Source organism: Panthera pardus, unplaced genomic scaffold, assembly GCF_024362965.1.
Source record: "Panthera pardus isolate Hobbes unplaced genomic scaffold, ASM2436296v1 HiC_scaffold_11, whole genome shotgun sequence".
NCBI lineage: Eukaryota > Metazoa > Chordata > Mammalia > Carnivora > Felidae > Panthera > Panthera pardus.
In genome coordinates this window covers 26,685,048-26,967,088 of record NW_026526666.1, presented here as the reverse complement: position 1 = coordinate 26,967,088, position 282,041 = coordinate 26,685,048, and the positions used below count along the sequence as shown (strand labels likewise).

General features: G+C 40.5%; 3 protein-coding genes, 1 long non-coding RNA gene, 2 other non-coding genes and 1 pseudogene across 13 annotated transcripts; 2 read left to right on the top strand and 5 right to left on the bottom strand.

Annotated features, from left to right (window-relative positions):
- Positions 1 to 77,972: 77,972 nt before the first annotated feature.
- On the bottom strand, positions 77,973 to 78,233 carry LOC109271871 (60S ribosomal protein L39-like). Its single transcript, XM_053892236.1, is given in 1 exon segment — positions 77,973 to 78,233. A coding segment is annotated over 1 exon segment (156 nt). The 3' UTR covers positions 77,973 to 78,077.
- A 29,474-nt stretch (positions 78,234 to 107,707) lies between these two features.
- Positions 107,708 to 222,237, top strand: ABCD3 (ATP binding cassette subfamily D member 3). Of its 8 annotated transcripts, XM_019457559.2 has the most exons (26): positions 107,708 to 107,844; positions 109,030 to 109,171; positions 109,331 to 109,436; positions 111,125 to 111,274; positions 172,002 to 172,038; positions 178,742 to 178,840; positions 182,652 to 182,740; positions 189,829 to 189,898; positions 191,231 to 191,328; positions 191,673 to 191,796; positions 192,338 to 192,394; positions 194,350 to 194,492; positions 197,839 to 197,908; positions 199,953 to 200,022; positions 200,112 to 200,209; positions 200,326 to 200,417; positions 202,000 to 202,091; positions 202,173 to 202,248; positions 202,375 to 202,438; positions 208,289 to 208,366; positions 208,473 to 208,538; positions 208,635 to 208,724; positions 209,199 to 209,318; positions 215,569 to 215,673; positions 218,643 to 218,699; positions 220,660 to 222,237. In XM_019457559.2, coding segments are annotated over exons 3-26 (2,025 nt in total). In that variant the 5' UTR covers positions 107,708 to 107,844; positions 109,030 to 109,171; positions 109,331 to 109,434; the 3' UTR covers positions 220,738 to 222,237. The 8 variants fall into 8 exon arrangements, with proteins under 8 accessions (XP_019313104.1, XP_053748189.1, XP_019313103.1 ...); XM_053892214.1 differs by lacking the exons at positions 109,030 to 109,171; positions 111,125 to 111,274 and adding an exon at positions 170,996 to 171,061; XM_019457558.2 differs by lacking the exon at positions 109,030 to 109,171.
- On the bottom strand, positions 118,257 to 125,087 carry LOC128772976 (poly(A) polymerase alpha-like; annotated as a pseudogene).
- LOC128775982 (U6 spliceosomal RNA) lies at positions 162,761 to 162,871 on the bottom strand. The gene has a single exon (XR_008420961.1). It is a non-coding gene; the product is annotated as a U6 spliceosomal RNA (small nuclear RNA).
- A 23,592-nt stretch (positions 222,238 to 245,829) lies between the features above and the next one.
- F3 (coagulation factor III, tissue factor) lies at positions 245,830 to 256,863 on the bottom strand. The gene is made up of 6 exons (XM_019457564.2): positions 256,642 to 256,863; positions 255,417 to 255,528; positions 251,014 to 251,204; positions 248,920 to 249,098; positions 248,219 to 248,366; positions 245,830 to 246,842 (listed from the first exon to the last, which is right to left on the bottom strand). Exons 1-6 carry the CDS (start codon positions 256,739 to 256,741, stop codon positions 246,706 to 246,708), a joined length of 867 nt encoding a protein of 288 aa, XP_019313109.1. The 5' UTR covers positions 256,742 to 256,863; the 3' UTR covers positions 245,830 to 246,705.
- A 140-nt stretch (positions 256,864 to 257,003) lies between these two features.
- Positions 257,004 to 281,742, top strand: LOC109271874 (uncharacterized). Its single transcript, XR_008418559.1, has 3 exons — positions 257,004 to 257,344; positions 267,756 to 267,976; positions 280,843 to 281,742. It is a non-coding gene; the product is annotated as an uncharacterized LOC109271874 (long non-coding RNA).
- On the bottom strand, positions 271,005 to 271,111 carry LOC128775975 (U6 spliceosomal RNA). The gene has a single exon (XR_008420953.1). It is a non-coding gene; the product is annotated as a U6 spliceosomal RNA (small nuclear RNA).
- Positions 281,743 to 282,041: the final 299 nt, after the last annotated feature.

The window sequence follows — 282,041 nt, the reverse complement described above, 5'->3', positions numbered from 1 at the left end:
CAGTACATGGCCTTGTAAGCTGAGTTGTTTTTTACCTATAAATGTTTCTTGGTTAAAGAAGTGGTATAGAATCACAGGTTTGGAGCATGAGGAATCACAGACAAACAAAAAGTCAGAGACATATTGGATGCTGAATTAATAATGAAGCTTTTTCACAGATGTAGTATTTCTATTTCATAATTATAATATTTGTTAATAACACATAACCACTCTGTCCATTAAAACGTTCTTCATTCTTTCCATGATAAAGAGAATACCACTTCTGTTCGCAAGCTTTCCTGTTCTCCCTGAAAATCAATCACCCAATTTGACATTACATGATACATAGAATCCTATTTTTGTGCCACTTATGATTCTCATGAACTATGTGATTGTTTATTTGTACTAATTAGAGTATGAAGGCCTACAGTACTATGTTACCTTGGCCTATGTCGAATGACCAGTTAGCCCAGGAATGAAAATCCTTCCAGGATGCTTTTTCCTTTTTTTTTTTTTCCCCATAAGTTCTGCTCAACCTGTTGGAACTAGTGAAACCGAGTGCAATGGCCACTAAACACAAAGGCTATTCCAGGTACCCTTTACCCTGAGTTGAAGGGCCTGATAATGAAGGTGGATGTTCCATGTGGCCAGTGGAGATGAGAGTCCAGCTCCCACAGAAGAGTACAATAAATAGGTGCTATACTTCTTGGTCATGCTTCAGTGATGGTCTGTTTAGGAGAGTGCAACATGGTCTACCAGACCTCTCCCATGTTTATTTATTCCACAAATACTTAGTACGTCCGATATGCCAGGCACTGTTCTAAGCACAGGGATTATATTAATGAACTTTAAATCCACTTCCAGACTCCCCTCAGCCATGATTAAATGCCTGGAAGAAGAAAAGAAATCATGGAAGCTGGTAGCGGTGGCCCAAAGGCAGGTATATTCCCCTTCTTTGCTATTGTCCTTGACCCTCACTGCAGGAGCATTTAGAAAGAACCACAGAGAGCCTGACAAGACATAATGAGTACAAAGGCTCCAGATTCCAAAGTGTACAAAACTCACCAAGCAGGTTATTAATCTTGATTCCATGATGGTTGTAATTGAGAAACAAGGAATCAATTCAGACCACATGCTGGAAATGAATGTGAAAGAGATTGCAAACATCCAAGAATTCTGTGTTGTCACAAGGAGAGGAAACTAAGATTGACTGAAAAAAAAAAAAGAAAGAAAGAAAGAAAGAAAAACTCAAGTGAGTATACAGATATATTCATTTTATGTCTAAATTAACATATAAAATTTCAAACCCCAGTTCTTTTTCATGTTAAGTTCTCTGTAAGACATTTGATGACATGAACCTCTGTGCTTGAGTCACCACATACCATGACCCTAGCTAACGTCCTAAGAACATGTATAAAGAAACTCCCAATAATTCATGTTGGCACAAAATAATACTATTGGTCTCAAAAATTGAATTATTGACATTATTGTAAATAAAGAGATGATGATGATGATGATGATAGTAATAAAACTAGCCCTCCATGATCTACTCTGTGGTAGACACTGTCTTAACTATTCTTTATATTTGGTAAGTCCTTTCCTTCTCACAACAACCTTATGAGGTACTATTATCATCCTCACCTTACAAATGAAAAACTGAGGCACAGAACCAAAGAAGTGCAATGAAGAGTTTCTGCTGGACTTAATGAAAGTTGATGTTAAGATGAAGATAAGCTTTTTTTTTTTTTTTTTAAATATCATTTGTTGTCAAGTTAGCTAACATACAGTGTGCTCTTAGCTTTGGGAGTAGATTCCCATGATTAAGATAAAGATAAGTTTGATCATTCTTTCCTTGGAAGAGATAATGGACAATCATTCCTCTCATTCTTCCTCTACCACACTGGCCTTCTTGCTGTTTCCCAGATACCCCAAGGTCCCTCTTGCACAGAGCTCTTGCCTTTGCTGTTCCCTCTATGTGGACTGTATCTACATGACTTCCTCTCTGTTCCCTCCCAGTCTCTACTGTTGTTCTATATCATTGACATATTCCCTGGCCACTCCATAGAAAACAACATGTCTCCTTTTTGATACTCCCCATCTTTCTTAACCTGTTTTAAATATTGCCACGGCTGTGGACACCTGGGTGGCTCAGTTGGTTAAGCGTCAATTAAACCTCCAACTCTTGGTTTCGGCTCAGGTCATGATTACAGTATGTGAGTTCAAGCCTTGTGTTGGGCTCTGCACTGGCAGTGCAGAGCCTGCTTGGGATTCTCTCTCTCTCTCTCTCTCTCTCTCTCTCTCTCTCTCTCCCTCTGCTCCTCTCCTGCTCATGCTCTCTCTCTCTCTCAAGATAAATAAACTTAAAAAAAAAAGTTGCAATGACACTTACCCCTCTACGGATTTAGTATAGTTATTAGTTTATTTGTACAAATTTTAATTTCCCCTCACTGGTGTGGGAAGGCAAACTCCCTGATGAAGGGATTCTGCTTGTTTTATTCACTATTGTATCCTCATCCCCTGGAAAAGTACTTGAAATTAATAAACAAATGAAAAAGTTTAAAGAAAATAACATGTGCCTAAATACTAGATTTCTCTTTTGAAAAGATTAGTTTGTTAACATTTTGAAAATGTTAATCTGAAAGGAGAACCATAATGCTTTGTTCCACAAAAACTTTACATTAGCTGCTTAAAACCAACATATTAACACATGACAAGTTTAATTACTTCACCCAATGTGTGTCTGAAAGAGCCATAAATAACTCTAGAATCTAAAATCATTTCCTTCTTTCTTTAAAGTGGAGGGGCAAACATTTTCTACTATTGTTTTTCTTACATTTGTTCTGCCAAATGCTGACTAGATAAGAAAGCAAATATGGCTACCCCTCACCTGTACATTCTATTCCATGGTTGACACTACATTTTGGAGTGCATCTTGTTATTTGATCCTCACAAAAACCTTATGAGAGAGGAAGATGAGATCTGTTTTTCCCAAGAGCATATCATAAATTTTCAGAGTCAGAGGGATATTAGAGTTCAAGTACTCCATTTCTCCTTTACTTTATAAGGAAAACCCAGCTCAGCATTCCCAGGGATCACACGGTTAGTCATTGGCCTGATTAGACTGGAACCGAGACCAGAGCGCTTTCTATACTAACTGATAGACTACCTTTTTAGACAATCTGTCAGTCTATGAAATGATATTGGAGCACCTACGCAACTCATTCTTCACTTCATGTGTAAATATTTAAGCTATACTAACATGTTTAAATAGGAAATTTGTTCTACATATTTACTCCTATTATTTTGGAAGTCTGACCTATTAAGTAACTAAAGTTAATGGTCTTCAAAAAACTGGATGGCTTAGCATGGACCCAATGAGGAGTTTGGTTTGCTCTTGAAGTAGAAAGTTGTCCTGAGACATTCTGGAACACATGCACAGATTACTGCCTTTCTCCTAGGGAGAAGACTGGCTGGCTTTAGGAAGGAGTAAAGCCCAATGGAAACATTGCTAATCTCTTTCTTTATCTACCCACTGAACAAATATTGCTGAACCCTGAGAAACAATGCTACCACTAGGGACTTTAATGAGTGTTTATCTTTCTAACTGCATATTTATATAGGGGTGGCTGCCTGTGGCATGCTTGCCAGAGGATTGGGAAGTGGCTGCTTGTAAAAGTTGAAAAATATTTAGTTTTACAAACCTGTTTCAGCAAAGTCTCCTTTTAAGTTTATTCAAGAGGAGGTTGCATTCCATAGCATCAGAAGAACTATTATTATCTAGTCATTTAGATGCCTGGATTTAAATGATTTTACTCTGAAACGATCTCAATAGCTAGGGCTTAAATTAGAAGGAAGAAAATATAGGGAAAAACAGAACTATGAGTTAATAATCCTATTTACTCCTATTGGTCTCTGGAAATGTCTGTAAACACTTCTGTTTCAAAGACCTTAGAAAATATTCATTGATTATCATTGATGGACTGATATCGTGTGCCAGTGACAGATTTGACATTCTTATTATGCTTGATGACAAATTCAGTTTAGGATGCTCATCAGTGTAATTAAATTTTGTCTGGGAGCTACATGGCCCTAAAGTATATGAGGTCACAAATATAACCATATATGCTACTAGCCAGAAAGCTGATGAAATACCTGTTATGTAACATCACTGAAACCATCAGCTTAGAATATTCAGGGTGGAGAACAAATGGAGTGGCAAACAAGGCATCAAGACAGTAAGTTGCCTTGCTTAGGAGTTAGCCTGAGTTGCACTGCAAGGTGAAACATGCTTTAGATCTCTCCTGTGAATAGATAAAGACAAATACTCTTAGTTGGAATGAACAAGATCAAGCCAACTTCTAATGACTTCCTTCTGGGTAATGACTAAGGATCAAGAGGGAAAAAAAAAGAGTTCCATTCTGGAAAAATGACTAAAAGATAAAACAAACTTACCAAGAAACCAGAATCTAAGGAAATGAGTAGACCGGTAGAGAAGAGGTCTTGATATAGACCTTGGAGTTACTTAGCTGCTAAAATAACTAGAAGCATAGGATGTGGGTCAAGGAACAGTGGCTTCTAAAAGGACTCTATGAAGATGTCTCACAGACAACTGATACTTTACACAAGTTTTTCTTGAACACCGAGTCAGTGAAATGGAGCTGCCAATTCCAACAGCAATGTTGTATTCATGAATTAGTGTTCGAACTGCTATGAAACTGAAGGGGCTAGATGGTTTTTGTAGCGGGGATAAGGAAGGACCATGGGGAGGAGGAAAAGATAAAGGAGATAGAAAGCACAGGGAAAATTTCTTGAGAACAAAGTAGATCACTGATTTATCTTACAAAGTGTTACGCGCTGAATTTTGTTCCCTTAAAATTCATATGTTGAAGTCCTAACCCCTCATATGTCAGAATGTGACTATATTTGGAGATAGGGTCTCCAAAGAGGTACTAAAATGAGGCCATTAGTGTGGGTCCTAATCCAAGATGATAGGTGTTCTTATAAGAAGAGAAGATTAGAACACAGACACACACAGGGAGACCATGTGAAGAAACAGAGAGAAGATAGACATCTACAAGCTGAAAGAAGCCTCAGAAGAAGCCAGTCACACCAAACTCTTGATCTTAGACTTTTAGCTTCCAGAATTGTGAAAAACTAAATTTCTGTTAAGCCACCCAATCTTTGGGACTTTGTTATGGCATCTGTAGCAAACTAACACACAAGATAACACCATTTAAGTTCTAGGAATCCAATAACAATACCAGTAATGGGTTCTAGTTCGACCTAAGACCATTCCCTGCTCCTGCCCCTTGAAATATTAAGTCCAAGTCTGGCTGAATGTTGCCATTAAGGCACGTCTTCTTCATAATATTCACAAGTCGCAATGAGTCACTATCACTCCCACTCTAGGGTGTAGGCCAGGATGCAGCATCATTTCCATTGTAATATTGTCATTAAAATCAGAAGGCAGGATGTTTACAAGTCTGGTATTCTGTGAGTATTTTCAGTGGGAGGGGACTGGTTTCTGCTCATTGTAGAAGGGATGCTCTGGTCTCTTTATTTGTATCTAACAGAGAAAGATTTAGATTGGCAATTTCAAGGATACCATAGCTGCCACTGCAATTAATATTGGTAGCTAGTTAATAATAGTAATTCCATTGCAGTTCTTGGTTCATAATAAGAGCTTAATAAATATTAATTTACTTTTTGGTTATTGTTTCACAGCATTTCATAGTGTACAAAGCTGTATCACATATGTTATCTCAATTTATCTTCAAAACAAGTCTGTGAAATATGAATTATTGTTATCATTCTTATTCAGATTTCTGATAAGAAAGTCGTATCTCAATGAGGGTAAGCTATTTACCCAAAGTTGCACAATCAGTTAATAGCAGAGATTGAACTCAAAGCAAGTTCACCTGTGTCCTCAAGCAGGCCTCTTTACAACTCACCCACCATCTCTAAATAGTCTTGTTGCACACTGTAAGTTTCAAATAATCTACTTTAATCAAAGAATGACATTTCCTCTATATTTCTGTATTACGTACATTTATGTACGTCAAATATTCTGGATAATAAAGAGCTTTGACATTAATTATATATATTGTGCCTATTTTACAAATACTACATGAATAAACATTTTGCACATACAAATTAGCAGAAGAAGAGAATGTCCACAAACCCCCTCGGTAAATTACTTCTCCCACTACTGGCCTTGGTTCAGAATTCCTAAAGAGTGAGTACTCAAAAAAAATAATAATAATACTTAGGAGATACTTTCTCTTACGTACAGAATTCAAACTACTAATACCAAGGGATAGATTACTACCAGGTACTAATCATTAGATATACTATGGTGTATTTATTTTATAATATATATAATTTATTTTATTTTGGCTGTATATATGTGTGTGGGGTGGAGAGGTGACAACATTGTTTTATAAGGATATGTCTTTTGATTCTTTATGCTAGACTTACAAGTAAACTTTTGGAACACAATCCATTCATGGATGGGGACTCCTTAAAAGTTCAGAATTGTCAAAGAACTAGTTTATGTTACTCTTAAACCAATTATTTTATGAGTCAGGGGCTCTTCAAGAATCTTACAATGTCTCTAGATTATTGTGACATATGTGACATAACCCAGTGATGTATGCCCTAAAGATGCAGAGAAGGTCTAATTAATAAGACACTGGATAATGACAAAGCATTAATGAAATTACATAGGTGTTACTATGATGTTGGAAATTCTGTAAGAATCCCTGATAGCACCTGAATGAAGTCCAGCAAATGCACTGACTGACGACTCACCTCACACTCTTTCCTTCTTAGAGAAGGAAGATGACAGAAGCCCATGTCAGAGATGTTTGACTGTGGCAACAAAGGGCCAATTATTAGGCAAAATATACAAACGTGTTAAAATAGAGGTTGAAAATTCAAAACACTAGAGGTAGAGTAGGGGCTGAGAGCGCCAAGAAATAGGCATTTTTTCCTACTTAGCTCCAGACCACTGGGATCATGGGTAGGGTGACCAAACACATATCCCTACTTGCCTCAGTCAGTTTCACTTCATGCCTGTTGTTCGGGCATAATTATTAATAGAACCTCCTCTGGCTCTCAAAAATGTGCCAGTTTGTAAAATCTAGCACATGGCACTCTAGTCATAGGAAAATTTAGGCATAATATTGCCTGGTCTTCTGATTTTTCAACTCAGAAATTTGGGCTTTTAATAAAGAACACCTTTGGATCTTTAATATGGGCAACAAATTCCAAATTTGTAAAAACTTTGTCCAGGCGAAGGGGAAAACTCATGCGGGGCAGAAACTGCCGTGAAAGCTGCCAGTTTGCGAGCTCTAGGTTAAAACATCTGGATGATATGAGAGTGCTCTCTGGTTTGTCTCAGGAGAATTTGTCTCTCATTTGGCTGGTGAGAAAAGTTCTTTGGGTCATTCCTATATGGGAAGGCCTTCTTTCTCTAGGAAGTTCCAGTGGAAATCGGTGCAGGCTTTACGAGAATAAAGGCCTTATATGAGCAGCTTGGGCCAGTTGTTTGCCTTAGTAATGATTATAGCTAGCACTTCACATGTACTAAATTCATCACATAGATGATCTCATTTACCCTTCACAATAGTTCTGTGGGGAAGATACTACTATTTCCATTGTTCTAAAGAGGAAACTGAGACTTAAAAAGACTAATTAGTTTGAACAAGGTCACCCCGCTAGTAGGTGGTGAAATCGGGATCTGAACTCATGTCAAACTTGACTCCAGGGATGCCTGGGTGGCTCAGTCGGTTAAGCATCTGGCTTTGTCCCAAGTCATGATCTCATGGGTCATGAGTTCAAGCCCTGCATCAAGCTCTCTGGTGTCAGCACGGAGCCTGCTTCGGATCCTCTATCTGCCCCCCACTCCCCATCCCTTCCCTGCTCACAGGCTAACCTGCTCTCTCTCAAAAATAATAAATTGAAACAAAATTTAAAAAAACAAAACTTGACTCCAAAGCCCACACCTTTATCCTCTGTGTCTTCTGCTTCCCAACATAGTGAGATCAACTTTCCACCGCCTTCACCTTGGGACATTTTTTTCATTTGAGTGAATCCTTTTTGACCTCTTGTCACTATGGAAAATTACAATCTTGACTATGGGTCTATAAGAAGATATTTTCTTGCTTTTATTTAGGGCTTTAGACCAGAGGACCAGTGGTCAGCCCAAATCCTGGAATGGGGGACACCTTGGAAGTTTAGAGCCAAAGTCCCAGTTAGTTATAAGCAGTGTTCACTTGCCAGGTGTCCCTTCTGCTCAGATCGCTTGAGAATCTATGATGATGCTACACAGTTGGTCAAAAATTTAAGGTTTCATAATCTTAGACATCTCTGTATCCCATATCCATTTTAGAAATATAAGTAAGAATTAGACCTCATCCAATGGAGACTAAGAAAAGCATAGGATTTCCTTTACATTACCAAAGATTGGAGAATGTTTAACATGTTACACTGGGCTGCAATATGTCCCCCTAAAACTCATTTCTGCCTGGAACTTCAGAATGTGGCTTTATTTGGAAAAAAAGGATCTTTGCTTATATAATTTATTAAAATGAGGTCACACCAGATTAGGGTGAACCCTAATCTGATGACTGAAATCCTTATAAGAAGAGAAAGAGACACAGAGACCTACATAGAGGCAAAATGGCTATGCAAAGATGAGTAGAAATTAAAGCAATGCAGCCTTAATTTTAAAACCAAGGAACACCAAGAGCTGCTGGTAACTATCAGAAGCTAGGAAGAGGCAAGATTCTCCTCTAAAGCCTTCAGAGGGAGCATGGTCCTGCCAATACCTTGATTTGGGACTTCAAGCTTCCAGGACTGTAGGAGAATACATTTCTCTTGGTTTTAACATCCAAATATGTGGTAATGTATTACAGCAGCCACAGGAAACTAATACATATGTTAAAGAAAAAATGTTTGCAATTTCTATCAAAATAACACCAGCATTCTTCACTGAGTTAGAACAAACAATCCTAAAATTTGTATGGAACAAGAAAAGACCCTGAATAGCCTAAGCAAGCTTGCAAAAGAAAACCAAAGCTGGAAGCATTACAATCCCAGACTTCAAGATGTATTACAAAGATGTAATCATCAAGACAGCATGGTATTGGCACAAAAGAAAAGACACTCAGATCAATGGAACAGAATAGAGAAGCCAGAAATGGACCCACAAACATAGGGCCAGCTAATCTTTGACAAAGCAGGAAAGCATATCGAATGGAATAAAGATAGTCTCTTCAGCAAATGGTACTGGGAAAACTGGACAACATGCAGAAAAATGAACCTGGACCACTTTCTTATACCATACACAAAAATAAACTCAAAATGGATGAAAGACCTAAATGTAAGACAAGAAGCAATCAAAATCCTAGAGGAGAAAGTAGGCAAAAACCTCTTTGACCTCAGCCACAGCAACTTCTTATTCAACATGTCTCCAGAGACAAGGGAAACCAAAGCAAAAATGAACTATTGGGACCTCCTCAAAATAAAAAGCTTCTGCACAGTGACGGAAACACTCAGCAAAACTAAAAGGCAACTGACAGAATGGGAGAAGATATTTGCAAATGATGTAGCAATAAAGGGTTAGTATCCAAAATCTATAAAGAACTTATCAAATTCAACACCCAAAAACCAAATAATCCAGTGAAGAAATGGGCAAAAGACATGAATAGACACTTCTCAAAAGAAGACATCCAGATGGCTGACAGACACATAAAAAATGCTCAACATCACTCATTATCAGGGAAATACAAAACAAAACCACAATAAGATGCCACTTTACACCTGTCAGAATGGCTAATATTAACAACTCAAGCAACAACAGATGTTGGCAAAGATGCAGAGAAAGAGGAACCCTCTTGCACTGCTGGAGGGAATGCAAACTGGTGCAGCCACTCTGGAAAACAGTATGGAGGTTCCTCAAAAAATTAAAAATAGAACCACCCTATGACCCAGCAATTGCACTACTAGGTATTTATCCAAGGGATACAGGTGTGCTGTTTCGAAGGGGCACATGTACCCCAATGTTTATAGCAGCACTATCGACAATAGCCTAAGTATGGAAAGAGCCCAAATGTCCATTGACAGATGAATGGATAAAGAAGATGTGGCATATACATGTGTATACACACACACACACACACACACACACACACACACACACACTGGAGTATTACTTGGCAATCAAAAAGAATGAAATCTTGCCATTTACAACTACGTGGATGGAACTGGAGGGTATTATGGTAAGCAAAATTAGTCAGAGAAAGACAGATATCATATGACTTCACTCATATGAGGAATTTAAGATATAAAACAGATGAACATAAGGGAAGGGAAGCAAAAAGAAAATAAAAACAGAGAGGGAGACAAAATTTAAGAGACTCTTAAATATAGAGAAACAAACAGAGTGTTGCTGGAGGGGTTGTGGGAGAGGGAGTGGGCTAAATGGATAAGGGGCATTAAGGAATCTATTCCTGAAACCATTGTTGCACTATATGCTAACTTGCATGTAAATTTAAAAATTAATTAGTTAATTAATTAAAAAGAAAAATAACAAAAAGAAAGAGAAAAAGAAAAGAAAAAAAATTTAATACTGTAATGCCCATTGAGAATAGAATGGAGGAATCTGTGTTGACTGTTTAAATTCAGAGTTTCCAAGTTAAACGTTCAGGAAGTATTTCCTAACACACTGTTAACTAAAGAATATATTCCTCAGAGAGGCAAAATTCCCTCCTTAGATAATGTGAAACCATCTGTGGAATTTCAGCAGAGGACCTTAGGCATCCAGTGCGTTAGGTGGATATGGCTGACTGTGAGCTAATCTTGACCAAGACTTGTGATAGGAAGTCCATCTAATTAATATACTATCATTTGGAGTATTATCCCAAGTCTGAAATCCAATATGGCTAGGATGAACCATAGACATTTGAATATGTGTGGTAGTCTTTTCCCATTCTCTTCCATGTGTGCGCTGTCTGACTGGCATGTGATTCAGTTTCCTTTGTGGGACTATAATTCCCACAACCTCACCAGCTTTCATTTCTCTAAGGGCAGATCCTTCTGGCTAGGGTCTGTCCCAAATTGGATGGACTCTGTGCAACAGGGAGGAATCCCTTATACTCTCAATTACTAGAATGCCTCCATTCTGAGGAAAGCTAGCCACAGCTTCCATATCCTGGACTCAGCTACCAGGATGCAAATTCTACCACATTTGCATGTCTCATCCAAGGGCAGCCCATATGTAGTATTCTATGAAGTAATCAGACAAGAGAACTCTACCCAATGAGGAAAAAGGTAAGCAACAGCACTAATCAGACCTTCTATGTTGGAGAGTTTAAGTCTCTGGAGAATCCCTACTGTTGGTAGCAGGGACAGAAGTTGGAAAGAAAAAAACCTATATAGAAAAAACATACACAGAAAGTAGAAGCCATGAAGGTGACAGATGCTGTTAGTGAGCAGAAGCCATGAAACAAAAAGAAAACATGAAGTTGGCAGCAAATGGCAGGAATAGTAAAAATAAAGACCATTACTGGTGACTGATGAATGGATAAAGAAATTGTGGTTTATATACACAATGGAATACTACTTGGCAATAAGAAAGAATGAAATATGGCCTTTTGTAACAACGTGGATGGAACTGGAGTGTTATGCTAAGTGAGAAAAAGTCATACAGAGAAAGATACCATATGTTTTCACTCTTATGTGGATCCCGAGAAACTTAACAGAAGACCATGGGGGGCGGGGAGGGGAAAAAAAAAGTTAGACACGGAGGGAGGAAGTTTTAAGAGACTCTTAAAAACTGAGAATAAACTGAGGGTTGATGGGAGGTGGGAGGGAAGAGAAAGTGGGTGATGGGCATTGAGGAGGGCACCTATTGGGATGAGCACTGGGTGTTTTATCAAAACCAATTTGACAATAAATTTCGTATTAAAAAAAAAAGATACAAAATGATGGTTCTACAAGTCCTAAGGAAAATAAAAGATGAACAGTGTAAAAACAAAACAAAACAAAACAAAAAACAAGGCCATGAAATCACCATGTGCCACTGCCAAGTTGCATCAGATTAGAATTCTTGGATACCCTCACAGTGATCCTGAGTAGCCAGTCCCCTGTTAGACATTGACACTAAGACTGCTCATTACCATAGCTTGGCTAATCCCTCCTATCTCCACTCTGCTGTTTCCCCTTTCCCAATTTTCTTTCTGCAGAAGTTCTGGGGTGCCTCATAAATGAAGACACATGGGTTATAATACTGATTCCATTCGGTGATGAAGTAATAAACATTTGTGTTTATTTCAACAAGGCAGAGTCTCATTTATCTTTACTGTGTTATAAATATGGGTCAAGTATTGCTACATCTCAACAGAATTAAAGATTTCAGCAATTTAGAAGTAAAAAGTTTGGGGCATCACATGTCTGGTTTATCTGCAATCAGAAACAGCAGTGCTCTTTGGGGCGCCTAGGTGGCTCAGTTGGTTAAGCGTCTGACTTCAGCTCAGGTCATGAACTCATGGTTAGTGAGTTCGAGCCCCACATCGGGTTTGCTGCTGTCAGCACAGAGCCTGCTTTGGATCCTCTGTCCCCTTCTCTCTCTACCCTTCCCCTCTCATGCTCTCTCTCAAAAATAAATAAACATTAAAACAAAACAAAACAGCAGTGCTCTAAAGATGTTAGAAGGCTTGCAGACCATATGCACATGTGTGATTTTTGAGGCATGTGCCCATGTGTGAATTTTGAGGCGTGATTATGAAGTGTCAAACAAGGAGACAGAACTCCTCAATGTGATGAATTTCACACCCCATGCCCTAATTCCCCTTAGGTATTACACAGTATGCTTCTGCTTTTTGTTTATAATAACACATATTCATTTTAGAAAATTGGTGAGAATGTTAACATGATCTATAACATCCCTACCCAAGATAGTAATTATTAATGTCTTAGTATTCCTCAATTTATTCTTTGTGCATTTGTAGATATATCTAAATTTTTTCACAAACCCACAAACCATGAGGTCATGACCTGAGCTGAAGTTAGACACTCAACTGACTGAGCCACGCAGACGCCCCTGTATCAATCCTTACTTTCTTAGATTAGATCCCTAGAAATGTACGTTTTGGGGTTGCCTGGGTGGCTCAGTTGGTCGAGCGTTAGACTCTTGATTTTGGCTCAGGTCATGATCACAGGGTCATGGGATTGAGCTCTGCATCAGGCTCTGAGCTGGGCATGGAGCCTCCTTGAGATTCTCATTCTCTCTCTCTCTCTCTCTCTCTCTCAAAAAAGAAAAAAGGAAAGAAAAGGCAAGGCAAGGCAAGGCAAGGAAAGGAATGGAAGTTTTGGGCTAGGAATATTTTCACAGATCTTTCAACATAATGCCAAATTGGTCCCCAGAAAGAATATACCTATTTGCAGTGTTTGCAGTGGCATATCAGAATGGCCATGTCACCATAGTGGCATTTGATTTCTTTCTCCCATGAGTTAGTGTAAGTCCCACTGAACCAAGGAGTTATTGCCGGCTCCTCTCTGAGTCTTTCTTTGTTAGGTTCCATACTGATCCTCATCTCATCTCCACTGTTCATAATTGGCGTCCAGACATTCAAAGCCTGCCTCTTCCATCCCAAGAGTGGGAAGGCTTTGGTCAGCAAGAACATCAATAGCCTTTGCCCTGCTAGTCAGTGCAAGTCTGGAAATGGTCTTTGGCTCTCAGGCTGAAATAAGATCTAGGTGCTTTGATGTCTTTGGGCAATGTTTCTCCCTGGATGCCACTGGGTGTCCCTCTATAGCCCTCTTCCTCTTTGGGCTTTTGAATTCACTCAGGGGAGTCCCAACTTGTACTCCATAATCAAGCTGGTATCTGCTTTCCCTGCATCACTTTGCCTGCCCCATTTCCTGGGACTGGGCTATCTCTTGCTCTTCCCTACCTCGTTTTGGATGGCTTTCCTTGAAAGATTTAGCTTTATATTTCATAATCCTACATCCCAACAATCTTCCATCCCACCTACTCCTGGTCTCTGCCAGAGGCCATTGAGGCCATTCTCTTTAACTGTTGCCCCATGTTAGTTATCCTTCTGACCCTGACATCTATAAAATGGGCCATTTTTTTCAATATTTTTGCTTGGTCTTGGTCTCTTATTACCATCCTCTCCTCTGGGAAGCCACCTCTGCCCTAGATTTGCCCTAGCTTTGCCCTTGACTTTGGCGAGTGCTCTCACTTTGGCTCAGAGTTTTTTCTCTGTTCCCAGCACACCCTGGCCCGTGTGCTGCAAGGCCAGTGAGAAGCTGACAGCTCAAGGCCTTGTTTCAGGATATTAAGGGAGTGTACTAAATGAGCACTGAAGGGCTGTGGCAGATTGCCAGTTTCATCTTAATAAACTGTGTTCCACTCCCCAGACTTATCCTCTCCTTGCCCCACATCCATTTGGTCCTTCCTACCTCCCGTTTATTTAAGCTCCATCTCTGGCATCAGTACCTTGGTTGACCTTCCCTCTGGCCTCTGGCCCACCATATGTTATTCCTTTTCCCCACTTGGCTCTTCCCTCCTACCTTGGCATTACTGGCCTGGTCTGGCTTCCCTCTGAGCTGTATCCATAAGCTGTCCTAGCAGGGATGCCCTGGCATTCCTAAGGGCACTGCCTCCTCTTGGGCTTGGCCCTGTTCCAGAAGCTACACAGATAGGATATTTTAACCCCTCCAGTCTCAGTTTTCTTCTGAGAAGATAAAGCATAATACTTGAACATGGGCAGCTCAAGCTCAGACCATCCCTTTCCAGCAAATCCTTTCCAGGGACATACCTTAGGAAGAAATGTGGAGAATAGGGGCAGCCACTTGGATCTGAAGAAACGCTAAGAAACAAACCATCAGCTGTTGCCTAGAATGCCCTGATCATCTCCCTATGGAATGTCCTTCCCCAATTCCAGATTGTCAGTTGATTGGGAGCTACCACAGTGCTTTCATCACACAAATGGGATCTCTTCTCCTTGCTGTTGCTCCTGTTACTCAAGCCCTGGTAACTTTTTCCTTAGACCAGCTACTGACTGTCTAAATCACCCTGCTTCAAGGTTGGAGTAGCTGGTTTCCCTTAGTGAATGCTACACAGCCAGGGGCTATCTCACCAAAAGTAACAGGGGACACCAAAACCAAGAGATTGAAGAGATGTCTCTCAGTGTGTGAATTCAAAGTCCAAAAATCCAAGAGTCTGGTGCCTTTCCACTCTGGCAGCTGTTACAGACTTGGCACAGCACCAGGAAAGCAGAGGTAGGAAGAGTGGGAAGAAGCACTCTTCTTGTTTCTGGTCTATTTTATGAACCAGCAGGCAAGGCACATGATGATATTCTTTCTAGTCAAGCTTTCTAGTCAATTCTTTCTAGTCAAGCAAGAACCCAAAACCTACTCAGAGTTCAGGCAAATGGAATGAGAGGAAGGGCTGGCCCAGTTAAAGCTAGTAGGGAAGTAGGGGTGACAGGCTCATTGGCGTGGCCAGAGCAGTGGGTGGTCCAAGGGTCAAATGCCAGGCACTAAATAAACACTGGTCACTGTCATTCCCTTCCTTTTGTAATGCTTATTCCCAGGCTCCCTCCTGCTTCAACAAGGACTGGGAAGTTCTGAAGCCCATGCTACTCCAGAAACAGCTCTCCACAGAATGAATACTCTCTCCCCTCCAGAGTATGTCCAGGAATTATCAGAGCTTTGAATGGGATTCTGAATCTCTCTCCTTAGACAGGGTCTAACTTTTCCTGTGCTTACAGTATAGATCTAAAACCTAATACTATCTTCGCCCTTCTACTTTCTTCTCCTCCCCATTTCATGAACTGGCCCCCTTAGTGCTATGGCCTTTGCTTCTTTTCTTTTGCTCTGTGGTGGCGTTTGGGGTGTAGAACACATAGTGATGCTGGGAGAACCAACTTATTCCCCTGGTTCTAAAAAGGACTCTTTGAGGTCAGTAGATTTCCTGTTAGCCAATCCTTACTAAATTCATGATAGCTTACTTCTCAGTATTCATACCCCCCTCCCCCCCTCCTCCCCCCCACCTCCCCCCACCGCCACTGCCCAGCATTCCCATTCTCAGCTTTCTGAGTCAAACTTTTCTGGTTCCAAAGACACATATACAAATAAATTATTTATGACAACCTATCATTAACTCCTAAAGGAAATACACCTATTGCCATTCTTTAATCTTTACAGCATTGGGCCTTGTATGTATGAGGAAACCAAGGCTCATAGAGGTGAAGTGACTTGTCCCAGGTCACATGAGTCAATAGTAGAGGCAGGACAGAACTCAGATCTTCTGTCTTCAATCCAGGAACCTTTCCATCATCCTATCATGCCATCCTCAGTGCTTGGTTCACTTTGGCTTATGCAACACTGTCTCTTGAGTCGAAATTACCTCTATAGCTAAGAAATAGGCCAGTTGCCTCTGCAGCATTTTCTTTTTGGCTTTCTACAATGGAGCTTCAAAATAATATGACCTGCTAAGGTATAGAATTAGGGCATCATGGGAGTATCTTAGATCCTCAACAGCTGTGCTAGTAATCTCCAATCCTGGAAAGTGCTTGTTGGTATGTTCTCACTTAAGTTGCAGGGCTACAGCCTTGGTTTCCAAAGGCAATAGTGTCACAAGAATGTGGATGATGGCCATAATGTCCTTAAGTCACTGTTTCTTAAGTTCTGGGACCAAGTAACAGTGCAATATGATTATCAAATCCTGTTTACATTTCTCTTCTGTTCCTGTGAAGATTTAACTCACTTACATTTTATCTCCCACAATAGACACAAATATAATAGTAAGATGTAGTGGAGTGTGCACTGTCAAGAGTGACATGGTGGATTCTGACACCAAACAAATCTAAGATCATATCCTGACCTTGTTATGATTATTGCATTCTTTTGAACTACCTCAGTCTTCACTATATAACAGGAGACCTTGATATTCAAGCTACTAGATGATATAACTGCATTTCTTTGGCATACTGGCAGCGTTAATATTTGTTTCTGTTGCCTTTTCCCTGTTTCTCTAGCTCTCTTAGTTATTTTTACCCTGTGTAAGCTTTAGTTAAACATAGGCTTCCTTTGACAAACAGAAAAGAATGATGAGTAAATTTCATTAATTATAGTTCTGTTTCATACTTTGATTTTTAAAATTAATTATGTCTGTCTTAATTCGGATACTCATTTTAAATATAGCCACTGAAACTCTTAGCTTAATTAAAACATTTGTATTATATGGCAAGACCTATAGACAATATTTGATATGTTAATTTCAAAGATGTTCACTTTACTAATTCCCTCTCCTTCATATATAAGTTTTTGTTCAAATCTTACCTCATTAATAGGGTTTACTCTGGTCATCCCATTTAATTCTGCAAGCTTTCACCTTCCCACACTCCTGCCACAACCCCCACCACTACCACCGGCACTCTTGAATCATTTTATCTTGCTCAATTTTTTTTCCATAGCACTTATCACCATCAAACATACTATGTAATTTTGTTATGTTTAAGTGTGTTTCCACATGGACAGAAGTTTCTCTCTCTCTCTCTTCCTTTCTTTCCCTCTGTCTTCTTCTCTCTCTTTTTCTCAATATATCTCAAGTCCTAGAAAAGTGCTTGGGACACAGATATATTCAGTGACTATGGCATATATTAATATTTGTTAAATGACTACACTGGTGTATTTAATTAAAGCAGGTCCACTTAGAACTACAAATGATTATCCTCCACAGTAAAAATATAGGCAAATCTCTGGGCCATTATTTCTCTTTTCTTATTTTCCTGCTAAGCTAAACTAGACCTTAATAATGACTGTTTATATATACCTACATGTGTATCTATGTGTACTTATAAGTACATATGTAATATGCATAGAAATGCACATACATACACATGTGTAAGAAGATAAAATTTTGTTTCATACTGCAATAACTTTTAAACCTGTCAACAGAGTGTAACACTTTTTTCCTTTTTTCTATTTTGAGATAATGAATGTTTATTTTTAAAGACATAGATATTTCATCACATATCCCTGGGGTGAATGCCCTGGGGTGAAAGTCCAGAAAAGGTTCCTTTTCAAAACTCCCAGAGATGAGTTCAGGTTTGGCCCTGATCCACTTAGGCAACTGGATCATTCTCCATGTTGGTGCTTGAATATGGAGCATCATTTTAGAAGGAAGCTCAGAAGGAATCTGTTTTTATCTACAGTATAGTTGTTATTTGCTGTTTAGCTCTGGCAGGCTGACTTGATTCATTTGTTCATGAACATTCATTTCATTAATTTATTTCTCATTCTTTGTCAGGCATTATGCTAGGTCCTGGTTATATACAATGAAAGGACAAAGTTCCTCTCTTTAAGGAATCTAATCTAGGACTAGTAATAGACAAGTAAAAAAGGCAATTATAGTACAATATGAGTGCCTCTTTACAGCTGATAGGATGCTAAAGGAACACAAGGGGTTAGGCTATATTTGTGGTCTCTCAGTAATGCAAACCACTGCCAACTTCACCCTTAAATAACCAGAGTTTTGAGACTGGATCAGCCCTTCTGACTGCTCTGAAGTGGCAATTGCTCATGGCCAGGAACAGAAGGAGCAAATTTTATTATTATTACTATTATTATTATCATCATATTTTTAATGAAGAAAAGGCAGTTTACAGAACAAGGAATACAATCATACTTATAATTAAAGCAATGCAAATTAAAATAATAATGCAATCAATTTCTTAAATTATTGGGCACCTGGTATGTGCCAGGCAGTATGGAAGGTGCAGGAGATATAGCAGAGACTGAAACCTATGAAGTTGTGGCTTTCAAAGAGCTTATATTCTAGTTGGAGAGACATAAAATAAACAAATGAGTAAGTAATAGGTAGGTGCTTAATCGTATAATTAGAGTCCTGGCTAAAGCCCCGTTGCAGTGGGTCCACTGGGCCCATGGATCTAAATGGGGGTCATGTCCCTTGTTCTCAAGTGTGTAATTGAGACTAACAGACTTGAAAGTTGGAGATGGAGAAAGCCAAGTGATAAAAAAACAATATTATAGTTTTGCTCCAGAGTTATGCTAATGACCCCACTTATCCCAATATAGTCTGAAAAAGAGAGCTGTATTTCTCTCAGGACATTATTACATTGATAACATCATGCTGATCAGGCAAAAAAAACAACAAAAAAAACAACAAAAACACAAAAAACCAAAAACCAAAACACAAAACAAGAGGTGGTTAGCATCCTGGAGACCTCGGTAAGATACGTGCACTCCAGAGGGTGGGAAATAAACCCTATGGAGATTCAGGGATCTGCCATTTCAATAAAGTTTTCAGGGTCCAGTGGTCAGGGGTGTGCGGGATAAGCCTCCAAAGTAAGACACATGTGACTGCAGCTTACATCGTCTGCCACAAGGAACAAAACACCACGCCTGATAACACTTTTGGGTTCTAGAAGCAACACGTTCTACGCCTAAAAATTGTGCCAGTCCATATACTGGTGTCTTGGAAGACTACCAGCTCTGAGTGGGGCCCAGAGGAGAAAACAGCTTTACACCAGGTCCAATATAAACACCTGAGCTGCTCGGGCTCTAGGTTCCAGCAGATCTATAATGATCAAGTTGTTAGCAGTGGAAAAGTGGAGTTCATGGTAAGTCTCAGTGGGAGAGTCACAATGCAGGCTTCTGGAGTTTTGGAGCATGGTCATGCCATCTGTATGTAAACATTATACACCTTTTGAGAAAGAGTTCTTGATGTGCTACTGAGCCCTAGTAGATGTGAACTATTTGGCAATGGAATACCAAGTACCTAGTGCCTACACCTATCTGTGATGAGTCGGGTCATTTGGGTGCTACCAAGTTATAAAGTCAGACAGATCCAGCAGTAGTCCATTAAAAGACGGAACTAGTACAGCCAGGATTGAGCCTAAGCAGCACCAAGAGGCACAAGTAAGCTTCGTGAGCAGGTGGCCAAAATCCCCATGTCACACACAACAATTATAAAAGCATTTCTCCTGGGGCGTCTGGGTGGCTCAGTCATTTAAGTGTCTGACTTAGCTCAGGTCCTGATCTCACAGTTCATGAGTTTGAGCTCCGCGTTGGGCTCTATGCTGACAGCTCAGAACCTCGAGCCTGCTTCAGATTCTGTGTCTTCCTCTCTCTGCCCTTCCTCCTCCTCCTCCTCCTCCTTCTTCTCTCTCTCTCTCTCTCTCTCTCTCTCTCTCTTTCAGAAATAAATAAACATTAAAAAAAAAAGTATTTCTCCCTGGGGCACCTGGGTGGCTCAGTTGGTTGAGTGTCTGACTCTTTATTTCAGCTCAGGTCATGATCTCATGGTTCATGGGATCAAGCCCCATGTTGGGCTGTGTGCTGACAGCAAAGCCTGCCTGGGATTCCCTCTCTTTGTCTCTCCCTCCCTCCCTCCCTCACTAGAGTTCTCTCTCTCTCTCTCTCTTTCTCTCTCTCTCTCTCTCTCAAAATAAATACAATATTTAAAAAGAAACCAACAAAAGCACTTTTCCTTCAACCTACACCTATGTATGCTATACAGGGGGTCCCTGGATGAACACCTCAAACAGAAGGACAAAGCCTGAGTCTAAATTATGGATGGGTTGACTTCCCATATGGGAGCAAGCCAAAATTGGACAGCAGCTACATTACAGCCACCCTCAGGGTGGGCTTGAGAGAAAGCAAAGAAAGAAAATCTTCCTAATGGACAGCTGCCGGCAGCATGCCTTCCTCTTTGTGAAGAAAGAGAAGTATCCCAAGATAGGAAAGTATATTTCTTATCCACTGCTGTATTACAAATGATCTTACCAGTTTAAAACAACACATATCTCATAGTTTCTGTGGATTAGAAAGCTGGGTGTGGTTTGGCTGGGTCCTCTGGCTCAGAGTTTCTCTCAAGGCTGCAACTAAGATGTCAGCCAAACTGGGGTCATCTCTAGGCTCCACTGAGGGAAGATCTGGAATCAAGCTCACTCATGTAGTTGTTCTCAGGATGCAGTTTCTTACAGGATGCTACGCAGAGGGCCTCTGCTCCTTGCTGCCTGTTAGCCAGAGTTCTTCTGTTCCTTGCCACACAGGCCTCTATAAAATAACTTACAACATGGCAGCTGGCTTCCATGGGAGTGGGCAAGTAAGAGAGTAAGAGAAGGTGAGCATGATGGAAGCTAGTCTTTTTGTAAGTAATCTCTGAAGTGATATCCCTTTGCTTTTCCTGTGATTGATTTGTGGAAAGTAAGTCACTAGGTCCGGCCCGCACTCAAGGGGGAGGGAATTACATAAGAGCATGGACACCACTAGGTGGGGGTCATTAGGAGTTATCTTAGAAACTGCCTTTCACAGTACAGATTCCCAGGCAATGGCCGTTAAAGCATGTGAATGGCCTAGTGAAGGTAGAGCTGAGGCACCCATTTGGTTGTAATACTTACAGGATGGAGTGCCATCCTTCAGGATACAGTCTCTTTTAGAGACTTTTTTATGAGACTGTATCCCCTCTAAGAATAATATTAAGGATGAAAGCAGTCTCACCATTATTCCCAATGACTCATCCTAGTTATTCTGGGATCTGCACGGTTAGAAGTCCTGGTCCGCCTTGGGGCGCCTGGGTGGCTCAGCCGGTTAAGCAGCCAACTTCGGCCCAGGTCATGATCTCTCGGTTTGTGAGTTGGAGCCCCTCGACAGGCTTTGTGCTGACAGCTCAGAGCCTAGAACCTGCTTCAGATTCTGTGTCTCCCTCTCTCTCTGCCCACCCCACCTCCCAACCCACTTTTTCTCTCTCTCTCAAAAATAAACATTTAAAAAAAAATTTTTTTAAGGAAGTCCTGGTTCTCAAAGGAAGTGCCCCCTTGCCATCAAACAGAGCAAGGAGTGCCATTGAATTACAAGGTTTAGCTCCCACCCAGATACTTTAAAACTCTTGTATTCAGAGACCAGCTAACAAAGAATAAAATCAGAACAATTAACCCTAATCAGCAAGAGAGATGGGCTGCTTTTATACAATGGAGGCATGGATGAACACATGTACTTGGGTACCTCCTGGTAATATAGCAACCCTGGTGCCCGAAGGATACGAACAGCCCTCAGGAATGAGGGTTTGGATTCAACCCCCAGGAGGGCCACCAAAACTTGTTGAAGTGAAGGTAGAGCATGAGGGAGATTTAGAATGGATAGTAGAGGAGGGAGAGGGTGAGTACCAGTGTTGACTCTAAAACTAATGCAGACATGGGACAATAGCTTATTCTACTAACCTCCTTTTTCTAAGATTCTCCTTAAGATGAAGGGACTATGGGAACCGTGGATGAGCTGCTTTTTGAACTTGTATGAAGTGACTGCCTTGTGAGGCGCTAGGTGTAGACTATGGTGACCATGGAAGTGTGTGGTTCAGATCTCCCTTCAAGAAAACCAGATGTAAGGCCAGTTGTTGCACCTTTGAGGCCACAGTCATCCTAGGCTGGCCCCAGCCAATGCCTGAGATGGGGGGGGGGGGGGGGATGGGTATTGTAGAGCTAGGCCATTTCTGCCTAACACGAGACCTCTCTAGTAGACTCTCAGCTCAGAGTAGAGCTACAGCACAGTTCTCCCTCCTCTTCCCTCTTCACATGTGTTAGACCTGCATCACAATCAGAAGACTCTTCCTGCCTGCCGCCACTCTCTCTCTAGCCCCTTAATATCCTTTGGGGGCCTTGCCCCCAGTTAATTTGGGCACACCTAATTCCTTCTTGGTGACTGTTTCTCGGAGGACCCGAACTGACACAAGAGCAGAGTGAACTTACCCCTTGGAGTTCAGGGTGAAATTCCGAAAGAAATTTCTTAAATCTAGATAGATTCTAACTCAACACATAGGTATCCCAACTACACACATTCACCCTACAGTCCCACTTATGGAGCATAGATTTGTCCATTAACAAAAGCTATAAATTCCTGATGCTCTGGGCAGTTAGCTACAGTGCCCAAGCAGGTAAACCCTCAGATGGGTAGATGAGTACTGAAAGAAGTCAAGGTAGGAGTTGCCTGCTGCTGCAAATTCCTGCAGGGCAGAACCTTGGTCAATGCCAAGACTTTGGTGAAATCTTGAATGCTAAGGGAAAAACTAAAATTCTACTTAAGTTCCATGATCAGAAAAGGAAACGAATAAATAAGATGTGAGGTGAGTCAGAGAGCTGTCCTCCTTTACATGAGCTACAATCCACTCTGCAAGACATCTGTCTGATGAAAGGACTTAAGCAATTTAACAGGAGTGGTCAGCAGGCTTTCCAGAAATAAGAGTTACAAGTTAAGTAAAAGATGCCTTTGGAGATTCTTGGCTTGGTTTCCTATTTATCACTCAGACCTTTCTTGCTACAAATAATATAAAAAAAAATTAATATATTTTGTGCTCTTCCCTCCCCCCTGCATTTTTTTCAAGACATTTAATAGAAGTGCTGTGGGTGTTTGGTTTTAGAAGCAAGGGAGTAATATGTAAGACTGATGCCAAGCTCAGGGATAAAGTAATATCTAAGACCAATACCAAGTATGTGAGGTCAAGCCCCTCTTCTGTCTCTTACGATTGAAGCTTGTGCAAAAGCAAACTTCTCATATCAAAGCATGTTTATTAAAAGATCTTGTCTTAGATTTTTTTTATAGAAATAAAGACTTGTTTTAGAGTCTCTGTTCTGAGGAACTGAGCATTTTACCATCAAAAAGTAGTTGAACCCAAAGTTCTTTCAAATGGCAGTGCTCTAAAGCTAGAGAATGCTCTGGGTTTTTTTAAATTACTATTATTATTATTATTATTATTATTAAAAAAATTTAAAGCAATGAGGAATAGCAGAAAAAAGACAAGAAGGAATTTAGGCAAGTTTTTAAGTAATAAAAATAACAGCTACCATATGCTGAACACGCAGTATGTTCAGGTTTGCAAGGATTAACCCATTTATTCTAAGCAAAAACCTTTTAGATAGAAGACCATTATTACCCCATTATCCAGATGAGCAAACCGAAATTACAAAAAATTGAGCGACATGTCCAATGTCACACAGGTCTGTACAACTCTAGGACAGGAGCTGGCAAACTCTTCCATAAAGGGCCAGATCATAAATATTTTGGGCTTTTTGTGGGCCATACGGTCCCTGTCTCTCTGTTGCAACTACTCAACCCTGCCTTTGCAGCATGAAAGCAGCTATAAACGATAAGGTAGATGAATGGGCATGACTGTGTTCCAACGGGACTTTATTTACAAGATCAGGCCAGCTGGGTTTGCAGGTGGGCCTAACCTCTGTGAATGTTTTTGCTGTTGTCCGGTGGGACAATGTTTTAAATTGTGAAGCACATGGGTTGCTTTTCAAAATAAACACATTTGGAATCCTGCAGAGAAAATTCTAACCAAGTTGGAATCATGTAAAATACAAACTCATTCATTCAGCAAACACTGGGTGGGTGCTTGATGCCAGGATACTGACAATATGGTGATAACAGATACCTTAGATGGAGTTCACAGTGGAAAAAAAATCGTGTAAATAGACAATTTTTGTGTTAATTTACTGTATAAGTGCTATATGATAAGGGCAGTGATTGGGTAGCAAGGGGATGTAGAGGCAGGGCAACTATCTGACCTGAGGAGTCTACCATTGGCAGAATGGGCCAATGATCCAGAGTCAACTCCCCTTAGCTCATTCTCCAGGAGCAAAGGCTATCTGGGTAACAGAGGGAGCATGGCTTCACCTTGCGGTGCAGTCTTCATTCGTTTGAAACTCCGCCTCTTTACAGTGTAGATTTTTCACAGCAAGGGCTTGACGATGTCACCTGGAGGTCTGTTCAAAAAAATTAGCAGTTTATTTTTAGGGATCTTAGTTTCTCCGACTTTGCTTTGAACTCTTACCCTGAGAAGCACTGTGCTCACTCTCAGCTGCTATCCACTCCCCCAAACAACAGCGAGTAAGTGGCTAGCTGTGGATTGGTCTACCAGTAGTTCTGAAACCAAGCTGTCTATGAGATACTTGGTGGAAATAGCATTTTAGGGCCATGATCCTACAGATCGTGATTTAGAACGTCTTGGTTAAGTGTCTGAGAATCCAACTTTTTAATAAGCACCACAAGTGATTTTGATGTGCATGAACTATGTTTAGAAACTGCTGGTCAGGAGGATTTCTAAAGTTGCTTTTAACCTTTCCAGGCAGCTATTCTGTGTTTATTGCCATGACTACACTTACAAACATCCTACCAAGAAGGAAGGAAAAATCTGACTGGTTTTAGGGATGTTTACCATGGTTACTACCTTCCCATCGCTACCATGTAGGGACAATGATTTGTTTGATAGGCTGTTGTGTGGAAGTCAACTTTGTTGCCCTAATATGCTGAAGGATGGTTAGGAGTTCCTCCTTGTTAGGCAACAGAATAAAAATGAGAATCTTGGATAGATCATGCCTGCATACTTACTTCAGCAAAAAAGTACACACAGCAAAAGAGCAGCACCTGTGTATAAATCAGGTCTAGCAAGGCTCAAGCAAGATTCTTCCTGCCTCCAGGCTCTGGACAGACAGAGGTTGGCGGTCTTCTTAGCTCCTGTGTTGGATTAAACTAATGTTCAGTAGGTGGGGCGCCTGGGTGGCTCAATTGGTTGAGTGTTGCACTTTGGCTCAGGTCATGATCTCACAGTTCCATTCGTGAGTGTGAGCCCCGCATCAGGCTCTGCACTGACAGCTCGGAGCCTGGAGACTGCTTTGATTCTCTGTCTCCCTCTCTCTGTTTGCCTCTCTCCAGCTTGCGCATGCTCTCTCTCTCTCTCTCTCTCTCTCTCTCTCTCTCTCTCTCTCTCAAAAATAAATAAATAAACATTAACAAAAAATAAACTAATGTCAGTAGGGTCACTGAGTGCCAGCTGGCAAAACTTATAAACTGGAAAAGCAAAAGAGTAAAGGAGAGGGAACAGAGAAGAGAAGGAGTTTTAGAAGGCAATGAGAAATAAATGTTGGGGTGGCAGAAGGTTTCTAAATTCCTGATTCAGCTGTACAAATTAGTCCAATTATTGGCTTTTCAGTTCTCTGGCTCTCCAAAGACCTGGGATTTTCATCTTTTATTCCAAATTAGGGCACTTGGGTAGAAGCATAGCCATGAGCCCAGCAGGAGGATTTTCAACCTAAAAAAAAAGTTCTGGACACCATTCTGGATATTAAATTATTTCATTTGTCTCTTCAGAGAGTATAGGGAAAGGAGTGTCTTATTAGGTTATAGAAATATGACTAAGATGATCTCATAGGCACAATCTTACAAAGGCATCAAATGATCACATTAAGCTGTAACTGTTCGTGCATAGAGCTGATTTTTAGAGATTTTTAAAAGATATAATATAGGTATCAGAAATTCCCGAGTCCCTGTTTTCTTTTGCCACTGTAGTTCCTATTATTGGTATGTTGAAAAAAAATACTCTGTAGGTTTCTCGTTTTCTTTGTGTAGTATTTTCCACCCTATTTCTGAGTATTGTAAATGGCCAGCTAACTTTAGCGAATATTATGACTTTAGAGTCTTAGCACTAACCAGCCCATAGGTTTAACTCCCATAGCTGTGACGCCCCCAAATTGTTACCGTGGCCTTTACGAATACTAAAAATGAAGACAGGCAATGCTTTCAACTGGTTTTGACACAGCAGGAACTTTCCCAAACAGCCAGCTCTTAATTTTCCATGCTTTAGAGCAGAGTGCACTTTTTCATCTTAACTTTGGAATGTGTTTTTATTCTAACATTTGAATATGGATGTTTCTCGAATTCTGGGAATTCAATGGACTTTAAATAAAATCATGTTGCTATTCGGGGAAGATCCAGCTCTGAAGAAATTGGAGAGCAAGCCAACTTCTCATTCTTAAAGATGAGTTAAGTATGCAGGGGGAGGGAGTAATGTCACAAAGAAACTGAAAGGCAGATTTGTCATGGATTTGGATAATCAACATTTGGCTGTGCTGAATGAGACAGTTCAGACCTTGTTTTTCCACAGATCATGTTCCTCTAAATTACTGCTCAAGGTGCAAGCAAATGCTCTGTTTTGACTAGGATTTTAAACAAATTATACAATAGGTATATTTAAAGTACCATTTATTTTTTTAGGTGCTAAGTAGATGGGATTTTGTTCTACCACGTGTGTGCTTGCATGAGTGTGTGCCCGTTTGTGAATAAGATGGTACTCCCCAAGTCTACTGGGGAGGAAGGACCATTCCACTGTAGCAATGAAATAATTAACCTTTTAATTTTCCTCTTTCCCTTTCTTTGAAATTCTCTCCTCCTTCCCCCATCAAGGTAAATATCCCAAAGTGTGATCTGCCCGTCAGGGAGAGAGGAGAAGGAAGACAAAAGAGCAAGCTGGTGATTTGCTTTTCCCTAAAATCCCTACTGGAGGAAGGCAGGTTGGTGAGAGCTATTCTTCTCCATCAATGGCTAGGGGATTCTCCAAGATGTAACACCTGAAGGGAAAACAACTCAAGCCCTCAGGAGCAGAGGGGTTAAGTCATCTGGGGAAAATAAACACATCTTGGTAACTCCAAATTTTATCTGTTTATTGACCAGTTGATTAAATCTTGCAAGGAATTTTCTGTACACCGATAACATACCCATTCCTAATTCTACTATTTGCACAAAGCCATGAGATTGAGATTCATTTACACACACACACACACACACACACACACACACACACACACAGTGTATTTTGTACAGTTTAGGATCCTCTGCTTCCCTTAAAGGGGGTGTACTGAGAACAGTCATTCCACGTTGCCTTAATAAAAGGTAAGAACTGGAAAGGACTTTGACAACCTTGTCCAAATCTCTTCCTTTAATAAATCAGGAAAAAGCAGCCCAGAGAGGTTCAGTGATTTTTCCCAAAGTTACACAGCTAGTACCTGCCATTTCAAAGCCTAAAATCCATCGTTAAGGTATATGCATGCATGTGTGTGTTTCTCACCACCAGGGAGGAATGTTCTGAGAGACATTGTGAAACTCATTAAAAAATTAACCTAATGGAGGTTGAAATTGAGGGTGTCTTAATTAGTTATTAAATTTATTAAACCAAACTTTGCTCTGGACCCTCAGGGAACTGTCACATTAAAATATTTTAAGCCATATAAAAACCTCACTTTAATTACTAAGTAAGCGTGCTAGCCTGGAAAGATGGGTTTTGGACCAACCCGACAGTCAATAAATACGAGCAAATGCTTCACAGCATTAGGCTGCTCGTCTGGTAGAACTGCTGCCTTTCTCTGTCACAGGACTGAGAACGAGTGGGGTGAGGAGGACTGTATTTAAGCAAATGGGTAAAGGCACACATGTGACCATTAGGAAAGATACTACCTTCTGATGTGCAGGAGATGAACCGGTAATAATATTGATCAATTTGCATTTGTAAGGAATCAAGGTAGTCTAATTACCATGTACATTTGTAAAGCATCAAGTTTACTATCAACTTGTTAATCCAGCTAGTATTCATATGAGCGTTGGACACCAGTGTCCTACTTTCCTGCTTCTCTGACCATTTGGCCAGGTTTGCTATTTCTCATGGTTTCCTTTTGTCCCTTAATGCAGTGGTTCTCAAAGAGCAGCTGTGAGGGTCCTCCAGATGGTTAATCTCTAGCAGTCTTAATATTTCTGCGTAGATTAGGGAGCAGCTGCTTATGGTATGAAGCAATACTTCACGTGCCATGTGATTTCATGCCTCTTTTTGTCTGTGTCCTACCCTCTGCCTGGATTGCCCCACCTCCCTTCTCTGACAACTGTCTACGTTATGCTTCAAAGAGAAGGTTCAAACGTCATCTGTGAGGTTTTTCCCTGACCCCAGATGGGTGGCACTAATCTCTCCTTTGTGTGCCATTTCACTTACCACATAACCTCTATGACGACACTTTCAGAGCATGTCAAAATCACTTCATTTACCTTTCTGTCTTTCAAAGGAGGCCATGATGGCAGTGACTTTTATCCAGTTCTGTGGCTACAGGGACGACCCGAGTGGACTTTAATTCATGTTTGTCAAATGTGTGCTGTTGTTTCACTATTTTATGACTCACTCCATGAGTGTCTTCATAGGATCTCCTCTCTGATCTAAATTTTGTCTTAATTCTAGGACCCCACCTCTACCCCCATTCCCACCCACTGTCCAAAGGGCCCTCACTTAAGAGTGGGGTTAACTTGGGCTTTCACTATAGCTATAATCTTTCCCTTAGGGTCTTTCTTTCCATTTATTCTGAAATAAATTATTTCCATTTATTCTCTCTTTGAGAGAGAGAGAGGCAGAGAGAGAGGGAGAGAGAATCCTAAGCAGACTCTGTACTGTCAGTGCATAGCTCAATATGGGGCTTGAACTCCGGAACACAAGATCATGACCTGAGCCAAGATCATCAAGAAGTCAGTCAAGAATCGGACACTTAACTGACTGAGCCACCCCAAGATTTTATTTTATTATGTTTTAAATGTTTATTTACTTTTGAGAGAGAGAGAGACAGAGACAGAGCACGAGTCAGGGAAGGGCAGAGAGAGAGGGGGAGACACAGAATCCGAAGCAGGTTCCAAGCTCCGAGCTGTCAGCACAGAGCCCGATGCGGGATGTGAACTTGTGAACTGCAAGATCATGACCTGAACTTAAGTTAGGTGCTTAACTGCCTGAGCCACCTGGGCGCCCCAAGATTTTATTTTTTAAGTAATCTCTATACCCAATGTGGGGCTTGAATTGCAACCCGAGATCAAGAGTCTTGTTCTCTACCTACTGACCCAGCTAGGTGCCTCTGTCTCCTATCATCTTGATGCTACTCCCCACCACACATCTTGACCACGTCGAGTTATTACACACCATTCATCAAAGTTTCCTTCTACTTTCACAGTCCCCAGACTTTGCTCAGATTTGGCTCCCATTGATTTATTCATTCACACTTGCATTTCACTCATTTATTCAGTAATTTTTGAGCACTTACTATATGCCAAGCACTGTTCTTTCCTGTGTTCTTCCAGGACCACCCTTGTCTTCCTTTAGAATTTTTACTCATCTCCTAATCTCCTCTAGTTAGTCCTGATTCTTCCTTCTTCTTTCACCATTTAGCATTTGGTTGTTTTGTTTTATTTTGTGTTTGTGTTGCGTTTTGTTTGATTCATTTTTTTTGGTCTGGCTTTCTTCCCCAGCAGATGAAGAGTGCTTGGAGGACAGGAGATGGTCTGCTGGGTTGTGTCTCCTATCCAACCTGGCAGAACCTTTTACAAGGAAATTTCCCACAGAAGTCCCTTGAATTGAGAAGTAAGTAAACTGTTAAGAAACCTGTAGAGGGACATGGAAGGGTTGGAAGCTTCCAGGGTTCTTACTTGTACACTCTTACTAATCTCTCCCAGAAGCAGCATAAGCCAGCTACAGTCAGCATGGTGAGCTCAAGGAATTCACCATTAGGTACAGAAATCTAATGCTACTGGATTGTATACTTACAGATGCTTAAAATGATAAATATTATATTATTTATTTATATATTACCCTAATTTAAAAGAAAGAAATGTTTGCCCTGAGTTAGGAAAATTAAAAAAAAAAAAAGACAAATAACTTAGGAGCACTATCAGGAAGGGGAGTTGTTTTGGGAATGAAAGAAAGAATGTCTATAGCTTATCCCGATGCCTTTCTGCAAACTGCAATCTGATCCACTATCGCATTCCTCTTCCATAACTGGGAGCGGGGGATGAATTTGTCAAATTATCTTACAGATGGAATGATGGTGGGAGAAGCAGAGAAGACTGGTGTTTCTATTCCACTCTCCTGGGCCACATTCTCCATCAGTCCTTACTTTCCGGGCATAGCTTCCCAACTTTGAATAATGACTTCCAGTCACATAGAAGGGTATCCATTTTGAGGTTTAATTATATGGGATACCTGGTTGGCTCAGTCCTTAGAGCATGTGACTCTTGATCTTGGGGTCACGAGTTTCAAGTCCCACGTTGGGTGTAGAGCTTAGTTAAAAAAATTTTATCTCCACAGGTAACAACTGTGGTCTGTTATGTTCATCAGATACCAAAATGGCCATAATATTGCTCTTTGAGATACAAAAAACACTAGAAAAAATGTGTCATATAATATATTGGTGTACACGTGCATCTTAATATCACATATCCACACACATATCCATACCTCTGTACTTACAAAATATTCACACAGATAGGTGTGTACACACATCTAAACTCACTTTCTAAAGCAAATGTCTGTGATTTTCTAAAATGACACTAAATCCTTGGGTTTGCCAAGCAGGACAGCATGATAGGGAAGGGAATGGAGCCCTTGTGCCATCATATCTCTCTGGGCAAGCACAAGGTGGGAGGTGTGCTAGAGGCTGCTTTTTCTGAAAACAGCCCAGCACTTAAAGCTAACCCTGAGTTCAGCACCATCAGTGAGACAAGCTACAGGACCTCATGGCAGGGCATCACAGAAATTCAGGAGCATATCAAAGCATTCGTCACTCTGATGGCAGGAAATAGGCTGAAAGAATTTGGAGAATTGCAATCACACATAATAGCGTTATCATTGGGAACTGCAGAATTTGGATTATGTGCACATAGGCTTCTCCTTTTAAATGAGTTCCTCTAACAGGTACTGTTATAAGCACTCAAGGGAAAGGGGATTCTGGATAAAATCAACAAGGAACCAGCTGCCCACAGGTGGGCAAACGCTATACAGTGTGAGCAGTAGGATGAGAAGCAGCTAGAGTGGGTGGAAATCAACTCGGAGTGATAAGCACAGCCTTGGCAGCACTGTTGGGGGAGTTTTCCCCCAGGGGACGTGATGAGTTAAGGCTGTCATGTTGATGGACATGTAGTCACTGAGGCCCCGCATGGAATATTCCATAGGTTTGAGCTTCCCAGCATCTACAACAGTATGGTGTATGTGGGGGAGAGCTATAGCTCTAACCAGATCTATCTAATGCCAAAATGATCCGAGCTCCAGGTAAACCTCTTTTACCAAAGGTAGAGACCAAGGTAGCCCACAGCCTGGCAATCCTCTCAATACCTCCCAAAGTTGGCAGATAACCAGAATCACCAAGGAATTCTTTAAAAAAATACAAATTCCTAGGCTCTACTACCCAAAGAGCCTGATTCAGAAGGTCTGTGCTAGAGCCCAGAATCCTGCCTTTTAAAGAAGTTCGACAGGTGGTCTTGAGGTCCGACAGGTTTGGGAACCACTGGTTTAAGTGGCAGTGCATTTTTGGTAATGCTTGGTAAGAAAAAAATTAAAAAGACGAGAACAAGAAAGATGATGGAATGGGATCTGAGAGCTCCTTACCATCTCTCAGGGTCTTCGGTGCCCTTTTCTGCAGAAACCCACAGCCCTGAGGGTTTTTACTAGCTGATGAGAGAGGAAGCCTCGCAACTCAGAGAGCTCTGAACTGCTTCATGCCGAAGAACTAAGAAAGGGTCAGGTGTAAACTGGTTAGGATGATTTCCCTCTCTGTGTGTTTTGTCCCCAGGCAACAATTAAGACGGAACATCTGAGTGAATCTAAATTACTCACATCTAGTTCAAATCAGTATTTCTCCCTTGTGAGTAAGAAAGGATGTATTTGTCCCCTGTTTGTGCACATGGTTCCTCGCTTTTCTCTCCCTTGACAGTCTAGGCCCTGGTATTTAGAACTTTAGAAATACCCAGTAAAAAAGTTTAGCAAAGACACAGACCAGCTGTCAGCAACCTTTTTTTAAGCTTATGGAAAAATGCGTAAAGCATTGTTCTAATCCCCCGTGCCAACTCTATAAAATTCCTACTGTTACGAGCATATTTTAATGAGATTACAAACATGGCAGTCTGTCCTCTTACCAAAAAGGTGGCCACTAGTTTGAATGGCAGCCTAGGTACCACTGCCCTTATCTTCAAAGCACTGCATAATCACAAAGGTATTCTGCACAAGGTGACATTGCTGAGGGACAGTCTGGTGGCCATGCACACACAGTTCACAGGGTCCAGTGCTTTATTTATTTTTTAATTTTTTTTAATGTTTACTTATTTTTGACAGAGAGAGAGAGACAGAACATGAGCAGGGGAGAGGCAGAGAGAGAGGGAGACACAGAATCCGAAGCAGGCTCCAGGCTCCGAAATGTCAGCACAGAGCCCGACATGGGGCTTGAACTCACAAACTGTGAGATCGTGACCTGAGCCAAAGTCAGACATTCAACCGACTGAGCCACCCAGGCGCCCCAGGGTTGAGTGCTTTAGACAATTCTTAAAAGGTACCACCCATGTGACTTCTGAGCATCACACCTGTCCCTCACATCAAAAGAGATTTCTTAAGAGGTTAAATAGGAAGATACATAGTATACTTCAAAGTCACACTTTGGAATGCCTCCAACTGCATATTATTTCTTAAATCACATTTGATAGTTCACATGGTTACCAAATTTCTAGAAGAACATAGAATTTCTTTTAGTCATGCTAGGAAGAGTAATGAAAAAGTGGTAAATTGTTATTCTATTTGTTTTTCAGTGGGTGAGTCCAGAAAGCAATCCTACCAGCATTCATGTAACTTGAACTATGTGCCAAATTGGACATCCATGCTCTTTGCTCTGACATCTTGGGAGAAAATGATGTGTAAATTTAATAAATAAGTAAGATTTTTTTTAAAAGTAAATATTTCAGGGCACTTGGGTGGCTCAGGCAGTTAAACATCCGAATCCTGATTTTGGCTCAGGTCACGATCTCACAGTTTGTAGGATCGAACCCTATGTAAGGCTCTGCACTGACTGTGTGGAGCCTGCTTGGGATTCTTCCCCTCTCTGCCACTCCCCCACTTACTTGTGCACACGCACTCTCTCTCTCTCTCTCAAAATAAATAAACATTAAAAAAATTTTTAAGTAATTATCTCAAAATGTAACTATAAACTTAGAAAATCAGTGGATACTGTGAAATGACAACATAAAGTTATTTTATATATGTATATTTTTAAATATTTATTTATTTGGAGAGAGAGAAAGAGATAGCATGAGGGAGGAAGGGGCAGAGAGAGAGGGTGAGAGAGAATCCCAAGCAGGCTCCACAATGTCAGCACAGAGCCTGACATGGGGCTCGATCTCATGAACCGTGAGATCATGACCTGAGTAGAAATCAAGAGTCACTTAAATGAGACACCCAGGCATCCCAACAACCAAAAGTTCTAATTCCATTTCCAAACATCTTTATTGGCACCAGAAAATCCCCTGGGTGGGGAATTGTACTAGTTTCTAGTCATGCAAAAAGGTATGAGACATGGCTCTGTCCCAGTTGCTTACAATCCTGTTTGGAAAACAGACTTTGAACATGAGAAAGAAGAAGAAGAAGAAGAAGAAGAAGAAGAAGAAGAAGAAGAAGAAGAAGAAGAAGAAGAAATCACAGAATTTTCATCAAAATTATTTCTTCACAGATCATTTTGATCCTGGCAAGAATCATTTGAGGGACAAAACATCCTAGATCTGGAAACATAGTTCAGATAGTTTAAGTGTAGTCTTCAAAGAAAAAAGTCAAAAGAAGAGAGAACTAATTTACTTTATTCTGAAGTGCTTGAAGAGCTTCCCTTCAGTAATTTCTTAAGCTGAATATTAGGATTTGTAAACTTTTAAACCAAAATAGCTACCATTTCCTGAGAGACTTCCATGTATCAAACAGAAACAAGTTCACCTTGTCTTCAATGTAGAGATTTTTATAATTATTTTACAAATGATAGAGCGGAGACTTGAACAGGTTAGGACACATACTATGGTAGATCACATTACTGTTCACCCTTATTTGTCCCTCTCTGTGTGAATGCAGATGTGCTCATATGATGCTTCAACCAATAATACAATGTGAGCAGACTTGATGTGGGTCACTTCGGGCAGAAGCTTTAAGGACCGGTGCATGGTTCACCATGCTTTCTCTCTTTGCCATGAAACCCAGATGGAGGCAGCCCAGGTCCTGGAGTGAACACCACCAGAGTAGAGCCATAGTCAGTCCATGGTGGACATGCGGCATAAATGAGAAACGAAACTGAGATGTGCTAAGCCACTGGTATTTTTGGATTGATTGTTCTGCAGCAAAATCTAGTCTATCCTGACCAATATACATAATAAATGGCAAAACCAGGATTCAAACCCAAGTCTGTTTAATTTCCAAGTCCTAGGCATAGAAGAAAAGTGCTTGGCACAAAGTAGGCACTCCATAAATATTTGCTAAAGGAAAGAATACATAGCTATTGCCCAGAATCAAACATAATACTTCAGATGTGATCTGAGCCACATAAGAGCCATTAGGAGTACACACATTTTTTTTTTTTGCGCTGAACATCTATTAATAAGGTTTAGACTGCATTAGTTTTTTTGTCAAATATTTTTATTTATTTAACAAAAATGTATTATCTATCTAACATGTACAAGTACAGAGTGAGAGGTCATGGCTGATACAAAATTAAAGGTAAAAATAATTGTCTTTTAGATACTAATAATCTCATGACTGAGAGTCACACATTCATAACCTACTGTGTCACAAAACAATGCATAAGGAGTTGGAGAGAGTGTATTATTGAATGCAGACTGAGAATGGACCCAGACAGCCATGAATTTCAGTCATTAATTCTAAAAATATATGTTGAGTATCAAAGAATGATTTGGGTGCTATGTTTGCCTCTGCAGATACAGATTTTAAAAAAGTACCAGCCCCTTGATCTCAAAAATCTCACAAGCCATTAGGAGAGACAAATTCATTAATAGGGAAGAGCTGTGATAAGGTCAAGCTCAGGAAGCTACCATCTATAGAGGGGGAATATGAAATCGGTCTGGAAGAGTCAAAGAACACCTTATGGAGGAAGTATTCCTTGAGTTGATTATTAACAGATGAGTGAGCTTTTGCAAGATGAAGAGAGGAAGGTTGTACTGGTGAGGAGAAGAAATTAATTCAAGTCCCAGTGGACGGTGGGTAACAAAAGCCAGGCGGGTCGCAAAGGCAAGATGGTATGAATGAGCATGACTTGCTCTAAGAGACAGCAAGTGGCACACTGTCTTAGCTCGGGCTACCATAACAAATTAGCATAGGCTAGGTGGCTTAAAGAGTCATGTATTTTCTCATAGAGTCACAGTGGAGGTTAGAGCTTCAGCATATGAATCTTGAGGATACATAAACCTTCAATCCATAACATAAGCCATGGTGGAAAATATGATAAAATTTGAGGAACAGTGGAGGAAAAAAAAATGAAGAGGTAAGACGTACAAGGTACGGTAGACACCCATTTAGATATACTCTCAATTCACAGTGATTCCCAGGTCTTTGAGACTGTCCTGTATACAAGAGGGAATCCGTGCCATGTGCTCCTTCCGTGAATCTAGAAATGAATTGATTCATCCAAGCCAGACCACTCAGAATATTATTTCTAGGAATTTTGAACCTAGAAGCAAGGGACACAGAGCCTGAAAGTCTTTAAATTGAGTCACATTAACGACAACCCTATAGAGAGAAGGGCCACCATAAATAGTGCACAATCAGCACAATGATGAGTGGTTAAGGGTTTTTTCTTTTTTGTTTTTTAAGTGAGCACTATGCCCAATGTGGGGCTTGAACTCACAACCCTGAGATAAAGAGTTGCATGCTCTACAGACTAACCTAGCCAGGTGCCCCCTGGTTAAGTAAGGTTTTTTTTGCTTTTGCTGCTGAAATCCTCAGAACTGTCTTGGTTCAGGTTCTTCCTGGTGGTTGGTTGTTCAATTCCTCCACTTCCATAAGCCTCTCCAATATCTTTCCAATAACTATACTCTTTTTTTCTTGAGTTAGACAGAAGCTGGTGTTTGTTCCTTGCAGCCAGTGGAATTTACACTATTAGAGATTATCATATCACGCTAGTGTGTCTGGATTTTACCCTCAAGACAATAGAGTCACTGACGGGTTCTGAGAAGGGAAGTAACACGGTAAGACTTTTGTTTTGGAATGTTACACTTCTTGTGGTATAAAAGATGGGTAGATTAGAATTATAGAGATTGGTTAGAAGGTTGTTATAACATTCTAAGCAAGAACTAATGAGGTCAGTAGGAAAAGAGAGGATGAATGGATTTCAAAACTGTTGAGAAATAATTAGAACCAACAAAGGCTTGATGACCAAATGAATGAATAAGAATCAGTGCATTATGAGTTAAAGATGGTGGCAGAAAGATGGATCTCAGTGACTGGGGAAATGGAAAACAAAGCCATTTGGTAAAGGGGGAAGACTTGGGCCGACTGTGAAGAGAAATATCAATCATTTAATTTGTAACCTATTGAGTTCTGCGTAGTGGTCAGACATAAAATTAAAAGTCTCAGCAATTACATATTCTGATTTAGAGCTTAGGAGCAAAATTTGGCCCCTAGACTTAGGAACCATCTGCTTATAGGTTGTTCATGCTGGTGACCATTAGCAGTGGATAAGACCACCTGGAGAGAGGAGAAGAGCATTCAATGAGAGGAGGATGAGAAGAGAGAAAGGAGTGGAACCTCTGACGACAGGAGATTATGTTGAACTGAAAGGCAAGGCAGCAGAGGGTTTCAAGAAGGAAATTGACAACATGGTCAATGTCTTCAAGAGGCCATATAGGACAAAGCCTGAAAATTCAATTGTGTTGAGAAATTAAGAATGTGTTGCTGACAATGGAAAAACAACGTCAGTGGGCAGTGTGAGACTGAAATGTATTGGAGTGAGTTAAAGTGAGAAAGGTAAGATGGCAGTGTAGATGCTCCTTTCAATTCAAGCAGGTTTGAATTCTACTTTTGAGGAGAAAGAAAATGTTGTCTAGGGATGCCTAGAAGGCTTGGAGGTGATTTGGAGATCGTAAAAGAATAGCGCCACCCATATGTACAAATGCATGTTCCTCTCCATCAGTGCTAGGTAGAGAGTGGAGAAGGTGGATAGTTGGATTGACTCAGGAATGGGATTTTTCCAGGTGGACATGTAGCAGAATGAGGGGACATGCAATTGAGAGTATTAAGCAAGAAAGAGATTGAGGGAAAAATATCTTTGTTTTTAAACTGCCTGGAGAAGGAATAAGGACAAGCTGAGACTAAGAAATTGGATGTGGGGTGTAGGAGTCAAGAGTTTTAGTGCTTTTGATGCAATTATGAAATATGTATTGACAAGTTTAGGAGACTGTGCCCAGATACTGGAGTTTAAGATTTCAGAGATGGAACAATTCCAGTTGATGACAAGATCTGGGATGTGAGCAAGAGTGTAGGATAGGAGCACCTGGGTGGCTCAGTCAGTTAAACATCTGGCTCTTGCTCTTAGGTCAGGCCTTGATCTTAGGGTTGTGGGTTCAAGCCCCATGTTGGGCTCTGTGCTGGATGCTGGGCATGAAGCCTACTTAAAAAAAAAAAAAGCATATAATAGAAAAAGTAGATAATGGGTAAAGATTAAGGTTCCGTGAAGCTAAGCTACTTGAGTACATTTACAAGTCGATGAGAATTCATTAGAGAGGGAGAGTGTATTAGTCAGCAGGAAACATAAATACATCAGGATCATTTGCGGAAGGGAGTGTTTACAATGGTGTAGCTACAATATAGGGAACCTACAAGGGATTGTAGAGTACCCTGGGGCAAGAAATAGTGGAACAAGTAACTCAGATTGAAAGGAATGAGGGAAGGGAGAAATTATCAGAAGTCAGAAGGAAAAGGCTGTCTTGAGAAAACAATGACTTTGCTCAAAGAAAAAGCCATCCCCAAAAGACTTTCAGGTGAAGAAGTCAGAGAAATACATGCTCCTATCTCAGGGTCCTCTCTCTCTCTCAGACCTCCTGTTGGGGCTTCCCATTGGCCAACCCCCCAGAGGACAGAGGGCAAAGAAGCCTGCTGATATAGTTCATACAGACTTCACCTCCCCCAGCAAAGGCAGGGTAGAGAAGGATAAAAAGTGGCTCTGGAGAGGCAAACAGAGCTATCTAGATGAGTGAGGTTAGAGATACAGGCTAGAGAAGGGCAAATTGATACTGTGGATTCTTGACAAGGTGGGAGGGGATGAGATCCAAGTCTCAGATAGATGAATGGGGCTTAAATAGGAAAGATAACTCCTTTATTGTGCAAAGAGAATTAATAGAGGATGAGTTCCATTTTGTGAAGTAAAGGTCATCAATAGAGATGGAGTGGGGAAGAGATGATGTTCTCATTAGGGAACATAAAAGAAAACCAACCAGAGAATTGTAGAGGATTGCTGACCATCCTGAGAACCTCTATGAGGTCTAGTCATGAACTTGGGGTGAAATCAACCTGCCTTTGTGTGATTTTTTTCTCGACTGCTGTTTAATTGCTCATGTTCAGGCATGGAGAAAGCAGGTAGTTAGACTCCACAGATTGAATTTTTGCCAAATGGAGACCAGGGAGTTTTTGAAATGTTGAACCGTAAATCTAAGTTACAAAGGGAGGATAGTGAAGGCAGGAGGGGACTAATGCAAATGGAAAGAGGGGAGGAGTTGGTAGAAAACCTGGCGTCCTGAGAAGGCATCATTGAGCAAACTAGCAGGAAAGATGACAAGTTGTAGAAAAGAGTATGATGCTTGAACTCATGATTTTGAGGTTTGTATTGGTCTGCAGAGGGGGTTTCAGACATATCTGGATCCATAGATTTGGAGGATACTATTACCATTAGCTATTTGGGTTCTTTTTTTTTTTTTTTTTTTTTTTTTTTTTCCATTTCTAAGTTCTCTTAAAGGTTTCTATTCTTTACTCTCTCCGGCAACAGACAGACTTTCTCCATATGACTCCATATGGAAATATGGCTACTGGCCGCTGCAAACTCACCTCCTGGCATTTCATGATACTTTAGGAAGAGAAACTCTGCTGCTTGAGTCTCAGCCCATCCCTTGGGCACTTATATGCACCGGGCACTATACAAAGTCTTTTACCCATAAGGTTATTTAATCTTCGTGACAACCTCTGTGAAATACTGAACTGGATGGTCACTGGTTGCCTCTTTACTGTCCATTTCCCCTTCCCTTTTCCTAGTAGTGCCCAGATTTTCTTTGGGGATATAGGAGACCTCCCATTCTTTGCAAACTTCTTAAAGAATGACAGATTCCACTCTCAGATCCAGTGATTGTCTCTGACTGGTTAAACTGAGCCAGAGGCACCCACCCACCTGGTCTTTCATGAGGATTTATTAGCAGGATTTATTAGTAGCTCTTTTTAACTCATGTACATATACTTTAGAAAGCTTTATACTGCATAAGTATAAAAAAGTAAACTTACTTTAAAAATAACATGTATTTTCTATTATAAAATTATGTTCATTGTAGAAAATAAAAGTAGTATGTCATTTATAGTGAAACTGAGAGTTTATGGTTATTTCTACAAAGATTGAGAATGGGTCTTTGACCAGGAGAAAACAAAACAAAACAAATCAAAAAACCCAACCTTCCTTATTTATCATTCCATAGAAAAATCACCTTGACTTTGATCATTTTCAACTTATATTACCTAATTTAGAAATACCAGTCATGACGAAAGTGAAGATCACCTATACTGAAGAAGTCTCTCATTCTCTCTTTTTCTTTCTCACATTCTCTTTAGATTTGTGTTTATTTATATTTATAGGATTTTACATAAGACAAGTTCAGCACAGTCCTTAAAAATTGTTTTTGTTTAGCCTACAATGTATTACTGAAAAACATGTACTAAAGAGCGATGAAATAAACGTGTCCTTATGGTCAAGAATCTATGAAACTATTTGCCACAAAAGTAGATGGAGACATGGAGGGGGCACCTGGGTGGCTCAGTCAGTTGAGCGTCCAACTTCGGCTCAGGTCATGATCTCACGGTTCATGAGTTCGAGCCCCGCATCAGGCTCTGTGCTGACAGCTCAGAGCCTGAAGCCTGCTTCGGATTCTGTGTCTCCCTCTGTCTCTGCCCCTCCCCTGCTTGCTCTCTTTCTCTCTCTCTCTCTGTCTCTCAAGAACAAATAAAAATAAAATTAAAATTAAAAAAGTTTAAGAAATAGATGGAGACATAGAAGATTAAATAAGTATACAATGAGTTCATTTATATAGTTCCACATATTTAATCTTGCAAACCCAACTCATGACAGCACTTATAAAAACAAAACAAAAACAAAAAAAACATTAAAAACCTTAGAAAGTAATAATAAACACAATGCTGCCGAAACTCAGCTCCACCACATCCTCAGTTCTGGTTTGGATGTAACACAAGTGTTTTCAATTGCACTGGGTGGAGGCCCTGGCAGGAAGGAAGCATCGGATATTGCTGGAACATATCTTTGTTTGAGCAACAGCTAATGAGAAAGGTCACCATTATGCTTTGCTTTCAAACACTGTGCCTGTTTTGAAATTAGTACCGAACATTTCATCATAAATGTTGATTTATAATCATGGAAGTACACAACCGGGTAATATTAACTTTTTTCCTCCTAAGTGGAGAATAAGAACCAAAGCTTATGTTCTCACCACTGTTTTGATCGGAATATGTCAGTAAAAGATAGAATGACTTCCAATTTATGGGCTCAGGGTTCCTGGCTATTTACAAAATTCCAGTAGTGGATTTAAAGAAAATGTAGCCTTATACATCCCCCCCCCCCCCGGAGTTTTAGTGTTATTTGTATTCCTGTTAATCTCACTGCCAGTGTTTGAGATGCAAGACTTTTGGGACTTTGTTTCCTAACATTTTATTGTATTTGTTTAGTGGATCCAGTCAGTGGCACTGAGATCCTAAGAAAGAGCTCAATTTTTTTTTCTGTGCAAAGTGTTTACGGACAAATGCAATAAACTTGAGAAGCCCTCCTTCCAGAATGGGCTGACTTATATCAAGGATAGTAAAAGCAGCAATAACAATAAAAGCAGATATTTCGGCTACAACTTTGGGAGTGGGGAGAGGAATCTCTTAAATCTCTCCGTTTATATTTTTGGTTTTCCCTGTTGGCCAGGCTGTTGTATTCCCATGTCCGCAGCACGTTCCACTGTGGGAGCCTGGAACTCTGAGAATAAACTTTGGGAAAGGCTGGGTCCACCCTCTGGGGATAAGGGAGCCAGAGGGAGGAAGGGGAGGGGGTAAAGGAAAAGGCAAGGGGCCGGCTGTCTTCCTGTGTTTGGATGACCTTTCCTTATGTTTATCTGGCAGGACTGGGCAGCTATGCCGGGTTCGATGTCAGTCTGCCATGTTGGCTGCATGTGACCTCTTTCTTAGCTTCAAGTGGGTAAAGGAGCTTTGCTCCTGCTGGAGGGACTAGATTAAAATCTCTGAGAAAACAAAAAAGTGTACAAGTTTGTGAGGGGTGTGTGCCTAGACAAAGAAGGCTTAGCAAACAGACACATATGCCTGTGTCTAATGGGTTCCCAAGGGAAAGATCTGGGTGTCTCTTGGAGCCATTTGAGGCAGGACCCACCTGTGCCTCTGCCCTCTTGCTGGGCACAAGACTAGAGACTGCCTTCCTTCTCCTGAATCCTCAGCATTTAGTATAATGCTCCCCACCCACAGGGACTCCATAACTATTTCGTAAATGAGTAAATAAATGAACGAATGAATGAGCAGTCACCAAGAGGTGACTGGGCAACAGGCAGCAGGTCGTACAAAACCTAATCTATTCTCCAGTCCCTGCTCCAAGGGCCTTGGGTAGTAGCTGTAGCTCCACTTCAAAGCAACCATTTTCAAACCTCCCTGCCTCACATTCCTAATGGGTGAGTCACTTGTTTCTTCTGGGCAGCTGGGTCGAACTTTTTTGGTTTCTACCTTTCCTTTGTATTTCATTGTGAACCTCTCACCCTGGTCTGGCCTTAACTTAAATGTTACTTCCCCAAAGAAGCTATCCCTTCATGCCCTCCCTCTCCTCCATCTAAATTAGAGGCCCCTGAGAAACTTCTTATGAAACTCTGTTTTCTTCATAGCACTTAAGACAATGTCTAATCATATTCATTTGTGTGACAATCCATGCCATGTCTGTTTTCTCCACTAGATTACACACTCCTTAAAGACAGGGAACCATATCTATTTTTTCATCACTATAACACAATACCTGACATATAAGCACTCAGCAAGTATGTGTTACATGAATGAATGAGTCAATTAGGGAATGGATTATACCTGAGAGGAGAATTCGTAGGTTACTGAGTGGAGGTAGAGGATAAAGGTCAGAGTCCAAAAGTTCTATTCCAGTCAGAACTTGGATACTTCACGAGTTTGAGATTCTGGAAGAGGACAGAGTGGTTAACAGACATAAATAATGTTGTTCATTTACCTTTGGAAGCTAGCTATCACTCAGCGTTCCTGGGAGTACCGTAATTTTCTTTTTCGTACCCAACATAGCAACTTCTTCCACCTTTTCAGTAACAGAGGAGGGTATTTTGGTCACCGGGTATCCAAACCTCAGAGGGACTCTTGATTTTTCTTTTTTCCTCATACCACACAGCTCCATAATACTTCTTGTTAGTTTCATCCTTCCCATTCCATTGAGGACCACTTGATCCAGTGGACTAGTCAGGTTTCTTTCTCTTGTAAGTTATAGAAATTCAACTCCAACTAGCTTAAAACCAGGAATGTATTGGATCATGCATCCAGGAAGTTGATGGGGACAGTTGGCTTTAGATGTGTTTAAATCTAGGGGTCAGACGATTGCTCAGGATTCCACCATCTCTTTGCTTACCTTAAAAAGGGCAGCTATGACCCCTGGCTCACAACCTCCTCGTAGCACCAGAGAGGACTCTGAGTGCCCCCATGAGACCACTCCTCAATCAATCCCTTTTTGGGGAGAAGGGGCAAGACTCTGACTGTCCTGGCTTGGGTAACATGCTCACTCTTGTGGTTCTTGTATGAGGGTGGGGGTGGGGCACAGTAGTAGAATCACAGAAGGAGTTCCTCACGGAAAAGACAGATTGTGTAACTAGGATGACCTGAGGAAATGGTGCTAAATAATCAAGAACAATAGAATGCCTTCCTGCAATAGACACCCTGTGCCAGGTGCAGCGGTAGGTCTTTAACCTACACGAGGCAGAATGTACAGGGGAGATAGGGATGCACTATGGAATCGGATGGCTTCAGTCTAAATCCTACCTCTTCCTCTTACTAGTTATGTTATTTTGGGCAGATTAACCTCTCTAGGTCCAATTTTCTCATGATGAACCAGTGATATAAGACGTTCAATAGACTACTAGCCAGCCTTGAAAGGGAAGGAAATTCTGACACATGCTATAACACAGATGAACTTTGAAGACATTATGCTAAGAGAAATGAGCCTGCCCAGAAGGACGGATGCTGTATGAGTCCACTTATATGAAGTGCCTAGAGTAGTCGAAAACATAGACACAGAAAGTGGAAAGCAAAGGGCTGGGGCTGGCAACCGGGAGTTACTTTTTAATGGGCATGGACTTTCACCTTGGGAAGATGAAAAAAGTTCTGGAGATGGATGGTGATGGCAATTGTGCAACAATTGCGTGTTCGTAACCCCACTGAACTGTACGCTTAAAAGAGCTAAAATGGTCAATTTTGTGTTATGTATATTTTACCAAAATAAAATAAAATGGTGATGTAAGGATCAAATGAGACACCAGGCATAAATGTGAAATACTATTAATTCTCATAATAATCCTTAGAATGAGGTATTGTGATCTCTAGCTTTCTCACTAGATGGAGACTTGGAGGTTAAGCAACTGATTCAAGGCTACCCAGCTAGAATGTGGCAGAGCCAGATTCAAACCCAGTACTTGACCCCTGAGCCCTGCTCTTTTCCATTATACCACATTTCTTCCCAACACACTGCTTACTAGCTACTGTTGCCTGATTAATATTTTAAAATGCTACTTTGATTACATCAAGCTCCTGCTTAACAAAAACTTAAGGGATCCTCCCCTGGTCTAAAGCCCAAATGCCTCCCCAATGGCAACTCTCCTTGCCATCTGACCCGTTACTTTTCCAGTTTCACCTCAAGGTCAAGGACCTGCTTTACCATACACTGTGTTATCTATGTCCATAGCATATACTGGTTCTCCTGCTGGGACATTGTTGAAATTCTCCCCACCTTTCAGTGCTCTGCTCAAGACCCAACTCCTCCAGAAAGCCCCACCTAACTGAAAAAAAACATTGTTACTTCTTTCCCTTCCCTGCCACAGTATGTATTATTTGATAGTGATGCATAATGTGCTTTAATAGAAGTTATTACTTCAGGGGTGCCTGGGTGGCTCAGTCAAGCGTCCAACTTCAGCTCAGGTCATGATCTCATAGTTCGTGGGTTCGAGTCCCACATTGGGCTCTGTGCTGACAGCTCAGAGCCTGGAGCCTGCTTCGGATTCTGTGTCTCCTTCTCTCGTTGTCCCCCTCTCCCCACCCCCACTCATGCTGTGTCTGTCAAAAATGAATAAACATTTTTTAAAAAGTTATTCCTTCAGTTGTTTATGCCTTATCTCCACAGCAGGCCACCTGCTCAGGGAGAGCAGGGATCGTGTTGGTTCTTCTTTACATTTCCCACAATGCTGCCTTACTGTTTTGCTTTGCACAGCAACTTAATAACAATGTCTTAATGATGCTGATTCAGGAAACATGACAAATGATGACTAGTTCACTCAACCATGATTTGGACTGAGGAAAAACGTATTATTCCCTTTCTTGTTAGAGAAGGTGCTGGAACTTTTCCTTGTACTTTTAGGCCAATTCAGGACATAATGTTCCTAGTCAGCTTGGAAATGAAAAGATTGAGTCTGGTTAAAAAGCTGATCTGCCGGTAGGCCTGTGTGAGAGGTAGATGTCTCCTACTGATTAAATTCTGAGAAACAGAAGCAGGCAAAACTATTTACAAAGCCACCAGAGACAAAGCAGTGTTGTTTTGTTTTGTTTTGAGCACATCCCCCAAAATATAAAAGGTCGTTTCAGGTTCTGCAACTAGTGTCTACTGTGCAAATACTGTAGTCTCTACAGAGGTACTGGAAATGTTATCATAATGTCTTCAAGTCCATAAACCTTGCTAATGACACTGTCCTTATCTCCAGCCCCTGCTTAAATGCTAGTCCTCTGTGAACCATGTAGAAGATCTGCAGACGTTCTCCAGGAAGAGAATCAAGGTCAAGGTGCTGGAAACAGTGCAGAGATGATATTCAGCAAAAAGCCCTCTTGCAGTAGTTCTGAGTGGTTATCAGGTTTGTCCTGATTGGCCAGTTCCCATTCTTTAAATATTTTGAGCATCATCTCTGAGCAAAGGGACCAGCGCTGGAAGTGCAGGTAGTTCCATTTGATTGGAGCACAGAACACCAATAGGAGAATGAAAGATGAGGCGGGGCAACAAAGGTAAGGATCAGACCTTGAAGGAATTCAAATCAACCATTGGGGCAGATAATCCACAAAAAAACTGTTAAGGAGAAAATGACTCTTCAGCACATTTTCAAAAGATGAGAGATACCAGCTAATAGGTTTTTATAATGTACTGGGTGAGAGATGATGAAAACTCAAACCAAGATGGAAACTCAAGCCAAGTGCCTGGGTGTTGTATGGAAACCAATCTGACAATAAATTATATTTGGGGGAAAAAAAAAAAACTTGGCCGTGCCAATGGATAGGAGGGGATAGATGTAAAAGGTATCTTTTTAGGTAAAATTGACTAGATTTATGATTGATTAGAGGTAGTGGGAGAAGAAGTGTCAGGAGGAGTCAGAATCTGAAATGTGAATTTTCCAATTGGTGGTATGTGCAAAGAATACATTGATGTTTCGTGTTTATTTTCCCTCTCTTACCTCGAAGTTCAGGGAATAAGTTGTGGTGGATCATACAAAATACATGAGCAGAGCAGATGACCATGAGGCTGCTGGCCACTCTTAAAAACTGCAGTCACCTGGGGCGCCTGGGTGGCTCAGTCGGTTGAGCGTCCGACTTCAGCTCAGGTCACGATCTCGCAGTCCGTGAGTTCGAGCCCCGCGTCGGGCTCTGTGATGACAGCTCGGAGCCTGGAGCCTGCTTCAGATTCTGTGTCTCTCCATCTCTCAGTGCCTCCCCTGCTCATGCTCTGTCTCTCTCTGTCTCAGAAATAAACATTAAAAAAACTTTTACAAAAAAAAACAAACAAAACAAAAAAAACAAAAAAACTGCAGTCACCTGATTTGACCACATTTTGGTTCAGTGAGCCTGCACAGGAACTGCTTATTTGAAATCGCATGAGTTCAGCTTGCCATGACTGAAGCAGATATGGAGAACATTCTGAAGGCTTATGGCAACTATGAAAGCAGCAGGCAGATGCCTTTGGATGAGGCCATTTCCAAACCTTCTCACAGGACATCGTTTCCTCTTTGCAGGAGTGGAGCCCTGGGTATCATCGGAACTGCTACAAATACTTTGGGGCTTTCCTCATCTACAGAGCAGTTGGGATGGGAATGGGGAGCATGCCGCAAGTCTGGAGAGCCCCAGGGGAGAGACTCTGAGTTATTTCCCCAAGGTGGAACAGAGAATCACCTGGGTTTGCAAGGGAGATAAAATGTAAAATGATTGATTTTATGATATCCATCATCGAATCCCTTATGACTGCCTTCTTGAATAGTTCTTTAACTTTGCTTGTCTAAGTAAAGGAAAACATAATAAACCACAAACAATTTGAAACATTAGTAGACTTTTACATTTCATCTAGATCTTGGCTCTTCGATTTTATAACTCGGGATTTTATTTTGAATGGGATTTGTTCCAAATAGCAGTAATTTCTCCTCTCAGTGAGGACCAAGACTATAGTATCTTTACAATTTTAAAAATAAACTGTTCTTTGGACCTGCAAAGAAGTATTCAGATGTCGTAACCTGAAAATGCCTCAGAATTTTCCCACACTCTAACAAATCCCTAAACAGTCAAATGGATATGCACCAACATTTCTAGATCCCCTTGGGAGCACATTTGAGAATGCTTAGTACCGAAGAAAATGTTAGGGAAATATATACACACTCAAGAAATAGGGGTTTACACCAAAAGTATTCTCCTGTCAACACAAGGAAAGTATCTCAAATATAACATGGTAATGCATATAAGATAAATTATTTATACAATACAGAGAGCAGTGTCACTTAACCTTCTTGCCAACAGGTTAACATTTTTATTTTAGTAACATGTTTAAAGAAACAAACCAGTAAAGAAAAAAAGAGAGAGAGAGACGAACCAAGAAACGGATCCTTAACGACAGAGAACAAACTGATGGTTCCCAGAGGGGAGGTGGTGGGGGATGGGTCAAATAGGTGATGGGAATTAAGGAGTGCACTTGTCATGATGAGCACCGGGTGATGTATGGAAGTGCTGAATCACTATATGTACACCTGAAACTAATATTAAACTGCATGTTAACTGTATTGAAATTTTTTTAAAAAAAGATATTTGAAACAACACAACAGGAAAGTTAAATGCCTCTTCATTTATTTGGTGAATAGAAAACATACATATTTCTTTTTTTTTTTTTTTAATGTTTCTTTTTGAGAGAGGGTGCAAGCAGGGGAGGGGCAGAGAGAGAGGGAAGCAGGGGATCCCAAGTGGGCTCTGGGCTGACAGCAGGGAGCCCTGTGAGGGGTTCTTGAGATCATGACCTGAGCTGAAGTCGGACGCTGAGCCGCCCAGGCACCCCAAGAAATAAAAATATCTTGGGGCGCCTGGGTGGCGCAGTCGGTTAAGCGTCCGACTTCAGCCAGGTCACGATCTCGCGGTCCGTGAGTTCGAGCCCCGCGTCAGGCTCTGGGCCGATGGCTCGGAGCCTGGAGCCTGTTTCCGATTCTGTGTCTCCCTCTCTCTCTGCCCCTCCCCCGTTCATGCTCTGTCTCTCTCTGTCCCAAAAATAAATAAAAAACGTTGAAAAAAATAAAAAATAAAAATATCTTAATTTCTCTTCTCCCTCCCTCCCTCCCTCTGTTATGCTTATCTTAGCCACACCCAATCCCAGAATGAGCCCAACGAAACCATTCTTTGGCCTTCTACTTAGCGGCTAAGCACTGATGGAAAGCATCACCCAAACTGGAAATAGATGCTGTTATAAATTCTTGGCTGCCTCCTCATCTGCAGGACAATCTAATAAGCTAGCTCTCTATTATCCATAACAATTGTTTCATACTTCACTCTCCTCAAACATCTGATCTTTTCCTCTTCCTCCACGCCTTATTGTAAATGAATGGCTTCGGATAACATTTCATTACAGAAAATATAAGCGATCTTGACCGAAACCATGAAAGGATTTTATCAAGGAACATCAAGTGGTTATAAAGATTGTCCAAAAAGTAAATACACAAGGATAACCGAGAAAATGGCAAAAACAAAAATGACAGGGGCAATATTGCCCTCCCAATTATCAAACAAACTATAAAGATTCCATAATTAAATAACGTGGGGTTGCTGAAATAGATAATGCATCAAATGGCACAGGCCGGAGACCACATCTTTAGAATATAAGATAAGATAAAGGTAACATTTCAAAACAGAGGATAACGATAGAATATTAACAAATGTTGTTGGAAAAATTGGCTGTCCATTTGGAAAAGATAAAGTTTTATCTCTGCTTCTCAGAAATTCAAAAAAAAATGGATAGATTTTAAAAGCTGTGTGTTAAAATACAAAACAAAATTATAAAAGTACGAACTGGAAATATGGGAGAGCGTTTATAATTTTCCTGATGGGAAAGGCCTCAAAAAGCCAGACTTAAAACCAAGAAATAAATAACCAGAAAATCCGACAAACTGATTATCATCCATCCAGTGTACACCCTGACCTGGGCTTTAAGGAAGTCACTGTGGTAACATCTATCAAAATGTTCCTATCTATTTATCTCCAAGATCCTTTCTCAAAAATGTTCACATATGCATAAAGATGTTCCTTGTAGCACTCTTTGAAACCATTAAAAATTAGAGATGAGGGGCGCCTGGGTGGCTAAGCATCCGACTTGGGCTCAGGTCATGATCTCACAGTCCGTGAGTTCAAGCCTCTCGTCGGGCTCTATGTTGACAACTCAGAGCCTGGAGCCTGTTTCAGATTCTGTGACTCCCTCTCTCTCTGCCCCTCCCCCACTCGCGGTCTGTCTCTCAAAAATAAACAAACAAACAAAAATAGTAAAAAAAAAATTAGACACACAAAAAAATTAGACATGATCTCACTGTCCTATAGTAGAGTAATACTTTGAATAAATCATATACACTCATGCGATAGAAAGCTACAAACTTTTGTAAAAAATTAAGTGGATAATAATGGATTGACATAAAAATACCTTCAGAGAGAGACAGAAGAAAAAAATCAAATTTCAGGACAATAGAATATGTATGTTCACATTTACAAAAAACAATATCAAAAACAGTTGTATGTGTGTGTGCATACATATGTAAATGTATAGAAAACACTGTCAAAGGATATACATCAAACTGTTAATTCCTGGTACTCTGGTGAATTGGCAAATTCGATTTGGAAAGATGGAAAGTATTTTAGCTTTTACTATACCTACCTCTGCCCTGTTTGAATTTATTACATTGAACATATATTCTTGTATACTCCTATAATGGAATTAAAAATTAAAAAGAAGAAAATAGAAGTTATCAGGACCAGTTGCACATAGCAAACGCAAACATTGTTTCATTTAACTATTGTTTTCTGAAACATTTGTTTTGATTGTATGTGTGTAGAGTACAATTTGTTTCAATTGTATGTGCTAGAGTACATGCTGAATCAGTGCAAAATAGATTTCTTTCCAGGAGTTAGTTGCATTTGAGTGCATAATAAATGACCAAGGATCTCCTGACTATTCATCCTATTCATTGATTCTTGCTGCCATAGAATCCTGTACATGTGTATTTAATTGTTTAAAAATTATTTTGGGGGCGCCTGGGTGGCTCAGTCGGTTGGGCGTCTGACTTCAGCCCAGGTCATGATCTCATGGTTTGTGGGTTCAAGCCCTGCATCAGACTTTGTGCTGACAGCTCAGAGCCTGGAGCCTGATTCAGATTGTGTCTCCCTCTCTCTGCCCCCCTCCAGCTCATGTTCTCTCTCTGTCTCAAAAATAAATTAAAAAAAAAAAAATCATGTTGAGGTTGAACACCCGACTCTTGATTTTGGTTCAGGTCATGACCTCACCATTGTGAGATAGAACCCCTGGGTCAGGCTCTGCCCTGGGCTTGGAGACTCTCTTAAGATTCTCTCTCCCTCTTCCTCTGTCCCTCCCCCACTCACATGGACGCATGCGCACATGTTTGCGTTTTCTCTCTCTCTCTCTCTGTCCCTCTCTCTCTCAAAAAAAAAAAAAAAAAAAAGAAAAGAAAAGAAAAAGAAAAAGAAAATCATTTCAAAAAGTACTCCTGAATTTAGGAGGGTAATTTTAAATAAACACCCTAGACAAGAGCAATGCTATACTTTACTCCCTATTAAACAAATGCTACATTTGGGAAATTAGAGAAAGTTACAAGAAGTCTAATTATTTCAATGGTTTTGACTGCTGGAAAACATATCCACATTTTCAACACCTGTAAGATGTTTGTTTCTGAACAGCTCCATCTAGCAAAACTTCAATGCTGCTACTTTTTTTTTTTCAATGTTTATTTATTTCTGAGAGAGAGAGAGAGAGAGAGAGAGAGTGTAAGCAGCAGGGAGTGGGGGCGGGTGGTGCAGAGACAGAGACAGAGAGAGAGAGACAGAATCTGAAGCAGGAGCTGTCAGCACAGAGCCCGAGGCGGGGCTCAAACCCGCAAACCGTGAGATCATGACCTGAGCCAAAGTCAGACACTCAAAGGACTGAGCCACCCAGGCGCCCCCTGATGCTGCTACTTTTCATTCCTGTAATAATAGTACTCAAGAATGAGCATAACCGTTTATGTCATTCCTCTTTATGCATCTTTGAATCCTTAGTGGATTACATAGGGCCTGGCACAAAGTAGGTAGTTAGGTCTATTGTTTTGAGTTGATTGAACCTGAATTATTTTGATTATGATAGAATATCTTAGGGTGCACATGGGTGGCTCAGTTGGTTAAGGGTCTGACTCTTGATTTTGGCTCAGGTTGTGGTCTCACGGTTCCTGAGGTTGAGCCCCACATTGGGCTCCATGCTAACAACTCAGAGCCTGCTTGGGATTCTCTCTCCTCTCTCTCTCTCTCTCTCTCTCTCTCTCTCTGCCCCTTCCTACCCCCTCCCCATCTATCTTTCTAAAAACAGATAAACTTTAAAAAAAGAATATCTTAGAAAAACAGACTTTTGTGATCAGTGTTTAATAATACCCAAATGGGAATAATTTTAACTAGTTTACAAAATATGTTCACATGAATTTCCCTTCTCCCTGCCACTCTCCCCCCAAACCTCTATAATATAGGGAGGAAAGATAGTACCAGCAGTAGTAGCAATTTACCCCGTAAGCCTGCCCTTGCTTCACGGGAGAAATTAAGCAGCCTACTCAAGGCCTCCGTCTGAATCTCTTTCCGTTAGGTCCTACTTTCTCTACTTATAGTTGGGTACACAAAGCCAGGCAGGGCATTTGGGGATTGTATTTCTTGATTGCACAGAAACACACAGTGTCTGGAAAAGCACAGGATAGATAACTAATGGCTACTCTCTTTTTCTCCAAGGAAGTGGCTTATGATCCCTGCTATAAATATGAAAGCCAAGTCATGTCACCATCTTCTTCGTTTCCATTTGTGTTGGATGGGCTATATCTTGTGCAGCATTTTAAGTCCTCCTGACCCCACCTCTTACTCCAGCCACCCATTCTGAGTAAATTGCAAAGGTATGTGACATGGCCTTCCACTTGCAACTCCGGTATGTACCGCCCAGTCAATGCCCACCAGGCCACCCTTGATCATTGGAGAAATCCTTGGATAAATTCTCCCCTTTAAGTCCTCCGAGGGGACAGTTCTGAAACACTTGTCATAAGACTCCTCAGAAGCTCATCTGGGATTGAGCACCAGTCACCTGCAGTTCCTATAGCCCTGACCAATTTAGTAACACATCCTTGAACAGCCCTTCCCTCCCTCCTTCCCTGTTTACTCCTCCTCTTCCCAGTCCTGCTCCTCAGGATCACATGCCCAAATGTACAACACGGGGGCTGTGTGTGCGAGCCTTTGGCTCACACTTTCATTTGGGAGGAGCCCAGACTCGGACTGGAGTGGACCCCTTCCTTTAAATGGAGTGAAGAAATATTTCTGTACAATAATACTTACAAATATTTGTTTCACACTTTCAGGAATTCTATTTCATTATCACAAAAAAAAAAAAAAACTTATGGGGGAGATGTCTCTGCCTCCACTTGATAGATGAGGACCACAGAGGCTCAAAGAAGTTGAGTAACTTGACCGGGGTCACATCAGCTAAAGAATGGTAGGACCAGGACTCTGCAAAATTCTTGGAGGAAAAATCAGTGCCTGCTTTGCTATGACACAGCTGCCTTCTATCAGAATATTTGCAGAGGGCTTTGATCTCCGGGCCTCCCCCTCTGGAAAGTGCTCTTCCTCGTTTATCAGCTCTCTGCCACAGCACTCACAGCTGTTCCAAACATATCCACGCTTTTTTCCAGCCTCAAATACACCACACGTGGAAGGTTTTGTTTTGTTTTCTTTTCTTTTCCAAGAAGTTTTGTTGTGAAGGAGTACGAGGAATAGTGCAGTGGCTGGAGAGGGCAATGTGGATCAAGGAAAGGAGTTTTGAAGGTGAGCATGTGCACGAGCTGAAGGGAATCCCCCAGAAAAGAGAGAGAGTAGGTAAGAGGAGATGAGTACCAAAGTTAAGTACGGAGCCTGGCTTTCAAAGGGGTAAGAGTTAAGTCCTCTGTTACAACGAGAGGAAAAAAAGAAGAAACTCCAACAAATAAGTTCAGGTCTCTCGGTAAGTTAAAATCTTGCCTAAGCAAAAACACAAACCACAAGCTCCTTCTGATCCTGCCCTGCACATTCTGTGAAAGCAGGGCCATGTCTGGTTTGTCTGCTACTGCTGTATTCTAGTACCAGCCTTTTGGAAAGTTCTCAATAAATGTATGTGATTGCTAAATCAATAGATATAAATCAATGGGGTGCCTGGATGGCTCAGTCGGCTAAGTGTCCAACTCTCGAATTTGGCTCAGGTCATGATCCCAGGATCATGGGGGATGAGCCACGTGTTGGGCTCTGTGCTGAGCATGGAGTCTGCTTAAGTTTCTCTCTCTCTCTCTCTCTCTCTCTCTCTCTCTCTCTCTCTCCCCCCCCCCCCACCATCTCCACTTGTGCGCGCACACACACACACACACACACACACTCTGTCTCTCTCTCAAAAAAAAAAAAAAAGGCATAAACCAAGTATACACTTCCCTCACTACCAAAAACTCTGAGACTAATAGTAAATGATGAAGAGATTGATAAAAATGTTATTAAGAATTTTAGTAAAAGTTGAAATGACCCGCAAAGAAATCATTCTTCCGAACTTTGCTATTTAATATGCGTAAATACACACATGAGGTCCAAAAAACCCAACTACTCAGGTATGCCATGGCAGAGCCCTCATCTGGCAGCAGTACTTGCACAAAAAAGACCCAGGGATTGTGGTAGCCAGAGGGCTCAGGGTGAGTTATCAGGGGGAGGGAACCACTGAAAGGGGAACGAGATCCATGGCTTCCAGTACCTGTTGAGGGAGGGTGTCTCTGACCAGGGGAAGAAGGGATCCCTGCCTACTTCTGTAGGACAGAGTCTTTGTTATGGTCTCCCTGCGCCATCTTTTCACAGGAACAAGATTGAGCATGCTCAGTAGAAAGCAACCAGGCTTTTAAAAAATATACTTGAAATATTCTCATATGAGGACCAGTGAAGAAACTGGGTATGTTTCATTCCAGCAAAAAGACTCAAGATGACCAGAATGGTGATTTTCAAATATGTGGAAGGCTATGTGACCTTTCCAGAACATTCCCCCTGAATCTTCAAAGCCAACCATTCTTTGACCTCACTTGGGTCTCAATTGATTGGTCCTACCTCCTTTTAACTATCTCACTTCCATGTTGGGTTAGCTCAGATTACATAGGTCAACATGGTAATCAATTTCCTGTTTATACCCTCAAAGTTCCCACTCCCTTTTACCTATCTTGTGCTTGCTTCAGGGCTGAAGCAGGGGTAAGGGGACTGGGTAGACTTTCATGGTCCCCAAGACCTTTCTTTCAATTCATGACTATTAGGAGGGAAACTTCCATCCCCATACCTGCTGCTTCCTTCCATGACACATAAATTATGTCCCATTCCTGGCCTCCTTCTCTCCCATTTGCCCTCCCCCACCAACCCCCTCCAGATAAAATGATGTACCTGACTGGTGACTTTGGAAGGAGAAACTGGGACCTGCATCAGATGGGAGCACCTTCCTTGCCTTTCTCCTCCTGGCAGTGATATGCCCACATTAGGTCACTTGTTTTCAGCCCTTTCTCCTCCATGCTATGGAGGTCCACTGAAGCTTGGGCCTGGGTGAGTATGCCTAAATAGTAGTGTCTAATTCTGGGGTTCAGTGTGTCAAAGTTCACTCAGTTCTCAAATCAAAGCCATGTTCTCCAGTTGCCTCTCCCCTCAATCCCGAGGGAGCTTGCTGCCTGCAAGAAGCATCCGTTTCCCTCTGTACATGGGGGATGGATGCCAAAGCCCCAAAGGAATCAACCTTTCCAACCCCTTCTCACGCCTCCCTCCCCACCTCCAAGCCTGACCCTGGAGAGAACATGCCCTCACTGCATCTATGCACCAGGAACCAGGTTAATTGTGACACAAATGTTTGTAGATTGAATAAAATAATAGATGCTATATGTTTTAAAGCAGAACACACTTGAGGGATGGGGACAAAGGGAGGCCTGGGAATTGGTGGTTCAATCTTTATGACCCAACAACGACATCGAATCTTAAGTGACCTCAAACCCTTAGTGCTGCCTGGAGATCCTAACCGGTTTCCTCAGATGACTTACTCTCCCCTTCTAAAGAGAGGATTTCACTGATTCTCCTCTCTCCTCAAAACTACTCGCTTGCTGAGAAAATAAAAACATAGAGAGTTTCCACAGAGGTATCATTAAGGCTATCAAATGTCTGCCTCTGTATCTTTTTATTCTGTTCTTGCAAGCCTCCATCTACAACTGCCCACGTTCCTCTCCAAGGCCAGCCCTCACCTGTGCCCTGGATCTCTTCCCCTCCCCCCATCCAAAGCCCTTGCTCTTGTTCCCTGAACACCAGACCCCAGAGTGGTCATTGTTAATCATCAGTCCTTACAGCTGAAGTCTCCTTTCTCCTCCCTGGCTTAGGAGACAGCCTTGAGCTGGTTAAGTCCTCCACCCCTTCTCTGACCCCTTTGCTGGCTTCTCTTCTTCCTGTGGCTCCTTTAAAAGTAAGTGGTATGCAACACTGTTTCTGACTTTCTTCCTTTTTAATACTCTCTCTAAACTCCTGTTAATCATTACCTTTAGATGGTATCAATAGTATGAGAAAGAGTAGCAAAAATGCTAGAAGGAATACTTTAATAAGCAAAATGCACTTTGGTTTGCATTTTAATGACAGTCCTGATTTCGATTAGGAAGACCTAGGATTGAGCCCAGCTCTGCCACTTACTAGGTTTGTGTCTGTGGGTGAGACTCCTAATTTCTCTGGGCTTCCATTTCTGTGTTTATAAAATGGGGATAATAATGTCTTACTTTACGTACATTATCTCAATGAAGTTTGAATGATGTATGTGTAGAAAAGTTTTGTAAAATATAACTTGATCTGTAGGCTTAGATTCTATCATGACAGACCATAGAAAGGGGTCACTAAACCATTGTCTATAGGGAATAATATTTGATATAGGGAATTGTCTTTTTATTTCTTTTTTTTTAAGATTTTATTTTTTAAGTAATCTTTACACTCAACGTGGGGCTCAAACTTACAACCCCAAGATGCACCCTCTACTGACTGAGCCAGCCAGACACCCCTCTTTTCATTTCTAGGTACTCGTGGGGAAGAGGCTGTACATGTAGGACCAAGATTGACTTTTAGGTCCTTTGTCAAGACCAGTCAAATCAATAATGCTCTGTAACTGCCCACGGACCCAGGGTCAAATCCTCAAATAGTCTAAAAATAGGCAACTGACAGATTGAGCTGAAATGCCTCTTTTGCCCAAATCAACCAGGACTCCATTTGGCCCCTAGAAGTTAACAATCCTAGAATCTTCATTGACTTCGCTCCCACCGGCCCTGCCTATTTGCTGATGGTAGCTGGAATCTGGCTGAATCATCCTCCCCAGTAAAGGGGGCTCATTTGGGGTTTCAAGCAGGCACGTCAGCACATTCCTACATAAGAGAGGGGAAGTTGAAACATATTCCAGACTGAGCTTTCCTTTTAGCTGCAGATCAGACAAGGAGCCGACCTTAGTTTAATTTTGCTTGTTTGTTGTTGCTGGGTTTTATTTTGCTTTTTCCCCATGACCTAGAAGTGCACACTTTAGGGCGAAAGGAATCCTACTGTTCTATGGTGGTTCCATGAGAAGCCAAGCTATTTATTAAAAGTAGGAAATAGTTTAAGCTGTTCGGCTGAGATTTTAACAGCTCTTGTCTAATCGTTAACATACAAACCTCCCTTACCAGAACATTTGTAAGGGATGACTTCTTAACAGAATCTGAAATCAACCTTTTCCCAAAAGGCCTGTTAAAAATTACACATTTGGAATTTTGTCCCAGCCTGACTCAGCTGCTGAATTCCCTTTTAATATTTCCTGAGGGGTGGGGTAGAGGCAAACAGCTTTATTCCATTTAATCAAGCACATGTTAAAAACCTGGTGTCAGATTTGAGTACTTGCTAAAGGCAGGGTGACCAGCTGTCCTGTCCCAGTTTGCCCTGGAGGGGGGGATTTCCCAAGACATGGGCTGAGTCAATCACCCTAGAAAAGAAACCCGAGTCCAAATCACTCATGGGACAGGTGAGGACACTGAGGCCCAGCAAGATGAAAGGATTTGCCCTGGTATCACTTGAGTGGCTAACACTCATTGCACTGCTGGACTAGGACCCAGATCTCTTGACTTCATGATCATGGCTCCATTGACACATTGCCCTTGTCCTTGGCAGTAAGATACGGGGTGAACCATGAAGAAGAATTTAGGTTTGATTACTGGTGAGGGACAGAAATCTGGGTGGGTGGGTGAATGCTGCCTTTGGGTTGATTGGCAGCACCTCTCTGAGGGGTGGGAGTCAGTTGGCACACTTCCCAAGTGCCAGGCACAGTGCTAGGCCCAGTGTCTTGATGGAAGCCAGGAGTGTGAAGGAGGTTTCTAAGCCAGAGACTATCAATCTGAAGACAGTGGTATCCTCAACACGAAGATATTTTTATTGTTATTTATTTTTATTTTTTAGGTTTCTTGATGTTTATTTATTTATTTATTTATTTTGAAAGAGAGAGAGAGAGAGAGAGAGAGAGATGGTGAGCAGGGGAGGGGCAGAGAGAGAGGGAGACAGGGAATCCCAAGCAGGCTCTGCACCGATCAGCACAGAATCCTACATGGGGTTTGAACTCACAAACTATAAGATCATGACCTGAGCTGAAATCAAGAGTCGGATGTTTAACTGACTGAGCCACCCAGCCATCCCAAGAGGAGGAAATTTTTTAATCCTGTGACTTTTCAGTTCTGTTTTCTCATGGGTCTCAAGAAATCTTAGAGAAGTAAAAAATTGTACTATTTGCTCCAAGAATCAGAATAAAGACAGGAAGCAGTGGTTGCTGGTTACCTTTTCCGGGAGTGGCCCAGAGGATGTTTACAGGAAGGATTCCTTTCTGCCCTCTGACTTATGGAGCTTTCAGACTAGAAATAGCACCTCCAGAGTAGAAGTCCTAGGGGGCCAGAGCAGATACAAATGCTAGATAAAACCGAAATGCAACATCCTAGGAGACAAAGTGCCTTTGCACATCCCTCATAAGGAAAGGAGAAATGCTGGAGAGCATGTGGAGAATTTTTGTTAATGCAGGATTGCATCTCTGTCCCTTCTGTTCCCCTCTTCAGGCTTGCTCTTTTCCTCCCCCCTCTTCCCTAAATTTCCTTCCATCTACTAAACAAGAATATTAAATGGAGACGGGCCTGGAGAAGCCTGTAGGATACATGTTTTCCCCAAATCATAGGTTATTTTAAAAGACCAGTCATCATTGTCGTTATTATAGTTACATCAAGTGAAATTATAGTATTTATCAAGTACACACCTAATTTAACATGACTGGAGTCAGGCTTGGCCTCCCCTCCTGCTCGGTGGAATTGTCATGCTAGCCCCACATGCCAGGGGACAAATCCTTGTGGATCACTGCCTTGTGGAGTAACTGTGGTCAAGTTACCCAGTTTCCTCATCTGAGAAATGGAGAGAACACATGGCTGTCGGCTGTCGGGAGGGTTACTAGGCAACCACAGAAAGGAGTTAGCAAGTCGTTACCAAGGCAGTAAGTACAGCAGCCCATCCAGGTTTTGTGGGACCTGAAGATGATATAACTTTGGGGGCCCTCTTTCATAAAAAGAATACAAATCTCCCTTTTGCAAGTTTTATATGAATATAGGACTATGTGAACGTGTTGCTAAGGCCCCTCCCAGGGTCTGGGAAGGGCTTCTTAAATTGAGATTTTGAAGCTTAAGCTTCCTCAGCTTCAAGATAAACCTGCTTCTAAATAAATGTTCAAAATAGATGTTAGCCTTCGCCGGTAGTTATATATTTGAAAATGTTTACGGAGCACTTACTATGTGCCGGGCTCGGTGTTGGTGGTGTTGCACATCTGGAAATGCTGTGCCCTAGGTAAAGGGAAGGTCATTGAATATCAAAGCAAACCAAACTCCTTATCTAAAGAATGTACTTTGATTTGACAAAACATCCCAAAGCTAATAAATGGCTGCAAAGCACTTTGCAGACCTCGTTAACAGAAACACTATACCAATAAACCCGATGAGCTATTTGTGGTCATTATTTTTATCTTTTCCTTCTTTAAAAAAAATTGTGGTAAAATATGCATAATATAAGATTTGCTGTCTTGAGCATTTTTAAGTGTACGGTTCAGGGCATCGAATATACCCATATTGTTGTGCAACCATCACCAGCATCCATTCCCAGAACTAGTTTTATCTTGCAAAATGGAAACTCTACACCCATTAAACACCAACTCTCCATTTCCCCCTCCCCAGAGCCCTTGGAAACTGCCATTTTATTTTCTATCTCTATGATTTTGACTTCTCAGAGTAGTCAGATACTCTAAGATGGTTTGTAGTTTAGATTTATAAATACCCACTTACGGAGTACTTCATACAGGTAGAGTCATACAGTATTTCTCCTTTTGTGTCTGGCTTATTTCAGTTACCATCGTGTCCTCAAGGTTCATCCACATTGTAGCATAGGTCAGAATTTCCTTCCTTTTTAAGGCCAAATAATATTCCATTGTATGTGTTCATCCAGCGGTGGACTTTTGGGTTGCTTCCATGATTTAGTTATTATGACTAATGCTGCTGTAAACATCAGTGTACAAGTGACCATTATGTTTGTGTTCCTTTAGAACACATACTTCAATTATCACTTTCCTTTGCTCACATGCCAATTAAATAAAGCAATCAAGTGCCCAGGAGCCAGTAATCAAACTTAAATTTTCCTCACAGTTGACCCCATATCTTACTGTCCTTTCCTCATTGTCAATTCTTGGCTCCTTTGTCATAAGTTAATTAACCGTATACACGTGGATTTATTTTCTGGGTTCTCTATTTTGTTCTATTGGTCTGTGTCTGTTTTTATGCCAACACCATAGTGTTTTAATTATTACAGCTTTGCGATATAGTTTGAAATGAGGGAGCAATGATGTCTCCAGCTTTGTTCTTTTTTCTCAAGATTTCTTTGGCTATTTTGATGTCTTTGTAGTTCCATACAAATGTTATAATTATTTGTTCTATTTTTTTGAAAAGCGTCATTGGAATTTTAAGCTCTCTTAGAACACCTTTTGCTGCATCCCATACATTTTGGTATGTTACATTTCCATGTTCATTTGTCTCAGTGTATTTGTTAACTTCACTTTTACTCTATTCTTTGATCCATTGGTACTACAGTAACATGTTACTTGATTCACATATTTGTGAATTTTCCAGTTTTCTTCATGTAATTAATTTCTAGTTTAATACCATTGTGATCAGAAAAGATTCTTAATGTGATTCAATCCTATTAATTTTACTAAGACTTGCTTTGTGACCCAACATGTGATCTATTTTGGAAATGTTCCATGCGTACTTGAAAAGAACGTGTGTTGTGTTATTTTTGAATAGAATATTCTCTATATATCTGTTAAGTCCATCTGGTCTAATATGTTGCTTAAAGCTGATGTTTCCTTATTGATTTTCTATCCAGATGATCTATCCGTTGATATAAGTTGGGTACTAAAATCTTCTACCATTATTGTATTGCTGTCTATTTCTCTTCTTAGGTCCGTTAATATTTACTTTATATATTTAGGTGTTCCTTTGTTGACTGCATAAATATTTACAAATGTTATATCCTCTTATTGGGTTGACCCCCTTATCATTATATAATGCCTATTTTTGTCACTTATTACACTCTTTGTTTTCAAGTCTATTGTGTCTGATATGAGCACAACTACCCCAGCTTTCTTTTGGTTTCCATTTGCATGGATTATCTTTTCCCATCCCTTCACTTTTAGTCTATGTGTGTCCTTACATCTGAAGTGAGCCAGCATATAGATGAGACAACATATAGATGGGTCTTGCTTTTCTTTTCTTTGTTTTTTTTTTTTTTTCTTTTTTAACCCATTCAACCACTCTATGTTCTTAGATTGGAGAATTCCGTCCATTTACATTTAAAATAACTATTGGTAGGTATGTATTTATTGCTATTTGGGCTGTTTTGTAGTTCCCCTCTGTTCCTTTTTTTCTTGTTTTATTCTCTTCCTTTGTGCTTTGACGACTTTGTTAATTTTTAAAAAATAATACTCCTTCAAGGAGGGCAGTTGTTGGAATGAGTACTGGGTATTGTATGTAAGCGATGAATCATGGGAATCTACCCCCCGAAACCAAGAGCATACTATATACAATGTATGTTGGCTAACTTGACAATAAATTACATTAAAAAAATAAAAATAAAAAAACAATACTCCTTCACGTTACTTTCCTGCTTTAAAACTACCCATTAAAATGCTGCCATTTCTCTAAAGTCTATCTCCTTATTTGGACATTCAAGGTTCTCCATAATCTGCCCCAATTTTACTCTAAAAACTAATTTCCCAGTAATCACCTATATGCACTCCCTACAGAGGACGACTCCAAGCTGGTCATCTGCATTGTTATCTTGTGGCTTTGTTCATATAACCTCCACACAAAGCATGGTTAAATTCACCTCACCAAAAATGTGCTGAGACTTAATATATAATGTCCATCTGTATCCACTCTGACCATCAAAATCCTACCCAGTTTATTCCATTTGGTCAATGAACCCCTCCTGTCCATCCTGTTTGCTCTAACAGCAGCAGTTTCTAGTTTGGGGCATTTATGAATCAGTGCACGACTTCAACATAATAAAGTCCAATATAGGATTGTCAACTTTTTTATTCTGCCAAAATAAAGACTTTTTTTTAAAAAGACCACCATCACAATGATCTTATGAAAGAAAAGATATTTTACCACTCAAAAAGACCAAAAGGCACAGTCTCAGAATAATGGTCAGTTCTTTCAATGTTGTACCCTTAGCTTCAGAAAAACTCATTTATATTCACTTATATATTTTTTTATTATGTGACTGTCTAAGGGAGTGAAAGCTACACAGGCTAGCATTTGGGAGTGATTGTACAGCACCTGGTCTTACCACCTGTTTAATACTTACAAGCTGCCTCAGGGCACAGTTTGCATTGGTCTCTTCTAATTTAACTTCTTGTGCATGTGTGTCATTTCCTCAACTAGAAGGTAAGCTTTATAAGGAACCCGTATAAGAATCATCTCTTTAACTCCCCAGAAAGGACATGCATATATAAAATGTTTGATAAATATTTGTTGAGTGCACGAATCAGCCCAGATTAGGCTTTCCAAGTCTGTGTAACCAATAAATCTCCTCTTAATGGAGTATGAGCACCCTATCCTGAGGCAATTTCTTTCAATATACTTCTTTAAAAAGAGTTAACCAGTACAAATTGTTTTGCTTTTGAGTGAAATCTGAAAAAAAAATTTTTTAACTCTGACATGAAAAGTAAATAGCTTCTTCCTCGAAGCGGTAGCAAGCCACAGCAAAGGGAATCAGCGCAAACATAACCTGTTGTTTCATTGATCCCAGTTATTTGGGGCTTTGTTGGTAGGCATGCATGCAGTGGGTGCTTCTGACCTGACCTGACTTGATAGAGCGGTTGGCTTTCCTTCTGTGGCTCCTCCCCGTGTGCGTAAAGCCTCCATAATACCCATGTTATTTCTTTATCTACCTGGGTGATTTAAAAAAGAAAGAAGCTTAACATCTTCCTGGCCAAGGCTTGGTTTTAGATTCTGGAGTTGATGGAGAACGATGTAGAGAAGTGTCTTTTGGATTTAAAACGTATTTTTTTCCCACTCAGCTTCTGGAGTTATCTTCCAAAAATATAAATAAGATCAGGTTGCATCCTTGCTTAAAATGCTCATTGCCTTTCAACTTAATTCCATTCAACAGCTATTGATTGAGTGCCTGCCACATGTCAGGCCCTGTTCTAGATTTGGGGGTTGTGCCAGTCAACAGAACAGATAAAAATCTGTGCCTTCTTGAAGCTAATGGAAAAGGGTAGGGGGGAGACAAACAAGAAACGTAATAAATAAATACTGTATTATACCGTTAGAAGGTGATATATGCAAAGGAAACTAATCGGAGGGAGGAGGCTATGACAACTTAGATGAGATGGTCATGTTAGGACAAATTGAAAGAGTGGCTGAGCAAAGACTTAAAGGAGCTGAAAGATGTTGGCCACGAGGGCATCTGAGAGAAGAAATAATGCTTTCCTACAGCACGACCTCACAGGTACCTTGTCACTTCATCACATGCACACTGGCCCTCCCTCACTGTTCTCCAGCCAACTCGGGCATCTCATTCCCACCTCAGGACTTTGCCGACACTGTTCCATCCACTCAGCATTCACCCGTCCCATCCCTGGCCCGTGGCCCAGCTCCTTGCTTTCAGGTCTCAATCTAAAGACCACCTCCTCAGGTGGACTTCCTTTGTTCCCCAACGCATTATAGCTTAGGTACCCTCCCACAATTATCCTTATAGCCCTCCCTTCAGATACTCAATAACTAAATGAGATACTGGATAAAACAAATAAATATGAAATAATAAATAGGTGTTTGAATAAATGAACAAACAAAAAGGGCCAAAAAGGGGTGAGCTCGTTAAGAACAGGACTTCTGACTTGTTCATTTATCCTCAGTGACAGGCGCATTGTTGCATGTAGTTGATGGACTTTACCTTCATAAATAAATGTCATTATCAAGGATGGATAATAGGGCTTGGGTTATGATTTGCTCAAATTTAAGCATAATAATAGACAAACAAACAAATGAGATTTTAAAAGAAATATGAAGCATTGAATTGGGTTTAGAGAATGATTTCCCTGCCTGCTTCACTCTTTCAGCAGAGTAACCCTTCCCTCCAGATGAGGTTGTCCTTGGTTTCAGCCCTTGGCCCAGATGGGCCCTTTCAGGACCATTTCCCACCTAGTAAAGGGTCAGATGGTACCTTCCTCCTTTCCTGTGAGTCCTGGTTTGCTCAGTAGTGGTGTCCTACCCAGCAGAGAGTTTTTGCTTCTTCTTCCTCCAGTCTGAAATCAACATGTGCTTCAATTTCCTCTGTGTTTCAAATTAATTAAAAATAGCTGCTGTATCTCAAATTCTCAATTACCTGGGGTAATAAAAATATTTAAAAACTTTCCCCCATTATCATTCATACTTTTGGGGGTATCTCCAGGGGCTATTTTCTTGTTGATGTTTGCTCAGAAAATGCCATAAGAATGATAAATGTATCCATTTAACTACCCTGACTTATTTCAAAATGTACCTTACGTGACTTATAAAAATCATGCAATAAGAGGTGCCTGGGTGGCTCAGTCATTTAAACATTCAACTCTTGATTTAGGCTCAGGTCATGATCTCATGGTTTATGAGTGTGAGCCCCGCATTGGTTTCCACACCGACAGTGTGGAACCTGCTTTAGATTCTTGATCTCCCTCTCTTTCTGCCCCTCTGCCACTCGCTTATGCTCTCTCTCTCTCTCTCTCAAAATAATAAACTTTTAAAAAATCATGCAATAAAATTGAAACAAAAGAAGAAGAGAAAAAGACAGTAAAGTGAAACAAATAATGCCACTGCAGAGCAATTCCAATCATAGGGATTCAAGCAGTTACTACAGAGGGACCACAGATTTGGCTCTGAGCAACAAAGAAACCATATCAGTCATAAAACTCACCCTGTTTTTTTTATTTTTTATTTTTTTATTAAAAAAATTTTTTTTAATGTTTATTTATTTTTGAGACAGAGAGAGACAGAGCATGAATGAGGGAGGGTCAGAGAGAGAGGGAGACACAGAATCTGAAGCAGGCTCCAGGCTCTGAGCTGTCAGCACAGAGCCCAATGTGGGGCTCGAACTCACGGACTGTGAGATCATGACCTGAGCCGAAGTCGGCCGCTTAACCGACTGAGCCACCCAGGCACCCCAAACTTACCCTGTTTTGTAAGATACCTACCAGGGGCTCAGGATACTGGAGACCTGAAAGAAGTTTCTCCGGTGCATCTTTGGAAAGGACACTGATGTCATGAATAATATGTAAAGCAACTCAGTTCCCAATAGTTGTTTCTCACAGGATCACCCAAGGAGACTTAAGTTAGGGCCTCACAGCAAAGTGAAGTCCTCAAGAACGCAGTTCTCTGAGGGAACAAAATGATACAGTTCAAACATGAAGTTCTTTAATTATCTGCCTTGATCCAGGGATTAAGTTTAAAATAGCTGAAAGAAATGACAATATATCCTTCCAGAGATGTTCTTTTCTTCAATCAAGCAGCAGAGAAGTCAAGGATAAATTGTGTGGCAGGGGACCTAACGTGTGTCGAAACTCTGTGTTTCTGATTAGATGCAGGTGCACACCTATCTGCATAGACCTATCTCTGTAAAGACACAAACTAAGGTGGACCCATGGGCCAGGGCCAGATTTTTCCTTCAGAGAACAGTTCACAGTTCACGTTTGCTCTAGCACAACAAAGGGACAGCCAAAGCTCCATGGAGCGTGACCACCATGTGACATAAATAACAGCCCTCCCACAAACATACATTCCACAGTTAAATATCAATTCCATTTTCTGTTATCCTGTTTTGGTTTATTTATCCTGTGCGTCCCCACCCATTAGTGTAGATGGTTGAGACTATTAAAAACAAAATCAACCTGCAGAGAAAATGTCATTTTGGATTAATGAGCGGGGCCCTTGGCTGTTGGTTTAGTGTTTAATTTGGCTTCCTCTCAATCTGGTCCTGTATAGGAGATAGGTCACCGCCAATAGCTTCCTCTACCAGCAGGATGATTTTGTTTTTTAGAAAATATGTACAATTGGTAAGCTGTCAAAGTGAGTTGCACTTAAAGTATGCGTTATTCAGAGGAAGAAGATATTTTCAGCACTACTTGAAGTCTGTATTCCTGACAACGCATTAAGAGTTCAACACGGTGATCTTATTGTTTTAGCTCTTGCTTTTACCATTACTCATGCAGCATGACTGGAAAAAAAACTAATGATGATTTTTCCCTCCCACCGTGCTGTGTGTCTGTGTGTGTGTGTGTGTGTGTGAATTTTTTAAAACTTCTGGTTTGGGATGAATGCTCCTAACAATCCACCATCTGGTGTCCAAATATTTTTACGGACATGAATCCAAATACCACAAAATCACTGCCATGGCTCAGGTTATGGGAGTCCTTTTCTTAGGCAGACTTTTTATTAAACGTGATTATTCTCAAACTATGAGAATCTCAGCCAGGAACATTAAGATTTAGCCTCGATGACCAGTTTAAAAAAAAAAAAAAAACAAAACTGGTGGAAGGGAGAGAACTCTCCCTGGAGCTAATCTTGGGACCAAAAAAATGAACTTTTCTTTTTATTATCACACTCGGCAGTATACAGACTGAATCAAAGTGACACCTTGTGCCGCATTCCTGCTGTAATCATCACGAATGAAGAAGATAAGGTGTGAGTAGTCTCTGTGGGAATCAAGTTTCAGCCCTGTCAGGTGTAATCAGAACTGCGGTCTTAAAACAAAGGCCTCCACTCCACCTCCTCAGTCAGGGGACAGTTCATTTCCCCATCCCCCCAAGCCCTAAAAGGAAAAAGAAGGATCAAGTCTGCTGGAGCAAAATAAAACCAAACAAAACAACAATGGCGAGCTTGAGTGCTACCCCCCCTCCCCACACACACACCCTGGGATCAATGAGCCTACGTTAAATATTGGATACCCCTCCTTCTCTAATGCAATAATAACACCAGCTTTTAAAAATTAAGATTTCCATTTTAACCCTTGGTGAAGAAACTTGGTGAGTGAGCCTACGTGTTTTGACGGAGTTCCTAGGACACCACCCTGTGGGGAAGGGTAAGAAGAACATTTTTTTTTCCTCAAAGAAAAGAGATAATAGGTTTACTCAGGATGTCACTCAAATTTTTACAGCACAGAGAAAATTGCTCTGTCAGTGAATGTGCCACACAGAGAAAATGAGAACTCATGTGGCTGGATTCCCTCGCAAAGTTAAAAATAGGGGCAAACAGAGCCAAAAGGATGACATATCCTCTCAGCTTCCAGCTTTGCTAGTGAAACCGATTGGAATGTTCATTAAAATAATCACAGAATGCAGCACGCCCATAGTTTGTTATTGGTAAGACTGTCCCAGAAAGACTGGATTTTGATCGGGCGGCTTTGGGAAGAAAGGGAGAGTTACCACTCCCATTTCAGAGATCGGCAAACCCGCATACAGTGGAAATTAAGCAGTTGTGCTAGGGACCCTGCAGGTCAGCAGTGAGCTGGAGATAGGTCAGAAAGAGAGAGGAAGTGTAGACATTGGTGATAAGGTGATAACTAGAGGAAATTAAAACCAAGTAGTGTGGGAAAAGAACAATTAGCCAAGACAGAGGAGCAGGAAGGAATACAGAATGAATTACAATCAGAGGAAACAGCCAGAAACAAAGGAGAAGGGACGGGAGGTGGGACACCGGGTGGGAGCTTGAGAGGAGTCAGAAGAAATGGTTTAGGCAGGCTGGCTCTCTTTGGTTCCGTCAGGGCCTTATTGTTTGGTTTCTGAGGCTCATAATTTAACCCCTTTATACCTCAGAGTGTCAAACTCTACAGTAGCTATCTTTATTCATGAAGCTCTTTGAGACTGTTACATGAATATTATGAATTCCAGATGAGAATGACTTCATAATTAATTTAGAAAAACCTGTCCGTCACCCCCAAAAAAGGGCAAAAGTCTAAGCTTGGATCAGTCAGCAAAATCTTTCCATCAGAAACCTAAGAAACACCTATACCACAGGTATTAATAAGTGTAGATGGTGTAAGACCAAGAAGGTAGTTTTCATGAAAATGAGATCGTTTTTTAGAGAAGACACATAGCAGTATTTAAAAGTTATTTCTGTGACTATCATAATTACCTAAGGAGATGAAATGTTTTTATAACTAGTAGTAGATCATGGGAAAAAATACGGTTGCTTTATGACAATAAGCATGTGCTTATTTTTAAATCAATGTGTTTAGCATACATGATTATTGGCACAAGTGAAAAAGAGTTACCATGAGCCCAAAATAAAATTATTTTTGACTCACTCCTAAAAATCAATTGGCAGAAAGCTAAAGGAAGCTCGATTTTGATCAGCCCGGATGTAATATCATGGGAGAAAGGCAAATAGAAGGATGAACCACAGAAGCTGGTCATTGAAGAGAACGGAGAGTTGATTATAAAGTAGATGAGGATGTTAAATAGGATTAGAAGAACCAGATACTATTACAAAGGGTTGATTGAGCGGCAAAGTGGATAATAAGGCAAAGTAAGGCTTCTTTAAAACCCTCTGTGTCCAGGAAATGAATTAACTGCTCAGAAAAACTACTAAATGAGGAAGGACCACATGAGAATAACCAAAAATGACCATGGGAAAAACAGAAGGCTCTTGATTTATAAAACCAGCATTTTTAAAAAGAAGAGGTTTTAAAAAGGGGTAGGAGGACTGAAACAATACTAACAAGGTACAAAAGCGAACTGAGAAAAATCTGGAGTAGACAGTGATGGAAGAATGGCTTTAGGAAAAGCCACACGATGAGAGATTCTTTAAATACCTTAAAAGCCATAGTGGGTAAGGGAGAACATTCAGGAACTTAAAGCATTGAAGTAGGTTTCATTTTAATTTATTTTAGTTTAGTGCTTTGGTCTTGTCTTCATGAAGCCAATAAAATGTATCAGCAATGGAAACAGGGTCAGAGGAGTGATAAATTAAGGGCAATTAGGAATTTCCCTCCAATAAACTAAGAGGATTCAGGAAGAGGTAACTCCTGAGCAGGAAGAAACACTGCAGAGATTAATGCTGCCTTAATGCAGCATTTGGATGCCTCCTTGGAAAGGTAGAGATATTCAGGGAAACCGGAGCCAAGTAAATCTCACACATTTCTAGCAACAGACCAGGCAAGGAGCAGAAAATTGCTAGCCTTTCCCTTTTAACTCAGGAGCAACTGAACAGTGTAAATGTAGATAAAACACAAGGATGAAATGACCAAATCCCTAGCTAGGTATAAGTTCAGAAAATAAAGCAATCCAATTTTGAGAAAAGTTACCTCTTGATTAAAATCCTTATAGAGGTTTTGGCCACTTACATTTATAGAGAAGGCAGGTAAATACACATTTGTTGGCAATATCATCATATTCTACAAATGTTATGTGTTAACTAGTATCGCAGAGTAGAGACTGGTTAGGACATATCGAGAGCGGACGAAAGTCCTCCCTGCTTTGAGACTGGGACACTCTCAAGGAGCTGACATCCAGGTGGACACAAAGGTTCCCACAAGCTTGGCCATCCAATGATAGGAAAATACCTAAGCTTTACAGTGAACACAAGAGCAAGAGAATCTCAATCTCAGATTCACCCACAAAGAGAGGACCTCACAGAGAAGGTATCCATGAAGAAATCTTTGAAGAGAGGGGGTGGGGAAAACAGTTTGCTTGGCAGAGAGGGAAGGGGACATAGGGTACTTCTGATACAGGAGGAACCTCTGAGAAGGTCCAGAGTCCAGACTGGGAAATCAGACTGAGGATTCCTGGGCAGAGCTTGGTAAGAGCACACGTTTTGTAAGTCATGATGGGAAAGGTAAGGTATTCTAGAAAAAGGCATTTTATGGCATGGGCTGTAAGGTGAGGTGAAGTAGGTTGGAAGTCCAGCTCCATCACTGTAAACATTTTTTAAAACCTCTCCGTGCTTTGGTTTCCACCCCTCAGAACTTAGCTTAAGGACTGTTTCAAGAGTTAAGTGAGATAATCATGCTGTTTGAAGTGTTGGGGTTCAGAGCCAAGGCCAAGTTTCTTTCTTGAGATGTCTTTGATGTAAAAAGGTGTTTTTATTTTATTTTTTATTTTTTAAGATATTTTATTTCTTTTTTTTTTTTTTGAATGTTTATTTTTGAACGATACAGAGCACAAGTGGGGAAGGGGCAGAGAGAGAGGGAGACACAGAATCCAAAGCAGGCTCCAGGCTCTGAGCTGTCAGCACAGAGCCCGATGCAGGGCTTGAACCCACAAACCGTGAGACCATGACCTGAGCTAAAGTAAGATGCTCAACCTACTGAGCCACCCAGGCGCCCCTAAAGATTTTATTTTTAAGTAACCTCTACACCCAGTTTGGGGCTCGAACTTACAACCCTGAGATCAACAGTTGTGTGCTCCACCGACTAAGCCAGCCAGGAGCCCCTTCGGTGCAAAAAGGTGCTTTCATTAAAGCAAGAGGCAGGACCCATGGGCAGAAAGAGCTGCATTTTAAGTGTGAGGGGTGACAGACTGTATACTTGGGAGTTGGGGAAATAAAGACCAGGGGAAGTTTCCAAAAGGGCTTTCATATGTTAAAGAAGATTTACAGATCCTAAAGACCTGACTATCCTCAAGCTAAGGTTTTTTTTTGTTTTTTTTTTTTTTTTTTTGCCTCTAGGCAGGCATTAGCATTAAGACTGTAGGGAGTTTCAGGAGAAATGTTTTACCCTGCCTGCCTCAAGTATTTGTCAATGGGCTGTAGGTTATAAGGAAATTTAATTTTATCTCCATTTCCTTTGGCCTTTGTTCTCCACATCATCTCCGCCCCCCCCCCCCAACAATTTTGACCCCTAAATCTTTCAGGCTGCTGAGGGAGGAAGGTCTTATCTTCTGTAACTTCTTCCTGCTGAAGAGGGGCATAGAGATGTCCCTACCTATGGGTCAATATTGGTCAGTCTGGGAATGTATAGGGGAGTTACGAAAGGCAGAGGCAGCTGAATCCAACGTGGACAGTAAAGAAGTATCTCTGTGGAAAGGATCATCTGTTGATGTGAAGTCATCGTAGTGATGGAGTCTCAGCAGAGAGACACTGAAAAAGGCAATATGTTAGGATGACTATGGCTATAAGAATGAGAAGTGCAGCAAAGAGACCCTTAATAGTTGACCAAAATGCCCCTCCAAACCAGTAATGTAACCAATCACTGAAAAGGAGGGAAAGGTTTTGTAGAGCCTCGATTTGGGTATTCATATCTTTTAATAGCTTTGTGACATTTTTGTGATCATCTGGGATGTATACACAGCATCCTGTGTTAATAATGTCACATGTACCACCTTGTGCTGTTGTTAGGACATCTAAAGCCATTGTATTTTGTAGAACAGCTTTGCTTATCTGTGCGACTTAAGTATTAAGTAAGGAGATGCTGTTCTGTGAATCATTGAGGACCTTCACGGTGCATTTATTAAGGGCTTCTATATGCCAAATTACACTTTCTAATCCTACAGATGGAGCAAAAATGGACACCAAGTGATCATCTGTTTTCTAGACTGTGTCCATCTTATTTTTAAATTGGGAAGATCACCTGGGGGAAGTGATGGTTGGATAACGCACCCATGAATCCAGGCAAAACCTAAGGTGCGACGATGACCTAGAGGATATGTGGTTAGTTCCACATAACCAGTGGATTTCATTTGGAGCCAGCCATCTGATTCCAGGTCGCCTTATCCAACCAGTAGCAAGCCAATCAGCTGCCTGGAGCATAATGGTTTGAGAACCTGTTCTAATGATAGCTGTCCTAAATGCCATGTGTCATATGTATGATTTCTTGCCTCCCCCATAAAATTGCCGTTTGACTGAACTGTCCAGTAGTGGGTGTGAGCCATAAATATGCATCCCAAATTTGATATATGCCATCCTCAGTATAGTGACAAGTGGGGTTTTGTAAGTTAGGCACTCATTAGAGGGCATCAATTCGTGGGTTTGTAAAGTCAGTTAATATTTTAATAGTTTGAGGGTATGAAAAAGTCTGGGTATGTCTTGGTAAATTCCATGTTCTGTTGGTCATGGGCTGGGAAGAAACATTCTAAGTAGTGATAGATTTATCAATGAAACATGGTATCATTATATATTATTTCTGAAATATAAATATACAGAGAGTGCCAATCAGTGCCTTGCAAAGGGGAAAACCCACCAGGGAATTCAGATGTACTTGACTTGAGCAAATTCCATATATCCAACAAGTTGTTTGATGTCGCAGTTCAGTATAATACTGTGCCTGTTATAGAAAGGAATTGTCAGCTAAGATAGATGAACAGAAAACAAGGAGAAAATATACAACCTTAATTGTTGTTTGAAGAGGAATTTTAGATTTTCTACAGGTTCACAGGTGTAAGAAGGCATGTTAGTTTGCTCATTGGTTTCCTGTGAAGGAGGTACAGGTTTTATTCTAGATATGAGCCCATGAAGAGTGCCCCTCTAATTTTACTGCAGTGGAGTACATATGGACCTTTCTATTTTGGATATAAATCCCCCGCTGTATTTGACTTCCAATCTTTTAAATAAATCTTATCTCCAGGACTTACGTGCGGCGGACTTTCAGTTGTAGTTAAATCAGGTTTGGGGAGCATGTGATCAGTATACTCATTAAGTAACTTACCATTAAACCAACCTTAAGTGAAAAATTTGACGGAGTATTATAATCTTAATCTAATAACAAGTCTACTGTAAGAAATGGCTTTCCATATAATAACTCAAAAGGGCTAAGTCCTAGAGGTTGTTTTGGAGCTGTTCTTACTCTGAGAAGTACTATTGGTAAGAGAGTAACCCAATTTTCCTGGGCCTCTGGACTAAGTTTAGTAAGGTATCATTTTAGAGTATGATTAGCTTTTTCCACCTTCCCAGAGGATTGTGGATGCCAAGCTGAATGTAGAAAATATTTAATTTTTTTTTTTTTTTAGAAAGAGAGAGAGAACTGAGGTGGGGGGGGGGGTGCAAGGAAGGGGCAGAGGGAGAGGGAGAGGAAGAGAGAGAATCTTAAGCAAGCTCCATGCCCAGCAAGGAGCTGAAATCAAGTCTGATGCTTAACCAACTGAGCCACCCAGGCACCTCCAAAATATTTAATTTTAAAATCTTGTGCTATTTATTTGCATATTAAAAGAAGGACCATTGTCACTTTGAAGGGATCATGGAGGCCAAATCTAGGAATAATTTCTAGCAAGAAAACTTTGGTTATTTCCGTGGCTCTTTCCATTTTACATGGAAAGGCTTGATCCACCCAGTGAAAGTATCAGCAAACACCAGTAGGAACTCATAGCCTTTGCAAGGAGGCATTTGTGTGAAATCAGGCTGCCAGTCCTCTTATGGATATGTCCTATGGCTTTGGATTGGTTTTAAAAGTGGGGGAGGGCAGACCACGTCTTCCAGATTTACTTGTGCACAAACAATATAGGATCGGCTGACCAGTTTTATTGTAGCTGTTAAATTTATTCGATCAAATATATTTTTAATACAATGTTTTAAAGTATTTTGCCCAAATGAGTAGCCTGGTGTAAACCCTGTATTATCTTCCATTGGTTATTTTTGGGTATAAAGATTTTTCCCTTATTATTAACAAGCCAGTCCTATGCATTTTTTGAATATCCTCATTCCTGCACGTTGTGAATTTCTTGGTCTGAATAGATTGGAATTATGGACTTTATTGGAGTTAAGATTGGTATGAGACTGAATATTTATTTATTTTGTGCTGCCTGTTTGGCTGCATGGTTTGCCAAGTTGTTTCCTTTAGATTCTAAGATCATATCCTTTTTTTTTTTTAAGTTTATTTATGAGAGAGAGAGAGAATGAGAGAATGCTTGCATGCAAGTGGGGGAAGGACAGAGAGAGGGGGAAAGAGAGAATCTCAAGCAGGCTCTGCACTGTCAGCACAAAACCCTGTGCAGAGCTCAATCTCTCTCACAAACTGTGAGATCATGACCTGAGCCAAAATCAAGAGTCAGATGCTTAACCAACTGAGCCACCCAGGTCCCCCTAAGATCATATCCTTCTGAGGTCCTTTGAGATGAATTGCAGCTACCTCCTTAGGTAGATATACAGCCTCAAGAAGAGAAATAATTTCAGAGGCCCCTGGATGGCTCAGTCAGTTAAGCATCCAACTTCGGCTCAGGTCATGATCTTGCACTCTGTGAGTTCAATCCCTGTTTTGGGCTCTGTGCTGACAGCTCAGGGTCTGGAGCCTGCTTCAGATTCTGTGTCTCCCTGTCTCTCTGCCCCTTCCCTGCTTGTGCTCTGTCTCTTTTTCTCAAAAAATAAATAAACATTAGAAAAAAAAAGAAAAGAAAAGAAATAGTTTCAGGCCCATATTTGATTGGGGAATTACGGCTTGATAATAATCCCCTTTCCTTCCTCCATGGGTATGTAGCAATTAAAGAGTATGGATAAGTGCTATTAATTCAGCCTTTTGGGCAGAAGTATTTGCTGGAAGGGCTTTTGCCTCAGTGGTCTTAATTAAACTAACTATAGCACATCGAGCTTTTCTCTCTCCCTTATCCAGGAAGCTACTGCCATCAGTAAACCAATTATCATCTGCATTTTCAATAGGGGACTCCTTTAAATCTGGTCTGCTAGAATAAACAAGATCAATAATCTCTGAGTAGTCGCAGTCTATCATACAAGTATAATGGCCAGGCATGAGGATAGCTAGGCTTAAAGTTTGACAGGTTTTAGGTATTATTTCAGGTGTATCTAGCCTGGTATTTGCTAAGTGGCCTCCCGTCATCCATTGGTGGCCTTTGGTTTCTAAGACACTCTGGATCGGATGTGGAGTCATCACTCGCAGAGACTGTCTCAGAGTAAGTTTTGAGGCCTCTTCTACTGGGAGGCCTCTTGCAGCCACCCCTCGAAGACAAGACGCCACCTTGAGCGACATTATCGAGTGACTTCGGAAAATAGCCCACCGGTCTTGTTTCACTTCCTAATTGCTGGGTAAGAACTCCCAAAGCTTGTCCCTGTTTTTCTGCTTCATATACAGTGAAAGGTTTTTCTAAATTTGGTAAAGCCAAATCGGGGGCTGGCAAAAGCCTAGCTTTTAATGTTTGAAAGGCCGTCTGCTGGGCTTTAGTTCAGAATAAAGGTTCCTCATCAGGGCTTTTAACTGAACCATACAATGGTTTGGCTAAGAGCCCAAATCCAGGAATCCATACCTAGGAAAGTGTAAACTGGGAAGAACCTGCCATACCTAGGAAAGTACGGAGTTGTTTTCTCATAGCTGGGGGTCCAGGATCTAATATAGTCTTTTTCCTGTCAGTAGACAGGATATGGTGACCTGGCGTTAGCTCATATCCCAAATATTGTACTTTCTGTTTAGATATTTGCATCTTTTTAAGGAAGATACAGTACCCTCTCCTGTCTGCCAAGAAATCAATTAAAGTTACAGGATTGCCATCAGACATTTCTCTCGTGGGACTATGGATTCAAATATCATCCACATACTGAACTGTAGTCCCTTGAGGCAAGGCGATAGCATGAAGGTCTTTACTAAATGCAGTCTCAAAAAGGTGAGGACTGTCTCTAAATCCCAGTGGTGGCTTGGGGAGACCATCCATGTTAACTGAGCAGCCTGGGGGCTCAAAGGTGAGGCCCATTCAAAGGCAAATAGTGGCTGCATTTCCTCACTTAGAGGGCTGCAAAAGAAGGTGTCTTTTAAATGAAGTACTATAAACCAGTGGGCATCACCAGGGACCTGGGTGAAAATAGTATAGGGATTTGGGCCTATGGGATGAACAGGCATAAAGCTTCATTTATAGTTCTCAAGTCTTGTACCATTCAATAGTCCCCACTTGGCTTTTTGACTGGTAAAATTGGATTGTTATAAGGAGATTGACAAGGCTTTAAAATACAATGTTTGAGAAACTTATCAATAAGTGGTTGCAATCCAGCCTTTGCCTCAGGTTTTAAGGGATATTGTTTTCTATGAAGGGTAGTGATTGGGTCCTTTATTTATTTATCTTTTTTAAATGTTTATTTATTTTAGAGTTGGGGGCAGGGACAATGAGAGGGAGACAGAGGATCCAAAGTGGGGCTCCAATTCGGAACCATGAGATCATGACCTGAGCCAATGTTGGATGCTTAAGCGACTGAGCCACCCAGGCACCTCTGGTTGGCTTCTTTAAAATCACTTTAACTGGTTGGGCTTTAAGAGCCGTCCTAGGACATCACAATCCCAGACTTGTGGCTTTATTTCCTTCCAGCTAGTAGTGATAGCAGGATAAGGTTTTAGCTCTCCAGGTGTTAAAGAGAACAAGCCATCCCCTTCTTTAGTAAGGGAAAACCTGCTTCCCAGTTTACACATTAAGTCTCATCCAAGTAATGGAGTAGGACAAGACAGAAGGAGTAGAAAAACATGAGTAACCCATTGACTTTTGTATATACAGGTTAAAGGCATTGTCCGATGGCACGTAGTTTCCCCTTCTATGCCAACAATTTTATGGTTAGAAAAACAAGCAGAACCGGAGTGCTGAATAGGAACAGAGAAAGTGGCTCCTATATCAATAACAAAATTGATAAACTTGCTTTCCACATCCAGAGTAACCCAGGGCTCAGTCATCTTGATGTCAAAGGGAGCCAGACCAGCTTCAGGGCCCCATCATGCCAGATCCTCTGGTTCCTGCTCTCAGGTAGGGAAGTGAGTTCCTGTCTCCCTCTCTCTCTGGAGATGAGGACAGTTTTTCTTCCGATGTCGTTTTTTTCTTACAGACAGGACATGGCCCTGGTGGAGAACATTTGTTTAGACATTCTTTTTTCCACTGTCTGATCTGACCACAGCGCTAGCATGGAGTCTTACCTGATTCTTTGATACCAGCTTTTTCTTTGGCCCCTGGTTAGTCTGGTGTTGTGGGGAATCCACAATAGTGGCAGCCAATCTTTGAGTCTATATTTTACCCTGCAATTCAGCTCTCCGGTCCTTTCCTTGCTTTAAGGCCACATCTGTATTATTGAGGACTCCAGTTGCTACCTCTAGTAGGTTCTGGGGGAAGAGGGAAGATTTGAGGACCTAAGGCCATTTTAGTCAGTTTTTAGTGGCTGTCAGGTGCCAGCTGACTTATAAAATGCAGGTTTAGTATAGTTGTTGCCTCAGGTGAGGTTGGGTCCAGATTTGCATTTCTATGGATAGCTTCTATCAAATGACCCTGAAATAGAGCTGTATTCTCACCAGCTCCTTGAATAACTTCCTGAATGTTATCAAAATTTACAGGTATAGTGAATCGTTTTTTCATTCCTTCTGTTAAACAAGTAATCACATGATCTCACCTTTTCCTTCCTTGTCTGTCCTCCTGATTTCAGTGTGCTTTGGTATTTGGAACAGCAGCGCCCCCTACTGGATAACGTTCCCTATCTCTGGTTGCCAGAGATATCCCAAATATATCCCCAATACAGTTCCTTTCCTCATGGGTGCAACGAGTTAATATGATGTATATATCTTGCCAGGTCAAATCAAACAGTATATACACTTGTTAATTGTTGATTCAATAAATTGAGAAGGGTTTTCGCAATATTGTCCTAATTGCTTTTTTCTTTTCAGTCAAAAGTTCTCACATATTTATTACTAACCTACTAGTACAGAAGCATAATAGCAGAGAAAAATCATTTCCCCGATAAAACATATCTATTGTTCAGGTAGTAGGGAGGTTTACAGAGTGATGGGATAGGAACAAGTGACCTTAATGCAGCATAAATATGCGTGCCATCCCACGAGCGATCTCTTACAGACCCAGCTTGGTTCTTCTCCAATGCCGCCTCTTGGAGTTATACCTGATTTTATTACCAGTCTTCATCTGAACTCACTAGGGAATGGGATGATTCTGCTTTTGTTTCCTGGCCAGAAATCGCTTGATCCCGAAAGTCTTGTGAGAAGACATGGCAAGGATCAGTCACCCGCACATACCATGATCCATCCTAATTATTATTTTATCTGAGCCAGGTCTGCCATGGAGAAGGGGACATGGACTTGAATCATGCCCATTTCTCCATTGGCAACTTTCCTAAGAGGATGCATTCCAAAGTTAGCTGGAACTCTTGCAAGATAGGGAATCCCACTCCTAGTTTGTCCAGCTGGGCTGGGAGCAGACAGGTCTTGGGGTCTATAAGGAGGAGGGATAGCAACAGAGCCAGTGTCCTCTTTGTCTGGACTGGTCAGTGACTCCTGAAGTAGCCCTGGCTTATTAGGAGGAATGGGCCTATTTAGACGGTCATCATCCAGTATATCCAGATGGGGTTTATGAACCTGGTTGGTGGTAACACATTATACAATAGGCCCTCAGGTCTGAATCCTGACTTAGGGCCATGAAGGCCTGGATATAGGTACCTCAGTCCATTTTCCCTGCTTCTTGCAGAAGAGATCCAATAGATCATACAGAAGCTTAACGTCCCCATAATGGCCATCTCCCCTCATCTCCTAAGGAGTACTGAGGCCATGCAATGTTACAGAAGAAGATCAGTTTTTTCTTTCCTAGATTTTACAATCTGAATTGATTTCCGTGAGTTAAAAGGCATCCCAAGGGAGAATCCTTGGGGGCTGAAGAAGCTCCCATGCTTCTAGAAAAGTAGAAAAGGTCCATTGCCAAACATCCCCTGCCCCTGTCTCCTGGGTGACATCCCAGGCGCAGGACATGTCAGAGGTTCTTGGTATCAAAAGCAATCTGAGGCATTCTTTGAACGAAACCGCTGTTGGTCACCAGTCCCACTGTAAAGACCTGTAGGAGGGATACTAGCTACCACCTTCCCCTTCCCCATTTGCTTTCTAGACTATAAATGGGTAGCACTGAATGGATCAAAATACATGCTTTGCCTTGAAGAATCCTTCCTTTTTAACCCATAGAAAGCACTAGGAGAGTTTCTCAAGGGGAAATTACCCAACTTTATAATTTAAGTAGCCAGTAGGGGACACTGATGGAAAACAGTAAAGACAGAAATCCATCATGATCTAACTGACATTCCAATACATGTAGTCTTTACAACCAGCTTCCCTAGGGAAAGATCCTGGTTGGGTTTAATTCAGTCGGTTACTGGTTTTGATGTGCTCCAAGTGGAGGTCTCGAGGCCAGAAGCAGCTAGGCCAGAGATGTGAAGGGTATCACATTAGACCAATGAGGAGGAAACCTCACACGGGAGTCTTAAGACTGGCAGCTGTCCTGGTGAGTTAGGTGGCTGTCCTGTGCCCAACACAGACAACTTTTGTATAAGAATGGGAATAAAGAGAGGGCATCAAGTTTCTGAGTCTTTATTAGCATTCCGGCCAAGGTACTAACTTCCAGCCAAAAGGCAGTCTTTCTCTTCCCCATAGAGGAGCCGTGGGTTAGAGGATTGCAGCCTGAGCAATTGACATGAGAGTGTTCCAATAAGACCATACTCCCTGAAAAGCTCCTGAAATGAAAGTAAAGGGAGAGGAGAGGAGTACTTACCAAGTTTGCACCAAGGCTCAGAGCCCAGATGAGAAGATGCTGGCCTCACGTTGGGGTGCCAAAATGATGCAGTTTGAAGTGTTGGGGTTTGGAGCCGAGGGCCAAGAAAGAATTCTTCAGACTTCTTTGGTGCAACAAAGTGTTTTTATTAAGACACGGGGTCAGGACCCTTTGTGGGCAGAAAGAGCTGCGCTGTAAGTGTGAGGGATGACTGATCACATACTTGGGAATTGGGGAAGGGAAAGGCACAGGGAAGTTTCTAAAATGATTTTCCTATGTTAAAGAAGACTTACAGATCCTAGAGGCCTGACTATCCTCAAGCTAAGGTTGTTTTTGCCTCTAGCCAGGCATTAACATTCAGACAGTTGGGAGTTCCTGGAGGAATGTCTTACTCTGCCTGCCTCAAGTATTTGTCAATGGGCTATAAGGAAATTTAATTTTATCTACATTTCCTTTTGCCTTTGTTCTCCACATCAATAATATGTGAAAAATAAGAACTCTAATAAGAGCTATCACTGTGAATGAATTGTAGTCAGTGTGAGGATGAGAACACACACCTTCCTAGCTTCCTCAAGGTCATCTCTGGCTGACTCCTATGGCCTTTTCAAACCTGTTATGCTCTCCAAAGACCAGAGCCCCACCTGGCCCTCTGTCTCTAAGAGGTGGGAGGAAGGCCCACTTCACCCTCAATTTCCCTTTTTTCCACTCAGTCCATTTCTTCTGTGTTGATCTGCCCTCCTGTGTAGGAGAACACAGTGCCCCACTCCTTTCCGAGGCTACCTCTGACCCAGCCAATCAATGGTTGCCTCAAGGCTCTGGCAGCAAGACGGTCTCATCACTAAGTCCCACCCACTCTCCTCTCTGGACTCCTTCCCCTCAGGCTCTGGCCATGCTCCGCTTTTCTCTGGCTTCTCATCTTTTCCTCCAATGTTCAGTATTCTAATGCTAACTTCTCTCCTTCCATCAAGAGCAAAAGTCCTCTCTGCATCTTGTCCCCTCACTGTTGAAACGGTGGTTCTGAGGGTCACCAAAGAAGAATCTAACCTGTTTTTTCTTCCTCTTCTAGTCTAGCTTCTTGTGATTCTGCGTTTACCTTCAGTGACAGGTTGTTACTCTCCGTTCTGATTGTTCCTCTTGGAACAATCTTTTCTTTACTCAGTCTGTTTCTGTACACATCTCTGAGGATTCTAGACTTAGTGTGTTCTGTCTCTTATGCTGTCTTATGCTGTTTTGTCTCTGATGTACTGTAATGGCCCCGATTTCGAATCTGAGAGACCACCAAGGAGCCGATACCGATGCAAACGCATGAGCGTTTATTTGCAAGCTTGAGCTTGGGCCCAAGTATACCCGACACAGCAGAGCAGGGACTTGGACCCCTAGGTTAAGAGGTGTAGCAGTTTTATAGGGGCCAGTGGCCAATGAGATTGTAACACACACAGAAAGTTGCATAGTCATGTCAGTCCTCATGCAGGTGGCCAATTGAATTACAATTTACCCTATAGTAACTGTTTGAACTAGCCTATCATTCTGGTCAGAATTGGTGCGCAAGTTTGGCGGGCAAAAGGCGGGGTTTACATTCTTTGGCGGTTAGGGGTTCCGTATTCCTATACGAGCCGATTTCCAGTAAGGGTGTGCTCAGCGGCTTGACTAGGGTGGGGGAGTGTCTTAGGCAATAAGTAGGTCATGTGGGGGTTATACATGAGATGGTGGGTGTCGCACAAAATGGAGTTAGTCTTTCTGTGCTTGTCCAGGGGTAGGGGATTTTTGTTAAATTCCTTGGGTCCCACAGTACTTCCACTGGGCAGCCTCATCAAACCTACCACTTAACCATTTCTCTGCAGGCCATTCCTTCACCACCCTCCTAGGGTTGGAATTTCCAGTTACCTTTGAAAAGCTCATGCCATTGCCTTTTCATTTCATTTATTCATCCATTCAGGAAAATATTTGAGCACCGCTGAAACATCATCTATCTCTAAAATCACCTATTTCTCCATTTCCACGCCCATCTGCGTTTTGTCCTGTCCTTTCTCTGGATAAATGACATTAATCACTCAACCTGAACGAGGATCTCAGAAGCCATTTTCAGCCTCCTCATCTAGACATCTGCTCAGCCACTGAGTTGGTAGTGGATCCTTTTACATATCCCTACTTTTCTTTCAAGAAGCCGGAAGCTTATTTCCTAGGGGTAGGAGCTGATTTTATTTCTCTTTGCAAAATGACTTAGTTTAGTTTTTAGGACTGAGGGCAGCTCCATAAATAATGTTGAATTAAACTCAGTTGATATCACTCATAGAGCAATTGACAGCTACGATAAGGATCTTAGAAGACATATCTGTTAATTCCCTGGCAAAAAATGCACTCAGTTTTCAAATAATACCTACAATTAAGATTCTGAAACTCTGTAGAAGTTGTACAAAAAAAATACGTAATGGGCCTAAAAACATTAATTTTAAAGATGGAAGTAGAATTGTTCAGAGAGAAGACTATCCTTTGTTTTGTGAAAGACCTGGCACGTGAAAGATGAAATCCCCAAGGATAAATTGCCTTGTATGAGAAAAATATCAAGAATTGAAGGTTAGGGGCGCCTGGGTGGCTCAGTCGGTTAAGCGTCCGACTTCAGCTCAGGTCATGATCTCTCGGTCCGTGAGTTCGAGCCCCGTGTCGGGCTCTGGGCTGACCGCTCAGAGCCTGGAGCCTGGAGCCTGTTTCAGATTCTGTGCCTCCCTCTCTCTGCCCCTCCGCCACTCATGCACGCTCCCTCCTTCAAAGATAAATAAAGCTAAAAAAAAAAAAAAAAAAAAGAATTGAAGGTTAACAGCCAGAGGAAAGAGAAGAAACAAAGGGAAAGAGGAGCCAAGGGAAGTGAGGTGAGGGGGTAATGTGAGGGACCACAACAAAGAGAGCCACAAGTGGTTAGGAATGGCCTAGTAAGTTTAAAACCAGTGGGGTCCAATATTTATTTTCCTCTATTGGCTGTGCTGTGCTTTCACATGACTCCCATCATTTTCTCCTGTATTTTAGAACCTCAATAAAAGTCTGCTATGTGGTGCTCCAAGCCAGCTGTGGAGCATCATTCACTCAGATCTCTCTTGGGGAGAAATTGCTACAAACAATGCAATTAGGTTGGCCTCCAGCTCGTGCACCTTGGGGACCCACTGCAATGTTCACATCAAGGCCTCCATCTACCTGGGCTGCTCCAGCCTTGACTGAACTCAGTGGAGACCTCTAGCTTAGCCGTTTCTGCCCAACGCACGACTTTTCCACTGGGCGATCTTTGCTCTAGATCTCCCATCTGCCTGCTCAGGACTTTCCCAGAACTGTACTGTCTTCTGAGGCTCTTCTTACAAATCCTCTTCTTTCCCCTTCTCTTGTCACAGGTGTCAGACCTGCATCATGTTCTAAGGTTTCCCCGCCCACTCCTGTGTGTGTGTGTGTGTGTGTGTGTGTGTGTGTGTGTGTGTGCACGTTCTCTCTCTCGCTCTTCCCTCAAGAAATCTCAAGATTTCCTCAAGAAATCTCTTGCATTTCTAATTCTGTCCTGGTGACCAAATCTCAGAGGAAATGAACTGACACAGTGTGTTGTTTTTCTTGACAGTAGGGTGTGGGGGTGCAGGAATTGGAGCATTTTCCCCAGTGGGGTAACATGGTGTGGAAAAGAGGCCATGCACACAGGAGGTGAAGGGCTGAGTGGGGATTGAGAATTAACAGAAGCAGGAAGCTGAGCCCAGAAGTGATTAGGAAAAGAATAATCTAGAGATTTGGAGAGGGAAGCTGGGCTTTCCATTTCATTTTAATCTTAAAGGATAAGTTAACCTTAGTAGCTAGAGAACTTTCCAGGGTCTCCAGGCATCTTGCTGTGTGTGAGCAGGTACAAAGCAAGAAGCTCATGATGTGCTCCAAGGGAACTGGAGGGTGGTGAGAGAGCACTCACAGAGCTTGCAGCTGTACCCACAGCACCTGCCGCAGGGCCTGGCAAAGAGGAAGCTGGAGAGGCTAGCTGAATGAACAAAATCTGCTGTTCTAAGTGCACACAAATTCCCTGATCTGGGTGAATGACGTTAGATCCTCCATGAAATGTGAATGATGTCACCAGTTAGTGACCACTAAGAAATTTGGAAGAGGGGAACAGCTATGAACTAAGTATGGAACAATGCCATTGTGCCATTTCAAACAAGATGACCTGCTTTGGTCACTCACAGTCTGAACACGGTATGATCACTTTTACATTACTTTTAATATAACTGCTTCATTCTGCAAGATGATCTGTATCTCTCTGCCTCATGGCCACCTCTGCCTCACTTACTTCCCATTGTCCGAAAACGCTGAGACTCACTCAGTCTAAGAGGAGAGACGAAGAGAGCTGGTCTTACTGGTTACACTAAGTGCTTCCCATGCACTCTATCAAGCTATGTTTACCTAATTAAAAGAGTCCACTAAAGAGACTTTTCCTGAGCAAAGAAAGACTGCTCCATGCCCTGGTGTACATTTTCAACACCTCTCAGACACCCTGTTACCCCAATGTGTCAGGTGATTCTACCAACTAATGACCAGTGAGTTGATGGGATGTTCAACAAGATTCTCGAATGTGTTGTAAAGGCAGTTTCGGTAACCTGTTGTATAATAAATACTTGAAGAACTCCCAGTGTTTAACTGAGGGTGTCTGGCCCTGCATGGCCATGGGACACATGTGAATAACTATGTAAAAGGGGAGCTCCTATAAAAATTTACTATTCGTGGTCTTAGTTCTGAACTGCCTTTCTGGACCTATTCTTCTTCCTGTTTCTCCTCTACTCCTGACCCACTGAGCTAACAAATTTATTGTTTGATGTCCTTCCTCTGTTCCCCGATCTACTTTGGACTTGGTGTTCCACTTCCCCTCAGCTATGACTGTTGCTTCTCCCAGAGAAGACTCTGATCCTCCCCTGCTCAGGGCTGCTTTTGGCCATTTCAGGTAAACACCTCTCCTGGGTAAACTGGAGAACCTTTCAACGGGTGCTCCGCTCCTGGGGGTAGAACACCTAGCAGGTTTGGGAGTAGAAGTGGACACTGGGAAGGCATGAGCTGACACAGTTCTGCCTTCAAATGCTTGGAAAAGGCATTTTTCTTATTCTCTAAGGCCCCAAGAGATAGAATGAGCCATAGTGGGACATTAAAGGGACAGAGTATAACTCGAAAGAAAAGCAAGAGGTATTTGACAGCAGTCAGAGCAGCCACAGCTGTCATTTCTTGTCACTGGAAGGTGCTCACGCAAAGACTGGCTAGCCATCAAGTGGAAACTGGAAAGTGGAAAAGTGGAAAGTGGAAACACTCGCAAAAGGAGTCATGCATCCTATGGGTCATTTTACTAGAGGTCTGCAGCGTCCTTCAATGCCGTGCTTCTCAGAGTCAAAACTTTCATGATTCTTTAAGTTAAAAACAGAAAAGTCAGATGCTTGCCTAGAGGGAACGGTTTGGAGTGAGGATCATTGGAGGGTCACTTGCATAGAGGAACTGCCAAGAAGGAAATTACAGGTTGGGATGAGAAGCAGGAGAGTTTGAATCTGGGCTGGGAAGGAACCATATCCTCTGAAGGGACCTGGTAAACTGTGCTTTTCTGTCTCAGATGGATCAGCTTAGACCTGAAGAATGTCAGCAATTTTCCTCTTCCCACAGGGCCAATCTATAATAATTAGTTTTACTACTTTTTTCACAAGCTATTAATTATTTTAATTAGCTTGTTCATGCACTCAAGTTGTTTACAAGCACTTTCCTTTTTGTAGCGCATCAATAAACAGTAGAAGGGAAACTACCACCTTGGAGGAACCCAGGAAGTTTTTACCAGGCAGGCCATGGCCCAGAGCATGAAGGAGTTTCTTCTGCTCTACATTGGGGACCTCCCAGCAAGAGCGTCTGAGTCAAATGGGTATCCTCTGTGGTCATTGCCCCCTCAGTCAAAGCAACAGAGGGCAAACAACCTGTTTTTTGTATGTTGCTCCGACAACCACCACCACAGAGTAAACCCCAAAGGTTGTGGATGGTTAATAGTAGGCTTTTATTAAAAACCCACATATTTGGCATCTCTTAGTTATCTGGTTTGACTTCTGATTTCACCCCTTACTGGTGTGTGACCTTGTAAGAGTCACTTCTCAAATTCTTTCTTTGCCTGTCAGTGAAGCCAAAAGCACCAAATCAGTGGAATTCTTTTGATTATTAAATGAGTGGGCACGGAGGGTAGGTGCTCACACAGCACCGGCACTGAGCACTCATTCGATCCTCACCTCCTCTTCCCTCTTGCCTTCTTCTCTCCTCCTCCCTTTTCTACACTTCCCTTCGCTGCCAAAACTGGGACTCTTTGGCTCCAGACTTCAGGGTTCTTACTTCATTATTGTTCTTAAGTCTGTACTTTACAGAAGTATGAAAGAGAGAAAGTGAAATAACAATTTCCAAGGAATTATCGCTATTTGAATTGTCCTATTGGGACGTCTGAAAGACCTCAAGGGCCTTTTCTCCGGGGCTATTACGTCATGCTCTCAAAAGTTGTGCACATGCGCCATTTGGAAAGTGTGTTTCTCAGGAGGTTCTTTCCACCTCCTGGGGACAACCAGGGGCGGGACGGGGGCGGGGTTTGGTGCGCTATGGTAAGAGGCTCCTCAGGCTCCACCCACGGCCTCAGGGGATTGACACCTCTCCCCCCACCCCTCCCCTCCAGGGAGGAGACAGGGACTGGGAAAAAAGACCCTGTGTGCTGTTAATTTTTGTGATTGAAAATCCTATTTGGAGCTTTCCTTTAACAGAGCCCAGCACCCCAGAAAGCCATGCTGCTATGCTCCCCGCACCGTCTCTCATTTGCTCAGGTATGAACTTGGAAGAGAAACCCTGAGTCACCAAGGCAACTCTGCCTTCACAGTAATCTGTCAAAGCAGGGAACTGGGGCTCTTTATAGCAGATCTCAGGAACCCAATTTTTTTTCTATGCGACGGGGGTGCTAAATCACCACCAGTGAAGTGTAATGTTTTTTGAAAAGTTTTTCATTAAGTCTTCAATAGATTAATGGAAACAGAAAATTTTTTCCAGGAGTTTTTCTATGACTAGAATCCAGAACAAAGAAAAAAAAAAAATTGTGTATGTTGAATTGAAATGTTTGTACTTAACCCCATGTGTTGTATTTTTGTTCCAATTAAATATACTCATGTACTATTTTTTGGTCTAATTTAAACAACCAAAGAAGGAACTGACCAATCAGGTTTTCAAAAGGAATCTTTTGGCACCGTCTTGTGACCATTTATGGTACAATTTAAACAGAACCAAAAGCAGCCCTCTTTAAGTTTTCTAAAACGGTCTTCTGGAACTCTCTTGTGGCGCATCGTGGAACTGAAGAAAACAACAGCTACCGAATAATGCCCCTTGTCTCACATAGGGGGAACGCTTTTGCTCCTGCTGCTATTATAACTATTATTCCCTGAAGACTTACAGCGCAGCCACACTCACTGATCTCTTTGTGTGACTTTGAAGCACAATATGAGAACGACCACGTCTCATTTTCACCTCAAAGATGGAAATAAAAGGGGACTTGCTCCAACATGTTAACATCTGTCAAGAACCACAGAATTTTAAAGCTGATCAGTGAAGAAAATATCAACTCTCCTCATGCAATGGCCATGCAGCAGGCCCACTCTGACTAGTAAAGAGAAGTGCCTGCCATCCTGGGCACCTTATTGTGCTCTCTAATCTCTTTATGTGTGTCAGTAGTTAATTTTCACAACTCTAAGAGGAAGGACTCTGTGATAATCTTATCCCCCACTGAGAAAACTGAAGCCCAGAAAGGCAATTGCCAGAGGTCAGTGACTGACAAGAAAGTGCCAGAGCTGAGATGTGGCCAGATCATTCCCTCAGAGGCTGTGTCCCCAACCCCTACTTCACACCTCCTCTAACTCTACTAAGACTCTGGGCGTGATTTTAGTGACTACTGTCATTCTGCGTTAACCTTTCCTGTTGTTATAGCCCTTCGGCAATGTCACCTAAGTGCTTGTTAAATTGGTGATGTTAGTGTTAGTCTTGAAAAAAGTGACTGAAAATCCGCCCTTGATGTGAACATGGACTAAAGGTGTGATAAAATTTGAAGTGCAATATTAGCTGTCAACAAAGTCTCCAAAATGGAAATAAAGGAAATCCCTCTACCTTTTCTGCATTTATAAAGAACCACAAAATTTTGAAGCTGGCCAGCCAAACAAGTGCCATAACGTCTGTGCTGTTCACATAGGGGAGACTCTAAGGGTTTCTTGACTTTGGCACTATTGACATTGGGGCACTATTGACACACAGGGCTCTCCTGTGCATTGTAGGATATTTAGCAGCATCCCTGGTCTCCTCTACCCATTAGATGCCAGTTGTGACGATCAAAATGTTTCCACTTTGGTGGTGGTGGGGGCAGCAGAGAGGCTTAGATTCTTCTGGATTGAGAACAACTGAGATAGAACATACTATGAAATCATTGCAATAAAATGAGAAAATGCAAGGATTATAGCCAGCATAACTTTAATCTTCTCAAATTGTCCTCAGAAAGGGAGAGAAGAATGGAAACAATGAAAAAAAATGTCATTGGCCTGGCTGCAAGATCAGCCCCCCCTGAAAAATGACACAAAACTATCACGTTTATATACCTGACAGCCGAGAATGAACACCGCCCCCCCCTTACATTGAGTCCTATGGAAAAACCAACGTTGAGTATGTAAGATTTCCATGATTGCGTTGCACGATTGCATCATAAAATGTGACTGCTATGTTTCCAGAAAATCCTAAAGACTTATTCTCCTGATTTCCTGACCTTCAGGTTCTCTGTGGGCTCTGGCTTTCACCTTCATCAAATATTTCACTCACTTCTCAGCACCCTTCTTGAGCTATTCTCAGGTAATGACTGTAATCCCTCTTCATATCTGATATCAGCTCAGATTTAGATCTCCTCCTTCCACATATAGAATCTACGAGTTTCCAAGGATAACCTCATCTACTCCACCATTTTCCATGGATGTCAAAATATCCTAACTTAAATGTTTCAAAATTTCATCACTCTCTGCTAACACTTTTAACCTCTACCTTTTTTCTATGATCAATATTTCATTCATTTATTCACTCGTTCATTCATCACTCATTTGATGATTACCTATTATATCTTCTAGGCACAGTATTAAATGCCAGGAATACAAAAAGCATTAAGCTGGTCTCTAGGGAGGGCACCTGCAGTCTAACACTGAAGAGGGAGGGAGCAGGGAAATGACAATGCATTGTGTGTGGCAAATGATAGGATGCAGGTGTCCACAAAAGGCTCTGGGAACATAGGAAAGGAAAAAATTCTGCGTCGGGGTAGGATAAGGAGGCTTCACTGAGGAGTTGGGAATTAATCTGAGTGTAGAAGAATAAATAGGAGTTTGCCAGGCAAAGAGCATGGGGTGGTGGGGGGGAGGTTGAGGAAGTGTGAGGGTAGAATGAATCACCTATACATAGACCAGATCTGTGAACGAGTCTGGTGAGTTTCTATTCTTGCCTTTTAGATAGTCTCTCAAGAAGGGAATCTTTTCCCTTCCCCTGCATGTTGATGTACTCCATGTCGAACTAATGGCCACCACCTCACAGCCACCACCTCACCAGATTCATTTTTTTCTAGCCACACTGTGGCCCTTGCTCCAGAAGGTTCTGTCACTCTCCCACTCACCACCTCCTCAGCTGACTCCTCTCTCCCTTTCTGCTCACATCCAGTTCCCAGAACCTGTCACTTCCATGTCTGTCATCTCTGCCTCGCTCAACCTATATCTCTTGCCCTATGACCATTACTGCTCTTCAGACATACCTTACCTCTGTTCTAGAATCCAGTGAAAGCCTCCTGACTGGCTCGTGACTTGCGGTCTCTCCCTTTTCCCATCTATCTGACCATAAGCTACAACTTATGGAACCGTTGTGGGGATTTTTGGACGACTCGTTCATGCGTTGACTGAAAGGCAGGCAAGGCAGGCATCTGGTATTTGCAGCCTCTCATGGAGATGAGCTCTGTGGTAGGGAATAAGTAGAGACAGCAGGGTCAGAGCAACCAACAGTGAGGCCACCACAGTTAACAACCAGACCTGGCTGATGTCATCCCTAGCCCCATTCTCACAGTCCTTGCCATGGCTTAGCAGGCTCCACACAGCCCTCGTGGTTGTGAATCACACAGGACATGCGCTCTCCCACCTCAGGCCTTGTGCTGACTTAGTGGCTCCCTGTATTCTTCACTCTCCCTCATTTCCTTCAAATTATGTCTCAGATGTCACCTTTTCTGACCCATCTCTCCAACAACCCTCTGTAGAACAGCAGCTCTCTGTGATCCCGGGAATTCTTACCCTCCCTGACTTACCTCTGTGCTACTTTTTCATCTCCCCTCCATGACAGCAGTGACTTTGTCCATTTGTTCTCTGTTGTATTCCCTGGGTGTGGAAGAGTGTCTAGTCAGGACTGAGTCAACACCAGCTGAATACATAATGGAAGAGTCAAGTTCCATTTCTTCTTTCCCTAGCAGCATCTATATTTCCCAGCCATGGGATCTGGGTGAGGTTTTCCCACCTCTCCGTACCGGGATAGAGTGGAGGGAGGATTTGACTGGCCTAAAAGCCCCATCCTCTTGCCATCAGTCATTGGCTTAAAGGGGCACTTCCCCAAGTCCAAGTCAAACAGCGCAAGCAGTGGTTGGTTCAGGGCTGGGAAGGTAGCCCAAGTTGGTCTGATACAGGTAACACTCCTTTGGCTTGGTGGTCAGGGAAAAGGAAGCTCTGTTCTGTGGGTGGGCATGACTTGCCTTACAGTCAACGGCTCTAGGTACTTTGCTCTCAGGAGAGGCTCCAGCCTGAGGACCAAGTCTGAAAGCTGCGCAGAGAGCATAATAGACAAGTAGAGCCAGGGCCTCCACCACCATGTGAATCTCTCCTTCTGAAGCCATTGCATCTCTACAACTTCTGGATTCCTTGTTTCGTGAACTGATGAATCCCATTATTGTTTAAGTCAGCTTGATGTCAGTTTTTCTTTTTTGTGCAATCCAAAGCATCCTAGCTGATACACTGTCCTTAAAATGCTATTGTGCCCTAGTGATGATTTAAGGACACTGATCAACTAGAATGTTTATTATTGAATCAATAAATTCATTCGTCAAATATTTAGGGAGCACCATACAATGACTTTAAAGTCAACTAAATGATCATGGCTATAAAACCGACGTTGGGGCGCCTGGGTGGCCCAGTCGGTTAAGCGTCTGACTCTTGGTTTCAGCTCTGGTCATGATCTCACAGTTTCAGGGGTTCGAGCCGTGCGTCAGGCTCTGTGCTAGCAGTGTGGAGCCTGCTTGGGATGCCCTGTCTCCCTCTCTCTCTGCCCCTCCCCCACTCACATTGTCTCTGTCTCTCTCAAAATGAATAAATACACTTAAAAACAAAAACAAAAAACACTTACCTCATTTGAGGGAAAATGATAAGAGATAGGGAGTGTTTAGACTCGAGAGAAGGCTTCTTAGACAACAACTTCATGATAGATGTGGCCTCATATTTGAAGAGGATGACGTGTTTAGACATGGATTTGGCTAACACCTGCTGGAATACAAGATATTCTTAATTCTGCTGTAGGTGCCAATCCCTTCTCCTAAGGTGCCAGGGGGAAATACATTCACAGAGAACAAAGCAAGGAAAGGCAAGACCTTGTGATTAGCTCAGACTTCAGCTTTAGATCACTATGCTTCCTCTCAAAAGAAAAGGGGTCTTAACCCAAGGCAGACTGTCCTGGAGGAGCTAGCATCAAGGCAAACAGAAGGCCTCCTCTGTTTGCTTCCACCCCGAAGTGCAAACCCTTGTTGTGAGTCTTACCACTCCAATGGGAAGAGAGGATATCTGTGCCGGTCTGAACCAGATGGGGAATCCAATGCAGGAATAAAAGATACATATCTCTATCTCTACATTCCTTCCCTCTACTGAGCCACCAGATGAGATCACAGCCTTGGTCAGTAGAAATACAAACTTATAAAATCTTGATCTGGGGTATCCAGCTAGGCCACGCAGGGATTCCTGCCTGCATGACCTATGAGATAATAAATTCTTGTTTTTAAGAGGCTAAGTTTCTGAAGTTTCCAAAGGTAATTTGTTACACAGCAATAGATAACCGACACAAATGGGTATGTAGAGTTTCATTACGTAAATTTAGGTTGTTTTCAACCTTTCCCAACTGCAGTATGGCACTGAACACCTTTAGACATATGTCCCTACGCGTTACTAAAAGAAGTTGTGTATGATAAATTATTACACATAGAACTGTTTACTCTTATTTTAAGTTATAATACTGTCAAGTTACCCTCCCAAAAGTTATATACCGATTTGTACTACCAATAAAATCTGTTTTTTACCCCATAACCTCGCCACTACCAAGTATTATAGATCTTTATCATTTACCAGTTTGAAAGGGGGAAAAAAAGGTTTCATGTATTGACTGCTTACCCCGTGTCAAGCCCTGGCTCAGTGCTTGACATACCTTTTCCCATTTGATCCTTAGGGTAACTCTATGATGTAGGTGTTATTATGACCCCATTTATTACCCCAATGATGAGAACAAGACCTAATCAAGAGTACATAATTAAGTAGTAGACCAGGTACTCTCAGGAAGTCTCACTTAGGAATCTGATCTTTAAATGGCTGGTGAGGGAGCCTGGGTGGCTCAGTTGGTTGAACGTCCAACTCTTGATTTCAGCTCAGGTCATCATCTCATGGTTCCTGGGATCTGCCAGGTGTTGGGCTCTGAGCTCACTGCACGGAGCCTGCTTGGGCTTCTCAGTCTCCTCTTCTCTCTGCCCCTCCCCTGCTCTTGCACTCTCCCTCTTTCTCTCAAAATAAATAAATAAACTTAAAAAAATAAATGGCTTGGGAAATTTGACCTAGTCTCACATGGCCATTAGACTCTTAGTATTTCTTTTCCTGTAATTGCATATTCATATTTTCTCCTTCTGTGCTGGGTGTCTTCTGTCTGCTGCTTGAGGATTCACAGTCTTCCTACTCTACCCTCCTCTCTCCTATAAGTTTGACCTCTCTGGCCTTCATTAGCAATGTCCCAGTGCCCTAAGTCTCCCTGCTGGGTTTAGCCAGTGGAGAACCTGGCAGGAAATTAGAGGTGGGAAGAAAATAAACTCCAAGTATTTACTCTGACTGGCTTTGAAAAAAGGTCATTGTTCTTCTCAGGTGACCTTCTCTTCTTCTAGGCTCCTGTAATTTTTCTCTTCTCTTTTCACACATAGAAATGATTCCTGATTGGCTGCAAATAGCCTCAGTTAACTGTGGCTGTCCTATACACACAACTATACAAATAGTCTTTTGTAAATGAAGCCTCCTTGCTTTATCTTGAGTGTGCTATTATTTTAGATTTTCTATTATGTTGTCTTTTCTCACTGAATTGTAGGCATTCTGTATGTTGAGGTCATAATTCTTTGTCACTTGATGTGGAAGCATCTATCTTGGTTTATTATTTTTTAGTATCATTCTTAAAAGTGAAACAGCTGTGGGGCGCCGGGGTGGCTCAGTCAGTTGGGCGTCCGACTTTGGCTCAGGTCATGATCCTGCGGTTCGTGAGTTCGAACGCCACATCAGGCTCTGTGCTGACAGCTCAGAGCCTGGAGCCTCCTTCAGATTGTGTCTCCTTCCCTTTCTGCTCCTCCACCACTCCACACTCTGTCTTTCTCTCTCTCAAAAGTAAATTAACATTAAAATAAACAGTGAAACAGCCAGTTACTTTATGAATAAAATGGGTTTATTTGGGAATAGCAGAGGAATTTCAATTCAGGACATGTATGCCATGGCAAACCATAGGCAAGTGCAGAGATCAAAGGAGAGAAACATTACTTTATAGAGGAAAGGTAAACATTGGAAGGGGCTGCTTTGAGCGAGAGTCCAATTAAGAAAAGCATGAGTTCAGGCTGGTGATGGTTTCTCATTGGCTGAGTTGTGGCATTTTCTTATTGTCTGAGTTTGCTACCAGGCAAGAAGAAATACTCCCTTTACTTTCTTCTCCTGCTGGAGTAGCAAAATCGGCTCCTTCCTGTTGGGAAAATGTATAAATATCTTCCTGTTAGGGTCTGCAATTGACCATGAATGATGGGGCTTGAGAATTCCTTTTGGCCTTGGGTCCATTTTATGAGGATTAATTTATTCAGTTGCAATAGTTTTATTTAAGATGATTTCTGTGTAGGGGCGCCTGCATGGCTCAGTCAGTAGAGCTTCTGACTTTGGCTCAGGTCATGATCTCAAGGTTTGTGAGTTTGAGCCCCACATATGGCTTGCTGCTGTCAAAGCAGAGCCTGCTTCAAATCCTTGGTCCCCTCCCCCTGCCCCTTCCCCATTTGCACTCTCTCTATCTCTCAAAAATAAATGAATGTTAAACAAAAAGATGATTTCTGTGTAAATATTTTTATATCCTCACCCAAGGCCCCACCCTAGAGAATGTGGCCTTGACCTTGACAAATCCATTGCAACTCACTTCTCCACTTTGGGGTGGGATGCAATGTCTGGATCCTAATCCATTTGTGCCCCAAATATCATCTTGCCCTCCTTAAAAGTTTACTTTCATCTTCAAGTATATGGAAAGGTTTTGTCTGTACTCCACCTGACTTGTCTACTAGATGCTGTTCCTCAATGTCATGTGCTTCCTCCTCTGCTCATGGCTGCTTCCTGCCTGGAATTCTTAGGCATGGTCCCCTGCCAAAAGGGCTCCTCTACTTGTACCGGTGGAGGAGTGAATGTGGGGCAGGCCACGCTTTGTTTATCATATACTCCCTTTACTTTCTAAAATACCGTTACATGAGCCTGTACGGTTAATCAGACTTTGGCTATGGGGGTGGGAGGAAAGAGAGGGTGCATTGCAATTGAGGTGGAAATTATTATAATACGGGATGGTGGAGGAAGGAGACTTACACTGAGGGTCTAATATGATTTTTCCCAAAGTACATATAGGAGGTTTGGTTATTCATAGGGAGTTCCTTGTGGGCACACCTGGTCACTAACATCACTCCTTATCCTGGTATCTTTCTTCTAACCATCTAACCCCTCCTCTCTGGATTCCTCTCCTGAACCTCCCAGAGAAATGTTGTTCCCTGTCCACATGGTCAGTCTTGCCCCCAGAATTACTTTGTTACCTCTAGTGTTAAACTTTCCTTAGCAGAGTGAAGTGAAAGAGGAGCTCCAGCAGTACACCAATGGAACAATCTTGCCTTTGCAAAAGTCCCCCAGAACTGTGTGTGGAGGGGCTTCAGTACTCCAAACCCCATGGAAGAGTCTAGGATGGGCAGCCTGAGTCTAGTCCCTTTTGAAGAAGCTCGACCTGCAGAAGCTGCAGACCCTTTTTCATTTTTCCCATTCTTGAATGTATTCATTTCTGTTCTTGATCTCCTGTTTTCCGATTGTGCCCCTTCAGGCTTCACAGAGTAAAAAATGGACCATAAAGGGCCACTCCTTTAGCCATACAACCCCACAGCAGCTTTGAAAGCACCTTTTGTGAAAAGATGGGGTTTCATTTTTAACCAGGGGCTACACTTACTCTCAGTTTGGGGGAAAAGGAGGGAGGAAGTCTTGGCTACATGTCTTAGGGAGAGGAAGGCAGATGGGAGACAAAAGAAAGAGGTCCATTTCACTCTGTCTCCTTAAAGGATGACAGGCCCAACAGTCAGATTCTAACAGTTGTTACTACAACAATGGAACAGGACACTTTGGAACACAGAAGCTCCCTGTCCTGGGAAGTATGTGATTAATGGGATGTCATAGAAAGGATTACCTGTCTTAAGAGCAAACACAAAGTCTTTCTCTTTACCTGTCCTTTTGAATCAGTTCTTTACTATTTAAGGATATAAATGTAAAGTCAGAATTGGACTTGGCTGACTATTCATGAGGGAAGAATGCTAAAGGAAAGGGGGATGGGATCCGGGCATGGGTTAGACAGGTAAAACAGGCTGTGTTACATTGTTGAAAGGAGAAGATATCAGTGTGTGTGTCTGTGTGTGTCTGTGTGTGTGTTGCATGAAGCTAGATGCTGGTAGGCTGAGCTGGGCTAACAGATTCATGAAGAGGTAATTAGCTGGACAGAGGCTTCCCTAGACTCTTGGAACACAATCCACTGCATGCCCAGGTGTTATCTGCCTCTCTTCGCATTGCCCTGTGGGAGCTGGGGCTTGGGACACTGACACAAGTACTGATATTTGGCTACTCCTGCTGCTATAATGAGGTCCTTTGTCTGTGATCCAAGAGTCTTCTGTTTTCTCCCAATATCCATGAAACTGTGGCAGGCTAACTCAGATTATAGGATGGTAAAATCTCAGACTCTTCGCAGTTCTCGACAGTCTTGGTACCAAGAGGGGATGTAGACAAAAGAGGCTAATTAGCAGATTTTCGAGGGAAGTCTCTGGGAATTGGCAGTGAACATGTCGACCAAGTTTTTGATCAATGAGGCACGGTTCTCCATGTTTTTGCCAATTATAAGGAGGAATTGAAGCAACCTGAGGACTAGGAGGTAGGTTCAAAGTCAGCTGTGTGAAGTGGGGCTTGGAGCATTGCTAATTCATCTCGGTGTAGGGAGACCCTCACTGGTTTGGCAGGCAGCTTCAGGTCTGCCCTGCTGTAACAACTAGTGCTAATATTAATCCTGGATGTGCAGGAGTTTTGGGCCTTTTTAAAAAAAATTTTTTTTAACGTTTATTCATTTTTGAGAGATGGAGACAGAGTGCGAATGGGGGGAGGGGCAGAGAGAGTGGGAGACACAGAATCTGAAGCCGGCTCCAGGCTCTGAGCTGTCAGCACAGGGCCCGACACGGGGCTCGAACTCACAAACCGTGAGATCATGACCTGAGCCGAAGTCGGACGCTTAACCGACTGAGCCACCCAGGCGTCCCGGGCCTTTTTCTAGAAGAATGGCAACAACTGGATCATTAGTCCCTCCTATGATCTATCATTCCACCCTCAGATTCGTTCAGACAAGAGCAAAGTGTCTCAGCGGCTTTGCAGTGGGTCCCAGCCATTATCATGGTTCTTTGGGGGAGATATCCCCGAGACAGCTTCCATGGGAAGCCACAGAAGAAATCTAATATTTGAGCTCGTAAGAGTTCCTGGGATTGGATTTACAATGCCGCTGCAGGTGATCCACTGGAGAATGAGAAACTGACCTGAAGAATTCTACATAAACTCTTATAGTCAGTTCTCACCCCGCCAAAACTTACACTGGAACTAGGTGAAGTCTCAAGAGATGTTATTTTGATAATGGGCAGCAAATGCCCCAGATTGAGGTAGATTCCTTAAAAAAAAAAAAAAGTTGCTGCCGTGTGAGCCATGCCCAAGTCAGCAAAAAGGTGCAAACCCAGTAACACCAGCCAGTATATAAAGTGGCATGGCTACTGAGTCAAGGGGTTCCTAAGGCTGAAACGGGTGGTATTAGCCATGAGGATTTTCACCCAATTTAAATTGTTGAACCAGCCAAAAGCACTGCAAGCTCATTTGGTTGAGCCATGAGTAGACACCATACTGTTTGAAAGTAAAAATAAATATAAAGCCTTACTGGCCTGGAGAAGCTCTTATGTCCTGTGTCCCCCTGAACCCTTCCTCTTCCCTCTACCGTTGCCTCAGCTGATGTTAGTACAGATGTTTTATGGACCTTCCAGGATCCATAATGTCCACAGGCATCTGGCATCGACCTTCAAAATTTCTGATTCTGCTCCCATCCCCTTATCCTAGTCCACGCACATAAGTAAATCAGGTTTGGTCACCGAATACAGCTGTCCTCGGAAAGGGATCATTTCCTCCTAGCTGCTTTCTGGGTAATGATCAGGACACAAGGGATGAGGTGATAGGGACTTATTTTGAAAATCTGAGATTTCTCCATGACCATTGCTGGGCATGGTATGTCTTTCTCTCCCCTAACAGCGACTCCAGGCCAGCATGGTTGGCACATCCTCCAGATGGCAGCCCCGTCAAAATGGGGCCTGGGAGATTCAGACTTAACTCTGGTTCAGCCATCTGGATTCTCTGGCTGGACTGACACGGTCCCAGATCATAAGGATAGTTGCCATTTGGTTGAGGACACCATCATCAATCCCCTATCACAGGCCAATGTGGAGGCCGCAATGGGTCTGTGTAACTTTTGTTAAAATGTCCAAGTTACTTTTTTTTTTCTGAATAAAAGGTCTGAGTATGATTAGGGGATGATTGAAGCAAAGGTGAAATGATCAACGCCGAAAGTGGATGCAGAAATTTGAGGCAATGGAGGACAGGCAGCAGTAGCACCTGGGATGGGAGCATCTCAGACCCTGAGACACATGATAGAGAGAGAGAGAGAGAGAGATCTGAATGATCTTTGTTTTTCCAAATCACCTCTGGAGCCTTTCTCATGAAGGAAAACCTCTGGTGAGATTCTCCCAAACCATTGCAAGGACTTTTTTTCCCCCCAAGGGCTTTTGATTTGACTGACTGCCTGATTTTGTCATCATCTGCCTGATGACTCTGATTGTGATTTGACCACTAGTCACCTTACCTTTACAGGGGAATCAATCAGAAGAGGCAGAGGATGGTCCCAGCTCCTGCACCTCCCACAAAGATAATACCTGTTAACACATCCAGATGTCTTCACCCCTATTTTTACAACCATCACTAATAGATAATAGATATCTATTATAGATAAATGCCCCCCCAACTGCCCTCAGGCAGTCCTTCTATAAAGAAAGACTAAACTCAATTATTTAAACTCAGCCGGGGAAGTTCAAGGTTTACCAGCTGGCCAAGAGGTAATGTTGGATGTTCTGTCAACGTCTCCCTTTAAATGATATAGGTCCTACTTAGCAACCCCCACAACTATAAACAACACTTTCATTTCATGGTCATGATGTACATATGCTCTCGGGACTATACTTGCTTTGTGGAACTAGGACATTAAGTTCCCTGCCTTCTGAAAACACAATGATTTGCAGCTTTGCCATGGTCATAAGAAATCTTCAAGTGGTTAGGGAAGCACCACTAGTAAATCACGAAGCCCTCACAACTAAGAGATCTCTCCCAAAAGATGCCACCCTTGGTTCTCAGGAGAGATTCCCCAAGAGATAACTGACTTGTTATTTATGTGCACCCTGTGTATACCTATCCCTATATTAGGACTCATCCGATTAGAAGAAGTGGTACAAAAAATTAGTCCCTGACTGTAGTTGAGGTGATCAGTGCTAGTGTCTCATCCCCGGGAAGCATTCAAGTGGGCCTCAACTCAGCAGGTAAGATTGCTACAGATGAGAGAATTGCCCTAAACTTCCTCCTGGAGGGCCAAGCAGAACCGGTGCCATCACAGATACATCCTGTAGTACCTGAATTAATGTCTCAGGCCAAGTGGAAACACCAATACAGAAATATAAGGAGAAAATCCCCTGACTTTCTAAGGTAGAACCTGATGATATATGGGATTTGTTCAACTGCCTGGATCTGGAACCCTGGGAGGCATGGTTGGGGTGAATTCTACAGGTTGGTTTCAGCCTACTGGTTTGAGTCCTACTGATAGTAGACGAATTAGATGTTGTACTGTACAAATTTAACAGATTTGGTCTCAGCCTCTGTTGGTCAGATTCATTAGAGTAGCCAATGGAGTGGTAGACCCATCAGAAAAGTTTCCAGAGTATAAGACAGTGTAGATAGATGTGCTTATCTTCTAGTATAATAAAGTTTACTTTCAGAGCAAAGAGCCGGCAGGGTAACTTTTTTTTTATTATGAAATATTTGGTTTCTCTAAGCTCAGGGCTCCTTCCCTTTATATGTACATGTGTCAGCTGGCCCTTTCTGCGTCACCCTGTGGGAACTGGAGCACAAATACTCATGCTTTGGTATTTACTTTGCGAGTAAGAAAGTCCTCAGCCTTTGACCCTGGAGTCTCCAGTCTTCCCCCAGGATCCATGAAATTGTAGCAGGTTAACTTCTTAACTTGTGAGTGGGGTAAACTACCACTCTTCACAGTTTTCGACATTAATCTGTCCTATTTGTTTTGTACCTAATGGATTAAAGCTTTCCATCAAGTAAATCTAGGATAATCCTGTTCCTCTCCACCCACAAAGGAAGAACTAATGAAGGATGAGGGTGATGTTTGGTGTCCTTCACAGCTTTCTCCCCATTTGTGGGTTGCCCGGGCTCTTTAAACAGCCCTCTCCCAGGGGTAAAGTGACCTCAATGGATCGCTCCAGGCTCTGCCTCTTGCTCTCTCTTGTGCCATCCTATCTCACCCCTGCAGCCTGTTTCTTCTCTTTGTCCATGTTAGTTATAGTGGCCATTGTTGGTTGGCTCTCTAGTATCCATTGTCTATCATTCCCCCACCCTTTCAGTTGGAGCTCCTGTGGGAGCCCAATACCATTCAGACATATTTCAAAGCATCCAGGGGAAGCGAACCCTGTCCCCAGCTTCAGACGTGGAATTGAGTGGTGTAACAGCAACACATTCATTCTCTTTGCCAGAAGATCTATTCTGGCCAGTGAGATCTTAGAGGAAATCTGAGGAAGAGCTTCTCAGAAAGTTACCTTTCTCTATTAAAAGATGGCCACAGAAAGAAGCACATCCTATTTCCAGTCGGGAGGTTTGGAGCTTCTGTAGCCATTTGATCCCAGCTTGCAAATAAGGCAACATTCAGGATGGCAGAACAGAGAGACGACCATAATGTCATGATGTTCAATCAACTGTGAATCCCACTCTCCCTCTGGGAGATAATGCATTTCCTAAATGTTTAAGTCTTCTTGAGTATGCGATTCTATTACTTGTTAGCATACAGTGAACTAAGTTCTGGGCACTCTTCTAAGTACCTTAAATGAACATGTGTAGTTAAGGCTTATAACAAACCTATGTGTTTATTATTTTCTTCACTTGGAAGACAAGGAAACCTAGATACAGACAGCGTAAATATCCTGCCCAGGTCACACAGCTACTTAAATGACAAAGCTAGGATTTGAACCCAGATCTGGCTCGGAAGCTACAGATATAACCACTAACCTAGCACTTCTCACTATGCTGTTACTTGCGGTCTAAAGCATTTCGACTGATAGTAACTGTTCTTTGCTTCTCAAGGCTACCTCAACTGACACATAGGCTTTGGACCCCTTTGACCTCCAAGCTCATGGCTGCAAGCCAGTTTCATCCTCCCATGTCCACCTTCAGGGTCCACTGCTTGCCCAGAAGAAGAGATTCAACATTAATATCTAACTTCATCTCTTATTTGAACACCTAGGAAGGAAGCCCAAAGTTAATACATGAGTTCTTATTTAACAGTGTTTAAGCTTGATATGACCAGTGTTCAAAGGGCATCTGCAGTATTGACCAAATAATGCCAATCACTGACTGGCAGTAACTGGGAGCTCTTATATTTGCCCTACTCCCGTCGAGGAAACAGACAAGCAGCTTCTCAAGCCTGTCTCAGGGATATACACACACACATATACACACACACACACACACACATATATCTACACACATGCACACAGCACAGTTACCATGTATGACATGGGGCAAGTGGGAACACAATTACCAGATAGCAATGACCTTTGCTCCCCTTCCTTTTGTCTTGGAAGTCCCTTCTCCTCTCATTGACTGTTCTGGCTACTGGTCATATTCCTCCCAGCCTGTGATTAAGGGGAAATCTGGACTTTGCACTGGACACTTCTGCAGCCCACTGTCCCTGCCCCACCTCTCTCCATCACTATTATCGGTAATGTTTCAGATAAATTGCCAAAATAAATTTTTTTTTAAATCACTGGAGAAATGAGGGCAGAAGTGAAAGGTGTTCTAAGGCTGGGGACAGAGGGTATCAGTGGGTGGATCTGTTTGATTAAATCAGGAGTGCTCTATTGCTTAACATTTTTACAATAGAAATGTTGAGTAACTCATTTCCACATTTTCTCCAAACCACAAGGGGTGTGCCCTTGAGGGAAATGGAGATAGGAAGAGTTCACCTTTGAGAGATTCTTAAATATTACAAGATTTCCTTAGAGCTACATGTGGAGAACTTGGCTTTTTTCCCCTTAAAGCTTTTGTATTATAAACATCCGAAGCCTCGTTTAAAAAAGATCTTAAATGAAGCAGATGGTTCAAACTGATCTGAATTTGGAGCTCAAAAAACTAGAAAGTCTCTTTTGTAATTCACACTGGACTTTGAAGATAAAGGTCAGAGTCTTGAGAGGTCTTCTTTTCACATGGATAGTTGAAGAAGAGAATGCTAATAGAGGGTTGGGATTTTTCAATGTGTGAAGAAAGTATTTATTTTATATTTTAAAAATCCAAGTATTCTTTTCTCTAGACCAGAGAGAGAGAGAGAGAGAGAGAGAGAGAGAGAGAGAGAGAAATGATCATAGGTATCAGAAAAAAGGACGGAGAACAACGATGAAAGGCTGTGCATTCTATTAGACTTAGTCCCTAAGACAACTCTATGAACCTAAATGCTTAACAAGAACTGAATGCTGAATACATTATGGAATACTCACACAATGAAATACTACATAATGATGTGACTGAGCAATTTACAATTACGTGCAGTAGATCAATCTCAGGATATTGGGTTTCGGAAATATACCAGATGCAAAATAGTACATTCTGCATGACTCATTGACAAGAAGTACAAAGCAGAGAAAGCTAATCTATGCCATTAGACATCAGGATGGTGAGTACTTTGGGACATAATGACAGAAAGGGAGCACCAGGAGGATGTCAAAAGTCAGTGAAATGTTCTGTTTTACAACCAAGGGGCTGGTTAACATGGGTGTGTTAAGTTTGTAAAAATTCAGTGTAGCTTCAAAATTGCAACAAGTCTATGAGAATATAGTTATTACCATTTCCATTTGCACATGGGGAGTCTGTGGTTCCGAGAGGCTGATGACCTGGTCAAGGTTGCACATTTCTTAAGTGCTAGAGTCAGGATTTGATCTAGGCTGCCTGCTTCCAGGGCCCAGGTACATAACCATTCTGAGGAGTTTCTGTTGCTGCATATCCTGGCAACATTTGATGTCAGTTTTTTGGATTTGGGCCACTCTAATAGGTGTATAGAGGTATCTCGTTGTTGGAATTTGCAGCTCCCTAAGGATATGTTGTACATATTTTCATGTCCTTATTTGCCAACCATATATCTTCTTTGGTGGAGGGTGTCTGTGCAGATCTTTTGCCCATTTTTTTAAACTAGATTGTTCATTCTCTTATTGTTGAGTTTTAAGTGTTCTTTCTATATTTTAGATAACAGTCCCCGTCAGATATATCTTTTGCAAATATTTTCTCCCGCTCTAGGTCTTTGTCTTCTCATTCTCTTGACAGTGTCTTTTGCAGAACAGAAGCTTTTAATCTTAGTGAAGTTCAGCTTATCAATTATTTATTTGATGGTTCAGGACTTTGGTCTAAAATAGTCATTGCCAGGGGCGCCTGGGTGGCTTGGTCGGTTAAGCGTCTGACTTCAGCTCAGGTCATGATCTCACGGTCCGTGAGTTCAAGCCCCGCGTCAGGCTCTGTGCTGACAGCTCAGAACCTGGAGCCTGTTTCAGATTCTGTGTCTCCCTCTCTCTCTGCCCCTCCCCTGTTCATGCTCTGTCTCTCTCTGTCTCAAAAATAAATAAATGTTTAAAAAAAATTAAAAAAAAATAGTCATTGCCAAATTCAAGGTCACCTAGATTTCCTCCAATGTTATCTTCTAGGTGTTTTATAGTGTTGCATTTTATATTCAAGTCTGTGCTCCACTTTCAGTTAACTTTTTGTTGGGTATAAGGTCTGTGTGTAGATACATTTGTTGCTTGTATGTGGATGTCCAGTTTTTCCAGCGCTAATTCTGAAAAACTATCTTATCCCCATTGTATTGCCATGCCTCATTTTTCAAGAGTTGATTGGCTATATTTATGTGGGTCTATTTCTGAACTCTCTATTTTGTTTCATTTACCTTGCTTTTTTTTTTTTCTCCAGCACTACCCTGTCTTGATTACTGTTACTTTATAGTAAGTCTAGAAATTGGATAATTTTGTTATTCTCCTTTAATATTGTATTGACTATTCTAGGTCATTCACCTTTTTATATAAATTTCAGAATCAGTTTGTTGAGATCCACAAAATAACTTGCTGGAAGTTTCATTAGGATTTCATTAAATCTATAGATGAAGTAGAGAAGAATTGACATCTTGACAATATCGAGTCTTCTTACCCATGAGTATGGAATATCTCTCCATTTATTTAGTTTTTTTAAAATTTCTTTCATGAGAGTTTTTTAGTTTACTTCATATAGATCATGTACATATTTTGTTATATTTATACCTAAATATTTAAAAAATTGGTTCTGGGGAGCCTGGGAGGCTCAGTGAGTTGAGCATCAGACTCTTGATTTCAGCTCAGGTCATGATCCCAGGGTCTTGGGATTGAGCTCTGCATTGGGCTCCATGCTGAATGTGGAGCCTGCTGAGGATTCTCTGTCTCTCCCTCTGCCTCTCTCCCCCACTTGCATTCTCTGTCTCTAAAATTAAAAAAAAAATTTAAGAAATATATAAATATCTCCTAACAATTTTTTTATTCTAATGTAAATGATCTTTGTGCTTTTAATTGTAAATTCCATTTGTTTGTTGTTGGTGTATAGGAAAGCAACTGACTTCTATATATTAACTTTGCATCCTATAACCTTGCTGTAATTATTTATTAGTTCCAGGAGATTTTTATTGATCCTTTCAGATTTTCTGCATGGATAATCATGTCATAAATGAAAAAAAAAAACAGTTTTATTTCTTCCTTTCCAATATGTATACCCTTTATTTTATCTTCTTGTCCTATTGCATTAGCCAGGACTTAAAGTGTGATATTGAGAAGAAATGGTAAGAGGGGACATCTTTACCTTATTCCTTATCTTAGTAAGCAAGTTTCTAGTTTTTACTTGTAGGTTTTTTGTAGATTAAAAAAAAATCAACTTGAAAAAGTTCTCTTTTCCTGGTGTGTGAGAGTTTTTATCATGAATACATGTTGGGTTTTGTCAAATGCTTTCTTTGTGTCTATTGACAAGATAATGTGATTTTTTTTTCTTCTTTAGTCCTTGATGTAATGGGTTATGTTAACTGAGTTTTGAATGTTGGATCAGCTTTGCATCCCTGGAAGAAACCCCACTTATTGCAATTGGTCATGCTGTGTAATTCTTTGCTGAATTCAATTCGCTGATACTTTATTAAACTTTTTTAATATTTAAGAGAGATGTTAGTCTTTCGTTCTCCTTTTTTGTACCATTTTAATTTGGTTTTGGTATCAGGACAATGTTGTCTTTATAAAATGAATTAGAAAATACTCTCTCCTCTTCTATTTTCTGAAAGTGATTATATAGAATGAGTGTTAATTGTTCTTTAAATGTTGGGTAGAGTTATCTAGTGAAACCATATAGACTTAGAGATTTCATTTGGGGAGGTTTCAAGATTACAAAGCCAATTTCCTTAATAGTTATGAGCTATTCAAATGGTCTATTTCATATTGACTAATTTATGGTTGTTTGAGCTTTTTGAGGAATTGGTCCATTTCATCTAAGTTGTCAAATTTATGTATGTAGAGTTGTTCATGATATTTTCTTATTATCCCTTTGATGTCTGTAGGGTCTCTAATGATATCTCCTGTTTCATTCTTGATATTGGTAATTTATGTCTTTCTTTCTTTCTTTCTTTCTTTCTTTCTTTCTTGTCAGTGTTGCTTGAGGTATGTCAATTTTACTGATCTTTTCAAAGAACCAGCTCTTTGTTTATTTTTTCTATTGTTTTTCTGTTTTCAATTTCATTGATTTCTGCTTTTACCCTTATTATTTATTTTATTCTACTTGCTTTGGGTTTATTTTGCTCTTTCATCTCTAGGTTCTTGAGGTGGAAGCTTAGATTATTAATATAAGACTTTTCCTTTTTTCTAATGTATGTTTTTGGTGCTATATATTTCCTGCTCAGCACTGTTTGAGCCATGTACCCAAATTTTGATATGCTGTATTTCCATTTTCATTCAGTTCAATCAATGTATTTTTGTTTGTTTCTCTTGCGACTTCTTCTTTGGCTTGTGTCTTACCTAAGTGTGTTGTTTGGTTTTCAAGTGTTTGGAAATTTTCTTGTCATCTTTATTTATTTCTAGTTTGACTCCATTGTTTTTGGAGAGGCACTTTGTATGATTTCAGTTTAGATTTGTCTTATAGCCTAGGACACAGTCTATCTTGGCATATGTGTCACAAGTACTTGTCAAAAATATGTGTTCTACTCTTGTTGAGTGTCATATCAATGTCTCTTAGATCTTATTGGCTGATGCTCTTGTTGAGTTCTTCTGTATCCTTACTAATTTTCTGTCTAGTTGTTCTATCAATTGTTAAGAAGGGGGCCTTGGGACACCTGGGTGGCTCAGTCGGTTGAGCATCCGACTTTGGCTTAGGTCATGATCTCATGGTTCATGAGTTGGAGCCCCACGTTGGGCTCTGTGCTGACAGCTTAGAGCCTGGAGCCTGCTTCGGATTCTGTGTCTCCTTCTCTCTCTCTACCCCTCCCCCACTCACATTCTGTCTCTCTCTCTCTCTCTCTCTCAAAAATAAACATTAAAAAAAAAAAGAAAGGAACCTTGAAATTTCCATCTGTAACTGTAAACCTGTCTATTTCTCCTTGAAGTTCTATCAATTTTTTCTTACATATTGTGGAGCACTGACATTGGTACATATGTTTGTTTTAATACACAGACTGTGAGGAAAGACTTAGCTAAAACAAGGACATGAACTTTGTCCCATGGAGTGACAGGCTGATATGACTATGCCAGGCACCTGAGAAGGACAAGCATTTAAGGTACAAAGGGCAAGTTCTTACTTCACTGGACAAACCATCACTTACCAGATGCCTCTCGATATTGCTATTTTCTGACTGAAATCTCTGAAATGCATCTTAGGATAGAAGTCTCCAAATTCTCCAATGCCACTTATGATTATCTTGAAATGGAGTCAACCCCACGGTTCTTAATAAGGGCTCTTAAAAATGAGTTTTTAAATGTGAACTGATTTATTTAACTCAACTAGGCATTATGATTTCCATTTTTCAAATAAGGATACTGATGCCCAGAACATTTAATAATTTGCCAGTGGTCACCCCACCAAGGTGACTGGGTCCAGTCCAGGAGCCTGTTTCCTCTTCACTCCAAGCGGTCCCTGCCGTTTGGTTCCCTGCTGTTCAGGAGACTGTATTTGCAAAGTCTGGGTGGCTACTTTGTGCTAGGCTCCGAGGGGAATAGAGGAAAACAAGACAGGGTTTTTGCTCTCAAGCACCTCACGATCTTAAAGCCTCAAGTGCTACCATTTAAACAGTAGTTTAATTCTTAACTGCTCACGTTTCTTGTTGTCTTCACCCATTCACCCTCAGCAGAGGAGGTAAAGCCGTGAAAAGATGGATTGTCTTTCCGCGGTGTTGATGAATGACTTGGCGGAGTATAACGTGAGGAAACAGTCTGTACTCCACACTGCTTTAACAAGAAACGACGTGTTTCTTTAAATAGCCGATCCTTCTCGGTCACTTAAGGTATCATTTGATTTAACAAGTTTAACGTGCTACAGGTTTTGGGGGGAAACGTACATTCGGTTTTAACCTTTAATCCGATGGCCGAGTTGAAGGAAGCCCAGTCCTGACAAGACTGTGTCCTGTGGCACAGGCTATGGGGAACCGCTTGGGTCGCTGTTCACCTTAACTTTCTCGACAGGTGTTTTGCTGGGCACACGACCTCCCTGGAAAACGTCTGGTCCAACAGGCCCTCACAGAACCATTCCCCTCAAAGCAAATCCTGTCCCTGCCCTTTTACGCCTTGGTTCTCGCAGCCCACAGTTTATTTAAATCTTTCATTTCCTTTGAGGGTCAGAGCCAGAGCCACAGCTGCGCGAAGCCCTCCTATCCCAATTCAGCCTGTGGGGGTTTCAAGCCTGTGGGGGTTTCCTCCCCCGTAGTACAGAATGGAACTTCCTGTACCCTCACTCAAAAACATAGGAAGAGCACAGCATAACGGTTAAGACTTCAGGCTGTTACTTAGGCTTCTGGATTCAAGTTCATCATTTACTGGGTAAGTTATCTCAGCCTCAGTTTCTTCATCTGAAAATGGAGATAGACCCCACAGGTTAAATTAACTCCTAGGAAAGTGCTTGAGCAACCAAACGCCCGTCAAAAGCTGAACAGACAAACAGAATGTCATAGATACATACAAAGGAATATTATTCAGTCCTTCAAAAGAACAAAATTCTGTCACATGCTACAATGTGGATGAACCTTGAGACATTATGCTAAATGAAAGAAACCAGACACAAAAGGACAAATACTGTGTGATTCCACTTAAACGAGGTAACTAGAAATAGTCCAATACATGGAGACAGAAAGTAGAATAGTAGCTACCAGGAGCTGGAGGAAGGAGAGAAAGGGGGTTCTTTTTTGTGGGGTATGGAGTTTCAGTTTGGGGTGAGGAGAAAGTTCTGGAGATGGATAGTGGTGATGACTGCATAGCAATGTGAATGTACTTAATGCCACTGAACTGTGCACTTAAAAATGACTAAAATGGCAAGTTTTAACAAAAAAAGTGCCTGATGGCACAAAGGCATTCTGGATTCTATTTTCCTGGCCATGGAAAATATTTATAATAATCTTCTAAAACCATTATATTTCAGCACCCCTATGTGTAAGTTATGAATCTTGGAGCAATCATTACCCACAAGTTGAGAAATGTCACCCTAATCCAACTTCAGGAGACATTTACCTATGTTGCTAAGCATTTATCTGGAAATTTTCATAAACAGTGGGGAAATACACACACACACACACACACACACACACACACACACACACACAGATTCCAATAGCATTTATAGTGCATAATCACAACTAAGAAAAAAGTTCTGGGGCACCTGGGTGGCTCAGTCATTTAAGCATCCGACTCCTGATGTCAGCTCAGGTCTTGATGTCCAGGTTGTGCACTCAAACCCCATGTTGGGCTCCATGATGGGTGTGGAGACTACTTAAAAAAAGAAGAAGAAAAAGAAAAAATGAAGAAAGAAAAAAAGAAAAAAATTTCAGGAAAAAAAGGACTGGAAGGATATTCACCAAAATGACAGAAGCTATATTCATTTTCTCTTCACATTTAATATATATCTGTAGTTTTCAAATTTTAAGAAAGTGAGGAATTTTTAGAAGTGCAGAAGTTACTTTTACAATCAATCTCTCTCCCCTCACCCAGGCCTCCCCCTGCCTCTCTCTGCAGGAGGTCCTTCTCCTTTCCAAGCAGAATACCTCCCTGTGGGCCAGAGCCTGGGTAGAAATCTTTGTGGGATTGGCAATGGCCATCTATGACTTAAATGATGGTCTTGAAGTCCATGGTGGGCAATGAGTTCCTCAGGACAAAGGTACGATGTCAATTCAAGAGATCCTAAACTATATTTTAATTTGATAATAGAAACAATAAAAGCCTAAAAGTTTCATAAACACAGGTTTATCCTTTTCAAAGCAAATGTTAAATTACTAAGATATCTTAGATTTTATTCTCTTCTATTATATGTAACTAGCCCTGGGAAGACTGTCGATTCAATTCAGTGCATACTCATCACTTACTATAGACGAGGCGGTTTGAAGGAATGCAAAGCTGAACTTCAAACCAGTGGAAGAGAAAATGTAAGTACACAAATAATAATATCACAGTTTGGAATATGGTCAACTCAGCAAAGGCAGTCAAATGCTGTAGGATGTCCATAATAATATTTTATACATTTAATACTTTGGAGTCATGATAAAGATTATAAATATAACTATTTGGGTTTTCTAAGTAGCCAATCAAATCTTTAACCATTAAAGAAATTCACTGGAACAAGTAAGGTTTTCAGTGAGTGACATTTCCATTTGATTTAATTTTCAGAGTTAAGCATCTCAGTCTGTAATGATTATTCTGAGCTGCTATAGAAGTGTAACTCATTCTTTGATTCTCTAACATTTTCTTCTCAGTAGATGTGCTCAGATAAATTATTTGCCTTTGCTTCTATATTCCAAAACCTTTTTCTATGTGAAACTTATTCTGTTAAGATAAGATTAAATCTCCATTTCACAATTTAAGGAAAGTCTGATGCCCTCCCAAATGTGTCTGTCAAGCCCTTGGGTAAGACAGTGTGGTCATGCTACTGATGCGACCGCTTACCACTGTCACCTTGGATGGGTCACTTACTTCATTTTTCTGAGCCTTTATTTAACAATAGGCCTTGAGTGGTTGTGATAGTGTATGTCATCTACTACTCACTGTTAGTTTGCCAGAGACTAGAAGAGGTGGTCTGCAAAAAAAAAAAAAAAAAAAAAAAAAAAGACACTGAAAGTTAGTCATTTCTGTTCTTATAAGTTCTTGGAGCCTCTGTTCCACCAAGCATGACAGCAGGCTCTTATCTTGTCTCTCTTGCATTCTTGCTCCTCCCAGCTCTCCCTTTCACTCCACCCCTTCCCTTCAGGGTTCCCTGAAGATTTCCAAACTTTACCATTATGAAGAACAATTCCATTTCTTGAACCCTTTTCACAAACTCAGTTTTTGGTTTACTTTTGCAAAGCCTTACCAATTAAGATACTCAATTCACAATGCAAATATAGGATCAGGTATTCATCAAACGTTATAGGAGAAAATAGCAACTTGTATTTTGCATGGATGAAGGTGTCAACTGGACATTGTCAAAGGTATGTGATATTCACTTTTTGTAGATAATCCATGTTCATACAAAGGTAGCTGCAAAATAATTTGTAAGCAATTTATTCTGGGTGTATGCTAAGTTTTTCTAAAGATGTTTTGCATTTTAAAATAATTTTTAGGGAAGAACTTATTAGTAAAATACTGATTTGTGAAGTATATGTTGGCATATTATATTTTTTACAAGATCTTCCTCAGATTTTTATAAAAAAAGAATGTGTGGAATGACTTTAACTTTCCGTCTTACAGCTCGTCATACTTTTTTTTAAGATTTATTTATTTAGTTTGAGAGAGAGAGAGTGGGAGCATTAACGGGGGAGGGGCAGAGAGAGGCAGAGAGAATCCCCAGCAGGCTCCATGCTATCAGCTCACATGGGACTTGATCTCATGAACTGTGAGGTCATGACCTGAGCCAAAATCAACAGGCAGATGCTTAACCAACTGAGCCACTTAGGCACCTCATCACCACGTTTATTTGAAAGTACAGTCCATGTACAGAGCAAGAATTTGATCTCAGGTGTTTACACAATCTACATTTCCTCATTTGATGATCTGGGGTTATTTATTCTAGTGCCACAGTTTCGATTATATCTTCTACCTGAATCATGCACAAGTAGGTATTTCTGATTTATCCCCTAAGGGCAGCATCTGCTGGCTTCCTGCTGAACATTTTCCCTTGGTGTACATGCATCTCCAAACCAAACCATCCAGAGCAGAAGTCATCTTTTGACCCCAGACACCCCCACCTAGCGTTCCTATTCTACTCTGCCTCTTGTGGCCATCACCTTGAGTAATTACCATCCTCTCAGTCAATCAAACTTGAAATCTGTGTAATCTCCAGGTTTCTCTAAAATCTCTTGTCAACTTGTTGATTCCATCTCCAAAATGCCTTTTGAATTTTTTCCCTTCTTTCTACTCTTAACAACTATAGCAACTACCCTCACGCAGGCCTCATGCATAGATCTCCTTTCACCTTTGGTCCTCTCCCACACATGGTGCCTAGGAAAGTGTTTCCATAGATTCCACAGTATGGTTGTTCTCTTTGCAATCCTCATATGACTTCCTATCACATATAGAATGAAGTTCAAACCTTGTATTCAAAGCCCTTTAAATCTTTTTTTTTTTTTTATTTTTTTTTTTAACGTTTATTTATTTTTGAGACAGAGAGAGACAGAGAATGAACAGGGGAGGGTCAGAGAGAGGGAGACACAGAATCTGAAACAGGCTCCAGGCTCTGAGCTGTCAGCACAGAGCCCGACGCGGGGCTCGAACTCACAGACTGCGAAATCATGACCTGAGCCGAAGTTGGCTGCTTAACCAACTGAGCCACCCAGGCGCCCCCAAAGCCCTTTAAATCTTGACCTCAGCCATGTTTTCAGACTCATCTTCAATTTATTCAAAAATATTAAGTCCACTATGTGCAAGGTGCTCTGCTGGGCCCTAATGGTGAGCAACACCAGACATAATTGCTGGTTTCACTGGGCTTCCTCGGGAATATGTTCCCCTGCATCTCTGAATTCAGTAGCCCCAAATCACTCATCGCTAGCCAGGTATGCTTTAGGCTTTCCTCTCTATAGGCTTGTCCTCCACCTGGAATGTCTTTTCCTTCCCCATAGTCACCTGTTGAATTCTTCAAAGACCTAAATCTTGCTTCTTCCAAAATGCTTCCCGGATTTCCTCTTCTGTTTATTCATTATGGTACAGAGTAAAAACTACAAACCTTGTAGCCAAAAAACAGTAGGTTCAAGGCCTGTTTCTGCTACTTATTGACCATGTAAACTGGAGCAGATGACATAGTTCTGCAAAGCCTGTTTCTGCATCTATAAAATGGAGGCAACAGTATCTATCTCACATGGTTGTTCTATAGATTAAGTAATACAGATAAAATAATATAATGGCAGACAAGATGGTCTCAGTCTATCTTTTATGTTATACATGTGTAGAAATGAATGGTTATTCTATCCCCGTAGAGGTGTTAATAATAAACAGTCCAGATAGATCACAGTTTTTCACCATGGCAGTATCACTTTACCTGTTTTTTGAGTTGAATATTGCTATCATATATTTAATCCTTACTCTGACCCAGTCATTGTATGGAATCTCATTTAATTATCGCCAATCCTATGAAGTATGCATTATCCCCTGTGTTTGATATTGCTTATTAGCAAAACAACATCTATTTCCACCCTCTTCTGTGCTTTCCCTGGCATTAAAGGGACTGGAGATTACGAACTACATTTCTGGATGCAATTTAAATTCTGCCAATAAGATACACTCAAGATAATTTGGAAACGGTAGAGAAGGTTGAGGGAATTCACCCAAAAGAGAGGCAGATACGATGGCTTGGGCAAATGTGAGTTTTTGCAGATCTGGTCAGACTCTCTGTTCTACCAGTAGTGCCCAGCCTTGGAGGCTATTTTTTCCAATAGCTCCACATAAAGAAAATTTGGAGAAGCACTCTACTTGGCTCATTTTGTGTGCCTTAACTAACTACTTTGTTTATCCCATAACCGACCACTGTGGCCAAGGAAAGAAAGCTCCCTAAGAATATGCAGCTCCATTTGGATCAAGTGGCCATAGAAGATAGAGGTACAGTTCCTCTAAATAAGTGGAGTAACACAGATACGGCCCCTGAAGAATCATCTTGGCCTGAGTTTCCGAAAAAACAGTCTTGCAAACAGGTTGTTTGTTTAAGAAGGGATCCTAAGGAGTAGGAGTGAGAGTCTGGAGGAATAAGACAGGGAAGGGGAAAAAAAATAACCCTAAAATTCCATGACGCATTATTGATTTGGCGATCACTGTGGGTAACTGGTACTCAATTCTACCAGCATGTATTATTACTTTGATTTGTTAACTTGGCTGAAGGAAGAAACCTAGAGATTCTTACTTCACAGGTTGGGGGACCAATGTGAAGGCACTGTCAGCTACTAAGTATATGTGTCCCAACTATACGCTCATAAATGAGAGAAATAACCACAGGGTGGATCCAACAGATCTGCTGAACCCATAGTGAGACATATTTGAGCTAGGACTCCATTTATCACTTGGCCTCCCTATGACCCCATTTTAAGCGGAGAATAACAAAGGTACTTCAGGTCTCTTGATTCAGTACGAACACATAGCCCTGGTCCCTATATTCAACAGTTCTTAAAAAGTCTGACAATTCCTTTTTGCCAGTGCATATTTACCCGATGAACAGTCTTATATCCCTCTGGGAAAGGATCATGGTAGTGTTTATCATATGCAGTAGCATTGGATTGTCTTTCCTCAAAGGGATCTGCCTCTCCCTCAATGAATGGGCTTTGGGTCTGGGAAGTGACATACTTAGAAACTGGGTAAAGGGCTCTTTTTCTCTGAAGTAAGAGCTGGTGAAGATTTCTGTTCTCTAGCTCTCAATTTTTCTGTTTTATTATATAAGTCAAGTAACATTCTGGTTGGCTCTCCATCTGGCTCACCCCTAGGAACACCATGGTTTGTTGGCTAATTCCTGAGGGTCAAAGTATACTGAGTACTACTTACTATAGCCTTGCTGCCCATTAGGACGTATGCCCCCTTTATTCTAACAGGTAAACACTGCCATTGGTCTCTGCCATTCCAGAATCCTACCATTTCCTCGATAGTAGGAATCTCAGTTTCATGGCAACATCTTCTGTCAACCCCAGCCTATACAAGACAGCTGTCACAGAGCTTCTCAAATTAACTGGTATCCCTTAGCAATGTGTTCCTCACCGCGTTAGTGAGAGAAGTGTCCTCTGGTTCCTCCTGGGGAATGCTATCAAGTATCGGTTTCTCTGATCACAGATAATAACCTCATTCTAATATTTTTATATCCCCCAATCTTCAGACCCCTTCCTCAGTACTATGCCAAGTCAGTTTCAGCACCTCCATCTCATTTATCCTAGGCTATCAGAGTGTGCAAGCTTCAAAGAGCCTTCTCAGCAGCATGTTGGACACATTACTGGTGTCCTTGACAGAACACTGAGCTCCAAGTCATGGAGAAGTACTCCCAATGTCAATAAGCTATAATCCACCCAGCTTTCTATTCCTGCCTCCCACCACCATCCTCAATCCAGTATGCTCAAGATCCCTGCACATGTGTCCCCCAGATTCCTAAAATATTCCTATTAACTAGGTCCTGCAATTTTGGGGGTGCATAAGCCCTTCTTCTTGGCACAAGAACGGTATTTCTGCTCAGGGGGTTATGAAGTCTTACTGTAGTAGTCAGCCTGAGGAAGAAAAGTATTATCTAGAGAAAAACCTGCCTCAGGTGTGATCTTTCAAATGTCTCCAGACCGGGAGAAGTTGCTCTCTTCTACAAAGGTCAAGAGCTAGTGAATAGAGAGCTGGTCTCAGTTGCCACTATGGAAGAAGGTAGTCCACTTCATTTATTGTAGATCTGTGAGAAGCTAGCTCTCCTCCAATGGACTGACATTGGCAGGGATGGTCTATATACCTTCTGGCCAGGTTTGTGCCATGTGGGAAGTTCATAAAAGGATATAAAATCCTGGGGCACATGGCTGGCTCAGTTGGTGAAGTGTGTGACTCTTGATCTTGGAATAGTTGTGAGTTCAAGCCCACAACTACTGTGGGTGTAGAGATCATTTTAAAAAATAAAATCTTAGGGAAAAAAAAGAATATAAAATTCTAACATAAGAACAAAGGAAATATTTATATTCAAGTTTATTAAATACTCCCCCCAAAAAAGAGGATACCAAACTTATAGGACTAAGTACACCTTGAAGCAGAGTTCATACTGGTCACATTTTATTCAGAACACGTAGCCTGAAGTCAGGACACAATACAGGGAGACAAGGAGAAGGCCTTGAGTAAGCAGAGGAGCTTAGATGCATTTTTTTTAGATTTTTGGCTAAGGAAAAAAGAAAACTTAGAAATGGATCTTTAGTGCTTTTCATTGAAATGATAGTCACAGTTGCCTTGCCTCCACTGTAGCACTGAAAAAGTCCTCCAACCTGTGGTAATTCCCAACCATGTGCAGACGCTGTGATTGGTCTGTGTATGTGAACAGGTGAGCGGCTATGAAAAAAATTTAGTGAATTTAGAATTCTGTGTGTGTGATGATTTTTTTGAAATCTTCTTATTTAAAATCTAGCTTAGGGAAGAAAACCATCATTTGTATTTTAATTGAAAATATTCAGGACAGAGGAATTTGCGGAATTTGCCCCAAAATATTCTTTTCAATAATTTAGTTGTACTGCAAGCAGTTTAAGCAAAGCTATTTGGATTTACTGTTTTGAGAACAGTTAGGCCCTCTACAGAAAGAATCCAGTAATTGTGACACCATCTTAAGCATTTTCCTGATGAGAGGGAATCAGATCCCTAAGGCTTGACCCTGGGCGAGAACTTACCCAGGTAGTTAAATTCTTTGCTTGGAATAGGGATGGGGTGAAATAACCCTTACCTTAAGAAATTTGGAACAAAGAGGGGACTGATACAGTATCTGGAACAAAGGTGGGCCTAAGATTCAAAGGAAAGACGTAGGTGTAATTACAGGGTAATATATAGTACAAAGTAAATATTGTCTTTTCTTTTAGTGAAAGCAGTTTAATAGGCGATCAATCATGGATCTAATCACTGGCATCTGCAAAGGGTGAGGAGTTCAAAGATAATCAGCATTTGCCTTATAATCTTGCGTATTTTTGTAATATGTTTTATATGCATTTTTCATGGTTCACAAATGTGAGGCCAGACACCTGCTTTCTTGACCTGCTTTGAAAACATAAGCAGAACTATAGTTGTATTAGTTGCATTATTAACTTAGCTCCACACACCATTTTGTTCCCAACTTATCTAGTATCTGATCTTATCAGGCCTCAAATAGCCTCATTGTCCAGAAGAATGCATACTTCCAGATTGTTTGAGGCCCTCCTTCTAAGGTTTCAAGAAGTCCTCTCATGTGGATAAGCTGTCCTTAAGCACAACAAAGCAAAGCAGCTTTGGCAATGATCCCCTGTCTTCTTGTTGGGCTGCCTTTCTGATAATAAAGCTTCCTTTGGCTTCAAAACCGTGTTTCAGCCATTGGCTTACTGCACATTGAGTGCCTGGACAAGTTTAAATTAGGCAACATACGCACAACGTTTTTCTCAGCTAAAAGGTAAGTCCTTCCAACGGGAGGCCGAAGTACTAATTATTCAATAAATAACACAATACCAATTACTATATCTTACAAAACAGTCAATGACTAAATATTTTCCATAATTCAGAATACCATAACAATGTTCTGGTTTTGTTTTTAAAGTTGATCCCATCTCTAAGAATTTTAACAGATACTCTGTTGAAATTAGTTTGCTTTATGTATTAGAAAGTGTGCCTTAACTTTGGAGCAGACAGATCCTGGTACTCTTATTAGGCATGTAAATTCAACCTCTATAAGATCATCTTACTCTGGAGGATGATCATGACTATTCAGTGAATTGAATTTTGATTATCAAGCACTTATTAAATGCCTATTATGTACTAATATTATCATGCTGGCCACTGGGGCTAGAATGAAGCAAATATTTTATAAGGCAATTCATGTTCCACAGTACAGGGATTTAGGACGCTTGTACCTCATGTGGCCTAAAGAATTTTGGAACTCAGAGGAAATGAAAAAAATCATCTTGATCAATATCTTCACTTCTCAGATGACTACACAAGGCCAAGGGAGGTTAAATGAATAAAACAAAATCCCAAACCAGTTAGCTGTAGAGTCAGAATTACAAACTAGGTCTCCTTGTTCTTGGCCCTCTGTTTGTCCTGCTATACCTGACAGAGGATGTCCTCTCCCTGGGGATAATAGATGGATGCTTTTCCAGAAATAAAGGTAGAGCTTGAAAATAACATTTCCTCCATACTTTCTGCCCTATTCTTTTCTTTTTTTTAAGTTTATTTATTTATTTTGAGAGAGAGAAGGAGAGAGAGAGAGAGAGAGAGAGAAAGTGACAGAGCACACAAGTGAAGGAAGAGCAGAGAGAATCTTAAGCAGGCTCTGCACAGCCAGCACAGAACCCAACACGGGGCTCAAAACCCACAAACTGAGATCATGATCTGAGCCGAGATCAAGAGTCAGATGCTTAACTGACTGAGCAACCCATGCACCCCTTATTTATTTTACATTTAAAAATAAAAAAGGGGCACCTGGCTGGCTCAGTCAGAGGAGCATGTGAAACTTTTTTAAATAAATAAATAAACAAAAGCTGTGGAGTTTTAAAATTCATCAAAATACAGCCAGTCTAACATTAAAAGAATTTTTTTTTAATGTTTATTCATCCTTGAGAGAGAAAGAGACAGAGCACAAGTGGGGGAGGGGCAGAGAGAGAGGGAGACACAGAACCCGAAGCAGGCTCCAGGCTCCGAGCTGTCAGCACAGAGCCCAATGTGGGGCTCCAACTCACAAACCTTGAGATCATGACCTGAGCTTAAGTCAGATGCCCAACCAACTGAGCCACCCAGGCGCCCCCAGGCAGTCTAACATTTTACCTATTTCTTTTGTCCCTGACCACAGCTATATGTATCAACATAGATGCAATTGTATGTATTAATTTTTTCACTAAAAAATCATAAGCATCTTTTCTAAGTTATTATAGTCTCATAAACATACTTTACACAATTAAGTTTATTGGTGGTTTCCATTATAAAAGATGCTACTTGGTCACTGTAGGAAATTCACAAGTCAGAAAAGTAAAAAATTAGAAGAAAAGAAAAAAGCACCTATAGTTTCACTGTGTATAAATTCACCCCCTATGTGTATTTTGGAACCATCATTATAATATTTAATGACTGAATAATTTTTAATATTTTTTCCAACATCTACAATCAATTTTATTCTAATATAATCTAAACACATACCATTTAGGAAATACCAAGAAAAATTTATGTACAAGAGTTGACGCTATTTCATTTGGATAAAGCTGACAAATTCTTGCTATGAGTATAGTCCAGGAAACATCTCCGAGGAAACCTAAAATATTGGAATAGATGCTGTGGCCCCCAGTTTGATAGCTCTCAGAGACAACTGAAGTTGTCAATGTTTGGTACTAGATGTAAAATTTCATTGGTTACCCTGCAACTGTTAAGGCTTCTTATGCATCTTATATCTAAATTCTTAAGCAGATTGTCGTCTCATAAATCCAAGTCTTCTGGAATAGCCTGCAGTGCTAAACCTGCAAACCAAATGCAAATCTCTGTTCCATCAAAACACAGTTTGATGCTTCTTCAACAGCCTTTTGTATGTACTCAACCTGTGAGATCCCAATGTAACAATTTTTCCTCCAACATTTTCAATTACAGATTGTGGAAGATTCTTGCTTTCACTGATTCTTCGGATCCACCCTTTTACCAGATTATTTAATTTTCACAAATTAAAATCCTGCGCTGCAGTTCCTTTTCCTCTTCGAAAACCCCAAAGGGCTTCACAGTCTCAATTAATTTCTGAGTAAGTTGGCAGTCAGTCTCTTTGGGGGCTGCTAAGAGGTGATGTCACGGCGCCTCTGTGGTCCCTGTGTTTGCTGTGATTCCTGAGGTTTTATCTGGAAACAGCACGCGGTCCAGCGGCCGCAGCTCCGGGTCACTTCTCCGCTCCACCCCGCTCCTCACCTCGCCCCGCCCCGCACCACCTCCCACCGCGCCGCCCGCCGCCGCCGCCGCCGCCGCCCCCCCCTCCCCCAACTCAGGATCCCCCAGCTCCCAGGAGAGAGGGAGGTAGGGACGCCACAGGTCTGGGTCCAGCCTCACTCCCGCAGGGCCCCCGCCGCTTTAAGTGTTTCTCCTTCCTCCCCCTTGTCCTAACACGGCAACGCGAGTAATGTTTTATCTTGACAGAAATATTTTTTATTATATTTAGGTGATTGCGTTCAGAATCCTGGAGGGAAGTAGGGGCTGAATGGGTTGTTGAGTTGGTTTGTGATGTTGTGTAGTGCTGTTGGACAATATTTCTCCTTCAAACATATGGCAGAATTCTATTTCTCCACCCTCTTGAAGTCAACCATAGCTTTAACCAATGGGGCAGGAGTGGAAATGACTTGTGTTTGTTGCAAGTGGAAGCCTTTAAAAGTCAGTGCACGGTTGGCTATGTCTCTTTCCTCCTGCCGCAGTGACATGCAAAGTACCAGATGGTGGAAGTTACATCAGCCTGAGTCTTTGTGTAAGAACAGTGCCCACAGCAGGACAAAAAAAAAAAAAAAAAAAAAAAAAAAAAAAAAAAAGGACCTCAGCAAGAAATTATATTTGTTATTTTGAGACAGTGAGATCTTATTACTGCAGTCTATCCAGTTTAATGTTTTGCTTTAATCTCAGAAGCATTCTATCCATCTCACATTGAAAAGACTGCTGGTTTGTCATGTGATTGGACTTTGACATCTGCAACTCCCCTGATCACCTCATGTGATTGTACCTTCCCTCTGTTCCTGTTCCATATATATCTTTCCCAAAGACAAGATAATCTCAGGTAGAAGAGGACCACTTTTTAATTGTGATAAAAATAGTTGCACTCTGGCCTAAAACCTGAAAACAAAGCAAATTTGGTTTTTATAAAGAGAATTGTGCTGCTTTGAGAAAAGAATCTGTCTCTAAGAGTCCAGATGGTTGTCATAATTCTTTGACTAAAGAACTTGAAGACTAGGAGCACCTGGGTCACTCAGTTGGCTGGGCAACCAACTCTTGATTTTGGCTCAGGTCATGATCTTAGGGTTTGTGGAATCAAGCCCCACCTCTGGGCTTGCACTGACAGCTCAGAGCCTGTGTAGGATTCTCTCTCTCTCTCTTTCTGCCCCTCCTCTGCTTGCTCTCTCTCAAAATAAATAAATAAACTTTTTAAAAAAAAGAACTTAAAGACTAGAATGCCTAGCACAATCTGATAGATGTTCAATATATACTTATTTGGAAAGACAGTCAAGTGAAAGAGGGAGAAGGAAGAGTATGTGGAGTTTTAAAATTCATAAAGTGTATCGACTATATATATATATATATATATATATATATATATATATAATCAGAATAGTTTAATTTGCAGAAAGAAAGTGTATCTATCTTAACCAGGAGGCTCCTTACAACATCCATCTGATAGAGACATTTCCAACACCGTTGGGCCTATGAGATCATAAGGTCCAAGTAGCCTGAACATAATGCGGAGCCTTTTCTTGATCTGGATGCCACCCAGGACTGGATGCCTCATGTGCTACTACTAAAAGAGTCAGAAAACCATGCTTAAATAGGGTATGTCCAAAAAGGTCTTGTCCTTGTGGTGGGACATTCCAGGTACAACTTGTCTATAACATTTTGAGGTGATATCTTAACATTGGACCCACAGAAACTCACTGGTGTGCCAGAGCCCTGAACTCTCAGAATTTAGCTCCATCTTTAGCATCCATGTTTTTCATTAAAGCATCTATCTGTGATGCTTTATTTTTCTAATGCTTTCTTTTTCCCACTCACCAGGCACGATTAGCACAATGTAACCAATGTAATGGACCGATGTGATAATGTGTGAGATATTAAGATTGAAATTTTACTAATAGCGAATGAATAAAAGCATTTTCTAGGTCAGTATCTGCATGGTAGAGCCAGACTGCAAATGACATCATTACCTAATTAAGGCTTGCAAAATTCCACAGTCATCCTCCGAGACTTGGGTTTTGCCACCAACTAGATGGACAGTGAGTGGGAAACTGAAGCCATTGGTAGGTTTTTATGCAGGGGCAGTCTGGTTCCCTTGGAGCAAGGGGAGGTGATGTTGCTGCTGGCAGTGAAAACTCAGAGGCTATGGGGATTTGAAGTTCTCAGCCCCATCTCTTCTGCTTAAAAGTCTTAGGTTCCTACTCCTTTCCTATTAGTGTCTTAACTGAGCATAAGAGCCTTAATGGTATTGTGCATTTAACGGACACTGAAACTCTGCAACTTTTACAGTTAGGTTCTGTGTTTAATTCTCAGCTGCATCTGCCCCGTGCCTATAGGATCCAAGGGATTACTTTAAAAATGTGATGCTTTCTGATTATCCACCCATGCCCTGCATTGGGCTTTAAATGCCTTAAATTTTACCCTTTTTTTTTCTATATATGCTCTCCAGGGTTGTAAGACATGGCCATCCCAATCCACACAATCTTTGTACCTACCATTGCCACTAAATGCCATTCCCACTTGGTCTTCTAGTGCCTCGCTTTTAACCTTTCCGTCCCATGCTATGAGTGATCTGTGTCCCCATTTCTCCCTAGCAGGAAGGTTATTTATGTGTTCCATTTCCTGGAGCCATCCCACTCCCCTTTAATTGCTTGATCAGTCAGGGGCCTGGCAGGAAAGAGATGGAACCCTCAAAAAGATGACTAAAGAAAATTTAATGACATTACTACTTACAATGTGTGACAAGATATAGGGAAACTATACAGGCTGGAGGAGTTCTACAGGGCTGGCAACAGCAGGAAGCCTATGGTCTCTAAACTGGAGAAAGCAAGAAGAGGGAGGGATGGCTGAAACCAGTGAGAATGCAGTAGTAGCAGGGATCGAGGGAGCTGTGGCCTTAGGTGTAGGAATGCATAACCTGTCACTTCACAAACAGGCAGTCAAGGGAATCGACCCATCACACTTTCACTGCCCTCTCATTTTCTGGTCTCCGGCCCATCCCAGTTGGAAATCTGGTTAATGCTGTTGATAAAAGTCAGGGGCACAGAGCAGAGTGTGAAAAGATGGTGAATGGATATGAAAGAGCAAATAAAGACTCTGCCCTCAGTCAACCCTCTTCCCTTTTCCCCATCAGCATCCACCATTAGTCTTTTTTTTTTTTTCTCCCCTAGGTGAAAAATTCATTTCCCCCAAACAGGGTGCATACCCAGAGTCCCATCAGCTAGTATAGCATTCCTGGGTGTTAACAATGCAGTCATATTCTCACCCGAAACCTAAGACATTGGCCACCACCAGCCATCGGTGCTCTTCATATAAAACTGTAGATCTTTTAGGGCACTTGGGTGGCTCAGTCGGTTGAGTGTCTGACTTTGGCTTGGGTCACGATCTCAAGGTTGGTGAGTTTGAGCCCTGCGCGTTGGGCTCTGTGCTGACAGTTTGGAGTCTGAAGCCTGCTTCAGATTCTGTCTTCATCTCTCTCTGCCCCTCCCCTCCTTACATTCTGTCTCTCTCAAAAATAAATAAACATTAAAAAAATTGAAATTTATTTTTTTTGTAAATTTTTTAAAATGTTTTTATTTACTTCTGAGACACAAAGAGACAGAGCATGAGAGGGGGAGGGGAAGAGAGGGAGGGAGACACAGAATCCCAAGCAGGCTCCAGGCTCTGAGCTGTCAGCACAGAGCCCGACACGGGGCTCGAACTCACAAACCGTGAGATCATGACCTGAGCTGAAGTTGGACACTCAACCAACTGAGCCACCCAGGCACCCCCAAAATTAAAATATTTAATAAAAAAACCCCTGTAGATCTTTTAAAAAGAAGAGAAATAACCAATTAGCATAGAACATTGTTGCTACCATCTAACATGGACAATATCCAGCATAGTATGGTCCTCTGGCCCCTTAGCATCTATGTGACTCATAACATGTGTGCTCTAAGAGGCAGTTGGAGCTCCTTGGAGGAAAATGGTTCTCAGGTAAGAGACAATTTGATACCAGGGTAGCAAGGGCAGAAGGACAAATCAAGAGCTTCTGAGCTGAGTTGTTTTCATCATCAGGATCCAATTATCAGTCTTGATCAGCATGCTTTGATCACCATTTTTAGAGGAAAGCAGGATCCAGTTTCAGAGAAGGGACTTAGTAGAAAAGTAGTGAGGTGGTGGTAAGAACTTCAACCTGTTAGGCTGGTGTTCAGGACTGGGTACTACTTCTATCTGGTGACAGTACAGAAGGTGAAGGAGATGAGCCTCTTCCAGCCAATGGTTAGATAGACAGAAAGCAGCCCACTGCTCATGTAGCACACTGTCAATCCACAAATACTGAGCGTTACCATGTGTCAAGTATTGTCTTGAAAACTGGAGGTATGATGTTTGAAAAAAAGAAAAAAAAAATCCCTGTCTTTACGGAGCTTGGGTAGAAGCGAGGAAGGCAGAGGTCAGATACATTCATTCAAATGGTTAATTAGTTAGGGGCGCCTGGGTGGCTCGGTAGGCTAAGCATCCATCTCTTGATCTCTGCTCAGGTCATGATCTTATGGGTAGTGAGATAGAGCCCCAGGTGGGGCTCTGTGCTGACAGTGTGGAGCCTGCTTGGGATTCTCTCTCCCTTGCTCTCTGTCCCTGCCCCACTCGCATGCATGCTCTCTCTCAAAATAAATAAATAAAAAGGGGCGCCTGGGTGGCTCAGTTGGTCAGGCGTCCGAATTCGGCTCAGGTCGTGATCTCATGGTTCCCGAGTTCAAGCCCTGCGTCAGGCTCTGTGCTAACAGTTCAGAGCCTGGAGCCTGTATCAGATTCTGTGTCTCCCTCTCTGTCTCTGCCCCTCCCCAGCTCACGCTCTTCTCTCTCTCTCTCAAAAATAAATAAACATTAAGAAAATAAATAAATAAGCTTAAAAAAGAAAAACCAAACGGTTAATTAATTAATACAGTAAAATGTGCCATGGACAACTCTTTGGCAATATCAGAGCACATACCAGGGCCCTACCTAATCTGGAGAGTCGGGGAAGACTTCTCAGGGAAACAAATGTATCTCACGATCATTAGTGGGCAGGTGTGAGGGCAGCAGACCACTTCCAGATACCACACCTGTGAAAGGGCACCTAATCACTAGCCCACCAGCCTTGACTCTGCCGAGTTCTAGGCCCACACAGGATAGAGCTAGATGGAAAACCGGCCCCAGAAGAGTCCAGAAGAGACATAGCTGTGAGTGGTCACATGTAGTGGCTCCAATTCCATTTCCTCCGTGAGTCTAATATTTCTCTGTTTGTGTTTGTGTGGGTGTATGTGTGTGTGAGAGAGAGAGACAGAGAGAGAGAGAGAGGGACAGAGAGAGGGAGAGAGAACACTTTCATGTCTTTGTCTCCATTGCTATTTCCTTGTTTGCTCCATTGTTGGAGCCTGGAAACCGACCCCAGCAACCATTAAAAGTGACTCTCAGGTACTTGAGGTAAATGCTAAACTTTCTCACATTATTCCTGCCTTTCTTTCTCTCCGTGGTTCCTGCGTCTGCTCAGATTTTACTCTTTCTGTGTTGTGGCTAAGAACTCTGAAGTCCTATAAACCTGGGTCCCAATGCTGCCTTCGCCAGTCACCAGCTGTGAGACCTGGGACAAGTTCCTTAGTGTCCCTTAACTTCAATTTCCCCAGTTAGAATCGGAGGCTAGTAACAGTACCTCCCTCACAGAGATCGTGTGAGAATAGAACGGGATATGCCACTGTAGGTGGAAGTTCTAGTTGTTAATTCAGTTTTTCCTTTTTCACCACTTGGACCTGACAGCAAAGTCTCGATACCGAACTTTGACACTCATCCTCCACTGGGATGCCGACTGCAGTTACTCTCAGGTGCTTCTCATGCTGGGCCGCTTCCCATGAACCCCTCATCCAGCGTCGTGCTCTAGGACGCCATGACAGGTTTAGCCATGAAGTCAATGGCCCCGCAGGGGTATCAGGCAGCTCCTCCTCATCTCGCTTCTCATCTTCAACCTCTCTCATTCCTTAAACTGTTCCAAATGAGGAAACAAATTTCTGTGGATTTTTCCCATATTTATGGAACAATTTTACGTAAATTCTTAATTTTAAAGTCACACAAATATAATGATACACATTTCGCTATATGAAAAAAACTCCCAACAACTGAAATGGCATGAAGTTGCTTTGTACTAATGCTAATGTTTTCTATGTGTCTGTGAGCCTGGATGGGGATGAAACGGTTCCCCAGCCCAGGACTAGATGATCTCTTGAGGTTCTTTTAGAGATATGAACAGGAAACTAATGACGAAATAATGAGTTCTAGTCTTACATGATGTGCAAGGTGTATGCCCGGGCTTTGTTGATAGGTTCAAGATGTTGTTGGCCGGTATTTCAAGAAAAAAAGAGTGTTGTGGTCTATAATTCTTTATTTACATTTTTTAAAAGGAGTTATTTGTTTATACTAGTTTCTTACTTGATCTCTGGATGCAACAATAAGGCTCCTGACTGGGCAAATATATTTTTAACTGCAACACTAAATGTATTAAAAAAAATTTTTTTTAATGTTTATTTATTTTTGAGAGAGAGAGAGACAGAGAGAGAGTAGGGAGGGGCAGAGAGAAAGGGGGACACAGAATCCAAAGCAGGCCCTAGGCTCTGTGCTGGGGCTCTGTTCTGTCAGCACAGAGCCTGATGCGGGGCTTGAACTCACGAACTCCAAGATCATGACCCGAGGCGAAGTCAGACATTTAACTGACTGAGCCACCCAGATGCCCCAACACTGAATGCATTTTATCCTAACATTTTTCTAAACTTTTTTTTTTTTTTTTTAAACAATTTAGATTTACAGATGTTTCAAAGATACTACACTGCACACTATTTGGGCACCTGAGTGGCTCAGTCGGTTGAGTATCCAAATCTTGACTTTGGCTTAGGTTATGATCTCATGGTTCCCAGGATCAAGCCCATGCTGGGCTCTGCACTGATGGAGTGGAGCCTGCCTGGGATTCTCTCTCTGCCTTTCTCTCTGCCTCTCCCTCCCTCACGTCTGTGCACATGCTTTTTTTCTCTCTCTCAAAATAAACATTAAAAAAAAGATAGTACAAAGATAAGTTAGAAAGATAGCACAGAGATGGGTTACAAAAATAGTTTAGAGAATTAATTCTTATATGTACATTTCTTGGAGATCCTGAGGGTTTAGTTCTGGATCTACCAAAATAAAGTGAATATCACAGTAAAGCATGTCAAATGAATGTTTTGGTTTCCCAGTGCATGTAAAAGCTATGTTTATACTGTACTGCAGTCTATTAAGTGTATAATAGCATTACATATAAAAAAAAAAAGAATGTATATACCTTGATTAAAAAATACTGCTAAAAAATGCTAACCAATCATCAGAGCTACCAGTGAGTTGTAATCTTCTTGCTGGTGGAGGGTCTTGCCTCGATGTTGATGGCTGCTGACTGATCAGGGAGGTGGTTGCTGAATTGTAGGTGGCAGTGGTAAAATACAACAGTGGGGCAACTGGGTGGCTCAGTCAGTTAAGCATCAAAGTCTTGAGATTGAGCCCCACCTTGAGCATTGGGCTTCCTGCTGGGAGTGGAGCCTGCTTAAGATTCTGTCTCCCCATCTCCTTCTGCCCCTCCCCCACTCATTAGCACACACACATAATCTACCCCCCCTCTCAAAAAAAGAGACAACAATGAAGTTTATTGCACCAGTCAACTCCTCCTTTCACAATTTGTCTGTAGCATGCGGTGCTGTTTGATAACACTTTACTGAAAGTAGAACTTCTTTCAAAATTTGAATCAATCATCTCAAACCTTGCCTTTGCTTAATCAGCTAAGTTGATATAACACAGAATCCTAAATCCTAAATCCTTTCTTAAATCCTTTGTTATTGTTTCAACTTCAAAAATGTCTTCACAGCATCTTTGCCAGGAGTAGATGCCATCACAGGAAACTACTATGTTTGCTCATCCATAAGAAACAACTCCTCATCCGTGAAAGTTTTATCATGAGATTGCAGCCATTCAGTCACATATTCAGGCTTCACTTCTAGTTCTCTTGCTATTTCCACCACACCTGCAGTTACTTCCTCCACTGCAGTCCTGAGCCCCTCCAAGTCATCCACGAGGGTGGGAATCAGCTTCTTCCAAACTCCTGCACATGTTGATATCATGACCTCTTTCCATGAATATGAGTGTTCTTAATCGCATCTAGAATGGTGAATCCTTCCCAGAGGGTTTTCAATGAACTTTGCCCAGATCCATTAGAGGAATCACTGTCTATGATTCCTCTATCTATAAGGCAGCTATAGCCTTATGAAATGTATTTCTTACATAGTAAGACTTGAAAGTCAAAGTTACTCCTTGAACCATAGGCTGCGGAATGGATGTTGTGTTAGCAGACATTAGTGACATTAATCTTGTTGTGCATTTCCATCAGACCTCTTGGGTGACAGGTTCATTGTCAATGTGCAGCAATATTTAACAAAGAATATTTTTTGTGAGAAGTGGTTCTCAACAGTGGGTTTAAAATATTCAGTAAACCATGTTGTAAACATGGTTGTCATTCAGGCTTTATTGTTGTATGTATGTATTGTTTGATGTATGTCATTCAGGCTTTATTGTTCCATTTACAGAGCACAGGAAGACCGAATTTAGCAAAATTCTTGAGGCCCTAGGACTTTCAGAATGGTAAGTGAGCAATGGCTTCAACTTAAAGTTAGCAGCTGCGTCAGCCCCTGACAAGAGAGTCAGCCTATCTTTTGAAGCTTTGAGGCCAGGCGTTGACATCTCCTCTCTGGTGATGAAAGTCCTACATGGCAGCTTCTTCCAATAGACAGCTGTTTCATGTACATTGAAAATATGTTGTGTAGTGTAGCCACCTTTACGAATTCTCTTAGCTGGATCTTCTGGATAACTTGCTTCAGCTTCTATATCAGCACTTGCTGCTTCACCTTGCACTTCTATGTTATGGAAATGGCTTCTTTCCTTAAGCCTCATGACAGAACCTCTACTAGCTTCAAATTCTTCTGCACCTTCCTCACCTCTCTCAGACTTCATAGAATTGAGGAGTTAGGGCCTTGCTCTAGATTAGGCTTTGGCTTAAGCGAATATTGTGGCTGGTTTGCTCTTCCATCCAGACCACTAAAACTGTCTCCAAATCAGTAATAAGGCTGTTTTGTTTTCTTATATTCATGTGTTCACTGGAGTAGCACTTTCAATTTCCTTCAAGAACTTTTCTTTTGCATTCAAACTTTGGCTACCAGTTTGGTGCAAGAGGCCTAGCTTTTGGCCTGTCTCAGCTTTTGACGTGCCTTCCTCACTAAGCCTAGTCATCATTAGCTTTTGATTTAAAGTGAGAGATGTGCAACTCTTTCCTTCACTTGAACACTTGGAGGCCACTGTAGGGTTATTAATTGGCCTAATTTCAATATTGTTGTGTGTTAGGGAATAGGGAGGCCTGAAGAGGGGAAGAAAGATGGGGGAATGGTCCATCGGTGGAGCAGTGAGAACACACACAAAATTTATCACTTAAGTCTGCTATCTTATATGGGTGCGATTTGTGGCAGCCCGGAACAATTACAATAGTAACAGATCATTGCTTTGTTCATCAGAGATCATTGATCACAGATCACCATAACAAATGGAATAATAATGAAAAGTTTGAAATATTGTAAGAATTACCAAAATGTGACATAGAGACATGAAGTGAACAAATGCAGTTTGGAAAATGGTGCCAGTAGATTTGTTTAAAACAGGGTTGCCACAAGCCTCCAATTTGTAAAAACAAAAACAAAAGCAAAAACGCAAGATCTGTGAAGTATAAGGAAGTTAGATATACCTAGATAGTTTTCATGCAGCTTCTTTTAATGTTATTACATTGCATGTAAGCAGGTACCTTTATCAAACCTAAGGAATCAACATTGGTACAGCACTATTAACTAAACTTCAGACTTCATTGAACTTTCACCAGTTTTTCACTTACTTTTTTTTTCTGCTCCAGGGTTCAGTAGGTTACCACATTGCATTTGATTACCATATCTCTCTTGTCTCCTCCAAACTGTGACAGTTTCTCAGTCTTTCCTTGTTTTTCATGAACTTGACACATTTGAGGAGCACTAGCCAGATATTTTGTAGAACGTCCCTCAATTTGGGTTTGTCTGATGTATTGTAATGACCAGACTGGAGTTATGGGTGTTTTAGAATGTCACAGAGATGAAATGCCTTTCTCATTTCATCATATGAGGGATATGTGATATCAACATGTGCTAATCAACTTATTACAGTGCTGTAAACCTTGACCACTTGGTTAAGATGGTATGTGTCTGTCAGTTTTCTCTACTGTAATATTACTGGGTTCCCCCCTCCCCCTTTTAATACTCTGTCCATTAGAAGTCACTTACTAAATCCAGTTAACACTCAAGAGCCGGGAAAATAAATGACTCCTCCTAGAGGTAGGATTATCAAAACATTTGTGAACATACATTAAAAACACCAAAACATTTAATAAATATTTTGGGGGAGATGCTTTGAGGCTATGCAACTATTCGGTTCCTCCTTAAAGTTTCACCCACTAATTTTAGCATTCATCCCAAATCTTGCCCACAATAATTATTGCCGTGGTGCTCAAATGGTAACTTTTCTATTTCCCTCATTCCTTCTATATTTATTATTCAGAACTTTGGAATTTTTCACCCACTAATTTTAGCATTCATCCCAAATCTTGCCCACAATAATTATTGCCGTGGTGCTCAAATGGTAACTTTTCTATTGCCCTCATTCCTTCTATATTTATTATTCAGAACTTTGGAATTTTTCTGTAAGGAAGGATTTTGCTTCTCCCCCATTTATTTGTTTCATCATTTGTTTATATCAGTTAAGGACTAATAGATACTTATTCTATTCTTGGGTCATAATCAAATACTATTGTCATTACTTTTTGTTGTTCAAATTGTTCCGAGTTTCGCCAATGAAAACTCCTTATTATTTCTGTACCATCCATCTATCTACATGGGTTCATACTGATATCTTTGACTCATTCAACTCCTCAGGGTTCTTTCTAGCCTTCCTGTCTTTACTTGTTTGTAATTTACTCTCCCTGACAGCAAGACATATGACTTCCATCATCTGTAATTTATTTACGTATTTGTTCAACCCTGGTATCCTTGTAAAGCAGTATCAGAATTGCTAACCTGTCCTCTCGTGTGAAACATGGTTACTAAGTAGACTACAGTGTTTTTTGTCCATTCTTTTTGTCTTTAGTCTTACAGTTTCCAATAAAAATTACTTAGGTCAACTCTTCCTCCCCACTCCCATGCAGTTATGTCATACTTTCTCATATAGTTAGATTCATTTGTTGTGGTTGGTCTTCATTCTATCTTGGGATTCCCCAACAATCCTGAGTTAGCTTTTCAAACTGCATGCAGTAAAGTTTACTCTTTGTGGTGTATAGTTCAGTGGGTTTTACCAAACACAAAGGGTCATGTATTCACCACCACAGTACCACATAGAATAGTCTTGTCATCATAAAATTCCCTTGTGCTTCTCCTTGTACTGAACTCCTTTCCCCTGCCCTAACACCCTATGATAGTGTTTTCAAAAATAAGCATTTTTAAGTGATAAAGAATATTAGGAACCAACTTGTCCTAAACTTTTCCATTTTATAATTTTTGGTATTTAAAAAATTTATGAAAGTACTGTATACACATTTCTGTTTACAGGTAGAGAAAGCCACAATATAAAAAACAATCCTCCTTCAGTAGTTAGCATGTGTGAAGATGTAAGAGCTTGTCTATCGGTATGTTTTTGGCACAGTCTTGGACCTTTAAATCTGAAGTCTTTCATGGTAGTAATAGTTCCAAGCCCCAATCTCAGAAGTAACCAGTGTGAAGCCCTTTATTTCCCATATGAGAAAGTTGAGAACCAGAAATTAAGGTCATGCAGTTATTTATGACAACACATGAGGTGGAACTCACACTCAAGGCTCCCAGTCCATTGTTCTTTCCACATCCTGGTGTTTTTTCAAAGGCACGAGCTCGGATCAACCTGCCACCCAAATGCAGATGAATGTGAACTGGATAACTTGAAAACACCCATGAGGTAGTAAGTAGGCGGCTTTGACGTCAGTTGCTGCTGCTGTAGACAAAGGGACACTTGTGTGTGTGTCTAAATCCAGATGATTTTTATTTTCTAAGTTATGCCATGGAGGACTATAAAAAAAAATCTTTCCACTCTGGCCACAGCAGGTATGTGATAGGGATTTGTAGAGAAGCTCATAGACAGAAGGCATCGGCAAAGATTCTCTTATGGAAGTCCCTGTTTTGCAAAGATTTAAGCAGTAGCAATTAGAAGCACAGATTCTAGAACAATAAAAGAATCATTGATAAAATCTGTACCCTTGAAACTGGACTTGGAGGAACTGAAGAGAATGAGAAACTCTGGAATATGTATAACTGTGAAGACGGAAGCACGCCCCTCCCCCACCCACCCCACCAAAGGACAAATGTGGCACTCTGGAGCGAAAGGAGTCAAGGAGTGAATGAGCAGAACCAATCTGACCAAAAACATAGAGCTGCTTGCCACAGGACCAGCACAGGACGTCAGTCACCCTAGTGCTACCTGGCTGAAGGCTCTACCAGCATCTAGAGCACGGGAGCTGTGCAACACTAAAATTATACTGTGATTATAATACGTGTACTTGAAATATGGCACAGCTATCTCAACTTACGTTATTTCCATTGTGTAATTTAGTTGCCTTGAACTAATCCTTCTATTGCTTGAGTAAAGAGAACTCCTTAAAAAAAAAAGAGAGAACTCCTTTATTCTGTTGAAGATAGATGTCTGAACTGGGTGGAACTCACTAACGTGTGCTTACAGCCCTGATTGTTGCCCAGCGTCGGCAGACCAAGACAACACCCCCAGGAGAGGATGGTGCCCAAACAGGCCCCAGTTCCATGGAGATATGCCACTTCTTACATATATGAAACAAAAGCTCCAGGCAGCAAAATCCAGAAATCCTTCCAAGTGTAGAAATATATACATTTTTCAGGATTACAAACTTACTATTTTATGTGTGAAATTAACTGTACATCTCACAGGGCATTCTTAAATATTCTAAAGGTTATCTGAGTGAATGGCAAGATAAATTATTTCCCTTGAATGTTTTTAAACACCCTAGGTCTTCATAAAATAAATTATGTCCCATTCATATTTTTAGATATTCCACGTCTTTCTCAGGACACGACAGCCTTAACACTGGAACAAATTCCAAGGACATTTAAGTGGATGCAACTTCTCTTTCAACCTGAATTTACCTTTAGATATCTCCTTTAAAAAAATAGCTTGTTTGTTTATTCATCATTTAATTGGAGTTACAATTTAAGGCACAGATCTAAAATGTTCAGTTTGATGAGTTTTGGCATTTGTAAATATCCATGAAACCACCACCCCAAACAAAATATGGAACATTTTCATCATCAGAAATTTCCCTTATGCTATCTTCCAGTCAGTTTTACCCCACTTCTAAATCCAACCACTTTCTGACTTCCATCATAAATTTATTTTGCCTGTTCTTACATTTCATATTCATTCAATCAAGTAGTGTGTTGTGTGTGTGTGTGTGTGTGTGTGTGTGTATTCTTTCATTCAGTGTTTTTGAGATTCATCCATGTTGCTGTACTTACCAGAAGTTCTTCCTTTTTACTGCTGAATAGTGTCCCATCATGTGGCTATGCCATAATCTGTTTACACATTTTGTTGTTGACACTGGAGTTTTCCAGTTTAAGGCTGTTATGGGAAAGGCTGCTATAGATATTCTTGAATTAGTCTTTCTTTTTTCCTTTTTCTTTTTTAAGAGTTTATTTTTTAAAGTTTATTTATTTATTTTGAGAGAGAGAAAGAGAGAGGAAGTGTGTGTGTGTGTGTGTGTGTGTGTGTGTGTGTGAGAGAGAGAGAGAGAGAGAGAGAGAGAGAGTGTGGGGGAGGGGCACAGAGAGAGGGAGAGAGAATCCCAGGCTCTGAGCTGTCAGCACAGAGACTGATGTGGGGCTCAAACTCATGAACTGTGAGATCATGACCTGAGTTGAAGTCAGAAGCTTAGCCAGCTGAGCCACCCAGGAGCCCCTATATTTTTCTTTTTTAAAAAGTCTTATTTTGAAATAATTTCAAAATTATTCAAATAATTTCATAATTGAAATAATTTCAAAAATTATTTTTGCAACTACCAAAGTTACAAAAATTAAAATGACACAAAATCACACATATACCCTTTATCCAGATTTATTGATTGTAAATATCTAACTTTTGTTTTGTCATTTGTGTGTGTGCTATTGTGTGTGTGTGTGTGTGTGTGTGTGTGTGTGTGTGTGTGTGTTCTTGAATCATGTGAAGGCCCTTTACCCCAAAATGATGGCCCTTTACTCCTACAAAGTTCAGTGTAGGTTTCCTTAAAATATGGATATTCTCTAATATAATCACAGTACAGATCTTCCTTGACTTATAATGGGGTTACATTCTGATAAGCCCATCAGAAGTTGAAAATATTGTAGGGGCATCTGGGTGGCTCAGTCGGTTAAGCGTCTGACTTCACCTCAGGTCATGATCTCATGGTTCGTGAGTTGGAGCCCCACGTCGGGGTCTGTGCTGACAGCTCGGAGCCTGGAGCCTGCTTCGGATTCTGTGTCTCCCTCTCTCTCTGCCCCTCCCCCACTCCTGCTCGCTCTCTCTCTCAAAAATAAATAAATCAAAAAAATTAAAAAACAAAAAAGAAGTTGAAAATATTGTAAATTGAAAATGCATTTAATACCCCATGACCTACTGAACACTATAGCTTAGCCTAGCCTACCATGATCATGCTTAGAACACTCACATTAGCCCACAGCTGAGCAACATCATCTCACACACAAAGCCTATTTTATAATAAAGTGTTGAAAATCTTATGTAATTTATCGAGTACTGTACTGAAAGTGAAAACCAAAATGGTTGTATGGTTACAGAATGGTTGTCAGTGTATCTGTCGTTGCCCTTGTGATCGCATGGCTGATGAAACCTTGGTGGCCACTGCCCAGCCTCCCAAGAGAGGATTGTACCACATATCACTAGCCCAGGAGAAGATCAAAATTCAAAACTCAAAGAACAGTTTCTACTGAATGTGTACTGCTTTTACATCATAAAGTTGAAGAATTGTAAGTCAAACCATCATAAGTCAGGGACCATTTACATAGTTAGCAATTTCGGTGAATTTTACATTGATATAATACTCTAAGCCATCAATCATATTCCAATTTTATCAGTTACTGACCCAATTATTGACCCAATAACATCTTTAAGGAAATCCTCTGCTGTCCCTCATCCCACCACCAACAAAATCCAGTTTAGGGTTAGCTACTGCTTTAATTGTCACCTCTTTTTAGCCTCCTTTAATCTGGAATGTTTTTAAAGCCTTTCTTTTTATGACACTGACATTTTTCACAACAACAGTACTCCTCTCTTGTTTAAAAAATGTTCTTCATTTTGGGTTGTTCTGATGTATCTTCATGGTTAGATTCACATTATGCATTCTAGACCAAAATACTGCATAGGGATGTTGTATCCTCAGAATAGCACATTTAGAGGCATAAGATATCCATCTGTCCCACCCTGGTGATGTTGATTTGAATTGCCTAGTCAAGGTGTTGTCCAATTTATTCACTAAAATCACCATTTTTTACTGTTGTAATTAATAGGTGGTCTATGGGAAGATAATTTAGGATTATGAAACTATCCTGTTCCTTATCAAAATTTCCTCCTGGATTTAGCATCCATTGGTGGTTTTTGCCTGATTCAATCTTTACTATGATTATCGCAAAATAGTAATCTTTCAACTTGTGTACTCCTCCACATTTACCAGTTTGTCCTCAGCATTGAACTATAATTAAGAGCTCTCTCCTCTGCTTCCTTATTTATTTATTATAGATATGAACTCATTAATTTCTGTTTCTTCACTGGCTTATAATTCGTTACTGTGCTTATTTTGGTGCCCAAATTATCCCAGATTTGGCCAAGAGGAGTCTCTTCAAGAGGGCTCTTGTGTTTTTGTGACATGCTTCATCTTTTTTTTTAACCACTTCTTATTTTCTGGCATTAGTAGCGCTTTCAGACTTGTAGTCACTTTGTTCCATGCCTAGAATTAGCCATGTCTTTGAGGAGCCCTCATTCATTTTAGTGAAGAATGATATTAAAGACCAAGATCTTTAATAGGTACTAGGCATGATCGTTGCTACCAGCATCTTTGCTTCTTGGTCCTTTCAGTGGACAGAATTAAGAAATACACAAATGTATACACATATATACGAATGTACACCTGCAAAAACATACACATACATGTCGCGACCAGCGCAACAAACACCGAGATCAGGGTCCTGAGGGTAGGGGAATGTAAGAAAGAAAAGAAGAGAAGCCAGTTTGGGAACAGGAGGGTCCCCTGGGCTGATGGCCCAAGTGACGGCTTTATTGTTGCTGTACACAATCTTTTATATCAAGACTCTTATGGATCAGGTCATTCTAAGAATAAACAGGTTTCACATGATTGCTGCCAGCCAAAACATTTAGTTCTGTGTACCTTGTGAACTTTCTAAACAGGTCACAACAAGACCTTGTTGATAGATTGCTAGCAAAACACAGTTCCCATGTTTGTTTCTCTTTGACCCCGGGTAGAAAAAGGGGGGTAACATTACTGCCAGCACCCACAGATCACAGGCTTCAGGAATTAGCTTTCTCAGCCTTGACAAGGCTTTCGTATGCCTTTGCAAGTGGGGGAATGAGAGGGGGAACCACCGGGTTGGCTGAGTCAACAGGGAGCCGTTGCTCGACCCGGTCTCAGCCTGGCACCGGGGTCCGGCCTCCCACACATACATACTTATACACACACACCATATACATATTTTAGAAGTCATAAATTCATGCCTGAGATCTCCAATTCCAATCCATCCCCTCAGCATCCTTTTCTCGTTTTCTTCCATTCTTTATTTGTATGCTCCCTCTCTCCACAAGATATCTAGCTCCCAACAACATCTGTATGTTGCTCAGTCCTGTAATACACTCTAACATAACTTAGAATCACTAAGTTGATACTGATACTTAGAATCACTAAGCTGATACTACTATAATAAACGAATCTCTAAAAAGAGTCCAAGATTCACTTGTAATTCTTTTCTACTCCCCACCTTGCCCAAGACTAAGGGTGTACAGTCAAACATTTATCTGTAAGTTACTTGGCTTCCTTCCATCTTTCCTTCCTTGGTTCTTTTCTTCCTTAATCTTTTTCCTTCCAGTATGGTTATGGTATTCATTTGAAATACAGTTAGGTTCGTGTCTTTTCTTTTGCTTAGAGTTTTTTATTTTCCTCCCATTCTTAGCGTTTGAATTTAATTTTTGAATGTGTAGAACATAAATATGCTTTCAAGATCCAAAATTTTGCAAAAAGATATTCTCAGAAAAGTGATACTTACTTCACATCCCTTCCCATCCTCTTTCTTCCCACCCTTTGTATGCCACCAATTTCATTGTTATCTGGTTTGCTGGTTAGCGTTTCTTTTTGTAAAGATAAGCAAATATACGTATATATCCCATTTTCCCTTCTTTTGTATGTAAAAGGTAGGACCTGTTTAAGCTCTTATGCTTTATTTTTTTTAAAGCTTATTTATTTATTTTGGGGTGGGAGGGGCAGAGAGAGGGAGAGAGAGAGAGAATTCCAAGCAGACTCTGCACTGTCCGCATGGAGCCCAATGTGGGGCTCAAACCCATGAGCCATGCAATCATAACCCAAAACAAAACCAAGGGCTGCAATCATAACCCAATACAAAACCAAGGGCTGGATGCTTAATTGACTGAGCCACCTAGGCTCCTGTCTTATGCTTTTTTAAAATCTTAAGGGTACCTCCTGAAATAACTTCCTTGCAGTTTTTAGAGATCTGCTCTGTTATTTTTTACAGCTGCATAGAATTCATTGTGTGTCTGTGCCAAAGATTTTTCAATCCATATCCTATATTTAAGTCTTTGATTAGTTTCCATTATTTCATAACTTCAAATCATGCTTCAAGAAGAAGTAATCCTGTGCCTATATGTTTTTTTGTTTTGTTTTGTTTAAATTTCTGGAGTGTACCTACTTCCTTGTGTATCTAAATTCCTAGAAGTAAGATTGCTGGGTTGAGGCATATATGCATGTATGGTTTTGTATTTATTTCCATATTGCCAAATTACCCATACTTTTTTCATTCTCACAGTGATGTATGAGGGTGTCTGTTTTCCCCATAGTCTTCTCACAGAGTAACATTGTCAAGCTTTTCAATTTTTGCCGATGTTACAGGTAAGAAATGTATATCAGTAGAGTTTATTTTTCATTTATCTTAGGAATGAAGTTGAACATCTTTCAATATATCTAAAGGCCATTTTTTAATATCTCTTTTTGTGAATTGTCTTTTTTTGTTGTTTGTCCATTTTTCTTTGTTTTTTTCCCCAAGTTTTATAAATTCTTTATAAATTAGGGAGATTAGCCCATTATCTGCAAAACAGTTTGCAAATATGTTCTGCTAGTTTGTCATTTATCTTTTGACATTGCTTACACTGTTTTTTGACATATCAAAGCTTAAAAATTTTCACTACTTATATTTTTTATTTTTTTTCTTTTACTGCATCAGGATTTGTTAGTCATAGTTAGAACACCTTTTCTGATACATAGGTTATAGAAGAATTCACCCACCTTTTCCTATAGATTCCCCATACACGTGTAGCAGGATAATTTCTTAAGATATCAGTTTTTGTTTTCTCTCATCAGTTTTCCCTTTCCCTTCTCCTACTCAGGGAGCAAGTTCTATGCATCATTGCCTCAGCTGGGCTCTGTACGAGGGCTGCATGACTTTTGATCATCAAAGCTTAAAGGGAGCCTGGGGTTTGAGGAGAATGAAAAGGTCCTGCCAGAGACTGCAGGAGACAGGGGTTCTTTAACTGTACAGTGTACCAGCTCCAGCTGGAGGCTAGGTCAGAACACCTAGCCTCATCCAAGATCTCCTGACTTGAAGGGAACTGTGCAGGCTGAGACAATGACACTCCAGTCACAGTGAGTGCAGACAGAGGACTGATAAATGGAGGGGCCTCTACAAAGCCTTTGTGAAGTGTTAGACTCCAGAACTTTGACACCCTCCATCCCAAAAGGAAAAAAGACTAAGCTTATCTAATTGTTTTATATTTCAATTTCATTTTAAAGCTATAACAGTTTCAAAATAGTTCTGGGATAACTGGAGATCCACATGCAAATGAGACAAATGAAATGAGAATGAAATTAGACAAATACTTCACATCATATGCAAAAATTAACTGTAGGGGTGCCTGGGTGGCTCATTCAGTTAAGCGTCTGCCTTTGGCTCAGGTCATGATCTCAAGGTTTGTGAGTTTGAGCCCCTCATCAGGCTCTGTGCTGACAGCTCAGAGCCTAGAGCCTGCTTTGGATTCAGTGTCTCCCTCTCTCTATGCTCCACACTCCTGCTTGTGTTCTGTCTGTCTCTCAAAAATAAACAAAGGGGTGACTGGGCGGCTCAGTCGGTTGACTTCTGGCTTTGGCTCATGTCATGATCTTGTGGTTCATGGGTTTGAGCCCTGCATCGGACTCTGTGCTGACAGCTCAGAGCCTGGATCCCATTTTGGATTCTGTGTCTCCCTCTCTCTCTGTCCCTCCCTCGCGCTTAGTCTGTCTCTCTCTCTCTTAAAAATAAATATTTAAAAAATTTTTTTAATTAAAAAAATTAAAAAACATTAACTCCAAATGGATCAAAGATCCAAATGTAAGAGCTAAAACTATAAAACACTTAGGAAGAAACACAGGGGATACATTTTCATAACCTTAGATTTGGCAGTGGATCCTTTGATATGTCATTAAAAGCACAAGCAACAAAGGAAAAAATAGATAAATTTGACTTGAACAAAATTAAAAACTTTTGTGCATTAAGGGACATTATCAAGAAAGTGAAAAGACAGCCTGAAGAATGGAAAAAACTATATGCAAATCATGTATCTGATAAGGATCTAATGACCAGAATACATAAAGAACTTTACTTGACTTGAAAAGACATTTCTCCAGAGAAGGTGCGCAAATGACCAGCAAGCACATGAAAAGATACTCAGCATTAGGGAGATGCAAATCATTACCACAATTCACATTCACTAAGATTGCTATAATAAAAACAAATGAACAAATAATAGGTGTTGATGAGAACAGGGAGAAGTTGAAACCCTCATTCACTGTTGGTGGGAATGTAAAATAATTCAGTTGATGTGAAAAGGAGTTTGGTGCCTCCTCAAAAAATTTAACATAGATAGGACATCTAGCTGGCTCAGTCAGTAGAGTATGTGACTCTTGATTTCCGGGTTGTGAGTTCAAGACTCACGTTACATGAAAAGCTTATGTAAAAAAAAAAATTATCATAGAATTACCATATGTCCAAGTAATTATATTTCTAGGTATATATCCCAAAGAATTGAAAACAGGTGTTCAAGCAAATACTTCAACATATCTGTTCATAGCAGCACTATTAACAATGTCCAAATGTCCATTAGCTGATGAGTGGGTAAATAAAAAAAGTGGCTGATTCATAACATAGACTATTTTTCAGCCATAAAAAGATTGAAGTACTAATAGATGCTACAATGTGGATAAACCTTGAAAACATTATGCTATGTAAAATAATCCAGACACAAAATGTCACACAATGGATGATTTCGTTTATTTGAAATATCTGGAATAGATAAATCCATAGAGATGGAGAGCAGATTGGTAGTTGCTGGGGCTGGGATCAAGGGAGAGTGGGGAGCAACTGCTTAATAGGTATGGGGTTTTCTTTTGGAACGATGAAAATATTTTAGATCTAGGCAGAGGTGGTAGTTGCATAATCTCGTGAGTGTTCTAAATGCCGCTGAATTGTTGACTTTAAAAGACTTAATTTTAGGGGTGCTTGGGTGGCTCAGTTGGTTAAGTATCCGCCTTTGGCTCAGGTCATGATGTTCAAGCCCAGTGTTGGAATCTATGCTGACAGCTCAGAGCCTGGAGCCCGTTTTTGGATTCTGTGTCTCCCTCTTTCTCTGGCCCCTCCCTGCTTGAGCTCTCTCTCTTTTGTTCTCTCTCTTTCTGAAAAATAAACATTAAAAAAGTTTTTAAAAAGATTAAAATATTTAATTTTGTTATGTGAACTTCACCTCATTAGAATTTTTCTTAAATGTAATATATGATGTATTTACATGGTTAAAAACTTAAAGATACAAATTTATTCAGTGTAAATATTTCTTTCTGCATCTTACCCCCACTCAGTTACCTTTCCTACAGTCAATATTATCAACCTCATGAATATCCTTCTAAAGATATTATATTTGCCCATAAGCAAATAAGTATATGTTATTTCCTTTCTACTCTTTTTATGAATGGTAACATATTTAACATACTTTTCTGCTCCTGGCTCTTTCTTCTGCTTAATGTTATATTTTGAGATCATTTCATATTAGTACATATAATCAATATTCCATCACATTCATCTAACCTGTCCTTCACTTGTGGGACTTAAAGAATGTTCCTAATTCTTTGCTTTTACAAAGGTACCTTATATCTATGATATTTCACTGCCTGAGAGTACATTTAAAGAGTCAATTCCCTGAAGTAATTTACTGAGTCATAGGATGTGTGCATTTCTAACTATTTTTAAGCTATTGATCAATTGTTCTACAATTTGTACTAATTTACATGCCTCCCAGAAATGTTAATAAAAAATTACATAATGTGTTATCAAACTTTGGATCTTTGTCATTTTGATAGGTGAGAGTAGTATCTAAGTGAGGCTTTATTTTCTCTATGTGTGAGAAAAACATCTTTTCCTATTAATTTTAATTTTTTATTATGTGAACTATATTTCTCATATTATTTACCCATTTTTTAAATTCAGATTATGGCCTTTTTCTTACAGATTTGAAGGTACTTTTAGGAAAATAACCACTGGTCTATGAAATGAAGTACAATTTTTTTTCCTACAGTTTTCTTTCTGCTCTGTTTGCAGTGGTTTTTGTCACGAAAAAAAAATTTTTAAAGTAGGCTTCATGCCAAGCATGGAGCCCAATGTGGGGCTGAACTCATGACCCTGAGATCAAGAGATGGACACTTAACCAACTGAGACACTCAGGTACCCCAAGAAATTATTTTTAAGAGGCCAAATTTATTAATTTTTTTCTTTGATAGCTTCTGGATTTTAATATTTGTGGTATGGTCTTCCCCATACCAAGATTATAAGATAATTATTTCATGAAGAATTCTTTCCTCTCTTTTTTTCTCATAGTTTTATGGTTTCTTTAACTTTTTTTTCTTTTTGTTCATTCTTTGAGCAATTTGGAAATTATTCTGTTTGGAGAATGAAGTATGTATGGATCATAGTCATTTTTCAGATGATTCGGGATTAGAGAGAAATAAGACTTGGTTTCTTCCCTTGTGATGGTTCCTTCCATTTAAATAAATAAGCATTATAGAAGCTGTGACAGAAATCTGAACAGAGTGCTTTGGGGACATCAAGGGAAGGAAAACAGAGTCCAGAAAAGGCTTCATAAAGAAATAGATATCCAATACTTACTGACAATCTCAATGACCATTCCTATACCCTTCTGGAAACTCTTCCATTGTGACTTCTGTGATCCTCATGACTCCAGATTCCCATATTGCCTCTTTAATTATTCTCACTGTCCTGGATTGTTTTCTTTCCTCCATTGATCAAATATATGTGTTCTACAGGATTATATTTCACTTCCCAACTGCCCATTCTTCTTTCTAATTCTTTTTCAGTTCCAAATATTCTCTTTTTTGTATATGAAGACCTCTAAGTCCATATACATTTTTTTCTGAGTGTATAACTAAAACTGTTTATTATATCTGGGATTTTATATTTGTGAGTATTTGATTAGTATGTGTTCCCCTACTAGACTGTTCTGCATAAAGACTGTTTTGTTTTTATCACCACTGGTCCCAGTTCCTGGCATATAGTAAGTCGTTAATAAATATTTTCATATAAATAAATGTTTAGTACTGATCTTTTTTCCTAAAAACTAGTTCTTAATTTTTTGATTACTTGCTGAGCATTTCCACCAGGTATTCCTTTTAGCTCCTCAAAATCAATTTGCTCAGTGTAACAAACACCGAGATTCTGGCTAACACTGTATAGGACCTGAGGATATATTTACTCTAAATAACAGAAAACACAATAGTAAGTGCATATGGTTTTAATCCATGTGACTTAGGGCAGCACTCTGCTGTAAGTTAAGTTCTATTTTTAACTTTTTGTTGAAACTCCACACTGTTTTCCACAGTGGCTGCACCAGTTTGCATTCCTACAAACAATGCAACTTACCAACAAGTGATTCTTTTTTAAGCAAAGATGAAAATGATGAATTTTTCCTGGTGACTTGAGGTGTTTACCTTGTTAGAGAAATGAATGCTAGTTTCTCTTAAAAAACATGCAACCATTCATTAATAGAATTATATATGAGACAGAGGTAGCACAAAGGGAATGATTAACTTGGCAGGAGGTTGGGAGTTGGGGAATGTGGTCAGAAAAGACAGTTTGCAGGAGGAGACCATCAAAGCTTAATTTTAAAGGATGAACTGAGTGGGGAGTGAGGATATTAGGGGAGAAAGGGGTTGGTATTTCAGGTAGAAGGAATAGAATATTCTAAGGAAGACCACAGAGGGGGAATATCAGTGTGTATTTATCTCCTAGGGCAGAGGTGGAATATGTCTTTTCCAGGAGAGTGCCAGGGTAGGAATTCAGAGAGGTAGGCAGGGCTTATGTCATAACTAGCTTTGTGTAAGGTGCTTCATGGCGGATTTGGAATTTACCTTGGTGATTAGGAACTAGTGAGGAATCAGTCATCTGCATCTAATTATCTTCCCTGGCAAGAATGTTCCGCTTCTGTGCTCCTGACTTCAGGTAACTAATGTCATCCTCTCAGGCACTCAACCAGGAAATATCGAAGTAAATTTAAAACTTTCCTTTCCATTAAATAACAATCTCACCATCCCCATCCAATTTGAACCCACAAAGTGTTTTCCTTCCTGTTTGCTCTGTGCTGCCTGACTCAGGTGCTTACAACCTTTCACCTAGATTATTTCAAGAGTGTTCAGACTGGATTCTCTGCTTGGTATTTCTTCCTGCAATCCATCCTACACGCTGCCACTGGCATAGTCTTTTTAAATAAAAGCTGAGATCATAACTCTTCCCCCAAACCTGGACTCCTCCCTCTTACATGCAGAATAAAATTCTACCTGGTTGAATGGGTGTTTTAGATCTTCCACCTTGACCTCCATTAAACATTTCAAGCTTTTTTCTTATTTCACACCCTTTCATGAACCTCCACCCAACACCAGACTTAATCATCTTGCTTTGTGCCTTCTTGTCTTTGTATCTTTGCTTCTGTTATATCTTCTCCTTTTTAAAAAAGTTTATTTATTTTGAGAGAGATGTAAGAGGGGCAGACAGAGAAGGAGAGAGAGAGAATCCCAAGCAGGCACTGTGCCATCAACGCAAAAGCCTGAGGCAAGGCTCAAACTTACAAACTGTGAAGTCATGACCTGAGCTGAAACCAAGAGTCGGACGCTTAATCCACTGAGCCACCCAGGCAGTTCTTCTCCTGAAGCCCCTTCCTTCCATCTGTTTTTCAAGGCTTGGCCCCAATCACATCAGCTGCATAACAAATTACCCCCAAACTTAGTGGCATAAAACAATGGTAAACATTTATTGTCTCTCACAGTTTTTATGGGTTATTTTGGAGCATCTTGGTGGAGCGTTCTGGCTCTGGATCGTTCATAAGGCTGCATTCACCCATGGGGGTGGAAGATTCTGCTTCCAACGCTGGTAAGCAGGTACTGGCTCTTGGTGGGAATCCATAATTCTTCTCTAGAGCTGTTTGAGTGTGCTTCGTAGTTTCCCTGAGAGCAAGCAATCCAAGAGACCAAGGTAGAAGCCACAATGCCTTTTATGATCTGGTCTCAGGAGTCACATGCTGTCATCTTCACCACATTCCTTCTGTCACAAAGACTAATCCTGATGTGAGGGAGATTACACAAGGGCATGAATACTGGAAAGCAAGGATCATTGGGGAGGATAATGGAGGATGGCTAACATAACAACTCTTCAAGAGGCTTTCCAGATTCTCTAACTCCCTGTGCCCTTCTTTTCTCTGTCCGCTATCCTGTGCATACCAAATTGCCTGATTGTTAACGGAGATGTAAAAATCAGAGCTCTTGGATAGCTTCCAATAAAATCACATTTTTCTTAATTATTAACTATTATAAAGTGTGGACCTGAAAAATTGCTTTGGTTAATTATCAGAGGGCATGTACTGAGGAAATTTGTTCTGTAAAATCTTAAGTTGTCAGAAACTCTGTTGTTTCAAACTCATATTAGAGAGAGGGAGATGTAAACCATCGAAGTAAGTCACTTTGACTTGGAGAAGCTGCCTCTGAGTTTCAGAAAAGGGGTTTTTGGACACAACATTCTACATTGCTCTTAAATTTAAGTTACTAAGGGAATAGAACCCAGAGTAGACTTCTCAACTCAGGTCTGATTATTAACTCTACAGATCTGATTTGCTCTGAGTCTATTAAATACTGTTTCATTTAGATTTTATCTAAACTCCTTTCTTCTAATAGTATAATGACCCCCATTTCTTCCTTTTTTTTTTTTGAGGCACACCCATAATTCCTCTGCTGTGTGGCATCCTCTCTGTAGCAAGTTAATAAACTTAACTTTGTTGGGTTACAGGTTTGTCCTTTGTGGTTTTACCTGATGGGCTTTATGAACAGCTAAAATTATTTGAACACACATTAACTAATTTCATTTTTTTAGAATCGCTTATGCTTTTTGAACAAGGGTACCTTTTAGAATATCTTGCCCAATGAGTCATTTTTATCTTTCCTCTGATCTGTAGTCTATTTCCTAAATATATCTTTCCTCTAAACTTGCATGCCCTTCCTTCATTGCTACAAACTTCAAGATAATATGTCACTTTCTCTCATGGTTCCTAACACTTTTATATTACTATGTAATTTATTGGTGAATTAATAATATTCCCTCTTGTCCTCTTGCATGGCTCTTTCTCTGGTCCTTTAGGATTCAGCTACAAAATCATTTTCTGTCAAGCCCTAATTGAAAGTCCTAGTCAAAACTAAACATTTTCCTTTTTCATGCTGTCATAGTGCTTTGTCCATATCTTTAATGTGACACTTACATATTTATAATTTTTTTCAGGGGCACCTGGTGTCTCAGTCGGTTAAGCATCCAACATCAGCTCAGGTCATGATCTCACCGTTTGTGGGTTCGAACCCCACGTCAGGCTCTGTGCTGACAGCTGAGGATCTAGAGCCTGCTTCCGATTCTGTCTCCAAATCTGTCTGCCCTCTCCTGTTCACACTCTGTCTCTCTCTCTCAAAAATAAATAAAACATTAAAAAAGATTTAAAAAAATATTTTTTTTTCGTATTTTTTCCTCCTCTACCAGCCTTTGGAGAACAGCCTTTGGAGGGATTGTGATCTGTTTATCTTTGTATCCTCTGTGCGTACCAAATTGCCTAATTGTTGAATGAGGTAATGAAAATGTCTACATGCCAAATACATGCCAAATGGAGAATTTAGTAGAAAGCTCCACCTTCGAAAAATGTAAACAGTTACCTCCCCCCCCCCCCCCCGCTTTGTGATTCTTGTAATCTGTATTAGGTTATCTCCCAGTTTATACTAGGAAAACACCTAGGAAAAGTTTTGTGGGCTACTTTAATATGGGCTACTTTAACACGTAGGCTACTTCAATATGTGTTTTTATTATGCAAGGTTTTATGCATTTATTTTCTGACTCCAGCTTCTTCAGCCGAAGACAAGGATTCACTAAGTTACTGTACATATGCCAGTCTAAATGCTAGGGATAATGATTTCTGCAGCATAGTGCCAGCCAGAAGAATGCTGTAATCTGTAATGCCCTTCTGATTCTGGGAGTAAGGCCAACGCTCCCACAACGCACGATTGTTATTTCTGAATGTCCCTTTGCAAAGAACAGTGTTTCTCAAACTTTTTGTTTGATCAGACCCACATTAAAGAAATACACTTTATCACTGCTTGGGACACATGGATACAAGACTGGAATAAAAATTTCTCAAAACAACTCGTTTACATGTGATGCACTATGAGACTTTTCTGTCGTCTATCCTTACCGATCTCTCTCTCCAACACACATAGACACACAGATGGTCTCAATCTACCAAACTGATTCCACCGTCCCCTAGAGATTATAACCCTTGGCTTAGAAAAACTGGCTTGTAAAAAGGTTCTCGATTTGTAGTCATTCTTCCCACATTTTCCTATATCTCTTCGGAGTTTCCGACGGTTATTTTCGTCTGAATAATTACGGTGACTTTGGTTTTGTGTAAATGTTCTGTGATGGGGCCATTCCCCTTCTTCCTGCGCTCCTTTAAGAGGGTGGTAACGGCCCTTCACCGTGCAGGGGGGGAAAAGGGGAGGTGGAGTGGCAGGTCCCACCAGGTTCGGTGCAGGGCAGGCTCGCTTTTCCAGTTCTTGGGAAAGGTCGGTGTGCGCGGAGGTGGGGGTAGAGGTGAGGCAAGGGAAGCAACCAGGCCGGGGAGAACTAACGAGCACCAGACCAAGGACCCACAGCGTCTCCGCGCCAGCAATCCCGGCGACTCTGCGGGGGTCCGCGCGTGCGCAGAAAGCATCCCAGGACTGTTCCGGCCTCCGTGGCGCCCGCGCGCGCTCCCGCCGAGCTGAAGTCAGTGGTGGGCTCCAGCGCGCGGACGACGCGGCGGCGCGCGCTAGGGGGCGGTCCTGCGCGGCCGGCACCGCCCTCCCTCCGCGCGCCCCTCTCCTCCCAGTCTGCCCCGCGCTTCCTGCACTAGGGTATCCGCTGCCGCCGCCGTCGCTGCCGCCGCGTCCCCGTTCCCGGCTCGCTTGCACTGGCGGTGCTATGGCGGCCTTCAGCAAGTACTTGACGGCGCGAAACTCCACGCTGGCCGGGGCCGCGCTCCTGTTGCTCTGCCTGCTTCACAAGAGGCGCCGCGCCCTCGGCCTGCACGGGTAAGAAGGCCCCTGGCCGCGCCGCCTTCCCGGGCCCGAGCGGGCGCGCCCCGCGCGCTCTCCCTTCTCTCCTGGCGCCGGGTGGCGGGTCCCTTTGCCCGGCGGGGTCAAGCGTAGAGGCCGGCCACGGCTGCTGCCAGGTTCCAATGTCAGGGTGTCTGGGTTTCCCTGCGGCGCCGTTGTCCCCAGTGTTCCCTGCGCCCCGCACTCTGCCTCCGGGATGTGACTCCCCACACCCTCTAGCAAACCTGTGCCTCTGCCCCGGGGCCTCGTTTCCAGTGCTCTCTGTGCCTTTTCACTGCCTCCAGGAGTGTGAATCTTTCTCCAGCGCCCGCTGGCATTCTTGTGCTCCGGCCGCGAGGCTGTTGCCCCCAGCCCACCTGCTGTGCCAACTTTCTGGGTATGTTCTAGTTTTGTCATCTCATTTCCTGAGAGACCGTGGGTTTGCCTTGTGGACGTGTATGTATGATTTGAGACTGAGGATTGTACTCGCCAGGCTGGAGGCTGTTGTCTCAGTCACTTGGCTGGGGTTTGACACGATTCCCTAGTAGTTGTTGTTGAAAGTCGTGATGATGGTTCCTGCCAACTATCCTGGGTCCATTTGGCAAGGTTGCTTTTGTAAAGTGGTTTCCCCATGGAGGTGGGTCAGTGAACTCCCTGGCATTTCATCCGGAAAGGCTCAAGTGGTTCCGTAGTTATTTGGAAAGCAAGTTTCCCTCCCCTGGCTCTTGAGGTGGAAGGTCAAAGTGTGATTTAGCTGAGGATCAAGATCCTTTTTGATTATATTCCGCTGCTTTCTCCTCGAGAGAATCTTAAGGTTTAGCTTTAACTTTGGGCGATTGTAAGATAAGAGGAAGGAAAAGAGTATTGAGTTACTGTTGTGGGGTTACAGACATAATTTTTTATTAACTGGGAGACACTTGGCTTCAGCAAATGAATGAGGGAAGGTTACTTCCCAAGCTTTCTTGCCATTCATTGGATATTCCATGTTAAATCTTGGCATACCGCTTTCATGTATTTTATTTCATTCATCTCCCTGGGCAGGTACTGTTGCCTCTTGTTTTTGTTTTGCTTAAAATGTCTGACTAGTAGTAGACTTAGGACTAAATCACTAAGAAGTGACCTTCCTTTCATGAAGTGTTTACTAACGTTCTCCTAGAAGTCTTCCCTATCTTACTAAGGTTTGAAGTGATGGTCTTTCTTTTCCTTTCTGAATTTGATTAACAAAGTTGAAAATGATCTGCATCTTTGTCCAGACAATACAGCCCCAATTTACTTTTCTTCTATTCAATTTGCTTTTAAAATGATTTATTCTGGAAAATATAAACAGTTTTTTTTTTTCTATTGGATTGTATGCTTTCTGAGCTCCCAGTTGGAAATGGAAGTTATTTGTTAACCTGGAATATGTCAAAATGTTAAATGCTATAAAATAGCGTTGAATTTTATTAGAGAAATGTTTCAGTGCATAGAACAGGTATTTTAGTGTCAGGTAAGGGATTTGAGGACAGCTCTAACAGATCTGGCTTACATTGTTTTATCAGAGTATTACATGTGTAATGTGTTTGTCTGTAATATAGAAAAGTACACGTAAGTGGAGAGCTTCAAGATTTTTACAGATAGAACTCACCCATGTAATCAGCCTTCAGATCTGTACCCAGATAAGAATATTATCAGCATCTCAGCATCTCTTCATGTCCTTTACAGTTACAGTTTAGGTGGCTCCTGATTTATAAGACCATAGATTATTAAGGAAAGTTTTATTTTATTTTATGTTATGTTATTTTATTTTACATTTACTTATTTTTTGAGAGAGAGAGAGAGAGAGACAGAGGGAGACACAGAATCAGAAACAGGCTCCAGGCTCTGAGCTGTCAGCACAGAGCCTGAGGCGGGGCTTGAGCTCACGTGCAGTGAGATGATGACCTGAGCCGAAGTCGGACGATTAACCGACTGAGCCACCCAGGGGCCCCGAGTAAGGAAAGTTTTAAATATAATCTCCTGGGAAATAGTAGCAAAACAATACAACAGAAATGGTTTTACTGAATTTTAGGTGTTTTTATCATTTACATTTTATTGTAAAATGCGTTAAAACTATCTTTTTTGAGAAACTTAGTAAACTTTTTGGGGGATTAAATTATGCAACAGTTATTTTACTGAACAGAAGATTGTTAACCTTGTGTATTGGCATGAGTAAGGAAAATCTTTATTTTCCACATTAAATATTTTGTGGGAGGAGAATGCAAATTAAGAGCAGATAAGCATGATGTTTAAATTACTGAGATGAAGTAAGTGAATTACTTTAAAACCATTAAGAATGGCATTGAGTCTATTTTTGTAGATGTTATATTTCCAGAAACTTTTGGAGATCTTTCAGATGCTATCTTTGGCTGCACAGTTTGAAGATTAGAAGATTAGAAAATTCTGACTTTATATTTTACTGGCTTTTTGGGCATCGTTTGTAACAGGGCTAATTAATTTTCCTATCTGGTGCTTAATTAAGGAACCTGTGGCTGCTTGACCTTTTTTCATCTGTGCTTTTATTTTTTTTTTTTATTTAAAAAAATTTTTTTTTTTTTTTTAACATTTATTTATTTTTGAGACAGAGAGAGACAGAGCATGAGCAGAGGAGGGTCAGAGAGAGAGGGAGACACAGAATCCGAAACAGGTTCCAGGCTCCGAGCTGTCAGCCCAGAGCCCGATGCGGGTCTCGAACTCAGGGACCGCGAGGTCATGACCTGAGCGGAAGTCGGACGCCCAACCGACTGAGCCACCCAGGCGTCCCTCATCTGTGCTTTTAATAATAAGTTTGTCTTAGAAGATATCCCTTAGAATCAAATAGATAATAGAGCTAGAAAAGCCACTTTATTTTTTTTTTTTTTTTTTTTTTATTTTTTTTTTTAAACGTTTATTTATTTTTGAGACAGAGAGAGACAGAGCATGAACAGGGGAGGGTCAGAGAGAGAGGAAGACACAGAATCCGAAGCAGGCTCCAGGCGCTGAGCTGTCAGCACAGAGCCCGACGCGGGGCTCGAACTCACAGACCGTGAGACCATGACCCGAGCCGAAGTCGGACGCTCAACCGACTGAGCCACCCAGGCGCCCCGAAAAGCCACTTTAAAAGTTATAATGTCACATTATTCCAAACATTAGAAGAACAAGTAATTTAACTTCCTGAGTTATTTTTTAGTTTTGTTAATGCAGTTTTTTCAAAGTAAGCAGAATAACTACCTATATATACACTTCACTGAAGAAGTACCATCAACATTCTGCCATTCATGTTTCATCTATAGCCCCTTGCCTCCCACTCCTTATTTTTACAGATTTTTAGGTAAATTTATATATTGAACAGTATAAATCTTGCTTATACATTTTTTACGTAAATGCAGTACAACAATGTAACATACCCCTATCATAATGAGAACATTTTCATCTTCCTAGAAAGTTGCCTTGTGTTCATTCCTCACTACAGTATGCTAACTTTTTTCACCTTAATTTTGCTTAGTCATACATTTTATTTTATTTATTATTTATGGGGAATAGTGGAATCTTTATTTATGGATAAAGGAGAATGCATGTTCAGTTGAAAGGAAGTTAATGGGTTTCAGAATGTTGTGGGATGGAGAGTGTGTGTGTGTGTGTGTGTATGTATTGCACACACATTAAAAAAATGTATGACAGGGATGCCTGGGTGGCTCAGTCTTGATTTTGATGCAGGTCATGATCCCATGGTTTGTGAGTTCAAGTCCGGTGTCAGACTCTGTGCTGACAGTGTGGAGCCTGCTTGGGATTCTGTCTCTCCCTTTCTCTCTGCCCCTTCCCTGCTTGCACTCTCTCTTTCTCTCTCAAACTAAATAAATAAACTTCAAAAAATATATGACATCTTAGAAAGGATACATTTTTGTTAGGGAGAAGAAATTTAAATGCAAGTTAGTTAAAAATGTAAGGTGGTTACAGAATGCATTGTACAGACAGATATGCCTTAGAAGTTCTGAGAAAGGGGAGATTAATGTGTTTGAGAAAAGTTAGGGAAGGTTTTATGACGAATATGAGCTAAGCCCAGAAAGGGGGTAGGAATGGATAACTGCAGATAAATTGAACGTTAATAGCAGCCTTTATCAGATTTTTGTTGCATTTTGTGATATGAAGATGCTTTGTGGTTCCTTTTTAATCCAGCTTCCACTGCCACCAGAACTCTTTTTAAGAAACACAAATATGATCATGTTATTCCTTCATTAAAGTCTTTTGGCTCTTCTAAAATACAAAATTCTTTTTTAAAATTAAAAAAAAATTTTTTTATGTTTATTTTGAGAGAGAGAGAAAGAGAGAGAGAAAAAGAAAACGAGTGGGTGAGAGGCAGAGGGAGAGAGAGAATCCCAAGCAGGCTCCATGTGGTCAGTGCAGAGCCAGACTTGGGGCTCGAACCCACGAACTGTGAGATCATGGCCTGAGCTGAAGTTGGACGCTTAACCAACTGAGCCACCTAGGTGCCCCTCTAAAATGCAAAATTCTTATCATGAGAAAATCGTGTTCATGATCTGGTTCTTTCGTACTGCTTCTTATCCTCATCCAGCCAAATGGAATAGCAGTTCTGAGTAGGAGAGTTTGCTCAGCCTTTGCAGTTTGATTGCAATAACTGTCATCCCCACTACTTCTCCCCTACCCTTTGGTGTTTATTTTCTTTCAAAACTCAGTCCAGTTAACACTTTCTCTTAGGTGTTTTCTGTCTTTTCCTGATTTCCAAATTGATGTTGTCCTTTGCTCTAATGATACTCTAAGCATTTCTCGACTTTAGTAGTTAGCACTCTGTATTGTACTAGTTTGTTTTCTTGGCTTCTGCCTGCATCATATTGAGTCTCTTGAGGGCATGTACTGTGCCATTCTTAAATTCCTAGTTTGCATATGTTACAGGATAGACAATTAAGTGTTTTATGGGGTACACAAATTACGTAGGGTAGTTGAAGAATTTTTAAGTGTAATTGTCTGATAGACAGTTGGAGATGTAGGACCAGTAAAAACATGAGTAGAAATTACATGAGTGGGAAATTATGAGCCAATTTTAGAGGGCAGACAACGACACCAGTCTGCACTGCTGTAGTATTTTATGATCTTAAAAACAACAACAAAAACACGAAAAACAAAAACAGAACAAAGCAGTTTCTTTCCCTTCCCATGAATGCTTGTCAAGTTCAGATTTCTCATCCTGAATTTCAGAGCCTTCCCTCACCTGGTCTCACCTTACCTGGCTAATCTTATCTGCCATTGCCTGCCAATGAGTACTCCGTGTTCCAAATGGGCAGTTTTGCACCGTTCTCTGAACAGGCCACACTCATTCTAAGTTTTGAAGCTTATTCATATTAACCATCCTTGGAATATCTCTATATTTTCTGTTTTTCAGCTCTTATCCTTTAAGGTTTAGGTTAGAGTCACCCTTTTCGTGAAGTAGCATTCAACAACTCTGGATGATCTAAATAATGATTCTTTTAACTTTCTGAAGCATGAATTTAGCATACCTTTTCCTTTGGATCAAACCATTTTATTGAGGGGCTTCTGCAAAAGGTCATTAGGCTGGGAGCACAGTGAGATCTGACATCTGCAAGCCTGGCTGGGAATCTCTCCAGCTTCACCTGTGCAAAAGGTGAGGCATTTTTAATTGCTTGACTGGGTGTGAACTAGTTGTCAGCTATCAGGGTATAGCTAAGTAAACCAGCTTGTAGAGTGATCCTTTATCCTTTTCAGAGCCCAGTCTCTATAGATGGTGGGAACACTGTTTCCTCCCCCAAATATTTTTGAGGAGTTTCAGGGAGATTGTGTTTTTCTTAATTACACCTTATTTCACTTTTTTGTCTCTGCTCTGTTTTATTTTATTATTTATTTTTTTAATTTTAAAATATATATTTTCATTTTTTTTAAATTTATTTTTGTTAAAGGTCTTATTTGTAATTAATCTCTATGCTCAATGAGGGGCTCAAACCCATGACTCTGAGATCAAGAGTCGCATGCTCTTCCAACTGAACCAGCCAGGCACCTCTAATATGTATATGTGTATACACACATATACATATACACATATACATATACATATTTTAACTCTAAGTATAGTTGACATACAGTGTTACATTAGTTACTGTTTTACAACATAGTGATTTTACAAGTTTATTAGTTATGCTTTGCATCACAAGTGTAGCTACTGTCACCGTACAATGCTGTTACAATACCGTTGACTATATTCCCTGTGCTGTACCTTTTGTCCCTGTGACTTATTCATCCCATAACTGGAAGCCTGTACTTTCCACTCCCCTTCACCCATTTTACCCATCCCCCGCACTCCACTCCTATCCCTCTGGCTACCATCAGATCTCTCTGTGTATGAGTCTGTTTCTGCTTTTTGTTTATTTGTGTGGTTTTTTTTTTGGATCCCACATATAAGTAAAATCATATGGTTTTTGTCTTTCCCTGATTTATTTCACTTAGCGTACTGTTGTCTGAGTGCATCCATGTTGTCTCAAATGGCAAAATCTCCTTTTTTATGGCTGAGTAATACTCGTGTGTGTGTGTGTGTGTGTGTGTTTATCACAACTTTATCCATTCATCTATCAGTGGGTGCTTAGGTTGTGTTCGTATCTGGCTGTTGTAAATAATGCTGCAATAAACATAGGGGTGCATGTATCCTTTTTTTTTTTTTTAATGTTTATTTTTGAGAGAGAGCGCAAGTAGGGGAGGGGCAGAGAGAGAGGGAGACAGAATCTGAAGCAGGCTCCAAGCTCTGAACTGGACATGGGGCTTGAACCCACAAACCACAAGATCATGACCTGAGCCGAGTTGGACGCTTACCCAACTGAGCCACCCCGGCGTCCTGCATGTATATTTTTGAGTTAGTGTTTTTGTTTTCGTTGGGTAAATACTCAGTAGTGGAATTAATGGATCATATGGTATGTCTATTTCTAATATTTTGAGGAACCTCCATACTGTTTTCCACAGTGGTTATACCAATTTACATTCTACCAACAATGCATGAGGGTTCCCTTTTCTCCACATCCTTGACAACACTTGTTATTTTTTGTTGTTTTGATTTTAGCTATAGTGACAGGTATAAGGTGGTATTTCATTGTGGTTTGTTGTTGTTTTTTGTTTGTTTTAAATGTTTATCCATCTATTTTGAGAGAGAAAGAAGGAACCCCAAGCAGGCTCCACACCCCTAGCACAGAGCCAGATGTGGACCGGAACACATAAATTGTGAGACCATGACCTGAGCCGAAATCAAGAGTTGGACACTCAACTGACTGAGCCACCCAGGCGCCCCTCTTTGTGGTTTTGATTTGCATTTGCCTGATTAGTGATGTTGATCATCTTTTCATGTGTCTGTTGGCCATTTGTATGTCTTCTTTGGAAAAATGTCTATTCAGATCCTCTGCCCATTTTTAATTGGATTATTTGTTTTTTGTCTTTTTTTGTTTTTTGGTTTTTTTTTTTTTTGGTTGTTGAGTTGTAGTTTTTTTTTATTTTTTATTTATCTTTTTAAATTTTTGTAATGTTTATTTATTTTTGAGAGAGAGAGAGAGAGAGAGACAGAGTGCAAGTAGGGGAGGGGCAGAGAGAGAGAGGGAGAAACAGAATCCAAAGCAGGCTCCAGGCTCTGAGCTGTCAGCACAGAGCCCGATGCGGGGCTTGAACCCATGGACCGCGAGATCATGACCTGAGCTGAAGTCGGACGCTTAATCAACTGAGCCACCCAGGTGCCCCTGTAGTTTTTTTTTTTTTTTGATATATATTTTGGATATTATCAGATATATCATTTGCAAGTATCTTCTCCCATTCAGCAGGCTGCCTTTTTGTTTTGTTGATAGTTTCCTTCACTTTGCAAAAGCTGTTTTAGATCCCATTTACATTGTCTCTCTTTTTTATTTTTTCATCTTGTCTCTTGAACCTGTCTTTTTAGTATCTGCCTTGATTCCTATAAAGTGTCAGCCACAAAGCAGATAATTGTGATAGAGTTTTATTGAAAATTTGGGAGTGGTGGCAGGAATTATATCTCAGCATAGCGAACAGCTTAAAATGGAGACATTCTTTTATTTATAAATCCCTTTGATATTTCCACTGTTTTAAGTTTGTTGACTATTTTTCCCTGAGCCTCAGCCATGTGGCCTGTTGCTAGATCTTCTCTGTACCTTTTGGATATTCTCATATCTCTAGCTTCTACTCCCTGTACTCCCTCCCCACTAACTTTACAGCTTTCCTGCATACTTCAAATTCAGCTTTCTTTCCTTCCTGAGATCTGTTCCTTTCAAATCAAGCTCTAGAATGGGCTGGCTTCCCTTTGCTCAGTTTGACAGGCCCACTAAATGTTTTGCAAAGTTCAGGTATGAGTCAGGTGAGGGGCTGGAGCTGCATAAGACTCTTGGGATGAACTATGAATGGAGTTTTTAGGCCCCATTTAGAACCTCAGAATAAAAAGATGGTGGTTAAGCGAAAGACCTGAAGGAATTTGCCAAGAAAAGCATTTGTGTACTGAAACCAACTAATGCAGGTCAAGTCCAGAAGCAGTGTTCTCAGAACAGTAGAGCTGTCTGGGGTCTATTGGACAGGGACTGAGTACAAACTCTTTAATTAATTACACTTCTCAGTTTCTGGCACATTAGCATCACTGGCCAGGCATTCGTTTTCAAGGCTTTTTGTATTTGCTGTTGCCTTGCCTGATATGCTCTTTCCCCAGGTACCACACTGCTAACTCCCTCCCCTTTTTCAGTCTTTCTTCAGATAACTTCTCAGGGAGACCTTCCAATGCCATTCAGTTTACAAAAGCATTCTCGATACACACACTGCCCACTTCCCCAGATTTTCCTTATCAGTCAAATGTGATATTTATTTTACATATTTATCTTGTTTATTATATGTCTCTGCCTTTAGGATGTAAGCTCCATGAGGGCAGCAATTTTTGTCTGTTTTGTTTATTGATACAACCTCAGTGGCTAGAACTATGTCTGGCATATAGTAGGCTCTCAGATAAAAATTGTTGAATGACTCTGTTTCTGAGATGCTCATTTCTTAGGGCTGTGGTTACTTTTATCTTAAATAACAAATTTTTCTTGCTATGAATGTTGTCTTTTTAAGTATATTATGAGCCATTTAGGAGCTGACCCCTTTTATATGCATTGGTAAAACAAGTCTTAGAAATTTATAAAAATGGTATTATTGTTTTATAATCTGTTTTTCACAGTTACAATACAGTGGAACAATACAGTGGAAACATTAAAGACAATTAAAAAAATTAAATTATCCATAATGTTATCACTATAACATACATATTGTTTTTATTACCTCTAATTTCTCATTTATATGCATATAGTTTACATAATTATAATGTATGTGTTTTGCTGTTTTCATTTAACATGTAGACATCTTCCCTATGTTTCATCATTAACTTCATAACTATAATTTTAAAGAAGTACATAAATACTCCTTCCTGTGACTGTATCATAATTTATTTTGGGCATCTAGTTTGCTTCTGTAATTTTTCTAGATAATACTAAATATATTTGCAGGTAAACATTTCTGTCTCTGCAGAATTATTTCCTTGGAATAAATTGCCAGAAATGCGATTATACAATTAAAGCTTATGAACTTTTCTTAGTGTTTACGGAAAGAGTGTGAACATTCTGGCGCTACACAAATTATACGTGTTACTTTTCAAGAGTTGTGCCATAGAATACCATGGAATGAGTCCAAATTTAATTCTCTAATCATCATTAAAGGGTGTTTGAATTTGTTTTAGTACTTCAGAGGTGTAAAATAATGTCACAAGATTATTTTAATTTGCAAGAATGCACATTTGTACATGCAGCAACTTGATCTTTGTTATGGAGTCATTTTGGCTTAGTATAAAACGTGGTCTTTGGAGTTAGACACGGGTTCACGTTTTTATGCAGCTGTTTACTACATCTATAACCTTGTACGGTTTACTCAGCCTCTGAGCGTCAGTATTCTCACCTGCAGAACAGGGATAATAATAGTACTTAAATCAGTGGTTGTGAGGATTAAATCGGAAAATGTCTTTAATTTAGTAGTCTCTGGAACCCAACTGAATAAATAAAAGATAGCTTTAGTTCCCTATGCTTGCTGAAGGAAAACTAAAAGGACAGCAAAACGTGCCACTATTGGGTTCTCAAAAACTGTTGAGCCTTCCTAAAAATTTCCTCAAAGGTGCCCCTGAAAATCTCCTCAAGAAGCCTTTTTGAATTGATAGAATCATTTACTCTCAGAGTTTGGAAGGTATTTAAGTTACCAGGCCTCTGTATTTTTTCCGTTGCTGCTTCCTGAAAATGTACTCATTTCTCCACCTCTTAAAGAAGAAGTCTAAAAGTCAGTTTATTATTTTAAGTGTGGTCTGACTGACACAGAGTGGAATGGCTTGTTATCTCCTTAGTGATCCTAAGCTTTGTTAAAATCAGGGGAATTACATTTATTTTTGTGACAGTCGTTCACTCATATTTAGCTTTACACAGTTGTTTCCCCTCCATTTGCCTTCCTTAACCTGTTGTTGTATTTGTTTTTTTTTTTTTTTTTTTTTTTTAATTAAAACTGGGTGCAGGTATTTATGCTTATCTTTGGATATACCACTTACTCTAAATTTTTTTTTTTTGATCCTGCTCATTTAATTAATATTCGTTCTGTATATTTTCTCAATAAATTTAAGTTATTGGGTAGGACCAAGTATAGAACAGTGGATTTATACCTCTGTAACCTTTCTTTAATTGATACTCTTTGGGTGTTGGATTGGTTCTCATCTTCAACTTACCGAGCACTTTTCACACCTTTCCTTCCAGTAATGACCTGGCACTCTGACAGTAGGGCGAGGAATCTAATCCATACTGGGCCAGTTAAAGTCCTTTAAGTTGTTACTGCTGGAGGGTCTTTCTTTTCTGGTCATGGAGCTGTGAAAATGAGACCTTAGAGCTGTATGTGACATTGGTTTCTTTTGCGTGGAAAAGGTGGAGAACTCCTGATTTGGACCATCATCAAATGCTTTGTAGCATAATAAACAAGGTTACAGAATTTTCATGATCCCTTCAGAGAAGGGAATGAATTTGGTTCCACATGACTTTTTGGTGAACTTGTGCTTGTTCTTAGAATTTACCATTTCTGATAACTGATACCATGTTGTCCATTTGGATAAATTGTAATTCCACCCCCCCCCCCCCCGATCATTGTCACTCTCATCCATGACTTGAAGAATATCATTACCTTCTAATCTATTACAATAAAATACAAACTGGAATTATGAAGAAGAAAGATAGGCTCTTTACAGTTTTCTTTGCAATTATATATGCCAAATTGAATTTTATAAAAATGGGTACTGTATTTCTCTATTGTTATTTCTTTTGCAGTGATTTGCATGGAATGTTAGAGTTGTTTAAAAATGGCATTTCTAGTCATTTCTACAAAAAATTTCACATCAGGCCCTTGCTTAAGAACATTGCTCTCATTATGACAGTCTTTTTATGAAGAAATCACTTTTGTTTTAGGCATTTCTGTCAGTGATCCAGCCTTGCATAAATGCAAGGATAAAATTCTTTTACTAAGTGATGGTTGTGCTCTTCACTGGGAACTAATGTACATAGTAAGAGCATTTGAAGTCTTCTTAAGTAAAACCATAGTGAGTGTGTTTAAAAATGGTTTATTTTTATTAAAGTTTATAAAATGTTTATTTTTGAGAGAGAGAGAGCATGCAAGTGGGGTATAGGCAGAGAGAGGGAGACACAGAATCTGAAGCAGGCTCTAGGCTCCGGCTGAGCTGTCAGGACAGAGCCCGACACGGGGCTTGAACTCATGAATCATGAGATCATGACCTGAGCCAAAGTCTGAGGCTTAACCGACTGAGCCACCCAGGGGCCCTTAAGTGTTTTTTTTGTTTGTTTAGAAACATGCATTAGTAATCCTTTTGCTAGATTAACAGCCCTGAATGAATGCAATTAAATTAGTATAAAATTGAAAATAAAGCTCATCAAAGCATATTCAGCTAATTTGGTATCTGTTGTTACCTTGGGAGCCTTCACATTTGAGTCTGACTTTAAGAGATTTTAGTGTTTTGCTAATGGGCGGGGCGGGGGGGGGGGTAGGGGTAGAATGTCTTCTGTGTGGGGAAAACAGCATGAGCAAGGGCATGGAGTTAATGGAGTTATGATTTGAGAACAGACTGTGAAGACATGAAGCTGGAGGTATGACTCTTAACTATTTATTGAGCACTTACCATATTTTCAGCATTGTTCTAAGTATTTTACATTTATTTCTTACAAATGGTCTTTTGGGATAGTTGTTTTACTATCTTCGTTTTACCAGTGATGAGTCAGGTAAAAATGGTACCTGATTATGAGAGTGTTTCAGTTTGAATTAGCCATGTGGAAGGTAAAAGACAGAATAAAGCATTTTTATCAGATCCTTCAGGTGGGCTTAGATTCAAAAGAATAGTCAGTAATCACTCAGGAGTTAAAAAAAAAAGTCTGAGGTTAAATGCAAAATTAATGTTAAAATTTTATGGCAAATGTTGATACTAAAATACTGGAATCATCACGAAATAGTCTAAGATTTCTAATGCCTTTTTATTGTATATTACCCTACAGATAAAGAAAACTGCATGAAAACACATACATAACTTAATGACTTTTTGCTTTTAAGATAAACACCCTTGTAACTACACACAGGTCTAGAAATAAATCTTTGCCAGCCACTCCAGAAGCCTTCCATGTGCCCCTTCCAATCACAGCCCATTCCTCTCCCTTGCTATATAATTGCTATCCTGACTTCTATAGTAATTGCATCTGTACGTCTCTTTTTTAATTTTATTGTCCAAAGGTGCATGCCTAAGCATTGTTGTGTGTTTTCTTGTCTCTCTTAATCTACATGTCCTGCTTGCTTTTTGTCTTGCCCCTTTCTTACAGTTTGTAGATTGCATTGATTGCATACATTTTTCTTCATTCTCTGTATTTCCTGTAAATTAGTAGTTGGATCTAAAAGCTTCATTAAAGTTTAGATTTTGTTTATTTTTTATTTTTTTGGACAAGAATACTTCTAGGTGTTGAGAGATACTCTCCATCAGGATGTATGTAGTGTCCGGTTGTTTCTCTTTTTGTGATTTTTAGCAGCCATCGTTGCCTGATGCCTTGATCAGTGCATTTATTATGGCTTGTAATATGGTGATATTTGAATTGTCATTCTTTATTTGTAAGGTGGAATGCTTCCATAATAAGAAACTTTTCTTTACTATTTGGTTACCCAGTGGTACAATTCAATTAGGAAAGGTAGGATAGATACATGCTTCTTAATTTACCAGTTTTCAAAATAATCCGTCAGTTCCCTTGTTCTCTGAAGGTGACCAATGAGTTGTTCTTAAGTGTCATTATGAACCTATTGATTTACCACAAGTAAATATTTAATGCTATTTTATAGATGCTTTGGTAGAACTCTATTTTATGAATGTAGTGGATCTTATAAATGAAATATAAAATGTGCCTCAGTTATCAACTCTTTCCACTATGTATTACTTCTATATAAATTTTAAGAGCAGCATGTTGGGATTTTGATGAAGATTGCTTCTAATCTGGATCAGTGTATGATTGCCTTTTTTTTTTTTTTGATTAGTCTTGCCATAAGTTCGTAAAATGTGTGAAGTTTAAAAAATCCAGCTTTCAGTTTTGCTTTACCTCTATTTAGTGTCTGTTTCTTACTTCATTATTGTTTTCCTTTCTGTATTCTTTTATTCTTTACACTTTCTTCAGTTAATTTTATTTTTCTAATGTTCCGAATTTCCAGACTTTGTTTTCCCTAGAGTGTGCAGTGAAGGTTATAAAGTCTTCTCTAAGCACTGCTTTCGTTGCAGCACACAGGTTTTTTGATGTATAAACTTTACCATTTTGTAAATGTATTTGATATGTCTATTATACATTTCAAAAATATTTTTATTTTGTTGAGCCATGACTTTTCCCAAGTGTATCTCTTTATTTATGTCTTTATTTATGTTTATTTATTTATCTATTGTTGCATAAAAAACCACCCCACAACTTAATGGCTTTTTGCCACAATTCTGTGGGTGGCTCGTTTTGTCTGGGTTTGCTTGTGAGGCTGCATTCAACTAGAGGATTGGCTGCACAGGAAGATTTAAGATGGCTTTACTTCTTTCTGGCTGATGGTGCCAGCTGGTGGCTTGGGTAGTAGGTGCCTTGGTTCTCATCTAAGTAACTTTTTATTATCCAGTAGGCTTGACCAGTTTCCTCATGTGGTAGTCTCAGGTCAATATTCCAAGCGGCAAAAGTAAAAGAAAGGTTTTTGCCACATTCTTTTGGTTAGAGCAAGTCATAAGCTCGGCCCAGATTCAAGGATGAGAAAACAGATTCCTCCTTTTTAGGAGGAACACAAAGAATATGTCTCATATTTAATTTACCAGAATTTCAGGACATTTGGAAATTTTTCTTCTATTTTTTCTTTGTGTTATTGATTAACAGGATAATTGCTTTGTAGTTAGTATTTCTTTTTTCATTATTTTATTTTTATTCCTTATAGTGGTTTGGAAATTATTCTTTATTTTAATTTTTTCTTTTACTGGTGACCCTAGAAATTTTAACATATATTAAAATTTTCAAGGTTAAACATTAATAATACTTTGTCATCCTTGTAAGCAGTAAAATGACTTTAGAGCAGTGGCTCCTCTTAGTTTCCTCCTGATTTATATGTGTTTGGTGTGGTGTTGTTTTTCTTTTTTTTAAAGTACTAAAAGACATTATTATTGTTTTATGTAATTTTCATTTAGAGTTATGTTTACTACTCTTTAGTCTTCATTCATTTTTGCAATTTGCACCTTCCAACTAGAATCATTCTCCCCGCCACCAGCAATATGATCTTTAGTACAAATCTACTGATAATGAACTTTATGCATTTTGTCAGATAATATCTTTATTTGCTTTCATTCGTGGGAGTGTTTTTCCCCTGAATATTTAATTCTTTATTTATTTTGGGAGAGAGAAAGACAGCACAAGTAGGGGCGGGGCAGAGAGGGAGAATCCCAAGCAGGCTCTGCATTGTCAGCGAAGAGCCTGATGTAGGACTTGATCTCACAAACTGAGATCATGACCTGACCCTACACCAAGAGTCAAACGCTTAACCGACTGAGCCACCCAGGTGCCCCTAGAATATTTAATTCTTGATTGGCAGTGATTGTCTTTCCACTGAAGATTTGATTCCACCATCTTCTGATTTCCATTATTATTGAGAAGTCAGCTATCAGTTTATAACTGTTGCCCCTTTGATGGTAATGGGTCTTTTTCTCCTCTAGCTCTAACTTTTAGGGATTTATCTTTATCTTTGACTTTTCCAGAGCTCAATATGATTTGGTTAGGTGTGGATGTTTTTATCTACCCTGCTTAGGATTCCCAGGGCCTTTTTGACTTTGTGGATTGGTTCATCTTCCATTTTGGAATATTCTCAGCCATATACCTTGTTCTCTTTCTTTATTCTTCCCGGACACCAACTAAGATAGTCTTGTTATAACCACAGTCTCTTACTTTTTTTTTTTTTCTTTTAAAACACTTCATAAATTTGTGTTTCATCCTAGTGTGGGGACCATGCTGATCTTCCTTCTCAGTGTTATTCCAATTTTACTACATGTGCTGCTCATGTGAGCACTCCCTTGTTTTCCATTTTTTTTTTTTTGTTTACTTTTTATTACACTCTGGATAGTAAATTCTGATTTAGCCTCGAGATTATTAACTAGTTTCTTCAGCTGTGTGAAATCTGCTAAAACTATTAAATATTTAATTTCATTTGTTTCTGTGTTATTTTTTTAAATGTCATTTGGTTCTCTTAGGTTTGTGTTGCTTTTTATAATTTACTTGGTTTGGTAGATATCTTTGTTTTATTTTGTGTCTTTCTTTTTTTTTTTTTAATGTTTTTTATTTTTGAGACAGAGAGACAGAGCATGAGCAGGGGAGGGGCAGAGAGAGAGGGAGACACAGAACCTGAAGTAGGCTCCAGGCTCTGAGCTGTCAGCACAGAGCACGACGCGGGGCTTGAACCACAAACTGTGAGATCATGACCTGAGCCGAAGTTGGACACTTAACCAACTGAGCCACCCAGGCGCCCCTTTGTGTATTTCTTTATATACAGTCTGGGGGAGGCTGGGTGGCTCAGTCGGTTAAGCAGCCAACTTCAGCTCAGGTCATGATCATACAGTTCGTGGATTTGAGCCCTGTGTCAGGCTCTGTGCTGACAGCACAGTCTGGAGCCTGTTTCAGATTCTCTGTCTCCCTCTCTCTTTGCCCCTCTCCAGCTCTCACTCTGTCTCTGTCTCTCTCAAAAATAAAATAAAAAACGTTAAAAAATTTTTTTTAAAGACAGTCTGCTTTGTCTTTTAGGATGTGTTTGGCAGTTCCAACGTCTGAAATCTTTTTGGGTCTCCTTCTGTTTTCTTTAATTTCTTCTGGTTCCTGTTTATGGAGTCCGTTTGCTGTGTTCTTGGTTACTTTGGTTATGGTCTGGACATTTTATTTCAAATTACTTACAGGGTTGTGCCTAGGTGGCTCAGTTGGTTAAACAATCCAGCTCTTGACTTTGGCTTAGGTCATGATCTCACAGTTTGTGGGTTCAAGCCCTGTGTTGGGCTCTGTGCTGACAGTTTGGAACCTGCTTGGGATTCTCTCTCTCTGCCTCTCCCCCTACTCATGTGCTCTGTCTCTCTCACTCTCTCAAAATAAATAAACAAATAAACTTAAAAAAAACTAAAATTACTTGTAGGAATAGTTTTGAGGCTTATAGTAAACATACTTTTCTTTTAAGAGGAAAGTTTGCTTTTTACAGTACCTGGAGGTATTATCATTCAGGTATCATTCAGGTTCAACTTAAACCAAATAAGAGCACAGTCTAAAATTTTTTTTTTTTTAATGTTTATTTATTATTGAGACACCGGGAGAGACAGAGCATGAGCAGGGGAGGGGCTAAGAGAGAGGGAGGCACAGAATCTGAAGCAGGTTCCAGGCTCTGAGCTGTTAGCACAAAGCCGGATGCGGGGCCTGAACTCACAAACCGTGAGATCATGACCTGAGCCGAAGTCGGATGCTCAACCAACTGAGCCACCCAGGCGCCCCCAGTCTAAAATTTTTAGTACAGCATTTTAATAAACGCAAAACTGACATTTCAGAGTCCATATTTTTGTTTCCCAGAGGAGTCATATCATTATGTGTCCACATTATTGTCATGTTAATAATGCCTTTCAAATCAATAACTCTACTCTTGAACTTCAAATGTAAAATTTTTAAAAATTGTCTTCTGGACAATTCCATATAGTTATGTTACGGGGACTTGAAATCGAACATGTTTACAGTGAGTCCAGTTATTTCCCTAACTGCTTTTTCTTTTTTTTTTTTTAATGTTTATTTATTTTTGACAGAGAGAGAGAGAGAAGGGGGTGTGGAGACAGACTCTGGGGCATGAGTGTGGGAGGAGCAGAGAGAGAGAGAGGGAGATACAGAATCCGAAGCAGGCTCCAGGCTCTAAGCTGTCAACACACAGCCTGACGCAAGGCATGAACTCAGGAACTGAGAGATCATGACCTCAGCTGAAGTTGGATGCTTGACCGACTGAGCCACCCAGGCGCCCCTCTGAATGCTTTTTCTACCGTTATTTTTTTTTATGGCTAACAGAATCACTGTCCTCCAGTCACTCACGGTATAATTGTTCGTGAAACCTGAGGAAAATGATCTTTGCCTTTCATGGCATCAGTTTGGAACTGATGGTTTCTACTATCTCCTCTATCTTTACACAGTTTTTAAAGTCTATGTTCTTCTCCACTTTTTTCCATATTCATTCGAACCTTGAACAATGTAGCGATTAGGAGTACTGAACTCCCACGCATTTGACAATCTGTGTATAATTTTGGACTTCCCCCAAATTTAACTACTAATAGCCTATTATTAACTGACCAGAAGAAACCTTACTGATAACATAAATATTGATGAACACATATTTAGTATATTATATGCATTATGTACTGTATTCTTATAGTGAAGTAAGCTAGAGAAAAGAAACTATTACTCAGAAAATCATAAGGAAGAGAAAAATGCATTTACAGTCTCGTATTGTAAAAAATCTGTGTATAAGTGGTCCCGCACAGTTCAAACCTGTATTGTTAAGGGTTGGCTGTAGTCCCAGCTCTGATCTATTTCCTCACTCTGTCATTTCTAGCAGTTTCCCTATCTTTCTTTCCATTCTGATAGCCACCGCCTATGTTCAGGTCTTCACCTTCGGGCCCTAATTAACCTCATTTGGGTGTATGCCATGTATGTGCACGCACATGCACACACATGCACACACACACACACACACACACACACACACACACAATTTGATGTGGCTCTGGAAATGAATTGAAAGAGCTTAGAGATGATAAGGAAACTATTTAGAAAGTAGGTAGGAAGAGTATAGTACTTCATGTGAGAAATTTTGATGGCCTGAATTGAAGTCCTGGAAGTACAGATGAAATGAAGAGCATAAGAGAGTGATTGGATATGAAGAGTATGAGAAAGGGAGAATACTTAAGAATAATTCCCAAGTTTGTGGTTTGGGTGGTATCTTAGATGAAGGTACATTCACTGAGTTAGGGCCCAGGTTCAGTATGAGAAGATGAAAGACTAGATTTGGGGTAGAAAAGTAAGTTTAGAAGTATTCATTAAATATTATTTAATTTTTAGAATTTTATTTTGGAATATACTAATAAATTGATTATTCCATCAACACTAATGAAGCAGTGATTTAAAACCAATTCATTGTTTACAAAAGAAAAATAATATAAAATAATCTTGGACATTAACTGGAATAAATAATTCTTTATACTCTTTTACCCCCAGCACTGGTAATGAATTGTAGCAATATTATTTCACCTATCACTTTAAATGAATGTTGATTCCATTTTTATTGACCTTAAAATTTTTGCCTGTATTTAAATGGTAAATCTGTAGAAGAACTGTAAGAAAAAAAAGTAGTATATGCTTAATTTCATGCTTATACATATTTAAGGAAGCACCAGTTTCACTTAAGGCCAATGGTGGGATCTGTAAGAATTTGTTTTTTTCCTTCAAAAGAGGTTCATACATTATTCCACGTCTGAGAAATACTGGCCTGGAAGAATGAACTAGGTGAGAAAAGCTTTAGGGACAACATTACTGTTCTGGTTAAATAAATTCTGATTAAGGTTTTCAGAATTGTTTTCTTCCTTTTTTAGTTTGAAAGCTTTTATCTAAAAACTTCTTTGTTTTAATTCTTGACAATTTCTTTTTCCTAGTCTTTAGTTGTCTCCTCCCATCTTTAGGGAACTTCCTGCCTGTTAATTTTATATGTTTTGCTGGCAGTATTAAGGAACAATTAACTCCATCTCCCCCTCCCTCACCTCTCCAAAAATAAAGAACAAACAAAATGCACTATTCTCTTATGTTCTTAGGAAAGAATCTTTTTTGGTATCTGTTAGTATTTTTTTTTTTTATGGCTTTATTGAAACATTATTGATAGTAAACTGCTGATATTTAAAGTATACAACTTGATGAGTTTTGGCATGTAACACCTCTGAAATAATTATTGTAATCAAGGTAACGAACATTTCCATCATCCCAAAGTTCCTTGTGACCCTTTGTAGTCAGTCTCCTCCTTGCCCTTAGCTTGAAGCAACCACTAATATGCCTTCTGTAACTACAGATTGGTTTTAGTTGCTCTAGAATTTCCTAAGTGGAATCATACGTTATATACTTTTTTGTCTAACTACTTTCTGTCAGCATATTGCTTTTGAGATTCATCCATGTTGTGTGTATCAATAGTTTGTTTTTTTAATTGTTGAGTACATTTTATGGATATACCACTTGCTTGTTGATGGACATTTGGATTGTTTCCAGTTTTTGACCATTAAAAATAAAGCTGCTGTGAACATTTATGTAGAGTATATGTATGGATGTATGCTTTCATTTCTCATGAGCAAATAGGAATGGCTAGGTTGTATGGTAGGTGTATGTTTAACATTGAACATTTAACATTTAAAAAAATTTTTTTTTTAACGTTTATTTATTTTTGAGACAGAGAGAGACAGAGCATGAACGGGGGAGGGTCAGAGAGAGAGGGAGACACAGAATCCGAAACAGGCTCCAGGCTCTGAGCAGTCAGCACAGAGCCTGACGCGGGGCTTGAACTCATGGACCGCGAGATCACGACCTGAGCCGAAGTCGGACGCTTAACCGACTGAGCCACCCAGGCGCCCCTAACATTTTTTTTTTTAATTTAAAAAAAAAATTTTTTTTGAGACAGAGCATGATTGGGGGGGGGGCGCGGGTAGGAGCAGAGAGAGAGAGAGGGAGACACAGAATCTGAAGCAGGCTTCAGGCTCTGAGCTGTCAGCACAGAGCCCAACGCGGGCCTCGAACTCACAGAACGTGAGATCATGTCCTGAGCCAAAGTCGGACCCTCAACCAGCTGAGCCACCCAGGTGCCCCTGTTTAACTTTTTAAGAAACTGTTTTCCAAAGTGATTGTATCATTTTATATTCCCATCAACAGTATATAGGAAGATTCCAGTTGTTCCACATCCTTGATAATTCTTGGTATGATCAGTCTTTTTAATCTGAGCCATTCTAGTGGATGAGTGTAGTGGTGTCTCACTGTGATCTTAATTTGCATTTCTCTAAGAACTAAGGGAACGTTTGAGCATTATTCATGTGTTTATTTTCCATCCATACATTTTCCTTGGCACAGTGTCTGTTTAAATCTTTAAAGGAATTGTCTTCTTATTTGACTTAAGATTATTATGTATTCTGAATATGCCTTTTTCTGGGATATGTTTTGTTTTGTTTTGTTTTTAAGTTTACTTATTCTGAGAGAGAGCACATGAGGTGGGGAGGAGCAGAGAGAGAATCCCAAGCAGGCTCTGCACTAGTAGCCTGAGATCACCACATGAGCCGAAATCAAGAGTTACATGGTTAACTGAGCCATCCAGGTGCTTCTGGAAATATGCTTTATAAATATTTTCTTTATCTTTTGAAGAACAAACATTTAAAATTTTGATGAAATCCAAGTTATTGATTTTTTTTTTTTTTTCTGGTACAGCTTGTATTTTGTGTGTCCTATTTAAGAAGTCTTTGTTTTAACTCAGGGTTACTAAGGTTTTTTTCCTGTTTTCTTCTAGAAGTTTCATAGTTTTAGCTCTTACATTTAGGTCTGTGTTCCACTTCCATTTCTTTTTTGTATATGGTGTGCAATAAGTGGTAGGATTAATTTATTTTACATATGGCTGTCCAGTTGATCTGATACATTTGTTAAAAAGATTGTTCTTGGGGCACCTGGGTGGCTCAGTTGGTTAAGCGTCTGACTTTGGCTCAGGTCATGATCTGGTGGTTTGTGAGTTTGAGTCCTGTGTTAGGCTCTGTGCTGACAGTTCAGAACCTGGAGCCTTTGTCTCCCTCTTTGTCCCTTCCCCTACTTGTGTTCTATCTCTCTTTCTTTTTCTCTCAAAAATAAATAAACATTAAAAAATTTACATAAAAAAAGATTATTCTTTCCCCATTCAATTATCTTAGTACCTTTGTCTTAAATCAATTGGCCATAGGTGGAGCTGGATGCTGCACTTGATCCCACAACCCTGGGATCATGACCTGAGCCAAAATGAAGAGTCAGATGCCAAGGGTGCCTGGGTGGCTCAGTCATTTGAGCATCTGACTCTTGATTTTGGCTTAGGTCATGATCCCATGGTCAAGGGATTGAGCCCCTGTGTCTGGCTCCGCGCTGAGCATGGAGCCTGGTTAAGATTCTCTATCTATCTCTCTCTCTCTCTCTCTCTCTCTCTCTCTCTCTCTCTCTCTCTCTCTCTCTGCCTCTGCCCCTCTGCCACTTGCACTTACCCTCTGTCTCTAAAATTAAACAAAAAACTTTTCTGATGAGATTGGTGGCAGTATTAACAAATATAATTTTTAAAATATTGCATAATAAAATATATTACATTTGGAAGGTCTGCTACACAACTCAGTGAATCAGTATTTTCCAAAACTCAAATGCATATTACAGAATTTTGCATGGATAAAATATCCACCAAAAGTAATGTACTATAGACCAATGGATTTTATTGTATAGGGTACAAAGAGGTTCATTGATTTCATACTGCACTGTAACATTATAGTTATGAAAATTATGAAGTACTCCCATTTGACAACTATCTGTATCACAATAGAAAGAATGACTCCGATATGAGAACCCAGTTTTCTTCTATTAAGTCAGACATGAATAAGATTTTCCGAAATATAAGACAGTGCCACTTTCCTAACTAACTTTTTTGTTTGGGAAAATATAGCTATTTTTATAAAAAATTTATGTAACATTATCTTTAAATGAATTTTGTTGTACTCTGAAATGTAACAAGACAACTATTGACTAATGACTGTTGTAGTTATTACAGATACCTTGCCATTAGTGTAAAAATCAGCAATATATTTTGAACACGTTGACCTTTATTTTAATGCATTTAGCTGGTTAGTTGATCTTTTTGGTAGCCAAAGAATACACAAGAGTAGAAGACATGACTGTTGTAGAGCCTTTTTTAGTTTCATAAGATAAAAATCAAGAAAAGGTAAATACTGAATATTTGTTAGAATTGAATCTGCCTACTGGTAAGTAGATCATATTTTGGAAGTAAATGAACTTCTCTCCAGGCTGTAGCATGACATTTCAAGTGAAAACATGTAACTCAATAATTAGGATTCTGGCATACTAATTCTAATAAATTCTAATTTATCATAAAATTTATCATAAAATTCTAATTTATCCTAAATGATCTACATATATTTATGTAGCTAGTGTCTTCAATATTGAGAACTTTCATGGAAAACATTAAATAATTCTTTTTTTTAAAGTTTATTTATTTATTTGGAGACAGAGAGTGTGAGTGGGGGAGGGGCAGAGAAAGGGGGAGAATCTCAAGCAGGCTCCATGCTGTCAGCGCCTGACGGCCAGGCTAGAACTCGCAAAACTGAGATCGTGACCTGAGTCGAAATCAAGTGTGGGATGCTCAACCGACCGAGCCACCCAGACACCCCTTAAAGAATTGTTTTAAAAAGTGGAATTTAGGGGCGCCTGGGTGGCTCAGTCGGTTAAGCGTCCGACTTCAGCTCAGGTCATGATCTCACGGTCCGTGAGTTCGAGCCCCGCGTCGGGCTCTGTGCTGACAGCTCAGAGCCTGGAGCCTGTTTCAGATTCTGTGTCTCCCTCTCTCTCTGACCCGCCCCCGTTCATGCTCTGTCTCAAAAATAAATAAACGTTAAAAAAAAAAAAAATTAAAAAAAAAATTAAAAAGTGGAATTTAGAAAGCCTGTAAAAGAGAGCTCATAATTAATTGCACCTGCCTGAACATATATATAAAGGCATTTTCTAAAACAGTTTTACAATCTCATAAAAAATTTAAAACAGAAAAGCAATCCTGTAATACAATTGAAAATAGAAAAAATAATAAACCCAAGCACTCTTACAATAAGAGCATTTACTAAATTGTAGTTAAGTTTGGCTTGCTAGCCTTGTTCAGTGATCTGGTATCTTATAACTGAAAGTGTTCATTTTAGATTGTTGGAGCCCCACTAAGTGTTGAACATAGAGGATTGAACAATATATGCCCCCTGTAGACACGGAGGTATGCTACCCACATTCCCCTCAAATAAGGGCTTACTGTCCAGCTATAAGGAGTTGGATAACCAAGTGACCCCTTCTGCCTGCATCTTAGAGTCTGCCTTTGTTACAGAGTCACCTTCCCCAAGTGATTGACCTTTCTGGACCAGCATGCATTTGTAGACTGAACAAGGAAAAGGTAAAAAGACCTGGCCTTTTCAACCTTTCACAGAGCACTCTTATGGACAGTACTTGCTACAGGGTTTCCTGCCTGGTTGGTTGAAATTTTATTGGGCCTGCATCACAGTTTGAGTTTTGTCTAGACTTGCTTTCCTTTCATAGGTATTGATCCCCAGTAAACATTTTGTACCCCAAACAGCACCTCATGTCTACTTTGGAGCGACCAACCTGCAGTAGCTCCTGATCTCATGGAACTGATTTATAGGGAGGAATTATCCATCAAAAGAGATTTAAAATGTGATCAGTGTTGTACAGAATTATAGGGTTCTATGATAGTGTGTTACAAAAAGAACCTAAGCCTGATTATTATGTTGTTTAGGGAGGTAACCTAAATTAGTGGTCAGACCTAGATGTAATTACCAGATTAATCGCTTTTGAATAGCATGAACCATGCCACTTATGTACCAAGTCAGTTTTCTATTTGTAACATGGAATGGCACATGGTCCTTCCTCCTTTAGGCCACTAATCTGGGATTGCTCACATGGCTGGGAGAAGATTCCTAGCAGCAAGAGAGCCCAGTGCACAAATAGTTTGCAAGCCCTTGCTTGTGTTAATTTGCTAATATCCCATTGGTGGAAGCAGTTTGCATGGCCAAACCTTGATTCAAAGATGGAGAAATAGACTCTGCCTCTCCATGGGAAAATGAGTGTGTGTGTATTAAAAATTAATAATACAATGCTTGATATAGTAGTAGTTAACATATTGAGCATTTTCTCTAAATAATACTTAGTAAGGGGCAGCTGGAGTATTATATTTAATATGTTCTATCTTTGTGTGATATGAAAAAGAAGGAACTCACTTGGAGAATTTGGTATATTCTTCTGATGTCTTAAAATAATTTTTATGATGGGAACAGTTTGCAAATAAAGCTCTTTCTCTTTTCTTTTTTCCTCTGCAGTAAGAAAAATGGAAAACCACCATTACAGAACAATGAGGTAAAATTTTAAATAACCTACTCTTTGGGATTTCATGTATTTCATTTATTTTGTTACATAAATTTGAATTAGGATAAAATGATATTAGAATTAGAAGGGAACTTATTATTCAATCCACTGTTTATTATAGGAATTCTTTTTGAAATAGGATTCCTTGATAGGTGACTTACAGTATTTACTTGAATCTGTTCATATGATGAGGAGTAGTAACACCTAGGAGGCAGCCATTACTGTATTAGTTCCAGCCCATCATGAGATTAATCTTCCCCTCTACCCTCTTAGTGATTGATTCTATTTTGTCTTTTGTAGCCATATAGGACAAGCCTGCTCTGTTTTCTCTAATAGACTTTCATATTGTTTGAAGATAGTTTATCTATCTTCTATCTATCTGTCATGGTTTCCAATCTTTTTCAATTCCATATACATTCTTCTGGACCTACACTGATTAGTTTCTCTAGACATTATTCTTAGTCTAGAACACTTGACTAGCATGGAATATATCAGCACTATTACCTCTCTTAATATGAAAGCCATATTGCTGAAATTCAGCCTAGAATTACATTTATGTCTTTGCTCCTAACTGCTGTTTACATTGAATTGAGTTTTTGGTAGATTGTAACCTTCATTTATCCTTAAAAAAAATTATTTTAATGTTTGTTTATTTTTGAGAGAGAGACAGAGGGCGAGTGGGGGAGGAGCCACCCAGGCATCCTTCCTTCAGTTACTTTCTGTTGAACAACTCTGTTGGCAGATTCCCTACATCTGTATTCATCAGTTGAATTTCTTCTTTAATAACAGCTTTATTGAGATGTAATTTATAGACTATAAGATTTATCCATTCAAGGATACAGTTCAGTATATTCGCAGAGTTGTGTGGACTAATTTTAGGAAATTGTCTTCTCCCCAAAAAGAAATTCCATGCCCATTAACAATCACTCCTCATTAACCTCTTCTTTTAGACCCCAGTAATCACTAATCTATTTTCTATTTCTGTGATTTGCCTGTTTCAGAAATTTTATGTAAAAAGAATCATATAATATGTGGTATGTTATGACTGCTTCTTTTATTTAGCATGACATTTTCAAGGTTCATTTGTGTTGTTGCATGTATCAGTATTTCATTCCTTTTTATTGCCAAATAATATTCTGTTGCATAGATTTACCACATTTTATTTATCCATTTATCAGTTGAGGGAAATTTAGGTTGTTTTCATTTTTAGGTTGTAAGGAATAATGCTGCTATGAACATTCATGTGCAAATTTTTGTGTGAACCTGTGTTTTCATTTCTTTTGAGTAAATACCTAGAAGTGGAATTGCTGGATCGTATGGTAACTTAGTTGATTTATTTTAAATAAATATTTATTTCTATACATGGCAGCTTGTTGGATATGTGCTATTAGTCTATACTATAGTATGTCTGTACTGTTAGTGTAAGTTTGAATGTAATTCTGACGTCTAATAAGTCCGGTAGAAGGCATTCTCCATAATTAAAATTTTAGTTACTTATTTATTTATTTTAATATTTATTTATTTTTGAGAGACAGAGACAGAGCATGAGCAGGGGAGGGGCAGAGAGAGAGGGAGACACAGAATCTGAAGCAGGCTCTAGGCGCTGAGCTGTCAGCAAAGAGCCTGACGTGGGACTCGAACTCACAAACTGTGAGATCATGACCTGAGCCGAAGTCAGATACTTCACTGGCTGAGCCACCCAGGCGCCCTAAAATTTTTTAATGCTTGTTTGTTTTTGAGAGAGATACAGAGAGCTCAAGTGGGGGAGGGGCAGAGAGAGAGGGAGACACAGAATCCAAAGCAGGCCCCAGGCTCTGAGCTGTCAGCACAGAGCCTGATGTGGGGCTCAAACCCATGACCCATGAGATCATGACCTGGACCACCCAGGTGCCCCATTTTCAGTAATTTAAATTGGCCTTCTCATTCTTCTTCAGAATTGCTGATATTATTGACTACGTAATTAGGACCAAGGAGGTTACTCCAGCATCTCTTAATTTGTTTGCTTGTTTTCGGTTATGGTTTATTTGGCTATGACTATATCCAACTATAGCAAAATCAGGTTCATATTTCTTTATTAAGGGCCACAGTAATTTTCTAAGAACATCAATTCTTGATAAGTTTATTGATTCATTTATAAAGTCGATCTCTCAACAAATATTGATTGATCCCTTCATATATGTCTAGTTATTGGTCTTGTCTCTGGGTGTACAGCAGATATGAATATAAGTCCTTACCCTTGTGGAGCTTACATTATACATGTCAGTTAATATACTAGTAAAATGTTCTTAACAAAGAAGAAAATGGGAAGAGTTAGACATGACTTATTCCTAGTAAACTCATGCTGGCTTCTAGTAATTAGTGTCTCTTAATGTACCCAGATCTTCCATATAATGTCTGTTCTCTGAATATTCCAGAGATTGATGTCAAAATTGCTGTTCTTTGGTTTCTGTGATCTTTTTCTCTGACTGTGAAGAATGGGACAAGGTTTGTTTATCTCAATGTCTGGCATATTTCCATCTTCATAATCTCATATCTAAATTATATCTGAGTAATCAAACCTTAATTATCTTAGTTATATCTACCATCTGCATCATATCATATCAAGTTCTAGGACATCATTAAAACTTGTCAGTACAGCTAAATTCATTCACTGATTCTTTAATTTCTATTTTTGTATAACTTTTTTTTAGCATATACTTATTTGCTCATTGTATAGTGTGAGCAAGATAACTTTATGTTAGATTAAATAGTTGACAAAGGGATATAATACAGTATGCACACTTATACCACATTTGTAAAATTTATAGGAAGTGAGCACATATACACATATATACATATATGCTGAAATGAAATCTGATGGGATATTTGCCTGGTAGTTGATGTCTCTAAATGATAGGTATAGGCTCCTTATTTTTGCTCTTCAGACTTTTTAATTTTTCTGTAGTTAATGTGTTACTTAGGAGGGAAAGCAGTTAAAAAGGGAATGTTTTTTTCATTGAAATTTTTTTATAATGTTTGGTGGGATGGTACAATTTTCACAAGACATGAGATTTAAGAAGAAGATTTAATAGAGTTACACAGTAGTATAAAGACATAGTTGAGTTGATTTAAAAATACTTATTTAATTTTGATGGCAGTATACATGACATAAAACTCAAAATATATAAAGGTAAACACAGTACTGTGTTTATGGGGAACCATAAATTCAAATGGAGAATTTAGCATTCCCATGCATGTTTTATACTGATGGGGTGTTTGTATGTATGTGTATCTTCATAAACATTAGTGTAAGTAGAACTATTTTGCATGTTAAAAATTCTATAAATTGAATCATGGATGTATCATTCTACTTTTTTTCAGCTTAATGTTTTTTAGTTTCAATGTTAATGTCTGTGTTGATAGCTGAAGATCTAGTTAATGTAACTGGTCTGTAGTATTTTGTTGTATAAATAGGAGCTGCTTCCTTTTTTACAGGTGTGTAGAATTTTCATTGCATAAATTTTCTATAATTTATATACTATATCATTATTGATGCATATTTAGGTTTTGATTTTATGATAATATACGGTGTGCAGATGTTTTTCATTTATGTGTTTAAGCATATGTGCAGGAACACCAATAGGTTAAGTTCCTAAAAGTAAATATGCTGTGTTATTTTACATTTTACACCCCGTGTACATTTTACATTTTGTTAGTTGCTATTATAGGTATTACATGATAGTCGTATCAATTTGCACTTTCCCAACAATATACCGGAATGCTTACACTCTTGTCAGCGCCATATGACCTTTTATTTTATTTGCTGTTTCAAACATCTGTTTTAGTTCATTCTAGTTCATCTCACCTTTCTAAGTTGATTGGCACATCAGTTGGAACTTCTTTTTGCCCTTTGACCTAGTTGCCTCCTGAGTGTTAGGTACATTATTTTCTGGTTGCATTTTTCTTTCATTATTTAAATGGTCTTTATCTAATGGTTTGCTTTTTCTATAATTTAAGTTTTAAATTTGTAACATCAAAGTGTTTTTTTTGTATTTTTAAAGAAATAGTGGGAAGTTCCAGGTGGGGAAAGTCAATTGTGAAATTGAAGTGAATTCATAGGATGGGCTAGTAGTGCTTATGAAATGTACTGTCTCTGTAGATGCTCTCCTTTAGATTGGTTTCAGGTATGAGTTTTATTACGTGTCAAGACTGGTAGAGCATTTTGGTACGTCTTCAGCCTTTCTGAGCCAGCCTTCTAGTCCAGGGGTTTCTTTGCAAAACATGCGGTGATGACTTTAGGAAGTATATATTCAGTTCCTTCATGGCTTGAAATGAAATGCAAATCAAGTCAGGCTTTCAGAAAGCTTATGGGTTAGGAGTGGTGACAATAGGAGCAGTAGTAAAAGAGGAGGAAGAATTATATACCAAGTAGCTGTTAATATTTTAAAGTGCTTCAATGTGACTTTCTCATAACTTTTCTAAAACTGTCCTCATTGTTTTCCCTAGATCGTTTTTTGAAAGCAACTAGAAATAGGTAATCCTCTGTTTAAGTCAGAAGATGGCCATTTAATTTATTACTACTCTGTTTATTCAAGGTATTGACTACATGTGCAGTAAGGTGTGGTAGGGAGGCAGTGACAGGAGGAAAAACTTGAAAGTAGAAGTTTTAACTTTTTTTTTTAAAGGCAGTTGATATCTATTGCCTTGTCTTTATTTTTTTTTCCTATATTTTGTCAGTTGGGGGAAGTAAAAGGGGAGATTTCAGTTGAAGTTGTAGGGTTTAGCTTGAGAAGAATAAGCTAGCTAAAGTAAATAGACTGGGGGCGCCTGAGTGGCTCAGTTGGTTAAGCATCCCACTTTGGCTCAGGTCATGATCTCACGGTTCATGAATTTGAGTCCCACGTTGGGCTTGCTGCTGTCCGTGCAGAGCCTGCTTCAGATTCTCTCTCAGTCTCCTGCCCCTAACCCATTCCTGCTCGCTCTCTCTCAAAAATAAATAAAAACATTAAAAAATAAATTAAAAAAAACAAATAGACTGTAAGTAGCACTTTTGGTCTGTTTTACTTACTGGTGTATCCACATCATTCAGAACAGTGCCTGGGACTGAGTGAGTATTTATTGAATGAATGCATGCATGTGTGAATGAAGTAGACTGGGCCTCTAATTCAGTAGAACGAGTTTTGCAACCTTCATAAGGTTTGAAAGACCTAAGCTCTGTTCTAGCAGTAACAGGGTAGGCTGATTGTTACCCATCTTAGTCTTCCTGATGTAACTGTACAAATACAGTGCCTTCAGACTTCCTTTCTTGGTTTACAGTTCTGTAATGCAGTCAGTGCCTGTTAAGATTATATAAATATAAGGCACTTAGCATCTGACATACAGATGGAAGATTATTATTATTCTGATTCAGTATACAAACTATTCATTTCAGGTTCATCAGCTTAGATGAAACATATTTACACTAAAGTTTAACTATAGAATTTACTATACCATGGGTATTGTTTATCAAGAGCCTAGTAGTTAACAAATAAGTAACTTTGATTATGGGAAGTGGGGAAGGGTCTAGGGAGGGGATGGGATCCTTCTGGTGTGTGTTGCCTACTGCAGGAAGTTTCTCCTGTATATTCTTCCAAACAGTCCAGGGGTAATAAAGTAAATAGCCTCTACCATACCCAGTTCATCTTACATTTTCTTTATCCTTGCGAACACTTAAAAGAAGAAATGTCTGAGGATGGTAAGATTAATCACTGCTCTTAAGTTTCTTCAGTGGTTTCCCACTACACTGGCAATAAACTCTAAGTCCTTACTGTGGCCTCAAGGGTCTGTCTTTTGCAGGCCATGTCAACCTCTTCAGCTTTTCTCATTTTTGTTCTCTTTGCTTTAGCATTTCTACACTCTTGCTCTTCGGTGTATGCACTAATTTTAATTCTCAACGCTGGGTTTTTGTGTTTGGTGTTCCCTGTGCTTGACTACCCTCCTGTCCCAAAGTTATCACATGGCTTCACTTTATGTCGCAGCTTAAATGTCACCTCCCCAAAGAGCTCTTGCTTTCATCCTAGCTGAATCCGTCTTTTTCTTCTGGTCCTGCCTAGTGTACCTGTAACAATTTATTGGTTTATTTTTATCTGTATTTCTCCTGTTAGAATGTGAGCTGTAGGAGTAAAGGTACCTTGTCTTAGAGTTTACGAGGAAGAGAGAGTGAGTTGGTAGATTGCATGTTGGAAATGCTAAATGATAAATATAGGAAACTAAAAGTTCCCGGTAATTAATACCAGGAAAATTCCTGTTCAGGATTTTAAAAACATTCTACTGTTAATCAGGAAGTGGATAATAGTAAGTACTTGACCATTTCTTAGCTGTCTCTCTGATCTCATCTTCTGCTTCTATCCTTTGCTTCTATGCTTCTAGTTCCAGCCAGATTGCCATTTCGTTGTTCCTCAAGCATCTAAATGAGCTTTCACCTTGGCATTTTACACTTGCTGTTTCTTCTGCTTGCAGTGTTCTCCCGGATATTCCCGTGGCCCAGAACTTCTCACTTCTTTATTCAGTTTCTGATAACATTTTATTTTCTTGAAAGCATGTTTGAAGAGCAGTGCAAGTTTGCACTCTCTGAATGCAATATCCATTTTGATAATTGTTATTACTGACTTCGATGAAATGTGGTTCTTTAATCTTATTTGTTATAAATATCTTAACTTTTTTCGTTTTAATGTAGAAAGAGGGGAAAAAAGAGCGAGCTGTGGTGGACAAGGTGTTTCTTTTAAGACTCACACGGATTCTGAAAATCATGGTCCCTAGAACATTTTGTAAAGAGGTAAGTCTTATGAAATTATATTGTTTAACTTTTGAGGTTACATGAGATCAGACCAATAGCTTTTGTTATTCTACAGGTCAGATGTTTTCTGTGTAGGTAATGAAGACTCCTACTAAATTTTAATTTTTTTTTAATCATCTCCTGTCATGTAAGTACTCTTGTTGTTTGGTGCCAATTTTTAAATAGTTTTCTCTTGTTTATGAAATATTCATTATATTTTGTGTGACATGCTAGGTAGAGTACTTCACTGCAGCTACCTTAAATGGTGTTGTATTTTTTAATTAATTAATTTGAGGGAGAAAGAGAGGGTGCGTGTGCACTTGAGCTGGGGAGGGGCAGGGAGAGGGGAGGGGGGAGAGAGAGAGAGAGAGAGAGAAAGAGAGAAAGAGAAAGAGAAAGAATGAATATCCTAAACAATCTTGGAGGAGCCTGGTACGGGGCTTAATCCCATGACCGTGAGACCATGAGCTGTGCTGAAGTTGAGTCAGATGCTTAACCAACTGAGCCACCCAAGTGCCCCCGTATTGTTTTCTTATAGCTAAATTCTGTTAATAAAAACAAGATTAAATTTAGAAAGACAAACATTTTTATATCATTGAGATATTAACAAGTCACATTGATTTATGGATGGAGTATGTTTGAGGGTTATGCTTTTGTATTTGATTAAATATGTTTTTGAGATGCCCAAAATGATATATGAATTTTCCCAGTAGTTTCAGTAAGTGAGCTGGTTCTAGGAATAAATTTTTATTATCTTTTCCTTTGCCCTTTTAATCAGTATTACCTTTATCATTATTTGAGGAGTATTTTTAATGATTAAAAAATAAGATAATGCTGTGTTCTCCATCTTTAGTCACCGTCTGTACCGCTAGAAATATCATTACCTTTCACTCTCTTTCCCATAATTCATCTTTTCAGTCACTGGGATTGGATCATTTTTCATTCTGAATATTCTTAACCTGGATATTGTAGTGTTCTTTAGTTAGTTTCACTTCAAAGAAGCTCCCCTTTTTATCTTCTCTGACAAATTTATTTTCTCGAAACGTGTTTTCCATTGTTCACATTTTAAAAACCATTAGCCTTATAATCTGTGAATAGCAAGAAAAAGATAGGAAGTTCCCAGTGCACTGTAATCCCCAAAGAGAATGCACATTCCTTCGTCACACTGGACTTGCTCTCTTTCTACTTCACTTTGGCATGGTGGCTTGTGGATTCCACTGTTACGCAACTGTAAAAAATAATTTAGTAGCATTTTTTCCCCCAAATAAGATAGAGATAATGCATGTTCCTTGAAGAAAAATTGGAAAATGCAGGTAGATTTTTTTCTTCTTGGTACCTATTAGCCTCTCAGAACTTCTGTTGTTATTTTGGTGTATAGTACATATTTTAATAAAAATGAGATCACACTGACACTTTTTAAATCTGCTCCTTTCTTTATTTTTAAATGTTTTGTAGGGTAAGTCACAACCTGACTTTGACCTGTCTTTCAGTATCATCTGCTTAGAATATTCTTTGCTATTTTGTAGTCAGGCTCTGTGCTCTTGTGCTTTCATGACCTCATGTCTATGACATCCTGCCCTCTACCCCAGCAAAAACAGATATTGATAAAAAGTAGCTTAATGCTCAGTATCTTCTTGTGAAGTTTTCTCATTCTCCAACCACCTGACTGAAGAATTCTTATTTAAAATACAAACTTCTCTGGAAAGATTTGTATATTCCCCTCTTATGAGTTAGCAGTTCAGTACTTATTTGACCTTTTAGCAAGGGTTTGCTGAGCATAAAATGAATGTGAGACATTGGATGGGTCTCCGGGAATTAGTAAGGAAGATAAGAAGGGCCTAAATTGGCCAACCTCGCAGCTTTGTCTAGGCCTAGCCATGCTGCAGAGTCATTTTGCACACTATCTTTGAGAAATATAAAAATCCAAGTTTAACCCCAGTTCACCAAAGTGAAGTAAACTCCCATAGAAATCACAGGAGATTGGAAGTAGGGATAGAGAGACTAACTGATTTAGGAAATAGAGAAATGATAATACTGCATATGGATATATGGAAGTTGATCTATATCATGAGGTAAAGGACTGCCTAAATCAGTGCAGATCTTTAGTTTATGACATGTTCACAGACCCATTAACCGTGGGAATAGTAGTGATTCTAAGGACTTCTTTGTAGAAAGGTGCTTCAGGAGTGTCAGTAATCAAAGTTTGCCAGATTTTGCTAAAGTGAGCCAAGTCAGGTGGGTACTTATTTCAGGGAAAAATTAAGCCAAGAGCATAAAATGAAGGAAAAAAGAAACTATCTTTGTCTAGTGTTTCCTTTATATGTCAGTGATTAATTTAGGATTGAAATTGTGTTTAAGATCTGAATTGAAAGTTAGCATTACAGTTAAAGTGACATCTGCCCATAGTGTTTATTGAAATGAAGAGATTCTTCTGTTGCCAGTTGCATACCTAACTTTCAGATGGTGGCGAGTGTAGGAAGATGGTATCTTTGCTTTCTGGCAGATGTTGGGGTAGCAGCTTTCACTGCTCAGTTACACAGACTTTCTTTGACATTGTCTTTTCTTGTGGTTTCGTTGTTCTGTGTTTATGACTCCCTGCCTCGTCTTCACGGAAAGTGCTGTATTTTGAGTACCTTCACCTTTTTAAAAAACTATTTGTTTTGTAAAAGTTACATAAATAATAGTTGCAGTTGCCACTCGACTCCATATCTTTAACTTTAAATACATTATCCAACAAATGTCCCTGCTGCCACATGTCCTCTTCCCTGACTTGAGCTTCTATGTTACTGTCATTATTCCTCCAGTTTAGAAGATTTAAGTGGGGTCAGCTTTGAATGGTGTGTGTGTTGGAGGTTGGAGGGTAGGCTCTCATCTCGCAGAGAGAGTTGACTCCTCACTCAGTCTCTCATCTTTTCCCCTCGGTGATCTGTTTTCCACAGCATTGTTTAAGTAATGTCCCCTAAATGACACTTTTTCACATTTTGTTCTACTTAGAGGCTTACAGTAGCTTAATTCTGGTAAATTCTGCTGGATATGCAATACCATTATTCATACGGTTTTAATCTATTTTCTGTTTCCCATTAAATCCTTCATCTTTCTTTACTCATAATCCTCATTCTCTCCTTTGTTTTCCTTGGTCTGTTTGATTTGTTCCTAATGTCATAACCCTCTTTTGCCACCCCAGGCCTTCCTGTCCTGCCACTTATCACATGAAGCGATGGAAATATACTTGTCTCCTATGCTCTGTTTTCTTATTTTTTATTTCTTATTTTATATGTAAATCTTATTTTATTTCTTATTTTATGTGTAAATAACTAAATTGAGGGCAGGGGCAGTATTAGAGATTTTTCTAACAAATTGAACCAAATTTATTCCATTAGGCAAACTTTTAGCCTTTAATATGTGTTAGTCATTTAACTGTACATTAACAGTTACTGTCCTTTTTCTTTATTACACTTGTATATTCACAGTACAGGACAATCATAATACACTGTGCCTCAGGTAATTTAAGTTCTACTGCTACCTTCTGTTATTGGCTAATTGTATGAAGGGAAGTCGTTTGACCTGCCTGGGATTCACTTTGAATTCTGGATGACAGAGTTAGATTAAATGATTTTAAGGCTTTTTTCATTTGTATTTTTAAATTCTTTTAAAATTATATTTAAAAATTACCTGTAGGTAAAATGTCAGCTACTGTATTAAAGCTAGAATAAAGATTTGAATTTAGAAATCAAAAATCTTTACCAAAATAATGTTTCTTTTAACCTTTAAAAATGCATTTATTTAATTTACTGTGCCTGGTTTATTTTAGACAGGTTACTTGATACTTATTGCTGTTATGCTGGTGTCTCGAACATACTGTGATGTTTGGATGATTCAAAATGGGACACTCATTGAAAGGTACTTTTCTATTCACCTTCCTCCTATATGTATAAAATACTAATTTGTCTCCTATATAACATTATCTTAAGCAAGAAATAGATTCTAAATTACATATAAATATTTAACTCAGGTGATGTATTTGTTCATTTACTTAAATGAGTGTTTCCCATGTGCCAGGCACCACGCTACTCTGTGATAGGGATATATTGGTGAACAGGAGAGACCCTGTACCAAGCCCTGCAGAGCTGACAGTTTATACAGGGCTCGGGACAAATAAACAAATTAAAAGGCAGTGTATTAAATGCTGTAATAGGGGTTTAAAAAAGTCACCAAGTTGGATATTTGAAATTAATCAGATAATTTGGAGGAAAAGATCAGAGCGTTTCAGGGAATCACATTGAGAATGTTTACTGGAAAGAAGAAAACAATTCTTAGACATTTTCTTCAATTTTTGAAGTTAGTGCTTTATTGTGTTTTTTTCAATATAGCCTTTCTGTATATTATCACTACATGTGATCATTTTGAATTTAAAAACAGTAACAGCTGGGATATTAACATTTATCTTAATAAAGATTTTACTCCTTATGATACCAATTTGAACATCAGAGTAAAATATTTTTCTTGGAATTCTATTTCCTAGTGTGCAATATTTTATCGGAGAATTTCTTAAAGTACTTAATTAATCTAAATTAATTCGTTCATTTTGAATGACAGTACTTAAAATTTTTTAATGTTCCCAAATTTTGAAATAAGGGTTGATTTTTTTTTTTTTTCTTTCTCGATTTGTTTCTCAGGATTTATAGGATGAGAAAGAATGCTTTGTGCCCTTGTTTTGACTCATCTCTCTAGGAGAATACAGAAAGTCATTTGCAAAGGACTAAAGCCCCAACTACACGCCTTAGAACATGCGTAATTGTGTGGGCTCTTGTAGTCGACACAGGTCTCCCTGAAACCTGTGGTCAGTCCCCTGTCTTTTTCTTTTAATCAGAGTAGTACGTGAACAGCTTAAAAAGGAGTACATGAACTGGACTTAGTCATGAACACACTAGTCCTGTGCCCCATTCTTCCACTTTAACTGTCGCTCCCAGAGTCAGTTCTTTTCTTTTCTTTTGTTTTTACCATTTCATCTCTGTCTCTGCGTTTCAATGTAACTTACGTTACTGTCCTAGGTTTTTCAGTGTTAGAGAACATGCATTTATTTCCTACTTTGGAAGATGAGAATTTGCTCTTTTATACTCCTACCCGTGCTCACCCTCTCATGTTCTACCTTATTTATTGTTAAGTTAGAATTTATTGTTTACGTGATTTTGACTGTTTACCGCTGAGCTACATGCTGCACTTTGGTAGTTTCTTTTATGTACAACTTTTTGTTTTTCCTGGCATTTAAAAATCACAAGTTTTTGTTTGTTTGCCTTAGTTCTTTGCCTACTTCTTACTAATTCGGCTCAGACTTCCTGACAAACTGTAAAATCTTTACAGTGTTGTAATATGGTCCTGCACACCAGGATTTGATTTTTATCTCTATTTCCACTGCGCCTCATACCTCTTGTCAATTTCTTGTCTTCCTGCTCTACTCAGTATTGATTGCACTTTAGGCTCACTAAATAGCAGTCCTTTTTGAATTTGCTTTTATCATGATCTTGGGAATTTCCTTTATCTTTCTCTTTTGTATTAAATAACCTGTTTTCTGAATCCTTTGTCTCCCTCTTCCTTAGTTTACTTTCTCATTTTGGCAGGTGCAGTCTTTTTCTGAGAAAGGATACCAGGGAAGTAAATTTTTGAGGCCTTCCTTGTAGATCTGATAGTCTTTCTTCTCCTCTTAAACTTGACTGATAATTTAGCTATTAATGCATTCCAACTTGGAATTCATTTTTTGTTAGAATTTTGAAAACATCACCTGTTTGTTGTCTTCTGTAGAGCTTGGCAGTTCTCAACCTTGGTTGCAGGATGATTTGAATCATCTGGGGAATTTTGAGAAGGAATAATATCTGGGCTCACCCCTACACATTCTGATTCAATTAGTCATTACTTTTTGAAACATCCCAGTGATTCTAATTTGCAGCCATGGTTAAACACTGCTGGTCTAGCTGCCATGTTGGGTGTGGAGGCCCATTCTTGTGCAGATTGCCCTTCCTTGGCAGTACATCTATTTTAAGTCCCTATGGAAGCTTTTATTATCATTTTTTTATTGTTCATGTATTGCTGGTATTTGGGAATTTTACTGAATATTGCTGTGAATTTTTTTTTTCATTGTTCTGGGCACTAGATGGGCCTTTTTCTCCCCTCCCCTCCCCAGGTAGGCTTCATGCCCAGCGCAGAGTCTAACGGTGGGGCTTGAACTCACAACCCTGAGATCAAGACCTGAGCTGAGATCTAGTCAGATGCTTAAGTGACTGAGCCACCCAGGTGTCCCACTAGGTGGGTTCTTTTCTTTCTTTCTTTAAAATGTATTTATTTATTTTTGAAAGAGACAGAGCGAGCAGGCAAGGGGCAGAGAGAGAGGGAGAATTCCAAGCAGGTCCCAAGCGCTGTCAGCACAGAGCCTGATGCAGGGTTCGAACTCACAAACTGTGAGATCATGACCTGAGCTGAAACCAAGAGCCAGATGCTTAATTGACTGAGCCACCCACGCATCCCATAGGTGAGCTTTTTTTTCAATTTGAGGAACTCATTCTGCATTCTGAGATATTTTCTTGTGCTTTTGAAAAATTTTTTTCTCTCCCTTTTTTCTGGAATCCTTATTACTTGAGTGTTGGAACCCTAGACTGATCATCTGATTCTTATAATTTCTCTACTGTTTTCATCTCTGACATTTTCAAGGAAATTTCCTTTTACTGTATCATCCAGTGAATCTGTATTTGTCATAATTTTATTTCCAAGAGTTATCTTTTTGTATGGATGTTCATTTTTAGAGCAGTCATTCTTTCAAGTGTGTGACTTTCTTTCCTTCTTTCTTTCCTCCCTTCTTCCTTTCTTTCCTTCCTTTTCTCTCTCTCTCTCTCTCTCTCTCTCTCTCTCTCTCTCTCTCTTTCTCTCTCTGTCTGTTCTCTCTCACTGTCACTCTCACTCTCTCCCTGTCTCCCTGCATTGTTTCTGTTTCCTTCTTGGCCCTTTGTTCTCATCTTTGTTGTTTATGTTAGCAACTCTGTCACTCTTGCCTCTCTATTCACATTTAAAAGTGAGGGCTGAAGGAAGCCAAGTTGAGGGCTTATTGACGGTCTGGTCTTCCTGAATAGTGTTTTAAACAGACAGTCTGGTCATTTTTGTGTGTGTACCCTAGTGAGGAATTCACTAAAAAATTCTAAGAAGTTTGTCATAAACATAAGTGTTTATTCATTGCTGCTAGCATATCAGCTTTGGAGGATCAATTTTATTGCTAAGTTCTGTTTATATGGGCTGTGTGCCTAAGTAATTTGAGTCTTTTGTATAACGTAGAGAAGAGATTTATACCCTTTTACATGATTGTAGAATTTATAGTTTTTCCTTTGATGACTTTATTATCTAAATGCCATATCTATTAATAAAAATACAGTCTCACCAATTACAGCATTGTTAAATACTTACAGCAAAAAATGTGCAGGTTATATACACTATGAATTTATTAGCTATCTGTGTAGAAAGTTACATATTATATATAAATAACCTTGCACAACCTTGGTATAGTATAGGAGAAGTAGTTTATTTCGTAAACTTTTTTCCCCTTTTATTTACATTTTGTGATTTCACGTTTTCTAAAATAATATTTGCTCTTATAAACTATGGATTTCCAACTTTAACTGAATAGACACTGATACTAGTTTTCTCACAGACTTAATGCCCTGGAGAAAATGCATTGCCAAGAGTAGGTGGTACATTATTTGGTGATGATGGACAGGAGGAAGATTATTATCTGGCATAAGCCAGCTTATAATTCTGTTAGATAGAGTAATCAATTTGTTGGGTACTCAGTTTTAAAATGTAGTTTTAAGATGTAGAAAAAAAATGAAAAACAAAACTACTTAAGGGTTTCTAAATAACATATTATTTTGATACTATTTAAACGTACAGAAGAGTTGCAAGAACAGTGCAAGGAGCTTCCTTACACTCTTAACCCATATTCATCAATTGTGAAATGGCCATTTTAAAGTTAATTGTTAATTTTCTCCTTGATAAATATTTTTGAGCTTCTATGTATGAGATCTTTGATCTTTGGTTAAATTTAACATCTTTAAATGTGAATTCATAATATGAAAGTTTTATTTGAAAAATAACACATTCCTCTAACTCGGTACTAATGCCACATTGTAGATTGGTTTATCTGTCTTTTCCTTTTTGCCTCTGCCACGGAGGTTTAGATTCATGTATTTCTCCTAAAAAAAAAAAAAAAAAAGAGTCTCAAAAAGACTCATGATGGTCCTTAATGTACATTTTAATATCCCTTACATGTTTATTTGTTAGCAGTGGCTAAAAGCTTTGGAGTATGGGCACATTTTAACAGGACAGACTCCTTCTTTAAGGTAGAGACTGGTAATTCCATGATTTGAAGGAGAATCCTTCATACCTTGTTGCTGCTATAGTGGAATCATAAAGATATATTTTATTTTCACCCAGGCTACAGGCAGCATTTTAAAATCACCAAATCATCATTTATAAAAGGCTTAAATGTTTTGGAAGTAATAATGATGTAAATAAACTGTAAAATTATTCTTTATTATTATTTTTCCTTTGCAGTGGAATAATAAGCAGAAATAAGGCTTTATTCAAGAAACCATTTTTTAAATTTATAGCTGCTACTCCAATGGTAAACCATTGCTGAATGATAGCATGTGCTTTACCAAGTTTTATAATCTTGTGTGTTTCACAGCTTGGGCTAAAGCTAAAGCACTTTGGTTTTATGTAAAGTTTGGTTCAAGTCATTTTAATTTAAACCTCTAAACTTTTTGTACTGTCTTAATTGCTTCTTGTTTTTAATATTCTTTTAAAAAATTTTTTTTAATGTTTATTTTTGAGAGAGAGACAGAGACAGAGCATGAGTGGGGGAGGAGCAGAGAGAGAGGGAGACACAAAACAGGCTCCAGGCTCAGAGCTGCCAGCATGGAGCCCGACGCAGGGCTCGAACTCACGAACGGTCAGATCATGACCTGAGCTGAAGTCGGATGCTTAACTGACTAAGCCACCCAGACGCCCCTTTAATTTTCTTGTTTCTACAAACATTTTTATATGATTCTATTTTAGCTTTTTCTAGTTCAACATAAAATTAAAAAACAAATTGTTTAGCACTTCTATCAAATTTGGACTATTAATTTTTTATCAGTCTAAAGGAGCATTTCCCTAAGTATGTCCTGTCTATGTATGACAGAGGAGATGCTACACGCTATAGAACTGTCTTAAAAGAGTTTCAGTGCAACACGTCATGCTGTAAGAGCTTTGAGAAGACCTTTTTATAAAGACATTTGCTAGCTTTGTTTAGCTCAGATTTTCCAAATTTATTTGACCATACAACTTTTTTGCTCTAAAAGACCAGTTAACATTACATGGCATTATTCACCTATTCCCTCATAAAAATAAAATTATTACCATATCATTTTTTTGTGGTGTGGAGCTAGGTTTTGTTTTGTTTTGTTTTTCTGGTTATTTTGAAAGAGCAGAAGAGGGGCAGAGAGAGAGAGAATCCCAAGCAGACCCTGTGCTGTCAGCATGGAACCCAACTCTGGGCTTGATTCCACAAACTGAGATCATGACCTAAGCCAAAATCAAGAGTCAGATGCTTAACTGACTGAGCCACCCAGGTCCCCGTGGAGCTAGGTTAAATCATTTAGCCTATATATTTAAATATATATTATATATTTAATATATATATAAATATATTTTAATATATATTATATTATATATATATTTAATATATTATTATTATATTATTATTATATATTATTATATATATTAATATATATATTATAATATATATATTATATATTATATATATTATATTATAATATATAAATAATTATATATATATAATTATATATTATATATAAATAATATATAAATATATATTAATATATAATATTATATATATAATAATATATTTATATATATATTAAATATATAATATATATTTAAATATATAATATATATTTATATAAATATATTTAAATTCAAAATATATTTTACTTATATTTGAATATTAATAAATACTATTTGAGAAAAGAGTGTGTGACCAAAGAAGTTCTATCATTTTAGTAGATCACAGACATAAGGTACTCAGAGATCCTTTACTTATATGATAGTTTTCAAAAAAGTAGTGGAACCCTTACTTTGAATAAGTTCTTAATGGATATTTTTAGAACAGATAAATATGTAAAACAAATGAACGTAAAAGAAGAGTTGGTTTAGTTTAAGTGTGTTAACACCTCTGAAGCCTCTGCAAAACCATCCTGAGGCTCTGAGGAACCCCACTAATCTACTTTCTGATTTATCATTTAGTCCTGGGGTCAGCAAACAAGCCTCCACAGGACAAATCCCACTGCCATCTGCTTTGGAAAATTTTATTAGGACACAGCCAGTCTCATTCTTGGCTGTTTTTGCTTCTGCATTTGCAGAATTGAGTAGTTGGAACAGAGACCTTCCTGCCCACGAAAGCTTAAAATATTTACTCTTGACCTTTTGCAGTGAGTTTGCTGATCTGTCATTAGTCTGTCTCTGCAATTAGTTCATACAAATGAGAATCATGGTATTAAAATATTTAAAAACAAAGAAATACTAGCTTATTTCATCCATAATAACCCATTCCTGACTCTATAAAGTTAATTGTTTTGCCATCTAAGCTCCTTTTGTGGCAGTTTAAGCCTTTTTTTAAATTGCCATTTTTACTAAGGAAAGAACTAAGGAAATTATTCGTATTTGATTTTGCCATTTATAGAGGGATTTCAGGCAGCCTATGTAAAATGATTAAATTTCAAAAGTTAGAAACATGTTTTTGCAAGAAAATGTTTTTCAGCACCTTTTTTTCTTAATTGATTCTTTTGAGTCAATAAAAATTTCCAAGAGTAATTTTAGAGCTTTACAGGGTTTTTAGTGTGAAAGATTGCTTCTTTTGCAACTAATGCATTGCATGTGGTGGTTTGCAGTGGTATCATTGGTCGTAGCAGGAAAGATTTCAAGAGATACTTATTCAACTTCATCGCTGCCATGCCTCTCGTAAGTGTAATTCTTTAAAAATCTTTACATACGGACAAATTTGTATCTTACTAAAATCTTCAAAGATTTGTTTGTACTTCTTAACTTTAAAGATTTATGGCAAGTTCCTATTCCGAGTTTAGTTTTGTAACTTACAGCAGAATCTTTCAATGTAAACCTTTATCCTAGATAGAAAAATAAATTGGATTGATGTGTGTGTGTGTGTTGTTTTTTTTTTTTTTTAACCTTTAGGCCAGGGTATCTCTGATGTTTAGTAGCATTGCACTTGATGGTAGTAGTGCCCCTCCCCCAGTTTTGATGACCAAGTATGTCTCTAGGACATTGCCATATGTTCCATGGAGGCTGGGGTGGGGGTAGGCACGGTGGCAAAATCACCCTGGTTGAGAACCATTGCTTTAGGCCATTTATAGTAACTTGAACCACTGATGTAGTTTAAGTTAAATTGGATTTATTTATTTATTTGTTTGTTTGTTTAAAATGGGAATTTATTATCTATATATTAAAAATAAAGGTCAGTGTTTGGTTTAAATCATAAGTGATTTTCTTAGCTTGGTTCTTTATTGTCACTATAAGAATTTTAATATAAATATATCAGTGAAAAAAACTTGATTGTAAAATCCAGTTAATCAGAAAATATGTCAGAGATTTAATAAAGCTTGAGAAATATACATACATGGCTTTTAGACCTTTAAGAAATTGAGATAAGTAGTATAGATATCAGTAAAAGGTTGAGATTCAGTAGGCGGCCAGTGTTTTCTTGAGAAAATGTTCATGTAAATGAGTTTGGAACTGTGGAAGAATTAATTTATTAATTTTAATATAATGATGGAAAAGAGAAATAAAGATGACTCTAGAAATACTCTGGAAATGGTATTAGTTGGTGTGAAACTTAGAGTACTTTTTTTTAACAAATGCAAATGAAAATAGAATTTCATTGTCTAGGGTTGTCAGTGCTTGTAGTAGGAAACAAAATATAAACGCAAATGTCAGGACTCCTTTACATTGGATACAAAGGTGACAGATTAGGCTTTTTGTTTGTTTACAAAAAAAGTAGCAAGGTGCTTCTCATAATTGATGATACTAACATATTCTAAAATTGAGTGTCAAGTTAGGTTTTAATAATATATCACGATAGTATAGCCAATTGCATTTGGTTTAGCATATTGTCTTTGTATCTTTGTAAACTCTAAGTAAAACAGAACTGAAGTACATCAGTTTGGACTGTCGGTAATAACAAATCATAGGATTTAGGGACATACCCAGTGAAAGAGAAATAAATTGTAATTTTATAAGTAGAAATGTAGTGAAACCAGTCATATCTGTTTGTTTCAGATCTCTCTGGTTAATAACTTCTTGAAGTTTGGGTTAAATGAGCTCAAACTGTGCTTCCGCGTAAGACTAACTAAATACCTCTATGAGGAGTATCTCCAGTAAGTGATAACCTATTTTTGTATTAAAAATGCTTAAATTGAATAGAAATGCTTATGATATTGAGATATAGAGGTTTTTCCTTTGTATTGAATATATTTTTCAAGGGAATTGCTCTTGGACCCAGAAGCATACAGGGAAAGCCCTCAGTAATTTAGACTCTCCTACGGGCCTTTCCGTTAATCGACAAGTCATCCCTCTCTGGATGTTCTTCCTTGTTTCTAAAATCAGTTAGGACAATCTTTAGGGACTCTTCCAGCTCCTGACTTTTCTGTTTCTATGAATTTACACTATGTGCTAAAATGTGATTGTTTGTTTTAATGTCATTTTTTTACTGCTATTATAGAGCTTTCACATATTATAAAATGGGAAATCTGGACAACAGAATAGCCAATCCAGACCAGCTGCTTACACAAGATGTAGAAAAGTTTTGTAACAGTGTAGTTGATCTGTATTCAAATCTTAGTAAGGTAAGTTTCTTTATTTTCTTTTTTTAAACTATCAGAAAATTATAGGTTCATTCAGTTATTTCAACACATGGATGTTTTGATAAAGTAATAGAATTAAACAATATTACAAGTAGAAAGAGCCTTTTGTTTTAGAGGTGCAGATATATAGAAACCAGAAAAGGTGGTACTAGATTTGGGGTTCCATCTTAGGTCCTTGTATTCAGTGTCTTTACACTACATTGAGAAACTACTGGGTTACTAATGGTTAATTATCACAGTAGAGCTTCCTTAGTTGTTGGAAGGTGATACATGTTTTTCCCACTTGATGGTCGGTAGACATTGGTCATGCTGTCTCTATTTTAAGTTTTCAAGAACTGTTTCTTTTATGTATTTCTTGATCTATATACTGTTATAGTACATTATATATATAGTGGGAACTCTACGTGTTGACAAATATGTGTTAAATGTTGAATAGTATTTTATATTTGTTGTGTTGTGTTAGCTATATATCTATGCATTCCAGTTCTTTTTAATTCCTTACCTTCTAATATTTACGTTACAGCCATTTTTAGACATAGTTTTGTATATCTTCAAGTTAACAAGTGCAATAGGAGCTCAGGTGAGTTTAATCTCTTTTAAATTGCTCTAATATGGTGTTGTAAATAGCTGGAGTGTTTGTAGGAGTTTTTATATATCTCAAAGAATGTGCTTTTATGACATGTACCTAATAAAGTCTAGTTTATAAACTCATACTGTACTAGAGACTTAGAAAGTATTCTAATTTGGTGTTTTAATTTTCCTTAAGGCAGATACTTGGAAAGTTTCTGTGGCATTTATAACCGGAAGTGCTTTAACAATGACATACATGTACTTACTGTTGTAAAGTAATGGCTAAATAAGAAGAGATTTGGAGGCAGCCATTTTAATATGAAACTTGAATGTTAAAATGTCAGAAATACCTTTAGAGTGGCTGTAACTGTTTATTACATCATATATAATTTTATAAAAATGTAAATGGTTGACTATCTCATGAGCCTTATTACCCTGTCTTTCTGATACTCGTGTTGGTAACAATGACCTTTAGATTTTCTCTGAGTATTCTCATTGAAGTATTACTTTAGGCATTTAATACATTATTGTTACATATTTATCACACAACCATGTAATAATGTGGCCGTTGTATATATATGTGCATGTGTATGTGTACACATTTTGTAGTTGAGAATATATGATTTCTATAGTGGATTTAGCTTTTTTTCCAGAATACTGGGAAAGTAGTTTTTTATTTGAATTCTCTTATCTACCTTACTAACTTTTTGCTACGCTGTGATCCAAGTTTAATCATTCTTCTAGTTTGTTTTTACTCTAAGCAAGTGAATAGGCCTAATGCCTCTCTCTCTCATCTGTGTGCTCCAATATTTTTATGGTACTTAGTACATTTTTATACTTAAATAATCTTTCCATGTATCCCTGTTATCCAATTCTGATTCTCAAAGGTAGAAACTATGTTTTAGTTCTTTCCTTTGCCCATTCTTGCAGTAATTGTTGAACTGCATTGAATCAATCATATTTAATTAAAAAAATATTGAATACACATTATAGTCCACACATCTTGTGTTAGGTGGTAAGGATAAAAAGATGAATAAGACACAGTTCCTGCTGAAGAAGGTTTACAATCTAATAACAGAATAGATATTCAGATTATTATAAGGTCAAGTGCTAAGTTCAGTAACAGAAGTTTGAATAAAATCTTTAGTGTCCGGAAGAATTGGAGGTGATATTTGAGCTGCTCTGAGGAGGATGAGTAGGCATCCATTAGATATGTCAGGTTTGCCAGGCATAAGAACAACTTCATTGAATGGCGTGTTCAGGAAGTCGTTTTTTCAGCATGGCGGAACATGCGATATAGGTGGGAGTGAGGGAGTACCTGTGATGAACTTGGAGAGGTGAGCTTAAAGCTTCTCCCTTGGGTTGGTCAGTGGGTGATGTGGTGACTCACCAAGTTACAAGCTGTGGCAGCTGCAGGCAAGATGTAGAGGGAAGGGCAATTAGAGCTGCCTTGGGGGACTTTGCTTGAGGCCCTACAGAGTAGTGAGGTGTTAAGTGTATGGTACTTACTTGGAGATATTGTCTTGGATTCTTAAGAGTGATGGGGGTAGAGTTAAAAATTTGGGAGAAGAGATCTAAGGAAGAAACCTCAGGGAATATTAACATTCCAGGAGAAGGCAAAAAAAAGAGGTCTGAGACTTTCTGTGGAATCTTAAGGGAATATCAGGAAGAGTTTCATCAGAAGAGTTTTAGATGCTATAGGAAGAGTGTAGACTGCAATTAGGAATTTTTGGGTGAACAAATTCAGGAGAGCGTACAGTGTTGGAGGAAGAGTTGATGAGTAGTTAAAAGGATGAAATGCCCAGTGTGTCCTTTCTCAAAAAAGAGTTAAGAGGAAAAAATTAACCAAAAGAGCAGTTTTTCTCAAAGCCACTGGAGCTAATTATAGAAATTGTACATGTTGCATCCGGTGAATGTATTATGATATCCTTAAACTTTGTATATTCTCTCTTCCAATAATAATAGGGCCCAGCAAGTATGATGGCCTACTTGATTGTTTCCGGGCTATTCCTAACTCGACTTAGAAGACCCGTTGGTAAGATGACAATAACTGAGCAAAAGTATGAAGGAGAGTATAGATACGTTAATTCCCGGCTCATCACCAACAGGTAAGGAGCAATGTATTAAAGGAATTTAGCTGTGGAGCACCTGGGTGACCCAGTCAGTTAAGCGTCTGACTTTGGCTCAGGTCATGATCTCATGGTTCGTGAGTTCGAATCCCACATCAGGCTCTGTGCTGTCAGCACAGAGGCTGCTTTAGATCTCTGTCCCCCTCTCTTTCTGCCCTTCCTCTGCTCCCGCTCTCTCTCTCTCAAAAATAAACAAACATTAAAAAATAATAATAATCATTAAAAAATGAAGGAATTTAGCTGTATTAAAAATGTGTTTTTATGAATATTGATGTCATATAAGTTAACTCCAAAAAGTGTGGTAGACAGTGTTACTAAAATGGTGTTTGTGAATTTCCCTCTTTTGAAAATATACATTATGAAAGATAATCAGTTTTATACAAGAGTAATCTTCCACATTTCTAACTCTTTTTCTTAACTGTGTAGTATCCTTGGTTCACCTCTTCATAATTTTCTGTTCATTTCACTTTAAACATGCTCAAAATATAATTCAAATTCTGATTTACTTACAATACTTCTTCAAGGAAAGTTCTATCTCAGCTTATCCACAAATACTTTTGAGACTGTTTGGAATTCTTAGTAATTCAGTCTTCCTGCATCTGTCTCTATTTTCCTATTTTCCAGATAGTTTCCAAAATAGGAAGAAAAAGTATTAGGCTTTGGAGCCAGCCTGACTAGTTTCAAAATCTGCCTCCTCCATTTACCAGTTATATATTATACAACTTTCGGCAAGTTAGTTATAGCTTCACTTTTCTTGTTTATGATAGATAATATAGGGCTGTTGTGAGGATTAAATATGAAATATATACAAAGCTTCCAGCACAGGTTTTGATATGCAGTTTGTACTCAGTAAATTTTCTCATGTATTAATGTATGTATGTATTAATCTGTCAACCTTACCTCATTTTGAGAATCCTGATCTTTATTTAGTACCCCATAAGCATTTACAGACTTATTCAGAATACTTTTTTTAGGGGCACCTGGGTGGCTCAGTTGGTTAAGCGTCTGACTCTTGACTTCAGTTCAGGTTATGATCTCACAGTTCGTGGGCTTGAGCCCTGGTCAGGCTCTGCGCTGACAGTGTGGAGCCTGCTTGGGATTCTCTCTTTGTCCCTCTCTTTCTCTGCCCCTCCTCTGCTTTCTCTCTCTCTCTCTCTCTCTCTCTCTCTCTCTCTCTCTCAAAATAAATAAAAAATATTTTAAAAATATTACTCTTTTAATAATTCCCTCTTCCTTTATTTCCTTGCATCGCTAAAATGGTAGCAATGTTAAATAGAATTTTGTGCTGTAGGGAGGCTGAGGAATAGATGATTGGTTGAGTAGAGAGGTGATTTACCAAGTGAATGGAAGATGGTATCAGCTAGAATGCTTTCTTTTACAAGAAACAGAAAACCCTGATTCTGGCTGTAACAATAAGGACATTTACTACTTGACATAAGAACTCATAAGATGCCTGTTCCAGGCACAGCATGATCAGGGCTCTGGCTCTTCTTTTATGTTCTCTTGGCTCAGCCTTCCTTTGTACGTTCCTCTTTTCCTCAGCCTAAGTTTTCTTGTGATTACAAGATGACGAAGCAGTTCCAGATGTCACCAGCACTCCTCCCCTGTAAAAAGTCCAGAAATCAGAACAGGCCATCTCTTCATGAGAGCAGGAAAACTTTCCCGGAAGTCCCATGGCTGACTTTGTGTCACCTCTCATTGACCAGAATTATCACTTACCCATGTCTGAAGCAGTCACAGTAAAGTGATTGCCTGAGACCAAATGGAACTCATTCCTTGTAGATAGGTAACTAAGAAAATTGGAGTTCTCTTAGGAAGAAGGATGTGGAAGAGAATTAATGGTAGATGCCCAGCCATAGTATTCTAGGATGTTTTTGCCCTTTCAGGTTTTAGATTGGGGCTAAAATGACTCAGTGGAATGTTTACTTTATCTTCCTCCATGGGCTTAAATGTGCAGAGGAGGTAGAAGGAAGCGAGAAACTAATTATAGGTATAGAATTGTTTTTAAACTGGAACTCTGATACCCTGGGGCTCTATATGATTGTGTCAAGGAAATGGTGAAACACAGGTCAAACGTGATTCATTTTTATACGAAGTTAATTTTACTTGAAGGGGCTGAGGCAAGAGCTACCTTGTTTTTATAATGGGAAGAATGCAGGTACATTTTGGAGTAGAATATGCAATTCACATAAATTTTTAAGGGAAAAAGAGACTTTAAGGAAATATTGGGTGTTTATTGAAGGCTTTTCAACTCTGCCCTTAGACTCCTATGTAAATCTTTACTTTTCTCTGCTGTAAGAGCTACTTTTCTGGGAATGTTTACATCATACTGATGTATGGGAAGACTAGACTTGAGGGTCAGGTATGGTTTACAATCTTATCTGCTTGACTTGCTAGCTGTGTGACAACAGATATTCTTAACTGCACTTTACCTTTCTTCATCCGTAAGAATGCCTTTTTTCTTCTAGTCAAGATTCTTGTGGCCCTTATGGACCCATTCAGTCCAGCTCAAGAAAAGGAGAGTTGTTGTGAGGAAATGGTGGGGTTCCCAGAATAAGAATGACTGTTCAGCTGGGCCTCCTGGAAGCTGGCACTGTGAAATCATTTGGAGTTGGTTTGCTTTTCAGTCTTTCAAAGGCTGTATGTCATGGCATCGCTCAGTAGCTTCTTCTACCTGTTATTTATCCTCTCCCTCCTGTGTGTAGGGTCTATACTCCATTTGTCATCTATAATGGCTGTCCCAGCCCTGCTTTCCTATATATCATAGCAGCTTCCTTCTTATTTTTTATTAAAGAAATTAATTAAATTTCTGAGGACTCACCCGGCGCATCTTTTCCAACCAGGCTACGGGTGGCATATGCAACATATGGCTGCAGTTCAGTCTGTGATCCGGTTAGGTGTGTGTTCCTGTGCTCTCTGGTCAGCTGAGCTTGGAGCAGGATCTCCAGCACAGAACTGTGGCAAGACACACCCATTAAGCCTATAGTCTTAAGTGTCCACTGAAGTTTTTTTTTTTAATGTTTATTTATATTTGAGAGACAGAGACAGAGCATGAGTGGGGAAGGGGTAGAGAGAGGGAGCTACAGAATCTGAAGCAGGCTCCAGGCTCTGAGCCATCAGCATGGAGCCCAATGTGGGTCTCGAACCCACAAACCGTGAGGAGATCATGACCTGAGCCGAAGTCATATGCTTAACCTGCTGAGCCACCCAGGCACCCCCTAAATGTCCATATCAATAAAATATTCAGTCATCAAATACTCTATTTCAGTTGTTTTTCATGCATAGATAATATTAAAATTAATTACTAAATTATTTTCTTTAATAGTGAAGAAATTGCCTTTTACAATGGAAATAAGAGAGAAAAGCAGACAATCCACTCAGTCTTCCGAAAACTGGTAAGATAACATGCTTGAGGCTCGTGTATTTATGGAAAGATTATTTTTGGCCCGTGACTATCTGTATCTATAGGTATATATCTTTAATCCTTAAGCTATTCATTTTTAAACAGCTATGAAGTATTTTTATGCTGTATTTTCATAAAAAATATAAGAATAAAAACTATCCTATTAGTGTATTAAGCCTCCCGTTACAAACATTATTTATTCATTAAAATAATTGTCAGTGTATTTTTAGAGATGCACAGGCGTCTTATTTAAAGATAAATTCTTTGGTTTCTGTAGCATTCTTGAAGATATTATTATGATGATTATTATTTAGAATAGGGTCGGCAAACTGTTTCTGTAAAAGACAAGATAGTAGATCTGTAGCTTAGGCTTCTTAGACCGTATGGTCTGTGTTGTACCTATTCAGCTCTGCCCTTCAAAAGTAACTCTACACTCTATGTAAATGAGTGAGTGTGACTGTGTTCCAATAATACTTTATTTACAAAAATACGTGGCAGGCTGCATTTGTACTTTGGGCCATATAGTTGGTTGACACTTGATTTAGGTTTCCAAACATTGTTTCTTGTGAAAACTGTACATACATCGGTTCTTTTCTTGCCATTTGGAAAATTTGAATTCAAGGAATTTTATTCATTCATTTAAAAGATACTGAGTGCCATCTAGGTGCCCATGCTTGTTCCAGGTGCTGGTAATTTTGTGTACGTGACATACAAAATCCTGCCTGTAAGGAGCTTACATTTAAGTGGAAGTTTGTGAAATTAAGTGTATATTTGAAGTGATTTAAAAAGGTTAAGGAAAGTCATTTTAAATTCCTTATTTCAGAAATTGGATTTTTGCCTTACTTATATTTAATGTGACTGAACTTTGATAGTGCTTACTGATAAAATGCATTTAGGGTAATTTTCCAGGGAACTGCTGCTGTTCACCAGCTCACTCTTTACCTGGGTTGCTTATTCTTATCCTTAGATTTTAGCCCCAAAGTTAACAGCTTATTGTGGCTTTGCCTTCTCTGGTTAGTCTATGTGAAATGGCCTTCCCGATTTAACGATATGTTTCTTTAAAAGCATATATTGCAATTTATATTTATTTTACTTGTTTTCTAGTTTGTCTCTTTCATGAGGATGTAAACTCCATGAGCTCAGGGACCTTGTCTGTTTTATTCACTGTTGTATCTCCAGCATTGAGCATAGCATATAACACATGGCATTTGGTGAATAAATGTTCCAGTCATTGTACTTTCACAAGAGGTAGTAAGAGTAAGCCACCCTGACATGCATGGAGTGAGCAAGTTAGTCACAGAATAGAAATATCAAGGAAGATGGTATTCCTGGCCAAGAGAACAACAGAAGGAAAGCCTTAAGACAGGAACATGTTTGAGGAACCAGTATCTCTGGAACTCAGAGAGGAGGAGCAGCTTAGATTAAATTTAGGATAGAGCCCAGTGCCAGATCATGCAGGGCCTTGAATAATCTGATAAAAAGGCAGAATACAAAACATTTTTAGATTTGTTATTTTAAGGTACTGCATTTAACTGAGATTAAAGCTACAGACTAGGGCTGCGCAGCATTGATTACATTAGCACTTGGTTCAGATGCAGTGTAATATGATTCTTAGAGAAAGCATAGACCAGATGTCTCCAACTAAAGCAAAGCACTGAGTGCCAATCTAAGCAGCTAGTGTTTTACCTAAATTAGCTCATCCTTCTGTTTTGTTGTCGTTGTTTTAGTTATTGATCATTTTCAGCATATATGTATCTGACCATATTCTGAATACAATATTATGTGCAAATAATACCACATTATCATTTATATGTGATTTCCATTCTGTTTGCATAAAAATGGTTTCATAGAGTATTTTTGTGACATCTACTCTGATCAGCACTGTGCTCAAGAAAATGTGATGTACAGTGTAATCAGAGATCGTAGGCACTCTAAATATTCATGGAATAAATCTTATAATTTTTTTATTTTTAGGGTAGATTCATATTTTTATATACGTACAATATATATATATATTTTGTTTTTGCTTCTGCCAGGTGGAGCACCTACATAATTTCATTTTGTTTCGGTTTTCTATGGGCTTCATTGATAGCATAATTGCCAAATGTAAGTATGCTTTGAAATGGATAGTGGAATGAGATTTGTGGAAAAAGTGAAGTGTTATTAATGTTTCAATCCTAACTGTTTTGTGTCAGATCTTGCCACTGTTGTCGGTTACCTGGTTGTCAGTCGTCCTTTCCTAGATTTGTCTCATCCTCGACATGTCAAGAGTACACATTCAGAACTTCTAGAGGTAAAGTATTAGTAACCGTTGTCATAATAAATGGAAAATTTCAATATAAAAACAAATAAAAGCTGCTTTTTAGTCTTAGAAACATAAGTGAAAACCAGTATTTATTTCTTTTTAAGGATTACTACCAAAGTGGAAGAATGCTTTTGCGAATGTCTCAAGCTCTGGGTCGGATAGTTTTGGCTGGCCGTGAGATGACGAGATTGGCCGGGTAAGTAAGATTAGTAATGATGAACAAACAGTTGCAGAGAAGTTTTAAAACTGTGTAATACTTAATGATTGTGCCCAGTTGAGGTTAAGATAAGGGGCAACTGAAGTCCCGTTTCCTACTCCTGGAAGCTGATTTAGGACCTTTAGAGAAGATTTTTCTCTGATAGTAAACTTTTCATGTTTGCTTAAGACAGCTGTTTTGAGCCTTCAACCAGGTTAGTGGTTCTTAAGCTGTCTGCTCTACGGACATTAGTATTCGATAAGTTGGGAAATGTTAAGTCATGGCAGTCTTTTCTTAATTTACAGAAAATTAAGTTAATGAAGAGAATTTTTGCATTTGAACTTTTTTGTCCTCCTCTGTACTTTTTTTCCCCATAGGTCTTGTTACTGGCAACCTAGCAAAGGATAAACACAGATGAAGTTGATTTTAATGGGTAAAAAGTAAAAAGTCACTTCGTGGTGTCTGTGGCTGCAGTTGTAAATATGGTCATACTGTTAGGTGAAATCGTTCTTAGACCATAAAATGGAATTAAATATTTCAGTATTTTAAGCTCTAATATAAAGGGCTTGGTATGGTGTAAAAAACACCATCATGTAAAAAGTACTTCTGAAGAAACTGGATCACATCGGATCCTTCCCAGACCTGTGACCCATCCACATGTTTCTTCTTTATTCTTCCTTATGTTCTATGGCAGTTTAGGGCTTCATTGCAAGATAGAGGAGATTGTCTACTGCTATGAGGAGTCTGTTTCTCTTGAGAATGCGGACACTCTTCCTGCTTGTTAATAACTTTTCTCATGTCTTTATGGTTCATGGTAGATGGGGTGCTTCTGTTCCTTTGGAAGGTTTCTGCTTGATTTTCACTCTTTTGATTCTTTGATGCAGATTGCTTTCTCTTTGACCATCGTGTTATTTTTATTTCCTCAATGTCTTGGCATTAGCTTTGATTTCTCTCTATTGCCACAGTGATTTCCAGCTAATATTAACACTTCATCTTTTCTCCCTTTTGAAGTAGGAAAGAGAGGAATCATCCGTATTTGTCCATGTTTATAGGAAGGTAGCAGGCATTTTGGCATACTTGTAATAAACGCCTTCCTCAGACGGAGAAGCTAACTATACTTGGCATTGTAGCTCATTCTAGCAGGAACTCGGTCCATACTTCCTATGTCTAAGGAATGCACTAGTACTAGTCCTTAGTCTACTAGTCTAGTATCTACTAGAAACTTCCTTAAAATTCTAGTGGCATACAACTTTCTTGTCTCACCTGTTAAAAGAAGTAACTATGTGTTGAGGTGGGGATCCTATGAAACCTCTTCCCTTATCCTGTTCCTGTTGTCCTACTGAAACATAATAAAGCATGCATACACTATTAGCGCTCATACTTTCTGATGATAAGACTTCTTCTTTTAGGTTATTTCATTTAAACTAAATTATAATTTTGGAAACGAGTTCAGTTTGAATAAGTTTTGAACTTACACAATGTCATATGTCGTTACATCTCAAATAAATAACAAAAATAATAGAGATATGATGGCCTTTGGAGTTTTCATTAGGACTTTTTTTTGTGTGTGTTTTTTTTTTAGTTTTACTGCTCGGATTACAGAATTAATGCAAGTACTGAAGGATTTAAATCAAGGCAAATATGAACGCACCATGGTCTCACAACAGGAAAGGGGTAAATATGAATGCACTGGGCCATGTAGTTTAAATTTTGGCTGACATAATGTGGTGCTTTAATACTTATTTTCCACTTAAGGTATTGAAGAAGGAGCACAAGTCATTCCCTTGATACCTGGTGCTGGAGAGATCTTCAATGCTGATAACATTATAAAGTATGTATTGAAAAGTTCTTTAGCACCATAAACATTTGCTAACTGCATAATAGCCTTTCTCTTTCAGCTGCATTTGCTTAGTATTTAATGTAAAATTTTAATTTTTTTTATCAATTTCCTCTGTAGATTTGATCATGTTCCTTTAGCAACGCCAAACGGAGATATCTTGATTCAAGACCTTAATTTTGAAGTAAGTTTTTAAATGATTGTATAAAAGCTTAGATCAGATTCAGAAAGTGAAATGGAAAACTGTTTTCTGAATATTTAAAATAACTGTAAGGCTTGTCTTAGTCTCTGAATCCGCAAAATTGTTTTAAAAAGTAAGTCTTTGAAACACTTAGAAATCTATTTTTCTTAATTGTCAGAACTTTAAAGTTTCCTATATTACTATGAAAAAATCTTTTGCAAATGAAGTCTGTCTCAAGAAAGCGATAGAAGGTATAGTTACTTGTAATCTCTGGTGAGGAATGAGTATTTAAACATGCAATATAATTTTATTCTAAGTTAAAAAAAACTATGGTTTGGTATTGTTTTGACCGTGCAGGAGGGTCTATACCTATACAAACAAAATACAGAATTTGTTATAACTGAAAACATGGAAGAGCAGCACAGTAGCACTGCAGTAACATCTCATGCCAAGTGAATAGTGCTGCTGAGTCAGTGTGGTCTGTTAATCAAATGGGGATATAGCAGACGCCATTAAAAAGAAGCAGCAAAGATGCGTAGTTTTGTGATTTATAAGACATTCCCAGACCTGAGGAACTATAACTATTAGGTTATATGTCTGTTACGACTTTATGAATAGTTCAGATCTGAAAATCTTGTTGATTAGTAACAAATTCCTATCATGGAGGCTGTCTCCCCAGGTCTAGATATCATTTCTCTAGAACAACACTGTCCCATTGAACCGTCTGCAGTGATGGAAATGTGCCATGTTTGCTTTGTCCAATGTAGTAGCCACACTTAAAATTTAATTTTAATAAGTTAGATCTTAAATAGCTACACGTGACTGACCTAGTGGCTACCATATTGGACAGCACAGCTCTAGAATTCTTCTCCACATGCCTACATGAGTGGCCTTCTATAATTTGTTTTATGTGGAGCGTCTTTTCAACTACTTTCACTTTAGAAATGTCTGATAGTTGGGGCCCCTGGGTGGCTCAGTCGGTTAAGTGTCTGACTGCGGCTCAGGTCATGATCTCATGGTTCGTGAGTTCAAGCCCTGCGTTGGGCTCTGAGCTGTCAGCTCAGAGCCTGGAACCTGCTTCAGATTCTGTGTCTCCCTCTCTCTGCCCCTCCCCGCCCCTCACTTTCTCTCTCTGTCTCCCTCTCAAAAATAAATAAACATTAAAATAGTAATAAAAAAGAAATGTCTGATAGTTGATAAAATAAGTATCATTACTGGATTTGTTTTGCAATTGTTATAATCTTCAGCAAGTCTTCGATTTTGTTCCTGTTAGTAATGTATATTTTTTAAGTACGTCCCCACTTTCTTTTTAAGGAACTATAAAAATGAAAAATGTTAGCTATGCAAAGTACTTTGAACTTATTTGACAATGAGTATTATATATTACCATATTTATTTTCAAGCCAGGAAACACAAGAATACATAGGGAAAGTGTAAATATAATTGGTAAATAATGAATGACTCCCAAGTATCCCAGAAGTGTCTCATTTAATTCTCGGTGTGCCAGTCATTGTGGTGTGCTCCCTTGGCATAGTAGGTAAGCCATCTACCTGGCTTGATTTCAGGGATAAAGAAGAGCTCAGAACCCCATTTTTGTTACACCAGGGTGAAGGAGGGCCATAGGATTTCTCCAGTGAAGAATCCTCTTGGCCCTTTCTCCCACTTTCCCTCACTTTGTCTTGATGCAGAAATAGATTACACCAACAATACAGATGTATACTTGATTAAGCATAGTGAGAATGGATTTGGGATCTATACGTACAGATACACGGAATAGAAAAGATCCCGATTATTGTCTGAGGTATTGCCTACTTTGTCACATGGGTATCATGCTAAAGGTGTCACTCTCCTTTTAGTCCTGAAGCCCTTCTTTTTAAAGTCCCTATGTTTGGATTTAATAAACTTCTGGCTAGTGCCTATAGCTTCACTTTTATAGTCTCAGAAAGACCGTTACTTTTTGCTCTTATTTTGGTTTCACTTGGAAAGTCTTTTGAGTCCCTAGTTATGCCCCTGCTTGTGTGTTACTTTGTGACCATGTTTCGTAGGACCTGTGATCTCTCCTGTTGATTCTTATTTTGTTTTCTCTTCCAATGGAAACTGTTTCTTTGACTTGTGCTCTTTGGGCCTAGTGTAATATATTCCTCTTCTGTCTTTCTCTGAGTTAGGTGTTTTAAGTTAGACTTGGCTTTTTCTCCTTTATTTCTGTCATTTTCCTTAATGTAGCCTTCCTTTATTTAACAAACATCCTTTACTTCTTTGTAACCTTTAGTTATTTTCTACCCATTTGGCTTACTTGAAAATAAGGATTCCTTTCTCCTGAAAAGAGGCATAATAAAACAGACTTGGCCACCAAAAAATAAATGTTTAATGCTTTATGGTTATTTTGTCTTTTGGGTCACCTAATAACAAGATAATATACACCTCTTTAGGATAGGAGATTTTATCCCTCATTCCTTTATAAACTCCCCCACCACAGATGTATTTATCCATTCAGATGTAGACTGAAGAGACCCTCAGAGATTAAAGACTTGTGGATTATAATGTAGGCATTAAAATAGTACTTTGTAAGTTACTCAGATTTTTACTTTTTTAGTAAGGCACATTTATAATGTTTGAAGAAGCCTGTGAATCTTCATAAGCAGCATACTTTTGTATATTCTCTTTTTTACTTAAATCATATTTATGTGTACAACTGTTTTTGATGAAGTCTTATATCTGGGGGAATATTTTATTGGTAAAAATATAGTGGTACAGAGCACTTGTTGACCCCTTAAACCGATCCCGGAACCTCAGTAATTATAGTGTTATTAAGAACTTCGTAACTATAAAAGGCCATAAGTGAAAGTTACCCTTGTCTTTTAGTCTTCATTTAAGCTGGGGTGGGGGGACATTTTTATAAATCTTTACCATGGAAAAATTATCGCTGGCTTATCATGACTGAGTCATAATCAGAAGTTTGCCCACCATTACCAAAAGCCATGGGGGTAAAGTTATGGCTGAATCCAAGACATTTGAGCATAAGAGAGTGCTTACAGATGTCTGTAAGTCTAATTATTATTTTTACATGTCATTATAAATTTGGTTTTTGGATTTCCTGGCATATTGCACCAAATAGAGTGGAGAAGTATTGGATATCAGTGAAAACCACAATGAACAGTTAGGAACAGAAGAAGGTCTATATGATTGATATGACTCAAAGCATAGTAGTGGGGAACCATTTAATTAACAGTCCTGAACTTTAGGAGCTCCTAAGGAATCACCATTATAGTAAAGTAAAATTATTATATATAATCAGAAATATTCACTATATTCAGTTTCACAGGAAAAGGTAATAGGTAATTCCTTAGAAGTCCATCAAAAAGATTCTTTAGAAATAATTTCTCGGAAAATGGGATAGTTCATTTTTCTGGAAAAATCATTCAGTATAGTTCATTCTCTAACACTGAAGTACATAAGATGTGGTATTTTTTTGTAGATCAGTTATGTGGTAGGCTAGTCATTCTCAACCATTTTTTTTTTTTTCAATATATGAAATTTATTGTCAAATTGGTTTCCATACAACACCCAGTGCTCATCCCAAAAGGTGCCCTCCTCAATACCCATCACCCACCCTCCCCTCCCTCCCATCCCCCATCAACCCTCAGTTTGTTCTCAGTTTTTAAGAGTCTCTTATGCTTTGGCTCACTCCCACTCTAACCTCTTTTTTTTTTTTTTCCTTCCCCTCCTCCATGGGTTTCTGTTGAGTTTCTCAGGATCCACATAAGAGTGAAAACATATGGTATCTGTCTTTCTCTGTATGGCTTACTTCACTTAGCATCACACTCTCCAGTTCCATCCACGTTGCTACAAAGGGCCATATTTCGTTCTTTCTCATTGCCATGTAGTACTCCATTGTGTATATAAACCACAATTTCTTTATCCATTCATCAGATTCTCAACCATTTTTAAAAAGAAGCTCATTCTTTTGTTACTGTGGTAAAATATACATAACGTACAATTTATCCCTTTCTACCATTAAATTTTTTTATTGTGGCAAAATGCACATAACATAAAATTGATTCTTTTAACCATTTTTTAGTAAACAGTTCAGTGCCATTAAGTTCATTTATAGTGTTGTGCAGCCATCACCAACTAACCATCTCCACAAATTTTTATCGTAACCAACAGAAACTCTGGACCCATTAAACAATAATTCCTGATTTCCCACTCTCCCCAACCCCTGGTAACTACTATTCTACTTTATAGATATGACTATTCTAGGGACCTCATATAAGTGGAATCATACAGCAGTTGTCCTTTTGTGTCTAGCTTATTTCTTGAAGTTTCATCCATGTTGTAGCACGTGTCAGAATGTCCTTCCTTTTCAAGGCTGAATCCTATTCCATTGTACGTATAGTCTACATTTTGTTTATCCCTTCATCCTTCTGGGTTGCTGCCACCTTTGGCTGTTGTGGCTAATGCTGATGGCTCTGTGTTTCATCAGAGTAAAAGGCAGTCCTTTCAGTGGCTCCCAGTGCCCTGTAGGATTTGCCTGCACTGCTTTCCACCAACCTCTTACTTCTCTCAGCTCTTTTCCTACTACTCCTTCCTCTCTCTCAGTTTTCTCAACCTCTTTTCTGTTTTTTGACAAGGATACGTACATTCCTGCTTCAGTGCCTTTGAACCAGCTTTTTGTGGGTAGGGTTAGGCTAGAGCAGTCTTCCTCTAGATAAACTCCTAATTTACTCCTTTCAAAGTTGCCCAGTTGTCATTTCCAATGAGTCCTGGTCTGGCCACCTTCAAAACGTAACCTCCCCTAACCGCTTCCAAATTTCCTTACCTTGGTATGTATTTTTTTCCATAGCACTTATTTTCTAAGATACTGTTTAGTTTACTCATTTCTTGTGTGTATTCTTTATTTTATGTCTCTCCCACTAGAATGTAAACTGGTACGGGCAGGTTTTGTTTTTTTTTTTATTCATTAGTATAGCTCCATTACCTAAAGCAGAACCTGACACTGAGCATTCCAAAAGTATTCATTCAATTAAGTAATAAGAACATAAGGCCTCAACAGTTAAAAAAATTTGTCAAAGGCAGGTTCCACAGCTAGCGTAACTCATACCTTTGTTGTCTCCTTTCCTGCTGTGATACATTGCTCTGTAATGTTGTGAGCTGAAATTCTAACCCAGGTTTCTGATTTTTCACAGGGTTGATTAACACTTATATGAGACCATAAGCTCAGAACTTAACCACTCTTGATTACGTTTTTTTCATTTAACTTTACATCATTGCAGAGCGATTTGGTGGCACTTGTAAATATTAATAATGCATATATACTTCTAAGAATCTGATCTGTATAGACACATTTCTCACCAATGCATAAATTCACTCACTGATTCCAGTTCATTGCAGTATTATCTAAAAGAGCAAAGCAAAATGCAAAAGACCTAACAAAAAGGAGGTAGTTAAATAAATTAGGGTGCATTCTTAGAATGGAATACACTGTAGGCCTTTAAAAATAGAATGGGAGGAATCTGAGTATACTGACTTAGAAGAATATTTGTGATATATTATTAAATAACATATAGAACATACATAGTATGATTCCATTTTTTTTTTGAAAACATATACACACATACTTGTTTTCAAGAATTCTCAAAATTTATAAGCTGCAGTCATTGACTTTTAAATGAAAAAAGTGAGTAAATATTGAAAGTAAACAAAAATGAAAGGTCAACCAAACCCTCCACTGCTTCTACCTATTATCACAGTTATAGACAAACTAAAAAGCTTATCGTTAGCAAAGAACAATTTGACTCAAAAGAAATGTTCACTGAGTATATATTCCCTATTAATTCATGGACTGATTTTCAGGTTCGATCTGGGGCCAATGTTTTAATTTGTGGTCCAAATGGCTGTGGGAAGAGTTCACTTTTCCGTGTTCTTGGTGAAGTAAGTACAAATTGGCCTCAAGATATTGTAGTCTTGTTTTGCCATATAATCTACTACATGGTGAAATTTATAATTGCTCCTCTCCCCCTTCCTTTTCCTTTTATAGTTATGGCCTCTTTTTGGAGGGCGTCTAACTAAACCTGAGAGAGGAAAGTTATTCTATGTTCCTCAGGTAAGACCTTGTTTATTTTGTAATCTTTGATTTAAAGATCTTTTCATTTATTTTTAAAGAATTCACTTATAATAATTTTTGCTCTGCCACTATCAGAGACCTTATATGACCCTTGGAACACTTCGAGACCAAGTGATATATCCAGATGGAAGAGAAGATCAGAAAAGGAAGGGGATATCTGACCTAGTAAGGAGATGCTTATGGACTAGACCTACTGGAAATCCTCCATATCAGATTCTTTATCTTAATCAGTTAAGCATTTTAACTGCCAGGTAGTTTATCCTAGCCTGAAAAGCCTTCTAAAACCTTGTCATTAATTACAACTTTCCAAGTTGAGGTAAGATGTTATCTACTTTGCTTAAATATGGTTTGGTGAATTTAACCTGTCTTTACACTATTACTTTTTTTTTTTTCATTGCCCTTATCTTTTAATTATATGCAATAGTGTTATTCTCTTTAAGCTACCACATATGTCAAAGTTAGCATAGATAGGAAGTAAAGGATTTAGGGCTATCTTTGTGCCACATTCTTTTGTGAAATGTGCCCCTGTAAGTAATATTGGCAGTAGAATTACAGCGATTCTAGTTTAAAAAATAAAGCAAGCTAGAGAATGTTGGTTTACATTACGTGTGATTTAATCTTTAATCATTTTGCTGAAAGGTACTAAAGGAATACTTAGATAATGTCCAGTTGGGTCATATCCTTGAACGTGAAGGAGGCTGGGACAGTGTTCAGGATTGGATGGATGTCCTCAGTGGTGGAGAGAAACAAAGAATGGCGGTAAGTTATTCTTGGACTATATTGCATGACAGGGCAACTGATTGCTTAGGGTCACTCTTACAGTCCAGTATTTTGATTAATCAAGGCACACAGTTTTATCTTAATCTTTTTATTTAGCAAGTATTGTTGAATGGATTAGTTTAAATGATAATAGAAATGCTTGAAAATACATAACTTGCATGTACATTTAGAAGTCTGAAAAATCCATAAATTTTCTAATTATATTACTATTAATTCATTGGGGATTAATTAAAGTTGGGGAAACTTTCCATCACATTGATCCTGGGTTATATGGTAGTCCAAGATGTCTTATATCTTTTTCCTGTTGACCTCTCACTGAAGCTTTTCTTTCTGAAATATCAGAAGGTAGTACATATCATCCACTCTAACTTTGTTCCCACTTTATTCTGTTCCTGCCCTTCCCTCTACCATTATGTGTGTCCTGGTTTCAGGGCTCAGTATCTGCTACCCAAAATTATTTAGATTTCTTACATTTTCCTAATATGAAGAAGGGTTTGCAAGGAACTGTTTTAATTTTATGATTGTCTAAACTTATTCCTGATCAAACTTGACTACAGGACACTGCATATTAAGAGTGATACCTTGAGTACTCTGTTAAGAGGGATAACTTTTAAAGAGTCATTTTCTAACCCTGCATACCATAGTTTGCGCAGATCCAGAGGAATTTTTTTTCCAGTGTGTTAACCTTGTGGAAATTAGAACTGTGGCTAAGGAAAAACAGTAAAAGAAATGGCTTATTGCTGAATTGCTTACTCATTATCTTTAGATTCTATTCTCCCTTTTCTGTTGCCTCCTATTCCCTGATACTGCATATTATTTTTCCCAAAACATACCCATTCTATATGAACTTAATAGTGATTTGTCTGGCTAGTGCTATAGCATAAGATTAATTGATAGAGTGAAGAATGAGTCATAAACAAAAGAAAAGAGATGTCAGCCATACTCAAAATGGAAATTGGGTGGTAGGAGTGAGAATTTGAAGTGATTGGGGTTTCTGGAATCAATTTAGTAGATGACTATAGAAATAACTACAAGTCAGTAGAGCAAATTTAAATTCTTGTTACCATGACTTCAAAGAAGATGGAGGGATAAGTCAAGATTCACAAATGGACACAGTATATAAATCCAGAGAAAGAAAAATAAATGTGCTGAACTAAGAACTCTATGTGTAGGGTACAGAAGGGATAGTTCTTCTTTGAAGATAAGAAGTTCAAGGTCTGGAGGAGTGAGAGAATGTGTTAGGGAGAGGACAAGGGCCAAAGAAGGAGCCCTGTAAAACCAGATGAGCCACTCTGGAGCGCCTGGGTGGCTCAGTCGGCTAAGCGTCGGACTTCACCTCAGGTCATGATATCACAGTCTGTGAGTTCGAGCCCTGCGTCGGGCTCTGTGCTGACAGTTCAGAGCCTGGAGCCTGTTTCAGATTCTGTGTCTCCCTCTCTCTCTGCCCCTCCCCCATTCATGCTCTGTCTCTCTCTGTCTCAAAAATAAATAAACGTTAGAAAAAAAAATTAAAAAATAAAATAAAACCAGATGAGCCACTCTGGAGTTGGTTGGGAAATGGAGGAGCTTACCCATGACAGGGCTGCACGACCAAGCCATTGGCAGGTGTGTTCTGTGTAGACCAGTGTTTGCAGAACTGACTGAAATTTAAAATCAAGCATATTGCTTTGCTACCTTCAAAAGGTTTGTGGGGAGAGAGAGAAGGCTAATGCAACAGATGTTGATGTTGGTGAAATTGGGCGAAGAGTTTTTGTGTGGTCACTTTACTGTTCCTACAGTTCTGGGTAGGCTTGAAAATTTTCAAAGTAAACAATTGAGGGAAGAGAGGACATAATTTTTATAAGTTATAAAAATTATAATTTTTTAGGAGTAATAAGCTTGAAAGGTCTAACCACCCCAAACAGTGAATCTGTAAGAGTGATGGTTGGTATAAACAGATGAACCAAAGGAACTTTTGGGTAAGGAAAGTCACATTTAAATTTGAGGGAATGGAATAATACCTTTGAATAAAGGGAGGTCTGGTGAACACATTTCTAAAAGTTCCTTGAAAAACGTCAGTATAAATGTAGGGAAATGAGATTATTATTCCATGATCTTAGTGAAAAAAACCTTAATTATGGTATAATTTTCACAGAGTTCACTATTAGCTGGGAATCTGCTCTGTGCAGGCACTGAGATGGGTGCCTGCCCTTGATAATTGAGTGAGGAGATACAGATATTCTCAGCTATCTCACACACAAGGCAGTCTTCAGTTACAGCTGTAAGGAAGGTGCACTGGGATAACACGAGGGAAGGATTGGTTTTGCGTGGCAAACTCTATCTAACTCTCCTGGCAACCCTGTCAATTAAGGTACAGACAAGGGAAAGCCTTGCAGGCTACTGAGTGGCAGAATGGAGATTCAAGTGCAGGTGGGTCTGACACCAGAATTCTTGCTCTTTTTTTTTTTTTTTTTAAAGTTTATTCATTTATTTTTGAGAGAGAGAGTGGGAGAGGGGCAGAGAAAGAATCCCAAACAGGCTCCACACTGTCCTTGTGGAACCTGATATGGGGCTGAAACCTATGAACTGTGAGATCATGACCTGAGCTGAAGTCAGATGCTTAACTGACTGAACCTCCCAGGCACCCCCAGAATTCTTGGCTCTTGACCAATATGTGATACAGCCTCCAGTGTCCAGGTGGACTGTCTGTCCAGTTCCCTTCTCTCACTGTCTGTTACAGTCTCAAGTAACATCTTCCTTACCTCCCCTGCACTTGTTTGGGCCCAGCCATTACCAGCCAGGGTTGCTCTACCCAGTATCGTAAGTTGCAATATCTTACTTCTCTGATTGATAGTTATCTTTCCTACTCCTCTATTCTTGTTCTTCCTATTTAGGAAAGTTTTTTTTTTTAATTATGAAAAAGTATGTATGATAGAAAAGTTGGAATATTTTTAAAAGTATAAAGAAGGGCCAAAACCCCCCTTACCAGAGATACCATTGTCATAAAATTTTTAGTGTTTTTTAAATCCATTTTTGCAATTCTTTTTCTTTTACCTAATTGGCAACTGTCTCCTTGCTTCAGACACCCTGATATTTTGAATATTGACCCATCCCTTTTCTTATGATTGATAAGTCCCCTTCTGACTCTGCCTCCTTTCTGTCCAGTACAAACTTAATAATCCAGGTCCTGGCACATAGAAGGTACTCAGGTAGTATTTCTTAAAGCAATGAACAAATGATCCCTTCCCTTTAACTTCCTTTCCCACTTTTTGTTTCCTCTTATTACCTCAGCCTCAGCCCAAGAGCAGTTGTTTGCCTTGGCGTTTGTGTACATAGGCTCCTGAGCACAGCTGAAAGATCAGGGTGACAGGGGTTGGTACCGTCACGCTTTCATGGCTTCCAGTCTTCCAGGGGCCCACAGCACGGTCAGGTGGTCATTTACTTACTTTTGCCCCTCTCTCTTATTTTCCACGAGTATCATTTATAAACTACCAATCTCAGGCTTTCTACCTCATTGCCTACTCCATGTCTCTCTGCAGAACAGCTCAACTTCTCCTCAGAGGAGAAAGAGAAGCTGTTATGTCAGTGAGATGACAGCTCATTTTTATTGAGTGCTTAACAGGTGATAGGCGGTAGGCTAAGCCCTCTCCATTCAATTCTCACAAGTCCCCTGGGGCAGGAACTGCGGAGTACCCCGTGTATGGAGGAAGGTGAGCAATAGCACAGTGAAGTGTGCTGCCACACAAGGCTGGGGGTGAAGGTGACCACCGAGGCGTAGGCGGTGGCGTGTCCAGCTCAGGTGGCAGTACAGCTGCAGGGGTCATGGACTTATTCACGTCACGATCTCGTACTGTGGGATCAAGTACTGACGGCGGAGTGGGAGAGAGACATGTGAGAAAATCGCTACACGATGTGCTGGGTGTGGTGAGGTAGGTATGCAGAGACTTCCATGGGGACACAGAGGAGGGGCATTTGTGGAATGCCTTTAGATAACCAATCCTCTTCATTGAGCTTGCACTAGGCTGCCCTGACCTCCCTCATTCTGTCTGTGGAGGCTATGTCATCCTTCCTCTTGAGAAAAGCTCAGTGTCTCCATGTTTTTGGACCCTCTCTCCTCTGACTTTATCATATTCTTTCCTTCGGTTATGCACATGTACAGACACACACCCTGTATTCAATCTCTTCTGGTCCTTCTCTTTCAGAAAGACATTCCAGGTCTCCCTGATCTAAAAGGCAAACTCAGCCTTAACCTCTGTCGTCTGTACCTTTCATTCTCTGCACAGCTGAACTTCTTCATAGTCTATACTTAATGCTTCCCCTTCCTCACCTCATCAAATAGATACAAACCCCAAGAGAGCTGCTTATGTTCTGGCCATTAATTTATCAAATATTTAAATGTTTCCTTCATGCAAATATCGAGTGTACAGTAGTGATTAAAATAATCTCTGCTTATGCAAATATACTAGCCTAGAGGAGTAGACAAAGAAACAAGACAACACACAGTTCAAAACCTATGAAGCACTGCAGAGATGTTAAGGAGTGACCCGCTTAGATTGTGGGACAGGGGTCAGGGTAGGTTTGAGGAGGTGGTCTAAACAGAAATTTCAAAGATGTGAGAAGCAGAGTACGGTGCGGTGTTTGAGACCTAAGAAAAATGACATGTGCTAAGCCTCTCTGGCCTTAGATACCTTGTGTCCTGGTCATGTTGAGGTTAGAAATGTTGAGGTTAGAAAGTAAGTAGGAATCCGATTATGCAGGGTCTGTGGGCCATGCTAAGGAGTTTGGGTTTTGTTCTTAGTGAAGTGAGAAGTTGTTGAAGGGGTTTAAGCAGAAGAGTGAAATTCTCGGATTTACATTTCTGAAGAATCCTTCTAGTTACAGGGAAAATGGATTGGAGAGGAGTGAAAGAGGAAATAGGCCATTTGTGGTCCTCTAGGCAGGAGAGGATTGTATTCTGGGCTGAGGGCATGATTTTGGAGATGCAGTAAAGTGAGTGGACTACAAAAGACTGAAGGACTTACTCGAATGGACTAAAAAAAATGAGGGGTAGGAATGTGGAAGGAAGGAGAAGAAGGGAAAGATCAAGGAGGACTCATGGCCTTCTAGGTTGAGCAGCTGTTTGATAGTGTGATTTGCTGAAATGTTTAAGATGGGGGTGGAGTACATGAATGGATTTTAAGGGGAAAATCAGATAACTAAGTAGAAATATCAAAGAGGAATATTTATATATCAGTCTTGTAATTAGAAGAGAAGGATGGGCAAGAGATACATATTGAGAGTTTACAAATGTAAATAATACTTGAGATAATGAGATTCAATGAGATCACTCAGACAATGTAGGAAAAAGAGGAGAGGACTTAGGAATTGGCCCTGAGGAACCCCAACATTTAGTGGTCCAGCAGAAAAGAAAATGCTGGAAAAGAAACTGAGGAAGCAGCCTAAGAAGTGAGAAGAAACGTTAAGACTATGGTTTCACTGTTACTTTCTCAAGAAGGAGGAAGTGGTCATCTGAGTTGCATGTAGCAGAGAAGATAAATTGGGTAAGGATGGAAAAGTGTCCATTGGTCTTGCAACATGGCGATCGTTGTTGGGGGCTGATGACCAATTGGAATATCTGTTAGACAAAGGATCAGGGTAAATAATTCCCAGAAAATAAAATACGTATGGAAAATAAATGAGCAAATGTTCAGCATTTGTGCCAATCAAAGAAATGGAAGCTGTAACGATCTTGATGTTAATTTTTACTTACAAAATTTGCAGAGCCTTTAAAAAATGAGCACACCCAGTACTGACCTCAGGGATATAAAACAGGGGCACTCAAAAATAATTGGTGGAAATATTAATCGGCAGCTTAATATTAATTGCCATGACTGAGGTAACAGAATATTTAGAAGTAAACACATATTTGCACTTGAGCCATCTAGAGTCTGAATTCCAAGATTTGGTTACAATATATACCCTCTAATCTTGTTTAGAGAACTTTCTCTGATAGTTTGAAACTCAGCTTCATTTCACATCACATCTTAAATGTTTTGATGAACTCTTAACAGTATTTCCCATGTGTTACATTTTCCCCATTGTTTGGGAAGACAGTAAAAACAGGTTTTTTGATATTGTTTCTGTTTTGGGAAAACATTTTTTAAGTTAAAATAATTTTTGTACTTCTTTTACAAGACTAAGTGTAAATCTAGTTGAGCTTACTAGTTTTTGCATGTTGTGATTACACAAAATATTTCTTTTTGTGCTTCAGATGGCAAGGTTATTTTATCATAAACCCCAGTTTGCCATTTTGGACGAATGCACAAGTGCTGTGAGTGTGGATGTGGAAGGCTACATTTACAGTCATTGTCGAAAGGTAAGCACTTCAGGTTCTCAGTTTTAGGGTTTGTGTCATTCTTCTCTGTGTACTCTGTGTCCAGCGAAATATCTGTCCAAAGAGAAGATTTCAAGTTACTAAGTAATGAAATTACTATCAAAGAAGGATGTATCGACTTTAATAAAGATTTCAAATGATAATTAGTAGATATGAATAAAAGAAAAAGAATTGTAAATGATTTCTGTATATAATTCTTTAGCCGTATCTTAGATTTGAAACAAATAGTATATTTAAACTTACTTCCAACTTTCTTACCAAAGTTTCTTTTGGTAGCCTTTTCTTTAAGTAACTATTGAGTGGTTACTAGCAGTATATCCTAACCATTCGCAGCTCTGTGTAAGTAAACGAAGTACAGGAGTCTTTTAACAACTTGTAGCTGTTCTTTGGGGGTTTATAGTACACATAAAAGGTCATATCGCATATTTACAGTGTGAATTCCTACCCATCAGTGTTGGTACTAGCAGCAGCAGCAGCAGCAGCAGCATCTCCTGGGAACTTGTTAGGATGCGGACTCTGGCCCTACCAAGTCAGAGTCCACATTTTAACAAAATTCTCAAATGCACATTAAGGTTTGAGAAGCATTGGCATGATAACAAAGGAATGCATGTGCTACATTCATCTTTGTAGGAAGATTTTCGTTACTGATTTTATTTCTGTAATGGTTTGTTTTCTATTCTTGAATCCGTTTCAGTCATTTATAATTTCTCTATGTATTTGTTCATATAAACTTTCAGATTTATAGGTATTGGAGGTATTTATAGGTATAGTCCATTTGATCAATGATTTAGAGGCTGGTAGTTTTGACCATGCGACTTCCTCTTACATCTAGTTGTAGGCTGTGAGTCCCCACATAAGATGTGATTCTCCTATAAAGCATAGATTCCATTTAAAAGAAAAAAATTCTTATGGGACTCCCAGTTGATAATTTAGCTTATACTACTATAACAGCAATTGAATATGTATAAGTATGAAATCAAGTATGAGCTCCTTGAACTTAGAGCTGATTTACAGCCACAGAACTAGTAAATTCACAAATTAAGTACAGACAAAACAGAGTTTCAATTTGGTAACATTAAAGAGACCTGTAAATACTGTTTTGCTGAAACCAAACCACTGGTTTAGGATTTAATTATGGAAAGATACAGTCTGAGGTCCAGATCTTATATTTTGAATTTTGTTTATGTATCTTCAGCAATTCTAACAAAAAGAATGCTTTCATTAAGTTGAGATCTGATCCAATTATTGTGGAATCATAAGAATAAATAATTTCTGAAGTGAGCTCTCAAAGATTAAATAAGTGTTGTACCACTGAAATGTATTTTATTAGTAACTTATTTTGTCATGCAGTTTCTGACCAATTTGAGAACCTTTCCACGTGACATCCAAAGTCACGGCGCATTAAAAGTTTTAAGTGCTGTCACTTTAAGTAATCACTTGGTACCAGCAGAAGTATAAATCCAGACTTGGGCACTTAAATCTCATGTCGAAATGATCCGGAATGTACTTAGGCTAATTTTTAAAAAATTATCAAAATGAAAATAAAATTAGAACTCATGATGGAATTTTCTGGATATTCTGGCATTTATCTCTGTCAGCCTTGAGAGATCCATTTTAAGAAACCATGATCTAGAGCAGAGTTTCTCAGTCACCGCTCTTCTGACATTTTGGGCTGGATAATCCTTAGTTGTGGGGGGCTCTCCTTTGCGTTATAGGATATTTGGCAGCATCTCTGACCTCCATTCATTAGATGCCAGTAGCTCTCAGTTGTGACAATCAAGAATGTCTCCACGACATTGCCAAGTGTCCTCTAAGGGATAAAAATCCTCCCATCCCCAGTTGAGAACTACTGATCCACAGCATCTGTAGTTATATTGATTAGTGTTTTGTTTTTAATCTTTATTACAGTCTAAATCTTTATATACAGTTTAAAAACCAATAAGCTTTTTGGGGCGTCTGGGTGGCTCAGTTGGTTAAGCATCTGACTCTTGATTTTAGCTCAGGTCATGATCCCAGGGTCGTGGGATTGAGCCTCCCCCCGCCCCGCTCCCATGTTGGTCTCCGAGCTGGATGTGGAGCCTGCTTAAGATATTCTCTCTCTCTTTCTCTTGTTCTCTCTCTCTCTCCCTCCCTCACTCCCTCTCTCCTTCCCTCCCTCTCTCCCTCCCCTTCTACCTCTCCCCCACTCATGCTCAGACTTGCTCTGCTCTCTTGCTCCCTCTCTCTCAAAAAAAATTAAAAACAAAATAAAAAAATGAAAACCAATAAGCTTTTAAAACCACAAGATTTTTCATTATTTTGCAGCAAGCTCAACTGGGTAGCCAAACCTTGCCTGAACTAACAAAAGATATTTAAACTCTTAGACGTCTCAATGTCAGTGTTCTTACATGCTGCCACAGAAACATTCATGTGTTTAATTACAGAATTCTTTCCCAGAACCCTCCGGTGATGATACTACTACTTTTCCAAAATCTGAATTCCAAGACCTATTCCAAAACAGGGGTTCCAATAAAGGATTATGATCCTGTATTTGAAAAACAGATGTACTGTAGACAACACTATATTATATAGATTTAATTTTCCTGATTTTGACCTTTTGCTATTTTTACTGTTCTTGTACTCTTTTCATATATTTTTCACAGTAAAATAGGAAATGTGTTGGGATGTATATTTTCTGCTCCATACAAAATAGTATACTTAATGCTAGTACCTGTTAGTTTTTTTTATTTTTTAAGACTTTATTGATACTTGTTTGTTTTTGTTATGTGGTCAATGGTCAGTACTTTGCATTACCTTGAACATCGGGGCGTCCATTGTAATTTTTTCTCTTTCACATTGATTTTTAACTATAGCTTCTGAAGACAGTCATTTTAATAGCTTAAAAATATATACTAGTTTAATTTGTGATTCTGTGTTGTTGACGTAAACCTAAATCATTTTCTTTCTCTTAGGTCGGCATCACCCTCTTTACTGTGTCACATAGAAAGTCTCTTTGGAAACACCATGAGGTTTGTATTTCTTAACATTGAATGGTATAGGGGAATTTTATCTTATTTAAATATGTGCATTCAGGTGGTTATATGCTTTTAGATTTCTTGGTGTATGTTCCCTTTTAAATACATACCTTGAAGTACAAAAGGTGATTCTATTTCAGGTATATAAAATAAAATCGGTTTTTCTTAAATATTATTGTAATTGTCAGTTTTGAAAGTTCTAATACATATAAACAAGCCTTCGTTGTATTTGAGAGATACTAGAAAACCACTTGTGGTTCTCTGTTTTTATAAATGACTGTTGTATAACTGACTAAAATTTACACAACCTTATCACAGCTATTGCTAAGTAAAGTTTTTCTCACCACCCAGTATTGGCAGGAGGGGAAAGAGTCTTGAGGATTAGATGGCAGAAGGTTTAGGGACATTTTTAGTGAGATCATGGCTATGAAGGGGAAACTGAATAATGTCGGCTATGTTTACCATTGCACTGTAACAAAATAGAATCATTAAGTAGTCGTTATAATTTACACAGAGATTGCGTGAGGTTTGCACTAGTACAATACCCTATTTATTCTGGTGCTTAAGCAGAGCCATTCTCGGTGTGGCAGTTCTTTTCAGCTCTTGATGTAAGGTGATCACACCCCCAAACTAAACCCTGTTGATTCATTTTCCCTCCCTCCCTACTTTCTTTTTCTCTTTCTTCCTTCTTTTTCTTCCTAAATGATACATTTTAGGTAGAAGAACGGGTTTGAGAAAAATTAGAACAATAGTATAGGGTATCTTGTGCCTTAAAATACATACCTCATGGAGCAGCGTTTTCACCAAGTACTGGGCTACATAAATGTCCTTGAGGGATACAGAGTACTGTCTTTACCCCCAAGAACCTTATGGTTTATGTGATTGTGTACAAATGATCAAATGAAGAGATGGGATTTAAAGTCAGAAAACCTGGGTTTAAGCACCACTGTTTCTGGCATCAGTTGCTTCCTTCATTAATAAAGTTTCTTATCGTTGCCTTCCTGTCTCCTAGATTACCATGAGGATCAGAGAGATAGCCTCTATGAAAGTGTTTTGTGAAAAATAATGGAATTCTGTATAGCTGCTTGACTTTTAAAGATTCTTTTTATGATCTTATGACATAATTTGACCATTTTTTCATGAATGAAGTGAGAAAGTGAATAACAAAGCAGTTTGAAAAGTGTCCAGGCCTTTGTGTTTTCTCAGGGGTTCATAAACATTACAGCCAGAGGGCTGTGAGAGGACTTGGGCTTGACGTCCCCTCTTTTTCTGGTGGTGCACACAAGCAAAACATCAAGAAGTGATTATGTGAAGGAGGGGTGACACGTTACGATGTCAGAGGCCACAATAGCTAAGAAATAACAACATAGAAGATGGAAAAACAAGTCCTTTCTGTAAATAAAAAGCCACTAAATAAAACAGAAGCCTTTGTAACTGCCGTCCTAAGTGTCTTCAGTGGATAGGGTATATAGGAACTCTGTACAGCTCTTTTCCTCCTCTGCTAAGACCAAGAACTAACAAAAGCCTTAAGTTAGAGGTCCCACACTGATCCAGGAAACCAGATAAAGGAAGTATTCAAGACTGCCCTGTTGGTCAGTGTGTTTTTACACAACCAAGATCAGATCCTTGTTTTTGTGGAGTTACAGAAGCATTCTGATTTGTAGGAGGCTTATACATTTGGTTCCTTCAAGATAATAAGGAATTCTGGTATTTTAGTTCTCATAAAGGAAAGTACTATATCCACTCCAAGCAGAATTATATTGTTGCTATTTTTAAAAAGATAAGACGTCTTCATTTAGTCTTATTACCTTTCTGTGTATAAAACTTTTGAAGGTTTTAGTAAAGCTTAAAGTAATTCCCAATTGTACTCTTGCATAATAATCTCTACATAAATTGCTGACAAAAAGGAAATTCTCTTAGTCATTGATTTTTCTCCCCTGCTTCTTTCCTATAGTACTACCTGCATATGGATGGGAGAGGCAATTATGAATTCAAACAGATAACAGAAGATACAGTTGAGTTTGGCTCTTAGAATCCAGAGAGCTGTACTGCTTGAATGAATTCATTACAGAACACACTTAGAAATATACAGTACATTGTAAAATAAAGTTGAGCTTGTTTGTTTTTAAACAAAGCAACAAATTAGCTATGAAATGATTGAGAACAAGTTGTTACAATTAATATTATATAGGAGATTGCTAATTGTGTATATGTTGGTTTAATTATTAATATGTACTAAGAATGTCCTTATTCTTGTGGTTAAAAACCTGCCTAAATTAAATTGGGCTTAAATCAGTGTAACCTGATTCATCCTGGGATGTAAACCATTTGAAGTCAGCTAATTTGACTTTGATGGCTCTATCTTTTCCTTCAGTGAAGAACCCTATTAAAAACTGGGGTCATCATTTATCCTGTTCTAACAAGATAGTTTTGAGTTTCATTTTCTTGTGCTCCATGATAGTGGGAAACAAATCAGTGTATTATCAAAATGTACAACATCAATGCATAATAGCATTTATTACACGGTGGCAGATTTCTTTAGCTGCCACCACTACACTCATTCCTTGTATATGTCTTGGGGTACATTTGACTCCAGGAAAGCCATTTGAATTTTCTTTGGCTAAATCATAAATGTGCCCCTCTCGATCTGCAGTATTGAGTTGTTTTGAGGGTTCTTTGTGGTGATATAACAAAAATTTATGTGCAGTCTTGCTTACAAGGGGTGGTTACTATGTTTCACACCTGATCTTCCCAATGTTTGGGATATTAAAACACAAAGTCCTTATATATCAAGCTCAAGGTCTTTAAGAGTGTTAGATTTTTAAAAAGAATCGGATGGATTTGTGTATGGTAGAAACCCATTCATTAGAAGTATGGTGGTTACACGGCATTAAACTCCGGATGAGCCATAGGAATGCACTACAGGAAGTAATGCACTGAGTATGCAATGTTATCACTGTCTTTGACCGTGATTTTATGTTGGAGAAATATGTTATAAATGATTATGCACATGGGTGAATTATGTTTCTTAGGCACTGGTTTATCTCTGTGAATCTTGAATAGCTTTTTTATATTTGGGTTATTATGTTGAACTATCCTAAGAGAAATTGATTTCAGCTCACCAAACCACATTAATGACTTGTATTATTTGCACAGGGAAAACTGAAACTGAATATTCTCAATAAGCTAGATATGAAATCAGTTTTATCAAACTAGGGTTTAGAAAGGGGTGTTTTATATTCTTATTTCTGTATAACTGATTTTGGTTTTTTGCAGAATTAACTGAGAATCACCGGCTACCAAAGTAAAACTTGATGTACTGATTCCATAATACATAACTTTCAGTTTTTACCACTCTATTTGGCAAACTTGTATACTTACTTATTTTCTGTTCAGATTAAAAAGAATCAGATATCCTGTACAACCTTTGCTTGTTCTTTTTATTCTGCTATCTAAAAACTGGGTAGTTCATACATAGTTCATATAATCTTGACTTGAAAAACACAAAAATAAATTGACATTCAGAAATCTCTTTTAGCACCCAATGTCTCTTTTAAAAAAGTTTTGTTAAATTTGATTTTAACAGAATGAATTTCTCTTTTAGAAAAACCACCATAACACCTTCAGTGTATCAGGGCACCTGGCTGGCTCAGTTAGTAGAGCATGTGACTCTTGATCCTCGGGGTCATGAGTTTGAACCCCACGTTGGATGTAGAGATTACTTAAAAAAAAAAAAAGTTAAACTACAAACTTCAGTGTACCTCACAAATGCTGCCAAATAACCAGGAGACCTTAAAAGATATCAGTCCTGGGAAAGATTTTAAGTTACGGAGGAAATTTTAGATTTTCAGATTACCCTAAACCTACTAATATCTGCCTCCTAATCCCTTCTGTAATGGATGTTTACCATCAAAAAACCATTTTGGGTTTTTTTAAAATTTTGTCTTCCTTTTAAAATTTAACAAACATTAAACCACCTCACCATTTGAAGCATAGAGGAATATCCTTCTCCTGGAGAATCACCATTACATTAACGTAATGATGGTTCTGAGAAGATCTACAATAAAGAAACCAAACATTCCTAAAACATGATTGAACAGGGAACATCTTTTTCATCATAGTTCCTTGTAACATCGACTATAGGCTGCACTGGGAAATAGCAGTTTAATCTGAAAAATAAGCCAAAGGATAAGTTTTATCCAGGAGCAACATACTATTGCGTACCAAGCGTATCACTCTGTTCTAACACCAAGCTTCTAGTTTTCATACAACAGAAAATAGGGGCGTAAACAACTAAGGTTGTTTGCTATGCATTAATGGAATAAACATGTATCTAGGGTTTGCCTCTGCAGGGCAGGAAAAATGTTACCTTCCCCTTCTTTGGGTTTTTGGCTGGGCCTGAGAATTAAGTTGACCCAAGACGGACGAACAGGAAAGAAACAGATTTATTTAATACAAGTTTTCGGTGGCACAGAAGCCCTCATAAGGAGATGACCCAAAGACGTGGCATAACCTAAAGGCTTTGATACTAGGTTGAACAAAGAGAGGCAGCTGTGGAAAAGCAGATAAGGTATGTGAGGAAGCCAAGAAAAAAGGTTTTGTATAGAATTCTCTCAGTCTCAACATCCTGCCCTTGAATGAGGATGGTACTTTCCTTCTGGTTGAGGGAGGACGTCTTCAGAATGGGGAGGACAAGTATTAGCTTGTTTTCAGAAAGAAAAAGGGCGGAGTCAAAGTGCCCTTCTTGTACCTGTTTTTTTTCTGTGTCTTTAGATCGCAACTGTCGTTATGCCGAAGTAAGCATGTCTTGGAGCGGCATATTTTGCCACCCTTCACCTTTTTCCTCCTCTCCTAACGATTAGCATTTGACTTAAAACTGTAGTGATACTATAGGTTGTATCATTTCCTTATGTAATTTTCACACTTTTAAAATTGGTGTTTAAAAGTGTAGTTTGCCTAAAGGCGGAGTGAATTGTCTTCTGTCAGATGGACTTGAGCATTGTTAGTTGTAGGAAACTGTTTACATTTTTACCTACACCAGTTATTTTTCCTTTGCAAGTCATTGAAATGTTCTGACCTATAAACATATGCATGTCACTTGGAAAAAATCTACCAAAAATTACTGAAAAACAGTCCCCTCCTCACCCCTAGAGGCAACCATTTTTAATTGTTTTGTGGTAATTCTTATTTTTAAAATAATATGCTCTACAGCTATTTCTAGATTTATCAATTTTAAAACACTTCCTATTGCCCATTTGTCACTGGCCCTGAACTCAGGACTGACCTCCTGAACTCAAACTCCTAGAAGCTTCTGCCTCAGTCATACTTTTTGAAAACTAACTTAAATGCTGGAACAGAAAAAAGAAAAATCTGAAGAAGACACCTGAGCAGATGAATCAAAAAATGCTTCAGCCTCATTATAATGGTAAAATCCCCTGAATGTTCATCCCAATCCCTACTAACAGGAGCCTGTCTTCTCTTGTTTAGGGAGTCACTGCTCTGGAAATTACACCCTGTGATCTCATTGTTTGTGCACATGAGGACCTTGTGAGGCAACTCCCATCTGGTGCAGTCTGTCTATAGGTCACCAAGAAGCGGACCAACTTTGGTCCTGTAACAGATTTGGTGACCCAGATGACAGTCTCGTCCTTCTGAGGTTCTATATTTCAGTTCCCTGGTTTCCCACGGGCAGAGCAGTGGGTAACAGCAGCTGCCCAGGCTATTGGGGCCAAGCGAGGATTCCTTGGGGGGTCTCTCCCTTGTTGGTGCCTGTGTTACCCTACAGCATAAGAGACGAGGCTGGACCCAAAAGTCAAAGCCACCTGCAAGGTTTTAACAGGTGTTACAGGTCTAGCTGAAGGGAGGTACCTTATAAAGAGGGAGGCTTACATAAAGTTCCCGCTCCAATCCAATCCCCTAATAAGAGAAAAAAAAGCCATCTCATCCTGATTGGTTGGAAGGGCCGTGTCCCTACTGGTCGAAATTGGCAGGCAATTCAGTTTGGCACTTTTGGGAGCGAGAGTCTTCTGTGTTAAGCCAGACTTGTATATGGGGCTACGTCATGGTCACAGTCTCCTTCTGCTCTGTAACAGAAGCAGTTTAACAATAACAGCCCCCGGTGCATAAGGTTTTTCACTTGGAGCCTGTTCCATAGTCCCTAACTGTCTCAACCTGTGTTGCTGGAGCGGCCTCAGTGCCCCATTGGGAGACCCAGCAGCTACACTGAGCCTTCTGTTCAGAAGATCCTTCCACGGAGGTAAGTGGTGCTGATCCCACAGCACAGCTAGAAGAGTTACTCTTCAAGTTGTCTCACAAAATGTGGGTAATTCGGCAAAAAAAAAAAAAAAAAAAAAAAAAAATCTCGTTAGTCAAGCATACTTTGTTCAAGTCAAGCTGGGGGATTGAATGCTCCTTTAAATCCAGCCTAATCATCCCTGGGTTGAAGGATTGCAGCAGCCGGCTGTTTAGGGACTCGGAAGCACCGGCCCAGCAAAGCGGGAACAATCTATTGAGGGCTCATTTAGGGCCTGGATACCTGGTTGGTCTATTTGTCTCAGATACCTGACATTGTTGTGTTGTTTAAAAACCCATCAGTCTTCCCAGAGAGGCTGTGAGATTGTGTAAAAATGCATACAAATTGGGACCCTGAGGCCCAAGGTAGTCAAGTGGTCCTTAATACCCGTTTCTTCCTTTTTTTTAATATATTTTTTTAATTTTTAAATTTTTTTTTAAAATTAATGTTTATTTTTGACAGAGAGACACACAGTGTGAGTGGAGGAGGGGTTAGAGAGAGAGAGAATCTGAAGCAGGCTCTAGGCTCTGAGGTGTCAGCACAGAGTCCGACACGGGGCTTGAACCCACAAACTGTGAGATTATGACCTGAGCTGAAGTCAGACACTTAACCGACTGAGCCACCCAGGCACCCCTAAATGTTTATTTTTGAGAGAGAGACAGAGTGCGAGCAGGGGAGGGACAAAGAGAGGGAGACAGAATCCTAAGCAGGCTTCAGGCTCCAAGCTGTCCAAAGCCCGTCTTGGGGCTTGAACTCAAGGACCATGAGACCGTGACCTGAGCTGAAGTTGGCCGCTTAACCAACCGAACCACCCAGGCGCCCCTTAATACCTATTGCATATCTCAAAGTGCTCCAGATATCTGCAGAAAACTTCAAAAATTGGCCATAGGTCCCAACACTAACTCCACTCAGTGGACAGAGACAGCTTTTAGGGTATTCAATAACTGATATGTGACAGAGGGTGAAGAAGAAGACAAGAAAATGAAGACAGACTGCCGTTGTGGCAGTGGCTCCAGTCTGCATGAGGTAACTCAGGGGAAGAAAGGAAGGCCCCATGGGTGAGTGTCCCTAGTCCCAATCGTGGGACCAAGATACCAAAGACAAGATAGGGTTACAGTCAGTGTGCGTATTGTAAGCATGAGGAGCGCTGGGAATGGGATTGCCCATACTGCCCCGGGGAAGGAGAGGGGATGGGCAAAACCAAATCATTCCAGGTGCCCCTCATAGAAAATCAGATCCTCATCTCCACGAGGAGCACCTGTGGCCCTAGTAGAAGAGCCAGTTGGCTTTTTCCTTGATACTGGGGCTGCCTTCTTTCTGCGGATCACCCAGGACAATAGCCTTTCCAGTAAAAATATAAGAGTCTCGGGAAAAAGAGACCAAAAGATTTCTGGAGCTTTTGACCTATGAAACAGGGCCCAAATTACTAAAGCACCCCTGTTCAAACCTGGCCCGCGGCTTCCATAGACTTACTGGTCATCAAGGATAAGTACAAATCTTAATAAGGTTTTTGTGTCTAAGTGTGCTATGTTTGACCTCCGGATGGTTGTTAAAAGTAATTTGTAAAAGAACTCCATTTGATTTAAAGGCAAGTGCTTGTAAGAATTGGGCATTGTTGGGGTGCCTGGGTGGCTCAGTCATTTAAGTGACCTGCTCTCTATTTTGGTTCAGGTCATGATCTCACGGTTTGTGAGATCGAGCCTTGTCTTGGGCTCTGTGCTGGCAGCGAGGAGCCTGCTTGGGATTCTCTCCCTCTCGCCTGATTGTTCTTCTCTCTCAAAAATAAACAAATAAACTTAAAAAAATTGGGCACTCTAGAACTCCAAAATATAAACTAATCCAAATGCTTTTCAAGTTCACATGATCTGTGATAATCTCTTGTAAATTAAAATCCAAGTTTGTTGAGCATCAGCATATCTTTTGGAGTTATCAACATCAAACTTATTACAGTAATCAGCTTTTATTCTACCTGAATTTATGGTGCATCTGTTGCACCTTGTCAATAAAAATGGCTTAAAGTGATGGTTGATTTTTGTCTGTGAAATCATTAAGAACAAGTAGGTTGAATAGATAAAAAGGCCTGTAGGTAAACTTGTGAGTGCCTTCCAAAATCTGTGGTAACCTAAAACTTTAAATCTTTGCTGGATTAGATGATAAACTGGGTTGAACTCACTGGATATATAAGTTGGATAAAATATGGAAACGTTGATCACTAAAAATAAGCTTATTCACTTTTGTCCTATTACAGAGAAACTAACAATAACTTGGGTCTGTTAGTAATCATATTTTATGCTTTATGAAAAATGGTATTGTGAAAAGTAATGTTTTTAGGAATGATGAAATATATCCAGAAATTTGCTGACCTAAATAGTTCTGGTGTAACAGCTCACAATTGCTTTACTACTTAGTTTTTACTAGAAATTAAAGTCTCTAAGCATTTAGAATTCTAATAATTGTAACTAAGACTACTGGAAATAATATGGGAAATAACTCTGTATGCAAGGAAAGTAAGATATGTGTTTTTGGTAAGAAAGGTATGAGGAATGGAAATACATTTTTGTTGAGGAGAAAGAAAGTAACTTGTCCTAAAATGAGACTGGTTGTATAGGAGAGGGAAAATTCAGGATAAAATCTGAAGTTAAAAAGAAAATTGTAGAAAGCCTGTGAAAAAGGAATCTCTGGAAAGGAGTTTTATGTGTGATCAGGACTGAGATGGGAATGAATGAGATTTATTGATTTATTGATTTATTGATTTATTTATAACTCTACCATTTAATCATTTATTTATTCAGTCACTACCATTGAAGACTCTGTGGGCCGGTTACTGGGCATTCCTGGATTTATTCAATATTTATTCATTCAATATACATTATTTTAGTGCTTACCACATGCTCTTTACTATTCCAGACTCCTTACTGTATTCTCTCCCTAGGACTATAATCTTGGGAGGTTCTAAAGATGGTCAGCCATGGGAAACTGTGCATGGCCATGGAGTCCAAATTGAACATTTTTAAAAATATAATTTATTGTCAAATTAGTTTCCATACAACACCCGCTGCTCATCCCAACTGCCCTCCTCAATGCCCATCACCCACTTTCCCCTCTCCCCCACCCCCATCAACCCTCAGTTTGTTCTCAGCATCCAAGAGTCTCTTATGGTTTGCCTCCCTCCCTCTCTGTAACTTTTTTTCCCCCTTCTCTTCCCCCACGGTCTTCTGTTAAGTTTCTCAAGATCTACATATGAGTGAAAACATAGGTTATCTGTCTTTCTCTGACTGACTTATTTCACTTAGCATAATACCCTCCAGTTCCATCCACATTGCTGCAAATAGCCAGATTTCATTCTTTCTCATTGCCAAGTAGTATTCCATTGTGTATATAAATCATATCTTCTTTATCCATTAGTCAGTTGTTGGACGTTTAGGCTCTTTCCATAATTTGGCTATTGTTGAGAGTGCTGCTATAAACATTGGGGTACCGTGCCCCTATGCATCAGCACTCCTGTATCCCTTGGGTGAATTCCTAGCAGGGCTATATCTGGGTCATAGGGTAGTTCTATTTTTAATTTTTTGAGGAACCTCCACACTGTTTTCCAGAGTGGCTGCACCAGTTTGCATCCCACCAACAGTGCAAGAGGGTTCCCATTTCTTCACATCCTCACCAGCATCTATAGTTTCCTGATTTGTTCATTTTAGCCACTCTGACCGGCATGAGGTGGTATCTCAGTGTGGTTTTGATTTGTATTTCCCTGATAATGAGTGACATTGAGCATCTTTTCATGTGTCTGTTAGCCATCTGGATGTCTTCTTTGGAAAAGTATCTATTCATGTCTTCTGCCCATTTCTTCACTGGATTATTTGTTTTTCAGATGTGGAGTTTGGTGAGCTTTTTATAGATTTTGGATACTAGCCCTTTGTCCAATATGTCATTTGCAAATATCTTTTCCCATGGAATGAGTGAGTTTTAAAAGTACACTGGTATAGGGGCACCTGGCCTAGCTCAGTCAGAGGAACGTGTGACTCTTGATCTTGGCTTGGGGTCATGGGTTTGAGCCCCACATTGGGCGTAGAGATTACTAAAAAAAATAGAATAAACTTAAAAATATATACTGGCATAGGTTGGAATTTGATTCACTCTTGATAAAAAATTATAAACAAAGTTTTTTCTTGGGGCGCCTGGGTGGCTCAGCTGGTTGAGCATCCAACTCTTGATTTCAGCTCAGGTCATGATCATGGGATTGAGGCCTGCGTTGGACTCTGCACTGAGCGTGGAACTTGCTTAAGATTCTCTCTTTCCCTTTGCCCCTCTCCCTTCTCGTGTTCTCTCTCTCTCTCAAATCAATCAATCAATAAATAAGTAAAGATTTTTCTTTATCTACCCAGGAAAAATGGTTTCTATGCTTTGTTTTTATCAGGTCTTTGATTATTTAAGAAAACAGAATCTTCTTAATAACCTCCTGTTGAATCTCTTATTACCAGCTTGGGCAAAAGTTTCATAATGATCTGTGATCCCACTTAGACATGGGCTTTAGAACCTTCCAATATTTTTTTTTTTTTACAAACTTCCCCAAATTCAAAATCTAAATGAAGTCTTTGACTAATTAGGCTTGTTTATTTGGTTTGGGAAGCATTATCAACTAAGCAATGATAAACCTTCTTAGGTTATCTTGTATGGGTAAATGCTATGGCTGTTCTAGAAATTAAATGAAATCCCTCAAGTTCTAGTAGGTCCTGGTATAATATCATCACTGGTAATTCTGATTATTGAGGTGTTGTATATCACAAAAATACTATAGCCAGCAAGGGATATATAAGGTATTGAAAGGAAAGGCCCAAATTTTGAAGGAAGCTGTAAAGTACTTGGGGTTTATGATGTCTGAGGGGCAGTGAGGTCTTCCTCAAGAAAGGAAAATAGTATTATGTCAGCTGGCCCACCAAGGACCCACAAACAGTTGTGTGGGTATTTGGGAATGGCTGGTTTTGCCGCATCTGGATTCCTAATTTTGCCAATTGCAAAACCCCTTTAGGATAATCTTTAAAAAAAATTTTTTTAATATTTATTTATTTTTTTTAAATTTTTTATGTTTTATTTATTTTTGAGACAGAGACAGAGCATGAATGGGGGAGGGTCAGAGAGAGGGAGACACAGAATCGGAAACAGGCTCCAGGCTCTGAGCGGTCAGCACAGAGCCTGATGCGGGGCTCGAACTCACGGACCGCGAGATCATGACCTGAGCCGAAGTCGGACGCTCAACCGACAGAGCCACTCAGGCGCCCCTTAATATTTATTTTTGACAGAGAGAGAGAGACAGAGCATGAGCAGGGGAGTGGCAGAGAGAGAGGGAGACACAGAATCCAAAGCAGGCTCCAGGCTCTGAGCTGTCAGCACAGAGCCTGACGTGGGGCTTGAGCCCACAGACCGCGGGATCATGACCTGAGCCAAAGTTGGACACTCAACCGACTGAGCCACCCAGACGCCCCCCTTTAAGATAATCTTAAAAACAGACCTGTTTTTAAGAGACAGACCTGTTTAAGTGGGATTCAAGCATGTGATTAGGTTTGCTCTGGTCACAAAGGTCTCAAAAGTGAACTTGTGTTCAATGCAGAAGTATAGGTATTTGTTTCCATTTTAGATGGTGGGGAGGGCAGACGGTCCTCACTGTAAAGATAATATATATTTTTTAGTGTTTATTTATTTATTTTTGGGGGGTGGAGAGAGAGAGTGAGCATGAGCAGGGGAAGGGCAGAGGGGGGGTGGAGAGAGAGAGAGAGAGAGAGAGAGAGAGAGAGAGAGAGAGAGAGAGAGAGAGAGAGAAAGAGAATCCCAAGCAGGCTCTGTGCTGTCAGCACAGAGTCTGATGTGGGGCTCGATCTCACAAACTGTGGGATCATGACCTGAGCTGAAATCAAGAGTCGGATGCTTAACTGACTGAGCCGCCCAGGCATTCCAAAGATAATATTTAAAAAGATGTAAAGGAAGTGAGGGAGCTGGCCATATGGACATCGGGAGAAGAACATTTTAAACAGAAGGAAGTGGTAAGTGTGAAGGTCATGAGGCAGCCATGCCTGGCCTGTTAAAGTGTGATAGGCAGCCTCCCTATTCTCACCCCCTGGTGTTCATACCTTTATATAATTGGCTGTCACACTGAGTTAGTGCTGGCCCAGTATGATGAAAGAGCACAACAGAAGTGACCATGTATGACTTCTTTTTTTTTAATTTTTTTTTTTTTAACGTTTATTTATTTTCTTGAGACAGAGAGAGAGACAGAGCATCTGAGCTGTCAGCACAGAGCCCGACGTGGGGCTCAAACTCACGGACTGTGAGATCACGACCTGAGCTGAAGTCGGACGCTTAACCGACTGAGCCACCCAGGTGCCCCGACCATGTGTGATTTCTGAGGCCAAGTCAGCAAAGGCATTGTGGTTTTGCCTTGATTGCTTGGATCACTCACCCTGAGGGAAACCAACTGCTGTGATGTTGAGGACACCCAGGCAGTGTGAGGAAAGGTCCCAGGCTATAGCCAGTGCTGATGTGCCAGTGTGTAAGTGGGCCATCACAGAAGCAGGTCTAATCCCAGCTCCAGTCTAGCCTTCAGACAGCTGTAGCTCCAGATAATATCTTGAGTGCAGGCCTCTTGAATACCCTGATTGAGAAGTGCTTCTGATCCCTTCCTGAAGTCTTGACCAAAGGAAAACATGACTTTTGATGTTTTCTTTTCATTAAAAAAAATTTGTTTTAAGTTTACTTATTTTGTGCGAGAGAGAGTATACAAGTGAGGAAGGGTCAGAGAGAGGGAGAGAAAGAGAGTCCCAAGCAGACTCTGCACCATCAGCACAGAGCCTGATGTGGGGCTTGATCTCCCAATCTGTGAGATCATGACCTGAGCCAAAACTGAGAGGCAGACACTAACCTAACCTGAGCCACCCATGTGCCCTGCTTTTGTTGTTTTTAACTGCCAGACTTGGGGATGCTTTGTTATGCAGCACTGGATTACTAACGCCTGATGAAACATTAAAGAGGCAAAAGTAATAAGACAGTGGGTCAAGGGTTCAGAGAAGCAATGAGGGCCTAGATTATGTGGGACTTTTTGGTCACAGAAAGCACTTTGACTTTCTTGTCTGATGGGAAGTCATTGGGGTGACATGATATGACTTAGGTTTGAATAGGCTCCCTCGGGCCGCTGTGTTGAGGCATGGACTGCACACACAGGGGTAGAGGCAGAGGAGTGGGTGAGGAGGTCCTCACAATAATCACATAAGAGGCCGTGAGGACCTGAGGACTGGGGCAGGGTAGTGGTAGTGAGTGTGGTGAGCAGTGGTAAAATTCTGGATGTATTTTGAAGGTAGAACTGATAAGACTTGCTGAAAATAAGTTAAAAGCCTGGACAGAATATAAAGAAGCAACCTCTTAAAAACATCCTAGATCCAGCATATAGTGAAGAATTACCTAGCCGAGATCAAGGAAAGGCCTAGAGCTCAGAAGGATAAGCTAGAGATGCTCTGTCCTGGAGGTAATTGCAGAGCCCAGAGCAGGAAGCTGAGAGCTAGAGTGAGTCTTTGAATTGGGCTCATAAGTGTCAGTCAGCTGCTGCCGAGAATGGGAACCACTGCATGCTCTGAGCAGCTATCCTGGAAAGACAGAACAGGCTAAAAAACCCTGAAAAAGATCCTGGCTAGTTTGTGCCAAGAAACACAGGAAACTTGGTTGAGACTATTATTACCAATATCCCTTTCTAGGATAAGGGCTGCCTCAAGAGGTAAACTAAAACTTAGCTTATTCAAGATGACTTATGGGAAGGGCACCTGGGTGACTCAGTGGGTTGAGAGTCCAACTCTTGATTTTGGCTCAGGTCATGATCTCATGGTTCATGAGATCGAGCCCCATGTCAGGCCCTGCGTTGACAGTGTAGAGCCTTCTTGGGATTTTCTCTCTCTGTCTCTCTCTGCCCCTCCTCCACTTTCTCTCTCTTTCACTCTCTTTCTTTCTCTCTCTGCTCATCCCTCAAAATAAATAAATAAACTAAAAAAAAAAAAAATGATGTATGGGAGGCCCTTTCCTACAAACTACTCCTCCTCACTGCCAGACCCAGAGGGTTCTCTGGCTATTAAGCATATAATTAACCTTTGACAAGTGGTGGAGACACTCAACGAGTATGGAAGCTTTTACCTCCCCCTACCTACTGAAATTGGACTTCACCCAATGGACCTGGGGAGAAGGTGTACCTCAAAAGTTGGAAAAATGGGTTGCTGCAGGACCAGTTACGCCCAACTAGACAGGGCTCCACCTAGTAGTATTAGCCACACATTCTTCCTTAATATTAGAGGGAGGGGCTCAGTTGGGTAGCTCAGTTGGTTAAGCGTCTGACTTTGGCTCAGTTCATGATCTCACGGTTCATGAGTTTGAGCCCCGCGTTGGGCTCTGTGCTGACAGCTCAGAGCCTGGAGCCTGCTTCACATTCTGTGTCTCCCTCTCTCTCTGCCCCTCCCCTGCTTGCTCTTTCTCTCTCCCTCTCTCTCAAACATAAAAATAGACATTTAAAAAAATAAATAAATAAAATAAAATTAGAGGGAGTCATGGCCTGGATCCACCACTCCAGAGTGAAAAAGGCACCGGCACCAGAAACTCAGGAGGAGGCGCTCCCAAAACAAATGACCACAAGTACAGGTATGAGTCACTTACAGGCCTGTAACTTCTGTTCTGCATCCACGAGGTAAGTGAAGCCCCCATGGATAGAGGTTCTCAGGTTTGAACTCTGAGAGTTTCAATCTGAATGATACTGGCTCTGTTGATGTGGTTTCTTCAGTCTTGTCTCACCCCTTGAGTGGGTGAAATCATTTTCTCTGCGACTGTTCAATAACGAGTGCCACAGATCGTAGTTAGCACAGTAAATGGATACTTTTCTGGTTCTCTTTGTCCATTGGGTTCTAGAGACTGGGTGCGATGTTTTAGCCTTACGATCTCAAAATGAACGCTTTTCCTGATAGTAGTTTTTGTCACAGTCGTTCTAGGGATATCTAAAACTATCAACACAGCAGGGCACTCTTGGGAATTAAATTCTCTGGTGAATTTAAGTAAGAGATACTAGACTGGCTGTGGACTACCTGTTAGTGGGAGGAAAGTCTGTGCAGTAATTAATACTTCATGTAGTACCTGGATTAATACCTCAGCTGTAGTAGAAGTAAATATTAAGAAAATCTTTGATCAGGCAGCTTGCCTACCTACCTTCAACCAAAGAGGAGGACCCTCCAGAATGTGCAGAATGGCACTACCCACCCAGGATCACATGGTTCCTCTCTTCTCTGGGGTCACTAATAATCCTGCTATTCTTATCAGTTTTTGGACCCTGCATACCCAACTCTTGGGTAGTTTGGGGTCAAGCGTATGGAGGCTGCAAAACTGCAGATGGTACTAACACAAGGGTGTGAACAGCTACAGGTTAAACCCAGTGACACACAAGCATGTCTCAGACTAGCCGGGAAAACAGTTCTGCTCCTCTACTAACCCCTGTGACGTCACACACGTCAGGCAGGAAGTAGCTGCGGGAGATGGCCCTTTGGCCTGTGCCCCTGAAGGATGAGGAGCAGAGTAAAACTAGAGGACAGGTTTTGTCACCAGCCTGACCTCCTGAACTCAGGAAACTCCTAGAAGCTTCTGCCTGTCCATCTTACCTTTTAGAAACTAACAAACGGCTGGAACAGAAAAAGAAACATTTGAGGAAAACACCTGAGCAGATGAATCAGAAAGTGCCAGAAAGTGTCTCAGCCTCCTTATAATGTTACGTTGACCTTCTGAATCTTCATCCCAAGTGCTTATAAAAGGAACCTGCTCTGCCTTGTTCACGGGGTCATGGCTTGGGGAATCAGCATTCCCTGTGGTCTCCTTTCTTGTACAAATAACATGACCTTGTGAGGCAATTCCACATGGAACTGGTGTCTGTAGCTCACGCAGGAGTGGCACCCCCTTTGGTCTGCCACATCCTCCACTGAGAGTTAAATCATTTAAACCATTTAAATTCATTTAAAATGAATTTTAAACACTCTATTGAAGCATAATACATAGGCAGCAAAGTCCATCAGTCTTAAGCTCCATGAGTTTTTGGAAAGTGTGCATACTCATTATCACCCTCCAAATCAAGAAATAGAACGTTTTTACATCTCAAAGGTCACCCTCCTGTTGCCTTCTAATTCTCAGCCCCTAAGAGCCACTATTCTCAGTTCTGTCACATAAATTACTTGGTCTGTTTTTGATATGTATTAGATATGATATCTAATATATATCATATATATTAGATACCCTTCTGTGTACAACTTCTGTTCTTCAACCTTATGAAATTGTAGATGTGGCAAGAGGTCCCTCATTTTTATTGCTGTATAATATTTAATCATATGAATAGACCATACTTTATTCACCTTCCCATTGGTGGGCATTGGGTTTTCTGTTTGGGGCTATTACAAATAGCCCTAATAAACATTCTTATGCACATCTTTTGGTGCCCATGTGTGTGCAATTTTGGAGTGGAATGTGTTCAGCTTTGTTATGTTTTGCAGACTGTTCTCTGAAGCAGTTGTACCATTTTTACACTCCCACTGTTAAGTATATGAGAATTCCAGTTTCCCCAGTCCTTGCCAATATTTGATATTGCTAGTGGGTTTTTTTTTTACTTTTTTCTTTTTACTTACGTATTTTTAGCCATCAGCAGCAAATCTTGTGGTTTCATTCTGCATTTCCCTGATCAGTAATGAGGCTGAACTTCCGTTGCGTGTTTATTGCCCATTTGGATATCCTCTTTTTTGAAGTGGCCATATAAATCTTTGGGCCAGCTTTTATAAATTGTCCTAGTGATATTACAGATTTTTATATATTCTGGGTATAAGTCCCTTATTACCTAAATGTTCTAAGATCAGACAACACAGACTTTAGGACAATGAGCATTTCTCAAAAAATAGACAAACAAAAACCCACATAAATGCTTAAACACAATTAACCAACTTGACCTAACTGGCCTATGTAAACGGCAACTGTAGATTTCTTCCAATCCTTGAATATGATAGATCTGTCCATTTAAGACTTCTTTAATGTTTGTCAGTAACATTTGGTAGTTTTCTGTGTAGAGGTCTTACACATCTTCCATTAGCTTTGTTGCTAGACATCTGATGTTTGTCGTGTCCTGGTGTTGCTAGACATCTGATGTTTGTCGTGTCCTGGTATAAATTGTATCTATTTAATACTCCTAACTGTTGCTACTGAATAGAAATGCAGTTAATTTTTGTATATGGATCTTAGTGACAGATTGTATTTTTCCAAGAATGGATCCCTGAATATATATCCCATCCCACATACTCTTTACAGTGTGGAGAGGTGAAGTCTATATTGCCTCCTCTTGAACGTGGAAACGTTTGTAATTTGTTACGATAAGTTGGGAGATTTGGGCGTCAATCCAGGTGACAGGATCAGGAGAGGCAGTAACACGCAAACCTTATTTGGGTGGTGCTTGAACACAATTGCCTGAGAGGGAAGTTCCTCCCAGTAGCAGGGTCAAAACCCAAAAGAACTGACAGAACTAAGGAGAAATTAGTTCCAGAGATGGTGGTGTAGGACCAGCACCCATGAGGGGAACAGGACAAGGGGACCCCCGGTGGGGGAGGGGCGGGGGGAGGGAAAATCAAATGGACTCCTCTGTCTAGGTAATGCCATTCAGCAGCAACTGCTCCAAAGGACAGCAGGAGTTTGGGTCTCTTACAGCTGTAGTGTTGTCTCGTCTGTGGTTGGCAGAAGTTCAAGGCAGTTTCATGGGCTATGTACAGTAAGTATGCTCTAATTGGCTAAAAATATGGGAGGGTTTTTTTTGTTGTTGTTGTTGGTTTTTTTTACTATATTTAAAGCAAATGGATGTGTGAAGATTTGAGTTTGGCACTGGTGGGCTTTGGGCTGATGGTCCTAGACTGCTGTGAAGAAAGAAACAGCAGGCCATTATAGGCTAATTTACAGGGACCGTCTTGAGCCCATTTATAGAACACTTCTGCAACGAATAGAATGTAGCACAAATTCCAGTTAAATCATTTTATGTTTTTTTAAAGTTTATTTTATTTTTAAGAGAGGCAGGGGGGCGGGGCAGGCAAGGAGAATCCCAAGCAGGCTCTGCACTATCAGCACAGAGCCCAGTGTGGGGCTTGAACTCAGGAACCGCGAGACCATGATTTGAGCTGAAATCAAGAGTCAGAGGCTCAACCGACTGAGCCACCCAGGTGGCCCCCAGTTAAATCATTTTGAATTCATAATCAGCATTTGCTTTCTGATGAATGTATAATATAGTTCATTGCAGAGCCAAGCAGAGAGCTGTGTTTGTTTCTTACTGTCTTTTCTCTCTAGTGTCCCATAGCCTTTTTTTTTTTTTACCTTGCTCTATCTGCTGCAATTATCATAACAGATAATCTTTAATTACTTCCCGCTGTGCCACCATATCAATGTTTTATTACTTTCCAGAGGTGTTCTTCCTGGGGTCTTCTGGCTTCTCCTTCCCTCTGGTTCTGGAGACCGGCTGAGCTGCTAGCCTGACACTGGGTTCTCCTGCATTGAATCCCATGTCCTCCTCTACTTTGGGTTTACTCCTTTAGAGTGGAACATGTCCTGCTGTGGCTTTCTGGGACAGGGTGCATGGGAGGAAAATTCTTTGAAGTCTTTCATGTCTGAAAATATCCTTATTCTGTTATACTGGTGGGATGTTCAGCTGGAATGCTGAATTTAAGCTGAAGATCATTATCCCTTAAAATTTTTGTATATTCATCAGCCTCTTATATTTGTTTTCTTAATATCCAGTTTGCTGTCGAGACTTTTTCTCCTATCCCCCCGCCCCAACACCCGTCCCGCTCCAGATACTCCCCTGCCATATCTGGCAAGTCCTAGTGTCTGAGTTTCTTCAGATCTCTTTGTCAAACACACTTTATTTTTGGTATTATCTGATGCCCAAGATACGGTTTTAATGATGCAAGCATTCCCCCTTCCTGGAGGACTTCTGCTACTCTCCCGTCTCCCTTTCCCCCTTTGCCTGATTAACTCTGTATCCTTTCCTGGAGATTTTACTTACTTATTTATATTTGATTTATATTTTGAGGGGGAAAGAGAGAGTGTGAGCGGGGAAGAGGGGCAGAGAGAAAGGGAGAGCAAGAATCCCAAGCAGGCTCTGTGCTGTCAGCACAGAGCCCAGTGACGGACTCAAAATCACAAACTGTGAGATCATGACCTGAGCTGAAACCAAGAGTCAGAAACTTAACCGACTGAGCCACCCAGGCGTCCCTTTAGCTGAGATTTTTAAGTAGTTCTTCCAAGTCTAAGTTAGATGGCCCCCAAACACCCTATTCTTGACCCACATATTGTTATCGATTACCTATTATTCTGTTATCATTATTTGACATTTTACTCTACAAATATATGAGCTCTATAAGTGCTGGGATTGTGCCCGTTGTATTTTAATCAAATGCATAATGCCTGGCACATAGTAGGTGCTTAGAATTAGAATAAATTAATGAATTCAAATGCATAATCATGGCTCTTTTTTTCAAGGCAATTATGATTGAAAAAAGGAGCCAAGGCAAGTAAAGAATTATTTTGTACAACACTAAGGGTCCTGAGAAAGAGCGTAAGGGTGTAGAGGGGTAGTGGGGAGAGTGTTCTGGGAATCCAGGGGAGGAAAGCTTCTGGCTGACATCCAGGAGACATTATGAACTACCTTGAAGGGGGAGCTCGGTCGAAGCAAGGCACATGAATCAGTGGAATTGAGGCAGGAAAGCTTTCGGTCTTTAGACAGCTGCGGATGAGGCAGAGGTCCTCAAAGTACTGTCTTTGGAAAATAACAGAGTGCGTCTTTGGAAAATGTAATATTTGTAATATCATGGCTCTGCTTTTACTCTTGGCATGGGTTAATAACTTGCTGATATTTAATGTTAATGAACGGCATCCTCTCATCAAGTCTGTGCAGTTCTATCCGTTGGTGAGGTGTGTTTTCCTTCTCCACCCTATGTCCCCTAACCTGCTTTTGTGAAATCGGGAATAGTGGCCTCAGTCGTTGGGAAAGCACACAGAACAGAGCTTCTCAGACCTTGGTGAGGGTACACATCACCTGGAAACTGAAGATTCTGATCGAGTAGATCTGGAGTGGGGCTTGAGAATTTCCATCTCTCACTAGATCTCAAAGCATGCCCAAGCCGCTGTCCCCCCGACCGCACTTGAGGTAGCAGGATCTGGGGTAGAGCTCTAGCTCTGGACCGCAGAGACCATCACAGGTAGAGTTGCAGCAGCTTGGAGAAGGTACTGTGGTTCCACGACTCTGGCCACTCCTGCACTTACAGGTGTTTGGTTTTACCACGACTCCCTTCTTTTCTAACCCAGTCTACAAGCAGTCTGGTCATGCTGTCGATCCTCCTCAGGACCTGAAGATGGCGCCACGACCTTAGTTATCAAGCACTCTTCCATCTGCAGTTCGGCGAGGGAAAAGCATTTCCTGCCCCTCCGAATGTTCCGGTTCTCATTCTCTGGTTTGATACGTGCTCGGAGAACAAAAGTAACTTTGCAGATGAAGCATCGTCTTTTGGTGGTGTTTGAAAATCAAGTTGGAGAAAGAATTTTAGGTCAGGAACCTTTTCCTTAAAGCGTTGTTTTAGAACCCTATTTAAAAGTTTATTTAATTTTGCGTGTTCAAGATGAATTGCAGTTTTTCGGTTTCAAAATTCTTGGGGTTTTTTTTTTTTTTTTTTTTTTTTTTTTTTTGTATTTTCATTTCCCCAGAGGAAGAGTGTTATTCTTAGTTGTTAATTATTGATGGTCTAATAACGTGTTATAATGTAATTTAGGCTAAAAGGAGCTGAAGAGCTTTAGGTCAATTAGTGCACTTGACAAAAGAGAAAACAGGCTTCCCAATTTCATTTAAGTTCTCTTGAAAGAGTTTCTGTTCCTTGCAACAGGTTAAATCCTAAGAGATTCCTACATGACAAATGTTCTCCAAGGCAGTATAGTCTATAGTTGGAGAATCTTATCATGCTGTATGTGTTAATTTGATTGTGGCTCTACAGCACGCCACAATTCTGACCTTTGCAAGGGCTAGGAATGCCCCGTTTGGGTCTATAGCTACTCTTACTGCAGTAAATAATAGATTAAGCCAGTGGTTCTCAAACTTGATTGGGCATTAGAATAACTTGGAGAGTTTCTTGTAACAACACAGATTGCTGACTCCTGTTCTTATCCCACTCGCAAAAATTAACTCAGAGTGGATTACAAACTTAAATGTAAGATTTGAAACCATGAAACTCCTAGAAGAAAACATAGGAACGAAGCTCCTTCATAATGAATTTTTGGAAATGACACCTAAAGCACAGGCAACAGAATAAAAAATAAACTTGTGGGACTACATCAAAATATAAAGTTTCTCCACAGCAAAGGAAGTCATCAACAAAATGAAAAGACAACCTATGGAATGGGAAAAAATATTTGCAAACTATATATCTGACGAGGAATTAATATCCAAAATATATACAGTACTCATATAATGTAACATCAAAAACCAAAAACTAAAAGTAAAAAATGAGCAAAGGACCTGAATAGACATTTTCCCAAAGAAGACATACAAATGGTCAACAGGTACATGAGAAGATGCTCAACATCGCCGGTCATTAGGGAAATGCGAATCAAAACCACGACGAGATATCACCTCACAGCTGTCAGAATGGCCATGGTCAAAAAGACAGGAGATAACAAAAGCTGGTGAGGATGTTGGTGAAAGGGAGCTCCTGTGCACTGTTGGTGGGAATGTAATTGGTGCAGCCACTGTGGAAACAGTATGGAGGATTCTCTAAAAATTAAAAATAGAAATACCATACAATCCAGCGATTCCACTTCTGGGAATATATCTAAAGGAAATAAAAACACTAACTCGAAAAGATGCCTGTACCGCCTCATTCATAGCGGTATTATTCACAACAGCCAAGACATGGAAACAACCTAAGTGTCCATCGATGGATGCGTGGATAAAGAAGTTGTTGTGCAATGAAATACTCTCCAGCCATAAAAAAGACAGCTAGGACAGTTCTACCATTTGCAACAACATGGATGTACCTTGAAGGCATTATGTTCAATGGAATAAGTCAGGGAAACACAGATACTGTATGATCTCACTTAGAGGTGGAGTCTAACAAGAACACCACCACTAGTATCACAGAAAGAGGTCAGACTTGCAGTTACCAGAGTGAGGGTTGTTGGCCAGAAAGGGGAATTGGAGGGAGGTGGTCGAAAGCACAAAGGTCCAGTTAGAAGATAAAGCTGCACTAGGTCGGGCTGGAAAGTATAATAGACGACTAGCCAGTGCGGCTGTGAGATGCGCAGGAAAGCTGTTACGGGAGTCGGTCCTAAGAGTTGGCAGCACAAGGCGAATTTTTTTTTTCTTTTTATCCTATCTGTGTGAGATGATGGATGTTAACTAAACCTGTTGTGATCATCATTTCACAATATGTGAAAATCAAACCATCATGCTGTGTACAGCATGTATACCTTAAATGTATACAGTGATGTATACCAATCATTTCTCAATAAAACTGAAAAAAACCTGCACAGATTTCCAGTTCTGTAAGTCTGAGGTCAGGGTTATAAATTTGCTTTGCTTTTTTGTTTTTTAACGTTTATTTTTGAGACAGAGAGAGACAGAGCATGAACAGGGGAGGGGCAGAGAGAGAGGGAGACACAGAATCTGAAACAGGCTCCAGGCTCTGAGCTGTGAGCACAGAACCCGATGCGGTGCTCGAACTCACGGACCGTGAGATCATGACCTGAGCCGAAGTCGGATGCCCAACCGACCAAGCCACCCAGGTGCCCCTAAATTTGCTTTTCTAACGAGCTCTGGGGTGATGGTAATGCCGCTAGTTTGGGGATCCTCACACTTGCAGAACCATTGGATTAAGCTAACGCTGGACCACAGCAATGGTTTGGAAGTATCCAGGAAACAATACAATTTCTTTCAGGGAATCAGATATGCGCACAAGATTTAATCTTTGCCAACACGCAGACAGCTTCCCTTTAAAAGGAAACAGTGTGGTTTAGCTGTTGGTCAGGGGAGGATATTAAAAATGTGAACAAGTGGGAACCCAGGCATGGAGCAAAGTGTAAGCAGTATTTTTTTAAATGTTTATTTATTTATTGAGAGAGAGAGAGAATCCCAAGCAGGCTCTGCACTGTCAGCACACGGCCCGACATGGGGTTCGACCCCACAAACCCGTGAGATCATGACATGAGTTGAAATCAAGAGTCCGACGCTTAACCGACTGAGCCACCCAGGTGCCCCAAAGTATAAGCCGTATCATGGGCGGATGCCGGAAGGGCCAGGGATCTGTCCTACAGAGTGGCAGACCTGCATGTGCTCTGATTTAGGACGGAGAAAACTCTTCTTCTGTCTCCACAACAGCTGATGAGTGAAATCCCACCAGCACTCTCTCATTCTTCTTCAAAGTGTGACTCTAGGTAAAATACTGTGATGAGTCACTGACCCCTTACTGTAAGTGATTTTCAAATGCTTTTTTTTTTTTAGTTGGGACAGTGGGATGATGTGCTCTGAAATACCCTTGACCCTTCTCCCTGTTCAGTCAGTCCGCAGTCCTGTGCTCCTTGTTCGGGAGAGATAACAGGAGCCGAAAGCAGAGAAGAGTGGAGTTTCCTCTGGTTCTGGACAGTCTGGACAGACAGGACTAGTGCACAGACAGCAGATTGAAAGAGGACATGGCCGTGAGTACTAGCGAGGCTCCTGCCACCTCCAGCCCACCACGCCCGCCTAGAAAAGATTTCCTTGAGCAGGAGGGAGAGACTAGACACGGGAAGTGGAGGGACCCAAGGCAGGAACAGTGGCAGTGGACACAAGTCCAGGGAAAAAGTGGATGTCCCAGGGAAACGCCACATTACTCGGGATGGTTTCTACCAGCTGGTGCAAAGAGAGCCTAAATGAAAATTAAGTCAAGTGTTAAGAAAATGAAGAACAATCCTCCACTATAAGCTTCTGAATGAAAGTCACATTGCAACAGTGATGAACCTCAGGCAACCCTTGGAGAAGAAATAACACGCTAAATACACATGTCCTAGAACAGGTAAAAATTGCATTTGGGAATGAGTTTATTTCCTATTTGATGGACAGAGATCATTATCATTGTTCATTTATATAAGAGATGGATATTTGGATTATAAGCCATCAGTTGTAACTAGGGTAAAATGTCTTTGGATTTCACAAGTCTAACTTCATCAGTATTTTAAGATCATAATTTAAGGTCATAGAAATCCCTTTTCAAAGCTTGGAAGTTGACTTTAGTAACAATCAGCTTTATGATACTTTAAGGGCCAGGCTAAGTAACGAAGTATACTCTGGCCCCCTGGAGGGCAGTAGTCTCTGGATGCCTGCCAGCCAGGACTCTAGGCTTTTTCTGCTCCCAGCACTAACTGCTGTGTTGATTTTAGAGGCAGCTGTTTAGTCTCAGCCATAAGGACAGGTGGGGAAACCTGAGGCGCAGCGACAATGTGCGGTATGAAGCCTCCCAAACGTGGCCTCGTCGGGATGTGTAATGAATTCCTTCCCTGTGAACAGCCAGCCACCTCATTAGTACCCGACCTGCTTTCACTCGGCCTGTGCTCTCTTTAATGGGACCATTCAAATTCCTTAGATTAGGAGGCCGCACGGTCACGTAACGCTGCGATTATGCCTGGCAGGGAACAAGCAGCCTGATGGAAAGGCTTCGTCAGATGCCCTCTCTGGGAAGTGTTCTTCACCCCTCCCCCCCCCCTCCCCCACGTCTAGTGCACTAAGCTCTTTGTCCTGGCCAGCGCTGCATGAGCAGGACTTCCAGGTACTGGCCCAAGCACACCTACCTCAGGACATGCGCCCCTGACAAGCTCTCTGTTGTTGACACTGTTGCACACGCACACGCACCCCGTCCGTTCTCTGGCACGCTGCCACAGGGTAGACTGAAACGCTGCAACAGGGTATGATTCAGCCTCTCCCGCGTCGGTACGGATCGTCCAAGGCAAGCGCGCCAACAAAACTAGCCCAATAAACCAACATGTTCTCCTTGACGTCTCCAAAGTTTCGACCATGTATTCGCCTTTCAGGCTACCACTGGTAGGGGAACAGCAAAGGGGTTTTTGCCCATTCTTCCACAGACTGTGATGTTCTATCACACATTTCATGTTTAGAGTTTTACTGATAATGCTTGGAGTTTTTTGGAGCAGAGGAACAGATGAACTTAAAATTTATGAACAGCTGGACAGTGAACAGATTCTTTGCTTTTTTTTTTTTTAATGTTTTTATTTATTTTTGAGACAGAGAGAGACAGAGCACGAGCAGGGGAGGGGCAGAGAAAGAGGGAGACACAGAATCCGAAGCAGGCTCCAGGCTCTGAGCTGTCAGCACAGAGCCTGACGTGGGGCTTGAACTCACGGACCGGACCGTGAGATCATGACCTGAGCTGAAGTCGGACGCTTAACCGACTGAGCCACCCAGGCGCCCCTCTTTGCTTATTTTAATGTCAGCTCAGGTCTCCTTGGCGGGGCGCTTCCGGGTGGGTGTGCCATCTGGAGGCTTTAACTACACTGACTGCACCGGCCCAGACTTTCACAGTGGGAAGCAAACACGGTTGAGGCCCAGCTACGTGCTGGGAAAGTCACTTCCATTTCGAGTTAGAATCCTCTTCCAACACATTCGTGAGATCAAGACTTCTGCTGCGTTTTATTTGTATTTGAATATTTCCATTTCTCTTCTCTAGAGGGAGCTAATGCAGTCAGTTGGACTGAGCCATGACTAAGAGCCTGCTGGCCCCGCCACCATAAAGGGGAAGTAAATGTGAGCCAGACCCAGTCCCACTCACAAAGGGCTCTCCATTTAGTTTTTCTTATTTTTAAATGTTTGTTTATTTTTGGGAGAGAAAGAAAGAGAGAGGGAGTACAAGTGGGGGAGGGGCAGAGAGAGAGAGGGAGACACAGGATCCAAAGCAGGTTCCAAGCCGATAGCAGAGAGTCCGATGCAGGGCTTGAACTCAGAACTGTGGGATCATGACCTAAACCAAAGGTCATGATGCTCAAACGACTGAGTTTAGTTTGCTTTTAATGAACTCTAGACACTCCACTTCTCTATCTTACATTGTCCTTTTGTCCAATTTTCTTTGAAGACAATAATCCAAAGAATTTTTCCTTTCTCCTCTCCAACTTTCATCTCCAACTCAAACTGATGCCCATGGGAAGAAATCACATCTTCTAAATCTGCAGTCAGTTGTATCATTTTCTGTCTTCCCTGTAATGCCATGTGTCCCTGCCATTGCCATGCGACGGGGGGTGCCTCCTTGCAGGCAGAGTATTGTCAGGCGTGGTCAGGTATCTTGCCTGGGGCAGTTGCACGGGAGCAGAAGTTTTGTGTTTTTCTTTTTTTTAACAATTTCTTTTTGATTTTAATTTAATTTAATTTTATTGAGAGAGAGAGAAAGCACATGCACAAGTAGGGAGGGAGCAGAGGGAGAGAGAGAGAAGTTTTAAGAGGTGGCTTAAAGCTTGAAGATGTGACTACTCTTCCTCCTGTTTTTTGCTTTTCCCTCTGCCCTGACCCAAACAGAGCCTTCACCTTCGGTGTGGGTTCTAGAATGAGAACCTAATTAAGAAGAGCTGTGGTCAACTTGCAGCCGCCAAACTAATGTACGCGAGAATTCAAGGTAATGCTGTTGTGAGCCACTGAGAATTTGGGGGTCATTTGTTACCACAGCAGTGCCAACTCGTACAATGGCCAAATCGTAATCAATATGTGGAAGATATAATCAAGACGATAGCCACAATTCCCAGTCACCTTTATTTATATAAAAGTATATTAAATAAATTATCTCAATATATACAAACAGAACAATATTACTTCTATAAATAGATAATCCCCATGTGTAAAACCTCTTAAAAATATATAAATATACACAATATTGGCCATAAAAGCTCGAAGTACCTTAAATCATAAACTCTATGTGGTTTGTATAGTAGTCTTATAAAAATATAGTTAATTGTCAAGTGCTTAATCAACAGCACGGAAGTCAATTAAAGTGCTACCCCTAAGGTGCTTTAGGAATGTGCCCCAAACAGAAGTCTTCTGCATTTCACACATTCACATAAACGTTTGCCAATTGTTTTGAACCTCCAAGAGAACTCAGAAAAGAAGCAGCAGAAGACCCTAAACACCATATATCACAAAAGCAGAGACACAGGTTAGACAAGTCCACCCAATTTCCATTTTACTCTCCTGTGTGATTTGAAGTCAGCTTCTCAAAAGCCTTCCAAAAGTCTACCCAGGAGTTTTTTGTTTTTGTTTTTGTTTTAAGGCATTTGTTCATTCATTTTTGATGAGACAACCTGGTTTCATCTTGGGTGTAGAATATACATTCTAGAACATGATATGTGCAAAGGATGTCATAGTGTTAAACAGAAATTTTAAAAACTTGGAATGGGTTGTACCGTTCGTTACATTCCACAGCGTCTAATGCTGCTGTCGAAACCAGAATGCTAACTGTGAGAACAGGTCAGATAAAGAGCTATTGTTGAGCCCGAGAGTCTCCGTGCTCCAAAATACTCATTTGTGTTTCCATATATTCTATTCTCTTCAAAGTTCTTGGTCGCAGTGCAACATGAACTGTGCCGTGGTCGGCAGCTCCAAGGGTGTGTTCTTTATGCAGCATTGAGTGGGGAGCCCTCCTTCCCGCCTCGCCCCCTGCGCACCTTCCTGCACTTGTACAGGGACACCCCCAGGATGATGGTCAGGATGATGACTGCAAGCACCACCATTCCAATGACGAGGAACATTTCTGGAAAACAAAAGGTCCCAGTCAACTTTGAGAGCTTGAACCCCATTTATCAGCGGGCAGAACGGAGGGTGTAACTCTAAATTACACCAGCCTGCTTTTGCGTAATTTGAAATTTCTTTCTTCCACCCTTTCCACCACAACATATTTTGATTAGGAAAGAACTGGTCAAACCCTAGATGTTTTAGGGCAATTGACAGTGGCGAAATCATTCAATGGGCTACTTAATAAACTGGATAATGTTCACAGCCAGGAGATGGTACACGTAAATGGGAGCAAGAACAGCTTTTGGAAACAAGTGGCTAAAAATAATGCTGGGTTTGGTGGCAACAATTATCATAGTAGAAGATAAATGATCAGTGCAAAGAGCAAGATGCAGAGTGCTGGCAGGGTTCAGGTCAATAGAGATGATCATTGGTTGGGGCAACAGGAAGGGCTTCCTGGTGGAGGAGGCATGTGAGACCGTTCTCAAAGACACATTTCAGTAGATGGAGCAGAGGCAGGGAAGCAGTGATCTGGGTGTGCATGAAGACAGAGAGGCAGCAGAACTCCAGCTGGCTTGAGGGAGATGGCTGTGAGGACTGTGGGTAATGATGGCCCAGAGGGGTACAGGACCAGAGCGAAGGCCAGCCCTTTTCTTCCATCATGGTTAATCAACAGGAAAAATTTGTTTAAAAGTGCTTTTAAATTTTCAAATCTCATCTTAGCAAGGAGCCATCCTGTGACTCTTTTGATCCCAGAATGTCCTCAGAGTACTATCCCTACAAAGCCTGGAGGGAGACTCAGGCTGTCAACTTCATGGACGAGTCTGAACCCCTCTCAGCACTGCCAATTAGGAACTAGTCCTCACAAGGGGTCTGGGCCCCATGTAGGCACACACACTCACGTAGGTATATTTGCTAGAGGCAATCCCCTCCCTTCATGGGTTAAACTTTCTGTCTTCTGTGACAACAGCCCATAGCAAGTGCTCACAGATGTCTATTGGGTGCAGCTGCAGCTGGCCCAGAAACTCCCCCATAACCCGCAAAATCAGAATTTAAGTATGAAAAAAATAACCAGAGAAATCTGTGATTTGATGCTAAATGCTAAACATGTACAGTGTGTCCATTGCTCAGCAGTGAGCTTGGCACACAGTAGGTGCTCAAGAAAACACTAGCTAAAACAAGGGAACAACGCAGAAACATTTTCAAATGCCTAAAATTGTAAGAGTCTCCCCCAAACAACATGACCCAAACAAACAAATAGCAACAACAACCAAAAACATGGCTGTTTCTCCCTGAACAAAAATACTTCCTGGTTCTAAGGGTGCACTCGAACTCTGGAAGGTCTCCATGCCTCCCAGAAGAATAACGGACAGAGCCATTCACCTCTGGACATACCTTTCTCTTGGCTAGTACACTCGATGAGACTTTCTGGACTCTTTTGGTTTACTTTCCGTGATGGAATCACTGCTTGAACATTGAAACAGTAGCTTTCTCCTTTATCCACATCAATCAAAAACTCATTAGTGCTTGTCTTGGCTGTTTTCTGTTAAAAGATCAAGAGTTCTTAATTTATCTGGGCTCAGAGTGAATTCTTTCCCCTTCACTAAGTCAACTGTGGAAGCAAAAGCCTGCAGGGGCACACCAGACATATAATGGATTAGAAGTGACTTGGCTGGTCAGTTCCCCCTGATAACTGCTAAGGATGCTTCTTCCTAGACCCAAAATACCCAACTTAAGTCCATCCAACCCAATTTAGCTCCTTTAGAAGATATTTGCAATAAAGGGAAAAAGGAATGAAGCATTAGTTGTGAATGGAAAACAGACTTTGTCTCTGGGATCCTCAAGAGAGGAAGAAATGGGAGAGCCAGTAGGAGCCTCAGAGAAGACCTGGTCCAGCCCTTGGCTGAGCAGCCTGTGTATCCGAGGGGCCACGCCCAGAGTCACAGAGCCGGGACAGCAGGCACCCCTGCTCCTCCACCACACTGCTCTCTCAACCACCCCATTCTGGCATCTTTGAATTGAGGGAAGAAGCGGGCTGTAAAGTCAAGGATCCACAATTTAAAACAAGTCCTAAAACCAAATGAAAGAATCCTCACCTTTCCCGTACTTGAAGCTTTCCAATAATAAAGTGTGTAACTTAAGTCTTTCCCAAAAACATCCCGGAGGCTTAGGAATGTGCCGTTCATCCTGACTAAGGTATGTGCATCTTGTACGGTCACATTCAGTTTTGTCCCAACTTGTTTGTAACTCTGAATCATGGGCTGTCCGAGCTTTGCTAAAACATAGAAAATGAGCTTCATTGGAACCAAAGAATTCTATACCAAGTAGAATCGCATTTAGTTATCACAGTTAATAACAAGCCAGTACCCACCCCCCCATTGTAAAACAGCCCCATAGAATATGCTCCCTGCAGGAGTTCGCTCAGTGGCTCCAGAGCGGGACATCCTACGGCAGTGCTATCCAGTGCAAATATAACAGCCACAGATGTGATTTAAAATTTCCTTGTAGTCGCATTAGAAAATGTAAAAAGGAACAGCTGAAATTAAACTTTAATAATACATTTCATTTAATCCAAAATAGCTAAAATATTATCATTTGGCATGTAATCAATAGAAAAAATTTTGGAGATATTTTTCAAAATCCAGTGTGTATTTTATACTTACGGCATTTAGCTGTGGGTGCTCAGTGGCCATATGTGGCTAGTGGCTGTTGTATTAAACAATACAGTTGTATACAGTTCCATATTTGAGATAGAGTAAATTAGGGGCTGTGGAAAGCCCAGGAAATGTCCTTGGTACCTCAAGGAACCAGTGTTAACTGGTCATCTCCTATGCTTAGGCTGAAGGACAGTAGAATAATCCCAGTAATTTCACACGAATTATATGCAGTTATATGTGTGTGTGTGTGTGAGCACATGCAAAATTAATATATAAAATACTTTCTCACGTCAAGGAAGGATTTGAAGTGGCTTAGAAGAAACTCAAGAATTATAAAAAGGGGAATGAGTGTCACTGAGCCTGCACTGTCACTGAGGTGGCTGTGGCTGTGGTGGCCATGCTCCAGCTGAGGGCCCAGAGAGACACGGGAGCAAAGGCCACAGAGGAGTTTGAAGGCAGGCTCTGGCCAACAGGGGCTCAGGAAAGGCACACAGATTCGCTCAGGGGTCAGGCCGCCCCCTATTTCCACCCTCCAAGTAGATACCTGAGGGACCAGGTGGTTGACGGTCCCTCCCCCCTCCCCCCTCCCTGCCGGGAGAGAGCGTTCTCACTGGGCAGCCGCAGGGCTACACACAAAAGCACCAGATAAAAAACATGACACGCTTCCATTCTAACCTTTCGTTCTAATTCTTCTTAAAAGAGCAGCTGATTTCACCCAGCACGATGTGCTGCATCTGTTTATTTAAAATACCTAGTTCTGACCAAAAAAAAAAAAAAAGTTGAAATCTCCTACTTGGCAGGAATCCTCTGCATTCCGTTTTTAGATGCTCAGGTCAGCTTACTGGGACAAAGGCTGGGGAGGAAAGCATTCCTCATTTTCAAAACCAGCACGAAGGAGGCAGGCTGGGAGCCGGCCCAGCAGGGCATCACGTGACGCGGAGCACGGTCAGGTTATTTAAAAAGGTCAGCGAGCCTGATTGTGGACTCAGAGGGACACCGGACCTATCCCCTGGATTTGTGACTGTTTGTGAAAACCCGAAACGGGGACTTCTGGTCTGATAATGGAAGAGAAAATTCAGGAGATTTAGTTGCATCTGTAATATATAATGTAAATGTCCTCCTAGACGCTGAATCTCCAGCTTTGACGGATTTCCTACTCCCCAGCCCCTCCATCCAGGCAGTTGCTGGGAGGGCCTGGTGACAGACAAAAGTTACTCAATGACACTGTTACCAACTCCAGAGTTCACGTTCTGTGAACCTCCTAGCACGCCTGGACGGAGCCAACAGCGCTGTGGCACTTACCAATTTCTGAGAAAGAGAACATGTTTAAGGATGAATATTCTTTTCTTTTAAATTTATTCTTATTTTTTAATTTACATCCAAGTTAATTAGCATATAGTGCTATAACGATTTCAGGAGTAGATTCCAGTGACTCAACGGATGAGTATTCTTTATGGAATAGCCCCTGCAAGTCACAAGCTCACAAAAACATTCAGACCACGAATGAAAGGGTATTACACATTGAGCACTTACTCTCTAAGTAAGGTGTGAACTCTGGGGAGTTTGTAAACTGAGGCTCCCCAGCGTAATCGGTGGCATCAGCTGGGTAGGAAAAGACCCGGGCCAGGTACGTCTGATTCACATTGTTCACGATCTCGTCGGTGAGGTCACACTCCGTGTCTGTGGTGTAGAAGCATTTGCTTTTCCAGTTGCCTAATCTGGGGCTGAAGGAAGGAGGAGGAGCGTATGAGGATCTGCAGCTGAGACAGACAGCTTTCTGGTGTGGTGCCGGGTTCCAACACCACTCACAAGCAGTCTGAGTAGGCATTTGCTACGCCGAGTCCTTTGGACATATCTGAGTCCTCACAGCAAACTGGGGATGGCTCTGTAATTACTGTTTTCACAGATAAGGCAACTGAGGCAAAGTGAGACTGGGTGACCAGCTCATACAGCAGGACTTTGGGCCACACAGCACTTTGCCTGCCGAGTCTGTGCTCTTAACCATTCGTTAAATGTCTTTTTTAAAATGTAGACAATTTGTTAGAGTCACACAGGAGAGAGAGCAACATCCCATCAAGACCCAATTATTTGTTCTAGTCTACTTATTATATCATTGTATAACACACGTATCTTTATCACATTCTATAGTCTGTGTGGAACATAGCCACTGTAGTAATAATAGAATCTACATAATAATCTATTCTATATCTTACATTTGACTGACCATTGCTGGTATGGTTATTTATCATTGAATCTACTGTATGCCAGGTACTGTACAGGGCCCTTTACACAGGCTACCTCATTTGATAGAATCCTTTCAGGAAGGGATTGGATCTTTTTTACATATAAGGACACATGCTCAGGACCACTAAGTGACTTGTACAAGGTCACCTAGCTGATGAGGTGCGGGCTGAGTCTGTCCATCTCATTTTACGACATGCCTCCCTCACTTTACAAGATATGAATACAGCCCAACAAAGTTTACAACATAACAATAAAGGCAGGATCAGAGAGTCTGAGAGACTAAGAGACTGGGACAGACCTTTCTTTTGTAAGACGCCATTGAAGGGGAAATAGTTTAAAGAACTGCTAAACACGAAATTATTCTAAAGGACCAAAACAATTTGTAGATGAATGCCCCTGCTCCTGGATCCAAACACTTCTGACCCACGTATATTGACAGCCACACTGTTCTCTCCTTTGGCATCATGGACCTCCAGAGAGCCCTGCCCACCATTTAAGACCATGCTCCAGTCCCACTTTCTCCAGGAATTTCCAGATCTCCTTTCTCAGAATTGACCTCTCTTCCTTGTTCCCAGCAATGATACCTCCATTAAAGCACTTACTGTGAACTTGGTCCCACTCCCCATTAAGCAGCAGGGCTAACTTGAAGGATCACACATAGCCGGGCCTTGCTGAGTGTTAGGCAGTTTGCACTTACGAGTTGGATAAGGGGGAAAATGGAGCTGCCATAGGATTCGACTGTCTCAGTCCACACACGAGAGCCGTAAGTACATATTTTTTTTAAAAAATCTGAACTAAATATCCAGGCTAAGAGGATGTGGGCAAACACACTCTGCCCTAAAATTCACAAACTGAGATCGACACAGAAATATTTTGGTTTTCTAGATTTCTCTTTCTGTGAAAAAGTAGAGAGTCTGTCTCAATTCCAGAATGACAAAAATGTTTTTTTAATAGTTATATCACTTCTCTTTTACACAGTGAATCAGAGCATGACGATTCTTCTCCATCACTGTGGCACACACACGGTTCAGATTATCAGGGGAAAGACTCCTGGGCTCTGTAACTACGTTCCATCCGAGAGACAGGTATTGGGCTCCCCCAGCTCACTCGTAGAAATCACAGTACTCTATGGTGAAATTTAGCACAAGCGCCTGGATCACTGAACGTCGTAAAGTAATGTGAACAGGTAATGAAGGGGCGGTTCTGTACTACATTCCTCTAAATGCTATTGCCAGCATTAATATTTAAAAGACTTCAAGGTTCCTCTAGGTATTGTACACCCTCCTGATTTGGAAATCATAAATGTCCCATCTGAATTACTAAAAAATTCCAGCAGAATCCAGATTCACCAATTTAGGAGCAGGTTGTTTTCTAGAAGGTGTGGAAGTTTAGTGTTAGAATTCAGAACATTTCTGTGGAATCAACATCACAGGTGGTGGTTGGGTGCTAAGGCTTGAGCCAACAGCACTTCCCAGCTACCTCTAGAAAGTGTTTCCAAAGAGGAAAAGTGCAGCTGGATCTCCAGGCACAGCAGTGGCACCCATGGCTGGGGACAGGCCGGCAGCGAGGTGGCGGGGGGGGGCGGGGAGTGGGTGAAGAGGGACAGTAGGTTAAAATGCTTTCTCTAGGGACAGAGAACCGGGAAGGAAGAAAGCCCACAGAGGAGATGCAGTGGGAATGACCTTCCTTCCTCCTCCCAGCCTTGGGGCCTCACATCAGACTGTGGCAGACCCACCCAAGTAGGTGGTGGTATGGGGTCCTGGGGAGACCTTGGTTCCAGACCTGGGTGGGCACCCGTTATTAGGGCAGGCAGTCACGAATAAACCGCTCACTTGCCCATGGCAACAGTGTCCTCTTCTATAATAGGATTGCTGTGGTCCTTTTCACCCAGGAATCCTACTTATTCATGGGGAGGCTGCAGGAGAGTATGTGTCTCCCAGGAGCAGGATTGGGGACTGTTCACAGGCCTTGGGGTGCAGGGCCAAGAGTACAGGGAGATCCCTCTCTTGGCAGGAACTCCCCACCCCTACCCTCAGGCACCGCCAAGCTTCAGCTCAGCTAGGATGTGCGCACATCGCTCTTCATGGGGGACGTGTTCATTTAAATATTAGCAGCCTTGCAAAGTCTAAGAACTTAGGGTTAACTAAGGCTTAGGTTTAAAAATCAGGTAGGGGTACCTGGGTGGCTCTATCGGTTGAGGGTCTGACTCTCAATATTGGCTCAGGTTGTGATCCCAGGGTCATGGAACCGAGCCCGTATTGGGCTCCATGCTCAGCAGTGGATTCTCTCTCACTCTCACTCTCCCTCTCCCTCTGCAAACCACCCCCCACCCCACTCTTCTCTCCTGCTTGTGTGCTCTCTCTCTAAAATTAAAAATAAAAAGAATAATCTTGGGAGATTATTTACAATTGTGACGGGGAAGTGATTTATTAAAAAAGAATAAAAAATAAAAATCAAGTAAATCATAAATGTTTCCACATGTTCACCAGACATAAGACTGAGTATATTTAGGAGTAAGCATTCTTCCTAAAATCTTATTTTCTCAATCCAGAAGGAAGGTGTTTTACTAAAGTAAGCTTCAGCTCTCTATCAGAGGAATTAATTACTAATTCTCAATTAGTGGAATCTGAATTGACAAGTGTGACCACAATTATAATTATTCCCTGGGGTTATGAAACCCCCGTATCTCTATACATGAACGAACACACACACACACACACACACACACACACACACACACACCACACACACACACACACACACACACAGATTCTCCTCCTTGTCTAGCAAACAGTCGTCATGAAGTTCATTTTGAAAAACAAGAACATCCACCTAAAAGACCCACTGCGTATTTAGGAGCTGTGTTCAAACACAACAGCAAAACATCTTTAATTCTTAGCCAGTGATACTATTGTGCCTTTATTCAGTTAGTGTTAAAATAACTTCCACAGCAGCTCTCCTCTATTTAATAAGATCTCTAGCAAGCCTCCTGAACATTTCAGAAACCCCAAACTCACCAAGAATATGGTGAAAACCATCAAGGAACAGAGATGGCACATGTCCGACATTCAGACTGAACGTGCAAATCACCAGCTCTTGGAAAGAGCTGCCAATCAGAGCAGGATGGATGAGTGCAGACAGAGGAGGATTTCTCCCGGGCTTAGTGAGTCACAGATTTGACCTCCGAGATCGTGGATGCAACTGAATTTTGAACCAGTGTCTAAAGATTAATGAATCAAATACTGCTTAAGGGCAATGTACACATTTGTACTCCTCCCCGCTTCCTCCTGAACATGTTAGATCTGGCTCACAGTCTAGACAGTTAGCGAGGAAAAAGACGGGTGTGCTGAGAGGATGTTAGTTATCTTCAATTGTGACCCACACCTACCCATGCTGCCATAGTCTGCTCAAGAGAGTTTACCTACCTACGGCTTACACTCCATTTGAGAATCTTCCCATCCTGTCCAAAACCAAGTAAAACATTCTATCAGTTTAAGCTGAGGAAATGTTGTAGGCTTCATAGACTATGCCACTGGCCAGCAAATTACCACCAATGCCCTCTTTGTCATCTGTTAAATACTCTCATCCATTAATCAGCTTTAAAGACGTTTGTATTCAGCACAGGAAAGTGAAAACATCAAAAACCTTAATTTTCTTTCTTTCTTTTTTTTTTTTTTTTGTACGTAGCTTACCTTATCTGAACAGTGTAGACATGATTGATGGGTTTGGGTTCCCACTCCAAAATTGTCTTGAAATTAGTTGATTTCCAAGTTAAATTATATGCTGCCACTACATCTGTAATGCCTTTAAACAACAGAGAAACAGCTATTATTACGTGAACTCAGTACATGATTTCATGTTGATGCTATAAAACATCTTCCCATCCCTCCCACATCACTATAAACTTCATATTAATTTTTTTTTGCAACCACGAAAGCTTCCATTCACTACTGAATTATCAAGACAAAAAAACATTCAAGTTTTTCTTAATTTTCTTAAATTCTCTTAATTTTCTCCTGGCAAGATTGACCTTGTAATCTAAGAAAATCCTTGTTTGAAATGATTTATGGAGGAAGCCCTGTGATAACCTGACCTAGCACACAGCCCAGGAGCTATCAGCCTCCTGGGAGGTCCCAGGCCAGCCCAGGGAAGTACAGGACTCCAGAGGTTCCACTCACCAGGGAGGGCCATGTAGGATGGGTTTGGGGTAAGCTATGGAAGACAGCAGATCCCACATGTGTGAGAGAGGTTAGGGCCGCATACCATAAGAAAGTCAAATCTTGACTTTTCTCATTTGTATCTAGCATGTCTCTATACTGAAACTTTCAGAGAGCCAGGTGGAAGTGTGGCCCGTCACACCATCGGATATATTCAGTTAGGACGCTTTATTATTAAGGTCTGCTTTGCCAATACGCAGCAGGTCACAGTCTCTGCCCTGCCCCCCCACACCGAATAAGCATAAGGGTCATGCACCATGTGGTGTCTACGCCAATCCAAGCGACTTTTTGCCACAGGATTGCCTCTAATTGAATCTAGAAGGTGATCGAGGAACCACAAGTGCCTCTCCCGCTCCATCAGGGAACGTGGACGCGCAGTGAAGGATGGTATCTATCCAAACCCTGCACGACGCTGACCAGTGCAGGTGCGGGTCCACGTCCACCACCTTCAAGGTCGCGGACCACTGGAACAGACTGGCTAAACTTAGAGCGGGAGCCACACTCCACGTGTGCAATCCCAGCGGCCGGACACCGAGCAAGCCTCTCCAGCAGAAGCGGCATCCGCCTCCTACCCTCCAACTCCCGCCTGCGCGCCCCGGGGGCCGGCTTCGCTGACACGGGTGAGAGCTGCCGCTTCAGGCGGGCGAGCCCATTCCTCCGAGCCTCGCGCTCCTGGGCTTCGGGGGCGGCCGCCACTCACCGGAGGCTCCGGTCACCTGCAGGAGGACCAAGCCGAGCAGGAGCATCCGAGCGACGGTGTCCTCGAGGCAGGGAGTCCGGGGTCCGGGGAGGGTCTCCATGTCCACGAGCTGGCGGTGAGGTCGGGAGGATTCCGTTGCGCCGCGAAGACTGGGGAGGCTGGGCTGGAGGCCCCTTTGGGCACTGGCGGCAACGGAAACGATCCCGGAGAACCCCGAGTCTGGGGGAGCTCTGGCCCCGCGCGCTTTAAAGAGTCGCGCGGACGCCGGCGCCTCCGCAGGCCCCCGGCCCGCCCCCGCCGCTCCTCCCCACTCCCGCCCCCGGCCCGATCACTGGCAGTCGTGCTGGGCGGACCCCGGGACCGGTCCCCACCCCTGCTCCGCCCCCTCCGGGTAGGAAACTCCGAGGAGTGATTCACGCGTGATTCAACCGCGCCACCGAGCGCGGTGCTGCCCTTCGGTCCGGCGGCTCCAGGTGCTGCGGGGAACCGGGTCCCCCGGCCCCCAGCGCTCCCCGCCCGGTCCCCGGGTCGCAGAGGCCGGCGACCCCGACGTCCGGCCTGAGTGGGCAGGTCTTGGGGCTGAAAGCGGGGGCGCTTTGGAAGCAGTTCTCGAGGTGGAGGGAAAGGATTCTTCTCTACCGTTTGGAGACCCAGTGCTGTCCCGGCCGGTGGGAGCGGCAGCACTGACGGGGTCTAACGGCAGGTAGGGGCTCCGGGCTCGGTATTTCCCCCGCGCTTCGCCCATGTGGGGCCGAGCCTCGGAATCTGCAGCCAGGTGGCCGCGTGACTCTGAGCAGAGCTCCCTCCCAGCCTTCGTCTTCTCCCCCGAAAGCAATCATACCTGGCCTTCCCACCTCACAGGGCCCTTAGCGTGGGTCGCGAATGCAGGTGTCTGCCCACTGGTCCGAAGGTCAGTTAGCGAGGCTCAGGCCAGCCCCGCTGGGGGTAGTAACTTGGGAAGAGCTGCTTCAGGCCGGCAGTTTGCCCCTGGGAGAATTCCAGCATGACATCTGCAGCCCTGTGGTTCCCGAAAGGACTGCTCTCACACCGAAGAAGAAGACGTTCGTGGGACTGAGTCCCACCCAAGTGTAGAGAAACCAAAAATGAAATAAAAAAATCAGACTTTTTTTTTTTTTGGCCACTAGTCCTCAGCATTGGTTTTTGGAACGTATTTCTGGCTTCCTCTTCTGGGCTTTCCTGTAAAATTGTCAGGCGATAGGATGTTACCGTGTATTCTACTAAAGCGGCATTGTAGAAAGCCTTGTTAAAGTATTTGCCATCATTCCTTTATTATTACTCCTTAGTTGCCTCCAAGACAGACTGGAGAGGTGTTCGGGAGAAAGTAGATAGAGTCTCCCACTTTTTTCTAGGGAAGTCAGCCTTGCATTTGCATTTAGTGTATACTAAATACTGTATATTTCCATATAGCCCGGGAAACCGTAGCATACACTCATTTTAAAAGAAATAAAACCTCGCAAAAGTTTTGTTTTCTCCCTTTGCCTGAACTGAAATAGCACATCCAGTTCTTGTTCTTTTTTCCTAGAAGCTGAACGCTGCACTTGGTGGTTTCTTTTTGTGGTCTCTTCCAGCTCTATACCCCATAAAGTTTGTATTTGCAAAACGAGACCATGTGGGCCTCCTTTTTGTAGTCTCCCGCCTGAGTCATTTTCCCTAACAGATCTTTAGCCCAGCCTGGGATGTGATTCTTTGTACCGGAGTTGAAGGTACCTAGGAGAAAACGTTACACTTGCTTTCCGAGACTCAGGGAATCGTTGCTGTGTCTACAGAGTGATTGGCTCCACTCGGAGTCCCTGACTCTCCTGAAACATAAAGGGACTTAAGTGTGTCAAGGTCAGCAATTTGGCAAGAAAAGTATGTTTCACGTTAGACGGTGACACAGAAGAAATGCCTTAAAGGTTGATACATTAGATACTTATTTTGCAAATTCACCCAAATTATCAGACAGGGAAGAAAGGAATTTGTTGAGTTTCTGCGTAGGTTTTTGAGTAAATATAGAATTATATCCTTCAAGGTTTGAAAAATGCTAAAATTTTTTTACTACTTCCAAGAAAAAGAGGAAGCAGACTGGCTATAGTAAATAATATCTCTGTGATATTGCACTCAGTCAGACTGTGGCCAGACGATTTCTAGATCTCTGATGCTTGGCACTGTTAAAAGAACATTCCTAAAATTTCACTGTTGATATTTATTGCACAGAAACCAAGTGATTGTTAAAAATTATTCCCTACCCATACACATTTTTTTTTAACCCCCTTCGGTAAACCTGAGCTTAGCAGTTACCAAAGTTCCCTCCGGTTTGGTATATCTTGGAGACTCTGAGAAGTTGGAAAAATTCTTAAACTATAATGATAATCAGGCTGGCTGGACCACTCCCTTTATGGTTAAGTCGTAGAGTATCAGAAGGCTGGCGGGGACCTCACAAACATTCTTTTAGGGATGAGGGTCCTACAGACAGCCTCACCATGCAGCTCTGGTCTTCTGACCTCAGGAACTTTTCTTTCCACAACCATACTTTCCTCTATTCCAGTGCATGGAAATAAGACTGGCTTATAAACCGTGACTTACTTGATTAATTTATTCATCCATAGGCACTCAACAATGCTCTCCAAGTAGGTATAGAAAATGCTTGCAGTTTGGGGAACTCACTGTTCTCCGGAGGAAATATCCTGATGGTTATTCCTTGAAGCGTGCATACATGGAGACTTGTGGAGCAGCTGCATAGCTTTTGCATAACCAGTGATGCACTGTGGTTGATGAGGAGTGTGAGGATGAGGGCCATGTTGCAGCCCTTCCTCTGTGCCCCCCCGAGAACTTCACTGACTTGATTTCATGGAGTACTTCACTTGATTTCAACTCTGTGTTTGTTGTCTTTCTTCCCCACTAGAGCTCCTTGGGGGTAGTCAGGACTGGATTTTTCTTCTTCACATCTCTCAACCCTTTGTGCAATTACCAGCACAGGGTAGGCTTTTATACATTTGAATCAATGAAAACGTTTTTTTGGAACCATGCATGCGGCCAAATATTTTCGCTGGCATTCAAGAGATGAGATTTGCCATTGAAGTTTTTCTGTCTAATGGCTGGGCGGTGAGTGTTCCATAAAGCTCAGATTGGTAAGAAAATACGAATCCAGCATGGGTTGCAAGGTGTCCCTTGACAGTAAGCTCTGGCTGTCTCACTAGTGACTAATGATTCTTGCTATAGCAAGAAAATCTAATCTGGAGGAGAGGTAGCCGAACAGCAGAAAACAAATGTGGAAGTTTGGAAATGGTTAGCAGTTTTCTAACAGCCTGGATTCTGGGGTGATTCAGAAGATTTTCAGTCATATGATGAGGCTGTTCTTGCATGGAAAGGCTTCACGACTTTTCGGAAGAAACTGCACAAAATGTATATCTCTCCAGGAAGGGGACAGGCTAAGCTTTATGATCGCAGGTGAGATTGAGAGTAATTTATGTAAAACTATTATATTCATATAGAATGGTAAAAAGAGCAATGGATCCTTTTTACCCCAAATTCAGGAAAAGGGCTAAGTCTGAGAAAAGGCCAGAGGGACTTAGGAGTGGGAGGGAACACAGAGTTCTGGAAAAAGAAAATATGACTTAGCAGAACTTAAAACAACATCTGGGAGGGTATAGTTAGTCATGGAAAAATTGGCAGTCATGATTGTGCATTTTATGAAAATAATTATGTACTAGTTCAAAAGTTAGCGTTTACACTGAAATTAAATAGTCGAAAGCCTGTACGATGAACTCTATTATCCTCACCATGCAAAAATACTTCTATTAGCTGTCTAAAATCATTTACAGGAAGCTTTACCAAGTACGTTATCGCACAGCACCAATATTTTCAAAGCATAATTTTAGAGAAATAACTTCCAGTTCAAACCTTACACAGGATTAGTATTTTCAGCACAAAAATATCTTTATAAACCCAAGGCTTATCAAACAGCCTGTCAACCTCCATTTCATGAGCAGTAAATGTTATTTTTATTCTGTACGTACAATGTTGATAAACTAGATACATCCTAAACACAAGTCGTGGATATTGTTTTAGCAACAAAAAGTCATTTAAAATGAAAACCTTTAACGTATATTCTCATTAATATAGCACATATACTTTTAAAGTTTGTACATGGTATCATTTTATGTAAGCATCCCTTAATTCCCAATTTCTGTAGCTCCTTATGCTTGACATATGCACTAACTCGATGAACAGAAATCCATTCATTCAATAAATACTTGACTATCTTCCTGATGCTGGGTTCTCCCTAGACCTTGGATATACAGAATAAAACAAGGAGTCTCTTTCCAATTAAATATATGAGCACTCCTACTTACTGTCCTGGTTTTAATTGTTTGAATGACTTCCTGTCAGCATTTTGGATTGGATATAAAACAATCTTAATGTTATTTATTAATAAATTTTCTTCCATGCCAAAAAAATTTATAAGGTTAGGCATGTCATGGTCAATCCATTGAACAGGTGTCTTCAACTCAGAAAATTATCTGTAGCCTTAAAATCCATGTACTTTATCAGTTTGAAAGTATGGATGAACTTTCAAAATTTTGCACGTGGAAAAAAGTCCATATCCCAATATACAGAGCCATGTCTATAAACAGGCAAAAGATAGCTAAGTATGGGATTCCTCAGATGACGAGTTAAAAAAAAAATTGGTGAAATAACTAGTTTAAAAGTACTCGCATCTGGAGGCCTTGTTCTTTTTTAGATAATTTATTTGTTGACATTTTATAAAATAGCATAGTTTACAGATGCTGTAACATATTAGCTCGCAATCCATCCAGTCACTTGCCGCCTTTAATGGATGATACTCCATCCTGTTACAGCAATGCCTCTTTCACACAGAGCTTGCAAGCTGGAAAGTAATTGCTGAATAAGCAAAGTTTTCTGCACATTGGAAGCATGGTTATAGCATTCGGCTAGTTGTACTTGCCAACCTAAACCACTACCCTCTGCTACTGTATTGCAGCAACTCGAAGTTCTAAATCAGCTACACACCAACCACAAAATGACTCCTCTCCCCTGTCAGAAGGACCATAACAGGACATAGACTATAGAGGGAGCTTGTGGTACCATGACAGGACTGGGTTTTCAGGATTTGGTAAACTTTATAGACAGCTGTTAAATTGACCAAATCAAAAGGATGGGCCTTAAACCTGGCCCTTATTTTTAAAAATAGGTTTTGTCTTACATCTCCTATCCTTTATGGATTTGTCAACCCAGATCTTCCCGTATACAGGCTAATAAATATGTACTGAAGGATTACTGTGTGTAAGGCAACGTACTAGGAACGTTATGAGTCCTTTTTTTTTTTTTCTGTTTATTTATTTTAGAGAGTGAAAGGGTGGGAGCAGGGGAGGAGCAGAGAGAGAGAGAGAGATCCAGAATCCAAAGCAAGCTCTAGGGTCTGAGCTGTCAGCACAGAGCCAGACGTGGGGCTTGAACCCATGAATGTGAGAACATGACCTGAGCTGAAGTCAGACGATTAACCGACTGGGCCACCCAGGCACCCCATGAGTACTTTTTCTAGAATATCTTGCAAGCTAGTCAGAGAGCTGAAGCAAATGTGTAAGCTTCCACAGGAGAAGGCGGGGGGTAAGTGAAATGCGACACGTCGCCATGTCTCTCACTAGTAGATTGAGAGCTCTGTGCCAGCAGAGTCTGCTTTATCTTTACTGGCATCCCTAGTGCCTGGTGTAGTGCCTGGCACGTAGTGTGTCCTCCACACCCATAAAGCTTTGTTTAAAGATATAGGAGATATTTGGGACTTCGAGGAGACAGTTCACTGTTGTTGTCTTTTTTTAAGTTTCTTTATTTATTTTGAGACAGAGAGAAAGGGTGAGGGAGGGACATGGAGAGGGAGAGAGAGAATCCCAAGCAGTCTCTGTGCTGTTTGCGTATAGAGGGGTTGAACTCGCAAACCATGAGATCGTGAAATGAGCCAAGATCAAAAGTCAAACGTTTAACCTGCTGAGCCCGCAGGTGTCCTGAGAGAATTCACTTTTCACTGGGATGATGAGAGAAGGTTCCCTGGAGGAAAGCATTATCTGAGCTGGATCCCAGGGGAATGGGTAAGGGGGGGATGGGTAAGGGGGGAAAGGGTGAGCCAAGGGCTGAGGCCTTTGTGAGCAGAGTGGGGGCCACACACACCGGGTTTGGAGATCCTGCAGGTGACAAGTGTTGCCAAAAGCTAGAACATTGGGTCATGGGCAGCTCTGGGGGCTCCACTAAGAAGTCTGGACTTGGTTCAGCAGACGTTACCTTAAGAGGCTTACTCTTCTGGTCGTGGAATGTCAGAAGAATTGAGTCAAGGGGCATAGCAGGAATCTAACCCCCTAACCCAAATGGTGGCTGAGAAATGGAAAGGAAGGACAGCTGTAGGAAACTGTATGAAGGAAGAAGCTGCAGGACTCAGTGACTGATTGTGGGTGCGGGCAGGAAGGAGAGAGAAGAGTAAGGTCTTGGGGCAGAGAAAAATGGCGGCACAGGTCAAGATGGAGCCTGGAATGGAAGGTTGGCAGCTCAGAAGCTGTGAATTTACACATGTTGAAGGGGAGGGGCAGTGGACATCTAGGAAGAGTGCCCAGCACAAAGAGTTGGGAGCGGGGCACTAAGGCTTGCGAAGAGATTGAGGGTAGAGCTAGAAATTGGGAGACATTTGCCTAGAGGTTTGGTCAAAGATGTAAAAGTGGACAAGGTCTCCAAAGGAGGGTCTTTAGTGACAGTAAATCCCTTAGCAAGCACTAACAACCTGCTCAGCCTGGCTCAAATCAAAGGGGCATTTACAAGTTTATGAGTCTGGGAAGCTCATAGCCCAGTGGAAGGGTTACAGAACCAGGGCCTCTGAGACTGGGTTTCTCTCTTGCTCTTGCCTGCTCTTTCTCCCATTGAAGCTGGTCTCCATTTGTGTCTGCACATGGACTCTACGTGGTAGGGCCTGGTTACTGCCAACAGTGTAGAGCAACATTCTCTCAGCTCTATCACACCAGGGTCCAGCCATCATTCTGGGGAAGGACTTTGTCCCTATTTGGGGCATTTGTTCACTCCTTGGCCAGTCACCATTGCCAGAGGAATATTAGGCCTGGCCATGTGTCCACTCCTGGGTTGAGGGAGTGGGTCTCCTCTACTAGAAAGAACAGGTCAATAAAGTTAGCCATCAGACAGAAACAATCGCTACCAGTGGGTCTAGAACTGAGGCTGGGACATGACTGGAGGAGGAAGATGACCTAGGGAAGAAAGTAGAAGAGAGTCCGGAGAGATGGGGGAGGACAGATGGGACCCCAACACTGAAGGAGAAGAGTTTTAATAAGAAAGAAGGGGCCAGGGCACCTGGGTGGCTCAGTTGGTTAAGCATCTGACTCTTGATTTTGGCTCAAGTCATGATCTCACAGTTTGTGAGTTTGAGCCCCCCTCCAGCACTGTGATGACAATGCAGAGCCTTCTTGGGATTCTCTCTCTCTCTCCATCTCTCTCTGCCCCTCTCTCAAATAAATGCTCTCTCGCTCTCTCTCTCTCTCTCTCAAAATAAATAAACTTATAAAAAAAATTTTTAATTAAAAAAAAAAAGGAAGGGACCATGGCAGCTAACAATGAGCAGAAAACCAGTTATGTATGTAATTTTAATGGGTACTAAAAAACAACCCCAACTCCTAAAATTAACTTGGCTACCCATCTTGTCAAGTTTCTTATTTCTTTGGGTTAAAACTAGAAAGATCTACACGGCTGAATAGGGGAGAGACACATTAGGTTTTCTTAGTCATTCAGATCAATTCAATAAACTTTTATTAACCCCTTTCCCCTATGTGGTAGGCGTGATGTCAGGTGCTGGGGACACAAAAAGAAAGATGTATTCTTGCTCTGAAGATTCTGAGACGAAGGACAACCTGAAATTTACAATAAAGCACAGGAAGTGCTATGTTCCTTAATCCCATGAATGTTTATGGAGCAGCTACTATGGACTTGACTAGTGCTGGGTACTTGGGGGAGGTCCCGTCTTCTGCCTGGTCAGTGGCCAGAATCCCGATCTCACCCTCCTACCACAGTTAATGCCCTGTACTGAAGTTAGTTGTGAGGTCATTCTCTTCTGCTCTGGTCTAAGCATCATGCAGGCAGGAACGTGTCTGCCTTGTTCCTGCACTGAAGGCCAGTAGCTTAGATGCTAGTATCACATATTTGCCAAATGAGAGAATAATAAACTATACATAGCCCTGACATGATGTCATTTTCGAGAATCCAGGAAACATGCAAAATAACTTTGTTCTCTCTACATTTTCTTTCTTCTTAGCTGATATCATGCCACCAGTGGAAAAGCGAATGGTCATTTGGAAGCATTCAGCAGCCCTCAGTAGCTGTCCATTTCTATTATTTGTGGCGAGTAAAAATCACCAGAAAATACTATTCTAGCATTCTCTAGGTATTAGCTTATTTAATCCTCACAACAACCCTGTGAGATGTAGGTAGAATTTTATACACGTGAGTTAACCCAAAGCCCAGAGAGGTTAAGTAACTCACTCAGGGTTACCCAGCTGGCAGGTGGCGAGAGCTGGGATTTGACCGTAGGCAGTTAGCTCCAGGGTGCACCTCCGCACCCACTATACCAGGCCACCTCTCCACAGGGGCAGCGTTAAGGTGCGCACCTTCCCTGCTGCACATCCCTTTTCCTTTTTCCCAGTGTTTCCTGCCCTTGTGCAGCTGGCCCTCTCTGAGGTTCCTGGCTTTGAAATACGGGGAATTTCCAATAGAAAACCATGGCAAAACCAGGCCTTAGTTGAGAATAAAGGGCTCCTTCTTTTGCTTTGTTTCCACCTCATTTAGTCCTTAATATTTTTTGACATCCAGATTTTTTTTTTCTCTCCGGAGTGGGGAAAAAAAAGGAGACCCTAGCCTGAAGATGTCTTTTCCCCCCGCTGACAACATGAAACAAAAGCTCTTCCCTGTTTCTGTTTTTCATTAAGAAATAGGGGTCATGATAATTAACAAACCAGAGTTTAGGTTAGGAAGGCCCTTCTGACGTACTTCTTGCTTATGCCATAACTGAGCTGATGAGCTAGTTGAATCTAGAATCACCTCCACCCATCGATCCACCTTCCACATGCCTTTTCTAACATGTGAATTCTCGCCCTATTTGATACACATGTTCAGGCTTGAGATGGAACTTGTCGTAGAATCACTTATATTTCTACTGGTCTATGTGTACTCTGATTTCTCCTTATTCGAGAGCCCAGAGGGGATGCTCAGGCAGGTAAGCTCCCTCCCTTGGGATGCAGAAGCCATCTCCACCTCTGTGGCCCCTCACTTGCCCACACCTTCTGCCTCCTGCTAACCCCTGAGCTTGCCTCTGGAAACAAGCCAAGTGGCCCCAGTGCCGGGGTGACAGAGGCCTTTCTTAGCTGAACAGCTACGATCTTTTTGCCTTTCCTATGTGGTCATTTCCACGTCACCTTTAAAGCATCTTAGAAAAATGTTGATGGTATCTGAGATGGTATCTTCTCCCCCCTCCCACTGGAAACATTTTTATCATTTGGCAGTCAGGTTCCAATAATCATTAAGGGCATCCACGAGGCAACACCCCCTGGGGGCAGAGCAGGAGCTGAGTGAGACAGCGTGTGCGATGTTAGGGGGCTACGGGGAAAGATAGGGAGAAATCTGTGTTTGTAATAGGGAGGAGTTTGGGTCTGACTCTCTGACATGAACCACAGGTTCCCACCAGCTGCCTCCGAATACTCCAAGAGGTACTTCGGGGTATGTGAACACTTAGTCTCCATACCCGAGGAAGTCACTTTGCCTCTTTTTATGTGGGGCAGAAAGGTTGTGTTGTAACAGGGGATATTACTCTGATGCTATCAGGCAGTACTCACAGACTCTGATTCCCGGTAGCTGTTTAGCCCAGTGGGGCAAGGATGGTCACCGCACTCACGCCGTGATGGGTACCAAGAATATCAGGTGTGTGAGAGATGCCATTCCGTGGGTCTTTCACAGAGAGTTCCACCCACCCTGAGTTACCCAAGAGAGCTGCTCCCTACAGCGCAACCTCGGCTCTCGCTGCCACGCTATTTCCTGATAGTATCTGGTGCCTCTCCAGATAGCCTCCACTTCTCTCTGCCTCTGCTTTGATCTCTAACCTCGGTAAGCTGGATCTGACATCGGCTCCATAAAAATCTGGTCCTGGACCTCTGACCAGGAACTTTGTGTCGCTAAAGAAGTGTGCATGCAGGCTCCTTGCTTCCTTCTGTGCCTGTGACCTGTTGGGCAGGGCACTAATTCTTTAAATCAGCATTTCAAAGAGAAGATTAAGAACAAGTTAAGCCTTTAGTTCAAAAAGTTCAGTTAATCCTAGAGCAAAGCACACTGGGTTTTGAGGCCATGTGAAATAGCCAAGCCTTAAAGTCAACAGTGGTCATGGAAAAGTCACACACAGTCCTTCCACTAAGAGGGAGAAATTTATATGGTGAGTGTGTGTGTATGCGCGTGCATGTGTGTGCACAAGCTGTTTGATTTCTCAGGGTTTTCCTTTTCCTATCTGTAAAATGGGCACAATGAATCAGTGGTCCAGATGTCTGATCCTCTGTTTTGCTATCTTAGAGACGGATGTGTGGACCAGAGCTTTTCTTCCTGGCTGCTACATGCTTGTTGTATCAAATAGTTACTATTTCCAATTTTTAAAAAAAGTTTTAAATTGACATTTGTCTTCTTCTAAGGATTATATAGTTTATAGTTTCTGTGAACGTACCTCCTAAACTGACTTGGTTCAAAGCATCCAGTGGTTCCAGACAAACTGGTTGTGCGAGCTGGAGACCAAACTGGAATTCACTCAGATATTAGGGGCCATTTACTTGTGAGTCTGCTTATTTTATCTCGGCATTGGCACATGCAGTATTATGGTTATCACGGTCTCAGCAATACCCATGATTTACTGAGGTCCAGACATGCAGTGGTGCACAATGGGTGCACAGCTCTCGGCGCAGATAAACCTAACCAGGTACACCAGTAGGACACATCACTCAGAGGGGGGAGGCTTGCTGGCAGCTGATTGCATGACAAGGTCTGCACCTGTTCCTTAGTGCCCATCTCTTTCCAAGGTCAGCGGGAGGTGCTGTTCTGGGAGGAAGAGAACTTGAGAGGGAACGGCTCAGAAGGTGAAGCACAGAGCATTTTCTGCGACTCTCCTACGTGCCTGTAAGACTCTTCTGCGAAAACTCACTGGGTTCTCCCTTCACCTAAAACCTCCTGAAACCTCCATTCTTCAAAGTCTTCTTCATCAAGAAGGGATGTTCACAGAAACTATAATCCTTAGAAGAAGGTAAGTGCCAATTTAAAACGTTTTTTCACAATTGGAAAAGGTAAAAGCATGTAGTAGCCATCGAAAAATGCTCTGGTCCACACGTCCGTCTCTAAGATAGCAAAACAGAGAATAGGACATCTGGACCACTGATTCATTGTGCCCATTTTACAGATAGGAAAAGGAAAACCCTGAGAAATCAAACGGCTTGTGTGCGTGCACGGGCATGCACACACACACACACACACACATACACACACACACCATATAAATTTCTCTCTCTTAGTGGAAGGAGTATGTGCGACTTTTCCATGACCGCTTTTGATTTTAAGACTTGGCTATTTCACCTGGCCTCAAAACCCTGGACAAGCTGGTGGTCTCTCCCCAATACCCACCTCTGAGCACTCCCTTCTTTGCGAAGCACCATCTAAATGAGAAGGTTTTCATTTGCCCGAACACTTCATAAATAAGTAATTGTTTGGCTCATATTGATGAACTTTTGCATCTAGATCATCAAGATTTAGTCACAATAACCATGTACTGGGATGATCTAATTTACGTCTGATGAAAATCCTGGAGAGCAGGTGCTGTAATTTCCCCTGTGAGAAAACTGAAGCGTAGCAAGGCTAAAGTAACCTGGTCAAGATCACACACTGGGACGAGGCCGAGCTCACTCTCAAACCAGGTTGTGCAGCTCCAGAGCATGTACAGTTGAGCACGACCCAGCCTGCTAGCACCTCATCCTGGGCCCTCACTCTGCGCCCGCTCAGGGCCAGGTGCTGCGGGGAACCGGGGAGAGCAAGATGTTCCCCTGCCCTCACGGGGGCCCAGGGAGGTGAAGGCAGCAGTGTGTGCTATAACATGGGAGATGCCGTGCTAGGTCCGTGACCCAGGAAGGACAAAAAGTGCTGCAGCGGCCTGAGAAAGGAGTCCTGAGTTCTCCCCGGGGAACTATTTTATCTTTTCAGTCTCACCTGGCTAACTTGAATTTTTTGTGTATTAAAAGGATGACTCAGACTTTGTAAACTGGGAGAAAGTACCTATACAACAAAACAAAACAAAATAGAAAAAAAAAAAAAGACTTTATGGCTTTAAATAAAACCCCTTGTTTGCCTCCCCTGGTGAGTGGCAGGTAGTCTGGGACGCCCTTCTGTTTATTCTGTTTGCCTTTTTCTTGTATTGTCTGTTCTGCCCAACGGTGAAATTCAGCTTCCTTCAGCAGCTAACTTCATTGCCTTGCAAGGCATTAACCTTGATAGAAAATTTTCTAATTAACGCCGAGGAGGAAGGGCAGGCTCTGAAGCCTTTCCTGCCCTCCCATACCTGTTCAACGACTCCGGCAGCTTTCTTCGGCAAGCCAGAGAAGCAAACAGACGGAAAATCCAGCCCGTCTTCAAGTTTATCCCAAAACGGTTGTTGGATTAATGTATGAGGTGGACTTGACTGCTCCAGCCAGTGATGGTAGTGACACTGTTTTGAGCTTATAGACAAAGCCTAAACCTTCAGCGATGTCTCCAGGTGTTGAAAGTAACAAAACCCCTTAGGGAAGTGTCATGATTAAAATACCACTTAGGAATGGGCCTGAGTGGACTTTTTTTTCCTTGACAAATTCACTGAGAATGAGGCAGCAGGACGCCATGGGTGGGGAGGGGGTGAGCAGATCTACCCTGGGTCAGAACAGAGGAGAGGTGCTTCCTGGGCAATCGGGCTGAGCTCCAGGCTGCAAGTCTGGGTGAGGGTGAAGGGTAAGGAAGTCCCCCACCCTAAGCAGGCTTCCAGCAGCCCTTATTCTTTCTGGAAAACATAAACAGATTGAGGGCTCTGTACAAATTGCTACATGATACTCAACATCCTGTGTCTGAGTAAATGGACATGGCTAGCTCAGGCCTTGATTGTGCTTCAAAATTTAACCTCTCAGGGTGCCTGGGTAGCTCAGTCAGTTAAGCGTCCAGCACCCAACTTCGGCTCAGGTCATGATCTTACAGCTCCCGCGTTTGAGCCCGGAGTCCGTTTCTGTGCTGCGCATTCAGAGTCTGGAGCCTGCTTTGGCTTCTGTGTCTCGCTCTCTCTCTCTGCCCCTCTCCTGCTTGTGCTCTGTCTCTCAAAAATAAGTTAACATTAAAAAAAATTAAAATAAAATTTAACTTCTCAAGGCAAACAGATGTGTAGGGAAGCAGAGATTCTATACCAAGGATGTTCGGGTTTGGGCATGACTTATTCTCTCTTAGGAAACAGAAACATATCTTCACTTTGAAGATAACAACAGTACTGTCCCAGGACAGCATAATACCAGGAGAAACAAATATCTTAAATAACAAATAGAGTCTTCATTTCCCCTTATGGGTCCAGAGGAACACATTAAAAAAAAAAAAAAAAAAGATTTGCAATGTAAGAAGTCTTGTCCAGACGTATTTTCCCCCTAAATATTAATAAATCAAAAAGTAAATTATGGTACTAGACTATTTAAATTAGGTATATTTTTGCAAGGCATTAATATAAAAGGAAGAAATTAGAGTCAGATATACTGGGCTCTACTCCCTTCCTTCTTCCAGAAGGAAAGAAGGACTGTGAGGCCTCCCCAGCCCCACGGGACCGTTCGAACTTCTTCAGGCCTCAGCAGAGCAGTGCAGGGTCCCGTCTTGTGTCTGTCTGGTGGCTCCAGGGAATTTCCTCAGCTGCTTTCCTGCCTGAACTTCTTTCCTTTTTTTACTCATTTAAAAAAAATTAAGACTTTATTTTTTTTTAAGAGCAGTTTTAGGTTGACAGCAAAATTGAGCAGAAAGTACAGAGATTTCCCATATGCCCCGAGGCCCCCACACATGCACAGCCTCCCCCATTGCGAACATCCCCACCAGAGTGGTACGTTTCTTACAACAGGTGAACCCACACTGACACATCGTTATCACCCAAAGTCCGCAGTGCACATTACGGTCCACTCATGCTGGTGTGCATTCTATAGGTTTGGATAACTGTGTAATGGCCTGAATCCATTATTATGGTGTCATACAGAGTATTTCACTGCCTTCAAAACCCTCTGTGTTCTACTCACAAAAATAGGGAATGTTTCATGCATTCGTGTGTCATTCTTGCAGGGGGGCCAAGCTAATCTTCTCTGTATGGTTATAGCTTTAGGACATGGGCGGCCGAAGAGGGCACTGAGCTTCTTATGAGGCAAAACCAGAAAGACTCTCCCTTGTTGAAAATCAGCCCTCAGTGCCTGGAGGGCTGCAGAGTTGGCTCAGGTCAGCTTTGTGTTGCCCTGACCGGTATTGCCACCCCTTTGCCCTGGTGGGGAAACCAATCTCCATCCTCTACGTGAATCTGTGGAGGACTCAGGTCCCTGGAAGCAATTTCTGGGTTTGGAATTGCATGGATTCACCAGTCTTCCTATGCTGAGGGCAGGTTCATTGCTTTTCTAATAAAATGTTCATAGCTCTGGTTCCAGGCAGAGAATTGGCACACAGTAAGTGTTTGTTGAGTTCAACTGAATAAACTAGAATTCAGGGGAGAAATATCATTGTTCTTTATAGTAATATCTCTATTAATGAAGCAGGTGTGTCCCTAGTGCATGTGTAATTGCCATTAATGTGTCCGGCAGAGCCAGGAATAGCAGAGGAAGTGGGAGTTTCGGTTTCTCTCTGACCACATCCTTCCAGGACATTCCCCCTTCCCTTTCCTCCAGATAGCGTGGATGGTATTGCTCTGGCTCATGTGAAGGGTTGAGGGGTTTCTATTCATCTGCAGTGCTTAGAGTAGTGCCTGGCACACTGCAAGTGTTCAGTGATTTTCTGTGGAATCAACGAATAAACCATGGTTCCGCACCCCAGCAATGGGAGGGCCTTGGGAAGCTGCAGCCTGGGCAGTGCTTTTGCAGTTTTGGAATTAGACCCATGAGAGTCCAGACACACAGCTATCCACCCTCTGCCAGAGCTGGGGCTGATTCTATCCTGTTTGGCTCCTTAGCTGCTGCTTTCAATCTCCATTCTTCTAGACGAGCTTTATTAGAATGAGTTGTATCTACAGGAAGCGAGTTCTGTTTACCTTCTGAATCTTCTACTTTGCAATCCAACCATGCATTATGATTCTTTAATACTCCCTTGGAGTTCATGCTTCCTGGGTTTCAGCCCAGTCTCATGGCCATCTTCTTCACTTTCCTAAAAGTGCTTTAATATATTTGATAATATATTTGATAAAATATATATGATATTTGTTGTCACGGATGAGCAGGAAAAAGTCCTTTGTGCCACCTAATCCTCTTTAATCAGTGGCCTACAGCAATACTTTCAAGCTCTCCTTTCCCCACCCCATCCCACCCACCACCATATTTGTAGCCTATTCACCGCCCCATTGTTGATTTCTGAATAGTGTATTTCCCATTAGATTAGAGATTGGTCCTTCTCTGTCCAGCCCTGTATGGTAGGGGAGTACATTTCCCAGGCTCCCATTTAGCTTCTTAGCATAGTCATTGGGAAGAAGTGGTAGGAGACTGATGGGCGACAGGAAGGGAGAAGCCAGGGTATCTCTCTCCATCTCTAGCCCCCACTTTGGTCAGCACGCCCCCTGTCAGCTGCATCTCCTCCGTGGACCCAGCATGGCAGTTCTATCCCTGGGATCTGGTAGCACTACCTATTGTGCCTCCATCCCTAGGGATAGTGGCAGATGTTTGCTCGTGTTCTTCTTGAGATTGCTTCCCTGTGTCCTCTTTGGTTTCTTAGCTCTTCCATGATCTCTGTAACCAATTCCATGTATTAAAAAAAAAATGTTTATTTACTTTTGAGACCGAGAGAGAGAGAGAGGGAGAGAGAGAGAGAGGACCATGTGGGTGGGGGGAAGGGCAGAGAGAGGGGGAGACAGAGGATCCAAAGTGGGATCTGTGGTGACAGCAGAGAGTGTGACACGGGGCTCAAACTCATGAACCGTGAGATCCTGACCTGAGCCGAAGTCGGACGCTTAACCGACTGAGCCACCCAGGTGCCCCATGTAACCAATTCCCTGTATTAAATCCAGTCTGGTTTGAGACACCTAGAGTGGTGTCTGGTTTTTGACTAGACTCTAATAGATACAGTATGCAAATAAATACTACTTCTGACTTCATGTGAATTCCTCACTTTTCTTCTGACTCCTCTGTGGACTGAAGCACTTACCTCACAAGGTGTTGTCATAATAAGTTGTTTGTGGAAGATCTCTAAGATCCTGGAGTGGCTGGTAAATTATAAGCAAGTGCAATATGTCATTAATTAGCTTTCATCCAAATACTCTGTGCATGCTAAAGAAGGCTTAATTTCTATTCTTTTTGGAGGGACTATTTGAAAAGTCCCTGGTTGAAGAGGCTGCAGCACTCCCTTGACAGTGCTTTGGCTTGGCTTCTAAGCCTGGAGGCAGTTGTGGTACCTGACTTGTCACTCACTCGGTGCTGGGTCACCTTGCACCTGTCCCAAAGCCATTCATCCTCTCAACTTTGGGTTCCAGTGGGCACCCAAACCTATATTTAGGGTAGCTGTCCCCAGGGACCCGGCAAATGACTCAGGGCTGCAGGTTTGGGTGGAGCATGGCTTTGAGGGCTGGATACACCTGGATTTGAATCCCAGCTTTGCATCTCCTGAGATGTGTAAGTTTGGAAAAATTACTTCACTTCTTTAAACCTCAATTTTTTGTTTAATGTCAAAGGAAGAGAAGAAAGTTTCACATCAGGCTTTACATTAGATGGTTGCCTCAAAGAAAAAGATCTACCTTAAGGCCCCAACCAGAGTTTACAAATATTAAGACTTGGCTACTGAGAGTTGGATCTTCTCCTTTCCCATCAACACAGTATGTAAAGTAATACATGTTCTGTATGGTCTGTGGAGAATCCCAAACCCGCCCCTGTCCAAATCCAGATAGGCTCGGAAGTAACCTAGAACCTAAGACTTTTTATTTTTATTTTTTTATATTAAAATGTTTATTTACTTATTTTTGAGAGACAGAGAGTGCATGCAAGCAAGGGAGGGGCCGAGAGAAAGGGAGACAGAGAACCCCAAGCAGGCTCTGTCAGCACAGAGCCTGATGTGGGGTTTGAACTCATGAACTGTGAGATCATGACCTGAGCCAAAATCAAGAGTCAGAGGCTTAACTGACTGAGCCACCCAGGTGCCCCAAACCTAAGACTTTTTTTTTTTTTTTTTTTTTTTCAAATTTTTTTTTCAACGTTTTTTATTTATTTTTGGGACAGAGAGAGACAGAGCATGAACGGGGGAGGGTCAGAGAGAGAGGGAGACACAGAATCGGAAACAGGCTCCAGGCTCCGAGCCATCAGCCCAGAGCCTGACGCGGGGCTCGAACTCATGGACCGCGAGATCGTCGCGGGGCTCGAACTCACGGACCGCGAGATCGTGACCTGGCTGAAGTCGGACGCTTAACCGACTGCGCCACCCAGGCGCCCCCTAAGACTTTTTAAAGAATACAATAATTATGTTTCTGATAAAACATCAGCCTCCTTAATTTATTTCTTGTCTGTGTTTATTCACCTTGCCTATTTATTAAACATGTTTGATTTCTTATTCTTTGCAAGTAGGATATGAAAAGGGAGAGATAAGGAATGTTTAACTTTGTATAGCTCTGATTTCACACCTGGTAAATATTGGATGGTGTTGACAGGAATCCAGGTCCTGAATGTCTGACCTTGAGGGACTAGGCAAGAGTCTTTCATTATGAGATGTAGTCTAAGCTCTGGCTTGACCAAACTCTAAGCTGGAGGGCATCACATTGGCATTATGCTTTTGTTTTGAGCTCCCTTGAAAGGAATTGATTTCTGCTGTTTGGGGGGAATGGGCAAAATATGCCACTAACTTAATTTTATTTAATAACTCTGTTAAATGGTTTTAGCTTTCACTATTTAAAAGGGAAAATGTAAGCCAGTCAACCCACATTATGATCTAAAAAGCAAACCCTGTTAGATGAATGGGAATGTGGAGGAGGAGGAATTCCACATCTCAAACTATCCTACCAAGTGCTGATTTGCATAGATTTGAACCGCCTGGCTGGGAAAGAAACTGGGGCACAGCTTTGTCAATGAGGTATCAGAGATCTAAAGACTGAGATGTTCTCAGATGAAGAACCTCAGAACCTTAACTCTCGTCAAAGAGGGACTTTTGCCATAGGAGGTGGTCAAGGGACTTTTGGGGCAGCTGAAAGAAGCCTTTCCCCTTCTTGCCCTTTGAGGAGTCGGGGGAAGGGTGGGCCAGGTGGTGTGAGGAATTGCTGGTCTGTCAGAATACATATTGCTTAAATAGCAGCAGAGTCAAAGTTCTTCTGACTCTGAAACAATTCAAAAAGCAGCATGTCTCTGGGGACTGGTCCTAAAGAAGCCCCCAACGAGAATACGAGGAAAGCCCAGGTAAAATCGCCCTTATGTAGGACAGATGTGATCAATGTGCTTAGCTTCTCTTTCCAGCTTTCTTGCCCAGCCTGCAGGTTTGCAAAGGAGCCTTTGGATAACATGTGTGGTCATATGTTCACTCTCATGGGCCTAAACCAGGCAGCACCCAATTGAGCCTTTTTCATTCTGCAATCTATTAAGTACTCTGGATTCTTCTTACCTGATTCTACTGTTATTTTTCAAAAATTTAAATAACACTTATCTCTTTCTAAAATGCTACGTACATATTTTTAATTTTGTTAAATGATTGTCCACCCTCCAGGACTATAATTTCCTTGAGAATAGATATCTTTTTGTGTTTTATTCGCCCACATATGTCCCCAGCACTTAGAACAGGGCTTGAAACATAGCAGATCTTCAATAAATATTTGTTGAATGCATGAGTGAATAAACCACAATCCTGGTTTCATATTTTCAGTATATCAGAAGGCTAATAATAGAGACTTACATTTAAAAAACATTCAAGAGTAAGTAAAAATTCAGCTCAGTATCTTTTCCCTCTCTATACCTATAGTCTACACAGCTGGTTGGACCTGTGTAGATTCCAAGTTGGATATCTTAGCCAGATTAGAACAGGATCCTTTGTGCTCACTGCTGGAGATTGTACTGGAAGGCAGTGGAATTTGGGGACACAGAGGGCTCTCAATAGGAGGGATACACTAGCTGGACTTAATGAATTTGCCACTTGAGTAAGTCGTATAGACCGGGAAACACAATTCATTTATGTGCTTCATTATGTAAATGAATTCCATGCTTAAAAATTCATAAGAGACTACTATCTCTAATCATAAATTCAATTAACTTACCAGGCTGGAAAAACAGAATTCAGGCAGACAAGATAATCAAGCCAAGCTTACTACATTGGTCTCTCCCATTGGAAAACTGTGCAGGAAGGCAATGATCACCTTAGTAATGCTGGATTCAGAGCCAGGTATCTTAGTTCTAGAACTCAGATGTTGGAGCCCACACTCTGAGGGCTGATGTGTGTTTCTCCACAGCTGGGCACTCTACACCCCCATTGGCCTCCATTCTACTTCCAGTCAAGACACCCTCGGGTCTCTTGGGATGGTGTGTGGATGGGCCAGCCAGATTCTGAAACTTCCCCTTTTCTGTGCTTCTGTAGGTGATTAACACATTCCATGAAATATGTTCATGCTTCAGTCAAGTCTTGGTCTGGCCTGGGAATCATTCCATCTCACTACTTCTTAGATTAAATATGCATGCAGATCATATTTTTTGAGTGTTTGCCCCATGCTGACCAATCCAAATGGTTCTTCTGCGACCCACTGGATGGTTTGACTCTTCAGAAGTTATCCATTTCTGTTGTTTCCAAATGTTTGGGATATCCCTCTATCTCCCCTATTCACTGTCTTTGCCTATGAAGTAAGCTCCAAATACTGATGGATCTGCCCTCCTGAGCAGCCTCTCCCCCAGAGAGCAAAGTGATGACTCTCTGAGCCAAACCTTCTGATCCCTGATCATTAGTTTCTTCCTATAAATCAGTAAGTTGTCTTTTGAGTGTATATGACCACCTCCAGTGAAGTGAACTCCCCTCTAGTGAGTTCAGCTTGTTCCTCTAGAGCTTGATCATTCCTGGCATATTGGAAAGTCACCACAGGATTGAGAGATGTGGCCTGAAGGAAGCTCACATTAGTGGCTGTCTCTGCATGGGTTCCCCCACCCATTCCCACACCACAGCCTCTCTCGCATAAATCCACCCACCTTTAGAGCCCCTAAGCCCCTGTGCAGCGGATCCGCCCTATAGTTTGGGGCCCAGCCCATGACTTTTGGGAGGTGAAAAGCTGAATTAGCAAGATGACAGATAGAATGATCCAGAAAATCCTGTCCTTCTGGGAAGTCACTGGTCTCACACCAACTCTTGAGAAATGTGTCCCTATGGTCCCAGCCAAGAAACCTATTAAGTTCATGTTCTGAAACCTGTGAAGCTAAGGACCCCAAGCCCGGGGCCCCTCTATGGGCAGTGCCAGTGTGGGAGAGCCATTTTCACCACCCTTACGACAATGGGGCCACTGAGTAATGTTTAGAACAAAGCTTTGATGATGCAGAATAACTGACACACTCTCCACGTTAATGAAAGTAAATTCAATTACATTAGTTATACTTTGCATGGTTTTGTTTATTAAAACTAGGAAATGGACAATACACTTTGGAAAAAAAACATTAAGCAAGGCTTGAAATAACAAGAGATTTCTTCAAATAATTCAGTTTATAATACCAGGGCTATCCAATAGAAATATAATCCACACCACAAATGTAATTTAAAATTTTCTAGTAGCGATATTAAAAAAGTAAAAACAATTTCCCTATCTACTTTTGTCATATCCTAGTAATAGAAAAACTATGAAAAAGGTAAAAAGAAACAGGTGAAATTAATTTCAAGAGTATGTTTTTCCAGTCCTGAGGAGAACGTGCCTCCTCCCGGTTGGGCAGATAAACCTTCATCCTAACATATGGAATCATGGACCCTAAGGCAAGACTTGTCTACATTCATCACCGACAGCGGGGGACATTCAGGACTGAATCTTGGCACAAAGAATGATTAACAGCTGTGGGGACCAGAAGTAGCAGGTGAAAAAGAGCCCGTAATCAAAGCTTCTGACTTCATTTGGAAAATGTGGTCCTAACTTAAAAGTGAGATTACTTTCCCTTATCACTGCTTTGCCAAATTAACTCCTTTGAGAAGAAAAGCCACGTTATTCTTTTTTTTTAATGTTTATTTTTAATGTGTATTTTTGAGAGAGAGCACGCGAGGGCACGTGAGTAGGGGAAGGGCAGAGAGAGGGACAGAGGATCCGAAACCCACTCCAAGCTGTCAGCAGAGCCCCCCGACGCGGGGCTCGCTCGAACTCACCAACCACAAGATCGTGACCTGAGCCGAAGTCACTCAACCGACTGAGCCACCCAGGCGCCCCCCACGCTATTCTTTTTATTGCAACTTGTCCGTAGGCTGCTGTAGGAATGACCGTACATAGTAAGACAAACTGGATCTCGATAATTGTGAGAGCAGCTTGCCTGCAGCTTGGCTGGCATTCATGGCCTTCCTTTTGATACAAGATCAAGCACTTACAAAGCACATGTTGTGGGACCGACAGGGTGTACTGGGCCCTGTAATGTATAAAGAAAAAAACTAAGCCCTTGTCATTTTGCCAAAGTTAGGCTTTTTTAGAAAACAATACAATATCTAATATAATGCTAATTATGTGGCATGCACACTACATGTAATAAAGGTTTTGAGGAGAGAAAAAAAATATGTTTCACTCAACCAATATATCCAAAACATTATCATTTCAATATGTAATCATATAAAAATTATTAATGAGATATTTTATATTCTGGTTTTTGGGAGTTTTGTTTTTTCTACCAAATCTTTGAAACTCAGTATAATTTATACTTCTAGAACATCTCCATTTAGACCAGCTGTATTGCAAGTTCTCAATAGCCACATGTGGCTGGTGGCTACTATGCTGGACAATATTAAGACCCTTCCATCCCACAAACTTTTTTTTTTTTTAATAATGTTCATTTATTTTGAAGGAGAGAGAGAGAGACAGAGCATGAGCAGCAGAGGGGCAGAGAGAGAGGGAGACACAGAATCTGAAACGGGCTCCAGGCTCCATGCTGTCGCACAGAGCCCGATGTAGGGCTTGAACCCATGGACCGTGAGATCATGACCTGAGCTGAAGTCAGATGCTCAACTGACTGAACCACCCAGGCGCCCCCACAAACTTTCTGATTGAGATTCCGTGGTTTTGAACTCAAAGAAGGCATTATTAATTTACCTTGACCTGGGCTTCCGGGCACAGATGACAAAGCTCATGTTAATAATGTGCTAAGGAGCTACACCCTGGGGTTGTCCCTGGAGTATTCCTGCTTCTGTTCTGTTTTGCAGACACAGCCAGAGTGATCCCTATAAAGTCTAAATTAGATACCATCACTTCTCTGCTCAGAAACTTTCCACGGCTTCCTAGCTCAGTCTTCTCATGGCTTACAAGGCCCCACACAGTAGAACCCCTGCCTACATTTCTCTCTCATTTCCTGCCATTCCTGCCTGTCCCTCATTTGCTCAGCCACACCATCTGTTGCTGTTGCTTGACCTTGCCAGCACACTCTTGCCCCAGGGACTTTGCACTCGCTCCTCCCCTTCTGCCCGGAACACTTTCCCCCGACAACTTCCCAGGGTTTACCCTGCACTTTCTGCACAAATGTCACTCATCAGAGGAGCCTTCCCTGGCCATTCTATACACTTTCCCTTAAAGAGGGTTTCTCTTGAGGCCCCCTTCTTGTCATCCTGCATCCCCACCCGCTTACTACCTGCCTTATTGCTTTTCATGGCACTTGCTTATTTATTAGTTAATTTTCTGTCTTCCCCAGCCCCACCCTACTAAAATGTGAGTTCTATGAGGGCAGGGACTTTCTCTGTTTCTTTTGGAGGCACTGAAGCCCCAGCGGCAATAGTATCTGGCACATAGTAGGTGCTCACATACACTGGTGAGTAAAGGAAAGAATCCAACTTGGCAAGAAATGCTTATAGGAATCACAGGCTTTCATAACAATAATAGATTTATATTTAAGATCCTTATTTGAGTTCAGTCTTGGAACTAAGCAAGAGTTCTCCTGGTGGTGAGTAACTCACCTCAACAGAAAGGCAACGGCCTCGGGGCGCCTGGGTGGCTCAGTCGGTTGAGTGTCTGACTTCGGCTCAGGTCATGATCTCACAGTCCGTGAGTTCGAGCCCCGCGTCGGGCTCTGTGCTGACAGCCTGGAGCCTGTTTCAGATTCTGTGTCTCCCTCTGTGACCCTCCCCCGTTCATGCTTTGTCTCTCTCTGTCTCAAGAATAAATAAAAAAAAAACGTTTAAAAAAAAAAAATTAGGCAATGGCCTCTCATCCAGGTCACCCCATCCAGCTGGGGTCTCTCTCTCCATGACCTCCTTATTGCTCTTATCACTTCTCAGCTGTGACAGGCCTGGATTAGACACACTGTTTTTATTTGATGAACCATAAACTGACAGTCACCTAACGGTCCTAGATGTGCTGCTTTGCCAATGTTGCCTGCTTATAGCACCTCAAATTGCTTAAAACCAGATCAATAATCTCAAAGAATTCCTGTCCCATGTGTATCTGACTGCCCTTCTCTTCATCAGTATTTAGATACATTCCCATCAGGAGTGCGGGGTGGGGGAGTGGGGGTGGGAAAGGCTCCATATGCGTTCTTTAGGTCTCTGGAATTCACAATTATTTTCCTGTCTGGGTTGGGTGTACACAGATGCAGCCATCAGCGGCTCCTAGCTCCTTCGTGCCTCTCAGGCTCCTGCGTTTCCTTTGTTCTGCTTTGGAGCAGATCGAGGGAGCTGCCTCAGAACCCACCATTTAGCGGGATTTATAAAAAGCCCTCCTGCATTAACTCTGTAAGGTTGTGTAGTATCTACCCTAATTAGTCTATATTCTCACAGGCTCCCCCCGCCCCGGCCCCCAGGGCCTACGGCACAGAGCTGTGAAGTCACTGGTCAGGGGTGGAATGAGACCAGTGGCCATGGGATGGACGACGTCACCAGGATCCAACCTGAACGTCCCCCAAATGCGCCAAAGACATCATGTTCTCACCGGGTGAACCGTGAGAACTGTAACCCACCGGGCCTCTGATGTGTTAGCTGTGAGATTGGACCAGTGTGAGCCCACAGAGGTCTGCATGCTTGGAACTACTCAGAGGGATCTTTAGGAAACACAGCCGCAAATGCTGCCACTCAACCCAGCTTCAGCGCGTGATGAAGCGTGTGCTCCAGGGAGGTGCGGAAGAGAGCGTCGTCTTCTTGATAAGCGTTCTTACTTTACAGTGACAGTGTAGAGTAAACGCACAGTGAATTCTCACTAGTTGTAGGACAAACCTAAAAAATCTTTTTATATAAGGACATAGAAAAATGTAATGGCCACAGGCCATGAGAAACAGCCTGTCAGGATTAAGCAAATTATTCAGAATTTATTTGAAGCTATGAGAGCCATTCCTTTTTTGCACAGCTGAGTCATGGTGTAATTGTCAGACATTCTGTGAGCACACTGAGCAAATTTCTCCCTGCTATTCTCTATCCTATATGCTGTTTGTTTCTTTAATAGTAGTAATTATAGGGGCGCCTGGGTGGCTCAGTTGGTAAAGGCGACTGACTTCGGCTTAGGTCATGATCTCGTGTTTTGCAAGTTCGAGCCCCCTGCCAGGCTCTGTGTCGACAGCTCAGGGCCTGGAGCCTGCTCCAGATTCTGTATCTCCCTCTCTCTCTGCCCCTCCCCTGCTCACACTCTGTCTCTCTCCCTCCCCCAAATAAATAAACATTAAAATTTTTTTTTTTAAATCGTAGTAATTATACATTTATTTGTGTTTTTTTTTTTTTGTTTCTTACCTGTATCCCTGACAAGACTATAAAGTCCACAAGGCAACAGAACATTATGTATTTTATTCACCAGTGTGTACCCAAGAACAAGTACCATACCTAGCCCCTGGAAGTTTTTAAAACTAATATTGACCACTAATAATATAAATTGAGTGAATAGATCAGTGTCAGTCTTTTCAACAACATGTTTAAACAAAACGGCCAAATCAAGATAAAACATTTTCCACAAGTCACTGTTGTAGATATCAATTTCCAAAGTGTAAACTATT

Excerpts from the sequence above, each read along its gene's own strand:
- ABCD3 (XM_019457557.2), top strand. The coding sequence starts at position 110,446 with ATGAAGGTGTCAACTGGACATTGTCAAAG. Across the intron at positions 191,329-191,672 it reads CTCTATGAGGAGTATCTCCA|AGCTTTCACATATTATAAAA; the intron begins GTAAGTGATAAC and ends CTGCTATTATAG. Across the intron at positions 209,319-215,568 it reads GAGAGAAACAAAGAATGGCG|ATGGCAAGGTTATTTTATCA; the intron begins GTAAGTTATTCT and ends TTTGTGCTTCAG.
- F3 (XM_019457564.2), bottom strand. The coding sequence starts at position 256,741 with ATGGAGACCCTCCCCGGACCCCGGACTCCCTGCCTCGAGGACACCGTC. Across the intron at positions 251,205-255,416 it reads GTCTACACTGTTCAGATAAG|CCCCAGATTAGGCAACTGGA; the intron begins GTAAGCTACGTA and ends TCCTTCCTTCAG. Across the intron at positions 248,367-248,919 it reads AAGCTTCAAGTACGGGAAAG|AAAACAGCCAAGACAAGCAC; the intron begins GTGAGGATTCTT and ends ATCTTTTAACAG.